The 233081-nt window shown below is 43.5% G+C and overlaps 1 protein-coding gene across 1 annotated transcript; it reads left to right on the top strand.

Annotated features, from left to right (window-relative positions):
* The first annotated feature begins 12083 nt into the window (after window positions 1–12083).
* On the top strand, window positions 12084–146206 carry LOC140203402 (sodium/myo-inositol cotransporter 2-like). Its single transcript, XM_072269460.1, has 14 exons — window positions 12084–12152; window positions 12232–12336; window positions 18054–18113; window positions 30807–30911; window positions 53275–53380; window positions 66330–66410; window positions 74981–75186; window positions 80911–81046; window positions 92648–92755; window positions 99631–99781; window positions 115267–115435; window positions 119679–119894; window positions 120364–120508; window positions 146004–146206. The coding sequence occupies exons 1-14, from the start codon at window positions 12084–12086 to the stop codon at window positions 146204–146206; spliced, it is 1860 nt and encodes a 619-aa protein (XP_072125561.1).
* The last annotated feature ends 86875 nt before the right edge of the window (window positions 146207–233081 follow it).

The raw sequence follows: 233081 nt of genomic DNA, 5'->3' as shown, positions 1-233081 counted from the left end.
ATCAGTTGTGCACACACGAACGCACGCGCACGTGCTCCTACAGCTTTTGTAGCCTTCATTTTTTCAACCTGCTGTCATGTGTCTCAGTCTCTGCTATAACTACAAAGTGTTTCACTTTACGAATTTTGTTTCTTATGAAGAAGATTGCCTAGCAAGCATTATTTTTATGATTGGTATTAACTTACAGTCGTAAGCTTCAAGAAAGTTGTAATGAGAGAGAGAAAAAACGATGCTATTTTTGCTAAGATTGTTTTGGGAGCCACACCCTTTCCATTAATAAACCATTTGAAATAGAACATTAACAGACACGAATGTAGACCTAATGAAACAAATTGTAAATATAGGCTACACAACTGCACCTAATTTTTATTAGCCTGCTTCCAGCAATCAAACTCAGACAATGAACACAGTTAGCCTCTAGCAACACACATCAAAGCTGCTGGTGAACGCAGCAGGCCTGGCAGCATCTCTAGGAAGAGGTACAGTCGACGTTTCAGGCTGAGACCCTTCATCAGGTCTCGGCCTGAAACGTCGACTGTACCTCTTCCTAGAGATGCTGACTGGCCTGCTGCGTTCACCAGCAACCTTGATGTGTGTTGCTTGAATTTCCAGCATCTGCAGAATTCCTGTTGTTTACAGTTAGCCTCTAATTTTTATTAAAGTGATCACATTTACAATAATAGAATAGTCAGAAAATAAATGAATCACAATATTATGTCACTCAATATTTTATAATGCATTTTGCTTACATGTCGCAGTGCATCGAACAGTATCACTCATTTTTCACTTTCTGCTCCCAGACACCTGACATCTCTTGGCTTTAACCAGCCTGTCAACATCAGGGACCAGTTTCAGGGCAGTTGTGATTTTCATAATGTCATTTAAATGTCTGTGTTGTCAGCTGCGAACGCAGCTTGATTTGTTAATGTTCATTATGGAGAACGCCTGCTCATAGAGATAAGTTGTCCCGAACATGCAAAGGATCTTTGAGGCAAAGTCTGTCATCTTGAGGTACATCGGTCCCAGGTATTGATAGAATGAGTCCAGACCACCGTCTCAAATTTATATTTCAAAGCCGAGTTACACTGAATTTCAATTAGTTCCATTTGGAGTTCCTCCAGCACATCTGGTGCTGCGTTGACACCAAACGGCGAGCAAAATAGTGAGAATTCCTTCTCGAGCTGAGTGAAGACTTGGAAACGATTCTGAAACTCACTTTTCAGCTGTGATATTTTGTCCTTGTACATGTCCATGTTGTCATTATTCCCATGAGCGACACACTGACTGCAAAGAGGGGAAATGAGCTGGGTTGCTCCGGGATAGTTGCATCTCCCACAGGCCTAATTTAATTTGAAAGCCACGAATGCTGTCGTAGTATTCCGTAACAAGTTTGTTGCAGCCTTGCATGTTAACATTAGGCACATTAAGTGCTCTGTTATATCCACCAAAAATACAAGATCATGAAGCCAGTCTGGGTCATCCAACTTTGCCACTGGCTTCCCTTTCTCGTTCATGAATAGTCCAATTTTCGCACGTAATTGAAAAAAACATTTGAGCGCAACCCCTCTGCTCAACCAGCAGACTTCAGTGTGGTAGGGCAAGCCATGTCCAATATTACTTCCGGACTAAAGTGTCAAATTGCCAATGGTTGGGTCCCTTGGCTCTAATAAAATTAACCGTTTTGATTACTACATCCATGACATTGTCCATTTTCAGATTCCTGCTACATAATGCCTCTTGGTGTATAATACACTGAAAATTCCAGAATTTCTGCTCCGGATTCTCTGTCTGAACTTTCTCACTGAGTTTCACAACAACACCTGCCTTTTTCCTGACCATGGATCTGTTGCCACGCTGACAGCATGACTCCAATCAACCCCCAGTCTGTCCAAGGCCTCAAAGAGGCTGGAGAAAACATTGTTCGCCGTTGTGGTGTTTGTCATGGGCACCATCTCCACAAACTCCTCGGTGACGGTCAAAGATGCATCAACACCACGAATAAATATTCCCAGTTGAGCTACATCAGTCACATCGGTGCTCTCATCAATTACAATAGGGAAGGCGATAAATGACTTCACTTTGTCTTTTAGTTGACTGTTCAAATCTCCTGCAAGGTCTCCCATTCTCTCTGCCACAAGCTGATATTAACAAAAACCTATCTCTTCTCAGGGCACACTAGCTCAGCCGCCGTCAGCATGCATGCTTTGATGAATTCCCTCTCTGAGTATGGCTTCAACGCAGCAGCTACTTTGTTGGCCTTGACAGCTCCATCATGAGTCTTTCGACTTTTGGTGAACATTAATTGCTGTTTTTTCAGAGCTGCTTCAAGCTCGTTTACCTTTTGCGTTCTGAGTTGTCCTGCATATTTTTCTCCGTGTGACGTCTCACAGTGTCGTTTGGTATTGTACTCTTTTGCCACAGCCACTTGTTGTGAGCATATCAGACACATAGGTATGCCGTTGATCTCACAGAAACGACAACGATCTTTCCAATTATCGTTGAATATCCGACCTTCGATGTCAACTTTTCTTTTCTTGGAAAACATTTTGAACCACAGCAGCAAACGGTCTCGGCCTTGCTACAGGTGTTACTTACCTGAGTACTCTGTGTGTTTATACTGTGTCTGACGATGTAAGTGGGGCCCTAGTGGTCTTCAGTGCAGGGTGGTAGGTCCTTATGCACAGTGGGTGGTTAACTGCTGCCTATTGTTTTCTAAGTACACACAATAAGCTGCCAGCGCAGCAGACGGCACAAACAGCAGTGGGAGAGAGAGCGGCTGCCGTACAAATACATAATAAGTGGTCATGAATATACTTTTTTTTCCCAAATCATCCCGCGGGCCGATAGTTTGATACCCCTGCTCTAAATTGATTAAAAAAAAACCTTAAATAAAATGATCTCCTGTAATCTATTAAAGTGAAAGCCTCAAGAAGCTTGTTGGAGATTAATCCTGCTTTATAAGTTCTGGGTCAAATCATAAATTGCAGACAACTAGAATATAGAGTAGAATCTGTATTCTTATGGACTTCACCTTCAATGCAATGACCAGTGTGTGCAAAAATCTTGTGCTGTGCAATTTTTTGCCCAATGACAACAGCATGTGCGCACTGAATTTTACATATAGAGGTATTCATTTTAACAGCTAGCAAAACACTGTCAGTGAGAACTTTGATCTCCTCTGGGTTTGATCATTTTTACTCTCATTCATTTGCACTCTCTCAAAATATACATAGCAGATCTGTAGCGGGTACTGAAGGATTTTCTCACCAAAATTTTTGCACACCATCCATATGTGATTTGCTTGCTAAATGACACTTTAAAAAGTCAAGTTTCCAAATATCAGTCCACTTCTTCACACTTGTGAATTCTCCAGCAACTTTTAACTGTGGCAATACACACAGGTAACACTAGTTTCTGTATTGTACATAAATATTTCTCGTAGCTGCATGTTTCTGACTTCATGAGTTTTCGGTGCAGTAGTTTCTACAGTTTCATTAAGCCATTCTGCTTTAAGTGAACTAGCAGTTCTTTTGTGCTTCACAAATTCAACATGGTGAATCAATAATTTTTTTCAATAAAAATAGTATATATAAGCCAGTTCTAAAATCTGCAGACAAATCATCGCAAACTCCATTTTGTCAACGCTGTCCGCATCAGAAACTAGAGAAGGAAATGTGTACGATGGTGAAATATACTTAACATGCCAACGAGGTAAAGGGTGATAACCTTTTGTACACAGTTTAAATTCCTTTCTGTGCTAGTAGCAAATGATTTATGTGCACACATACCTTAGAGTGAACATTGCTTCAATGCCAATGTCAAGGTAAGGAACAAGTACTGGCAGGGAGCTGATCACCATAATGCTTAACATCTGGTGCTAGCTGTTGTCACATACTTTATAGGTCTTGGTTGTAATTTTCCCTTGGTTTCCCACCAGTGCATGAAGAAGGTTGAGGACAGAGTAAATGAAAATATCAAGGCAACTCAATTTCTATATACCTCTTTAAAATTCATCTAAAATAGATTAGGCTATTTAAAAGGCTCTTAGACAAAACTTTAATGTCTACATGGTTGTGTCCTAATTGTCTTCAAATTATATCTGTGGACCCTGGATCAGAGGAAGTGGGGCTGGCATCCACAGATACTTGCTGACAAAATGACAGGTTCTTCAGTGAGCAATGTTATCAGACTGTGGGGCTATCTGTGGTCATAGCCCTCCTGCTGGCAGACTTACATTTTTGCCTGGATAACTCAGTTTGAATACTGTCACCCTGAATGGCCCAGTCTTTGGATCATTCTGTGCTGGCTAATTGATGCCAATTACCCCAGTTTACTGCTGCGCGATCAGCCTTCCTTTCAATATCTGGAACTCTTCCTGATTTGTGAGTGCCATCTCTCGCTCAATGACCAACTCATGTGGAACAGCAAAGGAAACTGTTCACAATCAGTGTCCTCGGTTCTTCGGTTGTCAATGTTACCACTGTGCTTCTATCACTATTCTATACAGAGACTGGGTTATCCTTTCGTAGTGGGTGTCAAGTATGCTCATGAATGTGGCTGCTTGGTCAGAATTATTAATTGGATCTAAGCCTGAAATCTCTCTAAGGAGCCACTCACACACAACATGAGCTGCCTGGTGCAGTTTTGTGATGCACTGAGGTGGTTCTTGTATGCGCTTCTCCTGCACACTATCCTTTCTTGCCCTCATCTACTGTTTGAACATTTTGGCAGTCCATTTTGCATCCAGCAGTGAGGGAGGTCCCCAGTGGAGGTCACTTTATGTCAGACTTTTCTGCCTTTACACTGGGGACCTGGGATGAAGGGTGTTGCATGGAGCAGTATGGTATAACAGATTCTGCAGCAACACACACAAAATACTGGAGGAACTCAGCAGGCCAGGCAGCTTCCATGAAAAAGTTCTGATGAAGGGTCTTGCCTGAAATGTCGACTGTACGCTTTTCCATAGATGCTGCCTGGCCCCTTGAAGTACTGTAATATTATATCCTGTGATACTGCAATCACTGAATAAACCACCTTTGGGAAAGTAGGTCATAGAAACACTCCATATGGAAACAGGCTCTTCAATGCATTGTGGCTGTGCAGGCCACCAGCAGCACTATCAAGCATGGAAGAGAGGAAGCAGTGGTTTGGGAAAAAGGACCATCTTTGTGGCATGGGTGTGGACAAGGGCGGTGCTATGGTGGTGTTAGCTGGTGCTATAGCCCCAGCAGAAATTGCAATAGCACCAGCGTAGCACCACCAAGAAATTAACTGAAATTTCACATACAAATTGCAGCTGCTTTGCTTTCTCTGTATAGTTTTGAATACAGCTTATTTCTCCAGTTGATCTAGTGAAACAACGCCCCCAATTACTATAGCACCCATGCAGCAATAAAGTTATAAACACTGTCAGATCCACTCTACACTTCTGCTTATTCGTTCATTGTCAATGTCTTGCCGTTGCTGTTCTCAGATCAGTTAAGCTGATCTAAGATCACGTAAGGTGGTGATGTCACTCACTCTCACTCATGCGAGAGATTGATAGTATACATCCAGGCGCAGATCCATGGTCTAGCGAGACTAACAGATGCCCCACCCACACATCGTGCTTTTACAAGCTAGTGTCGGCCTGGCATGTGCATTATTTTGGCCGGTGTGAAAAATGGATCGATTTTTGGTGAGAAAACAACCTCATCCAGAGGAATCAGTGGTGTCTCAGCCTGAACGTGTCTTAATTGAAAGTGACATGCAGAAAGAAGTAAGTGGGGATGAGAACAACAGCAGTTCATTGAAGGAATGTGTGGGCGAAGTAGAGTAACAAGAAATGGAGCAGGATTTGGAAGAGAACGTGGATGAAGCTACTCTTAGTGCCAGTGGCAATAATGTCAGCGATGACAGCCTGAGGAAGGACCCTGTCAGCCAGCATTGAAAAAAGTACCCTTCGCTGCTCGCAACAGTTTGGCAAACAGCAAAGGAGTTTTATTCGTGGCTGGTTTGATTGACTGGAATATTCGATCATGAAAGATACTACGCTCTGCTTCGCATGCAGGCATTTCCTGTGTAGGGGGCATGGGTTCCATTCTGAGTCTACCTTAACTGTCATCGGTTACCGCAACTGGTGGAAAGCTACAACAGCTTTCAAAACCCGCCACATAAGTGCAGCTCATAAGTTTGCTGTGGAGGCACGGGCTGAATTCAGATTGAGAAAACAAGACGGTTCAAGATTGGGAAATATGCTTGACAAAGGACATGCAAGAAAATCGTGAGTATATGAGAGCTATGGTTGAGTCTCTAGCAAGGACAGACAGTGAATGACAGTGGAATTTCTAGCTCCAATGAGACCCTACCGTGATGCATTTATAGATTTATACAAACTAATCTACATATCATTGACTCTACCTGTGACATCTGCCTCACGCGAACGGAGTTTCTCTTGCCTCAGACGCCTCAAAAACTACCTAAGGAATAGCAGCGGCGATGCTCGGAACAGCAGCTTGGCCCTGTTGGCCATAAACAGCTGAAGGACCAAAGCTCTTGACATCCAGAAAATCACTGATGCTTTCGCCACCAATCACAACAACAGACGGATTGTGCTTCTCTGAAAACATCAATGGTGAGTGCAGTTAATTTTTTTAAATTTGGGCCAAGACTAATGCTGATTATTATTATTATTTTGTGGTGGATACCCCATAGTCCTTATGTTTCCTGCAAATCCTAAACTATTACATTTACTGCTATTAAGCCTACTGGTTTTGCTTAGACTTCCAAGCGGTGATTCTGTTGATTTTTGTTTTAAATTCAGTAGCCGAATTAATTGAGGTATTGCATGGTCAGAGTACGATTTGTCCAACTCCTGGTAAAGCCTTGCATCTGTTGTTTGCCTTATTTGACTTCAATAACGGTGTATCTTTTGGCATTGTCTGTCTATGTAATGCGAATAGCAGTGGACATTGAGGGTTAGTGTTGTGTTTTTCAGTTGAAAAGCACGCATTTGATGCTGATTGCGGGACTGGTGCGTGACTCACGTTGTGTGCTGTGGGTCAGATGCTCTGTTGGTTTGTTTGTTTATGCTCTGTGTAGCCCAGGTTGTCTCCGATGCTGTTGATACTGTCGCAGTTCTCTTCTATATTATATTGATCAATTGCTGTTGCTTGTGAATCAACAGAGGCATTTATAGTAGGCACATAATGCTTGAAACTGACTTTTGAATGCCATGCGTCTGGCCTTGCGAATACATATTATCATAGGGTACATCCCTCAGCACCATCACTGAGTAATTCAGCCCCACTGTAGAACCAGCAAGAAAAAATCTCTGGTGCCGCCACTGGGTGTGGAAAATGAAGCAAGTACTATGGAGGTGGAGCAACCTGGAGAACAGAATGGAGTCCTTACAGGAAGAGGGATGCAGCTGATGTAGCTGGGGCAGTCTATGGGCCTTGGTGCTTTTCTTGAATCAGAGGCCAAGGTACACACGTGCTGATGCATGGTGGTAAGCGTGGATCTCAGACAAGAGTCAGTGAGAGTGGCAACTATCAAGAAGGAGCACTGTGTCCAGAACTGGAGTTGGGACTAATTACATTAGTAAGTGAAGAGTTAAAACCTGTGTTATCTTAGAAAACTACAGCTGCAGCACTGCTTGCTACTTTGAAACCATTTGAGCATTTTCTGATATACAGTGCATTGAAAAAGTATTCACCCCCACAACTATTTTCACATTTTACTGTCTCAGTTTCTAAATTTAAAACATATTGAGATAGGATTTTTGAGGTAACTACAAAACACCCTGCATCATGTCAAATCAAAACAAATATTCCAAAACATGTCAACTATTTACTACAAATTAACAAACAAAGTGTGAGACTGAAAAAGTATTCCTCCTTTTTGTAATTACTACACTAACTTTCCTTAGGTGTAATATACTAATTACCTTACCAACTCATCCAATTTGTTGATGTAAAAAATTGGGGGAATCACCTATTTTCATTGAATTTATAAGAATAAGTAACCCCTCTCTCCATAAGGTCCAATGGTATGTTAGATTTTCAACAGGCCAAACCAAAATGAAGATAAAAGAGCATTCAAAGCAAGTCAGGGAAATAAAGCACAAATCTAGGGAAGAGTACAAGACCATCTTAAAGGAACTGAACATAACTCAAAGCTTAGCACAGTCCATTGTGAAAAGGTGGAAAAAATATGAAACTACAGCCACATTGCCTAGGTCAGGCCACACTCTAAGCTTAGTTGCCAGTGAAGAATGGCACTTGTAAAAGAGGCTACTATGACACTAGCAGTCCTCTGAGTGAGCTGCAGAAGCCACTTGCTGCAACCGGAAATGAAGTTCATGGATCCACAATCTCTAAAGCCTTGCACAAAAAGGGTATTCATGGAAGAAGCCCTGGTTTAAAAAAAAGCATTTAGTTGCCTGTAAAGACTTTGCAAAGTGTGTCACATAGAAGATATTGTAAAGATGTGGAAGACGGTCTTGTGGTCAAATAAAACTAAAGTAGGACTTTCTGCCCTGAACACTAAGATGTACATGTGGTGTAAATCTAATACCGCACATCAACCAGGTAACACCATCCTTAGAGTAAAGTATAGTGGAAGTAGCATCCTGCTGTGGGCTAGCCTGGAGCATTAAGGATTGGAAAACTGGTCAGGATTGATAGGAAGATGAATGCTGCTAAATACAGAGAGATCCTGGGTAAAAACTTGCTAGCCTCTGACAGAAAGCTGAAATTGGGAAGGAATTTTGCCTTTCTTACAACGACCTTATACACATTGCAGAGAAACCATGGGGTGGCTTCAAATGAAGAAAATTGATGTCTTTGAATGGCCCAGTTAGAGTCCTGACCTTAACTTCACTGAAGATCTCTGTCCACCGCTGCTCCCCAACTAACTTGGCAGAGCTTGAGCAATTTTGTAAGGAGGAATGGGGAACTTCAATATGTCAGGGGATTGGGAAAATCAGGTCGGTGTCAGATTTCAAGATAAGGAATTTGTTGAATGCCTGTGAGATGGAGGCCAAGTCTGTGGGTATATTTAAAGTGAAAACTGATAGTTTCCTGATTAGTCAGAGCATCAAAGAATATGGCCAGAAGGCAGGTGTATGGGGTTTAGTAGGATTGGGATCAGCCATAATGGAATGATGGAGTAGACTCGGTGGATTGAATGGCCTAATTCTGCCCCTATGTCTTATGGACTTATAAGTCCAACTCAATTGCTATTGAGCAACTCACGATTATAAAAAAGACGTACTAAATGATCAAATACGCCTTTGATTGGACCTGAATGGCTGCTGTGTCTGAACATGCCGTCACCTTGCCAGACTTGTGGATCTTGTGTCCTGACCAATTTATAGCAATCCGTCTGTGATGAGGTGTCGAAGGGGCCGGTCAAGGCCGTAATTTTGGAGAAGGAGCCGTCGGAGGCTGGGATGGTGGAGAAGGAGCTGTTCGAGGTCGGGGTGGTGTAAAAGGAGCTGTTTGAGATTGGGATGGTGGAGAAGGAGCTGGCTGAGGTCGGGATGGTGGAGAAGGAGCTGTTTGAGGTTGGGATGGTGGAGAAGGAGCCAGCTGAGGTCAGGATGCTGGAGAAGGAACTGTTCGAGGTCGGGATGGTGGAGAAGGAGCCGGCTGAGGTCAGGATGGTGGAGAAGGAGCTGTTCGAGGTCGGGATGGTGGAGAAGGAGCCGGCTGAGGTCAGGATGGTGGAGAAGGAGCTGTTCGAGGTCGGGATGGTGGAGAAGGAGCCGGCTGAGCTCGGGATGGTGGAGAAGGAGCCGGCTGAGGTCGGGCTGGTGGAGAAGGAGCTGTTCGACATTGGGATGGTGGAGAAGGAGCCGGCTGAGGTTGGAATGGTTGGGAAGGAGCTGTTCAACATCGGGATGGTGGAGAAGGAGCTGGCTGAGGTCAGGATGGTGGAGAAGGAGCTGTTTGAGGTTGGGATGGTGGAGAAGGAGCCGGCTGAGGTCGGGATGGTGGAGAAGGAGCCGGCTGAGGTCGGGATGGTGGAGAAGGAGCTGTTCGAGGTTGAGATGGTGGAGAAGGAGCCGGCTGAGGTCGGGATGGTGGAGGAGGAGCCGGCTGAGGTCAGGATGGTGGAGAAGGAGCTGTTTGAGGTCGGGATGGTGGAGAAGGAACCGGCTGAGGTCCGGATGGTGGAGAAGGAGCTGGCTGAAGTTGGGATGGTGGAAAAGGAGGTGTTTGAGATCGGGATGGTGGAGAAGGAGCTGTTTGAGATCGGGATGGTGGAGAAGGAGCTGTTTGAGGTCGGGATTTTGTCTCTTTTTCGCATCCACAGAATTGCCTACCTGTTCCTCTAACCATAAAATCCCCTGTTACTGCTGCCATCCTCTTCAGTTGCCCACCCTTCTGAGCCACAGGGCCAGACTCAGTGCCAGGTAGGTCATTTCTCCCCCACCTCCACCCAACAGTATTCAAAATGGAGTCCTTATTGCTGAGGGGTATGGTAACAGGGGTGCTCTCCACTATCTGATGTTCTCCCTTCCCTCTCCTGACAGTCATCCATTCATCTATGTCCTGTAGCCTTGGGGTGACTACGGCCCTGTAGCTCCTGTCTATCACTGCCTCACTTTCCCAAACACAGTCTCTAAGGAGCTGCAATTCAATACACCTGGTGCAGAAATGGCCTTCGGGGAGACTTGCAGTCTCCTGGAAATCCCACATCTGGCACCCGAAACAGAGCACTAGCCCTGCAGACATCCCCCATTCTATCAAAAGTTAAATAAGAAAAATGTGTAAGAAATAAACCTACTTACCTCGTGTCTGCCTGGCTCACCGAAGCCTGTGGAGCCAAAGCCTTACCACTCTGACGATGACCACTCCACCAGACGGTACCTTTCTTTTATGGAGACTGGATTTATTAAGCTACCCTCTGGACCTGTGCGGGAATGCTTCTACTGCATCTGCATTGCTGTCCAAAGACTATTGTGTGCTATTGTTGTGTTATCACTTGGACTTGTTTAATGTTGGATGGTGCAGAAAAAAAGTGACAGTGATTGTCCTCGGAATTTTTATTGTGATTGCAAGATCCTGTTGGACATTGGTAACACAGAAAACTGCAAGTCCATTTCACTGGTTCATTGACGAGACCAATGGTGTGGGAGCTGCATTGTCTAGGTTATGGTGAGGACTAGGCCATCATTGTGGGGTCACCTGTTGTACATTCCATGGGAAGAAACACCGAGTTGTTATGGGAGATGCCTCTGTGGATGTGCTGGAATCCATTCTGGCTTGGGGGTGGGGGCTGGCCCTTTCCTTCAGTGCTGGCCTCGGTGCTACCCTTTGGTGTTTGCTCAGTGGAAGGACAAGCTGCACCAGGGCAACTTGTCATCAGTCTTCAGTCATTCCACTCAGGAAATTAGGCTATATTATGTTTTTTATCTTTATGACCATATGTTTTTCTGAAATCATATCCAGATGTGCTGTTTGTGCTGTATGCTATGTGTGGTGTGCTGTATGCTGTTTGTAATGTGTTTTGCACCCTGGCCCAGAGGAATGTTGTTTTATTTGGCTATATTCATGTAAGGTTAACTTGAAGCTTGAAACATTGGAGCAGAATTAGGCCATTTTGCTCATTAAGTCTGCTCTTCCAGTTGATCAGGCTGATTTATTACCTCTCTCAACACCATTCCCCTGCTTCCTCTCTATATCCTTTGATGCGGTTGCAACTCAAGAACTTACCAACCTCTGCTTTAAATATATCCAATGGTGGCCTCTACAGCCATCTGTGGCAATAAATTCCACAGATTCACCACCCGCTGGTTAAAGAAATTTCTCCTCGTACATCAAGGGAACTGTCTTATTTTCTTTGAAGAGTTCAATAGTATCTGAATGGTTTAATGTCACAACTCTCTCCATGTTAACTTGTTATTCAAGCTAATAACTTGTTACATAGCTAATCCATGTCAAGTATTCTTTTGGTTTCTACAGCTTGTCCCTTCCTTCATCTTGTTCTCCATGAATGATCAAAGAGGACAAATTTGTAACACATCACTGTCCAGAATAAAATGTATTAGGGCTGAGGTATCCATGATAATTTTTCCCTACTTTCTTTGTTAGGCTATGTACAAAACAAAGAGAAGCACTGTCAAAGGTTACTTTCTGGCTGGCAGGAATATGACTTGGTGCCCAGTGAGTATTTTACTCAATGACTTTTTTAGGTTTCCAGGATTTGACACTTTATGTTCATAGCTTCTCTCTCGTGTTTTAGATTGGAGCATCACTGTTTGCCAGCAATGTTGGGAGTGGTCATTTCATTGGTTTGGCTGGGAGTGGTGCCTCATCTGGAATTGCTGTCAGTGTGTACGAGTGGAGTGTAAGTAATTTATAATAAGAAATCAAGCCATTATGCTCGGCCATTCGAGCAGATGTACAGTCACCAAAATCTGTTCCACTAGTCATTCAAATCGCAGCAGAGCCTTTCTGCTCTCTTTGTCCCAGACAACATAGTTGTGAATCCCTCTGCACCATCTTTTTTGTGTCCTTTCTGGAATATCACATCCAAAACTGCACACAGTTCTTCAGCTGTCTCCGTACAGTTGTACCATTATCTCTCTGCTTTTATATTCTACGCCATGGTGAATGAAAGCAAGTATCCCATATGCAAACAAGAAAAAATCTGCAGATGCTGGAAATCCAAGCAACACAAAGTATCCCATAAGACTCCTTTACCATCTTATGCACCTCTCTAGCCACCTTTTTAGGTCCTCAGGCTGAGTTCTCTTTAGGTCCTCACACTGAGTTCTCTATCATTCATTCTGTGCATTCCCCCAAAGTGCATCATTTCAAAGGGTTAAATTCCAATGACCATTGTTCTGTGATCTTACACACTGATTAATATCATCCTGTAGCTTATCTTCATCCTCTTTACAATCAACAGCATCATTTTCTTGTGTTATCTGCAAGCATATTAAACATAATGCTACTCTCTTATCCAAATCGTTAGTGTATACAACAAACTGTGTTAATCCCTCTGGTACACCAATCCACCATCATCACCTTGTCTCTTGTTGCCAAGATTCCGGATCCAATTTGCTAAATGGCTGTGGATCCCATGGCTTATAACCACTAGGACCACTTTCCTGTTTCATTCCTTGTCATAAGATTTAGTGTAAAATATGTTCTGCAACATTTGCATCAACTGCATTGTCCTTATCAATACTTCTTACTTTTTCCAAAAAAATCAATCAAATTAGTCAAATTGGAGCTCTCCCTGACAATGCCATACTGTTCACCTTAAGTTCATCTCTGATTTTCTAAGTTCAATTAATTATGTCCCTCCGAATTGCTTCTCAATTATTGAAGTTAGACTCATTTGCCTGTTTGAGTGCCAATAATCACCTCCCTTGTCTCCCATTGAAGTGGCAGTACATCTCATCAGGCCCTGAGTAATTAAGCCTACTAATATATAATACCTCATCCTTTTAATGACAGCATGTTTTAGAATTTCAGTGTCTCCCTCAAATTTTTTTTAACTACAATGTTCTTTTCGTTAGTGAATTCAAATAAAAAGCATCCTCAATCTCTACATAAAGATTGTCCCTCAGAGTTAGCATCTTGTCCTCAATATATTGTGATGCTCGGGGTGGTTAGGGGGGGAGAGCGTCATCGACAGCCCGACCCTTGCATTGCTAATCACCAGCACTGTTCACTGTTCTTCTGTTAAAATGCTTTTGTGGGATTATGGTGCGAATTTCTAGTTCGTTTATTGTTACATTTTAGCTCGGGTTATAATTACTTGTGTATTTGTGGGTCACCCTAACTGTATCCGGGGTGTGCGATGGTCGAGGTGACCCCGTCTGTGTGAGACTGGCTGGGTTCACTCTCCGGGTCAGGGTGCCCGGTTTGTTTTGTGTTTATTACAATAAAACGGTTGTTGAGTTAAACAGCTTCCTCATCTGTCATTATGGACCAAATGCTCGCCACATTCGTGTCAGGAGTGGGATGCCAGATTGGAGCTACGACATCGAATAGAGTGCTTTAAGACTTAGGGAATAAGATGAGGAATATGCCTCCCCCGCATCTACTGGCAGGGCCCATGAAGACAAGACCCCGAGGGAGGGCCTGGGAACCGAACATTGCGCCTTACCATGGAGCTCCAACACAGTGAGCGTACTCAGGCTCCCCAACCCGGGGGACAGATCACTTGCCTCTGTCGAGATCCACCCACATGGGAACCAAAGACGCCATCACCATGGGAGGTTGGGCACCACGGTAGATGCCACCGGAGCAAGAGGAAGACCAAAGGGCCTTGATTTGTGCCTCAAGGCCCACCCTGAAGCTCCCCAGATACGACGGTACCAGCCGCCTGGAGCCTTACCTGCGCAAATCAGACTTGCCACATGGCACAACAGATGGGGCCCCACCGAGATGACGGTACCTTGTCTTGGCACTAGAGGGAGATTCCCTGCGGGCTTTCCTCAACCTAACGCTGGCAGAGCAGTGCAACTACAGGCCCTCGTAGTGGTGTTTCGAGCAGAGGCCATTGGTGGAAGCAATGAGGGAAGATGGCGCCGTATGGGGGCATTAGCAGCTGATCTCTGTCACTGTGCTGGGCATGGCTACCCCCAGGTCCCTCCTGCGACCCAGGAAGAGCTTGCCCTCCAAACCTTTGTAAAGGTGCTGATGCCAGAGTGCCTTCGGCAGCATGTTCGCCGGACATCACCATCATCGCTAGATGAGGCAGAGAGGGCAGAAGCAATTTTAGAACCCAAGGTGTCCCAGGTGTCCCTGCACACCACGAGCTGGGGCTTGTGTCACCGAGGCGGAGGAGGAAACTGACGAGGAGAAGCCTGTGAGACAGGGCCGACCAGCGCCATGGCCCATGAAATGATCCCTGCTACCAGTGCGGTGAGACAGGTCATTTGGCCCGGGAATGCGCACCGGCACCACGCCACAGCTCAGAGCAGCCATTGGGAAATGCTGAACGAACAGCGCCGCCCGAGACCTCCAGCAGAATCTCTCCATTGCCGACCCTCCGGGTGGGCCGTTTGGGCGAAGAGCAAGGCTTAAGGCTGATATACATGCGTTTCAGCTGAACATGGACTACGTGGTGGTGGTCAACCAACACTATCATCCGTCCTGGTGTTCTCCCCAACACGGACCAGCCATCCCTGCCTGGGTAGACAACGATGGCGCTCCAGCTGGCAATGGTCACTGGTAACTGTGCGGCAATGTGAGGGAAGAGGAGGCTGCGGGGGAAAACACAGTGGTGCACGAGGTGTGGCTCGCCGACATCCGAGAGTCCTGCATTCTTGGCCTGGACCTGCTGTCCCGCTGGGTGGCCCATGTGGAGTGTTGGGAGCAACACTCTACCTTGGTGCTGAAGCCGTGGCTGTCCGGCAGGGCAGCTGTGGTAAACCATATATATGTGTTGTAACTGGGTTACCTGTCTGGACACACCCCTCTGCTGACTGCCCCTGTGGCTCCTCCCACAGAGTCCTGTATAAAGGTGTTTCGCCTTGCCCCTCCCCCTCAGTCCGGGGGCAGACACTCACCGTGGATGTTGTATTATATAGCGAATAAAAGCCTTCCAGTATTTTACCTAACCTCAGTCTTTTGGAGTTATTGAAGGTGCTTCAACAGCCCCTGGAAGCAGTCCCAGCGGGGGCAGCTGCCACCACCGGTTTCACAGCGGCCCACGGCAGTGCAGCACACCCGGTAGTGGCCCAACGCAACATAGCTGAACCAGAGGCAAGTGACGGTGACAGCGCTTCAGGTGACAAGTCAGTGACTACCTCCCCACTAAGGACCACGAGCAGCGAACAGGTGAGCAACCCCATGTCAGCCGGGGTGAGGGAATGGCTGAGTGTGGGACGATGGCCGAAATGGGCAGAGCTCTCCGCCCTGGACCCAGAGACCAAAGCCTTATACTCGCAGTGGGGAACGCTGGAGGGGCATGACGGGATGCTGTTTCAGCAGTGGCAGTTGTCCAACAGTGACAGACACCTCTTGCAGCTGGTGGTCCCCCGGGGGCTCCACACCACAGCGCTGCAGTCAGTGCACGGGCTGGTGGGAGCCGGCCATCTCGGAGCTGCAAAGACTTTGGGCAGGCTGCGTGAACGCTTCTACTGGTCTGGCTACAGGCAGGACGTGGAGCTGTTCATGTGCTGCTGCAATGTTTGCATGTCCTAAAAGGGACTAGGCTGCCAGTCTAGCGTGCCAATGCAGCAGTACCTGGTGGGGGCCTCAGTAAGTGTCTACTACCCCTCCAGGAAGAAGGGACTATCCCCCAGGCTTGGAAGCACAGGAAGGGACCAGGAGAGGTGGTGGGTGCGGTTGCTAAGGGACGGAAGGCAGTCGTGCTGCACCGGGACCGGCTGGTTCCGTGTCAGCCCTTGGCCACCACTAACCCAGCGAGGCTGAAGGAAGGAGGTGACAGTCCGGGTGCCCTGTCTCTTGCCTCACACAAACAGGTGGCAGTGTCCACGCCCACTGGAATTTTTGAACTTTGTTATAAACTTTGGGGTTGCTAGGGATAGCTGACCCCTCGGGTGGGGGCAGTGTGACGCTCTGGGGGGCGAGGAGTGATCGACAGCCTGCCCCTGCGTTTCTAATAACCAGTACTGTGTATTATTCTTGTGTGTATCTCAATAAAATGATTGTTGAGTTAACAAGTTTCCTCGTCTGTCTGACCAAACGCTCACCACAATACTACATAATGCTGTGGAATTTTCTTTAGCCTTATCTGCCAGTGATATTTCACCATCCCTCTTTGCCCTCCTAGTTGATTTGTTAATTTCTCTTTATCTGTCATTTGCTTCCATTTTATATCCAACACATGTTGACATTCAGGGTTCCTTGGACTTGCCTCCATATCCTTCACCTTTTTGGAGACTGAACTATCAATATTTCTCTTTAGAATGACCGCTACTTTTGTCTCATGATCTGGAAATCAGCCCTCTCCCACTTTGCTTCATAGAATCCTGCTGTGCAAAACTCGGCCGATTTCTCATTGCCCACTGTGATGCTAATCTATGCTAATCCCTTTTTCCTAAATTAGACCTATATCTCTCTACACCTCTACAATCCAAATGCTTTTGAAACTTGTAACTGTATCTACTTCCATCACCTTCAATAGCACCTGGTTCCACATAAAAACACTGTCTGTGTGAAGAACATACTCTCCCAATCTCCTTTGCTTTTTTTCACTCTCTTTAAACCTATGTCCTCTGCTTCTAGACTTCCCTGCCCTGGAGGAAAGAGATTGACTATTTCTTGTGTTTATGGCCCTCGTAATTTTATAGACCCCTGTAAGATTTTCTCACAGTCTCCTACACACCAGTGAGAATAAACCCAGTTTACCCAATCTCTCCTAAAAACTACAGCCCTTCATTCCAAGTCATATTCTGAGAAATCTCTTTCATACTCTTCTCTATTGCAGCCACATTCTTCCTGTGGAATTGCAGCCAGAACTGAACACAAAAATTACTTTTTAATGTATCTTTCACAGTTTCACCTATTCTATTCAGGAATTTTGACTTCATGGTAATCAATATGACTTTGCATCATAACTGTATATTATCCTGCTGCGTAATCAATTCCATCAACTACTCCATGGTCATAACACGGATAATTTACCAATAAATTTAAGGCTTGTTGAAACAAACAGTTGGTGACGTCTCATTAAAATCCTTCATTTCTATGTGCTGTCCTTTTTTGATAGTGCTTTTTGTGTAAAGGAGCCATAATGTATACCTAAATTACATGCTAAAATGTCTCTGAGGTTAACTACTCTATCCACGTGAGAAAACCCTGCATAATGGTTTTTCAAACATGGCATAATTGAGCCTGCAGAACATAGAGTACAACAGGGTGGCAAGAGAAGGAATATAATGGGTGGCATGGGGAACTATGATGGGGATGTCTCAGGAGGATTACAGAGGTGGGATATCTCTGGGAGGTGTCTGTGTGTCTCTGAGCTTTGCAAAAACTTTCTGTCTGGTAAAGGGGCAGCTCTCTTTTCAGCATTTATGACTATGACAAAGCAACAAGTAGACCTCTCTGAACTAACTTTCTATCATTACTCTTCAGGGAATGTATGCCTTAATGATGCTCGCCTGGCTCTTTCTCCCCATTTACATTGCGTCTGGGGTAAGATTTTTTTCCTTGTCACTGTTAACATGATCATTTTCATTTCTATTGTAATTCTGGTTTTATCTCTTAACACGTTTCACACTTTAGACTTAGAAGTTCCTTTAAAAGACTGATTGAGCAACACCCATGCAAAGTTCTAGATAAATCTATTATCAAGAATTTTAATCTTGCCTAAATCCATTTGATCTAGTTGGCTGAATATGATGGGGGTTGAGTAGCAAGGTCTTTGAATAAACTTAAAATTGTACTTGCAAGTCAGAAGCCTTGCTGTTATCAACTGCTTTTTCCTTTGGATCAATTGCCATGAATAATCTTCATTTCTCAACTCCCCCTCAACTCTTTGGATACTGTTGTGTGGGGTGGAGGTGGGGGGGAAATGACCTAACAGAAGAAAGCCACAGTAGTCACTTCTCTGGCATTGAGTCTGGCTCTGTTACTCAAAGGGAAGTTGGGCGGGGGTGGGGAAAAGAGGCGATCCGTAGTGATAGTGGATTCATTGGTTAGAGGAAGTCCTTTGGACAAGATCGAGATTCCTGGATGGTATGTTGCCTCATGGATGCCAGGGACATCTCAGATTGAGTCCTCAGCATTCTTAAGTGAGAGAGTGAACAGCCAGAGGTCATGGTCCATGTAGGGACCAATGACATGGGTAGGAAGTGTGATGAGTTTCAGCAAAGTGAGTTCCAGGAGTTGGGTGCTAAGTTAAAGGGCAGCACCTCCAGGGTTGTGGTCTCAGGATTGCTAATCATGTCGCATGCTAGTGAGGCCAGAACTAGCAAGATTATACAGTTTAACGTGGCTAAAGAGTTGGTGTAGGAGGAAGCGCATCAGTTTTGGATCATTGGGCTCTCTTCCAAGGAAGGTGGCATCTGTACAGAAGAGATGGTTTTCACCTGAACTGGAGGGGAACTAATATCCCAGTGGGAAGGCTAGTGCTGCATGGGGGGGGGGGAGTGCTTTAAAGTTGAGGGGAATGGGAATCAGAGTGCCAGAACAGGTAGAGAAGAGACTGTGGAGACATGTTGTTACGACCTAAGACTAATGTACTGAGCTGCACATGTTTCAATGCAATGAGTATCATAAGAAAAGCAGATGAGCTTAGGATATGATTTAGATCAACACATAGAATTATGATCTTGCAGCCATTGGTGAGACTTGGTTGCAGGAGGTGGAGGACTGGCAGCTCAGTATTCTGGGATTCTGCAACAGAGCGAGAGGGATTAAAGGAGGAGTCATGTTACTAGTCAGGGAAAATGTCACGGCAGTGCTCAGTTAGGGCCGCCTAGTTAGGTGATATTGGTGGAACTGAGGAATAAGAAAGGTATGACCATGTTATTGGAGCTGTATTATAGACCAGCAGTCCCCAACCACCGGGCCGCAAAGCATGTGCTACCAGGCCGCAAGGAAACGATATGAGTCAGCAGCATCTTTCCTCATTCCCTGTCATGCACTGTTGAACTTGAATATATGTCAACTGTCCCGTATTTACCGGGACTTCCCATATATAGGGCTAAATTGGTTTGTCCCATACGGGACCGCCCTTGTCCCGTATTTCCCCCGCTAAGGTAGTGCGTTCCTATGAAACCTTTTGTGCCGAAATGGCGTAAAGTGCAGAAGCAATTACCATTAATTAATATAGGAGAAATATGAAAAATAACCTACCAAATCATACCAAATAACACATAAAACCGAAAATAACACTAACATATAGTAAAAGCAGGAATGATATGATAAATACACAGCCTATATAGGCATCTGTTAGTCTTGTGAGACCATGGATTTGCACCTTGGAAGGTTTCCAGGGCGCAGGCCTGGGCAAGATTGTATGGAAGACCGGCCCATACTGCAAGTCTCCCCTCTCCACGCCGCCGATGTTGTCCAAGGGAAGGGCATTAGGTACAGCTTGGCACCAGTGTCATCACAGAGCAATGTGTGGTTAAGTGCCTTGCTCAAGGATACAACACGCTGCCTCAGCTGAGGCTCGAACTAGCGACCTTCAGATCCCCTGAGCGGATAAAGTCGGTGATGGATCTCCCATCCACTGCTAGCAACCTTATAGTTCCCACACCCCGCACTTCCCGTTTCTACCTCCTACCCAAGATCCACAAACCTGCCTGTCCAGGCCGACCTATTGTCTCAGCTTGCTCCTGCCCCACCGAACTCATTTCTGCATACCTCGACACTGTTTTATCACCCCTTGTTCAATCCCTTCCGACCTATGTTCGTGACACTTCTCACGCTCTTAAACTTTTCAATGATTTTAAGTTCCCTGGCCCCCACTGCTTTATTTTCACCATGGATGTCCAGTCCTTATATACTTCCATCCCCCATCAGGAAGGTCTCAAAGCTCTCCGCTTCTTTTTGGATTCCAGACCTAACCAGTTCCCCTCTACCACCACTCTGCTCCGTCTAGCGGAATTAGTCCTTACTCTTAATAATTTCTCCTTTGGCTCCTCCCACTTCCTGCAAACTAAAGGTGTAGCTATGGGCACCCGTATGGGTCCTAGCTATGCCTGCCTTTTTGTTGGCTTTGTGGAACAATCTATGTTCCGAACCTATTCTGGTACCTGCCCCCCACTTTTCCTTTGCTACATCGACGACTGCATTGGCGCTGCTTCCTGCACGCATGCAGAACTCGTTAACTTTATTAACTTTGCCTCCAACTTTCACCCTGCCCTCAAGTTTACCTGGTCCATTTCTGACACCTCCCTCCCCTTTCTAGATCTTTCTGTCTCTGTCTCTGGAGACAGCTTATCCACTGATGTCTACTATAAGCCTACTGACTCTCACAGCTATCTGGACTATTCCTCTTCTCACCCTGTCTCTTGCAAAAGCGCCATCCCCTTCTCGCAATTCCTCCGTCTCCGCCGCATCTGCTCTCAGGATGAGGCTTTTCATTCTAGGACGAGGGAGATGTCTTCCTTTTTTAAAGAAAGGGACTTCCCTTCCTCCACTATCAACTATGCTCTTAAACGCATCTCCCCCATTTCACGTACATCTGCTCTCACTCCATCCTCCCATCACCCCACTAGGAATAGGGTTCCCCTGGTCCTCACCTACCACCCCACCAGCCTCCGGGTCCAACATATTATTCTCCGTAACTTCCGCCACCTCCAAAGGGATCCCACCACTAAGCACATCTTTCCCTCCCCCCCTCTCTCTGCATTCCACAGGGATCGCTCCCTACACAACTCCCTTGTCCATTCGTCCCCCCCATCCCTCCCCACTGATCTCCCTCCTGGCACTTATCCCTGTAAGCGGAACAAGTGCTACACATGCCCTTACACTTCCTCCCTTACCACCATTCAGGGCCCCAAACAGTCCTTCCAGGTGAGGCAACACTTCACCTGTGAGTCGACTGGGGTGATATACTGCGTCTGGTGCTCCCGATGTGGCCTTTTATATATTGGCGAGACCCGACGCAGACTGGGAGACCACTTTGCTGAACACCTACGCTCTGTCCGCCAGAGAAAGCAGGATCTCCCAGCGGCCACACATTTTAATTCCACATCCCATTCCCATTCTGACATGTCTATCCATGGCCTCCTCTACTGTAAAGATGAAGCCACACTCAGGTTGGAGGAACAACACCTTATATTCCGTCTGGGTAGCCTCCAACCTGATGGCATGGACATCGACTTCTCTAACTTCCGCTAAGGCCCCACCTCCCCCTCGTACCCCATCTGTTACTTATTTTTATGCACACATTCTTTCTCTCACTCTCCTTTTTCTCCCTCTGTCCCTCGGAATATACCTCTTGCCCATCCTCTGGGTCCCCCCCCCTTGTCTTTCTTCCCGGACCTCCTGTCCCATGATCCTCTCATATCCCCTTTTGCCTATCACCTGTCCAGCTCTTGGCTCCATCCCTCCCCCTCCTGTCTTCTCCTATCATTTTGGATCTCCCCCTCCCCCTCCAACTTTCAAATCCCTTACTCACTCTTCCTTCAGTTAGTCCTGACGAAGGATCTCGGCCTGAAACGTCGACTGCACCTCTTCCTACAGATGCTGCTTGGCCTGCTGCGTTCACCAGCAACTTTGATGTGTGTTTTTAATCACTAATTTTTTTTATTGCAGCACCAACAAGTTACATTCAATACAACCAGTTGCCAATTACATTTTGACTTTAACCCAGCCACCCCCAAACTTCATCACCATTCCCTCCTCCCACCCCTCATCCTCATCCTCATCTCCACCCCTCCTCCCTCCACCCCTCTCTCCTCCCCCCATCCTTCACCCCTCTACTAACCAACTGAATAGTAGTGCATACACAGACAGAGCATTCTTATTTTAACAGAAGATCTTTTACATTAGATATCAAATTTGTCCACATTAAGATGGTGTTTGGTCGTGCATTATTTACTCTTGCTGATGAAAGTTCCAGGTAGGAAGCATCAAAAAAGCTCCAAAGCCAATGGGTATTTGAAATATCATGGTGAGGTTTCCAACGCTGGACTACAATCTTCTTAGCTGCAGTCAGGCCTGCCAGCCAGACTTTGCGTGTTTTTTCCGTAAGGGAAAGGTGGGAGTCATCATTTAGAAGATGTACCGCGGGGTCCATTGGTAATTGTACCCCTGTTAGTTCTGTAAGAGTACTGATAACCTTCCCCCACAAACCAAAAACCCCTGGACATTCCCATACAACATGTATAAAAGAGCCAATGGTTTCGTGGGGGTAAAATGAGCAATATGGATCAGGAACCAGCCCCATTTGATGTCTAAATCTCGGTGTTAAATATGCTCTATGACAAAATTTCAAGTGTATATACCGATGATTTGGGTTTTTTGAAACACCGGCAGCATTATCCCAAATCGCATCCCAGTCTAAGTCTTGTCCCAATTCAGATATGTCCCTATCCCAGGCTTTCATTCCTGATGTGGGCATATATTTCTGGGAGTTTAATTTATCATATCACTCTCTGTCATGGAGCACTCTGTATCCAACTTAAAATGGGATGGTCCTTTAAATCTGACCCCCAGGGAACACCATAGGCTTTACAAGCTGATCTTACTCTAAAGTAGAAGAAAAGAGAGTGTTTATCAATATTATATCGAGATACCAGTTCTTGAAAGCTAAGGATAGTCCTTGCCCCATTAATATCTTGAAGAGTAGTGATACCTTTATCCTCCCAAGTTCAGTTAGTGAATGGTTTTCCCCCAGGTAGAAAATGATTATTGTTCCATAATGGAGATGATTTGCACCACACACTTTTAAATTTTAGAAAATTTTCTGCTGCTCTAAACACTTGTAGCATATGGGTTAAAATTGGACCGTAATACAAATCAGATTTTTTGGTAGACACACCTATAAGGAGAAAGTCCTTCAACCTTATTGGTGCTACTAGCTCTTGTTCTATATTTTTCCATGACGAAACTTTATCCTCCTCCATCCAATAGCTAGGACTTTTTAATACAAATGCCCAGTGATACAATTTAAAATTTGGACATGCCAATCCCCCATCTGACTTTTTGAACTGTAGAGCTGACCACTTTACATTGGGTTGTTTACCGTTCCAAACATAGCATTGTAGTAAGAAGTCCAGTTTTTGCCAATATCCTGCTGGAGGCACAAGTGGGATCATTGAGCTGATAAAATTAATGCGGGGTAAGATGTTCATTTTAATGACCGATATATGAGCTGGGACTGATGTTGGCAGGTGTCTCCATCTATTAATATCTTCTATTTTTTTCAAAATTAAAGATTAATTTGTTTTAGCCACAGATGATAGGGAAGTACTAACTTTAATACCCAAGTAGAGGACCTAATTTGTAACCTTAATCTGGGGAGGGAGAGACACCTTACTTTTATCTGTATTAATCAGCATCAGTGATGATTTTGATAAATTAACTTTGTATCCTGAAAGAAATCCAAATTACTCCAGTGTTTTTAAAACATAGAGAGTTTGTTGAACATTTGCCATATAAACTAACGTGTCGTCCGCGTAAAGTGATATCAAATGTGATGTTGTACCTTATTGTAATAGGGGAGATCTGAGAAGAGTTTCTAATTAAATGTGCAAGCGGTTCAATAGATATAGTAAAAATTAAAGGAGACAAAGAGTCCCCTTGTCGTGTGCCCCGTCCTATGTCAAAAAACTCTGAGAAACCTCCTCCCACACATACCCGGGCTGAAGGATTAGCATACAATGTTTGAATCATATCGATAAATTTATCGCCGAACTTAAATTGTTTTGAAACTCTCCAAAAATATGGCCATTCTAGACGATCGAACACTTTTTCAGCATCTAGCAGGCTCCAGGCAGGTGGGATTTTATGTGTTGCACTCAGTATGTGTAAGAGCCGGCGAATGTTATCAGATGTGAGACGTCCCCTGATAAAGCCCATTTGATCTGGGCTAGTTATTTTCCCAACTACTGTCTCAAGTCTACTGGCTAAGACTTTGGAAAATAACTTGAGGTTGACGTTTATCAAGGAGATTGGATGGTAATTGACACACTCCAAGGGGTCCTTACCGGGCTTAGGTATAACTGTGATCAGGGCTGTGTTTAGATCTCTATGGAAAGTGCCATTCCAAAAGCATGATTTAATGTTTCTAACCATACTGGTCCAAGAATATCCCAGAGTGCTAGGTAAAGTTCCACAGGTATGCCATCTATGCCTGGCATACGGCCCTTATTTGTAGCTTGGACTGCTTTGAGTAGCTCATCCAGTGTAATAGGAGAGTCTAGAGTTTTGGTGTCCTCTAATGACAATGTAGGGAGGTCTAATCCACTAAAAAAAACCTGTGAAGTCATTCTCAGAATGAACTGAGCCGCTTGTATACAGTTCTTTAAACTAATTCTTGAATGTCTCTTTTATTTCCTCTGTTGAAGATACTACTCCACGTTTAGAACATCTAATCACTGGTATAGACCTTTTAGTTCCCTGTTGTTTGAGCGTTAGAGCCAAAAGATGGCTCAGCCTGCTGCCTTCTGCGTAATACTTATGTTTGGTTATATGGATCATATATTCTGCCCTGCTTCTTAATAAATCATTTAATTCTGCTTGTTTTGTCTTGAGCTCGTTTTCTTTTGTTATGGTGTATCTCCTTTTGAGATCATCCTCCAAAACCTTACATTGATCTTCTAAGGTGGAAATCTTTTGGAGCCGGGTTTTATGTAGGTGGGAACTGAACCATATGACGTTATTTTGTAAGAAACCCTTGATGGAGGCCCAAATCACTGACACATCTGAGACACTATTTTTATTTACATTTATAAATTCTGCCAGTTTTGTTCTCAGTTGTGATAGAAATTTGTTGTTTTTTAGAAGGGTGGAGTTAAACCCCCAACTAGTAGCCTTATTTTTAATTTTGCCATAATTAAAAGTAGATATGACTGAGTTGTGATCAGATAGATGTCTGGGCAAAAATTCTATTGAGTGTACCAAAGGCAGCAAACCGGAGGATATAAGAATGTAATCTATCCGAGAGAAAGTTTTATTTCTTGTGGAGAAGAAGGTATAGTCTTTAGCAGATGGAATATGCACCCTCCACACAACAGTTAAATTTAAATCCATTAGAAAAAGGTTAAGCGCTTTGAAAGCAGATTCTTGAGAGCTTGATATAGTTGAGGAATATTTATTGAGGTTATTGTTCACCAAAGCATTCATGTCCAAACCAACATATAGTTGGTAGTCACTTAACTTCAGTAATTGTGAGGTAATTGAAGGGAAAAAAATTAACCTCGAACATAGTTGGGGCATATAGGCTAATGAATGCAACTTTTTTACCCTGAATGGATGTGCAGCAAAAAGCTGGACGTCCTTTATTGTCGGCGCCCATCCTTTCAATTGATACATTAATACCACGCTTCATTGTATCATGACTCCTTTCATATGAGTACCATCAGCTGATGCCACAACGGGTTTATAAAAGCGATTTTGAACCCTGGGAATGTCATTAGGTTTAAGATGTGTTTCCTGTAACAGCTCAATATCTATTTTCTTTCTGCATAAGAAATCTAAAACCTTTGAACGCTTGTAGGGAGAGTTTAATCCTCTAACATTAAACGATACAATAGTAAGATTTTCTAATTTATCTGTATTGCTTATCTTCCCCTGGATCTGTTGTTGTAAATTGGTGGTGGAGCCCTGAGTTACCCCCTTCTCACCCCCCCCACCCATCACCCCTCGCATTCAACCCTTTACTTTGTAACATCTGTGAGTGTCACTTAGCAATGTCAGACACTGAACATTAATATTAACCGCCCCCTTCTAGCACCAACAAATTAGAAAAGCAAAGCAGTTCTCATAGACAATCATATCAAAGAGACAAGAAAAATAAACCTGGTCAAACCCTTTAACCTATATAATTAAAACCATTCCCGTCTCAAATATAATATAACACATAATCAAGACCCCAACAGCTTTCTCGCAGGAGACTGTTGCTTTAATAGATCGTTGCTTAGTGATGGTGCCAGTGACATGGAGGGAGTGCTGCATGCAGGATAGACTAGATTCACCAAGTCATTGCTCAACTTCTGAAGAGCCAAGGGACTTGAATGTGTAGTGCTATACAATTTTGCCCAGAGTAGATTTCATTGGTAATCACTTTTGCCTGTAACAACATAAATTGCAGTTAAAAGTTGCACATTAGATTGTCATAGAGTACTCAAACATATTGAACAGCCCAGTGCTTTCTGGTCCCCTTACATATACACTTCCCCAGCTCTCTGCTCTGTTTTTATTGAGATATTATAATCCCATGCTTGTTGGACCAAATGGATCTAATTACAGGGTGTTATCCTTAAAAATACTCACCATGTCATGGTCCCGACTGAACAGCGGGAGGCATTCACATTTCGGTGCACCAACTCGCTAGAGTATGGTTAGCTGTTGCTGTTCCTTTTAAGACTCAGATGGCCAATGATTGCCTGCCACATTCCTGCATGGAAAGTCTGTACTTAAAAGCCTTGTGCTGAGCACTCAGTACTCAATCATAAGAGTTCCATTTCTAGTACTATGCTTTGTGATTGTGCCTTTGGTTTTGTTTGTGTTGTCTGTGTCTGAGTTAATTCTGCACCTGACTCTGTGCTTGGGTTCACCTCCATTCAATAGCTCTCTCATTGAGCTATCGTGAACCAGGCAGAGTAGGGATGTCAGCAATCTGCATTGGCCTACCAGGGAGCAACTACAGGCAGACATGACAACATGCTTCAGGAGATCCTCACCACTTCCCAGAAACACTGTCTCCTGTAGGCAGGTTCCGAATTTGGCCTAAGCAGCTGCCAGTTCAGGTACATTCAAGTTGCAGACTAATCAATACTTGTGAGGGATTGCTGTGCCTACTGGCTCCTGAGTGGTATGATGGTAACCCTGAAGTATGCCGAGGATTTCTGGTACAATGCTCTTTGGCCCTCAAGTTGCAGCCATCCAAGTTCCTGTCGGAACACAGTAGGGTAGCCTGTATCGTCTTGCTCCTTACCAGAAGAGCTCTTGCCTGGGCCACTGAAATCTGGGATAAAGGATTCACCTGTCTGTGCCAGTGCAGTCCTCTTTTCAGAGACTTTGAGGAGCATGTTCTATCATCCGGCTGGAGGATATGGGTCTAGAACATAGATAGAACATAGAATAGTACAGCACAGTACAGGCCCTTCGGCCCACAATGTTGTGCCAGAGGCTCAGCAATCTCTTCTCTCGCCTCGTGGAGCAGCCTGGGGAATATTCCGTCAGGCCCCAGGGATTTATCTGTCCTAATGTATTTTAACAACTCCAACACCTCCTCTCCCTTAATATCAGCATGCTCCAGAACATCAACCTGACTCATATTGTCCTCACCATCATCAAGTTCCCTCTCATTGGTGAATACCGAAGAGAAGTATTCATTGAGGACCTCGCTCACTTCCACAGCCTCCAGGCACATCTTCCCACCTTTATCTCTAATCGGTCCTACCTTCACTCCTGTCATCCTTTTTTTCTTCACATAATTGAAGAATGCCTTGGGGTTTTCCTTTACCCTACTCGCCAAGGCCTTCTCATACCCCCTTCTTGCTCTTCTCAGCCCCTTCTTAAGCTCATTTCTTGCTTCCCTATATTCCTCAATAGAACCATCTGATCCTTGCTTCCTAAACCTCATGTATGCTGCCTTCTTCCTCCTGACTAGATTTTCCACCTCACTTGTCACACATGGTTCCTTCACCCTACCATTCTTTATCTTCCTCACCGGGACAAATTTGTCCCTTACATACCGCAAGAGATCTCTAAACATCGACCACATGTCCATAGTACATTTCCCTGCAAAAACATCATCCCAATTCACACCCGCAAGTTCTGTGGAAAAAGCTCCTCAACTTGTTCCAAGGAACAGTCTATGGCCGTTTATTCCATGGAATTTCGTACCCTGGCCGCAGAGAGGGTTTGGAATTTGGAAGCAACTCAAACTATCCTGCAAATATCTCCTAAACCGAAGTACCCTTTCAAAATTAAACTCGTACTTTATCATTACTCATTCGGTTTCGACTGTTATCCTTTTTTCTTCCAATTGCATCAGCTCGTCATCTGTCAGTTCTTGGTCATGGGATGCCAAAACCTCTTCAACATCACGTTCATCAGCTTCCACAAGCCAGACTCCCGTTGTCCTTACTTTGTTCACTATGATCGAAATGCTTAATTATGTCTAGTTTTACACTAAGTGTAACACCCTTATGAGCTCTTTCAGGCTTTTCCGATACCTTAGAACTTATTTTTCAAACGGCTGCTCACAGGCACGTGCTAAAGCAATGCAGTTCCGAATCCGGGGGAGAGCGACTGCTTGGGGCGCTGCCTTTTATCGCGCGCTGCTTTTTTTTCGTAACAGTGAAAACACCTTCTGAAAGTGAAAACAGGGTACTAACGTAGGTCTTTCATAACAATGAGGTTTCGTAAAGCGAACGTTCGAAAAGCGGGGAACACCTGTATTGTGTAGTGCTTATCCAACTCAATTTTACCCAGAGTAGATCAGATTGCTAATCACTTTTGTCCTTTTCATTGGAACTGAGAAGAGGGAAAATAAGTTGTTTCAAGTGAAGGTGGGGAAAGATGTATAGGACAAAGAGAATCTCTCTGAGACTAGGTGATGACTACAAAATACAGAGCTGTAGAGCATGTCCATTTCTCAGACTATGCAGGTGGATAGGAGACTACAGATTGAATTGAATTGACTTTATTTCTTACATCTTTCACGTACATGAGGAGTAAAAATCTTTACGTTACGTCTCCATCTAAATGTGCAATGTGCAATCATAGTAATTTATAATAAATAGAACAGTCAATGACTTAAGTCAGTGTGAGTTCATCAGTCTGATGGCCTGGTGGGAGAAGCTGTCCCAGAGCCTGTTGGTTCTCCATTTATGTAACAAAATCATTATCTTCAGTCCCCATCATGAAACTTGCATGATTCCATTAGTCAAAGTGTACTGTGTAACTGTTGGTACTGTGTTTTGCACCTTGGTCCCGGAGTAACGCTGTCTTGTTTGGCTGTTTTCATGGATATTCATGTATGGTTGAATGACAATTAAACTTGAATTGAATTGAAAATATGCAGAGCACAGAGGGAACTTCATGCTGTTGTGCATGAATCACAAAAATGTAGCAGACAGCTGCAAAAGTAATTAAGAAGCCAAGTGGCAAATTGGCCTCTACTGTGAGAGGGTTGAAGTTTTGTTACAATTTTACAGGGTGCTGGTAAGGACCTTTAAGACCCTTAACAGTGTGGATGAGCAGAAGGTTTTGGAGTCCATGTTGATAACTCCCTGAAAGTGGAAGTACGGGTTGATATGGAGGTTAAGAAGGTATATGTCATGCTTGCCTTTAGTAGTCAAGAAACTGAGTTCGAGATTCAGGAAATTATGCTGCAGCTTTATACAACTCTAGTTAGGTCACATCTGGAGTATTTTGGTTGCCCCATTATAGGAAGGATGTTGAAGCTTTGGAGATATTGCAGAAGAGGTTTACCAGGTTGTTTCCTGGATTAGAGGGCACATCCTATAACGAGAGGTTGTAAAAAATTGAATATTTTTCTCTGGAGTGGTGGAGGCTGAGGGGAGATATGATGGAAGTTTATAAAATTATGAGAGGCAGAGATAGAGTAGATAGTGTCTTTTCCCAGGGTTGAAATGTCAAACACCAGAGGGCATGCATTTAAGGTGATGGGGGGGGGGTGTAATTTCAAAAGAGATATGGGGGCAATCACAGAAAGTGGTAGATACTTGGAATACACTGCCTGGGGTGGTGGCAGAAACATTTGAGCCTTCTAAGAGACATTTAGATAGGCATATCAGTGGTGGTGGAATCTCAGTGCAGGTGGCAGAAGTTGCAAAGGATAATCTATTAAATGTGGAGGCTGTTGGGTTGGAAAGTGAGGACCAGGGAACTTTTTCCCATTCTTGCCCAGAGGAGAGGGAAGCGTAAGATATAAATGGGTTGTGGTCAGGGCCTTTGTCAACTGAGGTAGAAAGGAAGTTTCAGTTCAAGAAGAAGGAGAATATTTCAGAGGGACCTGTGCGGCAAGTTTTGTCACTGGAGCAGATACAATGGAGATGGATGGACTATGAGAATGTAATGGAGTAATATCAGAGCAGGATATTTCGGTCATTTTCTGCTTTTATTTCTCAGTGATATGATCAAGATTGCTTGCTCTCCTGAATGAAAAGAGATGCAATGTGTTTTTCTTTAAACATCTGACTGATGTCATCCTGTGTTATTCTTTCCTTGCAGGTCACTACCATGCCTGAATATTTACTGAAGCGATTTGGAGGTCAAAGAATTCACTTCTTAATTGCTACCCTTTCTTTATTTGCCTATATATTCACAAAGATCTCGGTAGGTTTCTGTGATTCATTTCATTGAAAAGTTTGCTGACTGTGCTTAAAATAATTTCCACTGAAATATGAATTAAACAACTGGGAAAATGCAGGTGTCCAGTGCACAGCAAAATATAATAACTTGACAAACTGGATGCCTATTGTATTGTTCCAAATCTTAACACTGTGGCTTTCATAATTTCGACATATTTGCTCAGCATCCAATACCAATATACAGCTTCCTCCTTCATAACTGCCCCAGTACACTGATGATAGAACTAGTCAATGTCTAATGCAGGAAGTATGTTGGATAATCAGCAGTCAGTTTTGATGGACTTCATCTTGGGTTTTAAAAAAGTGGTCAGTGAGATAATTGTGTTATTAATTTTCCAAAGGTTTCTACATTCAGAGAAGGTTCCATGAGATTGCAAAACAGCAAGTGTCTCTACTTCTTTTTAAATTTCTTTTCAAAAGTAGTTGTTAATGCATATTATCTGAATGGTCAGATTATCTCAATAGTCAGGGATTGTAAAGCTCTGAGAAACAGAGGGATCTAGGTGTCTGATCTATGATTCACAAAAAGCTGGTATGCAGGTGAGCAGAAGGTCTTTGTTTATCGTTCTTGAAACTGAATACCAAAGTAGGGAGGTTATATTTTAGAACTTTGGTAAGATAATATCTAGAATACTGAGGAGAAAATTCATCATTTAAGGAAGGATGCATTGGAAGAAAACCAAGGTTTATGGCAATGGTCATGTTGTCTTATGGGGAAAGATTTGACAGGCTGGGCTTGTATTATTTGGTGTTGAGAGCCAGGAGGAAGTTAATGAAACATGTAAGATCCTAAGAGGTTCTTGGGATGGAGGAATTTCCTCTTATGGAAGAAGCTAAAACTTTTTAAAAGTGGTTTTGTGCACTTAAGAAAAAAGGGAAGAGTTGACTGCTTCTACTGGGAGGATAATATTTCTTTGAACTCTCTTCCTAAAAGTAAATTGGAAGTCTGATAGGCAAGGTGGATGAGACGTTATCAGGATAGATGAAAAAGCAAAGCTTGTTTGCAGTCATTTGACTAATGACCTTACTGAATGGTGGATTAGGCTTGTGGTGCCAAAGGACTTATTCTTTCTCCCAATTTGTATGTTCTGTATCCTTCTCAATTCCCTATTGCATTGAACTCAATAGATGGAGGCGTAAAGCAGAATTGCAAGTCACCTGCTGTACTGTTCCAACACCTAAAGCAAATAGCTCCACTTTGTTTCCACCCTACATGAGAATGCTAAAGTACCACATTATTCATAACATTGTGCCCCAAAGACACAATGGTCCTTAAAGAATGCCATGGTCATTTTGAGCAAATGGAAGAAACCTCACTTATATCTGAAATGTAGCTAAGATGCCTTGCAATGTTTTAACAGTTGTCTGTCTCAAGTTTCATTTCACTATAGTCCCAGGACTTTGCATTCCTCATTCATATTACATCCTGATACAGTGTGTCTAATAACACCCAAGAACACTTTTTGAAGCGCTGACTCTTGAGGATGTCCTTGACGATGAGGAAGGTTGTGTCCATAATGGAGCTGGCTTAAGACTACAACTCTCTGCAACCTCTTTTATCCTGTGCATTGGAGCTTGTGTACCAGACTGATGCAACCTGTACATCTGTAGAAATTTGGAAGAATCTTTGGTAGCATACCAAAGTAGTGTTACTGACATGCCTTCTTCATGATTACATTAATGTGTTGGGCCAAGGATAGATCCTCTGAATGTCGACAGATGCTCACACATTGTACTGCTGACCCCTCAATAAGGACTGATGCATGTTCTCACAACTTTGCCTTCCTGAATTCTATTATCAATTAGTCTTGCTGATGTTGAGTGCAAGGTTGTTGTTGCAACACCACTCAACCAGCTGATTAATCTCACTCCTGTATGTCTCCTCATAGCCATCTGAGATGGCAGTGGTGTCATTCGTGAATTTATAAATGGTGGTTAATCTGTGCTTAGTTTTGAGTATAGAGAGAGTAGAGCACACATTCTTGATGTGCACCAATGTTGATTGACAGCAAGGAAAGATATTATCACTGATCTGTACTGACTGGTCTCCCAGTGAGGAAGCCAAGGATCCAATTGCACAGTGAGGTGCAGGGGCCCAGGTTTTGAAAACTGATGATTAATACTGAGGGGATTCCTCTGAAACTGTAGCCCTGCTTCGAGTCTTCAATTTTATTTTTGTGAGACTATATTAGATTTAAAGATGTTTGGGTTAGGTGGGTGGCTATTATGGACAGTCCTGCATTTCTGTTTCACCTTGTAGCCTTCCCTGCCAGCTATGCTTCTTGAGACAGCGGAGGCTCCAGCTGCTCCACTCACTCCCCGGGTGGTCTGGAGTTGAGTCTGTCAGTTCTGAAGATAGCTAGTTCTTTGAAATGACTTGAAATATTACTTACTACAATGTTTGTGGCTGCGGTTTCAGCTGTAGAAGCTGTAAACGGGAATATTGGATGATTCCCTTGGGAGATGCATACACAGCCATCAACTTAGTATAATGTCTCAGTTTCACTGAAGCATTAGAGTTTTCTCTGGACTAGGAGAAGACTGAGTCAGACGGCTTACTTTAAAGAATCCCTTCAATCACCCAAAGTAGGAATTCAAGGGACTGAGATCTGAAGAAATAGTTGTAAATCTTTACAACAGAAACCTATGGAAAATGGCATCTCAGCAGATAAAAGGAGAAGTGGCTCCTTTTATCATCAGCTTCTGTTGTTAAACAACTTTTTAATTCAGCGAGATAACCTGTAATCTAGTGTCACGTACCCTGTGACGGGATAAAGAACCAGCAGAAATAGAAAACACTTTGGAGTCCAGTATTGCTATAAACTAATAATATTTATTAGTAACTACGCAATACAGTAATATAAATGTAGATAAATCAAACAGGTTACAATGATTATATATATAAGTAAGTATATTAGTAAGTGTGAAAATATATGTATGAAAAACCAAGCTTCTTTAAGTCTAGGGGTAAAAAGATACAGTCTTACGATGATAGTATAGTTCAGTTCAGTTCATGGTATTGAGTTGAGTAGTGACGGAGAGAGAGAGAGGGAGAGACTTGAGTCTTTAGTTGAGCTGACGCCGTTGATCTTCCCGTTGTCCTCCGAAATCCTTTAAAAGTTATCGATTGTGACCACAACAAAGGGGACCAGTTTTCTGTGGTGGACAACTCCCCACCAGTCACTACCTTTTCTTTTCACCGCAAGAGCCACTGATCGATCTGCCTGATCGATCCTCCAAAACCCCACTTCTTCTGCGGGCACAACAATGCTTATTCAGTGTCCAAAACGTGTCTGAGGTCTATATCATCCGACCTCCTATTTATCTCACCGTACGGGATACCAGCTGTCATTCAAATAACTCCTCCTTCCTCTCTCTGTGTAAGAAATGCAAGCTGGCAAATGTCCTTGGGAAGTATTAACAACCTGTGAGCAGTCTTTGTATCTCTCTCTCTCTTTTCAAAAGCACAGCTCATAGGGGTAATCGAGCACAGTTCATAGGGGTAACTCAGGACCCCGTCACACCCCCTTTCTTCAAAGAAAAAAAATTCAACCAAGGTGAATTTTTTTTGAGTCTAAATGTAAATCACAGATTTTACAACAATACATGTCTAATCATCAGATGATAGAGCAAAACGTATCCAATTTCCAACTTAATATCTGGCTAACCAATCAACTATAATATTGTCAATACCTTTCACATGTTTGATTTTTAAGTCACATTCTTGCAATATCGGACTCCAATTTAACAACCTTCTACTCTTATCCTTCATCTTAGTTAGAAACACCAACAGATTGTAACCCATATAAACCACAAGTGGTCTCTGAGCAACAGAGAAATTTTGAGGTCTCTGAACATAGACATTATAATATTGTAAAGCCAGAATAAGTGCTAGTAATTCCTTTTCAACAATTGAATAATTTTTCTGGTGCACATTAAATTTCTTTGAGAAATAAGCTACTGGGTGTTCAATGTCATCCACACCCTTCTGTAACAGTACTGCCCCAGCAGTTTCATCAGTAGCGTCTGTTGCTATAGAAAATGGCTTTGAAAAAATCAGGTGTTTTGAGCACAGGATGATAACACAGGATGGTTTTCAGACGTTCAAATGCCTCCTGGCAAAGGTCATTCCATACAAATCTTTCACTCTTCCTCAGGAGTTTTGTTAGGGGGGAGAGCGATGTCAGCAAAGTTCTTACAAAACTTACAGTAATACCTAACCATTCCCAAAAACCTTCTTAAAGCTTCCTTGTCAGTCGGAACAGGAACCTCAGCAATAGCTTGAACCTTGACCTGTACAGGAGCCAGTTGGACCTGGCCTACCACATAGCCAAGATAAATAACTGTGGCATGGCCAAACTCACTTTTAGCGAGGTTCACAGTAAGAAAGGCCTTGGAAAGTCTGTCACACGGTTTTTCTACCACAGCAATATGCTCTTCCCACATGTCATTCCAGACCACTAAATCATTGATATAAACCCCTGTGCTTTCTAAACCTCTAATCACAGAATTGATTATTTTTTGAAATGTTTCTGGAGCATTTTTCATCCCAAAGGGTAAAACATTGTACTCATACAGTCCAGATGTTGTCCCAAATGCTGATATCTCTTTAGCCCTCACTATCAAAGGAACACCCCAGCCTCCTTTTAACAAGTCAATCTTTATAAGGTATTTAGCCTTCCCCACTCCATCAATACAGTCATCCATTTCTCTTTCCTTGTTCTTTCTTGTTTCTAATTTCTTCTTCAACCACTTTGTTTTTCTCAAAGTTCATTCTGTGAAGATGCTGTTTCATGGGCTGGGCTGAATTTATAATGACGTGGTGCACTGCACCTGTGCACCATTTCAAAATGTCAGAAAATAAACCTCCGTGCTTGCCAATTAGTTCTTTCATTTGTTTTTGCGGTTTAGGGTCCAACTGATGGACCTTATCAGTAATATTTTTCAAAACAGTGGAATTCTGACATCTTGGTGAGACTAGATTCAGTGGGTGAACATGTTTTTCCACCCCATTATCAAATTCCATGACTCCATTTTGTTCCATAACAATTCTCCCAGCTGCAATTCTAGCAAATAAGTGTTTTAGTTTAATTCGACCATTTCCTAAACTTCCCTTGGCAAGGTCACTAAGCTTATTATGTCCCTTCCAAAGTTCTAAAACATAATTAAGCCCACTGACACATGTTTCCAAATCAGACCATTGTTCTCTGAGTAGGGTCAAAGGTCCTTTTGGCCTGTAATTGAATACAGGTTCTAACAAATTACCCTCCAATGGCTTTTGAATTGAATCTCCAACAATAAATAAGAGGAGGGGAACTCCCTCATCCCATTTTTTCCCCATTTCTCACACAATATGTTTTAATCATGGTTTTTAGAGTTGAGTTGAACCATTCCAAGCCTCCCTTGGACTCTGTGTGATATGCAGATGACACCATGTGTTTAGCTTCTAATTCTCTAACTATCCCCTGGGATGTCCTGGAAGTAAAGTTACTACCCTGGTCAAATTGAATTTCTTTGGGCAGACCTATCAGTGTGAAAAACTTACTGAATGACTTCACCACAGTCTTGGCCTCAGTGTTTTCAAAAGACCCTGTTTCGGGGACCTAGACACAGCACACACAATTGTTAACATATTGATAACCAGCTGCAGTCTTTAGCAATGGGCCTACACAATCCATTATGACCCTAGAAAAAGGTTCACCAAAAGCAGGTATCGGTTTAAGTAGTGTTACCTGAATATCCTGATTAAATTTCCCCTCAACTTGACAGGTATGGTCAGTCCTGTAACAATTCACAACATCCTTCCTTAAACTAGGCCAGTGAAGTTCCTTCATAATCCTATTCACTGTCTTTCTCACTCCATGAGGTCCACCTAAAGGCATATTGTAAGCCATGTTTAAAATTTCAGCCCTGTAACTTTCAAAACCACCACGTGACTTGCAGGCACAGTGGCTGGTCTCCATCTCCTCATCAACACCCCATCTTTAAGGTAATATCCCACTGCCTCTCTCTGAACCTCCTCTCCTGTGAGAGCCATCTCCTTTAAAGCCATCATTCCAGAATCTCGCTTCTGTTCCTCTATAAATTCCTTCCTCAATAAGGACAGACCTTTCTTTTCCTCCTTGCTCTCCTCAGCCTTACTACCCTCTAAGTCCTGCTGAAATCTGGAAGGTAGAAAAGTCTGTGTCACATCATCATAATTTAGACCTCTGGTTTTGCTATCATAGGTCTCAACAGCAGCTTTGCTCATCAGTTGAACAGCTATACCAACCTTATCTTGGAGAGGTGTCAACATTCTTCCATTGTTTACTAAACTTAGCAACATCACTAGGCTTATGAGAACCATGTATACATTATGGAAGAAGCCAAACAATCCCTTTATCAACTTTTTCCGACCTTCTCTTCGACTTATCTCCATAACATCACACTGAATAACATGATGATGACCTTACAGGTGTCCAAATGTCCAAACAAAATTCAACAGACTAACACATCCTTTCTCAGCAGGCCCTTGTCCTGCAAGCAGAGTCAAAGGTCGCACAACCAATCCAACCTTTTCCAGCACTTTATCCAAAAGTCCAGGAACAGCACTTTTCCCATTACTTCCAGTAAAACTTACCTCAGCAATTTCCACCTCATCACTAACTTTTAAAACACTGTCTAATACCAGTGACTGTGAATCCTCACATTCCACTGGTACCAAGGTTAATTCCTTTTTCACTGAACCAAGATCATCTGACACAAAAAAAAACTGTATTCCTTTTCAACCAAGTCAGATACCTCAGACCTTAACTGAGTCTCACCACAAGGTTCAGACCCCTGTGAACTCACAGATACTTCAACAACCTGAACACATTCAATCGGGACAGCTGCCTCTTCTGGGCTGTCATCACTTGTCCCAGTTTCAAATTCAAGGTCACCCCGAACCTCCCAGCTATTCTCTGGCAACCTCTCATCCGGAGTAAACTCAAGCTCGTGAGTTAAAACATCTTTGTTTGCTTTCTTAGCAGACCCCCACAAGATAGCGGCATCCTCTGCATCTGGGTACGCCCTTACGTCATCAGGAACACACCTTTTAAATTCATCACACAAAACAAGCCCTTCCGAGCTGTAAAAATCATCAGGGTTCGACACTAAACCTCTCAGCTGCCACATCTTCCTTTTAAACTGTCTCTGTCTTTCCGCCTCTTCTTTCTGTTTGTCTGCCTCTCTAGCCTCACGGACCCTCCTCTTTTCTGCTTCAACAGCCTCGAGCTGTTTTAATTTCATTTGCAATTTCAACTGAACCTCAGCCTCAGTGGGTTTCCTTCCAACAAACAACTCTAACGCCTCCTCATCAAACGTTCCCTTATCTATATAATGCTGGGCTATTATCGTCTGCATCTGAGCTTTCCTCATTTTAGTGGTCACCTTTAGTCTTAACTTTTGAGCAACTCCCAACAGCACAACCCTCGTGGCATCATCCAACGCTTCCGGGGTTGGTTCCAACATAAACTTCTCAACACTAACATCCATTTTTGCTGTATTTCCACACAACCAAATCAAAAGGGATTTTCCCCAATCAATTCAAACAAGCCTCCCACAATTTGTTCATATCCCGGACACAGGGCTCAATTTTGTCACGTACCCCGTGACGGGAATAAAGAACCAGCAGAAGTAGAAAACACTTTGGAGTCCAGTATTGCTATAAACTAATAATATTTATTAGTATCTACGCAATACAGTAATATAAATGTAGATAAATCAAACAGGTTAGCAATGATTATATATATAAGTAAGTATATCAGTGTGGAAATATATGTATGAAAAACCAAGCTTCTTTAAGTCTAGGGGTAAAAAGATATAGTCTTACGATGATGAGTATAGTTCAGTTCATGGTATTGAGTTGAGTAGTGACGGAGAGAGAGAGAGGGAGAGATTTGAGTCTTTAGTTGAGCTGACACCGTTGATCTTCCCATTGTCCTCCGAAATCCTTTAAAAGTCACCGACTGTGACCACAACAAAGGGGACCAGTTTTCTGTGGTGGAACTATCAACCCAGGCGAGGGTGGACACATGGACAACTCCCCACCAGTCACTGCCTTTTCTTTTCACTGCAAGAGCCACTGATTGATCTGCCTGATCGATCCTCCAAAAACCCACTTTTTCTGCGGGCACAACAAAGCTCATTCAGTGTCCAAAACGTGTCTGAGGTCAGTATCATCCGACCTCCTATTTATCTCACCGTACGGGATACCAGCTGTCATTCAAATAACTCCTCCTTCCTCTCTCTGTGTAAGAAATGCAAGCTGGCAAATGTCCTTGGGAAGTATTAACAACCTGTGAGCAGTCTTCATATCTCTCTCTCTCTCTTTTCAAAAGCACATGGCGGTGTTAAACAACTCTCTCTCTCTCTCTCTCTTTACAAAAGCACAGCTCATAGGGGTAATCGAGCACAGTTCATAGGGGTAATTCAGGACCCTGTCACACTAGTTTCTAACATTAAAACAAGGCCAGCAAACAACTGCTTTGCCGCACATTGCACACTTTCTAACTCTGATGCACTCGACTCCTCACCATATAGAAACTGGACATGCCGAACAGAAGTTTGTCTTCAGCTCCCTGTGTTAACTGTTGAATTATGGGCCTGGATTTTGCTGTGTTATTGATGGAAAATCTACCAGTGTTCGCTTCCACACAATTCAGAATGCTCATGTATGTTTTAATGTGGAAATCCTGAGACCAAATGGACAGAGCTTAAATAGCTTGTAATTTATTTTCAAAAAAGTTATAATATCTTTCCAATAGCATATTACGAGGCCTAAATGTAATTCAGTTTTTCACTTTGCTGCAACTTTTTAAAAAGTTCTAATTATTTTGAAGTTTAAACATTTTTGATAAAGCTTCATTGAGGCCGGCATTTCTAAGTAGTTTGGTTAACCTCAGAGACATAATTTATCCTTCTTTCAATTTTGTCTGTTTTTGTGAAGGGGTTAAGATTTCCCTGCCACATAATACCTCTTTACAATGGTGCAGAATGGGATGTTTAAGAAAATTCTTGTAGCATTTGGCCATGTTCTTGCCAAGGGGATAGTGACTAGTGGGGAATGCCACTGGATCAGTACTTGCACATCAGGAACACAACAGTGATTGCATCTGGTGTTCTGGTTTGGAAACTCAGCTCCGTTGACTGTGACAAAGATAATTTTCAGAAGTGAACATAGAACACAAAATAGTACAGCATAGGAACAGCCCCTTTGGCCCACAGTGTTGTGTGAGCCAGCTAAAAAGTAAAAAAAAGACTCCAAAAAAAACTAATCCCTCCTCCCTCACAATTGCCATATCCCTCCACCTTTCTCCCTTCCATGTGCCTATCTAAACATCTCTTAAAAGCTTCTAATGTATTTGCCTCTAGCACTGTACCAGGCAGCGTATTCCAGGAATTCACCACTCTCTTGAATAAAAAAAACTTACCCCTCTCATCCCCTTTGAACCTACTCCCTCTCACCTTCAATGCATTCCCTCTGATATTAGATATTTCCACCCTGGGAAAAACGATACTCCCTGTCTACTCTATCAATGCCTCTCATAATCTTATAACTCTCTATCAGATCTCCCCTCAGGCTCCGCTGCTCCAGAGATAACAACCCAAGTTTGTCCAGCCTCTCATGGTAACACTTGCCCTCTAAACCAGGCAGCATCCTGGTAAACCTCTTCAGTACCTTCTCCAAAGACTGGACATCCTTCCTACGGTGGGGCGATGAGAATGTATGCAATACTCCAGATGTGGCTGAACCAGAGCTTTTATAAAGTTGCAACACAACCTCTCGACATTTGAACTTAGTGCCTCGATTAATTCCAAAGCATTCTAAAAGCCGTCTTAACAACCCTATCAACCTGTGTAGCCACTTTCAAGGAGCTATGAACTTGGACCCAAGATCCCTCTGCTCAGCAACACTGTTTAGGATCTTGCCCATAACATTGTACTGTCTCCTTGATTTGCCCTACCAGGGTGCAACACCTCACATTTACGTGGGTTAAGCTCCACTTGCCATTTCTCTGCTCATACTATCAACAGATTTATATTGCTGATATTCTTTGCTGGTTTTCTAAACTATCCACAATTGCATTAATCTAGATACCATTCACAAACTTACTAACCCACTCATCTACGAGGGGTGATTGATAAGTTCGTGGCCTAAGGTAGAAGGAGTCAATTTTAGAAAACCTAGCACATTTATTTTTCCTACATTGACACACTTAGTCCAGCAGTCATGGAGCATACGGATCCCTTTGTTGTAGAAGTTGGCATCTTGGACCTCCAGAAGTTGTCCACAGCAGGGATGATTGATAAGTTTGTGGCCTAAGGTAGAAGGAGATGAGTTATTAACTTCAAAATTTCTGCATTTTCGATCAAAGAGTTGAACTGCATGTGCATGTAACAAGAGCTGTATAACTGATCTCTTTCTACCTTAGGCCACGAACTTATCCACTTCTACAAAGAAGGGATCCGTATGCTCCATGACTGCTGGACTTAAGTGTGTACATGTAGGGAAAATAAATGAGCTAGGTTTTCTAAAATTGACTCCTTCTACCTTAGGCCACAAACTTATCAATCACCCCTTGTTCATTTTCTTCCAGGTCATTTATATACATCAGAAACAGCAGAGGTCCCAGCACAGATCCCTGCAGAACACCACTAATTCCTAACCTCCAGCTTAAATAAATCCCTTTGACTATTACCGTCTGAAATCTATGCAAAAGCCAATTCTGAATCGCCGATTTGCCACAGACCTATGCATTCTAATCTTCTGGATTGGCCTCCCATGAGGGACTTTGTCAAATGTTTTATTAAAAATCCATGTAGGCGACATCCACTGCTCTACCTTCATCAATTTCTCTCATTATCTTATCAAAAAACTCAATAAAGTTGGTAACACATGGCTTGTCCCGCACAAAGCTATGCTGCCAATGGGTTTCCAAATGCACATATATACTATCCCTAACAATTTTCTTCTGCAATTTCCCTACAACTGACGTGAGGCTCACTGGTCTATAGTTCCCAGAATATTCCCCTGTTCCCTTCTTAAATAGAGATACAACGTTAGTCCTCCAGGACCTCGTCTGTGGCTAGAGGGGACACGAAGAAACTAGTGAAGGCCTCCCTCAATAACTTGAGTAAATACCATCAGGCCCTATGGACACATCCAACTTAATACTCATTAGGAGACCCAACACTTCCTCCACCTTGACTTCTAAATGCTCTAACATATTTATGCACTCAGCACTGATCTCCTGATCCTCCATCTTCCTTTTCCTTGGTAAATACTGAAGTAAGTACTCATTAAGGATCTCTCCACATCCAAGAAAATGTTCCTCTCTTTATCCCTGAGTGGGCCTACCCTCTCCCTAGTTATCCTCTTGTTTTTGATGTATGTATAGAATGCCTTGGGATTCACCTGAATCCTACTTGCCAAGGACTTTTCATTGTCCCTCCTAGCTTTCCTAATTCACTTCTTTAGTTATTTTCTGGCTTCTTTATAATCCTCATGTGCTCTGTTTGATCCTGACTTCCAAAGCTTTATGTACTTTTCCCTTTTCTTCTTGACTAAATTCATCACTCTCAGGACATCCAAGGTTCTCTTATCTTTCCATCCTTTCTTCAAATAGGAACCTACCTTTCCTGTTATGTACAATTGATCTCTAAGCACTATCCACATGTCTGATGTGGACACTAGAAGAACAGGTGTTCCCAATTAACTCTTCTGAGTTCTTGCCTAAGTGCCCGCATACTTTGTCGTTCTCCAATTTAAAACTCTCCCACAAGGACCATTCCTATCCTTATCTATAGCTATCCTGAAAGTTAAGGAGTTGTGGTCACTGTTCCCTAACTGCTCACACACTGAAAAGTCAGTCACCCGGCCAGGCCCAGTACAGCCTCTTCTCTCATTGGACCATCTACATATTGATCTAAGAAACTTTCCTGGATACACTTCACCAATTCTGTGTCATCTAAACCCCTCACACTAAGAAGGTCCCAATTTATATGAGGGAAGTTGAAATCCCCCATGACAACAATTCTATTAATTTTTACACATTTTCTTAATCTGATTACATATCTGTTCCTCAATGTCCCGGTGGCTAATGGTGGGTCCACAGTACAATCCCATCAGTGTAATTGCACCCTTCCTATTCTTAAATTCTACCCAATTAGACTCGGTGCTTCCATTATGTTTCCTCTGAGTGCAGCGGTGATATTGTCCCTGATTAGTGCAACTCTACAAAAGATCTGAGATGCAAAGGGAGACCTGCAGAACATCCTAAAAGTTGCAGGTAGAATCGGTGGTGAGGAAGGCAAATGCAATGTTCGTATTCATTTCAAGAGGTCTAGAATACAAGAGCAGAGATGTGATGTTGAGGCTTTGTAAGGAACTGGTGAGGCCTCACCTTGAGTATTGTGAACTGGTTTGGGCTCCTCATCGGAGAAAGGATGTGTTGATATTGGAGAAGGTTCAGAGGAGGTACATAAGAACATAAGAAATAGGAGCAGGAGTAGGCCATCCGGCCCATCAAGCCTGCCCTGCCATTCAATAAGATCATGGCTGATCTGTCCGTAATCTCAACTCCATCTAGTTGCCTTTTCCCCATAACCCTTAATTCCCTTACTATATAAAAACCTATCTAACTGTGTCTTAAATATATTTAGTGAGGAAGCCTCAACTGCCTCCCTGGGCAGAGAATTCCACAGATTCACCACTCTCTGGGAAAAACAGTTTCTCCTCATCTCCGTCCTAAATCTTCTCCCCTGAATCTTGAGGCAATATCCCCTAGTTCTAGTCTCACCTACCAATGGAAACAATTTTCCTACTTCTATCTTATCTATCCCTTTCAAAATTTTGTGTGTTTCTATAAGATCCCCTCTCATTCTTCTGAACTCCAGAAAGTATAGTCCCAGGTGACTCAATCTCTCCTCATAAGTTAACCCCTTCATCCCTGGAATCAACCTGGTGAACTTCCTCTGCACTGCCTCCAAAGCCAGTATATCCTTTCTCAAGTATGGAGACCAGAACTGCACACAGTACTCTAGGTGCGGCCTCACCAGTACCCTGTATAGTTGTAGCATGACCTCTCTGCTCTTGAATTCAATCCCTCGAGCAATGAAGGCCAACATTCCATTTGCCTTCTTAATAACCTGTTGTACCTGAAAGCCAACTTTTTGCGATTCATGCACAAGCACTCCCAAGTCCCTCTGCACAACCGCATGCTGCAATCTTCCACAATTTAAATAATAATCTGCTCTTCTATTATTCCTTCCAAAGTGGATGATCTTGCATTTACCAGCATTGTATTCCATCTGCCAGACCTTGGCCCACTCACTTAACCTACCTATATCCCTCTGCAGACTCTCCACATCCTCTGTACAATTTGCTTTTCCACTCAGTTTAGTGTCATCAGCAAATTTTGCTACACTACACTCAGTCCTCTCTTCTAAATCATCAATGTAAATGGTAAACAGCTGCACCGACCCCTGAGGCACCCCATTCACCACTGATTGGAGAACCGGAGAAACACCCATTTACACCAACTCTCTGCCTTCTATTGGTTAACCAATCCACTGTCCATGCCAATACACTTCCTCCGACTCCATGCATCCGTATCTTATTTATAAGTCTCTTGTGTGGCACCTTATCGAACGCCTTCTAGAAATCCAAGTATATGACATCCACCTGTTCCCCTCTATCCACTGCACTCATTATGTCCTCAAAGAACTCCAGTAAGTTTGTCAAACAGGACCTGCCCTTTCTGAATCCATGCTGCATCTGTCTAATGGAACCACTCCTTTCTAAATGTTTCGCTATTTCTTCCTTAATGATAGCTTCAAGCATTTTCCCGACTACAGATGTTAAACTAACTGGCCTATAGTTGCCCGTCTTTTGCCTACTTCCTTTTTTAAAAAGTGGTGTGAAATTTGCTGTCTTCCAATCTGCCGGGACCTGCCCAGAGTCTAGAGAGTTTTGATAAATGATTACCAACGCATCTACTATAACCTCCGCCAATTCCTTCAGCACCCTGGGATGCATCCCACCAGGACCAGGGGACTTATCTACCTTCAGGCCCTCCTGTTTGCTCATCACTATCTCTTCAGTGATAGTGATTTTATCGAGGTCCTCACCTCCCATTTTGTCCATAACGTCCTTCTTTGGCATAAGATCATGACAAGCTTGGTTTTACCATAAAACCACGACGAACCAAAAGGATCAGACCATTTACGCTCACAGATCTTGATTTTGCAGATGACATAGTCTTGCTCTCTGACCAGATGGAGGAAGCACAGCAGCTACTGACATAAGTGGAAATTGAGTGCAATAAAGTTGGACGTCACCTAAATGCTAAAAAGACAGAGTACATGGCGTTTAACTGCGACGAAGGTACTCTCAAGACTGTAAAGAATGATACCATTAAGAAAGTCTTTGACTACAAGTACCTTGGGTCAAGAATGATGAGTTCAGAGAAGCACATAAAGATACGGAAGGTGCTGTCGTGGAGGGCTATGAACGACATGAAGGAAATTTGGAAGTCGAACCTGACCAGAGGGCTTAAAAAGATGATCTTCATAGCAGTCATAGAGTCCATCCTCATGTACGGATGAGAGATGTGGACACTCACCAAGACTATGTGAAAGTCTGTAGATGGTTGCTATACACAAATGCTCCGGATGGCTCTTGACGTGAGTTGGCAACAGCATATGACAAACATCGAGCTCTATGATGACCTACCGATGCTCACCACTAAAATCGAGTCAAGATGACTGCAACTAGCGGAGCACTATCTGCACCACCCCGAGCTACCTGCCAGCCTAGTCATCATATGGGAGCCCAGGCACGGGAGGATGAACCAAGACTATAGTCAACACGCTCCTAGAAGACAGCGGCGCGGCTAATGTAGATGAACTGAGCACACTGATGAGGGAGAGGGAGAAGTGGAGAGTCCGTCATCGTGCCCGACGCCGGCCCCCTAGGCCTGAGTCGACGTAGTAGTAGTAGTTGGCATATTAGACGTGTCCTCCACCATGAAGACCGACACAAAATAGTTTTTCAATGCCTCAGCCATTTCCTTATCACCCAATATCAATTTCCCCTTATTGTCCTCCAAGGGACCTACGTTGATTTTAGCCACCCTTTTCCGCTTAATATATTTATAAAAACTTTTGCTATCTGTTTTTATATTTTGTACTAATTTACTTTCATACTCTTATCTTCCCTTTGCTTATTTCTTGTTTAGTTGTTCTCTGTTGCTTTTTAAAGTTTTCCCAATCCTCCAGTCTCCCACTACTCTTTGCGACTTGTACACATGAGCTTTTAATTTGATACTATCTGTTATTTCCTTAGTTATCCAAGGCTGGCTCTCCCCACACTAATTGTTCTTACTTTTGACTGGAATATACTATTGTTGAGCACTGTGAAAAATCTCTTTGAAAGTATTCCACTGTTCCTCAACTATCCCACCAAATAGCCTGTGCTCCCAATCCACATTAGCCAACTGCTCCCTCATCCCGTTGTAGTCTCCCTTGTTCAAGCATGATACACTAGTTTTAGATCTAACTATTTCACCCTCCATCTGAATGCTACACTAACTATTAGAGTACACCCAAAGACATGGGCTCTCTCTCTCTGCTTGCTCTGAAGAGCTATCATGATGCAGTGTCTCACCCAAAGTCAGTGATGTAGACTGCAGTTGGAATACATAGCATTAAAGCAACATATTTTCCAATTTTTCTGCTCTTCCTGCTGTTCCACCCTCTTTCAACAGCTTGTCCTACCCTTTGTGGCCTCTGCTCTTTCACCTAACCATTGCTCAATGCCAAGGGGGATCCCCTTATTTACATCCTAAATATCTGGGAGTATCACAGATATGCACCAGCATTTATTTTGTCAAAAATCTACTTCAATGCCTGCAGCATCACCCCCTGCAAACTGAAACTAACTCATGGAAGAAAATACTAAAAAATCATTGAACTGAAGCGACAATCAGATCTAGAAAACTAGCAACTAATGAGTTCAAATAGTAGGTGGGTTTTTGAGAGGCTAGGCAAGGGCCTCGGCTGGAATCTGGAGCTTGACATGAAATTGGAGGCACGTGTTAATTTTCGCATGATCTGGTGTCTCTGCTCAGGAAAGCTACCATGAGGCACTGTCACACCCAAAGCAGGGAAGCCAGATTATGGGGCCAAGAAGAGACTGAGGAATAATCCTGGAAACTATAGATCGTGAGTCTTATGTCAGTGGTGTGGAAGTTACAGAAGAGAATTCTTAAGGATAAGATTTATGAGCATTTGGAAAACCAAGACCTAACTAGGGAGCAACACACATAAAAGTTGCTGGTGAACGCAGCAGGCCAGGCAGCATCTCTAGGAAGAAGTACAGTCGACGTTTCGGGCCGAGACCCTTTGTCAGGACTAACTGAAGGAAGAGCTAGTAAGAGATTTGAAAGCCACACTCAGGTTGGAGGAACAACACCTTATATTCTGTCTGGGTAGCCTCCAACCTGATGGCATGAACATTGACTTCTCTAACTTCCGCTAATGCCCCACCTCCCCCTCGTACCCTATCCGTTATTTATTTATTTATATACACACATTCTTTCTCTCTCTTTCTCTCCTTCTTCTCCCTCTGTCCCTCTGACTATACCCCTTGCCAATCCTCTGGGTTCCCCCCCCCCTTTTCCTTCTCCTTGGGCCTCCTGTCCCATGATCCTCTCATATCCCTTTTGCCAATCACCTGTCCAGCTCTTGGCTCCATCCCTCCCCCTCCTGTCTTCTCCTATCATTTTGGATCTCTCCCTCCCCCTCCCACTTTCAAATCTCTTACTAGCTCTTCCTTCAGTTAGTCCTGACGAAGGGTCTCGGCCCGAAACATCGACTGTACCTCTTCCTACAGATGCTGCTTGGCCTGCTGCGTTCACCAGCAACTTTGATGTGTGTTGCTTGAATTTCCAGCATCTGCAGAATTCCTCATGTTTACCTAACTAGGGAGAGCCTAGTGATCATAACATGATTGAGTTCACTGTGAAATTTGAAAAAGAGAAGCCGAAATCTGATGTGTCGGTATTTCAGTGGAGTAAAGGAAATTACAGTGGCATGAGAGGGAAACTGGCCAAAGTTGACTGGAAAGGGACACTGGCGGGAAAGACGGCAGAGCAGCAGTGGCTGGAGTTTATGCGAGAAATGAGGAAGGTGCAAGACAGGTGTATTCCAAAAATGAAGAAATTTTTGAATGGAGAAAGGATGCAACCGTGGTTGACAAGAGAAGTCAAAGCCAAAGTTAAAGCAAAGGAGAGGGCGTACAAAGAAGCAAAAATTAGTGGGAAGACAGAGGATTGGGAAATTTTTAAAACCTTACAAAAGGAAACCAAGAAGGTCATTAAGAGGGAAAAGATTAACTATGAAAGGAAGCTAGCAAATAATATCAAAGAGGATACTAAAAGCTTTTTCAAGTATATAAAGAGTAAAAGACAGTTGAGAGTAGATATAGGACCAATAGACAATGATGCTGGAGAAATTGTAATGGGAGATAAGGAGATGGCAGAGGAACTGAACGAATATTTTGCAGGGAAACTGAACGAATATTTTGCATCAGTCTTCACTGAGGAAGACATCAGCAGTATACCGGACACTCAAGGGTGGCAGGGAAGAGAAGTGTGCGCAGTCACAATTACGACAGAGAAAGTACTTAGGAAGCTGAATAGTCTAAAGGTAGATAAATCTCCTGGACCAGATGGAATGCACCCGTGTGTTCTGAAGGAAGTAGCTGTGGAGATTGCGGAGGCATTAGCGATGATCTTACAAAAGTCGATAGATTCTGGCATGGTTCTGGAGGACTGGAAGATTGCAAATGTCACTCCACTATTTAAGAAGGGGGCAAGGAAGCAAAAAGGAAATTATAGACCTGTTAGCTTGACATCGGTGGTTGGGAAGTTGTTGGAGTCGATTGTCAAGGATGAGGTTACAGAGTACCTGGAGGCATATGACAAGATAGGCAGAACTCAGCATGGATTCCTTAAAGGAAAATCCTGCCTGACAAACCTATTATAATTTTTTGAGGAAATTACCAGTAGGCCAGACAAGGGAGATGCAGTGGATGTTGTATATTTGGATTTTCAGAAGGCCTTTGAGAAGGTGCCACACATGAGGCTACTTAACAAGATAAGAACCCATGGAATTACGGGAAAGTTACATACGTGGATAGAGTGTTGGCTGATTGGCAGGAAACAGAGAGTGGGAATAAAGGGATCCTATTCTGGTTGGCTGTCAGTTACCAGTGGTTTTCCACAGGGGTCCGTGTTGGGGCTGCTTCTTTTTACATTGTACATCAACAATTTGGATTATGGAATAGATGGCTTTGTGGCGAAGTTTGCTGACGATACGAAGATAGGTGGAGCTGAGGAAACGGAGAGTCTGCAGAGAGACTTGGATAGATTGGAAGAATGGGCAGAGAAGTGGCAAATGAAGTACAATGTTGGAAAGTGTATGGTTATGCACTTTGGCAGAAATAATAAACAGGCAGACTATTATTTAAATGGGGAAAGAATTCAAAGTTCTGAGATGCAACGGGACTTGGGAGTCCTCGTACAGGATACCCTTAGGGTTAACCTCCAGGTTGAATCAGTAGCGAAGAAGGCGAATGCAATGTTGGCATTCATTTCTAGAGGAATAGAGTATAGGAGCAGGGATGTGATGTTGAGGCTCTATAAGGCGCTGGTGAGACCTCACTTGGAGTACTGTGGGCAGTTTTGGTCTCCTTATTTAAGAAAGGATGTGCTGATGTTGGAGAGGGTACAGAGAAGATTCACTAGAATGATTCTGGGAATGAGAGGTTTAACATATGAGGAACGTTTGTCCGTTCTTGGACTGTATTCCTTGGAGTTTAGAAGAATGAGGGGAGACCTCATAGAAACATTTTGAATGTTGAAAGGCATGGACTGAGTGGATGCGGCAAAGTTGTTCCCCATGATGGGGGAGTCTAGTACGAGAGGACATGACTTAAGGATTGAAGGGCGCCCATTCAGAACAGAAATGCGAAGAAATTTTTTAGTCAGAGGGTGGTGAATATATGAAATTTGTTGCCACGGGCAGCAGTGGAGGCCAAGTCGTTGGGTGTATTTAAGGCAGAGATTGATAGGTTTGTGAGTCGCCAGGGCATCAAAGGTTATGGTGAGAAGGTGGGGGAGTAGGACTAAATGGGAGAATGGATCAACTCATGATAAAATGGTGGAGCAGACTCGATGGGCCAAATGGCTGATTTCTGCTCCTTTGTCTTATGGTCTTATGGTCTTATGGAGCCAGTATGGCTTTGAACAGGGCAAATAGTGTCTTACTAACTTGACTGAGTTTTTTGACGAGGTGGCATTGGTAATTGATGAAGGTAGAGCTGTGGATGTTTGACAAAGACCCTCATGGGATGCTTATCCAGAATATTAAGGTGCACAAGATTCCATTGTGAATTGGTCATTTGGATTCAGAATTGGCTTGCCCATTATTGGATCTGTTTATATTCTGATCCTTGGGGTTCTTTCAGGAGTCAGGAATGATAAGCGGTCTGAATTTTAAGATTTCAGTTTATTTTAAAGTACAAACAAACATATAAACACTAAGCAAATGAAATGACGAGCTGACAGATGAAGAAGTAGATGCACAGCAAAGACAAAAGCAAAAGATGGCACCCCTGAAAAAACCATCACTTTTATAGATAAGAGATGCCTTAGATAGGGAAAAACCAGTTATTAGGCCACATAATTAAAACAATTACATCAGGTGGGTAATGTGCTAATACTTAGTCAATGAGAAGGGTGATAAACCATTAGTTAAGCTGCTATATCGCTTTCTGCCAGTGAGAGTGAAAAATACATGAGTTTGTTAAAAAGTACAAAGAGACTTAACAGATGAGGAAAGTGATCTTGGGGTGCAAGTTCATAGCTCCCTGAAAGTGGCTGCACAAGGTGATTAGGAAGGTATATGGCATGTTTGCCTATATTAGTCAAGACATTGAGTTCAAATGTCAGGAAGTTATGTTGCAGCTTTATAAAATTCTAGTTAGGATGCATCTGGAGTATTACATACAGTTCTGGTTGCTCTATTATAGGAAGAATGTCAGGGCTTTAGAGAGGGTGCAGAGTGGTTTACCAGGATGCTGTCTGGATTAGAGAGCATGTGTTATCATGAGAGGTTGAACAAACTTGAGCTGTATTCTCTGGAGAGGCAGACGCTAAAGGGAGATCTGATAGAGGTTTATCAGATTGAGAAGCAGAGATAGAGTAGACAACTAACATAGAAACATAGAAACATAGAAAATAGGTGCAGGAGTAGGCCATTCGGCCCTTCGAGCCTGCACCGCCATTTATTATGATCATGGCTGATCATCCAACTCAGAACACCGCCCCAGACTTCCCTCCATACCCCCTGACCCCCGTAGCCACAAGGGCCATATCTAACTCCCTCTTAAATATAGCCAATGAACTGGCCTCAACTGTTTCCTGTGGCAGAGAATTACACAGATTCACCACTCTCTGTGTGAAGAAGTTTTTCCTAATCTCGGTCCTAAAAGGCTTCCCCTCTATCCTCAAACTGTGACCCCTCGTTCTGGACTTCCCCAACATCGGGAACAATCTTCCTGCATCTAGCCTGTCTAATCCCTTTAGGATCTTATACGTTTCAATCAGATCCCCCCTCAATCTTCTAAATTCCAACGAGTACAAGCCCAGTTCATCCATTCTTTCTTCATATGAAAGTCCTGCCATCCCAGGAATCAATCTGATGAACCTTCTCTGTACTCCCTCTATGGCAAGGATGTCTTTCCTCAGATTAGGGGACCAAAACTGCACACAATACTCCAGGTGCGGTCTCACCAAGGCCTTGTACAACTGCAGTAGTACCTCCCTGCTCCTGTACTCAAATCCTCTCGCTATAAGTGCCAGCATACCATTCGCCTTTTTCACCGCCTGCTGTACCTGCATGCCCACTTTCAATGACTGGTGTATAATGACACCCAGGTCACGTTGCACCTCCCCTTTTCCTAATCGGCCACCATTCAGATAATAATCTGTTTTCCTATTTTTGCCACCAAAGTGGATAACTTCACATTTATCCACATTAAATTGCATCTGCCATGAATTTGCCCACTCACCCAACCTATCCAAGTCACCCTGCATCCTCTTAGCATCCTCCTCACAGCTAACACTGCCACCCAGCTTCGTGTCATCCGCAAACTTGGAGATGCTGCATTTAATTCCCTCATCCAAGTCATTAATATATATTGTAAACAACTGGGGTCCCAGCACTGAGCCTTGCGGTACCCCACTAGTCACCGCCTGCCATTCTGAAAAGGTCCCGTTTATTCCCACTCTTTGCTTCCTGTCTGCTAACCAACTCTCCACCCACACCAATACCTTACCCGCAATACCGTGTGCTTTAAGTTTGCACACTAATCTCCTGTGTGGGACCTTGTCAAAAGCCTTCTGAAAATCCAAATATACCACATCCACTGGTTCTCCCCTATCCACTCTACTAGTTACATCCTCAAAAAATTCTATGAGATTCGTCAGACATGATTTTCCTTTCACAAATCCATGCTGACTTTGTCCGATCATTTCACCACTTTCCAAATGTGCTGTTATCACATCCTTGATAACTGACTCCAGCAGTTTCCCCACTAACATCTTTATCTTAGTGTTGAAATGTCTATAATATAGGGTATGAATTTAAGGTGGTGGGGGAGTTCAAAGGAGATGTGAGGAGCAAGTTTTGTACACAGGGGTACTGGATGCCTGGGGTAGCAGTAGAGGCAGATATGTATATTGGGCACTTTTAAGAGATATTTATATTGGTACATGATGTGAGGAAACTGGGAGGATATGGATATTGTTTAGGCAGAAGAGATTAGTTTACTTGGCTATTTGATTTCAACACAACACTGGACAAAGATATTCTATGCTGACCCCTTTGCCAATAGAGTACCTGCAGCAAATGTCTACATTCTGAAACTTTAAGGAGCCTAGAAAATAAGGATTACCTGTACCGTGTTCAGCTGTGATTACGTGCAATGTGCATGCAATATTTCTGCAACACAATAGTCAGTAAATTTTGATGTTTAATAGTTCAAAAATGGGTGTAGCGTGTTTTGTTTTAGTTCCCATTTGTTATTTATATTGATTGAATGTGTTCCTAAGAATATTCATTCTTGCGTTAATTGCATGGTACTCTGTAACAGCTATTGGAATGAGTGAACTATTTTTTGGCCCAGTTGTGGTGATTTATTATTGTTGCCATCCTCCACCTCATGCATGTGTTTTCCCCAGGTTGATATCTATGCCGGAGCTCTCTTTATTCACCTTGCTTTGCATTGGGACTTGTACCTTGCTGTGATTAGTCTACTCATCATAACCGCAGTCTACACTGTTGGAGGTAGGTCTCATCAATTGGACTGGCATCAAATTGGATCCTATGGGTGTATTCAGTCGAAACTGATGGATTCCTGATTGGTCAGGGCATCAAGGGGTATGGTGAGAAGGCTGGTGTATGGGGTTGAATGGAATATGGGATCTGGGATCAGCTATTATGAAATGGCAGAGCAGACTTGATGGGCTGAATGGCTTAAATCTGCTCCTGTGTCGTATGGCCTAATTGACTATTATTAGAAATAGACTCATATTTAAATTAATAATTAGTAGTCTCAAAGTCATACAGCATGGAAGAGAATTCTTTGCTGAGTCCACACTAACCGTCAAGTACACTAATCTGACGTGAACCCATTTTATCTCCCAAAATTCCCATCAATGACCCCCCCGCCGTATGAAAGTTAACCATTTAACCTACAGATCTAAACTTATTTAGAGTGAGGAAGGAAACCAGAGCACCTGGAGGAAACTACACAGGCACAGGGAGAACATGCAAGTGTAACAGGGACAGCATCATGGCTGAACTGAGTTCGCTGGAGCTGTGAGCCAAAAACACTGATGCCATTCTGAAGCTAACATAAGACACAAACAACTAGATGTATGTCTTTCCATATTGCACCAGAATCTCTCACTTATCAAACTCCTGACTCTTGCGTAATCATTATTCTCTGCTTCAACAACACTTATTCAACACTTAAAGGTCAGCCAAGTCATGCAAACAATGACTCAACAAAAAGGTAAAATAGACACAGGAAATCTGAGATGTAGAAGAATAACAGGGTTTGTATTTAAGGCCATCAAACTTTCATCAGAACTGAGTACTTCCATCATTCTGTGTTTCTATTCATAAACTTAACTGACAATAATTAACATCTAATTAGCCGACTATTTAAAGAGAGAGAAGTAAGTGTGAGGAAACACATGCTTCACCTGTATTTTTGAAATTCACTTCTGTTACCAGGGATTTCTTCTGCAAAAGAGGTATATTACTAAAGTGATATTACTAAAGTGAGTTTCAGGAGGTTTTACTGAGACACTGCAGGAAGTGTAATAGCGAACAAAGGAAAGGTGCTTGTTTGCCCCATCCAATCTGCTCTGCCATCTATGATTATGAAGACATGTTGTCCTCTTTTATTGTCATTTACTAATGCATGCATTAAGAAATGATACATTATTTCCTCCAGTGTGATATCACAAAACACAGGACAAACCAAGACTGAAAAAACTGACAAAGCCACATAATTATAGCATATAGTTACAAACAGTGTAACAATACCATAACTTGATGAAGAAGTCCCCGTGAGCACAGTAAAGTTCAAAGTCTCTCAAATGTCCCATATCTCATGCAGACAGGAGAAGGAAGAAAAACTCTCCCTGCCATGCTGACCACAATCCGACTCTGAGTCATCGGAAAACTTCAAGCTCTGATCAGCTCTCCAACACCGAGTACTGAGCGCCATCTCTGTCCGAACGATTTGACCTCCTTCTCGGTCGCCAAAAGCAGGCAAGGCTGGGGATTTTGAGGCCTGCCCTCTGAAAGATTCACGACCACACAGTAACGACAGCAGCGAACGGGCATTTCAGAGATTTCTCCAGATGTTCCTCTGTGCTTTCACGTCCATTCTCCATCAAATCAGAATTGTCCACGGCCCCTATTTAACAGATACGATATCATTTTCACTGGAGAGCTGCGCACGCGTGGCGCGCTGCCGTCTTCTCCATGTTCTCCATCCTTCCAACCCCATTCTCCTGACTCCTCCCTATAATCTTTGATGCCCTTACTAATGGAGAACCTATCAATCTCTTCTTTAAATACACCCTATAACCTGGCCTATACTGTCATCTGGGGCAATGAATTCCACAGCAACACACATAAAATACTAGAGAAATTTTGTAGGCCTGACAGCACCTCGGGAAATGAATAAACAGTCGACGTGTAGAGTAATGTAATTGGGGGAAATGTACATCATTTACAACAAATGACATTAAGCTGGGATTTCGCTTTGAGAGGCTGGTCTGATGTGATGACGTTGTTACCTAAGGATTTTTAGTGTTTAGGTTTCAGAGTTCAAAAAAATGTGTTAAGGGTTTCGTTAAACATAAAATGCCTCACTTCATTTTATTTGGGAAACCCTGCGTCAGTGACCTTGATGCTCTAGGATGATTCCAGAGGTATGGATTATGTTGGCCAATGCAGTCACTTTGAAACTGCCGGAGTTTTGGGAGCAAAATGCCGTCGCTTGGTTTGTACAAGCTGAGGCCCACTTTGCTCTGCAAGAAATCACCACCGGCAACACCAAATTCTTCTATGTGACAGCATCACTCAGTAATTACACGGCTGCGAGAGTGATGAGTCTGCTTGAACACCAGCCTGAACATGATAAATACCGAACACTGAAAACTCACCTTTTACAGACCTTTGGACTATCGGAGTCTGAGCGCCAAGCAGCTGCTCTCGTTACCTGGTCTTGGCAATGCTAAGCCATCGGAGCTAATGGACCACATGCTGTCTCTCCTGGGATATCACCATCCTTGTTTTATTTTTAAAGAACTCTTCATGCAGCAAATTCCTGATCAAGTTTGCATAGCCCTCACTAATGCACAGTGAAGGACAAAAGGAGCATGCGAAAATGGCTGATAGTCTACACTCAGCCAGGCAGCAGTGCATAACTCCTCCTTTTTTCCCTGTCTCAATAAGCCCAGTCAGCAAGGCCTCCAACATAAAGACACCCACGACTGCGAAACAAATGATGCCGGATCTGTGTTTTACCAGGCTCACTTCGGTACGAATTCCCGGAAGTGCCAACCGCCTTGCAGATCGACAGTGCCAGAGCATCGGGACATCAGAGGGATGTGAACACTGTGGGTTCCAGCTACCAGGGTCGTTTACTGTTCATTGTGGACATCCTTTCAGGGTGATATTTCCAGTGTGACACGGGTGCTCAAGTGAGTGTGCTGCCATCATTGCCTATTGATGAGAAAGTGTAGAGTGACGGAACCTTGCTGGAGGCTGCCAATGATACCAGGATTCAGACTCATGGGACATGACGGGTGACGTTGTGTTTCAGTGGACTAAAATCCTGGCTGAAGTGGCTAGACCTCTGCTTGATGCCAATTTGTGTGCCCAAGGACTGATCTTAAGAACTGCTGGCTTGTGGATGTCAAGGACTTTGGTCGTTTCCTGGTCCGCCAGTAAGTTCCCCACAACGACTCTGTCAAGTGCATGCACCACTGCATGTGAATTTACTCGGCGTTTGGGTGAATTCTCAAACCTCACCAAGCCTACTTTCTCCACTACAGTCACAAAACATGGGATTGAGCTCCACATTTCCACAACTGGCCTGGCAGTCCATGCCCATGCGCGTAGACTGGACCCAGAAAAGCTGGTAACTGCAAAGGCTGAGTTTGCCAATGTGGAAAGATTTGTCATTCTAAACTGGTTGAATAGCCCCTCGGCTTCACTCCTCCATGTGCTTTCTAAGTCTGAAGGTGGTTGCTGCCCGTGTGGTGGTTACTGACACCTTAACAAGGCCATTGACCCGATCATTACCTAGTCCCACACATCCAAGGTTTTCTGTCATGCTTAGCCAGAAAGTCAATTTTTTCCAAAGTTGATTTTGTTAGGGGCTACCATTGGATGCCTGTGTACTTGGAGGACATTCCCAAAACAACTGTGATAACACTATTTGGCCTTTTTGAGTTTCTGCGTGTGCCATTTGGGCTCACAAATGCAGCACAGACTTTCTAATGGCTGAGAGACTCCATATTAAAACTCTTCGATTTTCTTTTTGTTACATGGATGACATACTTGTTGCCAGTGCATCTGCATCCAAACCCGTATCTCATCTCTGTACACTTTTCAAACACTTTGCCAATGCTGGTTGATTATTAACCCTGCTAAATGCCAGCTTGGATTGTCAACCATTGACTTTCTTAGCCATTGTATCTCCACAGGAGGTGTGAAACCCCTTCCATCAAAAGTAACTACTATTATGGATCTCCCACCGTTCCACACTGCTTAGAAAAAACTACAGGGGTTTTTAGGTATGGTGAATTTCTATTGCCGCTTCATTCCACGAGCTGCTGAACTTGTGCTCCCCCAGATAGTGAGCTTAAAGGCAATACCCCTCATCACATGGTCGACTGGTCAGTGGACATGACCAGGACATTTGATGATACCAAATGAGCTCTTTCTAACGTGACCCTACTGCCGTAGCCGCTCCCCAACGCATCCATAGCCATTACCACTGACACCTTAGTCTATGCTGTGGGTGCGGTGCATGAACAGTTGGTTGGCGGCATGTGGTAGCCATTCGCTTTCCTCAGTCAGCAATTCTGTCCCCCTGAGAGGAAGTAAGGACAGCACGTTTGACTGTGAGTTTCTTAGTCTCTGTCTGGCCATCTGCTATTTTTGTTTTCTTCCAGAGGGTCACCATTTCACAGCGTTCATTGACCACAAGCCCCTCATGCACACAGTGGCCAAAATATCAGACCCTTGGTCTGCACGGCAGCAATGCCATCTGGCCTACGTATCAGAGTTGACAATGGATATACTGTACAACATATCAAGGGGAAAAATAATACTGTGGCTGATCGTCTCTCACGGCCAGCCGTTGAAGCCGTACACACACATAGGGTTGACTATGCTGGCATGACAGCTGACCAAGGTACTGACACAGAGGTCCAGGCTTACCGAACGGCAGTCACGGGCCTGCGGTTGGCTGACATTAAGTTTGGGGAAGTTGGGCTTTCTCTCCTATGCTATGTCTCAACTGGTTGTCCTCGCTCCATCGTGGTTGCAAACTAGAGATGGGCTGTTTTCAGCTCCATTCATGGTCTCCTGCATCCAGGCCAGAAGGCCTCACAGATACTGATTGCACTAAAGTTTATTTGGCATGGCCTAGAAAGAACATGTGTGATTGGAGTGTAGTCGGCGGGCAAAAATTCACCATCATGTTCAGGCACCATTAGCACCTTCTGAGATTCCTGAGTGACAGTTTGAGCATGTCAGTGTTGACCTTGTTGGACCTCTGCCCCCCTCCTGCGGTTTCACACATCTCTTTACCATAAACGTACCACCAGCTAGCAAAAAGTCATCCCTCTAGCATTGACAACAGATATGACTCGGGTGTTCATCTGTATCTAGGTTACTTGGTTTTGGCACCCCATCTGATACTTGCTCTGACCGTGGTCCCCAATATCAGACCTCTGGGGTGTGATGGCCCAGAACCTCGGTGCTAGGCTACATCGCATCACAGCATATCACCTGCAGTGCAGTGGCCTATGCGAGTGATTTCATTGCTCCAAAGTCTACTCTGAGGGCTTCCCTGACAGTTTAGTGTTGGCATGATTGTCTCCCGTGGGTGCTGCTGGGGCTCAGAACAGCTCCAAAGGAGGACTTGCAGTCGTCTGTTGCCGGGTTGGTATAACAGGTGGTTATGGAGAATAAGAAATGCAAGAAAACACCTAAGAAAGAAATCAGGAAGGCTAAAAGAAAGCGTGAAGTTGCTCTAGCAGCCAAGATGAAGGAGAATCCTAAGGGTGTCTACAGGTATGTTAAGAGCATAAACAATCTGAGAGAGATGTTTGAGGAAGTTACTAGGAAAGTTGATGAAGGCAATGTAATGTCTGTTGTCCACATGGACTTCAGCAAGGCACTTGACAAGGTTCTGCATGGGAGGTTGCTCAAGAAGTTTCAGTCGCCTGGTATTGGTGCCGGGTCCATTGTTGTTTGTCATCTATGTCAGTAACTTGGATGATAATGTGGTTAACTGGATCAGCAAATTTGTGGATGACCCAAAGACTGGGGGTGTAGTAGACAGTAAGGAAGGACATCATGGCTTGCAGTGGGATCTGGACCAGCTGGAAAAATGGGTTGAAAATGGCAGATGGAATTTAATGCAGACGGGTATGAGGTGTTGCACACCAATAAAGAGATCTGGGAATACAGATCCACAATTCATTAAAAGTGTTGCCACAGGTAGATAGGGTCATAAAGAAAACTTTTGGCATATTGGCCTTCATAAATCAAAGTACTGAGTACAGGAGATGGGATGTTATGTTGAAGTTGTATAAGACATTGATAAGGCCTAGTTTGGAGTATCGTGACCAGTTCTGGTCACCTGCCTACAATAAGATTGAAAGAGTACAGAGAAAATTTGCAGGGATGTTGCTAGGACTGGAAGACCTGAGTATCAGGAAAGATTGAACAGATTACGACTTTATTCCTTGGAACATAGAAGATTGAGAGGAGATTTGATAGAAGTATGCAAAGCTATGAGCAGTATAGATCCAGTAATTGCAAGCAGTCTTTTTCCACTGAAGTTTGGTGGGACTACAACCAGAGATCATGGGTTAAGGGTGAAAGGTGATAAGTTTAAAGGGACCACTCAGAGGGTCATGAGAATGTGGAATGAGCCGCCAGCGCAAGTGGTGCCTGTGAACTTGATTTCAACATTTAAGAGAAGATTGGATCAGTACATAGATGGTATGGGTATGGAGGGCTACGGTCCATTGCAGACCAATGAGAGTAGGCAGTTTAAATGGTTTGGTATGGACTAGATGGGCCAAAGGACCTGCTTTTGTGATGTACTTCTCTCTGACTCTGTCACTAGATCTGAAATGTATTAAGAGTGTGGCCAGAGTCTGAGATTCCTTTTAGCCCATTTTACCTTCTTACCGTAAACCTACGCTGTAGAAAATGTTTGCTGTAATCTGCCTTGTCCGTGTCTGAGTCCCCATTATTTTGAACACCACTATCAGCTCCACCTTAATGCCCACTAAGGCAAATAATTCCTGCCAATCTTGTTTCTCCATCTCAGAAGCAGAGTCAGAACTGAATCCAGTTGAATATAGAAACCATAGAAACCATACAAAAACTACAGCACAGAAACAGGCCTTTTGGCCATTCTTGGCTGTGCCGAACCTTTTTCTGCCTAGTCCCACTGACCTGCACATGGACCATATCCCTCCATACACCTCCCATCCATGTATCTGTCCAATTTATTCTTAAATGTTAAAAAATAACCCGCATTTACCACCTCGTCTGGCAGCTCATTCCACACTCCCACCACTCTCTGTGTGAAGAAGCCCCCCCCTAATGCTCCTTTTAAACTTTTCCCCTTTCACCCTTAACCCATGTCCTCTGGTTTTTTTCTCCCCTTGCCTTAGTAGAAAAAGCCTGCTTGCATTCACTGTATCTATACCCATCATAATTTTATATACCTCTATCAAATCTCCCCTCATTCTTCTATGCTCCAGGGAATAAAGTCCTAACCTATTCAACCTTTCTCTGTAACTGAGTTTCTCAAGTCCTGGCAACATCGTTGTAAACCTTCTCTGCACTCTTTCAACCTTATTAATATCCTTCCTGTAATTTGGTGACCAAAACTGAACACAATACTCCAGATTCGGCCTCACCAATGCCTTATACAACCTCATCATAACATTCCAGCTCCTATACTCAATACCTTGATTGATAAAGGCCAATGTACTAAAAGCTGTCTTTATGACCCTATCTACCTGTGGCGCCACATTTAGGGAATTTTGTATCTGTATTTCCAGATCCCTCTGTTCTACTGCACTCCTCAGTGCCTTACCATTTACCCCATATGTTCTACCTTGGTTTGTCCTTCCAACGTGCAATACCTCACACTTGTCTGTATTAAACTCCATCTGCCATTTTTCAGCCCATTTTTCCAGCTGGTCCAAATCCCTCTGCAAGCTTTGAAAACCTTCCTCACTGTCCACTACACCTCCAATCTTTGTATCATCAGCAAATTTGCTGATTCAGGTTACCACATTATCATCCAGATCATTGATATAGATGACAAATAACAATGGACCTAGCACTGATCCCTGTGGCACACCACTAGTCACAGGCCTCCACTCTGAGAAGCAATCCTCTACTACCACTCTTTGGCTTCTTCCATTGAGCCAATGTCTAATCCAATTTATCACCTCTCCATGTATACCTAGTGACTGAATTTTCATAACTAACCTCCCATGCGGGACCTTGTCAAAGGCCTTACTGAAGTCCATGTAGACAAAATCCACTGCCTTCCCTTCATCCACTTTCCTGGTAACCTCCTCGAAAAACTCCAATAGATTGGTCAAACATGACCTACCACGCACAAAGCCATGTTGACTCTCCCTAATAAGTCCCTGTCTATCCAAATGCTTGTAGATTCTGTCTCTTAGTACTCCCTCCAATAACTTACCCACTACCAATGTCAAACTTACCAGCCTATAATTTCCTGGATTACTTTTCAATCCTTTTTTAAATAACGGAACAACATGAGCCATTCTCCAATACTCCAGCACATCACCCGTAGGCACCGACATTTTAAATATATCTGCCAAGGCCCCTGCAATTTCAACACTAGTCTCCTTCAAGGTCCGAGGGAATACCCTGTCAGGTCCTGGGGATTTATCCACTTTAATTTGCCTCAAGATAGCAAGCACCACCTCCTTTTCAATCTGTACAGTTTCCATGATCTCACTACTTGTTTCCCTTAATTCCATAGACTTCATGCCAGTTTCCTTAGTAAATACAGATGCAAAAATCCCATTTAAGATCTCCCCCATTTCTTTTGGTTCTGTACATAGCCGACCACCCTGATCTTCAAGAGGACCAATTTTATCCCTTACAATTCTTTTGCTCTTAATATACCTGTAAAAGCTCTTTGGATTATCCTTCACTTTGTCTGCCAAGGAAACCTCATGTCTTCTTTTAGCCCTCCTGATTTCCTTCTTAAGTATTTTCTTGCACTTTTTATACTCCTCAAGCACCTTATTTACTCCCTATTTCCTATACATGTCATACAACTCTCTCTTCTTCTTTATCAGAGTTGCAATATCCCTTGAGAATCAAGGTTCCTTATTCCTATTCACTTTGCCTTTAATCCTGACAGGAACATACAAGCTCTGCACTCTCAAAATTTCACCTTTGAAGGCTTCCCACTTACCAATCACATCCTTGCCAGAGAACAACCTGTCCCAATCCACGCTTTTTAGATCCTTTCTTATTTCTTCAAATTTGGCCTTCTTCCAGTTTTGAACCTCAACCTTAGGACCAGATCTATCTCTATCCGTGATCAAGTTGAAACTAATGGTGTTATGATCACTGGAACCAAAGTGCTCCCCTACACACACTTCCGTCACTTGTCCTAACTCAAGATCTAATATTGCATCCCCTCTAGTTGGTACCTCTATATATTGATTTAGAAAACTTTCCTGAACACATTTTACAAACTCTAACCCATCTAGACCCCTAACAGTATGGGAGTCCCAATCAATATGTGGAAAATTAAAATCCCCTACCACCACAACTTTATGTTTCCTTCAGTTGCCTGCTATCTCTCTGCAGATTTGCTCCTCCAATTCTCGCTGACTATTGGGTGGTCTATAATACAACCCCACTAATGTGGCCATACCTTTCCTGTTTCTCAGCTCCACCCATAAGGACTCAGTAGACAAGCCCTCTAATCTGTCCTGCCTGAGCACTGCTGTAACATTTTCCCTGACAAGCACTAATTGCTATAACTTCATAATCCCGCGTGTCAATCCTCAACTTGTCTGCCTTCCACACAATACTCCTAGCATTGAAATATATACACCTCAGAAGATTTTTAACCATCATTTACAACCTTTCTATTTGCGGCTTTGCTTGAACTTTTAACATCATTTATTTTCACCCCAGCCCCACTGTCAGCTCTGGTACTCTGGTTCCCATCCCCCTGCAAATCTAGTTTAAAGCCTCCCAATAGCACTAACAAACGTGGTCCCCTTGTAGTTCAAGTATAACCCGTCTCTCTTGTACAGGTCCCACCTGCCCCAGAAGAGGTCCCAACCATCCTGAAATCTGAAACCCTGCCCCCTACGCCAGTTCCTCAGCCACTTGTTCATCCTCCAGAGCATCCTATTCTTACCCTCACTGGCACGTAGCACAGATAGCAATCCTGAGATTACCACCCTCGAGGTCCTGCTTTTCAATTTCCTACCAAGCTCTCTATACTCACTCTCCAGGACCTCTTCACTCTTCCTTGTTATGTCATTTGTACCGATGTGCACCATGACATCTGGCTGATCACCCTCCCACTTCAGAATGTCATGCAAGCAATCAGAGAGATCCTTGACCCTGGCATCCGGGAAGCAACAAACCTTCCTGAATTCTCTGTCACAACCACAGAACCTCCTATCTGTAGGTCTAACTATCGAGTCCCCTATCACTACCGCTCTCCTCTTTTTCCACCCTCCCTTCTGCACTGCAGAACCAGACTCAGTGCCAGAGATCTGGCTGCTGCAGCTTGTCCCAGGTAAGTCATCCCCCACAACAGTATCCAATGTGGTATACTTGTTGAGGGGAATAGCCACAGGGGAACCCTGCTCTGCCTGCCCTTTCCTCTTCCCTCGCCTGACAGTGACCCAATTTCCTGTCCTCTGCTCCTTTGGCGTAACTACCGCCCTGTAGCTACGATCTATAATCTCCTCATTCTCCCGAATGATCCGCAGGTCATCCAGCTCCTGCTCCAGTTCCCTAACGCGGTTTGTTAGGAGCTGCAGCTAGATGCGCTTCTTGCATGCGTCATTGTCAGGGACACTGGAGGGCTCCCTGACTTCCCACATCCTGCAAGAGGAGCATTCCAACATCCTGCCTGGCATTCTCTCTACTCTAAACAATCTGAACAAAAAACTTACTGGAACCTACCCTGGCCTCTGCCTGTTCTCGCCAAAGCCTGTTGAGCCAAAGCCATTCCACTCTGACTCAGTCCACTCCGACAGTGGCCGCTACGACGATGGCCGCTGTATATGGTGGTCTGATTTTAAACCTTGGTGCGCTATGTCACGCGCCTGCGCAGTGCGGACCCTTCTCCCCAAGCTGTGTTTTTAAAAAAAAGACTTTTTACACCTCTGGCTTTTATTGTGAAAGTTGCTGTTTTGTGGCAGCAGAATATTGCAATACATAATAATAAAAATCTACAAATTAAACAAGAAATATCTTTTTTCAAAATCAATTAAGTATTGCAAAAAAAGAGCAAAAAAAAGAAAAAAGAAATTTATGGTTGTGTACCTGGGTTCATTGTCCATTCTGAAATCTCATGGTAGTTGGAGAAGAAGCTGAACCTAAAATGTTAAGTTTGTGTCTTAAGACTTCTGTACCTCATCTTTGAAGAGGGCACTTCTTGTTGAAGATGTCCTTAATGCTGGGGAGGCTACTGCCCATGATGGAGCTGGTTGAGTTCACACCTTTCTGGAGCTTTTTCTGATCTTGTGTAGAGTCCCCTCCATACTAGACAGTAAGCTGTGTCTTAACAACTTTCTGCAGCTTCTTGCAGTCAGGGCCAAAGCGGTTGTTATATCAAGCTAAGATGCATCCAGATATATTGCATTGAGGTAATTGGTAAGGATCGATAGGGCATGCCAAATTTCTTCAGTCTCCTGGGGAAGTAGAAGAGTTGGGGAGTTTTCTTGATGTGGCATCTACATGTCTGTACCAAGACAGGCTATTGGTGATGTTTACTTCTGGGAACTTTAAACTCTCAATGTTCTTGACCTCAGCACCTTGCTGAAGTCAATGAACAGCTCTTTTGTATGTTGACATGACCCCATGTTACTAAGCTCAATAACACACAAGAGCTTAATCTCTTTTCAGGCTTCAAGCTGGGTAAAGGTATCAATTGTATGAAGCCCAAGACAAGTTCATTCATCATGTAAGCCAGGAAAGCACTTGATCCTTTTACACAAGAGCTTGTTCTCCCAACCTGGAACAACTCATGATTAAGTGCCATCCATTCTACTTACTGAGCGAGTTCTTCTCCGTGATTCTGACCACAGTTTGTATACAGCCAAAACCAGGTGTTAAGCAAGCACTCGATGCCATAATTAGCAAGCAAAAAACAACCTACCCTGGCACTTTTCAAATGATTGCCTGGGACCATCGTCAGGCTTGCTTAAGGAAATCTCTGCCCAATTATCATAAACACATCACCCGCAGCACCAGGGTTCCCAACACACTTGACCAGTTACACTATGATCAAGAATGCCTACCCTACCGTTCCATCCGTACAGTGCATTTTGGGACACCTGATCATTTGCAAACAGGCAGAGGCTAAAGAGCAAGGCACTAGAGGTAGTTGCGGGAGGCAGAGAAGTGGCTACACAATGACTTCAAGCTCATGGACTGAGACATGACTCATCAGAGGATCTGAACGAATACACTACAGTTATCATAGAGTTTTATAAAGGGCACCACAGTAGTGTGGAGGTTAGCACAATGCGATGACAGTTGGAATTCGGAGTTCTCTTCTGGCATCCTCTGTATATCCTCCCCGTGGAATGCATGGATTTTCCCCAGGTGTTCTGTTTCCTCCCACTATCCAAAGGTCTACAGGTTTGGTTAATTGGTTATTGGAAATTGTCCCATGATTAGATTAGGGTTAAATTGGAGTAATCAGGAGTTCCTGGGGCAGCGTGGCTTAAGGGGCCAGAAGGACCTGTTCTGCACTGTATCTCAATCAAAAAAACTTCAGAAATTAAAAAACAGTAAAATAGATACTTGTAGACGAGTGTGTTTGCAGAAAGTCATTCAGAGTCTTCCCGAAATAGAAACCCTGGATTAACCAGGAATCAATGATCAGCAATCTGCTGAGGGTTAAATTGGTAGCCTGAGCTACAACCATCTCAGAAGACCATCTGAGAAGAGCCACAGATCCCAGGACAGAAGAGAAGACATTGAGCCCAGAATAACTTGTCTTAAAGTAAATAACTGAGACCTGGTTTAAGGATATTTGATATTTAGCAGAATGTGTTCTGAATCATTAGTGGAGTAGGAGGAGGAAGTAGAGAGAAAATATAAAATGGTATTGTATTGTGTATCACTCAGACTGACATGACGCTTTGTAATGTAGACTTCTTATTTATATTTTGAAGGTTTGTTTGAGCTTCTCCTTTTATAGGTGGGCTGGCTGCAGTAATATATACAGACACACTGCAAACAGTAATCATGCTGTTAGGAGCTATGATTCTTATGGTATTTGGTAAGTGTATCTAAATAATTGATATATTTCCAACATTATAAAATTAGGAGAAAGGTTCCTGAAAAAAGCATTAGCATTCTGTATGAGAACTCCCTTGGTCTATAAGAGCTTTATCAAGGCTTGTGTATGTTCACATGAAAGACAGGCTGGGTTTGGTTTAAAGTCTCACCTGAAGGATTTTACTTAATTTCAGAACCAAGAATAAAAGCTATGGCACCTTAAGGCTTTTGTAAAATATCTCAGAAGATGTCTTAAAAATTGTCTCCAAAGTTTTTCGCAACTTTTTCACATGCACCTGAAGACCTTTAAATTTTGTCTTTGACGGTCACCTCAGAATTTGTACAGCTGTATCTAATAATGGAAGCAGCAAGTGGCATTAGTGTGATCATAGGGTGTTGTGATGATCTCATTCAACTTTGATTTGTGTTTTTCCAGGCAAATGCCATCTGTCTGAAATAAAAGTTCCAGTGGCCATAGTTAATGCACCATCAAAAATCAAATCAGTTCTAAATATTTAGTAAATAGGAAAAGAACAAGGTTTTCCACATTCTGTCCAGTCCTTAAACATAACAGGAGGGTCAGCAGATGAAAATGGGCAATCCCAATGCTCTGTGATTACCTTAGGAACCCTCAGCTTCCTGCCCACTTCAGTGCCCCTTGCTTTACTTTCCTGTTTAATGAACTGCTTCACACAGCTTCCTTGATCAGTGCTTTCTGACAAGTTCAGCGACCTTATTGGAAATAAAAATGGGAGTGATGGAAAGAATTCACTATTTCCCAACTTCAACTAATGTGGAAATTTAAAACTTATTCTATTCAGAGGTGAGGAGAGAGTTTATTTGTATTCTCTTTTAATGTCTGTCCTACTGTCCTGTACTAACATTTTCTTTTTACTTTTACCTTTTAGATTGAATTAATCTCCTACTTCATCCACAACCTTCCAACTCCTACAGTTTTTGCTTGCACCATTTGCTCTTATCTGCATAGGAAATGCGTTTTCTGACTTATTTCTCATTTTTTCTGGCCCTGCTCTAGACTTATTTTGCCTTTATCTCAGACTTGGGAATTGGCACCCTATTTAGAGTTAGGTATGGTATTGCAGACCAAATGTCTATTAATCAAGCTGGCCATCATGATACTTTGCTGTATTTAAGCCTTTGTCCTTTTGTCATATTATCTACACCTTTTCTCCCCCTGAATATTGCCTAAGAGAAAAAAATATTCAGTATTTGCATTTATGTTTTGGGTATTTCCTTTCTAAAAGTGTTCATAGCTCAAGGAATGGCTTTCACTCATCATTCTCAATTGACGCTTAGCTGTGTTACCAAAGTCACTCCAATATCTTTGATGGCAACAAGATCACTCTCCCTTCAACATAACCTCTCGATCCAGCCAATTCACTAATTCAGTGAATACACATGGAGGCAGTTCCTAAATCACTCACAATGATTGATCAAAGTAGGCAGGAGTTCCCTTTTGGATTCAGGAAGTCCAAATTTGGCAGGAATTATATTCATAAAGCTACCTGATCAAGGCTTCCACAACAGGCAAATTGGATGCTCCAAATTCCAACAGCTATTGGAGTTAGTTTTAATAATAAAAATAATACTTTATTGATCCTGAGTGGGGAATTCTTTTGTTACAGCAGCAACATTTAAAAACAAACTTAGCAGTGTACAAACTTGACTAATAATAAATACAGAATAATAATAGTGTGGATATAATACTGTTGTATATGCTTATTGTATTTGGTAGGAAGGATTTTCTGAAACAATCCTTGTGACAGTGGAGCTGAATGAGTCTGTTTATTCAGTTGGTCATGGAGAGGATGTATCAGTTTGTCCATAATGGATAACAGTTTGTTTAGTGACCTCCTCTCCACCACTAACTCAAGAGTCCGGGTTGTAGCGGAATCCAGCCTTTCTGATGTGTTTATTTAGTCCTTTAGCATCACCAGCACCAATGCTGCTCCCCCAGCATAAAACCACAAAGAAGACTGAACTTGCTACAACAGACTGATAAAAGATCTCTAACAGTCTGCTGCACACATTGAAGGATCTCAGTTTCCTTAGAAAGTAGAGTCTGCTCATCCCCTTCTTAAAAACAGCTTTAGTGTTGGTGTTCCAGTCAAGTCTGTTGTCAAAATGAACACCCAAATATTTGTACTCCTCCACCACTGCAACTTCTTTTTCCAGAATGTATACAGGATTCATCACAGTCTTCTTCCTCCTGAAACCAATCACCATCTTCCTGGTTTTAGCAATGTTCAGGAGCAGGTGATTCCTCCCGCACCACTCCCCAAACTTGTCCACCAGTCCCATGTACTCCGACTCCTGTCCATCTCTGATACACCCAATCACCACAGAATCATTAGAGAACTTCTGCAAGTGGCAACACTCAGAGTTGTACTTAAGTACAATTTCTGGCATCTGACAGAATTCAAAGGCTCAAACTTCTGCAGGATTCTGGAGTTCCACTATCTGTTGGCATCCAATGGTTCCTCACTCTGAGAGAATTCAGGAATTCCTGAATTTGCAGGGCATAGGTGGTAGAAAATGTCTGTCTGTACCTGAGATGAGTAAACTGAGAGGGCACAAGTTGAAGATGAGGAGTAAGAAGTTTAGAGGTGACCTTTTGAAGATTTATTTCCACTCAGAGTAGTTGAAATCTAGAATGCAATGTATGAGGAGATGGTGGAGGCAGAGAGACTCACAAAGTTTAATGTGTCTAAATGAGTGCTTCAATTGCCAAAGCAGAGAAGGCTACGGACCAGGTGCTGATAAATGGGATATGGTGTGTCGCAGGGTCATTTTAGACCATAAGACATAAGAGCAGAATTAGGCCATTTGGCCTGTCAAGTCTGCTTTGCCATTCAATCATGGCTGATCCTTTTTTGCCCCCCCCTTCATTCCCACTCCCTGGTCTTCTCCTTTTATGCCACGTCCAATCAAGGACCTATCAACTCTGTCTTAAATACAGCCAACAACCTGGCCTCCACAGCCACCCACGGCAACAAATTACAGAAATTCACCATCCTCTGGCTAAAGAAATATCTCCACATCTCTGTTTTAAATGGACGCCCCTTCTATCCTGAGGCTGTGACTTCTTGTCCTGGACTCTCCCATCATGGGAAACATCCTGTCCACATCTACTCTGTCTCGGCCTTTCAAAATTTGAAAGGTTTCAATGAGATCCCCCCTCATCCTTCTAAATTCCAGTAAGTACAAACCCAGAGCCATCAGAGCCTCGCATGGTAACCCTTTCATTCTTGGAATCATACCAAGGGGCTGGAGACTATCTAGACGGTATATGAGGTGTTGCTCCTCCAACCTGAGCTTAGCCTCATCATGGCGGTAGAGGAGGCCATGTATGGACATATCTGAATGGGAATGGGAAGCAGAGTTGAAGTGGGTGACTACCGGGAGATCTTGTCTGTTGTGGCGGACGGAGTGGAGGTGCTCGACAAAGCGATCCCCCAATCTGCATCGGGTTTCACCGATGTAGAGGAGGCTGCACTGGGAGCACCGGATGCAATAGATGACCCCAACAGATTCACAAGTGAAGTGTTGCCTCACCTAGAAGGACTGTTTGGGGCCCTGAATGGTGGCAAGAGAGGAGGTGTAGGGACAGGTGTAGCACTTACGCTTACAGGGATAAGTGCCGGGTGGGAGATCCGTGGGGATGGATGTGCAGATAAGTGAGTCGCGGAGGGACCGATCCCTGCGGAAAGCAGAGAGGAGTGGAGAGGGAAAGATGTGCTTAGTGGTGGGGTCCTGTTGAAGGTGGCGGAAGTTGCAGAGGATAATGTGCTGGATCTGGAGGTTGGTTGGGTGGTAGCAGAGGACAAGGGGAATTCTGTCCCTGTTGTGGTGGCGGGAAGATGGGGTGAGGGCCAAAGTGCGGGAAATGGAGGAGATGCGGGTGAGGGCGTCATTGATCACCGTAGAAGGGAAACCACGATCCTTAAAGAAAGAGGACATTTGAGATGTCCTGGAACGGAAAGCCTCATCCTGGGAGCAGATGCGGCGGAGCCGGAGGAACTAAGCATGTTAGTAACTTTCCATAATGCCATGGGCTCTTAACTTGATAAGCAGCCACATGTGGCACCTTGTTAAAGGTCTCCTGAGAGTCCAAATATACAACACCCACTGCATCCCCTTTATCTATCCTACTTATAATCTCCTCAAAGAATTCCAACAGGTTTGTCAGGCAAGATTTTCCCTTAAGGGAATCATGCTGAGTTTGTCCTATCTTGTCCTGTGTCACCAAGTACTCCATAACCTCATCCTTAACGACTGACTCCAACATCTTCTCAATCACTGAGGTCAGGCTAACTGGTACATAATTTCCTTTTTGCTGCCTTCCTCCTTTCTTAAAAAGTGGAATGACATTTGCAATTTTCCTTGGTACCTTGCCAGAGTCCAGTGATTTTTGGAAGATCATTCCACAATCTCTAACACTACCTCTTTCAGAACCCTAGGCTGCAGTTCATCTGGTCTGGGTGACTTATGTACCCCTAGGTGTTTAAGCTTTTTGAGCACCTTCTCCCTTGTAATAGTAACTACATTCACTTCTCTTGCTGCACACACTACAACATCTGACACACTGCTAGTGTCTTCCACAGTGAAGAATAATGCAAAATACTCACTTAGTTCATCTGCTATCTCCTTGTTCCCCGTTATTATTTCTCCGGCCTTATTTTCTAGTTGTCCTATATCCACTCTCATCTCTCTTCTATTTTTTTACAAAATTGAAACAGTGTTTACTATCTACTTTGATATTGTTTGCTAGCTTGCTTTCATATTTCATCTTTTCAACCCTAATTATTCTCTTAGTTGGTTTCTGTATGTTTTAAAAGCTTCCCATTCTCTATCTTACCGCTGATTTCTGCTTTGTTGGATGTCGTCTCTTTTGCTTTTACATTGTCTTTGACTTCCCTTGTCAGCCACGATTGTACTATTTTGCCATTTGTGTATTTCTTTGTTTTTGGAATACATCTATCCTGCCCCTTCCTAATTTTTCCCAGAAACTCATGCCATTATTGCTCTGCTGTCACCCCTGCCAGCATCTCCTTCCAATTTACTTTGGTCAACTCCTCTCTCATACCACTGTAATTTCCTTTACTCAACTGAAATATTGCTACATCAGACTTTACTTTCCCCCCATGGAGGAATTTAAGGTGGGGGCTTATATGGGAGGCAGGGTTTGAGGGTCGGCACAACATTGTGGGCCGAAGGGCCTGTACTGTGCTGTACTATTCTATGTCTATGTCTATGTCTATCAAATTTCAAGTTGAACGCAATCATATTGTGATCACTGCTTCATAGGTACAGCCATGAGATCTTACAGAATCCCCAATTATCTCATCCCTTTTATTGGCTATGTGGAGAAATTCTTGTTTCAAACCTACCACCCAGCAACTCTTTCTTCACTCTGCAAGATATGAGGATTTCCTGTGCTATGACTCCAAATTTCCTAAATGACCTTTCATCCAAATTTAGAAATGTATTGCCATTCCCTCATTTCACTGGAAGGAAGTCCTGAAACTTAATGAGAGTATTTATGATTCTCTTAACCTTTAAAATTGGGAATTAAGTCCTGCCAGGATAGAGAGATACAAAATAGGATGCTCCAACTTCATGTCAAATTCGGAAAATGATGGATCCACAATATGGCATTCTCAAAAACTGGCAGAATTGGTAACTCAGATTTCTGTCCAAAGTGAGAGTGCCTGGAGCTTGCCAAAACTGGGATACCCTCAATCATATTAGAATAGGGAATACCATAATTCAATCAGAAGGTGTAAGCCCTAAAACATAATACCAGCTATACAGAGAAATCCTGAATGATTTTTAAGAGAATTCCTGAATCAAATCAGAAGTGAAATATTGAAATACTGACAGTGCTCCTGAATGCAAAACCACAGGAGGAACTTGGCAGACCAGTCAGCATCTATGAAGGGAAATGAGCAATCGATGTTTTGAATCAAGACCCTTTATCTGGACTGGAAAGAAAGAGGTGGCAGGTGGTTCCAGGTGAGTGGGGGTGTTAGGCCGCTGTAGAGGAGAAAGAGTTGGTGGGCGGTAGGTTTGGAACATGAATTTCTCCACATAGCCAATGAAAAGGTTGGCATAACTGGAGAACCTGTGCATGCCCATGGCCACACTTTTGGTATAGAGAAAGTTGGAGGAATCTAAAGAGAAATTGTTGAGGACAGACACAAGTTCTGGAGGAGGGTGCTGGTGGAGGAGAATGATTGAGTCTGTGTTCCAGAAAGAAGCATAGGGCCCTGAGGCCTACCTATTGGGAGATGAAACGTACAGGGACTCGATATCCTTGGTAAAAATGAGGGGTTGGGGCCAGGAAACAAAAAGTTATTGATGTGTGGATGTTGGTGAGAAGGGACATGAGACATGACTGGGGGTGACAAGATGGAGTCAAGATATGAGGAGATAAGCTTGGTAATACAGGAACAGGCAGAAATCATGGGCCTACTGGAACAGCTTGGTTTGTGAATCCTGTGTAGGATATTGAAATGGACAGTGCAGAGTTTGGGAACTGGTAGGTTGAAGGCTATCGAGGGGAGATTTCTGGAGGTGACGTTAGAGATGGTGTAGGAGATAATGGCTGATGATCCTTACTGTGGTCCTGATTCAGGTGTAGGTAGGTAGAAGGTGTCTGAGAGTTATCATCTGGCCTCCACAAAATGGTGATCAGTCCATCAGAGTAGAATGCACTACCCTTGTCTGCAGATTTAATGGTGAGGTTGGGGGTTGGTGTGAAGGAAGTGCAAAGCATTTAAGAACTCTATAAGACGGCATATTAGAAAACAAGGGAATACGAGGTATATTCAAATAGAATCCTGAAGTTCCAATTCTGACTGGATTCAGGAATTCCTTATTGTATATGAATTTGGAATAATCCTGTTCTGGCAATAGTCAGGAGTTCCCTAGACTGTTCAGATTTATGATTTCTCTACTCTTGAAGGAGGAAGGGGTTTCTTATTCCGCTTGTTTCAGGGATTTTCTGCATTGACATATTTTAGTTATGCCTTTATTCTGACAAGATTCTGGAATTCCCTGTTCTAAATGGATTCAGGAATTTTTGTTTGTAAAGGAGTCCAGAATGCCTCTGTTCAAGCAGAATTTAGGAGCTGTCCACATTGGCAAAGATTCAGGACCTTCCTGGTGTGACAAAATTTAGGCTTTCTTTAATCTTACAGGATTCAGAACATACCTGTTTTGTGTCAGTTCAAGAGTTCTCTGTTCTGGTTGGATCCAGGAGTTTCTTATTTTGGCAAGATCTAGGAACATCCTATTCTGATGGTGTTCAGGACATATCTATACTAATAAGCTTTGGGCATTCGATCGTCTGACAGTTTCTGCGGAGTTCTGTATCCTGACAGGAATCAGGAGCTCCCTATTCTATTGAGATTCTGCAGCTTCTTTATCTGAATGCATTCAGAATTTCCCTGTTTATCTAGGGGTTCCTACTATCACAGGATTCAAAGGTTCCTTATTCTAAAATAATTCAGGGTATACATATTTGGCATCATTTGGGAATTCCCTATTCTGATAAATTACTGGAGAGTCTCATTCTTAATAAATAAGAAATAGGAGCAGAAGCATCACGCTCCTGGTGAATTTTCTAACAATGCAATTTTCCAGCCCAATCACTTTACCCCTCAACAACTAAGCCTCCATGTCCTCCTGGGGTAAAAATTCTTATGATGCACATCATCTAATTAAAGGCATTTCTCCTCGCAGACCTAAGTAGCTTATTCCATATCCTCAAAATATGTTTCCTGATCTTGGACCACCCAACCAGGTGCAACATCTACTTGTAAATCCTTTTTGTGAAGCCTTTTGTAAGCATCAGTGAAATCTCTCATTCTTCTAAACCCTGTGAATACAGTGCCAGTCTACTCAATCTCTTCTTATACAGCAAACCCACCATCCCTTAAGCCAGCCTAGGTAATCTTCAAACACTCCCTCTGTAGTAATAACATCTTTCATTGGATTAAAACATTGCATTTGTGCACTGGGAGGAATAAAATGCTGGAGATACTCATTAGGTCAGGCAGCATTTGTGGAGAAAGAGAAAGAGAACCAATATTTCAGATCAACAACCTTTTGTCAGAACCAACACACTTTTCATCTGTTCTGATGAAAGGTTAACAACCAGAAATGGTTGTTTCTCTTCACCGATGCTGCCATTCCTGCTGAGCCCTTTGATTTGCCACTTTCCCCTTTTTTTTTAAGAGTTCCAGCATGTGCCTTTTTATTTGTCCACTTTTCTGTTAAAGTTAGGAAATATGATCTGTGCTGGTGTTCAATTTGACATTCCCCAGTACCAACAACAAACTTGTCATGATTTCCAAAATTGTGCAGGTTGTTACCTATTAGTATTGTACCAGCTAACTTTACCATTTTGTTTGGTAAACACTTTACAGGTATGCAAAAAGGATAGTTTAGACAGGTATTTAATTACTGGTTTATTTAGATAACACAACATCATGGTGTGTAGGGCATGTCCCTGTGCTGTACTGTTCTATATTCTTCATTTGATAGCTTTTGTCGAAGTTGATGGTTATTCAGGCCTCAAGAAGAAATACTTCACTGCCATTCCTAAAAATCAAGACCCTAACTCAACATGTGGCCTGCCAAGGAATGATGCCTTTCACATCTTCCAAGATCCTGTTACCTCCGATTATCCATGGACAGGTGTAATATTTGGAGTAACTGTACTTTCATCGTGGTATTGGTGTACAGATCAGGTAACGCTACATATAGACTAGCAACTATAAAGATCAATTACTGACATTTTTTTCTGATTAAATTTTATTGAGGTTTATAACTGCATGATCAATCAAAAGCATATTTTCTTCTACTACTGATATCCCTTACTTATATAAATTCTGATAACTTGTGTGTAGAGGGACAACAATAAACCCATACAGCATAATATTTGGAAGTTTATCAGAACTTATATAGTCAGGTCAACCCTATCCATTAGTTTAAATTACAACATTTGTAGATTTAAATGGAAAAGGACCAGTTACATCATAAGGGATCCCACACACCCTGCTCATCTCATACCCTCCCACTCCCTTCAGGGAGCAGGCTACGTAGTACCCATGCCAGGACCACCAGATTCAAAAACATTTACTTTCCCCAAGCAGTAAGTCTGATCAACACCTCCACCCACTAACTATGTCCACTTTATGGACATAGAATCAATCTGTACATCTCATGTATTTATATTTATTATATATTATATTAATATTGTTGTTGTGTTCTTTATGCTTTTGTGTTTTTTTGCGCTGCATTGGATCCGAAGTAACAATTATTTTGTTCTCCTTCCTCTTGAGTACAGGAGATGGCATTAAACAGTCTTGAATCTTGAATTTTGACCTGTTAGAATGTCACTTCATAATAAAATACAAACACCAGAAATTGGATCTATTAGCGCTCGTCTTTCGTGCACAAATGAACACAAAATTGATTTGATGTAGGGTAGGTCAGCAACAAAAACTGAAGCTTTCAAGTGTAAGACATGGTATTGTTCAGGAGTTGCAATGCAGCTAAGACTGTATCATGCTACTCAGATGTTATGTGGTCATTTACAAGAACACTGCTGGGCAACTTCAGGACTCACTGCTGACTTCCAAAGCTCAGAGTGCTTTGGAGCAAACAAGGAGTGTTTCGTTTAGTGCTTACCAGCTGATAGGCATGCTTGAGAGGTGACACAAGTGGCAGGGCTTTACCAAAAACCTTCCCAACTAAGGCATGGAAGAACCCACAGCCCACTGACACAGTCAAACTGTACAACAGGTAGTGCTGCTGCCTTACAGCTCCAGCGGCCTAGGCTCAATCCTGTGTGCTGTGTGTGTACCCACTTTCACTGTGCCTGCATGGGCTTCCCCAGTCACTCCAAAGATGTGCTGGGAAGTTTATTTACTCCTTGTGCATGGCCTCCTCTACTGTCTTGATGAGGCCACACTCGGGTTGGAGGAGTAAAACGTCATATTCCATCTGGGTAGTCTCCAACCTGAAGGCATGAACGTTGTTTTCTCTAACTCCTGCTAATTTCTCCCTCCTCCCTCCTTCTCTGTTCTTCTGTTCTCATCTCTTTTCTCCTCACCTGCCTATTACCACCCTCTGGTGCCCCTCCTCATTCCCTTTCTCCCATAGTCTACTCTCCTCTATTATCAAATTGCTTCTTCTTCATCCACCTATTCCCTTCCAGCTTCTCACTTCATCCTCCCTCCCGCCACCGACCTACTGTCCCCTCACCTATCACTTGCCAGCAAATATATTGGAGGCTTTTAAGAGACGTTTCAATAGACACATGGATGTAAGGAAGTTTGAGGGATATAGGCATGGTGTAGGTAGGAGGGATTAGTGTTTGGTTTTCTTTTTAGTTGGTTTGGCACAATACTGTGGGCTGAATGGCATGTTCCTGTGCTGTACTTTTCAATGTTCTATCCTACACCTACTTTCCTGTAACTCATCTCCCTCACATGTTCACCAACTCTTCTGTAATTTTCTGCCTATTTATCTGCACTAGGAGTAAATAAACTTCCCAGCACACCTTTGGAGTGACTGGGGAAACCCATACAGGCACAGTGAAAGTGGGTATTCTCCACACACGGCACACAGGATTGAGCCTAGGCCGCTGGAGCTGTAAGGCTCTGGGATCTTTCATGCCTTAGTTGGGAAGGTTTTTGGTAAAGCCCTGCCACTTGTGTCACCTCTCAAGCATGCCTATCAGCTGGTAAACACTAACTGAAACACTCCCTGTTTGCTCCAAAGCACTCTGAGCTTTGGAAGTCAGCAGTGAGTCCTGAAGTTGCCCAGCAGTGTTCTTGTAAATGACCACATAACATCTGAGTAGCATGATACAGTCTTAGCTGCATTGCAACTCCTGAACAATACCATGTCTTACACTTGAAAAGGTTTACTCCTTTTTCTCCACCCACTTTCTTATTCTGGCTTTTCCCCCACTTCCTTTCTGGCCCTGATAAAGGGTCTCAGCCCAAAATGTTGATCCTTTATTCCTTTCCACAGGTGCTGCCTGGCCTGTTGACTTCCTCCGGCATTTTGTGTGTGTAGCTCTGGATTTCCAGCATCTGTAGAATTTCTCCCATTTAATCTATTTAGGCTGCTTTTGGATCATTTAGACCAGGTTGTTTCTGGAGCCAACATCACAAGGCACTTTGGGACAACCTGGACTTGCCAGTGTAGCATCAGGTAGTGATGCAGTTTTCCTTGATTTCCAATAACTTACACTCTTCCTTGAGCAACGGTAGAGGTCACCAGCACACCTTGATGCCAGTGAACACCGTTCTCCTGACCTGGATTCTAAGCCCTGAGCATCTCCCTTTTCCCACCATCCCACCCAGGTGGCCAGTAGGAAAATCTGCAGGGTAGGTATTTATGGCATGCAGGATTATGAGTTATTGGGGAATAAAAAAGGGAATGGAAATGATGGGACTTCTTTGAGAACTGGCAAAGACTGGATGGATCCAGTAGCCTCCTGGATCTTAAGAGAAAGTGGTAAAATCATTTATGTTTATACCCACCATCATTCAAATGTCACTTATCTCCCAACACCCTGCCAGCCCTTGCCATTGTCACTCAATCTAAACTTTTAGATTACACCATCTAAACTTTGTCCCTTCCCCACTCCCACCAAACTATCCAAACAGTTTATCCAACTCACTTGTTTCACTATCAAGCATCACCACTCATTCTTCATCTCCCTATCGCTGGCTCTTAGTAAACTGCTATTCACCCATTCAGAGCACTGCCCTATCTTGACATGACCAGATTTACAGGCCAAGGCAGTGGAAGAATTATGTACTGGAGATAAATCCAAAACGTACAGTTTTTATCCCATACAGCACACACAAAATGTTGGATTCCAGCATTTTATGTGTGTTGCTCTGTCTGTAGATTTTCTTGTGTTTAGGTTTCCATCCCATACCTGGGCATGGAGTTTCAATAGCGGTTAAAGACAGTAAAAGCACCTTTAAAGTCCTAGCAGACTCCCTCAATGCACCCCTCGAGCTCTCCAAAAAATACTGGAGTATCCTTGCCCAGCAGACCAATGGTCTTCTTATCAGATTCGGTGGGTGTTTGTTTCGTCCATGTTGAACCCTTATCGTGATTACTGGAGCCTTGCAAAAAGCTAATGGCACCATTGATTTCTGAGGCATCTCACATGCAAACGTGAGGAGGTGAAGGCATTGCCACTGCTGCCAGGGAAATGGGCAATAAGCTGTGTGATGTACTGCAGACCTTTGTGCTATTCAGCACTCACCAAGCCAAGACCACTCTGTACACATAGGGAATGTTTCCTTTGCTGCTTTGCTGGGGCTAGCAGTTGTTGGAGAGAAAGCCCATGTCCTTCCTTTTACAACAAAACAATGTAAACAGTGGGATGCTGAAAATATTCCCAGCTCCGTGAAGCTGTTGTAACTGTTGAATTGTGACAAGTGTGACCTTCCTATCCTTTGTCTTCTTCTCTCCCTCCACCTGCTTTCCCTGTTCTGTGTGCCCTCAGCTCATCCCACCAGGGACAATTTTATTCATGGCTAGGATCAACCAGTAAACAAAAGCCGATATTCACCTGCCATGTGTGAACATACAGGTCTCCGGAATTCTAAAGAACAAATGTTAAGTAAAGATTAAGCTTAGAGTAGGATAAAAGGTCGGCACAGCATTGTGGGCTGAAGGGCCTGCACTGAAGTGTACTGTTCTATGTTCTACATTCTGACCATTTATAGAATTGTAACCAGGAAAGGAATCAGCAGACCTGTATTCAGTAAATGATCCCTTTAAACATTAAAAGACATTTGGACAGATATATTGAAGATGAGGTTTGCAGCCACGAGGGCCAAACATATGCAAATAGACTTAGCATTGTTGAGCCCAATGTCCTGTTTCTCCATGTAATGTCTATGTTCTAAACCTACACCAGTGTCTCTCCCCAACTTTTCCTATGCTACATCAATGACTGCACTGCACCCAAGCTGAGCTCGTTGACTTCATCACCTTTGCCTCCAACTTACACCCTGCCCTCAAGTTTACCTGGTCCATTTCCAGACACCTCACTTCCCTCTCTTGATCTCTCTGTCTCTATCTCTGGAGACAGTTTATCTACTGATATCTTTTACAAACCCACTGATACTCACAGCTGCTTGGACTATACCTCTTCCCAGCTTGTCACTTGTAAAAATGATGTCTCCATCTCTCAGTTCCTCCATCTTTGCCGCATCTGCTCTCAGGATGAGACATTTCATTCCAGAACTAATGAGATGTCCTCCTCCCTTCAAAGAAAGGGGCTTTCCTTCCTGCACCATCAACATTGTCCTCACCTGCATCTCTGCCATTTCTGCCCTCACCCCATCCTCCCACCACCCCATCAGAGATAGGGTTCCTCTTGTCTTCACCTACTGCCCCAGTAGCCTCCATGCCTCCATGTCCAATGGGATCAAACCACCAAGTGTGTGTGTGGTGTGTGTGTGTGGGGGGGGGGGGGATTCCAACTTTCCGCTTTCCACAGGGATTGCTCCCTATGTGACTCCCTTGACCATTCATCCCTCCCCAGTGATCTCCCTATCTCCCTCCTGGCACTTGTCCTTGTAAGTGGAACAAGTGCTACACCTGTCCCTGCACCTCCTCCCTCACTACCATTCAGGATCCTAAACAGTCCTTCCTGGTGAGATGACACTTCACCCGTGAGTCTGTTGGGGTCATCTACTGTATCCAGTGCTCCTGGTGTGGTCTGCTGTACATTGGTGAGACCCGGCATAGATTGGGAGACCACTTTGCCGAGCACCTATGCTCTGTACACCAGAAAAAGCAGGAACTCTTGGTGGCTACCCACTTCAGTTGTACTTCCCATTCCCATTCTGACATGACAGTCCGTGGCCTCCTCTACTCCTGCAATGAGGCCACACTCAGGTTGAAGGAGCAACACCTTATATTCTATCTGTGTAGCCTCCAACATGATGGCATGAACATTGATTTCTTGAACTTCTGATTGCCTCCCCCTTCACCATTCCTGTTTCCCCTCTCTCACCTCATCTCCTTACCTGCCCATCACCTCACTCTGATGCTCCTCCCCTTCCCTTTCTTCCATAGTCTTCTGCCCTCTCCTATCAAGTTCCCCTTCTCTAGCCCTGTATCTCTTTCACCAATCAACTTCCCAGGTCTTTATATCACCCCTTCCCCTCCCAGTTTCACCTGTCACCTTGTGTTTCACCCTCCCCTCCACCCCCCCACCTTTTAAATCTACTCATCTTTTTTTCTCCAGTCCTGCTGAAGGGTCTCAGCCTGAAACGTTGACTATACTCTTTTTCATAGATGCTGCCTGTCCTGCTGAGTTCCTCCATTATTTTGTGTATGTTGCTTGGATTTCCAGTATCTGCAGGTTTTCTCTTGTTTGTTCATTGAATCTAACATAAGTGTCTTCTGCCTAATATTGATTTCAGGTCATCGTGCAGAGAACACTTTCTTCTAAATCCATTCTCCATGCCAAAGGTGGCAGCTTGTTTGCAGCCTACTTGAAAATCTTGCCGATTTTCATAATGGTGTTTCCAGGCATGATCAGTCGAGTGCTTTATCCCAGTAAGCTTCTTTTACATGACAATTAACTTGTGAATTATTTACCTATTATAAATATGATCTAGAAAATGTTTCATAACCTTTTACATAACAACTGAATTGTGAATTGCTTACCTTTTATAAATATGATCCAGAAAATCTGTTTTATTATTTTGTAACAGAATATGATTTTATCATTTGCTTTTATTAATCCTGAATTTTGTACAAAGACTAAATAGGCTGGCAGTCACTGTGGGCAGCCCACCAGCCACACTCACCACTTGTTGCTACATCTGTATGCAGAAGGATGAATCTGCTGGCTATCTGGGCCTTGGACTCATTTGACTCCATCAATGAGAAGACCCAATCACAAGAGAAGACCTGTGACACCATCTGTCAAAGATCCCCAGTTCAGCAGTCCTTTCAAACATACCCCATATTCAGAAAGATCCAAAAGCTATTAGGCAATCAAATGAACAATGCCAACATTATAAGTACTTTTCTATAAATGACTTGGATGTTGAAGTGGAAGAGTATGTTTACAGATGGCACGAAGGTAGGTGGAATTGTGGATAGTAGGGAGGATTGTCATAGGCTGCAGTAGAACATTGACAGAGTGCTTACGGGGCTGAGAAGTAGCAGGTAGAATTCAAACTGGAAAAGTGTGGCATGATTCACTTTGGAAGGTCAAATTTGAAGACAGGATACAGAGTTAATGGCAGGATTCTTTGCAGTGTGGAAGAACAGAGAGATCTTGGGGTCCATGTTCATAGATCTCCCTAAGTTGCTGCACAAGTTAATAGGGTTGTTAAGAAGTCATATGGTGTGTTGGCCTTCATAGTCGGGAGATTGAGTTCAAGTGCCGTGATTAATTTTTTTAACCCTATAAAACCCTGGTTGGACCACACCTGTAATATTTTGTTCAGTTCTGTCGCCTCATTTTAGGACAGATGTGGTAGCTTAGGAAAGGCTACAGAGGAGATTTACCAGGATGTTACTTGAATTAGAGAGCATGTCTTATGAGGACAGGATTCACTCACACCACCAGGTTCATCAACAGTTATTACCGTTCAACCATCAGACTCTTGAACCAAAGGGGAGAACTTCACTTGTCCCATCGTTGAAATGTTCCCACAACCTAAGGACTCACTTTCAGGGACTCTTCACCTCATGTTCTAGATATTTATTGCTAATTTGTATATTATTATTATTTCTTCATGCAGTCTGTCATTGATCCTATTATGGTTATTATCCTATTATGGATTTATTAAGTTTGTCCACAATAAAATGAACCTCAGGGTTGTATATGGTGACATATATGGACTTTGATAATAAATTTACTTTGAATTTTGAGCGAGCTGGGGCTTTTGTCTTTGAGCGAAGGCGGATAAGAGGTGACTTCATAGAGGTGTACAAGATGATAAGAGGTATAGATCATGTGAATAGCCGGATGCTTTTTCTCAAGGCAAAAATGGCTAATACGAGGAGGCGTAATTTTAAGATGACTGGAGGGAAGTGTGGGAGGGATGTCAAAGGAAGGAGTGGTGAGTGTTTAGAATACCCTGCCATGGGTGGCCATAGAGGCAGCTACATTTGGAGCTTTTAAGAAACTCTCAGACATGCACATGGATGACAGAAAAATTATAGGAGGGAGGGTTAAATTTATCTTAGAATATGTTAAAAGGTTGGCACAATGTCATGGGCTAAAGGGCCTGTACTGTGCTGAAATATCCTGTTTTCTGTAAAACATTTTCAAAGAATTAAACATTAAATTAAAATCATAATGCTGAAATTGTATCTTATCTTAAACTTACCTTTCTTACTCACAACCATAAGATCTCCATTCAAATAACAATTCACTGGCAGACAAAAATAAAGAAAATCTCAAAGCATTTTACAAACATATTATGTACAAGAGTAAACAGATAAAGTGGATGGCTTATCAGAGACCAAAGGGATAATCAGTTTGTAGAGGACAGAGGTGAAGTACAAAATGAATACTTTTCATCTGTATTCAACAAAGTCATCTGAATCCACCAATAGTCAGAGGGAATTGGAGGAGTGAATGTGTCAGGGAATCACAGATAGGTGTAAGATTAATAAGGCTATAATAGTTGATGATTTTAATTTCTCTAATGTTGACAAGGACTTTCCTGGTGCTAATGAATTAGATGGGGTAGAATTTATTGTAAGACCATAAGATATAAGAGCAGAATTAGGCCATTTGGCCTGTCATGTCTGCTCCACCATTTCATCATGGCTGATCCATTTTTTCTCTCAGCCCAATCTCCTGCCTTCTCCCCATATCCCTTCATCCCTTGACCAGTCAAGAATCCATCAACCTCTGCCTTAAATATACATAAAGACTTGGCCTCCATAGCTGCCTGTAATAATGAGTTCCACAGATTCACCACCCTCTGGCTAAAGAAATTCCTCCTCATCTCCATTATATGTGTCCTGGAAAGTTTTCCCTGTGGAAATATGTGGAAGGCCCTATTAGAGAGGAGGCAACACTGGACCTCTTCTTGGGAAATAAGACAGGATAACTGGTTGAAGTGTCAGTGGGAGCACTTTGGAATCAGTGACCATAAGTCATTTTTTTAAATTATGGGAAGAGGTAGGACTGATTCACAAATTAAAGTCCTAAATTTGGGGCAAAGCGAATTTTGATGGCATTAGACAGGAACTTGCAAAAGTTGATTGGGAGAGGATGGTTGCGGGTAAAGTGATGCTTTGGTAGTTCAGAAGCTTTTAAAAGTGACTTGGGGAGAGTTCAGTTCAACATGTTAAAGTGAAGGGCAAAGCTGGCAGGGTTAGGGGACCCTGGATGACAAAGAATTCTGAGGCTCTGGGTAAGAAAAAAAGGAGGCATATGTCAGATACAGGCAGCTGGGACTGAGCGAAGCACTTGAGGAGAAGACCATAAGACGTGGAGGAGAATTAGGCCATTTGACCCATTGAGTCTGCTTTGCCATTCCATCATAGCGGATTTACTATCCCTCGTAATCCCAATCTCCTGCCTTCTCCCTGTAACCTTTGACACCCTGACTAATTAAGCATCTATCACAACCTCCGCTTTAAATATACTCAATGACCTGGCCTCCACAGCTATGGCAATTAATTCCACAGATTCACTACCATCTGGCGAAATAAATTCCTTCTCCTCGTCCTTCTAAATGGACATCCCTCAATTGTGAGGTCTTCCCCTATGGTCCTCGACTCACCCACGATAGGAAAGATCCTGTCCACATCCACTATATCTAGGCCTTTGAATACTCGATAGGTTTTAATAAAACTTCTCATTCTACTAAACTCGTGCCAGTACCTTATATGTTAACTCTTTCATTCCTAAAATCATTCTCATGATCTCCTCTGAACCCTTTCCAATCCAGCACAATTTTTTTCTTAAATAAGGAGCCCAAAACTGCTTACAATACTCCAAATGTGGTCTGATTGGTGCCTTATAAAGCCTTAGCATGACATCCTTGCTCTTGTATTCTAGTCCCCTTGGAACGAATGCTAACATTGTATTTACCTTTCTTAGCACTGATTCAACCTGCAAATTAACCTTTCGGTAATCCTCCATGAGGACTCCCAAGTCTCCTTACACCTCTGAATTTTGAATGTTCTCCCTGATTAGAAGCTAGTCCATGCCTTTATATCTTCTACCAAAGTGCATGAGCATACACTTTCTCACACTATATTTCATCTGCCACTTCTTTGCCCATTCTCCCAATCTGCCTAAGTCCTTCTACAAACTCTTGGCTTCCTCTACACTATATATCCCTCCACCTATCTTCATATCATTCGCAAACATGGCCACAAAGCTATCAATTCCATCATCTGACATATAATGGGAAAAGAAGCAGTCCCTACACTGACCCCCGCAGAACATCATTAGTCACGGGCAGCCAACCAGAAAGGGCCCCCTTTATTCCCACTCTCAGTCTGCTGTCAGTCAACCAATCATCTATCCTTGCAAGTATCTTTCCTGTAATATCATGGACTCTTACCTTGTTTAGCAGCTTCATGTTTATAATTTAATTTCCTCTGCCTCCCTCTTCTTTGAGTGGTTTGATATTTACTATTTTCCAGTCTTCCAAAACCACTCCAGTATCTAATGATTCTTGAAAGATCATCGCTAGTGCATCCACAATTTCTTCAGCTGTTTCTTTCAGGACTCTTGGGTGCAGTCCATCTGGTCAGTGACATATCTACCTTCAGACCTTTCAGGTTGCCAAGTAAATTCTCTTTAGTAATGACAACTACACTAACTTCTGCCCATGACACTTGTATTTCTGGCATACTGCTCACATCTTCCACAGAATACTAAACGACGCCATAGCTATTTTAAGAGTAGAAGAGTAACTATGGAGATGCTTAGGTGTCAGTTTTGTCATCTACATGTGGAGCTTTGGGAAATGGATGAGGTCTTAAATAAATAATTCCCACCTATATTTACTCAGGAGAAGGACATGAAAGCTGTTGAGTTCAGGAAAGGGAATAGTGATATCCTGGAACATATCAACATTATGAATGAGGAGGTGTCGGTTGTCTTGAAACCTTCAGTTCCTATAAAAACTATTCAACCCTCCCTTGGAAGTTTTCATGTGAAACCCCTTTCTTCTCGGGCGTCTCTGGAAATGGCTTGTTAGTCCTAGCTGGTAGTCTCCCAAGGCTGTGTTAAAAGACCCACTGATCTCAGGCTGTGTATACCTAGGGAATACGCACTCCAGTCCCACCAAATCAATCAAATTGGGATATCTCTCCCACTCAAGCCCTGGTCTGTGTGAATGCTATGTGATTTGCTGCCCTGTTACCACTCATTGCTAGGAAATTACAAACCGCACACTGCATATAATTATAAGAAGTATATTTATGAATATTAACTTGAGGGTTAGTAAAGAAAAGAAAGGGAAAAAAGGGCCCATTATAATTAAACAGTCAAGTGTGCACAGGCTGGAGTTCAACTCTTCCAAAAGTCACATTTACCAATCTTCAGTAGACTCCCACACCGTGCTCCATTGAATCATGGTCCCCACCGGATTGAATCCAATGACCGGTTCTCTCCAGTGTCTTTTCTCTTCCCCTCCTGCCGAACAAAGACAAAGCTCGCACTGGTGTCAGGCACACAAAAAAAAACTGCTCCCCTGCTTGGATGGCTCACATTCCGAAACACCTGTTATCTTGAACCATAACACAAACACTGATTCTACATGAGATGCCCTACAATATTAACAGTAAAACCATCACCAGGGCATTACGCATGTTTTGTTTTATAGCATTGAATCACAGTAGATTTAATTTGGCTTTTTAGGCACTGATCAACAGAAAAGATGCTTTTGTGTTAATATGAAAACAGATTTCTACAAAGTGTTCTAAATTAATTACAAATATAAAACACAAAATAATGGATTGCATAAGTATTCACTCCCTTTTAATATGACACACCAAATCATCACTGATGCAGCCAATTGGTTTTAGAGGTCACATAATTAGTTAAATGGAGATCGCCTGTGTGCAGTCCAGGTGTACCAATTGACTGTAGTAAAAATACATCTGTATCTGGAAGGTCCAACTGCTGGTGAGTCAGTATCCTGGCAAAAACTACACAATAAAGACAAAAGAACGCTTCAAGCAACTCCATGGAAAGGTTATTGAAAAGCACAAGTCAGGAGATGGATACAAGAAAATTTCCAATTCACTGTGTATCGCTTGGAGTACAGTTAAGTCAATCATCAAGAAATGGAAAGAATCTGGCACAGCTGTAAATCTGCCTAGAGCAGGCTGTCCTCAAAAACTGAGTGACTGTGCAAGGGGACTAGTGAGGGAGGCCACCAGGAGACCTGTGACAACTCTGGAAGTTACAAGCTTCAGTGGTTGAGATGGAAGAGACTGTGCATATAGCAACTGTTGCCTGGGTGCTTCACCAGTCACAGCTTTATGAGAGAATGGCAAAGAGAAAGCCACTGTTGAAAAAAAAACTTACTTGAAATTTTGGCTAGTGTTTGCCAGAAGGCACGTGGGAGACACTGAATTCAGCTGGAAGAAGGTTCTATGGTCTGATGGAGCCAAAATCAAGCTCTTTGGCCATCAGACTAAGTGTGATGTTTGGGGTAATCCAAACATCGTACATAATCAAAACACACACCATCCCTAGTGTGAAGCATGGTGGTGGCTGCATCATGCTGTGGGAATGCTTCACTACAGCAGGCCCTGGAAGGCTTGTGAAGTTAGAAGGTAAAATGAATGCACCAAAATACAGGGAAATCCTGAAGGAAAACCTGTCGCAGTCTGCAAGAGAACTGCGACTTGGGAGAAGATTTGTTTTCCAGCAAGACAATGACCCCAAGCATAAAGCCAAAGCTACACAGGAAGCATTTAATGACAACAAAGTTAATGTCCTGGAATGGACAAGTCAGAGACGAAACCGCAATCCAATTGAGAATTTGTGGTTAGACTTGAAAAGGTCTGTTCTCTCACAATCCTCATGCAATCTGACAGAGCTTGAGCAGTTTTGTCAAGAAGAATGGGGAAAAATTACAGTGTCCAGATGTGCAAAGCTGATAGAGACCTATCCACACAGGCTCAAGGCTGTAATTGCTGCCAAAGGTGCATCTACTAAATACTAACTTGAAGGGGTTGAATACTTATGCTATCAATTATTTTGTGTTTTATATTTATAATTAATTTAGATCACTTTGGAGAAATCTGTTTTCACTTTGATACAAGAGAGTCTTTTTCTGTTGATCAGTATCAAAAAAAGCCAAATTAAATCCACTGTGATTCAATGTTGTAAAACAATAAAACATGAAAACTTCCGGGGGGGTGAATACTTTTTATAGGCACTGTATAAAGGTAGATAAATCCTTAGTGCCTAACCAGATATATTCTAGGATATTGTGGGAAGCAAAGGGGGAAAAAAAATACTAGTAGAATCACAGATACTAGAAGACAGGGAATCACTAATAGGATCATAGAACACTACAGGGCAGAAACAGGCTCTTCAGCCCATCTACTCTGTGCTGACCTATTTATCTGCCTAGTCCTATCAACCTGCAACTGGACCATAACCTTCCTTACCCTTTCCAGTCATGTACCTATCCAAATTTCTCCTAAATTTTACTTGCCCTGGCAGTTCATTCCACACTCTCACCACCCTCTGAGTGAAAGTTCCCCTTGTGTTCCCCTTCATATTATGCCTTTATTTAAGAAAGACTGCGAGGGCAAATCAAGGCATTCAGGCCAGTCAGTTGTGGGAATTTTTTGGGGCACTCCTCTGTTTTCGTGGATGGTTGCAAAGAAAAAGAATTTCAGGATGTATATTGTATACATTTCTCTGACATTAAATGTACCTTTGAAAGTTACTGGAAGGGATTCTGAAATGTGGGATTTTAAAGTATTTGAAAAGACAAGGACCGATTGAGGATAGGTAGTATGACTTTATGCATAGGAAATCATGTCTCACAGATTCGACTGAATTTTTGAAGAAGTGACCAAGGAGACTGATGAGAACAGGTCCTGCAACTTAAGCTGATCTGGGATCCAGAGTAAGATGGGCTTGGAGATAGGAAACAGAGAGAGGTCGTGGATAGTTGGTTATCAGACTGCAGGCCTGTGGCATAGGAATCAGTGCTGGCTCCTTTGTTGTTTGTCATATGGCATTGATTTAGATGAGAATGTACGTGGCATGAGAGTACATTTGCAGAATTGTTGGACAGTGAATAAGTCTATTGATGGCATTTAACGCAAACAAATTAAGTGATTTTGGTAAGTTAAACCATATGCGGACATGTATAGTGGCAGGGTACTGAAGAATGTTGTAGAGAGGGGTATAATTGCATGGTTCCCTGAAAGTGGCAGCACAAGTTGATGTAAAAATGGTGTAAAAAGCTTCTCGCATTATTTTACTTATTTATTTATTTACTGACTTATTTAGAGATACAGTATGAATTGGGCCTTTCCAGCCCTTCGAGCCACACTGCACAGCAACCACCAACAACCCCAATTTAACCCTAACCAATTTACAATGATCAGTTAAGCTACCCAGTATGTCTTTAGAGTGTGGGAGGAAACTGGAGGACCCAGAGGAAGCCCAGGACATACAGTGTCTCCTCGCCGAGGACACTGGTATTGAACTCTGAACTCCACTGCCCTGAGTTAAAATAGCATCATGTTAACTGCTATGCTTCCATGATGCCCTAGATGATTGCCTTCATCTGCCAGGGCATTGAGTCTATGAGATGGACATCGTCTTATAGTTGTACAAGATGCACTGGAGTATTTTGTGTGGCCATACAGAGGGAGGATGTAATTATACAAAAGGGTGCAGAAAAGGTTCACAAAGATGTTGTCAGCATTGTAGGGCCTGAGTTATAATGTGAGATTGCATAGGCTGGGAGGTGACCTTATAGAGCTTTATAAAATTATGAATGGCATGAATAGGAAAGATAGTAACAATCTTTTTCCAAGAGTAGGTGTCTTAAAACCTGTGGCCACGGGTTTAAGGAGAGAGGAGAAAAGTTCTGAGTGGTAGGTTTTTCACACAGAGGGTGGTGTGTATATGGCATGAACTGCCAGAGGAAATAGTAGACATAGATAGAACTACAATTGGAAAGGTTTAGGGACCAAAGACAAGCAAATGATACATATTCAGATAGGTTTCATGGCTGGCATGGAAGAGTTAGGCCCAAGAGCCTGTTTCTGTGTTGTATAAATCTGTCTCTGAATTGAAAAGGAATGGCACTTGTCCATTTCATGGGGAGGGAGAGGGAAGTTGTTGTTATCATTAAACAATAGATGTCTTGGTGAGCTTAAATATGGATAAAATGCATACTGGGGGACCGGCTGGTGGCGCAATGACATCGTCGCCGGACCTGGGAGCGAAGGTTCCCGGGTTCGAAACTAGCCAGGTCTGCTCCCGAGTACGCTTTCCATCCGTGCCGTGTTGAGTGTCGAGACCGCAACTTGACCACGTAAAATAAGGGGAAAATACTGCGAAAATGTCTGTGTGAGGAGTGGCGCGCCACACAGTCTCTCTCTCTCTCTCTCGCTCCGTGCCTTATAAAAGCCACGAAAAAGACATCATCATGGACGCACGCACAGACACGTAGATGCACATGCACAGATGCGCACGCAGACGCATACGCATAGACTTGCACGCACGCAGGCACATGCCAAAAAAAATGCATATTGGGATGCACTAACAGAACTGCGACTATAATGCAAGTTCATGGAAGTTCCATTTGCTATTGGAAATGAAGAGGTAGAATGTGCATTTCATGTAGTCTACTATATGGACTTCAGTCAGACTTTTAGCAGGATGTCAATGGGAGACTGGTACAAAAGATTAGACCCCAAAGGAAATTGGCTTGGTGATTGTATAAAGAGTTGTTTTTGTGATGGGAAGCCTGTGACCAATGGTGTAGCGCTGGTGTTGGGACTGTTACACACAGTAACAATTTGATCATGAATGTAGAATGTATCATTAGTAAGTTTGTGGGTGACATGAATATTAGAGTTATTATTAATTGTGATGAGGATAATATTGGACTACAGCGTGATAGTGATCAGTTGGTAAGTAAGGCGGGGCAATTTAATCCTGATAACTGTGTGGCAATGCACTTTCCAATGGCAAATAAGGTTACGAGTTTCACAATGAATGATGGGGCCCTAGGAACAGAAGGAGTCTCTCCTCAAAGCTGAAAAGCCGATCCCAAGCTACATCATGGTAAATCTTTGCTGTACCCTTTCTGCAATCACATTCTCCCCATAGAGGGGAGATTAGAACTTCACACGATATTCTAGCTATGATATAATCAACATTTAATAAAGCTGTATCAGAACCTTTCTGCTCTTAGAATAAATGTCCCAGACAATGAAAACAAGTTTCCCATATATATTTGTCAACACCTCATCTATCTGTTATGCTAACTTTTGAGATCTATCGATCTGTACCCCAAAGTCTCCAAATGGGATTAGTGTAGGGATACTTGATTGCTGGCATGGACATAGAGGGCCAAAAAAAAAATCTTGTGTCTGTGCTATAGGATTCCATGATTCTAAATTAGTTCAGGGCTGACAGCATCTTCAAAACTTTGGTATTCCAGAGTTAGCTCCATCCCTAACTCCTGCAGATTCCAGGAAATTCTACGTACAGCCCACCTACTGATGATGGTCTTTGACCTGAAACATTATCTCTGCTCCTCTCTCCACAGATGTTGCTAAACCTGCTGAGGGCTTCCAGCACACTGGGAATTTGAAATAAAAACAATAATCGCTGGGATACTCAACTAGTTGGGAAAATCTGTGAACCTGTTGCCTACCCAGAGTATCTTCTGTTTGTATTAAAGATTGGAAATAAATAGGTTTTAAGTTGCAGATAGTATAGGGAATGGGGAGAACATAAAGGGGATAACCCGGGATGGGTGGGGGGATCAGTGAGGTTAAATGACAAAAAGCTGAAGACTGCTGTCTGGCTGGTGCAGAATGTTCCAGTGGAGATGCAGACTAATGTTACAAAAGATATCTTTGGTTTTGGAAATCTGAAATGAAAACAGAAAATGCTCATTATCTGTAATGGCAAAGTGTGAATGGAAAAGAGAATTAAAGAGACGTGACTGGAAGCCTGCAGCCACATTGCAAACTGAATAGAGGTACCCCAGAAAGAGGTCACGTAATCCTGTTTGGTCTCTGTAATGCATATGTGACCACAACATAAGCAGCAAATGCCATACACTAGATTGAAAGGAGTGTAACACTTCTTGTGGACAGAGTGCTGTGATTCTGAATGGTGGGCAGCACTGAGGTAACAGGCAATGTTCTGCACCTTTTGCAGTTACAGAGGAAGGGAAGTGGAAATAGAATAGAGAGTAGGAGCTTCCAGGAAGGAATGAGCCTAATGAAATACTGTAAGAGGAGGAGCAGGGATGTTTCAAAGTGCTCACTGACGCACAAAGGCACAAGAAAACAAGAGCAGCAGTAGGCCACTGAGCTCCCGAAATGTCCCCACTATTTAATATGATCTGCCCAGACTTCAACAACTCTTCTGTGCTATTTCCCCACAGCCCTCAATTCCCTGATCTTTCAAAACTTATGCTCTCTAAATAACTTCAATGACTCAGCCTCCAAACACTCTGGGGCAGAGAATTCCAGGTACCCCAACCAGGAGTTGTTCCTACGTATCTGATTTTTAAAATACTGGACCCGAGTATTGTATCTAGAGGCTTTCCCACTCATGACAGCAACTCAACATCTATCCTTCAATCTCCCTAAGATCTTACATGCTTCAATAAAATCAATGCACAGTCTTCTAAACTCTAAAGAGCAAACTAACTTCTATAGGACAGCCCTTGTCCCAGGAGTCATCCTGTATGTGCATCCCGTTCATTCAGAGTGCAGCTTCGATGCTCCATTACCTGCAAATCTGGAGAGGGAGAAAGTGAAGAAGAGGGGAATGGAGAGGGAAGGAGAGGGAGTTCCTTCTGTACTTATCAATAAATGGCAGCTGATGTGTCTCCATAATATTTTAAATAGAAGTGTAGAAATCAGACAATCTGTGAAAGGGATATGGGTCATTCAAGAAGTTCAATTTCTGATGCTCACAAAACATTCTTCTTATTTTAGATCTCGTGGCTTGTATAGATGCAGATACCTGTCGCAGAGTTTGTGGCAATCCAGCTGGATGCACAGATATCGCATATCCATTGCTTGTAATGGAACTGCTCCCTGGAGGTAAATTGTCAAATTCTAAATTGGCGCTGGAACTGCATTGGGGTGAGACTGCCACTCATTGTTTGTAATCTTCTGACTGAATTAAGTGGATTATTGAAGGGCCTATGTTTTGCTGTATTCATCAGAGCTTAGCAGGAGGAAGTTGATGCAGCAGCTTAAATGGCCTGGGCAAATGTAACTTGCAGCCGATTCTATATTTTATTTTACGAAAGAATATGGTAAACAGGATCAATAAATATGTGGATGACACCAAGATTGATGGTGCAGTAGAAGGCTATCAAAGCTTGCAAAGTAACCTGGAGCAGCTTAGCAGATGCAATTCAATGCAGACATATGGGAGAACAGACTAGGGTAAGACTTAGACAGTAAATAGTAGAGCACTGAGATGTGCAGTACAATAAAGGGTTTGGTAAACAGATCCAAGATTCCTTGAGAGTTGTAAAGAGATCTTTTGGAAAACTGATCTTCATAAATCAGCTCAGGAGTTGGGATGTTATGTTATGGTGAAGTTGTACAAGACCACATTTGGAGTATTGTGTGCAGTTCTGGTCACCTACTGACAGAAAAGATATCAATGCGTCTGAAATAATGTAGAGAAAACTTACACCGATGTTGCCATGACTTGACCAGAATTACGGAGGTAGGTTGAACAGGTTATGATTTTATCCCCTGGAGAGCAGGAGAACATGTACACAATTCTGAGGAATAGAGCTACAGTAGGTTAGATCATCTGGGTGAAGGCAGATGGGATTAGGCAGAAAACTATGACAGCATGATCAAGAACTTGTTTATCTGCTGTAGGACTCACAGATCTCTTTGCAGCTCTGATTTCTGAATTTTTTCCTTGTTTAGAAAATAGTCTGAACTTTTATTCCTTCTAGCAAAGTGCATGATCCAGACTCTTCCCTAAACTCTACTGCATCTGCACTACTTTGCCTATTCTCCTAATCTGTCCAAGACCTTTTGCAAACTTCCTGCATTCTCAACATGACCACCTGCCCCCTCCAACTAGTATATTTGTATCATCTGCAAACTTGTCTACAAAGCCATTAATTCCATCATCCAGATATGAACATGTTATATGAAAAGTAGCGGACCCAACACCGTCCATAAGATTATAAGTCATAGGAGAAGAATTAGGCCATTCGGCCCATCAAATCATCTTCGCCATTCTATCATAGCTGATTTATCTTCTCTTTCAACCGCATTCTCCTGCCTTCTCCCTGTAACCTTTGACGCCCCTTACTAATCAAAAATCTATCAACCTCCGCTTTAAATATACTCAATGACTTTACAGCAGTCTGTGGCAACAAATTCCACAGATTCACTACTGTCTAGTTAAAGAAATTCCTCCTCATCGCTGTCTAAATGGATGTCCCTCTATTCTGAGTCTATGCCTTATGGTCCTAGACTCACCCACTAAAGTAAACATCCTCCCTAGCTAGGCTTTTCAATACTTGATAGGTTTCAGTGGTTTCCAACATAGAGGCCCGCAGCCATCAAACGCTTTTCATCTGTTAACCTTTCATTCCCAAAATCATTCTCATGAGCCTCCTCTGGTCCCTCTCCAATGCCAGCATATCCTAGAAAACATAGAAAACCTACAGCACAATGGAGGCCCTTCAGCCCACAAAGCTGTGCTGAACAGCTCGGTGCTCGGTGTCAGAGGCTCGAAGTTTTCAGATGGACTCAGAGTCCGCTGCGGTTGGATGCTTCCAATGGTGCGGCATTGGCAAGTTTGCGGCACTTGGAGGTTCATGGCAGGGAGAGTTCCTCCCTTCTACCGTCTGCGTGAGATGATGAGGCTATCGGAACTTTGAGACTCTTTTTTACCATGCCCATGGTCTGCTCTTTATCAAATTACGGTATTGCTTTGCACTGTTGTTATAATTATGTGGTTTTGTCAGTTTTAGTCTTGGTTTGTGTTGTGTTTCTGTGATATCACTCTGGAGGAACATTGTATCATTTTTAATGCATACATTTCTAAATGACAATAAACGAGGACTGAGTGTCCTCATAATCTAATCTAACCTAATCTAATCTAATCCTTACCTGAGAAATTACCTAGGATTACCCATAGCCCTCTATTTTTCTGAGCTCCATACACCTGTCCAGGAGTCTCTTAAAAGACCCTATTGTAGTCTATATCGTTTCTTAAATATGCAGCCTAAAACTGCCCACAAGACTCCAAGTGCAGTCTGACTGATGGCTAATAAAGCCACAGCATTACATCCTTGTTTTTATATTCTAGTCCTCTATGAATGCTAACATTACTTTTGTCTTCCTTACCATTGACTCAACCTGCATGTTAACCTTTAGAAACTTGCACAAGCACTCTCAGTCCCTTTGCAGCCGTTTTTTGATTTTTTTCCAACTAAAAAATAGTTTATGACTTTGTTCCTTCCACCAAAGTGCATGACCATGCACTTCCCTATACTATATTCCATCTGCCACTTCTTTACCCACTGTCCCAAAAATCTGCCTCTCTACCAGAGGACTTTAGCTTCAGACCCAGGGAATAATTGTCAAACACAGTTTACCTAAAATTACATACTGTTTATTAGCAAGCTTGTGTCACTCAGTTTAGCTACAGAGCCCCACTCACAGAACTTCGGAAAATCTACGAATCAAGTGAGCACCCGAGTACTGTCTGGGGCTGCTGTTATAAATCCGTTATCACTTACATACTTTGATAAGGGTACACACAGCAGCTTTCTCATGCAACAAACACTTCTTTTTTCATACATTATTCTCACAGCACGACTTGTCAAGCTGCCAATAAGTCAGTGAGGTTCTTACCCTTCTAATCCTGCATATAATTCCTCATAAAAGAAAATGAAGCGATCTCAACACAGACCCCTGTGGGACACCACTAGTCACCAGCAGCCAACCAAAAAAGGCCCCCTTTATTCCCATACTATGCCTCTTGCCAGTCAGACAATCTTCTGACCATGGTAGTATCTTCAAAGGTTCAAAGGTCTAATTTCATGTCAGAGAAATGTATTCAATATCCATCCTGAAACGCTTTTTCTTCACAAACATCCATGAAAACAGAGAAGTGCCCCAAAGAAATGAACAACATTTAAACATGGGAACCCCAAAGAACCCCCCAGTTCCACCCTCCTGCATGTAAGCGGTGGCAAGCAACAATCCCCCTCCTCCCACCGGCAGAATAAAGTGCATCGAGCCTTCACCGGGCCCAAGTGTGAGCTAAGCGATAGCAAAGACACAGACCAAAGTTACCCCAAAGGCTTCGCATTTCATCTGACATTCAACAAACCATAGGTTCTCTCTCTTCCTGGCAAGGGAGAGGGAGGTGTCCCCCGTTTTCACAGCGAGCGGGAGACATAACAACAACCCACTGGTTTACGATGTTAAAAGTCTGTTTCGTCGCTTTTTTCGAACTCTGTGTCTGAAGATCGCAAAGGCCTTGAGCCTTTGGGCCCACAGCGAAAGATTTTCCAGCCTCCCCGATGACACACGAGTCTCCTGCCATGACACCAACCCTCGATCTGCCTGTCTCCAGAGCCCCGAGATCTTAGGCTTCTAAACTCGAGCGAGACTCTCAGGCCAAACCCTTGGCATGTCATATAACAGCCAGTCGTGGAACCCCAAGAACGGGTCCCATTCCTGCAAAGAACCGAAGCCTGTGTGTAACTCCAGGTCAGGGTCTTCAAAAGAGCCCTGAAAGGGAAAAATAAAGATATTAAAGGTAGAAATAGAGCTGTTTTCGAAGATGCAAGCAAAAGAGTCACCGCTAGGTGTCGTTATCCCTCCTAAACTCTGCCTTCTTTCCTGTAATACCATGGCCTTTTATCTTGATAAGCAGCTTCACGTGTGGCACCTTGTCAAAAGCCTCATGAAAATCCAAGTACACAACATCCACCAATTCTCCTCTCTCTATCCTGCTTGTTATTTCCTCAAACAATTCCAACAGATTTGTCAGGCAAGATTTCCTTTAAAGAAACCTTGCTGACTTTGACCTGTTTTACTATGTGCCTCCAAATACCCCAAAACCTCATCCTTAATAATGGGATCTAACATCTTGCCAATTACTGAAGTCAAGCTAACCAGCCTATACTTTCCCATCTTTTGCCTCCCTCCCATACAGAGTAGAGTGACAGATGCGATTTTCCATTCCCCTGGAATTATTCCAAAATGTAATGATTCTTGAAAGATCATTACAAAGCCTCCAGTATACTACATCTTTCAGAACCCTGGCGTGTAGTCTATCAGGTCCAGGTGATTTAGTAGACAGCTTCTCAAGCACCTTTTCCTTAGTAATAACAACTGCACTCACTTCGGTCCCCTGACACTCTTGAGTCACTGGTGTCTTCCATAGTGAAGACTGACACAAAATAAAATGAAGTTGTTCCAACACAGACCCCTGTGGAACTGCCACTTCATCTACCATTTCTTTGTCCTCCATTACTTACCTCTCCAGCATCATTTTCCAGCAGTACTCTCATGAGTAAACAAGAATAAGATGATTTCATTAACACATACACATTTACCATGGAGGAGAATAGGGTAGGTGTGTGGTTATATATGGGCATACTGTCTCAGGGGGGTAGACCTTTTGGTCTCTTAATCATAGCTATCCTTATTACAACCTACAGTAACCGTTCATTCACTTATTTATCTACTTTTTCTGTAAAACTATTTACATTTTTTGCCTTTTGAGGAAAAGATTTCATGTCTCAAAATAAATAGAAAGCCAGTTAAGAAATATTCCCTCAATCACAAGGGGCTGATCTTTAGAAATTTCTGAGTGCTGTGGGGCCCCGGTAAATGAGATTACTGAAGACAATTGTAACCCAGGTTAATTAAACCCAAAGATGTTTCGTTAGAAAGCTCCAACCATGGAGGGATGAAAATGAGATTTACCAAATTTTAAAATAAAAAGAAAGCTTGGGGTAAAAAAAACTATGTGCAGCTGTTGCAGGCGCGGGAAAGCAAGAGAAAAGCAGCACACTATTAGAAACTAAAGATATAAACTGTTAAAAGTAGAATTAGTAGTGAGTATCTCTACCCTACTTGAAAACCTCAGGGTGAAACCCCTGGAGGAGAGACGATAGTGATAAAAGATCTATTGAAGCTATGGCTATAACTCGCAGCAGCTATAACAAGACAATATCGGCAGAGATGAGTGCCCAAGATCTCTACCGTGTAACTGGGAATTAGTTCTGTAAAATCACACCAAGGGATTTGGTCAGGTTTGTTTTTGTGTGAATTGACTTTCCATGGATGACCCACTATTTCATTCAACAAACCATGAAACAAGATGGCAAACCACCCAAGATGAAGAACCAGCACAAGAACGAAATGTTTAATGACGTAGAGGATTTAATACGGTTGGATTTATACGTTTATTTTCATTCGAAGGATCTGAATTTGATTTTCTGCCTGAACTGATTATTTTTGCAAAGACGTTGATAAGTTACTGAATAGAATTTACCTTGTTTAAAAGTTGTGATGTTGGAGAATTGTCGTGAAAGGAGTTAAGCTATATATATAATTTTTGAATTTGTAGATATACTGACTTGAACTGAAACTGAAGTTAATTATAATACTTCAGGATAGGAACTCGGTTAGTTTTCTAACTAACTAGGGATGATAAAAAGGAAAGATTAGTCTGTAAACCTTTAAATAGGGAATAACACTAAATCCATTTAATTTGGGAAATTGGAATAATAAACTTTATTCTAATGAATTAGATTAGATTAGATTAGATTATGAGGACACACAGTCCTCTTTTATTGTCATGTAGTAATGCATGCATTAAGAAATGATATAATATTCCTCCAGTGTGATATCACAGAAACACAGGACAGACCAAGACTGAAAAACTGACAAAAACCACATAATTATGACATATAGTTACAGCAGTGCAAGCAATACCATAACTTGATGAAGAACAGGCCGTGGGCACGGTAAAAAAAGTTCAAAGTCTCTCGAAAGTCCCACATCTCCCGCAGACGGGAGAAGGAAGAAAACTCTCCCTGCTATGCCTGACCACAGACCAACTCTGAGTTGTCCGAAAACTTCGAGCCTCTGACACCGAGCACCATCTCTGCCGAGCGCTTCAACCTCAGCCCTGGCCGCCAGCAGCAGGCAAAGCCGAGGATTTTTGGGGCCTTCCCTCCGGAGATTTTCGATCGTACAGTAGCAGCAGCAGCGAACCGGGCATTTCAGAAGTTTCTCCTGATGTTCCTCCGTGTTTCTCACGGCTGTCTCCATCAAATCAGGATTGTGCACGGTACCCTATTTAACAAGTATGATATCATATGTAACTCATTCTAACAAAACAGGAACTTGGTTTTTGTTGATATCTGGGATTTGAAACCTAACAGAATGTTGGCATTTTGATTTGTTCTTACTAATGTAAATATTTTGTATATATTGTTTTTTTATAAACAAAACTTGCATCCAGAAGTGTGTGTTTTCTATTCACTGCCTCCTTCCGACATCTGGAGCTTCAGATGACCTGCTAGCTCCTAGTGTAGTACTACGTAATTTGATTTTTCTTCTAAAGACTGTAGCAACCAGTAACACAAGATTAGACCAGTGCTACACAGGTGTTACACAATCGTAGATTTTTAGCTGTTAACAGAGATTAGGGTTACGGGGTTTGTTCAGTACAGCAGTGGTGAGGTAAATGATCAGCAACAATCATGTTGAATCATTGATCTGCCTCTGCTTCTATTTCTTTTGTTTTTAGGTTATGAGGTGTGTGTCAATATTGGGAAAATAATATTCCTGATTTATTTAGTTTAGAGGGGTTTAAATCAAATAAATCGCCTCTCAGGGCAATGTATGACACTGCCTTTAGTTCAAAGCTTGACTCCATTTTTGCTCTCATTCTCCAACTGCAGGACTACGGGGCTTGATGGTTGCAGTCATGGTCGCTGCTCTCATGTCCTCCCTCACTTCAATCTTCAACAGTGCAAGCACATTATTTACAATGGACATCTGGCACCACCTCCGGCCCCACTGCAGTGAATGGGAGCTCATGGTTGTTGGCAGGTAGGGAAATACAGAGTTGGCTATTCTTGGCTATGTTAAAGTAAATGTAAGCACAATGGTGCCCTTCTGTCAAAAAGTGTTAGTATGTTTAACACTTAGTATTGGTGGTTCTGTTGTTTTAGTCGTGATAGAGCAGGAGGGATTATAGGGGGAGGAATGGCATTACTAGTCAGGGAAAATGTCTCACAGTGCTCATCTAGTGATGCTATATGGGTAGAACTGAGGAACAAGAAAAGCATGACCACATTGAAATGTAAGCAATGTCGATCCCAGTGGATCATGGGTGTGCGCCTCTGGTGGTCTGGGTTAAGCTGTAATATTGATGTGACTCGGACGCTGCTGTAGATTGAACAACCACGTTTATTCACCAGACTTCCATTTTTACTTCTGTACGTCTTGACGTCATACGCACTCTGAGGCTACGAATACTTACACAATACATTACACCTCCCTTCTCAAGATTTTTTTTTTCTTTTTACAGCACTGTGAATTACCAAAACAATGCCTCTAGGTATGCCCTTCTTACAGTGCAACATAAACTAAAAAAAATCTTACCTTCTTGTACTGTATTCTGCATTGTATCTTACAATACTAACATCAGTGTATTTTCTTTTACTAACGTAGACTAATAAACCTTTTATTTCACACCTTGAAACTTATATATGAGTGACTTTGCCTCAAACTGTGTGAGACTGTATGTATGTCTAATCTCTGTATCTAGCTGGAAGTTTGACCTGTCTCCCAGACCGTGTGCGATACAACTGTGACTGTGCTTGTCCTTCATCCGTGTCAGTCTCTCGAGTGACTACTGTGTCTTTGTGGTCTGCATCACTCTTGGTGTCGTTTGTTTCCATGTCTGTATATGTGGAAATGTCCTGTGCATCTGTACGTGGAAACTCCCTCTCGCCTGTCTTCAGCAGATGTTTCCTGTTCCTCCTGTAGACTCCTCCATCCGGCATGTGAACTATGAAGGATCTTGGTTGCTGATGTCTGTTCACAACCACAGCTGACATTTCCATCTGTATGCAGATCTGGCAACTGTCTTGTATGTCTGTCATAGTAGATCTTCTGCTTTATTTGCTTGTACTTTTGCTTGTCATGTACTTGTGCATTACCTTCAGGAGTCAGTAGAGTTGTGGATGTTGGCAGTTTGGACTTCAGACAATGTCCCATCAACAGCTGCGCAGGAGAGAACCCCACACCCTCAATCGGTGCGTTGCGGTATTCAAGCAGAGCAATGTAAAAGTCACCGTTGCTGCTATGTGCCTTCTTGAGCATGTTCTTGACAGTTTGTACAGTTCTCTGCTTGTCCATTAGACGGAACGTGCCCTGGACTGGAAGTAACATGTTGAAATTCCCAGCTTTCTGAGAACCCTCTGAACTCACCACTGGCATATTGTGGACCATTGTCACTAACGACAATATCTGGAATACCATGTTTTGTGAATGTTTACTTCATTGCGGTAATGACACCTTGACTGGACGTGTCACTTAACTTGTTGATCTCCAGATATTTTGAATAGTAGTCCACACAAAGCAGATATTCTGCACCATTGTAGTGAAAGAGATCTGTGCCAATCTTCTCCCATGGTCTTCCTGGTAGTGGGTTGGGAAGCAAAGGCTCTCTTGGATTGCTGATTTTGTTTTCATTACAGACAGCACACTGAGACACAATGTCCTCCATCTGAGTTGACATGCCTGGCCAATAGAGAATGTCCCTTGCTCTTTCTTTACATTTCACTATCACCAGGTGCGACTCATGAATTCTGTTGAGCATTTCCTGTCTCATTTGGTTTGGTACGATGGGTTTTGCCATTTTGAACGTTAGTCCTGATGCATAGCTGATTTCATAGAAACATAGAAACATAGAAAATAGGTGCAGGAGTAGGCCATTCGGCCCTTCGAGCCTGCACCGCCATTTATTATGATCATGGCTGATCATCCAACTCAGAACCCCGCCCCAGCCTTCCCTCCATACCCCCTAACCCCCGTAGCCACAAGGGCCATATCGAACTCCCTCTTAAATATAGCCAATGAACTGGCCTCAACTGTTTCCTGTGGCAGAGAATTCCACAGATTCACCACTCTCTGTGTGAAGAAGTTTTTCCTAATCTCGGTCCTAAAAGGCTTCCCCTCTATCCTCAAACTGTGACCCCTCGTTCTGGACTTCCCCAACATCGGGAACAATCTTCCTGCATCTAGCCTGTCCAATCCCTTTAGGATCTTATACATTTCAATCAGATCCCCCCTCAATCTTCTAAATTCCAACAAGTACAAGCCCAGTTCATCCAGTCTTTCTTCATATGAAAGTCCTGCCATCCCAGGAATCAATCTGGTGAACCTTCTTTGTACTACCTCTATGGCAAGGATGTCTTTCCTCAGATTAGGGGACCAAAACTGCACACAATACTCCAGGTGTAGTCTCACCAAGGCCTTGTACAACTGCAGTAGTACCTCCCTGCTCCTGTACTCGAATCCTCTCGCTATAAATGCCAGCATACCATTCGCCTTTTTCACCGCCTGCTGTACCTGCATGCCCACTTTCAATGACTGGTGTATAATGACACCCAGGTCTCGTTGCACCTCCCCTTTTCCTAATCGGCCACCATTCAGATAATAATCTGTTTTCCTATTTTTGCCACCAAAGTGGATAACTTCACATTTGTCCACATTAAATTGCATCTGCCATGAATTTGCCCACTCACCCAACCTATCCAAGTCACCCTGCATCCTCTTAGCATCCTCCTCACAGCTAACACTGCCACCCAGCTTCGTGTCATCCGCAAACTTGGAGATGCTGCATTTAATTCCCTCATCCAAGTCATTAATATATATTGTAAACAACTGGGGTCCCAGCACTGAGCCTTGTGGTACCCCACTAGTCACCGCCTGCCATTCTGAAAAGGTCCCGTTTATTCCCACTCTTTGCTTCCTGTCTGCTAACCAACTCTCCACCCACACCAATACCTTACCCCCAATACCGTGTGCTTTAAGTTTGCACACTAATCTCCTGTGTGGGACCTTGTCAAAAGCCTTCTGAAAATCCAAATATACCACATCCACTGGTTCTCCCCTATCCACTCTACTAGTTACCTCCTCAAAAAATTCTATGAGATTCGTCAGACATGATTTTCCTTTCACAAATCCATGCTGACTTTGTCCGATCATTTCACCGCTTTCCAAATGTGCTGTTATCACATCCTTGATAACTGACTCCAGCAGTTTCCCCACCACCGACGTTAGGCTAACCGGTCTATAATTCCCCGGTTTCTCTCTCCCTCCTTTTTTAAAAAGTGAAGTTATATTAGCCACCCTCCAATCCTCAGGAACTAGTCCAGAATCTAAAGAGTTTTGAAAAATTATCACTAATGCATCCACTATTTCTTGGGCTACTTCCTTAAGCACCCTGGGATGCAGACCATCTGGCCCTGGGGATTTATCTGCCTTCAATCCCTTCAATTTACCTAACACCACTTCCCTACTAACATGTATTTCGCTCAGTTCCTCCATCTCACTGGACCCTCTGTCCCTTACTATTTCTGGAAGATTATTTATGTCCTCCCTAGTGAAGACAGAACCAAAGTAATTATTCAATTGGTCTGCCATGTCCTTGCTCCCCATAATCAATTCACCTGTTTCTGTCTGCAGGGGACCTACATTTGTCTTTACTAGTCTTTTCCTTTTTACATATCTATAAAAGCTTTTACAGTCCGTTTTTATGTTTCCTGCCAGTTTTCTCTCATAATCTTTTTTCCCCTTCCTAATTAAGCCCTTTGTCCTCCTCTGCTGAACTCTGAATTTCTCCCAGTCCTCAGGTGAGCCACTTTCTCTGGCTAATTTGTATGCTTCTTCTTTGGAATTGATACTATCCCTAATTTCTCTTGTCAGCCACGGGTGCACTACCTTCCTTGATTTCCTCTTTAAATGTCCAGTATTTCTGCATTTCCTTTGAAACATCTTTTCTTTCTGTTGGCCATACATTCATTGTTAGGTCTCTTAGCATTTGCATTTCAGGATCATCTGCAGTCGCTTTCCTGAACATGTTCAACTTCTCCTTAGAGATGGGTAGCTGAGGTGTAACCCAGTTGACCTCCAGCTCTCTTCCTAGCAACTCTTCCTTTTGCTCTTTGAGGTAAGCACTGCTCAAAGCATCAGCGATGTACAGTTCTTTTCCTGGCTTATAGGTGATTGTCAGAATGTAACTCTGTAGCCTGAGAAGCATCCTTTGCAGCCTCATAGGAGCTTGGTGGAGTGGCTTTTTGAAGATGCTCTCAAGTGGTTTGTGATCACTCTCAACCTGGATTTCTTTGCCATATACATATTGGTGGAACTTCTCACACCCATAAACTATGGCGAGTAATTCCCTCTCAATTTGAGCATATCGGTGTTGACAGTCTGTAAGTGCTCGTGATCCATACACCACAGGCCTCCCATCCTGCAGTATAACAGCTCCTATTCCCCCCGAACTGGCATCCACAGACATCGTCACTGGTTTATTGACATCATAGAACTTGAGTGCTGGTGCATTGGTAACCAACTGCTTCAATGTGTCAAAACTTTTCTTTTGTTCGTCTTCCCAACGTCATTCAATGTTGCTCTCTAGCAGCTTTCAGAGTGGAGTGCTGACCTCTGATAAGTTGGGAATGAATTTGGCAAGATACTGTATCATGCCCATGAACCTCCATAGTTCTTGCTTGTCTTTGGGTGGTGGTAGCTGTACCACAGCTCTGACCTTTTCATCATCTGGTTTTAGCCCATCAGCACTGAGTACATGACCTATGTATTTGATCTCTGTAGTTCTGATCTTACATTTACTTTTGTTCAGTTTTAGGTTGTGCTCTCTCTTGGAGCTTCCTCAGTCTCTGATCATGTTCCTCAATTGTGTCACCCCAGTATCAGCAAATCAACAATGATGTTGACCACCCCGTCCAGGCCTTCAATCATTTGTGCCACGGATCTCTGGAATACCTCTGATGCCAAAGAAATCCCAAAGGGTAGACGCAGGAAACGATATCTCCCTATGGGCCTGTTGAAAGTGCATAATTTGGAACTTTCTTCATCCACAAACCTTGATTTGCATCTAATACCGAAAAGTATTTTGCATCAGGCATGCGGGAGACAACCTCTTCAACTGTGAGCAGCAGGTAATGCTCTCTTTTGGTGGTTTGGTTGAGATCTTGTGGATCCATGCAAATCCTCGTCTTTTTTTCTGTGACCACTGTCACCATACTATTCACCCAGTCGGTCGGTTCTATTTGTCTTGTTATGACTCCCATCTGTTCTATTCTGTGTAGCTCCTCCACTACTTGATCCCTGAGAGCTACTGGAGTATTCCTTGGGGCATGCACGACTGGTGCAATAGTTGGATCAATCTGGATATGGTGTTTCCCTGGTAAACATCCTAATCCAGAAAACAAGTCATCAAAGTCTTTGAGAATGTCATTTTCTTTTTCAACACCATAGATTTGCTTCACCAGGCCTAGCTTTGTGCATGTTGCTTTGCCCAGTATTCCTGGAACATGTTGCTGTACTATTTCAAACTCGATCTGGTATTGTTGACCTTTGTACACACAGGTGAGTGCTTTTATGCCCAGTGGCGCCGTCTTGTGGCTGAAATATGCAACAAGCTTGCAGGTGGATTTTCTCAGTCTTCCTCTGATGTCCAGTGAGTTGAATGTTTCTGCTGACATTACATTGCACTTTGCCCCAGTGTCAAGCTTAAATATCACATTACTTCTGTTTATTATCAGATCTTGAGTCCAATCATCTTCATCCGCCATCTCTGCATTGTCAATATTCTTGATGCATACCTCCTGTTCCACTTCAGCTGTGCCAATGAACACGTCACTGTTGCCCTCACTCTGTTCCACAGCACGCATTTACCTTGCGTGCTCCTTCGATTTGCACATCTTTGCAAAGTGATTTCTTTTCTGGCATAACTTGCATGTCTGACCAAAGGCTGGACATTTTCTGTATCCATGTTTATAACCACATCTGTTGCAGTTAAATTCCTTTTGATCATCCTGTGGAGCTGGCTTTGTCCTACTCTTGTCAGTTTTCACAGTTTTTATTTTGCGCACATCAATCTCTTCATTGAGCACTTTAACCTGACTTGACGTGATCTCGCTGGCACGGCAAACATCAATCGCCTTTTCTAATGTAAGAGCTGCCTCTCTCAATAGCCTGCCTCTCACTTGATCATCTCGTATGCCACATACAATCCTGTCACGTATTAAAGAATCATGCAGTTGTCCGAACCCACAGTCTTTTGCCTTGCTCTTCAAATCTGTTACATAGGCCTCTATGGTCTCTATTGGTCCTTGAGCCCTCCTGAAAAATCAGTGTCAGATGTACGGTGGGTTTTTTTCTCGGTTTGCAGTAATCTTGAAACTTTTTCTTCCACACTTCAATTTTATCTTGCTCATCATCTTGGAAGACAAATGTGTTGCAAACCTTTAATTCCTCTTCCACATGCAGAAACGTAGCACATTGCGCTTTCTCCATCTTTTCAGCTACGCTGGTAGCGGTGCAAAACAGCTCAAACTTCTGGATCGATATTTTCCAGTTTTCAGCAAGATTACCTTGTAGGCTGAAACTTGACGGTGGCTGTAACTGTGACATCTTTTACGTGTCTTCTCTTCCTTTTTTTTCGTGATTTCTTCTGACACCATGTAATATTGATGTGACTCGGACACCGCTGTAGATTGAACAACCATGTTTATTCAACAGACTTCCATTTTTACTTCTCTACGTCCTGACGTCATATGCACTCTGACGCTATGAATACTCACACAATACATTACAAAGCAGTGTCCGCTGTGACTGTGGAGTTCAATGCAGGAGTGACAGTCCTTGCCACACCATACGGCAGAACACTGAGGCAGCTCTGACACCTTGGGCAACTTTGGCACAGAGCTTTAGGCGGGCTCTCTTTTCCTCTGCTTGTTGCATCAAAGTGGTCATGTATCTCAAGAGACCCTTCTTCACCACCAGGCAAGTAACTGCCACGTGTTGGTGCTGATACCAAGGGCCTTGAGGTCGCGCTTGCAGGTGTCCTTGTAACTCAGCTGGGGTCTCCCTGTGGCCTCTTTCCAGACTCCAGCTCCCCAAAAAGAAGATCCTTCAGTATACGCCCATCTGCCGTGTGCAAGACGTGGCCAAGCCAGCGCATACACCTCTGTTTGAGGAAGGTGAACATGGAGGTGGTGCCAGATTATGAAGATATTATAGACCACCCAGCAGTCTGCAGGATTTAGAGAAGCAAATTGGTAGAGAGATCACAGACTGTTGCAAGAAACATAAGGTTGTGATTTTAACTTCCACATGTTGACTGGGACTCCAGACTGTAAGAGGGCTGTATGAGAAAGAGTTCATCAAATGTGTTCAGGGAACATTTCTTAATTAGTACATAGAAGTCCCAAATCTTGAGAATACAATATTATTAGATCTTCTGTGACAGGGCTAGTGACAGAAGTTTGTGTAGTGGAACACTTTGTCGTCAGTGATCACAATGACATTAGTTTCAAGGTAATTAAGGAAAAGGATAGGTCTGGTCCCTAGGTTTAAATTCTAAATTGGAGAAAGGTCAATTTTGATGATATCAGAAATGATCTGGCAAGTGTGGATTGGGACAGGCTGTTTTCTGGCAAAGGTGTACTTGGTAGGTGGGAGGATTTCAGAAATGAAATTTTGAGAGTACAGGGTTTGTGCGTTCCTGTTAGAATAAAAGACAAAAATAACTGATTTAGGGAACCTTGGTTTTGAGAGATATTGAGGCCTTGCTTAGGAAAAAGACAGAGGTGCATAGCAGGTATAGGCAGGTAGAAACAAATGAAGTTCTTGAGGACTATAATACATGCGGGAGAACAGTTAAGAAAGAATTCTGGAGCTTGCTCTAGCAGAGAAGGTGAAGGAGAATCCTAAGGTCTTCTACAAAAATATTAAGAGTAAATAGATAGCAAAGGGACAAAATTGTTCCTGTGGAAGATCAGAATGTTAATCTTTGTATGGAGCCAAAAGAGATGGGGGACATCTCAAATGGACTTTCTGCATCTGTATTTTACTCAGGAGATAGATACAGAGTCTATAGGAATGAGGCAAAGCCACGCAAGTTTATGGATTCTATAGAAATTACAGGGAGAAGGTGTTTGCTCTCTTGAGGCAAATTGAAGTCGATAAAACCCGAGGGCCTGACACAATGGGTTATCTCAGACTCTGGGGTAGGCAAGTGCAGAAATTGCAGGGGCCCTAGCAGAGACATTTAAAACATCCTTGCGACAGGTGAGGTGACGAAGGATGATTGGAGGATAGCCAATGTTGCTCCATTGCTTAAGAAAGGCTCTATGAATAAGAGATATATAGGGATAAATTTGTCCCGGTGAGGAAGATAAAGAATGGTAGGGTGAAGGAACCATGGGTGACAAGTGAGGTGGAAGATCTAGTCAGGTGGAAGAAGGCAGCATACATGAGGTTTAGAAAGCAAGGATCAGATGGGTCTATTGAGGAATAGAGGGAAGCAAGAAAGGAGCTTAAGAAGGGGCTGAGAAGAGCAAGAAGAGGGCATGAGAAGGCCTTGGCGAGTAGGGTAAAGGAAAACCCCAAGGCATTTTTCAATTATGTGAAGAAAAAAAAAGATGACAGGAGTGAAGGTAGGACCGATTAGAGATAAAGCTGGAAAGATAGGCCTGGAGGCTGTGGAAGTGAGCGAGGTCCTCAATGAATACTTCTCTTCGGTATTCACCAATGAGAGGGAACTTGATGATGGTGAGGACAATATGAGTGAGGTTGATGTTCTGGAGCATGCTGATATTAAGGAAGAGGAGGTGTTGGAGTTGTTAAGATACATTAGGACGGATAAGTCCCCGGGGCCTGATGGAATATTCCCCAGGCAGCTCCACAAGGCGAGGGAAGAGATTGCTGAGCCTCTGGCTAGGATCTTTATGTCCTCGTTGTCCACGGCCATGGTACCGGAAGATTGGAGGGAGGCGAATGTTGTCCCCTTGTTCAAAAAGGGTAGTAGGGATAGTCCGGGTAATTATAGACAAGTGACCCTTACATCTGTGGTGGGAAAGCTGTTGGAAAAGATTCTTAGAGATACGATCTATGGGCATTTAGAGAATCGTGGTCTGATCAGAGACAGTCAGCATGGCTTTGTGAAGGGCAGATCGTATCTAACAAGTCTGATAGAGTTCTTTGAGGAGGTGACCAGGCATATAGATGAGGGTAGGGCAGTGGATGTGATCTATATGGATTTTAGTAAGGCATTTGACAAGGTTCCACACGGTAGGCTTATTCAGAAAGTCAGAAGGCATGGGATCCAGGGAAGTTTGGCCAGGCGGATTCAGAATTGGCTTGCCTGCAGAAGGCAGAGGGTGGTGGTGGAGGGAGTACATTCCGATTGGAGGATTGTGACTAGTGGTGTCCCACAAGGATCTGTTCTGGGACCTCTACTTTTCGTGATTTTTATTAACGACCTGGATGTGGGGGTAGAAGGGTGGGTTGGCAAGTTTGCAGACGACACAAAGGTTGGTGGTGTTGTAGATAGTGTAGAGAATTGTCAAAGATTGCAGAGAGACATTGATAGGATACAGAAGTGGGCTGAGAAGTAGCAGATGGAGTTCAACCCAGAGAAGTGTGAGGTGGTACACTTTGGAAGGACAAACTCCAGGGCAGAGTACAAAGTAAATGGCAAGGTACTTGGTAGTGTGGAGGAGCAAAGGGATCTGGGGGTACATGTCTCTTTGCTTCCTGTCTGCCAACCAATTCTCTATCCACATCAATACCATACCCCCAATACCGTGTGCTTTAAGTTTGCACGCTAATCTCCTGTGTGGGACCTTGTCAAACGCCTTTTGAAAATCCAAATATACCACATCCACTGGTTCTCCCCTATCCACTCTACTAGTTACATCCTCAAAAAGTTCTATGAGATTCGTCAGACATGATTTTCCTTTCACAAATCCATGCTGACTTCGTCTGATGATTTCACCGCTTTCCAAATGTGCTGTTATCATATCCTTGATAACTGACTCTAGCATTTTCCCCACCACCAATGTCACACGGTATTGGGGATATGGTATTCATGTGGATAGAGAATTGGTTAGCAGACAGGAAGCAAAGAGTGGGAATAAACGGGACCTTTTCAGAATGGCAGGCGGTGACTAGTGGGGTACCACAAGGCTCAGTGCTGGGACCCCAGTTGTTTACAATATATATTAATGACTTGGATGAGGGAATTAAATGCAGCATCTCCAAGTTTGCGGAAGACACGAAGCTGGGCGGCAGTGTTAGCTGTGAGGAGGATGCTAAGAAGATGCAGGGTGACTTGGATAAGTTAGGTGAGTGGGAAAATTCATGGCAGATGCAATTTAATGTGGATAAATGTGAGGTTATCCACTTTGGTGGCAAGAACAGGAAAACAGATTATTATCTGAATGGTGGCCAATTAGGAAAAGGGGAGGTGCAACGAGACCTGGGTGTCATTGTACACCAGTCATTGAAAGTGGGCATGCAGGTACAGCAGGCGGTGAAAAAGGCGAATGGTATGCTGGCATTCATAGCAAAAGGATTCGAGTACAGGAGCAGGGAGGTACTACTGCAGTTGTGCAAGGCCTTGGTGAGACCACACCTGGAGTATTGTGGGCAGTTTTGGTCCTCTAATCTGAGGAAAGACATTCTTGCCATAGAGGGAGTACAAAGAAGGTTCACCAGATTGATTCCTGGGATGGCAGGACTTTCATATGATGAAAGACTGGATCGGCTAGGCTTATACTCTCTGGAATTTAGGAGATTGAGGGGGATGTTAATGAAACATATAAAATTCTAAAGGGATTGGACAGGCTAGATGTAAGAAGATTGTTCCCGATGTTGGGGAAGTCCAGAACGAGGGGTCACAGTTTGAGGATAAAGGGGAAGCCTTTTAGGACCGAGATGAGGAAAAACTTCTTCACACAGAGAATGGTGAATCTGTGGAATTCTCTGCCACAGGAAACAGTTGAGGCCAGTTCATTGGCTATATTTAAGAGGGAGTTAGATAAGGCCCTTGTGGTTAAAGGGATCAAGGGGTATGGAGAGAAGGCAGGTACAGGGTTCTGAGTTGGATGATCAGCCATGATCGTACTGAATGGTGGTGCAGGCTCAAAGGGCCGAATGGCCTACTCCTGCACATATTTTCTATGTTTCTATGTCCACAGATCCCTGAAAGTTGCCTCATAGGTAGATAGGGTAGTTAAGAAAGCTTATGGGGTGGCCTGAGTCAGTGGTGGAGGCAGATAGACTAGTGAAGTTTAAGAGACTACTGGACAGGTACTACTAGTGCAGGAATTTAAAGGGAGGGCTTATATAGGAGGCAGGGTTTGAGGGTCGGCACAACATTGTGGGCCGAAGGGCCTGTACTGCGCTGTACTATTCTATGTTCTATGTTCTATGTTAATAAACCAGGAAATTATAGGCTAGTGAGCCTGACATCAGTAGTGGGGAAGTTATTGGAAGGTATTCCAAGGGGCCAGATATATGAGTATTTGGAGAGACAGGGACTGACTGGGGATAGACAACATGGCTTTGTGCACAGTAAGTCATATCTAACCAATCTTCTAGAGTTTTTTGAGGAAGTTACCAGGAAAGTTGATGAAAGAAAGGCGGTGGTTGTTGTCTGCATGGACTTTAGCAAGACATTTGACAAGGTCCCACATGGGAGGTTGGTCAAGAAGGTTCAGGTATTTGGCATTCAAGATGGGGTACTAAATTGTATTAGACTTTGTGGGAGAGGCTAGAGAGTGATAGTAGATGGTTACCTCTCTGAGTTGAGACGTGTGTCTAGTGGAGTGCCGCAGGGTTCGGTGCCGGGTCTGTTGTTGTTTGTCATCTATAACAGTGATCTGGATGATAATGTGATAAATTGGATCAGCAAATTTGCAGATGACACCATAATTGGATGTGTAGTGGGTAGCGAGGAAGGTTCTCAGAGCTTACAGCTGGATCTGAACCAGCTGGAAAAATGGGCTGAAAATTGGAAGATGGAATTTAATGCCAACAAGTGCGAGGTTGTGCACTTTGGTAGGTCCAACCGGGATAGGACTTGCATGATGGGGCACTAAGGAGTGCAGTAAAACAGAGGAATCTGGGAATACAGATCCATAATTCCAGCTACACAGAATCCAGGCGTGAACTCCAGAAAGCCATTAAGGGTGCCAAGAGGCAATATCGAGCCAAGTTAAAGGCCCAGGCTAACCAAAAGGATGCCAGTAGACTATGGCAGGGTCTAAATGAGATCACTGGGCGCATAGAAAAGGCTGGGAATATCAATAACTGTGGCGCTTCTCTTCCTGACGAACTTAACGTATTCTACGCAAGATTCGAACAGGAGAGGAGCGTCCCGCTCCCTCTGGATGAACCGGACCTGGTGGCATCGAGATTCATCGTCACCAGGGAGGACATTAGAAGGGACTTCCTGGAGATAAATCCAAGGAAGACGACGGGCCTAGATGGCGTCCCAGGACGGGTTCTCCAGGCCTGTGCGAGCTAGCTGGAGTGTTTGCTGACATCTTCAACTGCTTCTTGCTTCAGTCTAAGATCCCCTTGTGTTTTAAGAAGGCAACGATAATCCCAGTGCCGAAGAAGAGCAAGGTGGCATGCCTGAATGACTATCGACCTGTGGCTCTGACGTCAATTGCTATGAAGTGCTTCGAGAGATTGGTTTTGGCACACATCAACCACAGCCTACCGGTCAACCTCAACGCTTTGCAATTCGCCTACCGGAGCAATAGGTCAATGGCAGATGCCATCTCTCTGGCTCTACATTCCTCCTTAGAACACCTGGAGAATAAAGACACATACATAAGGCTCCTTTTCATTAACTACAGCTCTGCCTTTAATACCATCGTTCCAAATAAACTGATTTCTAAGCTCTGGAACCTGGGCCTTAATACTCAGATCTGCAGCTGGATCTTCAACTTCCTCACAGACAGGACCAAGGCTGTAAAAATAGGGGACAAGCTCTCCTCTACGATCACTCTGAGCACCGGTGCCCCACAAGGCTGTGTACTCAGCCCCCTGCTGTACTCACTGTACACCCATGATTGTGTAGCCAAGTTTCCACCAAACTGAATATATAAGTTTGCTGATGACACAACAATTGTAGGCCATATCTCAGGTAATGATGAGTTTGAGTACAGAGAGGAAATTAAGAAGCTGGTGGCATGGTGCGAAGACAATAACCTATCCCTCAACGTCAGCAAGACGAAGGAATTGGTTGTTGACTTCAAAAGGAGTAGCGGACTGCACGACCCAATTTACATCGGTGGTGCGGAAGTGGAACAGGTCAAAAGCTTTAAGTTCCTCAGGGTCAATATCACAAATGACCTGACTTGGTCCAACCAAGCAGAGTTCAATGCCAAGAAGGCCCACCAGCTCCTTTACTTCCTGAGAAAACTAAAGAAATTTGGCCTGTCCCCTAAAACCCTCACTAATTTTTATAGATGCACCGTAGAAAGCATTCTTCTAGGGAGCATCACGACCTGGTATGGAAGTTGTCCTGTGCAAGACCGAAAGAAGCTGCAGAAGATCGTGAACACGGCGCAGCACATCACACAAACCAATCTTCCGTCCTTGGACTCACTTTACACCGCACGCTGTCGTAGCAGTGCTGCCAGGGTAATCAGGGACACGACCCACCCAGCCAACAGACTTTTCGTCCCTCTTCTCTCTGGGAGAAGGTTCAGGAGCTTGAAGACTCATACGGCCAGATTTGGGAACAGCTTCTTTCCAACTATGATAAGACTGCAGAATGGATCCTGACCCGGATCTGGGCCGTACCCTCCAAATATCCGGACCTGCCTCTCGTTTTTTTTTTGCACTACCTTACTTCCCATTTTTCTATTTTCTATTTATGATTTATAATTTAAATTTTTAATATTTACTAATTTTAACTATTTTTAATATCTTTAATATTTATAATCCAGGGAGTGTGAAGTGCAGAATCAAATATCGCTGTGATGATTGTACGTTCCAGTACTAATTGTTTGGCGACAATAAAGTATAAAGTAATTCATTGAAGGTGGTGTCAAAGGTAGATAGGGTCATAAAGAAAGCTTTTGGCACACTGCTTTTCATAAGTCAATGTATTGGGTACAGGAGTTGAGATGTTATGTAAAAGACGTTGGTGTGGCCTAATTTGGAGTATTGTGTGCAGTTTTAGTCAACTACCTACAGGAAAGATGTAAATACGATTGAAAGAGTGTAGAGAAAATTTACAAGGATGTTGCTGGGCCTGGAGTACCTGAGTTATAGGGAAAGGTTGAGTAAGTAACAAATTTATTCCTTAGAATATAGAAAATTGAGGGGAGATTTGATAGAACTATACAAAATTATGAGGGGTATAGACAGGGTAAATGCAAACAGTGTTTTTCTACTAAAGTTTGGTGAGACTACAACTAGCGATCATGGGTTAAAGGTGAAAGATGAAATGTTTAAGGGGAACATGAGGGCAAACCTCTTCACTCAAAAGGTGGTGAGATTGTGGAATGAGCTGCCAGCACAAGTATGGATGCAGGGTCAATTTCAAGATTTAAGAGAAATTTGGATAGGTATGTGGACCATGGTCTGGGTGCAGGTTGATGGAACTAGGCAAATTAATAGTTTTGTGCAGACTAGATGGGTTGAAGGGCCTTTTTCTGTGTTGTAGTGTTCTATAGCTCTATAGAAGACATAGAAAACCTACAGCATAATACAGGCCCTTCGGCCCACAATGCTGTGCCAAACATGTACTTACTTTAGAAATTACCTAGAGTTACCCATAGCCCTCTATTTTTCGAAGCTCCATGTACCTATCCAGGAGTCTCTTAAAAGACCCTATCGTATCCACCTCCACCACCAACGCCGGCAGCCCATTCCATGCACTCACCACACTCTGTGTAAAAAACTTACCCCTGACATCTCCTCTGTACCTAACTCTATGTGAAAGGTCCATTTGTTCTGACCTCTGACCTGAAGTTTAAGTTCAAATGCATTGTGATATCAGTGTATGCAAGTAAATAGAGACTTGTCTACATTTTAAATTTTTGGTCAATACAAGAGAATCTTGTACATCATATGCTGAGGTAGATTCTAGAAATATCTGAACTTTAAGAAACTTGAACTAACAGCACTACACTTTGAGTTCTCAGTTTCAGTGTCATTCGTCACCAATCTGTAGTCTTGTAAAAGTGTAAAACATTTACATAATTTTCATAACTTGAAAATCATACTACCCTGGAAGGGATGGCTACTTTGGATTATGGTGTAAGGATAAATAAATTTTTCTGAAAAAAATCAAAAACAGACATTTCTTCTTTAAGTATCTTCTGAAACTGATCATGTATGACGGGGCTGTAGAGAAAACTCATGGATATACTACTTGACTCCCACATAATGCAGCGTCACCTGGGTTGTCAGAGTGAGCCAGCCAATTTCACAACAATGCTTTGAAATCCAATCTCTTTGCATTTCAGGATATTTGCGCTGATTCTAGTGGTGGTGTCGGTTTTGTGGATTCCTCTGGTGCAATCAAGTCAAAGTGGCAAGCTCTTCATATATATCCAGTCCATCACCTCCTACCTGACACCACCAATCGTAGTGGTCTTTATGGCTGGTTGCTTTTGGAAACGAGCTAATGAGAAAGTGAGTCATTTTCTAAGACTTAACACAGAGATCAATCAGACAGACTAGTATGTTGCCTTGCTAAGTACTGGTGGCTTATTAGTTGAGCCCAACAAAAGTATGTCAGTGGAGCAGCTAATTCCATGATCTGTGGCTCTGCTAACTTTTCATTGTAAATCATTGAGAGGGCTGATAAATTACCTGCTACTTCAATACACTAATAGTTCTTTGGATTAAGATCCCATGGTTTTGTTCTTCACTTTGAGATGCATGGAGAGAGTTCCAGTCACTCCCGCAAGGGCCAACTCTATGACATAGAACAGTTTCAGTCGGTTGGAAGAAGTAACCTTTGTAAACACAAAATGGGGAGCTGTATTTTATTTCTAAATACTTTTTGGCATGGAAATACACATCAACTGCATGGAGGCACTGAAGACCATAAGACCATAAGACAAAGGAGCAGAAGTCGGCCATTTGGCCCATTGAGTCTGCTCCACCATTTTATCATGAGCTGATCCATTCTCCCATTCAGTCCCACACCCCCACCTTCTCACCATAACCTTTGATGCCCTGGCTACTCAGATACCTATCAATCTCTGCCTTAAATACACCCAATGACTTGGCCTCCACTGCCGCTGGTGGCAACAAATTCCATAGATTCACCACCCTCTGGCTAAAAAAAATTCTTTGCATCTCTGTTCTGAATGGGCGCCCTTCAATCCTTAAGTCATGCTCTCTCGTACTAGACTCCCCCACCATGGGAAGCAATTTTGCCACATCCACTCTGTCCATGCCTTTCAACATTTGAAATGTTTCTATGAGGTCCCCCATCATTCTTCTAAACTCCAAGGAATACAGTCCAAGAGCAGACAAATGTTCCTCATATGTTAACCCTCTCATTCCTGGAATCATTCTAGAGAATCTTCTCTGAACCCTCTCCAACGTCAGCACATCCTTTCTTAAATAAGGAGCCCAAAACAGTCCACAGTACTCCAAGTGAGGTCTCACCAGTGCTTTATAGAGCCTCAACATTACATCCCTGCTCCTATACTCTATTCCTCTCGAAATGAATGCCAACATTGCATTTGCCTTCTTCACCACCGACTCAACCTGGAGGTTAACCTTAAGGGTATCCTGCACGAGGACTCCCAAGTCCAGTTGCATCTCAGAACTTTGAATTCTCTCCCCATTTAAATAATAGTCTTCCCATTTATTTCTTCTGCCAAAGTGCATAACCATACACTTTCCAACAGTGTATTTCATTTGCCACTTCTTTGCCCATTCTCCCAATCTATCCAAGTCTCTTTTCAGACTCTCTGTTTCCTCAGCACTACCAGCCCCTCCACCTATCTTTGTATCATCAGCAAACTTAGCCACAAAACCATCTATTCCATAATCCAAATCGTTGATGTACAATGTAAAAAGAAGCGTCCCCAACACGGACCCCTGTGGAACACCACTGGTAACCGGCAGCCAACCAGAATAGGATCCCTTTATTCCCACTCTTTGTTTCCTGCCAATCAGCCAACGCTCTATCCACGTATGTAACTTTCCCGTAATTCCATCAGGTCTTATTTTGTTAAGCAGCCTCATGTGTGGCACCTTGTCAAAGGCCTTCTGAGAATCCAAATGTACAACATCCACTACATCTCCCTTGTCTAGCCTACTGATAATTTCATCAAAAAATTGCAATAGGTTTGTCAGGCAGAATTTTCCTTTAAGGAAACCATGCTGAGTTCTGCCTATCTTGTCATATGCCTCCAGGTACTCTGTAACCTCATCCTTGACAATCGACTCCAACAACTTCCCAACCACCGATGTCAAGCTAACAGGTCTATAATTTCCTTTTTGCTTCCTGGCCCCCTTCTTAAATAGCGGAGTGACATTTGCAATATTCCAGTCCTCTGGAACCATGCCAGAATCTAGAAGATACTAGATTATTTTCCTTGCACCACAATGGTTTAATAAGATAGTTCATAGTGTTTGTCAAAATGATGAAGTATCTCAATAGAGTAAAAAAGGATAAGGTATTTCCTCTAGCAAGAAAATCAGAAACCAGTGGGTGTTGACTTAAAATAAATTGGCTAAGGAATCTGAGGGGGAAAACATGGTCTGTTTCATAGCATGAACTATTATGACCTGGAGCACACATTCTCTAGAATTAGCTTCATTGATAACTTTTAAAATGGTGCTGGAAAAGTGAATAATTGACATTCTGGTATGGTAGTTACTGCTGCTGTCCCACAAGTTTGGGCATCTGGGATCAATCCTGACCTCGGTTGTTATCTACATGGAGTTCGAGCACGTGGATTTTCTCCAGTACTCTGGGTTTTCTTCTCACATCCCAACTGCTGTACATCCTGATAGGTTACGTAAAATGCCCTGGTATGAATGTCAGGCAGAAGAATTAAGGCTAGTTCATGGACGTGTGAGAGAGAGTAGGTTATATAATTACAGAGAAAGGTGGAGATTATGAATGGGACTAGTAGAATTTCTCTGGGATGCTGGGATCTGATGGATTGAGGGGGTAGGGCTATTGGTGTGTTAAGGATCAGGCTGATTATTGGATCACTTGGTTAGAACTAACTGGTGATCGAAGGGATTCAGCAAATCATTGAATAGATGGCCAACCAGTAGATTGAGAGTGATGGCAAGACTGGATGTGGTAGAGGTGTCCAGGACCAAGGGGTGTTGGTTTAATGTGAAAATTAATAAGTTTAGAGGGGAAATGAGGAAGAACCTTTTCACCCTGAGGGTGATCGCAATCTGGAACACATTGTCAGAGAAGGTGGTGGAGGCAGTGACTCCCACAATATTTGAGAATTATCCAGATAAGCTCTTTAATTTCCAAAGCACAGTAGGCTGTAGAGCAAGTGCTGGTAAATGTAATCAGCATAGATAGGACTTGGTAGTTGACATAGATGTGCGAGCCAAATACCATAATGCTCTATGAATCTATGATAGTGTTAAAATTCACTGTGCTCAGTTGTATGAAATTTCAGTTCATCTAATACTGCTCATTGTCAAGTTGATCGATAATCAGCACTGTCAGGGGGAGATCTGACGGGAAACTCTCCTGGAAGAATCCTCCTGATCTCAAAACACATTGAGATTTTATGCTCGTAAGAACAAAAATAAAAGCAAGTGATTAAATACAACCACACTCTACAAAGGATGTCATTAACAGGAAAGGGTGCAGAGGAGATTCACCAGGATTTTGGCAGGAATAGGAGGAGCAACTGAAGAGGCTGGGTTTGTTTTCTTTGGAGCTGAGGAGGTTAAGAGGAGACTTGATTAAGAAATGTAAATTTATGAGGGTTATAGTTAGGATATTCTGCAGGCAACTTTTCCTACAGGTAATTCAGTAGATAAAACTAGAGGATATAAGTTTAGTGGAAGTGGGGGGAGATTTAAAATGGGTCTGAGAAGGACTTTCTTTCACCCAGAGACTGATGAGTTCATGGAATGCACTGCTGGAGCGAGTGGAGAAAGCAGTGTCACCAACAGCTTTTAAGAAGTATCTAGGCAAACACTTGAATTGCCTAGCCATTAGTGGCAATAGGCCAAGTACTGAAAGCAGGATTAATGGAGATGAGTGCCCACTGGTTATTGTGAATGAGGTGAGCCCTATAGCTTGTTTCTATGCTGTATGATTCCGGGTCTTTCAGTAGTTACGATTGTATAGTTAACTTCGATGTTTGATTGCAAACAAATGGTTTCATGGAATCACATATTTGTAATTGTAAATGACAAGACCATCAAACACTTAATCGGCTCATTGCTGGAGAGCGTTATTGCCTGATCAAGTTTTGCCTGAATCAAATGCTTCAGGGTGATGTTCAAAATATTCCAGATGCTGGAATTCTGAAATAGAAACAGAAAATATTGGAGCCACTCAGAAGGTCAAGAGGCACCAATGGAAAGAGAAACGGCATCTGTTTCTCTCTCTTTCTAGATGCTGGCTGACATGCTAAATTTAATATTTTTCATTTTCATAGTGGTGTTGTTGTGTTGTGACAAGACTTAGCATAATACAACCATTAGCAAACATCCCTCATCACCCTGTCTTTGAAATACAATGCTTTGGTCCCTGCTTTGACCAAGGCTGTGAGATTAGAAGCCAACTGAGTAGGCCTGGTGAAATCAAAACTGAGTGCCAAAGAGTATGTATTGTTGATAACATCTTCCATCACATTTAAACTAACTGAAGTAGTTTAACTGCGAATATCAATTCAATATAACGTATGGTTGTTTGTGTGCACAGGGTGCATTTTGGAGCCTCGCTGCTGGGTTTCTTGTGGGCGTTATTCGAATGGTTTTGGATTTTGTCTTCATTGCACCAGCATGTGGGGAAGAAGACAAACGACCGTCAATTGTTGGCAAAGTCCATTTCTTGCACTTTGCTCTCATACTTGCTCTCCTCACTATGCTTGTACTAGTGGTCCTCAGTCTCCTTAATCCGCCTCCACAACCAGAACAGGTGAGTGAACAATACAGTCTGCTGAGTCTCCCAGTAGTTTCAACTATTATGTTCAACGATTGTACCTGAAGGAAGGAGTAGTAGGGCCATCTCCTTTGCCAGGTTTATAACCTAGCAGGTTGGGAGGAGAATAACTTTTCATAGCTTTTCATTCAGTTGAAAACTTTTATAAGAAAATTTGAAAGATTAATAGCAATCAAAATTCCAGAATAAACAAGATCATGAGAGCAGGATTTCTTGAGGTATGGGAGTGCAGGTGAAAAGTTTCAATTGTGGGCTGCAGGATGTCTGCCATGGTTGTGTGAATGGGCAGCCTGCTGAGGACGTTTTGACCTATTCACTGTAGCCCAGTGATGGATGAGCCCTTCCATTACTGAACTCTGGCCATTATTATCCAATTCAAATACTGGCCCCCTCAACCAACTCTATTTTCCACTGGTGTATGACATAGTTCTTTCTTCTTTCCCAGATCAGTCGGTTGACTTGGTACACACGATTTGATAAACTGCCAGAGAAGCCACCAGAAGAAACTGTTGTTGTAGGTGATACAGCTCCATCAGCAGAAGCCACATCAGATAAAATGGACACGACTGAAGAACTCAGCCCAAGGGCAGGTAAACCTCTTACACTGAAATCATCTCATTGCCTACGTAATGCACCACTACAACAACCTCATTGACTCCTTCCCCATAGATTATATATCTGATGAACCCTACATCACTATTTACTCAAAAATTAAACTTCAAAAGAATCAAAGAATGGTATGGTATGGTATTGATAAAGCGAGATACGTAGAGGGATAAGGTTTCCTCTCCCCAGCATCTTGTTAGCAAATGTGCAGTCACTGAAGAACAAAATTGAGGACCTGAGGGCAAAATTGCTGTATCAGAGGGAAATGAGAAATTGTTGTTGTTCTGTGTTTTACCGAGACATGGCTTACTCAGAATATGCCAGATATGGTGATCAGGCCTGAAGGCTTCTCATTACACAGTATAGCCCAAATTGCTGATTCAAAGAAGGCAAAAGATGGAGGTGTGTGTTTCATGAACTCTCAATGCTGCTCCAATGTGGCAGTTTTCTTGTATTCCTGTTCCCCTGACCTTGAACACCTAACAATCAAATGCTGACAATTCTATTCACCAAGAATTCCTCTCAATGATCCTGACCACAATTTACATACCATCATCTGTAATCAGGCACTTGAGATACTGCATGATGTCATCACCAAACAAGAAACAGTCTACCCAGATGCATTTCAAATTTTAGTCAGGGATTTCAATTAGGCTTGTTTGAAGAAATCCCTGCCCAATTACCATCAGCGTATAACCTGTAGTACGAGAGGTCCCAACACACTAGACCACTGTTTACTAAGATAAGGAATGCCTACCGTTCCATGTCCAGACGCATTTCAGCAAGTCTGATCTCTTGGCTGTCCTTCTCCAACCTGCATACAGCCAGAGCCTAAAGAGCAAGCCTCCAGAGATAAGGGCAGTGAAAGGTGGTTGTGGGAGGCCGAGGAGCAGATTTGGATTGCTTCGAGTCACTGGACTGGGTCATGTTCAAGAACTCATCTATGGATCTAAATGAATACACCATGGTTATCACAGACTTTATAAAAACAGTTGTAGATGAGTGTGTCCCCACAAAATTATTCAGAATCTTCCTCAACCAGAAGCTCTGGATGAACCATGAGATTAACAATCTGCCGAGGGCCAGATCAAAGGCATTCAAGTCTGGCGACCAAGAAGGTATGATCTCCGGAAAGCCATCTCATGGGCGAAGTGGCAATTCCTGACGAAACTTGAATCAATGAAGGATGTTCGACAGCTGTGGGGCAGGGCTTGAATACTGTCACCTCTTACAAAGTGAAATCAAGCGACGTAGGTGACAAAGGGGCTTCACTTCCAAATGAGCTCAATGTCTTCTATGCTTGCTTTGACTGTCAAAGCATGGAAGAACAGTCACAAACTCCCTCAGCCCCATTGATGTTATGTTTCAGTCTCTGAGGCTGATGTGAGAGGTGAAGGAGGGTGAAGCCAATATCGCTAACCTCTTGCTTTGGCAGTCTGAGGTACCCACCTACTTTAAGCAGGCTTCAATTATGGCGGTGCCTAAGAAGAACACGGTAACCTGCCTCAATGACTATCATCCAGTAACACTTACATGCTCAGTGATGAAATGTTTTAAGAGGGGGTGATGAATCATTTCAACTTCTGCCTGAGAAGTGACTTGGACCTCCACCAATTTGCCTACCAGTACAACAGGCCCACAACAAATACCAGTTCGTTGGCTCTTCACTCAACCTTGGAATGTTTGGACAGCAAAGATGCATACATCAGGGTGCTCTTTATCAGCTACAGCTCGGCATTTAAAACTATCATCCTTTCAGAACTAATCAATAAGCTCCAAGACCTTGGGTCAATGCCTCCTTATGCAATTGGATCCTCAATTTCTTCCCTTGCAGACCCCAGTCAGTTTGGATTGGCAACAGCATCTCCTCCACAATCTCCATCAGCACAAGTACACCACAAGGCTCTGTGCTTGGCTCCCTGTTTTACTCTCGCTTTCCACTTATGGCTGTATGGCAAAGCTCAGCTCCAATGCCATATGTAAGTTTGCTGATGACACCATTGTCATAGCCTGAATCAAAGATGGTGATGAATCAGCATGCAGGAGGGAGACTAAAAATTTGGCTGAGTGGTGTCAAAACAATAATCTCTTACTCAATGTCAGGAAGACCAAGGAGATGCTTATTGACTTCAGGAGGAGGAAACCAAAGGTCCATGAGCCAGTCCTTATCAGGGTCTCAGAGGTGGAGAGGGACAGCAACTTTAAATTCCTCGGTGTTATCATTTCAGAGGATGTGTCACGGGCCCAGCACATAAGTATTATTACAAAGAAAACACAGCAGCACCTCTACTTCCTTGAGAGTTTGTAAAGATTCGGTATGACATCTATAACTTTGACTAACTTCTATAGATGTGTGGTAGAGAATATATTGACTGGCTGCATCACAGCCTGGTATGAAAACGCTGATGTCCTTGAATGGAAAATCCTACAAAAGGTAATGGATACAGCTGACCATCACAGGTATAACCCTCCCCATAATTGAACACATCTCCATGGCACGTCGTAGTAGGAAAACAGCATCCATCATCAGGGATCCCCACAACCTTGGTCATGCTCTCTTCTCGCTGCTACCATCAGGAAGAAGGTACAGGAACCTCAGGATTCATACCAGCAGGTTCAGGAACAGTTATTACCCCTCCACCATCAGGATGTTGAACTTTTCTCAACTTCGCTTGCCCGACATCTGTTCTGACAACCTATGGACTCACTTTCACTTCATCTCATATTTATTGCTTATTTCTTTAGCAGTATTTTTTTTTCTTTTGTATTTGCACAGTTAGTTGTCTTTTGCACATAGGTTGTCTGTCTTCCTGGCGCTATTATGGTTATCAGATTTATTGAGTATGCCCACAAGAAAATGGATCTCAGAGTTGTATGCAGTGACATATACAGTATGTACTTGGTTAATACATGTCCTCTGAACATTGAACCACAACAAACTTAGCAAGATTTTCTGAGAGTAAATAGGACAAGAATATTTCATCTATTATAAGAAGAGGCAAGACTTCAGGATTACAAATGAAAGAATGAATAAGAAACTTGCAGAAATAGTTTCACACAAACAGTAGTAAGAATATCTACCGCTTCCTTGCATGTGGTAACTCAGAAAAAACTATTAAATTATCCTTTATCTAACCTGCCAAAAGTAAAAGAGAACATAAGACGAATATGGTTGTTGTAGGTGATTTTAACTTTCCACATATTGACTGGGATGTCCATACTGTAAAAGGACGAAGTGGGATAGAGCTTGTCAAATGTGTTCAGAAAGTTCCCTTCATCAGCACGTAGAAGTCCCAATGACAGAACTAACGATACTAGATCTGCTACTAGGGACTGAGACAGGGCAGGTGACAGAAATTTGTGTAGGGGACTCTTTGCATCCAGTGGCTACTTAGTTTCAAAGTGAATATGCAAAGAGATAGATCTGGTCTGCGGGTTGAGGTTCTAAATTGGAGAAAGGTCAATTTTGGTGATATCAAAAATGATCTAGTAAGTGTGGATTGTGTGACGAGAATACACATAAAATTAAGATGTTTGCTGGCCTGGGTTAGCATCAGTGGCATCAGCAGTTGGTCTGCCACCTGTCCTCAGGGGGAAGGAGAGATAAGGAACATGAAGCAGCATGTGGAGGTGTTAATGAAGGAGCCATCAGTCTGGGTATTGCCAAGATCGGCGCTCCCTTTGAACCCTGAACTGTTTGAAGTGATGGACAGGTGATCTGGAGATGTGTAATGAAGGGACGGTAGAGAGTGCTGTCTGGAGCGGCTCCCCCTTTGAACCCTGAACTGTTTGAAGTGATGGACAGGCGATACCCCAGCAGGGGGATAAAAAGGGACAGATTCGCTAAGGCAGGAGACACACGACACCCGAGGTAACGAGACCCTGGAAGCGGTGCGCCTCTCACGAGTCGATGGGAAGTACCGGACAACGCACAGGGTGGAAAGGTACGATCAGCAGGAACCCAGTGTGTGTCCGCCCTTGCTTGGGTGCCGGGTTCACTGCAGAGGATCGACCGCATCTGGAGGAGGGGTCACAGTCGGTGACCTCAGGTGACATCACCAAGGACCTGCCCGAGAGCTGCTTGTGAGCCATACCGCCTGTCTGTGAGTGGAAGCCGTGTCAGAATGATCAGTCGTTCCCGTTCTCTCTCTCCCTCCCCCCACGTTGTCCATCGCCATGGCAACGATTACTGAGAACTGAACTAAATTGGACTGAACTTTTGTGTCACTTTGAAATTTGGTCATTTACCCCTAGACAACGATAGAGCTTGATTGATGCTGTTATCTTAATTCTGTGCACATGTGTGGTTATCATTGCTGAACTGTTGCATTTATTATCCTTTCGATTACCGTGTTGCTTGTTTCTTTAATAAAACTTTCTTAGTTCTAGTAATCCAGACTCCAACTGAGTGATCCATTTCTGCTGGTTTGGTAACCCAGTTACGGGGTACGTAACAATTGGTACAGGCTGTTTTCTGGCAAAGGTGTACTTGGAAAGTGGGAGGTCTTCAAAAAAATGAAATTTTAAGAGTACAGAGCTTGTATGTGCCTGTCAGAATGAAAGATGTAGGGAACCTTGGTTTTCAAGAGATATTTAGGCCCTAGTTAAGAGAAAAAAGGGGGTGCATAGCATGTATAGGCAAGTAGGAACAAATGAGGTGCTTATAAATACAAGAAATGCAAGAGAACACTTAAAGAAGTCAGGAAGAGTGAAAGAAGGCATGAAGTTCCTCTAGCAGACGAGGTGAAGGAAAATCCTAAGGCATCCTACAATATGTTAAGAGTGTTACGTAACTGGCAACAATGAATATTAATGGAGACAGGTTTTATAAAAACAACCAAACATTTATTAAACACGTATAAACGATAAGGAGAAAAAACAAAGGAAAACTTTGACCGGAGGTTAAACAGGTACGCAGCCGTTCATTAACTCCACTCGGCTCTGGTTCTTAAAGTGTTAAATGCAAAAACAGTTCTTAAAGCGATACAGTCAGATACAGTTCTTAAAGCGATAACTTCAAAAGTCCAACAGTTTCACACATTCAATTGGGAGAGACTTCTCTGGAGAACGATTTCTTCACCGACGCGCCTTTACAGCCGGTTCTGTCCACAGGATTCCCGATGCCGAAAATAAACAGTTTAAATCGACTGACCTTAAATTCCTTTTAGAGAGAGAGAGCCTTTGCATGAACTCATTGCGCTTTTACAAGAGTTATCTCAATGCAGCTTCTCTTCAACGAAGACTCAATAAGGTCGATCCTTTATTAAACTGCCAAACCGATGCTAACTTCTCTCGATCCTTCACTTCGACGAGTTCTTCACTCTCCCTTCAAAACTGTCAGAATTGAGTAAATTGGCACTTCCAGCCACAAATTTCCAGCTCAAATACAGTATCTTGTAAGAGAACACACCTTCCATTTTAAAAATGAAACTGCGTCACAAAAACAAACACGCAACAGAAACGGAGGCACAACACGTTCTACCCGGAAATCTACAAACTTAAAAACCCTACTGCCTCATCTGAGTCGACCCTTATATAGTCACGGGGGCACATGTCATCACATGACCTCACAACGGGGGGGGGGGAAATCACATCAGGTGACCTCCAAAAGACCATTACAGCTTTCTCAAAAAAAACAGATCTCCTTCAGCATGTAACACCTCCCTCCAAAAAAAAAATTTGGTCTCTTGAAGAACAAAAATTTAACAATTTATACAAAAAAAATACAAAGATATAAAATTTACAAAATACATAATATATACAATCTGATCTTTCAGCCCTTTACAAACTAATGTACAGTAGGAATGTTACAAATGATAAAATATCACTCCAAAAAAAACATTTCCATTGTACATTTAACATCTAGACAAACAGTCAGCAATCACATTGTCTTTACCCTTGACATGAGTGATCAAAATACTGTACTCCTGTAACATTAAACTGGATTATTAAATTGGAGTTTAATTTCCTTAACCCTTCTCCTTAACACACAGTAGCAACCTCTCTCATATAATACGGTTTTATCATATTTATATGACACAACTGTGTTGTCTTTCTCCTATCTGGGGTTTTTACCACATAATCCACCTCATTTACTTTAGATTTAATCTCATAAGGACCATGGAATTTGGCTTGTAATGGGTTTGTTTGCACTGGGAAAAGAACCAACACCTTATCTCCAGGCTTAAATGGTCTCACCCTAGCTTCCTTATCATACCAAGTCTTCATCTTCTCTTGAGCTAACTTTAAATTTTCCTTGGCCATACTACAAGCTTTGTACGATCTGTCTTTAAATTTCAAAACATAATCTAACAAACTAGTGTGTACGTCTTTATTAATCCACTGTTCCTTCAACAAAGCCAAAGGTCCTCGAACTCTATGTCCAAACACAAGTTCAAAAGGACTAAAACCTAATGATTCCTGTACTGCCTCCCTGACTGCAAAAAGTAGTAAATGTATACCTTCATCCCAATCCTTTTCATTTTCTACACAATATGTCTTAATCATAGTTTTTAGTGTAGAATGAAATCTCTCCAAGGCTCCTTGTGATTCTGGATGATAGGCTGAGGAAATAATCTGCTTTGCTCCCAGTTTATAAACTATCTGCTGAAACAACCCAGACATAAAATTACTTCCTTGATCTGATTGTATTTCCTTAGGCAACCCAAAATAAGTGAAGAATTTTATAAGAGCTTTTGTCACAGTTTTGGCTGTTATATTCCTAAGAGGTACTGCCTCTGGAAACCTAGATGCTGTGCACATAATAGTTAATAAATATTGATGTCCAGTTTTAGTTTTTGGCAAGGGACCTACACAGTCTACAATGGTTTTTGAAAACGGCTCACCAAATACAGGAATTGGTTGCAGTGGGGCCACTGGAGTAACCTGATTAGGATTACCAACAATTTGACATGTATGACACGTTCTACAAAATGTTGCCACATCTTGTCTTAAGCTAGGCCAATAAAAATGTTTAGAAACTTTGTTCATAGTTTTCTTTACCCCTAAATGACCACCCAAAGGAATACTATGAGCCATAGTCAAAATCTCATTTCGGTAAGTTTTAGGAACAACAACATGATGATTAACTTCCCATTCCTCACTAGCGGGAATTGTAGGCGATCTCCACTTTCTCATTAATACCCCCTTTTCAAAATAATATCCAGCTGGTACTTTTTCAATCTCACTATCTGGAAGAGCTTGTTCTTTTAATTTAACTATCGCAGGATCCCTGCCCTGCTCTGCTATCATTTCCTTCCAAGATAAAGACAAATCTTCCTGATCAGACTTACCATCAAAACCCTGATCAAATAAGGTAGGTAAGAAAGTTTCTGATACATCCTCAAAATTCGAATCTTGATTTGAACTGTCATGGGTAACAACCACATCCTTCACATCAGTCTTTTTAGCCATAGCTCTTGTTACAACACAGGAAGAATCTGTGTTAGAATCCATCTGTGGTTCCTCAGAATTTGAAGTTATTGTCAAATGCACTTCAGAAAAAACTTGTCCACCTGCTAAATCATTCCCTAACGAAAAAGAAACATCATTCACAGGTAAACTGGATTGTAGTCTTACTTTAACAACCCCTGTAACTAATCCTGACCTTAAATTTACTCTATGTAAATGTACTGGCCTAAGGGCACTCCCTACTCCTCTTATATAATTTACTTCACCAGTGTCAGACTCATCATTAAACCTTAGCACACTGTCTAATATTAGTGATTGTGAAGCTCCAGTATCTCTAAGTATCCTTATCGGTACTACATTGGATCCTTCTTTCAAGGATACAAATCCTTCTGTTATAAAAGCCTCATATCCCTTCTTAATTTGGTCAGACTCTGATACATCTTCAGTAATATTTTCTAAACCCTGTGGTTTTACAGGTTTTCCAATATGCTGCACACAAGCATCTGGGGCCACTTCTTTCTCTTTCCGTTTCAATCAGAAGCAATTAGCCACTACGTGTCCAGGTTTCTTACAATAATTACAAATACTACCAAAATGTCTTTCCTTCACATGTCTCCCTTCATCCTTACTTTTCTCATCAACTTCAAATTTAATGTCTGATTTACCTTGACTCTCTGTGTTAGTTTTCCTTTTAAAAATTTTACCTGGAGAAAATTTATTCTTGTGAATTAAAACATACTCATCAGCCAACTTAGCACTCTCCTGCAATGTAGCAGTGTCCCGTTCATTTAAGTATGTTCTCACTTCAACAGGAACGGTTCTTTTAAATTCCTCCTGCAAAATCAGCTCTTTCAATTTATTATACTCCCCATTCACATTTTTAGAGAAAACCCATCTCTCAAAACACACAGATTTCTCATAGGCAAATTCCACATAAGTTTTTCCACCGATTCCTTTAAACTTCTAAATCTTTCTCTATACGCTTCTGGAACCATCTCGTATGCTTTTAATATATTTTCTTTAACAATATCATAATTCAGTGCTTGCTCAGCATTTAAAGCTGTATAAACTTGTTGTGCCTTGCCTTTAATTACACTTTGTAACATCACTGGCCATTGGTCCTTCGGCCACTTTAAACTCAGAGCAACTATTTCGAAAAGCTGATAATATGCATCCACATCAGCTTCATTAAATGGAGGAGCCAAAACAACCTCACGATTAGCAATAAATTCTTTTGTAGAACCAGCAGACTGATTCCCAGACCTTATTCTCTCCATCTCTAGCTCAAATTTCCTCTGGTTTTCAGCTTCTCTTTCTCTCATTTCCACTTTAAATCTTTCAAACTTTAACTGTTCAAGATGCAACTGCATTTCCAGATTACTCATTGGAAACTTATCTAACACCTCCTCCTCAAAACATTTCAAATTAATATAATGTTCAGCAATTTTTCTTTGTATGAAAGCCTTGGTATAATTTCTCATAATTCCTTTAATATCCAACTTCTTAGCAATCTCCAATACCACAGGTTTTCTCGCATTCTCTAAAAATCCCGAGTCAGGCATCTTCAAAAACTCGTCAATATCCATTGTTGCCGAATACAACACACACGCACCAATCAAACCAAAAAAAAAACGGGTATTCCCTTTTACCAAATGAAAATGGCAATTACCAGCACTTAAACTCAAAATTGGAACATATCCCGAATGAGCCCCCACAAAATTATGTTACGTAACATGCAACAATGAATATTAATCGAGACAGGTTTATAAAAATAACCAAACATTTATTAAGCACGTATAAACGATAAGGAGAAAAAACAAAGGAAAACTTTGACCGGAGGTTAAACAGGTACGCAGCCATTCATCAACTCCACTCGGCTCTGGTTCTTAAAGCATTAAATGCGAAAACAGTTCTTAAAGCGATACAGTCAGATACAGTTATTAAAGCGATAACTTCAAAAGTCTAACAGTTTCACACATTCAATTGGGAGAGACTTCTCTGGAGAACGATTTCTTCACCGACGCGCCTTTACAGCCGGTTCTGTCCACAGGATTCCCGATGCCGAAAATAAACAGTTTAAATCAACTGACCTTAAATTCCTTTTAGAGAGAGAGAGCCTTTGCATGAACTCATTGCGCTTTTACAAGAGTTATCGCAATGCAGCTTCTCTTCAACGAAGACTCAATAAAGTCGATCCTTTATTAAACTGCCAAACTGATGCCGACTTCTCTCAATCCTTCACTTCGACGAATTCTTCACTCTCCCTTCAAAACTGTCAGAATTGAGTAAATTGGCACTTCCAGCCACAAATTTCCAGCTCAAATACAATATCTTGTAAGAGAACGCACCTTCCATTTTAATAATGAAACTGCGTCACAAAAACAAACACGCAACAGAAATGGAGGCACAACACGTTCTACCCGGAAATCTACAAACTTAAAAACCCTACTGCCTCACCTGAGTCGACCCTTATATAGTCACAGGGCACATGTCATCACGTGACCTCAACGGCGGGAAAATCACATCAGGTGACCTCCAAAAGATCATTACAGCATTCTCAAAAAAGAAACAGATCTCCTTGAGCATGTAACAAGAGCAAAAGGATTGCGAGCGACAAAATTGGTTGCTCTGGAAGATCAGAATGGTAATCCATGGGTAGAGCCAAAACAGATGGGAGAGACCTTAAATGTTTTCTTTGCATCTGTATTTACTCAGGAGATGGACACAGAGTCTATAGAAGTGATGCAAAGCAGCATCAACTTCATGGGCCTTGTAAAGATTACAGAGCAGGAGATGTTTGTTACCCTGTGGCAAATCAGGGTGGATAAATCCCCAGGGGCTGACAAGGTATTCCCTCAGACCTTACGGAAGGCAAGTGCAGAAATTGATGGGGCCTTAGTAGAAATACTTAAAACATCTTTAGCAACAGGAGAGGTACCAGAGTATTGGAGGATAGCCAATGTTGTTCCACTGCTTAAGAAAGGCTCTAAAGAGAAACCAGGAGATTGTAGGGCTTAATGACTCAAGTTGACAAGACAAGACAAAGGAGCAGAAGTCGGCCATTCGGCTCATCGAGTCTGCACCGCCATTTTACCATGAGCTGATCCATTCTCCCATTTAGTCCCACTCCCCCGCCTTCTCACCACAACCTTTGATGCCCTGGCTGTTCAGATGCCTATCAATCTCTGCCTTAATTACACCCAATGACTTGGCTTCCACTGCCACCGGTGGCAACAAATTCCACAGATTCACTACCCTCTGGCTAAAAAAATTTCTTCACATCTCTGTTCTGAATGGGCGCCCTTCAATCCTTAAGTCATGCCCTTTCGTACTAGACTCCCCCACCATGGGAAACAATTTTGCCACATCCACTCTGTCCATGCCTTTCAACATTCAAAATGTTTCTTCTAAACTCCAAGGAATACAGTCCAAGAGCAGACAAACGTTCCTCATATGTTAACTCTCTCATTCCCAGAATCATTCCAGTGAATCGTCTCTGAACCCTCTCCATCGTCAACACATCCTTTCTTAAATAAGGAGCCCAAAACTGCCCACAGTACTCCAAGTGAGGTCTTGCCAGTGCTTTATAGAGCGTCAACATCATATCCCTGCTCCTATACTCTATTCCTCTAGAAATGAATGCCAACATTTCATTTGCCTTCTTCACCACCGACTCAACCTGGAGGTTAACCTTAAGGGTATCCTGTACGAGGACTCCCAAGTCCCATTGCATCTTAGAACTTTGAATTCCCTCCCCATTTAAATAATAGTCTGCCCATTTATTTCTTCTGCCAAAGCGCATAACCATACACTTTCCAACATTGTATTTCATTTGCCACTTCTTTGCCCATTCTCCCAATCTATCCAAGTCTCTCTGCAGACTCTCTGTTTCCTCAGCACTACTGGCCCCTCCACTTATCTTTGTATCATCAGCAAACTTAACCACAAAGCTATCTATTCCATAATCCAAATCGTTGATGTACAACGTAAAAAGAAGCGGCCCCAACATGAACCCCTGTGGAACACCACTGGTAACCGGCAGCCAACCAGAATAGGATCCCTTTATTCCCACTCTCTGTTTCCTGCCAATCAGCCAATGCTCTATCCACGTATGTAACCTTCCGGTAATTCCATCAGGTCTTATCTTGTTAAGCAGCCTCATGTGTGGCACCTTGTCAAAGGCCTCTGAAAATCCAAATATACAACATTCACTACATCTCCCTTGTCTGGCCTACTTGTAATTTCCTCAAAAAATTGCAATAGGTTTGTCAGGCAGGATTTTCCTTTAAGGAAACCATGCTGAGTTCTGCCTATCTTGTCATATGCCTCCAGGTACTCCGTAACCTCATCCTTGACAATCGACTCCAACAACTTCCAAACCACCAATGTCAAGCTAACAGGTCTATAATTTCCTTTTTGCTTCCTGGCCCCCATCTTAAATAGCGGAGTGACATTTGCAATCTTCCAGTCCTCCGGAACCATGCCAGAATCTATTGACTTTTGAAAGATCACTGCTAATGCCCCCGTAACCTCCACAGCTACTTCCTTCAGAACACACGGGTGCATTCCATCTAGTCCAGGAGATTTATCTACCTTTAGACTACTCAGCTTCCTGAGTACTTCCTCTGTCATAACTATGACTGCGCACACTTCTCTTCCCTGACACCCTTGAGTGTCCAGTGTACTGCTGACGTCTTCCTCAGTGAAGACTGATGCAAAATATTCGTTCAGTTCCTCCACCATCTCCTTATCTCCCACTACAATTTCTCCAGCATCATTTTCTATTCCTCCTATATCTACTCTCACCTGTCTTTTACTCTTTATATACTTGAAAAAGCTTTTAGTATCCTCTTTGATATTATTTGCTAGCTTCTTTTCATAGTTTGTCTTTTCTCTCTTAATGATCTTTTTAGTTTCCTTTTGTAAGCTTTTAAAAACATCCCAATCCTCTGACTTTCCACTAATTTTTGCTTCCTTGTATGCCCTCTCCTTTGCTTTAACCTTGGCTTTGACTTCTCTTGTCAACCATGGTTGCATCTTTTTTCCATTTGGAAATTTCTTCTTTTTTGGAATATACCTGTCTTGCACCTTCCTCACTTCTCACATAAGCTCCAGCCACTGCTGCTCTGCCATCCTTCCCGCTAGTGTCCCTTTCCAGTCAACTTTGGCCAGTTCCTCTCTCATGCCACTGTAATTTCCCTTACTCCACTGAAAAACCGACACATCGGATTTTGGCTTCTCTTTCTCAAATTTCACAGTGAACTCAATCATGTTATGATCACTGTCTCCTAAGGGTTCCTTCACCTCAATCTCTCTAATCACCTCCGGTTCATTACACAATACCCAATCTAGTACAGCCGATCCCCTAGTGGGCTCAACAACAAGCTATTCTAAAAAGCCATCTCGCAGACATTCTACAAATTCTCTCTCTTGAGATCCAGTGCCGACCTGATTTTCCCAATCCACTTGCATGTTAAAATCCCCCACTATTATCATAACACTGCCCTTCTGACAAGTCTTTTCTATTTCCTGTTGTAATTTGTAGTCCATATCACTGCAGCTGTTAGGGAGGCCTGTATATAACTGCCATCAGGGTCCTTTTACTCCTGCGATTTCTGAGCTCAACCCATAAAAATTCTACACCTTCCAATCCTATGTCACCTCTTTCTAATGATTCAATATCATTTCTTACCAATAAAGCCACACCGTCCCCTCTGCCTACCTGTCTATCCTTCCGATACACCATGTATCTTTGGACGTTAAGCTCCCATAGACATGCATCCTTTAGTCACATCTCAGTGATGGCCACAATATCATACCTACCAATCTGTAGCTGTACGACAAAACCATCCACCTTATTCCTTATGCTGCGTGTATTTAAGTATAAAACCATAAGAGCAGTGTTTGGTATTTTTTGCTTTGATTGCACTGCAACTCATCCCAATGGCTGCAAATTTGCCCCATCACTTGCCTTGCCTTCCTGACATCTTTACTACTCACTATCTCAGATTTATTTCCGTTTTCCCCTTCCTCCGCTCTATCATTCCGGTTCCCATCCCCCTGCCAAATTAGTTTAAACCCTCCCTAACACCTCAATTAAACCTTCCCGCCAGGATATTGGTCCCCTTCAGGTTCAGGTGCAACCCATCCTTTTTGAACTTCCCCCAGAAGAGATCCCAATGATCCAAGAATCTGAAGCCCTGCCCCCTGCACCAGTCTCTCAGCCACGCATTCATCTGCCTGATCCTACTATTCTTGCCCTCGCTAGCACGTGGCACAGGTAGCAATCCTGAGATTACTACCCTGGAGGTCCTGCTTCTCAGCTTCCTTCCTAACTCCTGGAAGTCTCTCTTCAGGACCTCCTCCCTTTTCCTATCTATGTCAGTGGTACCAACATGTTAAGACGACAGTTAGTAAATACAGGTACTCGAGAAACCAAGAAGCCCAACACTCTACGGCATGCTGCAGAGGCCTGCAGGGCTCATGAGAGTCCCTCTCTCACTAAGGCCAGCACCTCAGGCCCTAGGGGACTCTGGGAAATTCAGGACAGGGCTGGTAAACCCAAGACACCTGATGCTCTCGTGACAGGACTGGAAAATTCAAAGCAGAACATATAACTTGGGAACATTGCACATATAACTTGAAAGTATCACATGTACAGGTGTCCCCCGCTTTTCAAACGTTCGCTTTACGAAATCTCGCTGTTACAAAAGACCTGCATTAGTTACCTGTTTTCGCTAACAGAAGGTGTTTTCACTGTAACGATAAAAGGCAGTGTGCGAAAAAAGCAGCTCGCGATAAAAGGCAGCGCGCACCACGAGCAGCCAAGCTCCTCCCCTGGAACTGCATTCTAGCTGGCATTGCTTAAGCACATGCCTGTGAGCAGCCATTAGCAAGATGAGTTCTAAGGTATCGGAAACGCCTAAAAGGGCTCATAAGGGTGTTACACTTAGCGTAAAACTAGACATAATTAAGCATTTCAATCATGGTGAACGAAATAAGGACAAATTGAGTTTGGCTTGTGGAAGTTGACGAAGATGATGTTGAAGAGGTTTTGGCATCCCATGACCAAGAACTGATAGATGAAGAGCTGATGCAATTGGAAGAGGAAAGGATAACAATTGAAACCAAATGCAGTAGTGAACAGACTGAAAGTGAAGTCGTCCAGGAACTGAACATGAAGCAACTGCATGAGATTTTCGCTGCAATGATTGCAGAATAGTACGACTTTAATTTTGAAAGGGTACGTTGGTTTAGGGCATATTTGCAAGATGGTTTGAGTGCTTACAAAGAACTGTATGATAGAAAAATGCGCGAGGCTAAGCACTCAAGCAAGCCTTCCACATCAGCCACAGCAGACGACGAACCTCGACCTTCGACATCGAGGCAGGCAGACATAGAAGAAGATGACCTGCCTGCCCTGATGGAAACAGACGACGATGAGATGGCACCCCAGCGTCCCACCGCCCCAACCTCCAGGCCACGGACCGATACATTGCCGCGGAGAACGCAGCGGTAGCCGGGATGCACCCAGCACATCTTTAAGAATAAAGCTGAAATAAATAAGCTAATTAATTAGGTGCCGCCCAGCACGTAAATGCCAGCCCAGATCAGAGGCAACGCAATTGGCATTGCCTCTGATCTGGGCTGACATTTACGTGCCGGGCGGCACCTAATTAATTAGCTTATTTATTTCAGCTTTATTCTTAAAGATGTGCTGGGTGTGTCCCGGCTACCGCTGTACCGCTGCATGCTTCGTGGATCAGTATCGGTTCGCTGCCTGGATGTTGGGGACCACTACACCACCCCAACCTCTGACGATTCAGCCTAACACAACATCATCAGTGTGCTTGGCGCTGTCGTCCCGATTCCGGTAAGTGATACTACACCGTACATACATTATTTCTACTTTATATAGGCTGTGTATTTTTATGTGTTATTTGGTATGATTTGGCAGCTTCATAGCTTAAAGGTTACTGGAGAGAATGTTTCTGCCGAGAGCACTTGCGTGAGATTTTCGCTTGGAGAACAGTGTGGCAATGATTATAGAGAAGTATTTCTACTTTATATAGGCTGTGTATTTATCATATCATTCCTGCTTTTACTATATGTTACTGGTATTTTAGGTTTTATGTGTTATTTGGCATGATTTGGTAGATTATTTTTTGGGTCTGTGAATGCTCACAGATTTTTCCCATATAAATGAATGGTAATTGCTTCTTCACTTTACGACATTCCGGCTTACAAACCGTTTCATAGGAACGCTCTACCTTCGGATGGCGGGCAAAACCTGTATAACTCTGGAGCATTGAATGTATAACTCAGGAGCATTGTGCATATAGCTCAGGAACAATGCATAAAGCTCAAAAAGAATGCATATAGCTCAGAAACATTGAATGCCATAGGAGACCGAACAAATCTTGTCAACTCAGAGAACCTGGGAAAAATCTTTGATGTAGACTGGAGAAGCTTGGAATGTAAATGGGGAAAACCCGGAATGTAGACTCAGGACACTTGGAACGTAGAGTCGGGACATGAACTGAGTAAAGGAAGCTTCCTCACCTCCAGCCAACCGATGCCCAAGCTGCTGTTCTACCTGCGCTGGATCCATTGATGGTGGGGTCCTTCTGTCACAGTGAGCTTTGCAACGATTGAACCCAGGTGCAGAAGAATGGCAGACTCCCATATAGAGATGGAAATGAGATTACACATTGAAATACCAGGTGGCGTGACCGAGTGAAACCATGAGACAAGTCATTCTAAATACTAGAACCTCGCAATCAGTACTAAAATGGGGTCTGCATTAAATAATCATAGAATGTGGAGTTCCTGTGCTAGTCACAATTAACTTGACAATATTAAACAGGAAGCACAACTCTCATTAAGACAATTAGTAACTACAGGTACTGGAGAAATCTAGATGCCTAACACTCTACAGCTTGTCGCAGTGGCTCTGCAGGGCTTATGAATTAGGTCTCACACCACAGGTCCAGGAAAAGTTATTTACCCCTCAAACATCAGGCTCCTGAACCAAACTGATTGCACAACCTGTGGACCCAACTTCAAGGATTCTACAACTCATGTTCTCAATATTTATTTATTTACATTCCTGTTTATTTATTATTTGTTTCTGTTTTTGTATTTGCAGTTTGTCTTCTTTTGCACATTAGTAATTTGTCAATCTTTGAGTGTAGCTTTTAATTAACTCTATTGTATTTCTTTGCTCTGTGAATGTCCGCAAGAAAATGAATCTCAGGGTAGTATATGGTGACATATATATACTTCGATAATAAATTTACTTTGAACATTAATCTTTTGAATGAAACATCAGCTTTCAGGCATCCCTTATCGCTTCCTCTGGACCATGCTCCCCACTATCAAATACCAGGCCATTGTCTCCCACACAGTCTTAGCCCTCATTTTGTCAAAGATCTTCCCTTCTCAGCTACCAGCTTTGTAGTTCCACTTCTACACCCTGCCCAAGATCTACAAGCAGGAGTGCCCCGTCTGATCTGTTGTTTCATACTGTTCACTCCTCACCAAACCTATTTCCTGCTACCTTGACTTCTTCTTTCTTCCCTAGTCCAGTCCTTTCCTACTTAGATCAGGTACCTTCCACTACTTTGACAGATTCTATTTCTCTTGTCCCAACCAGTTCTTCTTCCCTATGGATGTACAATCTCTACACCTCTTCCTACATGAGTGTCTGAGAGTTCACACTCAGAGTGTAGCCAGCTCCTCTCCACCAATGCACCTATTCACCTGGCTGATCTCTTTCTCACATGAACAGACTCCATTCACTTCCTCCAGATTAAAGGTTTATAATGAATATTCACATGAGCCCAAGCTACAAGGGTCTTTATGGAAATCAGAACACAGAAAAAGAAGCCCTACGTTCTTGTAACTGTTCACATTAAGTCACTTGGTCTCAACATATCAGAGATTTTAATTTTGTTATACCCACTCCTCCCCCTTCTTCTCTCTTTTCTAGTTCTGATGAAGGGTTCCAGACCTGAAACGTTAACTGATTCTCTCTCAATATATGCTGCCTGACCTGCTGAGAGCTAATAACATTTTTTATTTAATATTTTATCCAAATTTAAATTTTTCCTTTACTTTAGCCTTTCAAGGGCACCTTGGCAAACAAAGACTTTTGAAAATCTAAGTATCCTGTTTCAACTTGGCCAATAAAATGCCAATAAACAACTCGAACAATAAAATGCCACTTGCATAATAGGGAAGAGGAATAGATTAATTAGTTAAAGTGTTTCCAGAAAGAATGACAGTAACTTGTTTAAAAGGACACAAATTTATTTAAAATGATTTAAAAGGACACAAATCCTGATTCGGGTTTAATTCGGAGAAGGAAGTCTGAGAATCAGAGCGGGAGTGCGGAGGGAACCTTTTTTGAATTTTTCGGTTTTAATTCATCGGCGTTCAGAGAGGCGGGACTGCGCAGGAATGTGACGTCAGGGAGTGAAGCGCGGAAGATTTAAAAGGAACACAGCCTTATACAGCGGGCAGTGTAGTTTGCAGGCTGTAGAGTGAGCTGGGAGCAGAGTGAAGGCTTAAGGGCTTTGGCTCAACGGGCTTAGGCGGAAACGGGCGAGGCGAAGAAGGTTTGGTATTCATTTTTTGTTGTTATTTGAGGAGGGGGAAGTAGGAGTGTGAGGGCAGCTTGTTGTTCTCGGTGCCGGATGTGGGAGGTCGTGGAGTCTCCCAGCCTCCCAGACGTCCACATCTGCACCAGGTGGGTAAAGATGCAGCTCCTAAGAGACCGCGTTAGGGAACTGGAGCCACAGCTCGATGACCTTCGTATGGTCAGGGAGAGTGAGGAGTTGATAGAGAGGAGTTACAGGCAGGTGGTCACACCAGGGCCACGGGAGGCAGACAAGTGGGTCACGGTTAGGAGGGGGAATAGGAAGAATCAGGTAATAGAGAATACCCCTATGGCTGTGCCCCTTGACAATAAGTACTCTTGTTTGAGTACTGTTGCAGGGGACAGCTTACCTGGGGGAAGAAACAGTGGCCATGCCTTCGGCACAGAGTCCGGCCCTGTAACTCAGAAGGGTAGGGAAAGGAAGAGGAGGGCAGTAGTAATAGGGGACTCGATAGTAAGGGGGTCTTTTAGGTGATTCTGTGGACGCAGTCCGGAGACCCGGATGGTAGTTTGCCTCCCTGGTGCCAGGGTCTGGGATGTTTCTGATCGCGTCCAAGATATCCTGAAGTGGGAGGGAGAGGAACCAGAGGTCGTGGTACATATAGGTACCAATGACATAGGTAGGAAAAGGGGAGAGGTCCTGAAAGAGGAATATAGGGAGTCAGGAAAGGAGTTGAGAAAAAGGACTGGAAAGGTAGTAATCTTGGGATTACTGCCTGTGCCACACGACAGTGAGAGTAGGAATGCAATGAGGTGGAGGATAAATGCGTGGCTGAGGGATTGGAGCAGGGGGCAGGGATTCAAGTTTTTGGGTCATTGGAACCTCTATTGGCGAAGGCGTGACCTATACAAAAAGGACGGGTTACACTTGAATCCTAGGGGGACCAATATCCTGGCGGGGAGATTTGCGAGGGCTACTGAGGTGACTTTAAACTAGAATGGTTGAGGGGAGGGAATCAAATTAAGGAGACTAGGAGAGGGGAGGTTGGTTCACAAATGGAGAAGGCAGGTAGGCGGTGTGTGAGGGAGGATAGGCAGGGGACAGAGATCAGGAGCACTCAGACCAAAGATGTAGGGGACAAGGAAGAAAAAGATAACAAAGTTGTTTGCTCCATTAAGGATAAACAGAGAGTAGGAGGTGGGGAGTTTCTTAAATGCATCTATTTTAATGCTAGGAGCATTGTAAGAAAGGTGGATGAGTTTAGAGCATAGATTGATACCTGGAAATATGATGTTGTAGCTATTAATGAAACGTGGTTGCAGGAGGGGTGTGATTGGCAACTAAATATTCCAGGATTTCATTGCTTCAGGTGTGATAGAATAGGAGGGGTAAGAGGGGGAGGTGTTGCATTGCTTGTCAGAGAAAATATAACAGCGGTGCTCTGTCAGGATAGATTAGTGGACTCATATAGGGAGGCTATTTGGGTGGAACTGAGGAATAGGAAAGGTGTAGTGACACTTATAGGGGTGTATTATAGACCACTTAATGGGGACCGAGAACTGGAGGAGCAAATTTGTAAGGAGATAGCAGATATTTGTAGTAAGCACAAGGTTGTGATTATGGGAGATTTTAATTTTCCACACATAGACTGGGAAGCCCATTCTGTAAAAGGGCTGGATGGTTTGGAGTTTGTCAAATGTGTGCAAGATAGTTTTTTGCAGCAATACATAGAGGTACAAACTAGAGAAGGGGCAGTGTTGGATCTCCTGTTAGATAATGAGATAGAGCAGGTGACAGAGGTATGTGTTGGGGAGCACTTTGGGTCCAGTGATCACAATACCATTAGTTTCAATATAATTATGGAGAAGGATAGGACTGGACCTAGGGTTGAGATTTTTGATTGGAGAAAGGCTAACTTTGAGGAGATGCGAAAGGATTTAGAAGGAGTGGATTGGGACAATTTGTTTTATGGGAAGGATGTAATAGAGAAATGGAGGTCATTTAAAGGTGAAATTTTAAGGGTACAGGACCCTTATGTTCCTGTTAGGTTGAAAGGAAAGGTTAAAAGTTTGAGGGAGCCATGGTTTTCAAGGGATATTGGAAACCTGGTTCGGAAAAACAGAGGGATCTTCAATAAATATAGGCAGCCTGGAGTTAATGAGGTGCTCAAGGAATATAAAGAATGTAGAAAGAATCTTAAGAAAGAAATTAGAAAAGCTAAAAGAAGATACGAGGCTGCTTTGGCAAGTAAGGTGAAAATAAATCCAAAGGGTTTCTATAGTTATGGTAATATCAAAAGCATAGTGAGGAATAAAACTAGTCCCTTAGAGAATCAGAGTGGACGACTACGTGCAGAGCCAAAAGAGATGGGGGAGATTTTGAACAATTTCTTTTCTTCGGTATTCACTAAGGAGAAGGATATTGAATTGTGTAAGGTAAAGGAAACAAGAAGGGTGGTTATGGAAAGTATGACAATTCAAGAAGAGGAAGTACTGGTGCTTTTAAGGAATATAAAAGTGAATAAGTCTCTGGGTCCAGACAAGATATTCCCTAGGACCTTGAGGAAAGTTAGTGTGGAAATAGCAGGGGCTCTGACAGAAATATTTCAAATGTCATCAGAAACGGGGATGGTGCCAGAGGATTGGTGTATTGCTCATGTGGTTCCATTGTTTAAAAAGGGTTCTAAGAGTAAACCTGGCAATTACTGGCCTGTGAGTTTGACGCCACTGGTGGGTAAATTGATGGAAAGTATTCTTAGAGATGGTATATATAATTATATGGATAGGCAGGGTCTGATTAGGAACAGTCAACATGGATTTGTGCGTGGAAGGTCATGTTTGACAAATATTGAATTTTTTGATGAGGTTACTAAAAAAGTTGACGAGGGTAAAGCGGTGGATGTTGTCTATGTGGATTTCAGTAAGGCCTTTGACAAGGTTCCACACAGAAGGTTAGTTAGGAAGGTTCAATCGATAGGCATTAATATCGAAGTAGTAAAATGGATTCAGCAGTGGCTAGATGGGAGACGCCAGAGAGTAGTGGTGGATAACTGTTTGTCAGATTGGAGGACGGTGTGTAGCGGTGTGCCTCAGGGATCTCTACTGGGTCCAATGTTGTTTGTCATATATATTAATGATCTGGATGATGGGGTGGTAAATTGGATTAGTAAGTATGCAGTAAGATAGGTGGAGTTGTGGATAATGAGGTAGGTTTTCAAAGCTTGCAGAGAGATTTAGGCCAGTTAGAAGAGTGGGCTGAAAGAAGGCAGATGGAGTTTAATGCTGAAAAATGTGAGGTGCTACATTTTGGTAGGACTAATCAAAATAAAACATACTTGGTAAATGGTAGGGCATTGAAGAATGCAGTAGAACAGAGGGATCTAGGAATAATGGTGCATAGTTCCCTGAAGGTAGAATCTCTTGTGGATAGGGTGGTGAAGAAAGCTTTTGGTATGCTGACCTTTATTAATCAGAGCATTGAGTATAGGAGTTGGAATATAATGTTGAAATTGTATAAGGCATTGGTAAGGCCAAATTTGGAGTATTGTGTACAGTTCTGGTCACCGAATTATAGGAAAGATATCAATAAAATTGAGAGAGTACAGAGGAGGTTTACTAAAATGTTGCCTGGGTTTCATCTCCTAAGTTACAGAGAAAGGTTGAACAAGTTAGGTCTTTATTCTTTGGAGTGTAGAAGGTTGAGGAGGGACTTGATAGAGGTGTTTAAAATTATGAGGGGGGTTGATAGAGTTGACGTGGATAGGCATTTTCCATTGAGAATGGGGGAGATTCAAACAAGAGGACATGAGTTGAGAGTTAAATGGCAAAAGTTTAGGGGTAACATGAGAGGGAACTTCTTTACTCAGAGAGTGGTAGCTGTGTGGAACGAGCTTCCAGCAGAAGTGGTTGAGGCGGGTTCGATGTTGTCGTTTAAAGTTAAGTTGGATGGATATATGGACAGGAAAGGAGTGGAGGGTTATGGGCTGAGTGCAGGTCGGTGGGACTAGGTGAGAGTAAGAGTTCAGCACAGACTAGAAGGGCCGAGATGGCCTGTTTCCATGCTGTAATTGTTATATGGTTATCTGGTTATATGGTTAACTGATGTTTGGTTGGGGAATGATGGAAAAGCTTTGAATAGTGCATTACAATACTCACAGAGGCACCTATGGAAAGGATTCCTAACCTGGTGATTTATGATGGAAATTTGACATGAAGTTGAAACTAGAGGGAATGAGAATTTCAGATGTTAGTCTGTCCTCTGAGATGATAGTGATAGTTGGTCACAATAAGGAAAGGTGAATGTGTACAGAGGTCAGAAAACTAAAGGGTTGGGTTAGGCCAGAACAAGAAACTCTGGTATATCATCCTGTCAATCAAATAGATTGCTCTCTCAACAAGAGAAAATCTGCAGATGCTGGAAATCCAAGCAGCACATACAAAATGCTGGAGCAACTCAGCAGGCCAGGAAGCACCTATGGAAAAGAGCACAGTTGATGCTTGGGGTTGAGATCCTTCGTCAGGACTGCTCTGTCTCTTATAGATTGTTCTGACTCCTTAAACATAAAGGGAGGTTATAACTCAGTGAGGCATGGTAAATTTTAATTCAAATCTACATTCTAAATTTACCTTGATTAAAGTTTTAATTAAAATTTTAAGAGCCATCTGATAATTTTCAAACTCTGTATTGGGGAAATGTGTTAGCATGAAGTGAAGGTTTATTATCACAAGGATGGAGGTGTCTGAACAAATTGCTATTTTTCAGGCTGAAAGGAGATTGTGCTCCAGGAATCTGTTCTTGGCCTTCCACTGATTCTCCTCTGTCATGTTATTTCCCCAAACAATTCCAACAGAGTTGTCAGGCAAGATACCCTCTTAAGGAAACCATGCTGACTTTGGCCATTTTATCATGTGCTTCAAACTACACTGAAACCTCACCCTTAATAATGGACTTTGAAATCTTATCAATCTCTGATGTCAGGCTAACAAGCCTATAACTTCCTGCCTTTTGCCTCCCTACCTTCATAAAGCGTGGAATAACATTAATGATTTTCCAGTCCTCTGGAACCATTCCTGACTTTAGTGATCTTCAAAGATCACTACTAATTCCTCCATTATCTCTTCAGCTGTCTTTTTCAGAATCCTGTAGTGCAGTATATCTGGTCCAGATGGTTTATCCATCTTCAGAGCTTTCAGCTTCCAAAGAACCTTCTCCTTAGTAACAATAACTACTCTCAATTCTACGCCCCTCCCCCGCCAACTCTCTCAAATTTTTAGTATGTTCCTGGCATCTTCCTCAGTGAAGACTATCATAAAATACTTACTTCATCTGCTATTTCTTTGTTCACCATTACTATTTCTTCAGCACCATTTCCTATGGCGTCTGATGTCTATTCTTCATATATCTGAAAAAAAAACTTTTGATATCATCATCTAGCTTACCTTCATATTTCATATTTCTCTCCTTATTGCTTTTTAGATGCTGTCTGTTGATTTTAAAAGCTTCTCAATCCTCTAGCTTCCTGTAAGTTTTTGTAGTGTTGTTTGCCCTCTCTTTTGCTTTTATGCTGTCTTTGACTTCTCTTGTTAGCCATGGTTGTCTCATTATCCATTTAGAATGCTTCTTCTTCTTTAGGATGAAATGATCCTGCATCTTCTGAATTATTCCCATTACTCCCATTGGATTCCCTTCCTATGAACTTTGGCCAGTTCCTCCCTCACGACTCTGTAGTTAGCTTTATTCAACTTTAATACCAATAGATCTGATTTTAGCATCTCCCTCTTAAACTGAAGAGTGAATTCTGTTATATTAAGATTACTGCCTTCCAAGTTGTCTTTTATCTTAAGATCCCTAATCTAATCTGGTTATTGGATAACATCAAATCCTGAATTGCCTTTCCCGTATTGGGCTTGACCATAAGCTACTCTAAAAGCCACCTCTTGTCCAGATTTTTAGATGATACAAAAATAGGTAGGGGGCAGCTAGTGTTGAGGAAGCAGGGAGTCTGCAGAAGGACTTAGATTGGGAGAATGGGCAAAGAAGTAGCAGATGGACTATAGAGATGATGCCTATCATCATGCAATTGTTTTAGAAGGAATACAGGTGTACACTATTTTCTAATTAGGGAGACAATTTAGAAGTTCGAATTGCAAAGGGATTTGGAAGACCTAGAGCAGGATTTCCTGAAGGTTAACTTGCAGGTTCAGTTGATAATACGAGAGGCACATGCAATGTTTGATATTCATACAAGGGGACAAAATACACAGTGAAAGCAAGGATGTAATGCTGAGGCTTGATAAGACTATATTTGATGTACATATTGTGAGTGTTTTGGGATGTGTGCCCTTGAAGGGGGTCTAGAAGATATATACGAGAATGATCCTAGAAATGAAGAGGAGCATTTTGATGACTCTGGTCTTTAGAGGGATGAAGAGGAATCTCATTGAAACTTTGTGAATATGGATAAAGTGGATGCGGAGAAGGATGTTTCCTATGGTGGGAGAGTCTAGGACCAGAGAGCATAGCCTCAGAATAAAAGGACATTCTTTTAGAACAGAGATGAGATGGAAGTTCCTTAGCCAAAGGGTGTTGAATCTGTGGAATTCATTGTCATAGATGGTTGTAGAGGTCAAGTCATCGGGTATATTTGAAGCAGAATTTGATAGGTTCTTGATTAGTAAGGGTGTCAAAGGTTATGAGAATAAAGCAGGGCAATTGAGCTGACAGAGTTAATAAATCAAACCTGAGCAGACGATGGGCCAAATGGCCTAATTCTGCTTCTGCACCTTATGGTCTTATGGTTGAATTGTACGGGACTTTCTTTGTCAGGAAGAATCTCTGGGATCCTCTCCCCCGTGGTTTGGAGTGATGAGCATTGGAAGATCAGAAGAAAATTTTAAGGATGAAGTAGAAAAATTATTGAAAGATCAAGGAATTGAGGATTATGGGGAACTGATGCAGAAGACCTGGGGTAGATCAGCCATGGTGATATTGAATGTTTTGCAGGGTTGAAGGACTGAGTGGACATATATGTGAAGTTTCCTGCGGGTAAGTTACTTGGCCACTGTAAGCTGCCTCTAAATAGTTAGCTCTGAGATAAGTTTCAGAAAGAACCAAAGGGGAGTGAATGGGTGTGTGTGTGTGTGTGTGTGTGTGAGGGAAACAAGACCCAGGCAAGTAGAGACTGATGAGATTATTCTCCGAAGAGTTGACATGGGCACAGTGGGCCTCCTTCTGTGTTGTCATAAGTTAATGTCTAATGCACAGTGAGGAGAAGGTGGTGGTGGCTCACCTTGTTCCATCCAAGGGCTGTGGTGCGGAAGGTGGTACTAAAGGTACAAGCAGCTTCTGTCAGTGTGTCTGGGCTGGGCTTTCTTTCTGTACCTCACTGAGGGATGTGGAGAAGGCCTGAAGTGAGGGGAATCACAATAGTAATTTACAAGTGATGAATTAATGATTTTCTTTCTACTAGATGAGAAAACTGAATCAAGGGCAATGCACCTTTTGAAATGGTTCTGTGGGATGAGCACGAAGCGTGTGGATACTGCCTTTACTGATGTTGAAGAAAATTATATTGCCTCACTAGAAGAGAATCAGCGAATGAGCTACTTAGTCAATGTTAATTTAGTCATTTGTCTGGCAGCTACCATCTTCCTTTATGCTTATTTTGCTTGAGACAATTAAACAAACTTATGTTTAAAAAGTAACACTTCCTTGAACTCTCAACACATCTGATCCCATGCTGAGTTTAATACTGTTTCTTCCAGAAGTTGTGTGCATATCTTGCTTTTTATTAGCTACAGAATAAAGATTTAACTAACAGCTTGCGTGAAAATTGTTCTTCTTTTAATCGACATGAATCTTCTTCCCAGCTAAGCTAGGCTGTATTGTACATCTACCACAAACAAATCTACCCAGTCACAGCTAGTGCAAGTAAATCTTCCACTGAATTTGTCAGACTGTAGAGACAAATGCCTTGAAGCATCTCTTTTGTAAGTATTCCAGATCTCAGAAGTATGTCTGAAGGCAAAGATAACCCTTGACAGTTTCCTTTCCCAAAGCAAAATCTGAGGGCCCAGTTACAGATAACCAGCTCTGTGGCACAGGGCATGGCATTCACATTCCTGATACCAGACTCCCAAAGTAGACAGTATATTCCAGTCTCCATCAGGTAAGTGATTACCAGCTGGACAAAGAAAAGGTCTGAAGTATGCGCTCAAAGCTTTCTTGAAGAGTTACAACATCCCCCCTGACTAGCCCATAACCATTCAAAATGAAAAAGTATTGAGGATAGTCCTGAGAATCCCAGCTCTGTGCATAAAGTTTGCACATTGTCAAATGGAATTGGAATTCAGCATGAATATTCACCATGAAAATGAGCCCTTCATGTCAATCGAGATTCCCATCTAAGCTAGTCCTGTATATCCAAATCTTTCCGGTCCATATACTAATCAGTGTCTTTTAAATGTTGCTAATGAATCTGCCTCAGTTACTTCCTCTGGCAGCTCATTCCATACACTTACAGGGATTCAGGTTCTTGCACCATTGAGATCTCTTCAGAGGTAGAGGCAATCTGTACAAGAGGGACAAATTGCACTTGAATCAAAGAGGGAGCAATATCCCTGCAGAGAAATTTTCAGTGACCCGTTGACTCTTACCAATTTGTATGAATGTACCACTGAGAGGAGACATGATAGAGGTATACAAGATATTAAGAGGAATAGATAGAGTGGATAGCCAGCGCCTCTTCCCCAGGACACCACTGCTCAGTACAAGGGGACATGGCTTTAAGGCAAGGGGTGGGAAGTTCAAGGGAGATATTAGAGGTAGGCTTTTTACTCAGAGAGTGATTGGTGCGTGGAATGCACTGCCTGAGTCAGTGGTGGAGGCAGATACAATAGTGAAGTTTAAGAGACTACTAGACAGGTATATGGAGGAATTTAAGGTGGGGGGTTATATGGGAGGCAGGATTTGAGGGTCGGCACAACAATGTGGGCCTAAGGGCCTGTACTGTACTGTACTACCCTATGTTCTATGTGACACAAGAAACTGCAAAAAGTTGTAGACAAAGCTCAGTACATGTACATCATGGAAACCAGCATCCGCTCTATGCACACAATACTGACAACATGCTGGAGGGACTCAGCAGGTCAGGCAGCATCCGTGGAAAAGATCAGTCGATGTTTCAGGCCGGAACCCTTCGTCAGGACTGTAGACTGCTCTGCCCCTTCCCTCTACAGTCCTGACGAAGGGTTCCAGCCCGAAACATCGACTGATCTTTTCCAAGGATGCTGCTCGACCTGCTGAGTTCCTCCTGCGTGGTGTGAGTGTTGCTTTGACCCCAGCATCTGCAGAGTATTTTGTGTTTATGCACACAATACTTATTGCTGTCTCAGACTTTTTCCAGCAAGTGGATGTGCTGGAACTTTTGAAAAACATTAGGACAGATAAGTCCCCCAGGGTGGAAGGGGCGTACCCCAGGTTCCTATAGGAAGTGAGAGAAGAGATTGTTGCACCTTTGGCCATCATCTGTGTCCTCACTGTATCCAAGGAGTAGTATCAGAAGTTTAGAGGATGGCAAATATTATTCCTTTGTTCAAGAAAGGTAAAAGATAATCCTGGGAATTATGCATCAGTGAATCTTAAGTGGAGAAGATTCTTCGAGATAGGATTTATGAGTATTTGGAGAAGCATAGTCTGATTACAGACAGTCAGCAAGGATAGACATACACCTGCCCTCTCAGTATATCCTTTGATGCCCCAACCGATGAAGAAACAATCAACTTCCACTTTAAATATACCCACGGACCTGGCCTCCATTGCAGTCTGTGGCACTTGCCATTCTCTGGCTAAAAGAATTCCTCCTTCCCTCTGTTCTAAAAGGTCGCCCCTCAATTTTGAGGCTGTGTCCTCCAATTCTGGATACCCCCACCAGAGGTAACATCCTCTGCACATCCACCCTGTCTATCTAGACCTTTCAACATTCAGAAGGTTCCATTGCAATCCCCATGTGTTCTTCTAAATTCCAGTGAGTACAGGCCCGAAGCTGTCAAACATTACTCATATCTTAACCCCTTAATTCCCAGAATCATCCTCATGAACTTTCTCTGGATTCTCTCCAAGGACAACACATCCTTTCTGAGATAAGGAGTTCAAAACTGTTGGCAATACTTCAAGTGCAACCTGACTAGTGTCTTATAAAGCCTCAGTGTTATCTCCTTGCTTTTATATTCTAATCCACTTGAAATAAATTGCATTTGCCTTCTTTACCACAGACTCAACCTGTAAGTTAACCTTCTGGAAGTCTTGCACGAGGACTCCTGAATACCTTTGCACCTTTGATGTTTGAAATTTCTCCACCTTTAGATAATTGTCTGCACTATTGTCCCTTTTACCAAAATGCATTATCATACATTTCCCAACACTGTATTCCATCTGCCACTTTTTTTGCCTGTTCTTCCAATTTGTCTAAGTCGTGCTGTAATCGCATTGCTTCCTCAGCACTATCTACCCCTCCACCTATCAGTTCCACTATCTAAATTATTGACAAACAATGTGAAAAGTAGTAGTCCCAATACTGACCCCTGAGAAAACCACTAGTCACTGGCAGCTAACCAGAAAAGTCCCCCTTTATTCTCACTTGCTACCTCCTGTCTGTCAGCCATTCCTCTATCCATGCCAGTATCTTTCCTGTAACACCATAGGATTTTATCTTGTTAAGCAGCCTCATGTGAGGCACCTTATCAAATGCCTTCTGAAAATCTAAATAACATCCACTGTCTCTCCCTTGTCCACCCTGCTTGTTATTGCCTCGAAGAATTCCAATAGATTTGTCAGGCAAGATTTCCCTTGACAGAAACCATGCTGACTTTGACTTAATAATAGATTCCAACACTTTCCCAACCACTAAGGTTAGGCTAACTGGCCTATAATTTCCTTTCTTTTGTCTTCCTCCCTTCTTAAAGAATGGAGTGACATTTGTAATCATTCAGTCCTCTGGGACCATGCCAGAATCAAGTGATTCTTGAAAGATCATGACCAATGCATCCATTATCTCTTCAGCAACCTCTCTCAGGACTCTAGGATGTAGTCCATCTGGTCCAGGTGACTTACCCACCTTAAGACCTTTCAGTTTGCCTGGCACTTTTTCCTTTGTAATAGCAATGGCACTCACTCCTGCTCCCTGACACTCACGGACCTCTGGCATATGGCTAGTATCTTCCACAGTAAAGACTGAAGCAAAGTACTCATTAAGTTCATTGCCATTTCTCTGTCCCCCATTTCTACCTCATTTTCCAATGGTCCAATATCAACTCTCACCTCCCTTTTACTCTTTATATAACTGAATAAACTTTTGGTATCTTGCTCTGTATTATTGGGTAGTTTGCCATCATATTTCATCTTTTCCCTTCTTATAGCTTTTTAGTTGTCCTTTGTTGGATTTTAAAACATCCAACTTCCCATTCAGTTTTGCTACCTTAAATGTCCTTTCCTTGGCTTTTATGCAGTCCTTAACTTCCCTTGTCAGCCATGGTTGCCTAGCACTGCCATTTGAGAACTTCTTCCTCTGTGGGAGATATCTATTCTGCACCTTGTGAACTATTCCTAGAAACTTCTCTGTCCTGCCATCATTGCTGCCAGTATCTTCCTCCAATCCACCTGGGCAAGCTCCTCTCTCATGCCTCTGTAATTCCCTTTATTCTATTGCGATACTGATACATGTGAGTTATGCTTCTTAGTCATAGTCATACTTTATTGATCCCGGGGGAAATTGGTTTTCATTACAGTTGCACCATAAATAATAAATAGTAATAGAACCATAAATAGTTAAATAGTAATATGTAAATTATGCCAGTAAATTATGAAATAAATCCAGGACCAGTCAGGGTGTCTGACCCTCCAAGGGAGGAGTTGTAAAGTTTGATGGCCACAGGCAGGAATGACTTCCTATGACACTCAGTGCTGCATCTCGGAGGAATGAGTCTCTGGCTGAATGTACTCCTGTGACCAACTAGTACATTATGTAGTGGATGGGAGACATTGACCAAGATGGCATGCAACTTAGACAGCATCCTCTTTTCACACACCACCGTGAGAGAGTCCAGTTCCATCCCCACAACATCACTGGCCTTACAAATGATTTTGTTGATTCTGTTGGTGTCTGCTACCCTCAGCCTGCTGCCCCAGCACACAACAGCAAACATGATAGCACTGGCCACCACAGACTCGTAGAACATCCTCAGCATCGTCTGGCAGATGTTAAAGGACCTCAGTCTCCTCAGGAAATAGAGACAGCTCTGACCCTTCTTGCAGACAGCCTCAGTGTTCTTTGACCAGTCCAGTTTATTGTCAATTCATATCCCCAGGTATTTGTAATCCTCCACCATGTCCACACTGACCTCCTGGATGGAAACAGGGGTCACCGGTACCTTAGCTCTCCTCAGGTCTATCACCAGCTCCTTAGTCTTTTTCACATTAAGCTGCAGATAATTCTGCTCACACCATGTGACAAAGATTCCTACCGTAGCCCTGTACTCAACCTCATCTCCCTTGCTGATGCATCCAACTATGGCAGAGTCATCAGAAAACTTCTGAAGATGACAAGACTCTGTGCAGTAGTTGAAGTCCGAGGTGTAAATGGTGAAGAGAAAGAGAGACAAGACAGTCCCCTGTGGAGCCCCAGTGCTGCTGATCACTCTGTCAGACACACAGTGTTGCAAGCACGCGTACTGTGGTCTGCCAGTCAGGTAATCAAGAATCCATGATACCAGGGAAGCATCCACCTGCATCGCTGTCAGCTTCTCCCCCAGCGGAGCAGGGCGGATGGTGTTGAACTCACTGGAGAAGTCAAAAAACATGACCCTCACAGTGCTCGCTGGCTTGTCCAGGTGGGCGTAGACACGGTTCAGCAGGGAGACGATGGCATCCTCAACTCCTAGTCGGGGCTGGTAGGCGACTGCAGTTCTTCCTCTCAAACTGCAATATGAATTCAATCATATTATGATCACTGACTCCTAAAGGGTTCCTTTACTTTAAGCCGACATATAAGATCTGGGTTATTACACAACACCCAATCTAAGATAGACTTTTCCATGGAGACTCGAGCACAAGCTGCTCTAAAAAGCTATCTCGTAGGCATTCAACAAATTCCCTCTCTTGTGATCTGACACCAAACTGATTTTCCCATTTCCTTGCATATTGAAGTCCCCCATTACAATTATGATATTACCCTTATTACATGGCCTTTTCAATTCCCTTCACAATCCCATCCCCACACCTTGCCTGCTATCTCAAGGCCTATATATGATTCCCATAATGTTTTTGTTTACCCTTGCAGTTTCTTAACTCCACCCACAAAGATGCAACATTCTTTGATACTGTGTCACGTTTTTCTAAAGACATGATTCCAGCTCTTACCAACAGAGCCACACCGCCACCCATGCCTTCCTGCCTATCCTTTCAATACAAAGCCTATCCTTTGATGTTAATCTCCCAATTATGACCTTCTTTCAGCCATCAGTCAGGGATTGAGTTCAAGAGCCACGAGTTAATGTTGGAGCTCTATAAAACCCTGGTTTGACCACACTTGGATATTGTGTTCAGTGCTGGTTGCCTCATTTTTGGAAAGATATGGAAACTTTAGAGAGGATACAGAGGAGATTTAGCAAGATTATAGGGCTTGTTTTATGAGGATAGGTTGAGCAAGGTGGAGATTCTGTCTCTGGAGTGAAGCAGAATGATAGGAGGTCTATAAGATGATAGTAAGAATAGACAGATTGGACAGTCAGAGATATTTTCTCAGATAGAAATGGCTAATACAAGGGGGTGTAATTTTAAACTAATTGGAGGAATGCATAGGGGGATGTCAGAGATAGGTTTTTAAACAGAGAGGGGTGGATGCACAGAATACACTGCTGGGATGGTGACAGAGACAGATACACAGAATACACAGAACACACTGCTGGGATGTGGCAGAGGCAGATAAATTAGGGACATTTCAGAGACTGGTATAGATAGATATATCATGAAAGGAAAATGGAGGGGTATGTGGGAAGGCAGGATTAGATTTATTTTAGAGTAGGTTAAAAGGTTAGCATATCATTGTGGCCCAAAAAACCTGTATTCTGCTGTACATTCTTTGTTAAAGCAGTCTGTATAACCAAAGCCCCCACTCACCCAAGACATTCTGTCTTCTCTCCTCTCCCATCAGACTGAAGATACAAAAGACTGTACCATCAGATTCAAGGGAGCCTCTACCCCGTTGCAAAAAGACTATTAAATGATTCCCTCACATGATAAAATAGATTCTTGACCTCGTTATGATTTTGCACCTTAATGTTTACCTGCTCTGCATTTTCTTTGTAGCTGTTACACTTTATTCTGCATTGTTATTGTTTGATCTTGTGCAACAGTCTAATGCAGTGTGTAATAATCTGACCTGTATGAACAGAACAAGACAAGCTTCTCACTCTATCTCAGTACAGTGCACGTGACAATACTAACACCAATACCAATACTAACACTACGCAGAGGGATGAACTTAGATTGCGGTTTGGGGAGGGGGAGCTCTGAGCAGGAGCAAATCATTGGATAAAATATATAGCTAGTGAGAGCAAGTTTAGAACCAGGGTAGCCAGGGCTACACTAAAGGAATGGAATGGGAAGCAATAGCCTGTTAAACAGCATTTATTTCAAAGCACAAGGTTTACCAGGTAAGCTGAACAAACTCAGAGTGAGAATTGGCTCTGAGGACAGGGATGTTATAGCCATAACAGAAACAAGGCTGAGAGAAGGGCAGGACTGCAGGACTTCCAGGTACAGATGGTTACAGATGTGTCAGATGTACAGGTAAGCCAGGAGGGGTTGTTGATTTTTGATAAGGGAGGGCGGAACAGCAGTACTTAGAGATGACATCTTTGGTGGATCATCCAGTGAGATCATATGGGCAGAACTTAGAAACAATAAGAGGGAACCATCACTCTGGACCTACCAATAATCAGAGGGAACGTGAGGAGCAGATATTTACAGAAGTTGCTTATAGTTGTCAGAATAATAGAGTTGTATTAATGGGAAATGTTAAAGTCCTGTATTGACCAGGCTACCCTGAGGATAAAGGACATAGACAAGGTGGAATTTGTAAAATACGTCCAGGACAGTTTCCTGAGTCAATATATGGAGGGCTGTACATGGGAGGGTGTAATATCTGATCTCTTTGCAAGGAACTAGGTAGAGTAAGTAACTGAGGGAGTAATCAGGACTGCTTCGGCTCCAATGACCTGATCTTCCAGTTTTAAGACTATAAAAGAAAAGGATAGGACAGGCTCACAGGTTAGAGTCCTAAACCAGAGCAGGGCTATTTGGTGGAATCAGACAGGACTTTGCAGAAGTCAATTGTGTGAGTTTTAAGAATATGATATCAAGAGTCCATATTCCTGTTAGGTTGGAAGGTGCACTTGGCAAGTTCGGGCATCCTTGATTGATGAAGAACATGATCAAGAAAGAAAATGAAACATATATTAAGTTTAGAGGGTTAATGATGAGTGAATCTCTTGATGACTATAATAAGATTAATCACAGGGTCAAAGAAAGAGTATGAGATGGAGCTGGTAGGAAAACTTATGGAAAAGCCCAAGTTTGCTCACCTTACCTTCCCGACAATATTAGAAAGAGGAAAAGTGTGGCTAGGGACAGCATAGGTCCCCTTCAGGATCAGCAGGGCTGCTATTTCTTGAGCCACAGGAGATGGGTAGGAGCTTTAATATATATCTCTCCTTGTGTTTGCTGAAGAGAAAGTCATGGGTGCCCAAGAGATAAAGGAAACAGTGGAAATATTTTAAAGGACGTTCATATTACCAGAGAGGAAACATTTGCAGCCTTACAGTCATTAAATTGGATTAATCCCCTGAGTGCATTCTTGGACCTTGTGGGAGGCTAGAGAAGAAATTGTTGAATTTCCCAAAGACTGGAAGGTGGCGAATATTCTTCTGTTGTTTAAGGAGGGTAGCAAAGACAAGTCAGGGAACTACAAGTTGGACAGCCTGACATCAGTAGTGGTGAATTCTGAGGAACAGGATCTGCTAGCATTTGGAAGGTCTCAGTGGTCAGGTCTCTGGCACTAAGTCTGACTCCGTGACTCAGAAGGAAAGGAGGCAGAAGAGGCAAGTTGTGATGACAAGGGGTCCTGTATAAGACATTGGCAAGGCCTAATTTGGAGCTGCCAGCACAAGTGGTGAATGCAAGCTCCATTTCAATGTTTAAGCGAAGTTTGGACAGGGTACATGATAAAGGTATGGAGGGCCATGGTCCCAGTGCAGGTCAATGAGAGTAGGGAGTTTAAATGGTTTTGGCATGGACTAAAGGGGCCAAAGGGCCTGTTTCTGTGTTATACTTGTATATGACTATATTCATCAATTTGGGGGACAGAAGGGAGTTTCTAATGACGAGATCAGTTTTCCCAGATGGGAAGTTGCCTCCTTGGTGAAAGGTTCCAGCACATCTCGGATCGAGTCCTCAGTTTTCTTAAATTGGAGGGTGAACAGCTGGAGGTCTTGGTCCATGTAGGTACCAATGATATAGGTAGGAAGAATGAAGAGGTTCTGCAAAGTGAGTTCAGGGAATTTAATGCTAAGTTAAAGGGCAGGACATCCAGAGTTGTGATCTCAGGATTGTTTTCCGCATCACATGCTGGTGAGGCCAGAACTAGAAAGATTATACAGTTTAATATTAGATTAGATTATGAGGACACGCAGTCCTCTTTTATTGTCATTTAGTAATGCATGCATTAAGAAATGATACAATATTCCTCCGGTGTGATATCACAAAAACAGGATAGACCAAGACTGAAAAAACTAACAAAACCACATAATTATAACATATAGTTACAACAGTGCAACAATACCATAACCTGATGGAGAACAGTCCATGACACAGTAAAAAAGTTCGAAGTTTCACGGAAGTCCCACATCTCACGCAGACGGGAGAAGGAAGAACACTCTCCCTGCCATGCCCGACCACAGTCCAACTCTGTCATCCGAAAACTTCAAGCTCCAATCAGCCCTCTGACACCGAGTACCGAGCACCATCTCTATCCGAACGTTTCGACCTCAGCCTCGGTCGCCAGCAGCAGGGAAAGCCGGGGATTTTGGGGCCTACCCTCTGAAGATTCTGGATCGCACAATAACAACAGCAGCGAAACAGGTATTTCAGAAATTTCTCCAGATGTTCCTCTGCTTCTCACATCTGTCTTCATCAAATCAGAATTGTCCACGGCCCCTATTTAACAGATACGATATCATTTCACCGGAGAGCTGCGTGTTAATATGGGCTAAGAAGTTGGTATAGGAGGGAGGGTGTCAGAGTTTTGGATCATTGGGATCTCTTCCAAGGAAGGTGGGACCTGTACAGAGGAGAAAGTTTGCACCTGAATTAGAGAGGTCTAGCGGGAAGATTCGGCATGACATCTGAAACTTTGACAAACCTGCGAAGTGGGCAGTATATTATAAAGTAATCAGGAGAGCTAAAAGAATACATGAAGTTGCCCTAGCAGACAAGGTGAAGGAGAATCCTAAGAGCTTCTACAGAGCAAAAGGATTGCAAGGAACAAAATTGGTTCTCCGGAAGATCAGAGTGATAATCCATGTGTGGAGCCAAAAGAGATGGGGGAGATTTTAAATGGATGTTTTGCATCTGTATTTACTCGGGAGACAGACAAAGCCTATAGAAGTGAGGCAAAGCAGCATTGACTTCATGGACCCTGTAAGATTACAGAGGAGGAGGTGTTTGTTGTCTTGAGGCAAGTAGAGTGGATAAATCCCCAGGCTTAACAAGGTGTTTTTTGCACCCGGGGGCGGGGGGGGGGGGTGGGCGTGCATAAGGTGCAGGGGTCCTAGCAGAGATACTGTAATTAAATTATCCTTAGTGACAGGTGAGGTACCGGAGGATTGGAGGAGGAATGGAGGATAGCTAATGTTGTTCTGCTGTTTCAGAAAGGCTCTAAACAAGCCAGGAAATTATCGGCAGGTAAGCCTGACATCAGTAGTGGGAAAGATTTTTTGCTAGACATGGACTGATTAGGGATAGTCTGCATGGTAGGACTGTCTAACCAATCATATAGAGTTTTTCAAGGAAGTTACCAGAGAAGTGGATTAGGGCAAGGCTATGGATTTTGTCTACATGGACTTCAGCAAGGCATTTGAAAATGTTCTGCATGGGAGGTTGGTCAAGAAGGTTCAGTTGCTTGGCATTCAAGATGAGGTTGTAAATTGGATTAGACTTTGGCTTTGTGGGAGAAGCCAGAGAGTGGAGGTCTGTGACTAGTGATGTGATGCAGGGATCGATGCTGGGTCTGTTGTTCTTTGTCATCCATAGTAATGATCATGATGATAATGTGGTTAACCGGATCAGCAAAATTGTGAATGATACCAGGATTGAGGTTGTAGTTGACATCAACGAACCCTATCAGAGTTTGCAGTGGGATCTGAACCATATGGAAAAATGGGCTGAAAAATTGCTGATGAAGTTTAATGCAAATAAATGTGAGGTGTTGGACTTCCATAGGACCAGCCAGGGTCGATGTTACACAGTGAATGGTCGTAACTGAGGAGTGAGGTAGGATCAGTCAGGGTCCATTTTACACAGAGAATGGTCGACACTGAGGAGTGAGGTAGGATCAATCAGGGTCCATTTTACACAGTGAATGGTCATCACTGAGGAGTGAGATAGGATCAGTCAGGGTCCATTTTACACAGTAAATGGTCATCACTGAGGAGTGAAGTAAGACCAGTCAGGGTCAGTTTTGCACAGTGAATGGTCAGCACTGAGCGAGGTAGAACCAGTCAGGTCCATTTTACACAGTGAATGGTCGGCACTGAGGAACAAAGGGATCTGGAATTACAGGCCCATAATTCACTAAAAGCAGTGTCACAGTCAGATAAAGTTGAAAAGAAAACTTTTGGCACATTGACCTCCATAAATAAAATTTTGAGTACAGTAGATGGGATGCTATGTTGAACTTACATAAGGCGTTGTTGAGGTCTAATTTGGCATATTGTGTGTAGTTTTGGTCACCTAGCTACAGGAAAGACATTACATCTCAAAGAAGAAATATTCTAAAGGTAAATGATGCAACCATGGTTAACAAAGGAAGTCAAAGCCAACATTAAATCAAAAGTCAGGGTATTTAATAGAGCAAAAATTAGTGGGTAGTTAAAGGCTTGGAAGCATTTATAAACCAACAGAAGGCAACAAAGAAAAGGCATATGAAGGGGAAAGATTAAATATGTAGGTATGCTAACAAATAATATTAAAGAGGATATGAAAAGATTTTTCAGATATATAAAGAGTTAAGCAGAAGTGAGAGTGAATATCAGACTGCTGGAAAATGATGCTGGAGAGGTAGAAATGAGGGTCAGAAAAGGCAGATGGAGTAAATAAGTATTTTGTGTCAGTCTTCACTACGGAAGACACTAGCAGCATGCTGAATGTTTGAGAGTGAATGTCATGGGTCAGAAGAGAGTGCAGTTCCTATTACTAGGGAGAAGGTGCTTAGAAAGTTGAAAGGTCTGAAGGTAGATAAGTCAAATGGACCAGATGGTGTACACCTCAAGATTTAAAAAGAGGTAGCTGATGAGTTTGTGGAGGCACTAGTAATGATTATTCAAGAATCACTAGATTCTGGAATGGGTCCGGAAAAATGGGAAATTGCAAATGTCACTCCACTCTTCAAGAAGGAAGAGAGGCAGAAGAAAGGAAATGATAGGCCAGTTAGCCTGACCACAGTGGTTGGGAAGATGTTAGATTCAATTGTTAAGGATGTGGTTTCAAGGTACTTGACAATAAAGACCAAAGTCAGCGTGTCTTCCTTAAGAGAAAATCTTACCTGACAAGTCTGTTGGAATTCTTAAAGCAAATAACAAGCAGCATAGACAAAGGATAATTGGTGGAAGTTGGGTACTTAGATTTTCAGAAGGACTTTGACAAGGTGCCATATATGAGGCACAGGAAAGATACTAGCATGGATAATAGATTGCTGATTGGTAGGATGCAATGAGTAGGAATAAAGGGATCCTTTTCTGATTGGCTGCCAGTGACTGGTAGTTTTTCACAGAGGCCGGTGTTGGGACCAATTTCCATTTATGGTGTTTGTCAATGATTTGATGACAGAATTGATGGTTTTGTGGCCAAGTTTGTGAATGATATGAAGACAGGTGGAGAGGCAGGTATTGTTGAGAAGCAGAAATGCTGCAGAAGGATTTAGACAGATTAGGAGAATGGGCAAAGAAGTGGCAAATGAAATACAGTGTTGGGACATGTATGGTCATACACTTTGACAGAAGGAACAAAAGCATGGGCTATTTTATAAACAGAAAAAAATTAAAAATCTAAGGTGCAAATGTACTTGGAGTCCTCATGCAGGACTAAAGGTTAATTTGCATGTTGGGTTAGTTTTGAGGAAGGCAAATGTGATTTTAGCATTCATCTCAAGAAGACTAGAATATAAGAGCAGGAATGTAATGCTGTACCTTTATAAGGCACTTGTGAGGCCTCACTTGAAATACTGTGAGCAGTTTTGGGCCCCTTATCTAAAAGGATGTACTGACATTGGAAAGAGTTTAGAGGAGGTTCACGAAAATAATTCCAGGATGAAAGGCTTATCATGTGAGCGGCCTTTGACAGCTATGGTCCTGCACTCAGGTGGATTTGGAAGAACATGGAGGGGGTGGGTTGGATCTCTGAAATCTATTGAAAGTTGAAAGGCCTATAGAGTGGATGTGTAGAGGATGCTTCCTATACAGTGGACGTGTAGAGGATGTTTCCTATAGAGTGGATGTATAGAGGATGTTTCCTATAGTGGAGGAGTCTAGGACTAGAGGGCAGAGCTTCAGAATAGAGGGATGTCCATTTAGAATGGAGATGAGGAGGAATTTCTTTAGCTAGAAGCTGTGAATCTGTGACATTTGTTGCCATAGGCAGCTGTGGAGGCTGTCTTTGGGTGTATTTAAGGCAGAGGTGATAGGTTCTTGCTGAGTCAGGGCATTAAAGTTTACAAGGGGAAGGCAGGAGAATTGGATTGAGAGGAAATGGATTGGCAGTAACGAAATTGTGGAGGAGATATTGTGGTATAATTCTACTCCTACATCTTATGGTCCTTTAGTCTAATATCTCAATATCTGTCATGAACTAGGTTCCCAAAACTAGACAGCCTTGTCCTTAACTCTAACAGGTATATGGAGGCCCTAATCTCCTTCAATCACACTTTTAATAGTCTCCTTCTTGGTAGATCTTCCTTTTCCTGCAAGTGATCCCATAAATCAATCTCTACAATATCCCAATTAATAATTCGAAAGTTTGCCCTGTTCTGGTTCAGGACTAAATGTTGAACTAGTTGTACCCTTCTCTGTAACTATTTTAAAACTGGTAGAATTACGGCCATGGATTTAAGCCACCTCCAACGAGATCCCACCACTAAGCACATCTTTCCCTCCCCCCCGCCCCGCTTTCCACAGGGATCACTCCCTACGCGACTCCCTTGTCCATTCGTCCCCTCCATCCCTCCCCACTGATCTCCCTCCTGGCACTTATCCGTGTAAGCGGAACAAGTGCTACACATGCCCCTATACTTCCTCCCTTACCACCATTCAGGGCCCCAAACAGTCCTTCCAGGTGAGGCAACACTTCACCTGTGAGTCAACTGGGGTGATATACTGCGTCCGGTGCTCCCGATGTGGCCTTCTATATATTGGCGAGACCCGACACAGTCTGGGACATCTTTTCACTGAACACCTACACTCCTTCCGCCAGAGAAAGCAGGATCTCCGAGTGGCCACACATTTTAATTCCACGTCCCATTCCCATTCTGATATGTCCATCCACAGCCTCCTCTACCGTAAATATGAAGTCACACTCAGGTTGGAGGAACAACACCTTATATTCCGTCTGGGTAGCCTCCAACCCGATGGCATGAACATTGACTTCTCAAACTTCCGCTAATGCCCCACCACCCCCCCCGTACCCCATCCGTTATTTATTTATATACACACATTCTTTTTCTCCCTCTGTCCCTCTCACTATACCCCTTGCCCATCCTCTGGGTTTCCCCCCCCCTTTTCTTTCTCCCTGGGCCTCCTGTCCCATGATCCTCTCATATCCCTTTTGCCAATCAACTGTCCAGCTCTTGGCTCCATCCCTCCCCCTCCTGTCTTCTCCTATCATTTTGGATCTCCCCTCCCCCTTCCACTTTCAAATCTCTTACTAGCTCTTCTTTCAGTTAATCCTGACGAAGGGTCTCGGACTGAAACGTCGACTGTATCTCTTCCTATAGATGCTGCCTGGCCTGCTGCATCCACCAGCAATTTTTATGTGTGTTGCTTGAAATTCCAGCATCTGCAGAATTCCTCGTGTTTGCATGGATTTAAAGTGTTTGCCATTGTCCCACCTCATTTCTCTGGATGGGGTCCAGTGTTGGATCAATCTCTAATTGATCCATCATATATATATTGATAATGGAAGATTTCTTGGACACATTTCACAAGTTCCACTCTACCCAACTCTTCACAGGTTGGTTGGCCCAGTCTATATTAGGGAAGTTAAAATATTCTTCCATTACTAGTGTATTATGTATACAGCTAACTGCAGTCATTCTTCATATCTGATCCTTCAGTTTCCACAGACTCTTGTTGGGGAATGATGCCCCAGGAATACTCTTTACAACCTCTGTTGTTATATCCTCTTTTACCAAGAAATCAACTCCTCCTCCTCATTCCCTGCAGCTGTCAGATACGTAGTATTTGAAATGAGATGCTAACTCTGCCCTTACTCCAGCCGTGTTTCTGTTAAGGCTACGATACCCTTGTCCTGAGCCCATCTTATTGCACAGAAATAAATGCAGTTTAAACCAATGGCCTTTTCTCACTTCTACTGTGCTCCTATCTCTCCTGGTGAACAAACTTGCTCTCACTGGTGTGACGGGGTCCTGAATTACCACTATGAACTGTGCTTTTGAAAAGAGAGAGAGAGAGTGGTGCCCAACATAAACACCTTGTTAAAAAGAGGGAGTTATTTAACACCAACATATTGTTTTTAAGAGAGAGAGAGAGAGAGAGGAAGATAGCTTTGGATGATGTTATGGGTTTTCTGCAGCGTGTTTACATTTTTACAAGGACACTGGTTTCAGCTTCTGTATTCTTACAGACAGAGAAGGGAGGAGCTGTTTGAGTGACAGCTGGTATTCAGCAGGGTGAGATAAATAGAAGGTCAGATGATAAACGGACAGACACATGGTTTTGGACACTGGATGAGCTTTGTTGTGCCCACAGAAAAAGTGAGTTTTGGAGGATCGATCAGGCGGATCGATCAGTAGCTCTTGCAGTGTGAAACAGGCGTGACCGGTGTGGAGTTATTTGTGTCCAACCCTCACCTGGGTTGATAGTTCCACCACAGAAGAACGGTCCCCTTTGTTGTGGTCACAGTCAGTGACTTCTAAACAATTTCAGAGGACAACGGGAAGATCGATGGCGTCAGCTCACCTGAAGACTCAAATCTCTCCCTCCCTCTCTCTCTACATCACTACTCAACTCAATACCACGAACTGAACTGAACTTTACTCATCATCGCAAGACTGTATCTATTTACCCCCTAGACTTGAAGAAGCTTGGTTTTCATATATTTCCACACACACACACACACACACACACATATATATATACACATAAATTGCTAACCTGTTTTATATATCTGATTTTATATTACTGTATTGCATAGTTACTAATAAATAATATTAGTTCATAGCAATACTGGACTCCAAGGTGTTTTCCAACTCTGCTAGTTCTTTAACCCGTCCCAGGTCTCTATCAAACTTGGGGCCTGATCCGTGATATGAACAAATTGGTTGGGGGGCTTGTTTGAATTGATCGGGGAAATCCCTTTTGATTTCCTTGTGTGGAATGTCAGCAGAAATGGAGTTTGAGGTTAGTAAGTTTGTAGCAGAACCAACCCCTGAGGTGTTGGATGATGCTAAAAGGGATGTGCTGTTGGCAATTGCACAGAAGTTAAGACTAAAGGTGACCACTAAAATGAGGAAAGCTCAGATGCAGATGGTAATAACACAGCATTAAATAGCTAAGGGAAAGCTTGATGAGGAGGTGTTAGAGTTATTCGTTGAAGGTAAGGTACTTACTGAGGCTGAGGTTCAGTTGCAATTGAAATTGAAATTAAAACAGCTCGGGGCTGAAGAAGCAGAAAAGCAGAGGGTTCATGAGGCTAGAGAGGGAGACAAACAGAGAGAAGAGGCAGAAAGACAGAGACAGTTCGAGAGGGAGATGTGGCAGCTGAGAGGTTTAGTGTTAGACCCTGCTGATTTTTACAGCTCGGAAGAGCTTGTTTTGTTTGATGAATTTAAAAGTTGTGTCCCCTATGATGTAAGGGCACACCTAGATGAAGAGGATGCCGCCACCCTGCGGGGGTCTGCTAAGAAAGCAGACAAAGTTGTTTTGACCCACGAGGTTGAGTTTACTCCAGATGAGAGTTACCCAGAGAGTAGCTAGGAGGTTCGGGGTGACCTTGAATTTGAAACTGGGACAGGTGATGACAGTGCAGAAGAGGCAGCTGTCTCGATTGCCTGTGTTCAGGTTGTTGAAGTACCTGTGGATTCACAGAGAGAGAAGGGAGGAGCTGTTTGAATGACAGTTGGTATTCAGCAGGGTGAGATAAATAGAAGATTAGATGATAAACGGACAGACACATGGTTTTGGACACTGAATGAGCTTTGTTGTGCCCACAGAAAAAGTGGGTTTTGGAGGATCAATCAGGCGGATCGATCAGTGGCTCTCGCAGTGTGAAAAGGGTGTGACCGGTGGGGAGTTATTTGTGTCCAACCCTCGCCTGGGTTGATAGTTCCACCACAGAAGAATGGTCCCCTTTGTTGTGGTCACAGTCAGTGACTTCTAAAGGATTTCGGAGGACAATGGGAAGATCGATGGCATCAGCTCACCTGAAGACTCAAATCTCTCCCTTTCTCTCTCTCTCCATCACTACTCAACTCAATACCAAGAACTGAATTGAACTTTACGCATCATCGTAAGACCGTATCTATTTACCCCTAGACTTGAAGAAGCTTGGTTTTCATATATTTCCACATATATATTAATTGCTAACCTGTTTTATGTATCTGATTTTATAATACTGTATTGCTTAGTTACAAATAAATAATATTAATTAATAGCAATACTGGACTCCAAGGTGTTTTCCATTTCTGCTGGTTCTTTAACCCGTCCCAGGGTACGTGACACTGTCTACAGTGTTTTCCCTGATTTCCCAATAGGCACTCTGCTGTCAGGGCTGCATCCCTGCCTGATTGGTTTAAATGCTCCTGAGTAGCACTGGAAAATCTCCCAGGCAGGATATTGGTCCCCCTCCAGTTCAGGTGCAAAGTATCTATCCTGTGCAAGTCACTCCTACTCCAGGAAGCTGAAAGTGGAGGGATTGAGGGGTGTTGGAGAAGGGTGAGATGTGAACAATTTACTTGGTATTGACATTTTTCAGCAAGGGATTTCAAGTGTTCCTTATTGGCAAGTTTTCTGCCCAAGCATTGTATGAGTTAGTTTTGAGAAAAGAAAGGCATTTCTGTTAATATAATGAATATATTGACATGGAGAATGGTGGAATCCGAGCAAACTATGTGATCAATCAGTAGCAGGAACCTCCAAATTGAACTGAGTGCAAAGAAAAATTACTTCAAGAGGACTGAAAAGAATTACAGAGGTGACTTCTGTGGTTAAACTGAACAAGAACTGAAAGCTGTCAGCTGAATACGTATTAGAACCTTTTATTATGATGAGCTGCTGCAGTTCAGTTTTGAATGTGACAGTTCTAGAACTCTGAAGGTCAGCTCAGTGCCCCCTTACACACCCTCACTGTTCACCACCATTACACAGGGGAGCATTTCATGGTGACTGATGCACTTCTCCAGATTGACAGCTGAAATCCATTTGACAATGGCTTCAGCAGTCATCACTACCAGCCAGATATCCATCATCTTCGAGCAGACCGATAAGGTAGCATCTGCAGAGAGGAACTCCCTCTACCATACTCTGCATGATATGCAGTGCTTCCTCAACAAGGTAAACATGCCTAGCAATATGTCTGCTGCCTCTGTCGGGTTCTATCAATCAGAGAAAGTTGCTGCCTGGAACAAGGCAACTGTTCCTGGGCAACTCTAGTGGAAAAGATCTGCCCAGTCCATCACACATTCCTCCTTGTTCAGTCAACATGATCAAGAAATGTAGAAGTTGCCATGGTAACCAGAACAGCGCTTCCATCTTTCGGGACATAAATTTCTTTTCATTTTGATTTTTCCAAAGCAGAGAAAAAATACAGAACAATAGCTTGGAACATTGGTACAACACAGCCAAATTCTGTCTTAAGGTGTTGTGTGACACCTTGACATCTCTGGCCTATTTAACACTCAGGTCAGAAATAGCCAGCACCTCAAAATCCTGCATCACCATGGGTAAGATGGCTTTTGATGAAGGCCATGGGTACAAGGACACGGCTGACCCTGTCTGGAGCTGCTTCTGGGAATTTATTTAGACAATCTGGGGGAATTGTTGTGAACGTAGGGAGAATAAAGTGAGTTTGGATAGAATCTGTTGGAAAGTGGAAAGTTGATCAACAGCGTGGACGATGGGCCATGTCTCTATAACAAAAGTACATACATTTACTTGGGAGATTGAAATGTGCACAGATCACCAGCTACCCAATGCAGGGTTCCACACCTGAACCATTAATACCTCCTCTCTCTGCAGATGCCAGACTTACCGAGTGTTTCCAGCATTTTCTGCTTTTATTTCAGATTTCCATCATCTGCAATTTTTATTTTGACTTTCAGAGGGAAATAATAGCTCTGGAATAGTAAGATACCTGATTGCTGGAGATCTGAATTAACCTGGAATGCTGGAAATTCTCATCAGGTCAGGTAGCATCTGCAGAGAGAGAACATCTGACTGAATATACGTGTACTTGTCCTCACATCAAAACTGGCCAGACTGATTGGAACAGGGAATGACTGAATACCTGAAGCTGCTGAAGTAAGTGTGGAGTTCAATGTACAGAGGGTGATCCCCAAATATATGTAGGAGATTTAAGGAAGCCAAGCTCAGAACTGAGAATGGGAATAGAATGGAGATTTAAAGTGAGAAGTAGTTGGAAGTAGAGGATCGCTCTAAGTGATTGAACAATCACCATTCTGTATTTTGTGCCTGCAGTGATAAGGAATCTACAGAGGTGCTTCATCTAGAAAGAGTGCTAGGACTCTTAGATGCAGGAAAGTGCCATGAGAAGGGCTGGCTGGTATATTTGTGACTGTGTTATCTGGACCCCCTGCCTCAGCCCTTCCCACCCACGCCCCTGACTGCTGTCACAGGCATCCCCTGGACTCTCCTCCCCTCACCCTCTCTGCAACTTCAAACTCATGAGGGTCAGGATGCGAAGTCCCTGCTAGTTTTCCTAGCTTCTTGGATTTGTTGTTTGTGGACCAGGATGATGAGAGACATGTCACTCCTGGTTAGGATGCAATTGTCACGCCTGGTTAGGGTGTGATTGTCACTCCTGGTTAGGATGCGATTGTCACTCCTGGTTAAGGTGTGATTGTCACTCTGGGTTAGGGTGCGATTGCCACTCCTAGTTAGATTGTCACTTCTGGTTAGGGTTGGGTTAGCACTTTTTATTACCTCAGTCCGTTGGCATGAAACTTGTGTGTGCATAGTTTCAGAGGACCACTAAAATTGGCTTAAAGACCGGGCTAAAATGTTGGGCAGAGAGGCACTTGAGATAATCCTTTCATGATAATCAGTGGGCTTCACTCATTGCAAGCAGTGTCTTGCAGGACTTTTCAATCAAAATGACCCATTAGGCACTTGGCAAAGGCCAACAAAAGGAAGTTACATCTTAACAAAACACCTATGGTGGGAGCGGACATTGTTGGTTAGGCATTGGCTCAACGGGCGAAGGCTCTGGTAAGTTTCTATCTTTCTTTGTATATTAGCAAATATAGCAAATTAGCAAATTGCATAGTGCAAATGGATCCAGGATGAGTGCTGTGTTCTTCATGTGAGATGTGGAAATTCTGTGAGACATCCAGTCTCTGCATGAGGTGCATCCAGCTACAGCTCCTTACAAACCATGTTAGGAAGGTGAGTGACCTTCAGCTCATATGTTCAAGTTGGAGTTTAATTGTGATTCAACCACATATGGATACCCATGAATACAGCTAAACAAAACAGGGCTACTCGGAGAATGAGGAGGTGATAGATAGGAGTTATGGGGAGAAAGTCACTCCAAGACCTGGGCCTCAATACCCCCTTATGCAATTGGATCTTGGATTTCCTCACTTGTAGATCCCAGTCAGTCTGGATTGGCAAAAACATCTCCACAATCTCCATCAGCACAGGAGCATTGCAGGGAAGAGTACTTAGCCCCCTGCTCTACTCACTTTACACCCATGACTGTGGCTAAGTACAGCTCCAACACCATATACAAGTTTGCTGATGGCACCACTGGTGTGGGCTGTATCAAAGTTGGTGATGAATCAGCATACAGGAGGGAGATTGAAAATTTAGCTGTTTGGTGTAATAATAACAATCTCCCACTCAATGTCAATAAGACCAAGGAATTGATTGTCAACCAGGAGAGGGAAACCAGAGGTCCATGAGCCAATAATCATCAGAGGATCAGAGGTGGAGAGGGTCAGTAAATTTAAATTCCTGGGTGTCACCATCTCAGAGGATCCATCCTGGACACATCATATAAATGTAATTGCAAAGAAAGCACGACAGCACCTTTACTTCCTCAGGAGTCTGTGGAGATTCAGTGTGTCATTAAAACCTTGACAAACTTCTATAGATGTGTGGTGGAAAGTGTGCTGATGGGCAGCATTACAGCTTGATATAGGAACACCAATGTCTTTGATTGGATAATCCTACAAATGGTAGTGGATTCAGCCCAGTACACCATGGGTAAAACCCTCCCGACCATTGAGCACACCTGCATGAAATGTTGCCATAGAAAAGCAACATCCATCATCCAAGGTCCTCACTATCCAGGCCATGCTCTTTTCTCGCTGCTGCCATCAGGTAGAAGGTACAGGTGCCTCAGGACTCACACCACCAGGTTCAAGAACAGTTACTACCCATAAGACCATAAGAGCCCCTCAACCATCAGGCTCTTGAACAAAAGGAAATAGCTACACTCATTTAAGGACTCTGTTTTATTGTTATTTCATGCTCATTATTATTACTATTTATTTATCATCTGCATTTGCAGTTGTCATTTGATCCTGTTTACAGTTACTGTTCTATAGATTTGCTAAGTATGCCACAGAAAAAGAACTTTGGGGTTGTATGTGGTGATATCGATATGCTCTGATAATAAATTTTACTTTGAACTTCAAACTTCGAATGATTTGCAGCTGGGTGACTGTCAGGAGAGGGAAAGGGAACAAGCCAACAGTGCAGGGTACTCCTGTAGCTGTTCCCCTCAATAACAAGTCTATTGCTTTGGATACTGTTGGGAGTATGACCTCCTTGGGAAAGGTTCAGTGACCTGGGTTCTGGCACTAAGTTTGTCGAAGTAGCTCAGAAGGGAAGGTGGGGGGTGCGGGGGAGAGGGGAGTGCAGTAGTGAATGGAGGTTCCATTGGGATCTCTTCTGGGGATGTTATGATGTTTTAAAAAAGGATGGGTTACACTTGAACCCGAGAGAGACCAACATCCTTGTGGGAAAGTTTGGTAGAACTTCTGGGGAGAGTTTAAACTAGTTTGACAAGGGGATAGGAACCGAAGTGATAGGGCAGAGGATGGAGCAGTTGGTAGACAAGTAGATTCAGTGTGTAGAGGGGCTATGAAGAAGGATCAGCTGATGAAAGTACAAAATTACAGTCAGTAGGATGGGTAGAAGGGAGGAGAGAAAGCAGCGCGCCGCGCGTGTGCAGCCCTCCGATGAAAAATGATATCGTATCTGTTAAGTAGGGGCCGTGGACAATTCTGGTTTGATGGAGACGGACATGAAAGCACAGAGGAACATCTGGAAAAATTTCTGAAACGCTCATTCGTTGCTGTCATTACTGCGCGGTCGGGAATCTTTCGGAGGGAAGGCCTCAAAATCCCTGGCCTTGCCTGCTTTTGGCAACCAAGAAGGAGGTCGAATCGTTCAGATAGAGATGGCGCTCAGTACTTGGTGTCGGAGAGCTGATCAGAGCTCAGTTTTCAGATGACTCTGAGTCGGATCGCGGTCGGGTATGGCAGGGAGAGTTTTTCTTCCTTCTCTCCGTCTGCGTGAGATGTGGGACATTTGAGAGACTTTGAACTTTGAACTGTGCTCATGGACTTCTTCAGCAAGTTATGGTATTGTTGCACTGTTGTAACTATATGTTATAATTATGTGGTTTTGTTAGTTTTTTTCAGTCTTGGTCTGTCCTGTGTTTTGTGATATCACATTGGAGGAAATATTGTATCATTTCTTAATGCATGTATCACTAAATGACAATAAAAGAGGACTGCGTGTCTTCATAATCTAAAGTGTGTCTTTAAACTGAATAGTAAGTTCAACAAGCTGGAAAGTGAGGATAAAGTAAAAGAGGTAGAGAGTGCAGGAGAGATCAGAGTCATGGAACACTACAGCGCAGAAACAGGCCGTTCAGCCCATCTAGTCCCGGCTGAACTATTAATCTGCCTGGTCCCATCAACCTGCACCCGGACCATAGCCCTCCATACCCCTCTCATACATGTAACCATCCAAATTTCATTTACATTGGTAAATGATAAGGCATTGAAGAATGCAGTAGAACAGAGTGATCTAGGAATAATGGTGCATAGTTCCCTGAAGGTGGAATCTCATGTGGATAGGGTGACGAAGAAAGCTTTTGGTATGCTGGCCTTTATAAATCAGATCATTGAGTATAGGAGTTGGGATGTAATGTTAAAATTGTACAAGGCATTGGTAAGGCCAAATTTGGAGTATTGTGTACAGTTCTGGTCACCAAATTATAGGTGTGGTAAACCATATATATATGTTGTAACTAAGTTACCTGTCTGGACACACCCCTCTGCTGACTGCTCCTGTGGCTCCTCCCACAGACCCCTGAATAAAGGTGATTGTGCCACTGCTCCTCCTCTCAGTCCAGGGGCAGATACTCAGCGTGGTGGATGTCACATTGTACTGCTAATAAAAGCCTTTCAGTATTTACTCTACTTCCAGTCTTTTGGAGTTTTTGATAGTGCATCAATAGGAAAGATGTCAACAAAATAGAGAGAGTACAGAGAAGGTTTACTAGAATGTTACCTGGGTTTCAGCACCTAAGTTACAGAGAAAGGTTGAACAAGTTGGGTCTTTATTCTTTGGAGTGTAGAAGGTTGAGGGGGGACTTGATAGAGGTGTTTAAAATTATGAGGGGAATAGATAGAGTTGACGTGGATAGGCTTTTTCCATTGAGAGTGGGGGAGATTCAAACAAGAGGACGAGTTGAGAGTTAGGGGGCAAAATTTTAGGGGTAACACGAGGGGAACTCAGAGAGTGGTGGCTGTGTGGAACGAGCTTCCAGCAGAAGTGGTTGAGGCAGGTTCGATGTTGTCATTTAAAGTTAAATTGGACAGCTATATGGACAGGAAAGGAATGGAGGGTTATGGGCTGAGTGCAGGTCGGTGGAACTAGGTGAGAGTAAGCGTTCGGCATGGACTAGAAGGGCCGAGATGGCCTGCTTCCATGCTGTAATTGTTATATGGTTATACGGTAGAGGGAAGAATGAATTCAATTAAATACCAGCAAATTCTGGAAGCAAACATCACACCGTCTGTAAAAAAGCTGAAAGTAAAAAGAGGATGGCTTCTACAACAGGATAATGATCCTAAACACACCTCAAAATCCACAATAGACTACCTCAAGAGGCGCAAGCTGAAGGTTTTGCCATGGCCCTCACAGTCCCCCAACCTAAACATCATCAAGAATCTGTGGATAGACCTCAAAAGAGCAGTGCATGCAAGACGGCCCAAGAATCTCACAGAACTAGAAGCCTTTAGCAAAGAATGGGCGAAAATTCCCCAAACGAGAATAGAAAGACTCTTAGCTGGCTACAGAAAGCATTTACAAGCTGTGATACTTGCCAAAGGAGGTGTTACTAAGTACTGACCATGCAGGGTGCCCAAACTTTTGCTTCGGGCCCTTTTCCTTTTTTGTTATTTTGAAACTGCAAAAGATGGAAATAAAAAAGTACTCTTGCTTAAAATATTAAAGAAATGTGTCATCTTTAACTTTATGCCTTTTGGAAATCAGGTCATCTTTTACTCGCTTAGCTATTCACAGTAACAGAAATTTTGACCAGGAGTGCCCAAACTTTTGCGTGCCACTGTATATAGGACCCTGAACAACAGCCAATATGTGGGGTGCAAATTACAACAGGAGATAGAAAACATGTAAAAAGGACAATGATACAATAGACATAGGGGACTTCAATTGCAGTTAGATTCGAAGTATCAGGTTTGTGCTGTATCCCAAAGAAGGAATTGTAGAATGCCTATGCAATGGCTTTTTAGAGCATCTTGCAATTGAGCCTACGAGGGAAAGGGCAATTCTGGATTGGAGGCTGTTTAACGAAAGAGATTTGATTACAGCGCTTAAGGAAAAGGAACCTTTAAAGAGACAGTGATCATGATATGACAGAATTTACCCTGCAGTTTGAAAGGGAGGAGCTAAAATCAGATGTATCATAAGACCATAAGGCATAGGAGCAAAATTAGGTCATTCTGCCTATCAAGTCTGCTCTGCCATTCTATCATGGCTGATCCCGGGTCCCACTCAAACCCATCACCTGCCTTCTCGCAATATCCTTTGATGCCCTAACCAGTCAGGAAACTATAAATTTTCACTTTAAGTACACCCACAGTCTTGGCCTCTACAACTGTCTGTGGCAAAGCATTCCACAGATTAATTACTTTCTGGCTAAAAAAAATTCCTCCTTACCTCTGTTCTAAAGAGTCACCCCTCAATTTTGAGGCTTTGCCCTCTAGTTCTGGAGACCCCCGCCATAGAAAACATCCTTTCCACATCCACCCTATCTAGTCCTTTCAATATTCGGTAGGTTTCAAAGAGATCTCTCTGTATTCTTCTAAATTCCAGTGAGTACAGGCCCAAAGCTGCCAAACATTGCTCATATGTTAACCGTTTCATCCCCGGAATCATCCCCGTGAACCTTCTCTGGACTCTGTCCAATGACATCACATCCTTTCTGAGATTTGAGGCCCAGAACTGTTGACAATACTCCAAGTGTGGCCTGACTAGTGACTTATAAACTCTCAGCAATATCTCCTTGTTTTTATATTCTATTCCCCTTGAAATAAATGCCAACATTGCATTTGCCTTCTTTACCACAGACTCAACCTGTAAATTAACCTTCTAGGAGTCTTGCACAGCACTCCTAAGTCCCATTGCTCCTCTGATGTTTGAACCTTCTCCCCTTTTGGATAATAGTCTACATTATTGTTCCTTTTACCAAAATGCATGATCATACATTTCCCAAAATTGTATTCCATCTGCCACTTTTGTTCATTCTTCCAATTTGTCTAGGTCCTTCTGCAATCACATTGCTTCTTCAGTACTACCTACCACTCCACCTATCTTTGTATCATCTGCAAACTTTGCCACAAAGCCATCAATTCCATTATTCAAATCACCAAATCATTGACAAACAATGTGAAAAGTAGCAGGTTCCTATACTGATCCCTGAGGAACACCACTAGTCACTGGCAGCCAACCAGAAAAGGCCCCTTTTTTTCCCACTGGCTGCCTCCTGCCTGTCAGCCATTCATCTATCCAAGCCAGTATCTTTCCTGTAATGCCATGGGATTTTATCTTGTTAATCAGCCTCATATGGCACCTTATCAAATGGATTCTGAAAATCCAAGTGAATGACATCCAATACCTCTCCTTTGTCCACCTTGCTTGTTACTTCCTCAAAGAACTCAAACAGATTTGTCAGGCAAGATTTCTTTTAATAGAGATCATGCTGATTTTGACTTATTTTATCAGTAATCTTCCCTCTTTCATAAAGAGTGGAGTGACATTTGCAATTTTCCAGTCCTCTGGGACCATGCCAGAATCAAGTGATTCTTGAAAGATCATGACCAATGCATCTATTAGCTCTTCAGCAATCTCTCTCAGAACCCTGCTCCAGATGACTTATCCACCTTCAGACCTTTTAATTTGCCGAGCACTTTTTCCTTTGTACTAACAATGGCATTCACTCCTGTTCCCTGACACATATGGACCCCTGGCACACTGTTAGTGTCTTCCACAGTGAAGACTGATGCAAAGTAACCATTAAGTTCATCTGCCATTTCTTTGTCCCCCATTACTACCTCACCGGCATCATTTTTAAGTAGTCCAATGTCAACTCTCACCTCTTTTTTACTCTTTATATAATTAAAAAAACTTTTAGTATCCTGTTTTATTGGCTAGTTTGCCCTCATATTTCATCCCTTACCTTCTGATAGCTTTTTTAGTTGCTTTTTGGTGGATCTTAAAAAATTCCCAATCATTTACTTCCCACTCACTTTTGCTACATCATATGCCTTTTCCTTGGCTTTTATGCAGTCTTTAACTTCCCTTGTCAGCCACATTTGTCTACCCCTGCCATTTGAGAACTTCCTCTTCTGTGGGACATATCTATCCTGTGCTTTGTGAACTATTCCCAGAAACTTCAGCCACCTCTTCTCTGCATCATCCTCGTCAATATCCTCCTCCAATCCACCGGGGCAAGCTACTCTCTCATGCCTCTGTAATTCCCTTTATTCCATTGCAATACTGATACATCTGACTTATACTTCTCCCTCTCAAATTGCAGTATGAATTTAATCATATTGTGATCACTGTCTCCTAAGGGTTCCTTTGCCTTAAGCTCCCTAATAAAATCTGGATTACTACACAAAACCTAATCTAAAATAACCTTTCCCCAAGTATCAGTGTTACAGCAGAATAAACAGAACTGTAGATGCATGAGAGACGAGCTGGCCAAAGGTGATTGGAAGGGATGATGACAGAATAGCAATGGCTAGAGTTTCTAAAAGTAATTTGGAAGATGCAGGATAAATACATCACAAAGAAGGAATATTCTAAAGGGAGGATAAGGCAACTGTGACTTACGAGGGAAGTCAAAGACAACATAAATGTAAAGGGAGGACATAGAACATAGCAAAACTTAGTGGGAGGATAGAGAATTGGGAACCAACAGAAAGCAGCTAAAAAGTCAATAGGGAGATAAAAGATGAATCGATAAGGAGAAAAGATGAAGGTAATCTAGCAAATAATATAAAAGGGGATGTCAAGAGATTTTTCAGATATGCAGTACAAAGAGTACGAGTGAGAGTGGATATTGGAACACTGGAAAATAATGCTGGAGAAGCAACAATAAAGAAATAGCAGTTGAACTCAATAAGTGGTAAACACCAGTCTTCACTATGGAGGACACCGGCAGTATGCCAGAAATTGAAGAGTGTCAGGGGACAGAAATGATTGTAGGTGCTATTACTAAAGGGAAGGTGCTTGGGAAAGGTCTGAAGTATTCCAAGAGGAGGATGAGGCAACGTGGACCAGATGGACTACACAGAGTTCTGTAAGAAGTGGCTGAAGAGATTATGGAGGCATTAGTAGTGATCTTTCAAAAATCACTTCATTCTGGAATGGTTCCAAAGGACTGGAAAACTGCAAATGTCACTCTACTCTTTAAGAAAAAAGGGAAGTCAAAGACGGGAAATTATAAACAACAGGAATTCTGCAGATGCTGGAAGTTCAAGCAACACACATCAAAGTTGCTGGTGAACACAGCAGGCCAGGCAACATCTCTAGGAAGAGGTACAGTCGACGTTTCAGGCCGAGACCCTTCGTCAGGACTAACTGAAGGAAGAGTTAGTAAGAGATTTGAAAGTGGGAGGGGGCGGGGGAAATCCAAAATGATAGGAGAAGACAGGAGGGGGAGGGGTGGAGCCAAGAGCTGGACAAGTGATTGGCAAAAGGGATATGAGAGGATCATGGGACAGGAGGCCCGGGGAGAAAGACAAGGTGGGGGGGGGGAACCTAGAGGATGGGCAAGGGGTATAGTCAGAGGGACAGAGAGAGAAAAAGGAGAGTGAGAGAAAGAATGTGTGTGTAAAAATAAATAATGGATGGAGTACAAGGGAGAGGTGGGGCATTAGCGGAAGTTAGAAAAGTCAATGTTCATGCCATCAGGTTGGAGGCTACCCAGACGGAATATAAGGTGTTGTTCATCCAACTTGAGTGTGGTTTCATCTTTACAGTAGAGGAGGCCGTGGATAGACATGTCAGAATGGGAATGGGATGTGGAATTAAAATGTGTGGCCACTGGGAGATCCTGGTTTCTCTGGCGGACAGAGCGTAGGTGTTCAGCAAAATGATCTCCCAGTCTGCGTCGGGTCTCGCCAATGTATAGAAGGCCACATCGGGAGCACCAGACGCAGTATATCACCCCAGCCGACTCACAGGTGAAGTGTCGCCTCACCTGGAAGGACTGTCTGGGGCCCTGAATGGTGGTAAGGGAGGAAGTGTAAGGGCATGTATAGCATTTGTTCCGCTTACAGGGATAAGTGCCAGGGGGGAGATCAGTGGGGAGGGATGGGGGGGACGAATAGACAAGGGAGTCGCGTAGGGAGCGATCCCTGTGGAAAGCGGGGGAGGGGGGAGAGAAAGATGTGCTTAGTGGTGGGATCCCGTTGGAGGTGGCAGAAGTTACGGAGAATAATATGTTGGACCCAGAGGCTGGTGGGGTGGTAGGTGAGGACCAGGGGAACCCTATTCCTAGTGAGGTGGCGGGAGGATGGATTGAGAGCTTTGTGGCCAAGTCTGCAGATGATACAAAGATAGGTGGAAGGCAGGTAATGTAGATGCAGCAGGGAGTCTACAGAAGGACTTAGACAGATTAGGAGAATGGGCAGATGGAATACAGTGCTGCAAATTGTATGGACATATACTTTGGTAGAAGACTATTTTCTAAAGGGGGAGCAAATTCAGAAATTGGTTGTGCAAGGGGACTTGGGAGTCCTAGTGCAGGATTCCCTATAGATTAACTTGCAAGTTGAGTCTGTGGTGAGGAAGGCAAATGCAACATTAGCATTCACTTTGAGAGGACTAGAGTACAAAGGCAAGGATGCAATGGTGAGGCTTTATAAGGCACTGGTCAGATCGCACCTGGAGTATTATGAAATTATCAAAAAAGAGATGTGCTGGCATTGGAGAAGGTCCAGAGGATGCTCACAAGAATGATCTCAGGAATGAAAAGGTCAATGTATGAGATGGCTCTGGGCCTATACACACTGAGTTTTGAAGAATGAGAGAGAATCTCATTAAAACCTATTGAATATTGAATAGAGTGGACATGGAGAGAATGTTTCGAATGGTACAGAAGTCTAGGTTTAGTGGGCACAGTCTCAGAATACAATGGCGTCCCTTTAGAAGGGAGATAAGAAAATATTTCTTTAGCCACTGGGTAATAAATCTGTGGAATTCTTTACCTCAGATGGTTTTGTATTTAAAGTGGAGATTAATATGTTTTTGGGCATCAAAGGCTTGGGAAAAGCAGGAGAAGGAATTTAAGAGGGATAATAAATCAGCTGTGATTAGTAGACTCGATGGGCTGAATGGCCTAATTCTGCTCTATTGTCTTATGGTCTTTCGGTTTTGTGGTCTTAAAAATGTACAGTTTAAGTTTTCAGCTGAATATTCTGGTCAAATATCTGACAGTGAATTCATGGGTTTCTTTGCGTGTGAAACATCTGCTTTTCCCTCTTGTGCTGCTGTACATTGATGTGATTTTAATTTGCAGTTTTCTATTTAAACAGAAATTTATTCTACACAGATTAGTCTACATCAGTTCTTTTGACGCAGAGAGGACAACCCGGAAACAAATTGCAGGTTTGGCAAGTTATTGTACATTTTGTTCCATAGCTGGTTGGAAACCATTACTGACATGGGATGGGAAAATTCTTGGGGATAGGGTATCAGTGAATGCGAATGTGAAAATTCTTAGGGATAGGATATCTGTGAATGGGAATGGGAAAATTCTTAGGGACAGGATATCTTGAATGGAAATGGGAAAATTCTTAGGGATAGGATATCTGTGCATTTGGAAACCAATGGTCTGATTAGGGAGAGACGGCATGGCTTTCTGCGTGGCAGTTTGTGCCTTACCAATTTGATTGAGTTTTTTGACAAGGCAGTGAGAGAGATTGATGAAGGTAGAGCAGTGGATGTTGTCTACGTGTATTTTAGTAAGGCATTTGACAAAGTCTCCCATGGGAAGTTAATCTAAATTAAGATGCATGGGGTTTGCAGCAAATTGCCTATTGGGATTCAAAACTGGCTTGCACATAGGAGACAGAGGGTAGTGGTTGAAGGGACTTATTTGAGCTGGAGCTCAGTAATTAGCAGTGTTCCACAGGGATCTGTGCTGGGACCTCTGCTGTTTGTGATGTATAAAAGTAACCTGGATGAAAATGTAGACAGGTAGGTTAGAAAGTTTGCAGATGATACCAAGATTGATGGAGTTGTGGACGGTGTAGAAGACTGGCAAAAAAAACAGTGCAGTATAGATCAGTTGCAGAAATGGCAGATGGAGTTTAACCCAGATAAATGTGAGGTGTTGCACCTTGGTAGGGCAAATGCAAGGAGACAGTACAATGTTAAGGGAAAAACCTTTAACAGTATTGCTGAGTAGAGGGATCTTGGGGTCCAAGTTCATAGCTCCATGAAAGTAGCTACACAGGTTGATAGGTGGTTAAGAAGGCTTATGGGATGCTTGCTTTTATTTGTCAAGGCATTGAGTTCAAAAGTCAGAAAGTTACATTGCAACTTTATAAAACTCTGGTTAGGGCACACCTGGAGTATTGCGTACAGTTCTATAGAAAGGATGTTGAGGAGGTTTACCAGGATGCTGCCTGCTTTCGAGGGCATTTGCCATCATGAGAGGTTGGACAAATTTTGGTTGTTTTCTTTGGAGCAATGGAGGAGATAGGATAGAGGTTTATAAGAATATGAGAGGCATAAATAGAGTCGACAGGGAGTATACTTTCCCTAGGGTAGAAATATCTAATACCAGAGGGCATGCATTGAAGGTGAGAGAGGGTAGGTTTAAGGGGGACTTAGAAACATAGAAAACCTACAGCACAATACAGGCCCTTTGGCCCACAACACTGTGCCAAACATGTCCTTACCTTAGAAATTACCTAGTGTTATCCATAGCCCTCTATTTTTCTGAGCTCCATGTACTTGTCCAGGAGTCTCTTAAAAGACCCTATTGTATCCACCTCCACCATAACCACCAGCAGCCCATTCCACGCATTCACCACTCTCTGCATAAAAAACTTACCCCTGACACCTCCTCTGTACTTACTTCCAAAAAACTGTGCCCTCTCGTGCTAGCCATTTCAGCCCTGGGAAAAAGCCTCTAACTATCCACACTATCAATGCCTCTCATCATCTTGTACACCTCTATCAGGTCACCTCTCATTCTCCATCGCTCCAAGGAAAAAAGGCCAAGTTCACTCAACCTATTCTCATAAGGCATGCTCCCCAATCCAGGCAACATCCTTTTAAATCTCCTCTGCAGCCTTTCTATGGTTTCTACATCCTTCCTGTAGTGAGGTGACCAGAACTGAGCACAGTACGTCAAGTGGGATCTGACCAGGGTCCTATATAGCTCCAACATTACCTCTCAATTGATGAAGGCCAATGCACTTAAACACAGAGTCAACCTGTGTAGCAGCTTTGAGTGTCCTATGGAGTCGGGACCACACCCCCGCAAGACCCCTCTGATCCTCCAAACTGCCAAGAATCTTACCATTAATACTATATTCTGCAATCATTTTTGACCTACCAAAATGAATCACCTCACACTTATCTGGGTTGAACTCCATCTGCCACTTCTCAGCCCAGTTTTGCATCCTATCAATGTCCCATTGTAACCTCTGACAGCCCTCCACACTATCCATAACACCCCCAACCTTTGTGTCATCAGCAAATTTACTAACTCATCCCTCCACTTCCTCATCCAGATCATTTATAAAAATCACAAAGAGTTCCAGAACAGATCCCTGAGGCACACTATTAGTCACAAACCTCCATGCAGAATATGACCCGTCTACAACCACTCTTTGCCTTCTGTGGGCAAGCCAGTTCTGGATCTACAGAACTATGTTCCTTGGATCCCATGCCTCCTTACTTTCTCAATAAGCCTTGCATGGGGTACCTTCTCAAATGCCTTGTTAATATCCATATACTCTACATCTACTGCTCTACCTTCATCAATGTGTTTAGTCACATCCTCAAAAAATTCAATCAGGCTCATAAGGCACAACCTGCCTTTCACAAAGCCATGCTGACTATTCCTAATCATATTATGCTTCTCCAAATATTCTTAAGTCCTGCCTCTCTGGATCTTTTCCATCAACTTACCAACCACTGAAGTAAGACTCACTGGTCTATAATTTCCTGGGCTATCTCTACTCCCTTTCTTGAATAATGGAACAACATCCGCAACCCTCCAATCCTCCGGAACCTGTCCTGTCCCCACTGATGATGCAAAGATCATCGCCAGAGGCTCAGAAATCTCCTCTCTCGCCTCTTACAGTAGTCTGGACTACATTTCGTTTGGTCCCAGTGACTTATCCAACTTGATGCTCCAGCACATCCTCTTTCTTAGTATCTACATGCTCAAGCTTTTCAGTCCGCTGTAATTTATCCCCACAATTGCCAAGATCCTTTTCCGTAGTGAATACTGAAGCAAAGTACTCATTAAGTACCTCTGCTATCTCCTCTGGTTCCATACATACTTTTCCACTGTGACACTTGATTGGTCCTATTCTCTCATGTCTTATCCTCTTGCTCTTCACATATTTGTAGAATGCCTTGGAGTTTTCCTTAATCCTGTTTTCCTTCTCATGGCCCCTTCTCGCTCTCCTAATTTCTTTCTTAAGTTCCTTCCTGTTTGCCTTATAATCTTCTAGATCTCTATCATTACCTAGTTTTTTGAACCTTTCATAAGCTCTTCTTTTCTTCTTGTCTAGATTTTCAACAGCCTTTGTACACCACGGTTCCTGTACCCTGCCATCCTTTCCCTGTCTCACTGGAACGTACCTATGCAGAACTCCACGCAAATATCCCCTGAACATTTGCCACATTTCCCCTGAGAACATCTGTTCCCAATTTATGCTTCCAAGTTCCTGCCTTATAGCCTAATATTTCCCCTTACTCCAATAAAATGCTTTCCTAACTTGTCTGTTCCTATCCCTCTCCAATGCTATGGTAAAGGAGATAGAATTGTGATCACTATCTCCAAAATGCTCTCCCATTGAGAGATTTGACACCTGACCAGGTTCATTTCCCAATACCAGATCAAGTACAGCCTCTCCTCTTGTAGGCTTATCAACATAACACAGCTAACAAACTCCAGCCCATCTAAACCCCTCACTCTGGGGACATGCCAATCGATATTTGGGAAATTAAAATCTCCCACCACGACAACCCTGTTATTATTACACCTTTGCAGAATCTGTCTCCCTATCTGCTCCTCGATGTCCCTGTTACTATTGGGTGGTCTATAAAAAACACCCAGTAGAGTTATTGACCCCTTCCTGTTCCTAACTTCTGCCCACAGAGACTCAGTAGACAATCCCTCCATGTCTTCCTCCTTTTCTGCAGGCGTGACACTATCTCTGATCAACAGTGCCATGCCCCCATCTCTTTTGCCTCCCTCCCTGTCCTTTCTGAAACATCTAAGGCCTGGCATTCGAAGTAACCATTCCTGCCCTTCAGCCATCCAAGTCTCTGTAATGGCCACAACAACATAGCTCCAAGTACTGATCCATGCTCTAAGTTCATCTACTTTGTTCATGATACTCATTGCATTAAAATAGACCCATCTCAAACCATCAGTCTGAGCGCGTCCCTTCTCTATCACCTGCCTATCCTCCCTCTCACACTGTCTCCAAGCTTTCTCAATTTGTGAGCCAACTGTCTTACAAATTTGAGAGGTAAGTTTTTTACTCAGAGTTGTGGATGCCTGGAATACATTGCCTGGTACGGTGCTAGAGGCAAATACATTCGAAGCTTTTGAGAGATGTTTAGATAGGCACATGGATGGGAGAAAGGTGGAGGGATATGGCTATTGTTGGCTGGTTTGGTACAACATTGAGGGCCAAAGGGCCTGCTGTTCTGCTGTACTGTTCTATGTTCTATATTTCTGGATTGATTAGTGGATAAAGATCATAGGTTCTGTCTGTATTCTTCTGTGGGTTGTGTCCAGTTAATGGTTCTGGGATTTAGGTACCTAAAGAGATTAAATGTAGGAAGTAAAATAAAGAAGTTACCTGATGGCACACAAAAATGACAATCTGGCTGAGAGTGAGGAACGTTTTGGATTGGAGGAGAATATTTATGGTCTGGTTACCTAGGCAGAAATGTGGCAACTCTAAGTTAATTTAGAGAAGTATGAAGTGATGATTTTGGGGAAGTATAATGAAAAAAGACAATTGATACGGAATAGGAGGATGTTGGTGGTGTAAAGGAAAAGAAGAACTCAGGGGATGTAGATACACAGATATCCAGACAGCTGTACAGAGTAATAAACAAAATATCAACAAATTAGTTGTAGGTTAGGCCACTCACCCCCGCAGCCTGCTCTACCAGTTGCTTAGAACAGGGCTGATCTATCTGTAACCACAAATCTGCATTCCCCTGCTCTGGTAAACTTTCCCGCCCTTGCTTTCTCTGCCACAGGTGACCAGCCTGGGCAGAATGTTCGCCTCCAATCCAAAGATTTCCTCATTCTCAGCCAGATTGCTTATCAAGTACGTATCTCTGCCTGAGACATATAGAGTGTAAAGACACTGTTTCTGCTGTCACTTAAAGAGACTCACAAGCACACATGATCCTGAAGGGGAAGGAAATGAGCAACCTCTCTTATTTCTGTCACAAATGAGCAAACTCTTATTTTAAGTAGTGACCCTAGTTCTAGATTTGCCCAAAAAACGACATTTAACATCCAAGTCTGTCCTTCGAAGCACAAGGTTTTATAAATCTTGTAGAGAGCATTTCGAAGGCTTTCATTTGCTAGCTGAAGCATAGAGTAGTTGCTTGCAAGGACAGAGCCAGAGTTCATGTGCGGTCTGGTCATCAGGCATGGAGATGGTGCAGGGGAGTCGATAAGGATCTCACCAGAAATGTGATACTTTAATTATAAGGAACATAGAACATTGTAACACACATAAAAGTTGCTGGTGAACACAGCAGGCCAGGCAGCATCTCTAGGAATAGGTACAGTCGACGTTTCAGGCCGAGACCCTTCGTCAGGACTAACTAAAGGAAGGGATAGTAAGAGATTTGAAAGTGTTTTGGGGAGGGGGAGATCCAAAATGATAGGAGAAGACAGGAGGGGGAGGGATGGAGCCAAGAGCTGGGCAGGTGACTGGCAAACGGGATATGAGAGGATCATGGGACAGGAGGTCAGGGAAGAAAGACAAGGTCGGGGGGGGAACCCAGAGGATGGGCAAGGGGTATAGTCAGAGGGACAGAGGGAGAAAAAAGAGAGTGAGAGAAAGAATGTGTGTATAAATATAAATAACGGATGGGGTACGATGGGGAGGTGGGGCATTAGCGGAAGTTAGAGAAGTCGATGTCATGCCATCAGGTTGGAGGCTGTCCAGACGGAATATAAGGTGTTGTTCCTCCAACCTGAGTGTGGCTTCATCTTTACAGTAGAGGAGGCCATGGATAGACATGTCAGAATAGGAATTAAAATGTGTGGCCACTGGGAGATCCTGCTTTCTCTGGCGGACAGAGTGTAGGCGTTCAGCAAAGCGGTCTCCCAGTCTGCGTCGGGTCTCGCCAATGTATAGAAGGCCACATCAGGAGCACCGGACACAGTATATCACCCCAGCCGACTCACAGGTGAAGTGTCGCCTCACCTGGAAGGACTGTCTGGGGCCCTGAATGGTGGTAAGAGAGGAAGTGTAAGGGCATGTGTAGCACTTGTTCCGCTTACAGGGATAAGTGCCAGAAGGGAGATCAGTGGGGAGGGATGGGGGGGATGAATGGACAAGGGAGTCGCGTAGGGAGCGATCCCTGTGGAAAGCAGAGGGGGTGGGAGAGGGAAAGATGTGCTTAGTGGTGGGATCCCGTTGGAGGTGGCAGAAGTTACGGAGAATAATATGTTGGACCCGAAGGCTGGTGGGGTGGTAGGTGAGGACCAGGGGAACCCTATTCCTAGTGGGGTGGCGGGAGGATGGATTGAGAGCAGATGTGCATGCAATGGGGGAGATGCGTTTGAGAGCAGAGTTGATGGTGGAGGAAGGTAAGCCCCTTTCCTTAAAAAAGGAGGACATCTGCCTCATCCTGGAATGAAAAGCCTCATCCTGAGAGCAGATGCGGCGGAGACGGAGGAATTGTGAGAAGGGGATGGCATTTTTGCAAGAGACAGGGTGAGAAGAGGAATTGTCCAGATAGCTGTGAGAGTCAGTAGGCTTATACTAGACATCAGTGGATAAGCTGTCTCCAGAGACAGAGACAGAAAGATCGAGAAAGGGGAGGGAGGTTCCCATTCTGACGTGTCTATCCACGGCCTCCTCTACTGCACATTCCCATTCTGACATGTCTATCCACGGCCTCCTCTACTGTAAAGATGAAGCCACACTCAGGTTGGAGGAACAACACCTTATATTCCGTCTGGGTAGTCTCCAACCTGATGGCATGAACATCAATTTCACTAACTTCCACTAATGCTCCACCTCCCCCTCGTACCCCATCCATTATTTATTTTTATACACACATTCTTTTTCTCACTCTCCTTTTTCTCCCTCTGTCCCTCTGACTATACCCCTTGCCCATCCTCTGGGTTCCCCCCCCACCTTGTCTTTCTCCCCGGACCTCCTGTCCCATGATCCTCTCATATCCTCTTTGCCAATCACCTGCCCAGCTCTTGGCTCCATCCCTCCCCCTCCTGTCTTCTCCTATCATTTTGGATCTCCCCCTCCCCCTCACACTTTCAAATCTCTTACTAACTCTTCCTTCAGTTAGTCCTGACGAAGGGTCTAGGCCTGAAACGTCGACTGTACCTCTTCCTAGAGATGCTGCCTGGCCTGCTGCGTTCACCAGCAACTTTGATGTGTGTTGCTTGAATTTCCAGCATCTGTAGAATTGCATAGAACATTGTAATTGTCATAAGGAGGTGCCTGGGAACGGACCCAAGTGCAAGACACAGACACTGAAGTACTAGGGACAGGACGAAGATACAGGGTGAGGGCAAGGACATGGACATGAAAACTGGGAACCCGGAACAGGACTGGACAAGAGAGCTAGGAGCCCGGGCTTGGACTCTGAGCCAGAGACTGGACAAGGATCCAGAACCTGGGTCTTGCCTCTGGCTCGGACCCCAGAACTAGGCAAGGACGAGGCTTGGCTGGCAGGCAGGACGAGGCTGGAGTCTTAATGTTTGAGGCTAGAGGCTAGAGACTTGAGGTGAGGCTTGGCAAGAGGCAGAAGGCTGGAGTCTTCAGGCTTGGGGCTTGAGGCTAGAGGCGAGGCTTGGCAGAAGGCAGGAGGCTGGAGACCAGAGACTTGAGGCGAGGCCTGGCAGGAGGCAGGAGACTGGAGTCATCAGGCTTGAGTCTAGAGGCCAGAGACTTGAGGTGAGGCTTTGCAGGCAGGAGGCTGGAGACTTGAGGCATGAGGCTAGAGGCCAGAGACTTGAGATGAGGCTTGGCAGAAAGCAGGAGGCTGGAGTCTTCAGGCTTGAAGCTAGAGGCTAGAGACCTGAGGTGAGTTGGCAGGAGGCAGGAGGCTGGAGTCTTCAGGCTTGAGGCCAGAGACTTGAGGCGAGGCTTGGCAGGAGGCAGGAGGCTGGAGTCTTCAGGCTTGAGGCTAGAGACTTGAGCCAAGGCTTGGCAGGAGGCAGGAGGCTGGAGTCTTCAGGCTTGAGGCTAGGCAGGAGGTAGGCGTTTTCAGGCTTGAGGCTAGGCAGGAGGCTGGAGTCCTCAGGCTTGAGAATAGGCAGGAGGCTGGAGACTGGAGGTGATGCTAGGCAGGAGGCTGGAGACTTGAGGTGAGGCTTGGGGCTGGAGCCTGGAGGCTTCTCCTGGGCAGGGCGCGGTTCTCCACCCGACGGAGGCAAGGTACAGGAAAGGACAGAACAATCCATAGGTAACGGCAAGACAGCCTGGCTTACCCGACGGAGGCTAGGGACAGGAAGGGACAGAACCAACCGTAGGTAACGGCAATACGGCCTGGCTACCTGACGGAGGCAAGGAACAGGAAGTGACAGAACCAACGCAGGGTAATGGCAAGACGGCCTGACTTACCCGGTGGAGGCAAGGGACAGGAACGGAGCTAGGTACAGGGTGGCTCCAGGACAAGACAGCAAGACAAGGCAAGGCTTCAGGCAATGCAAGGCAAGACAGAACTTCAGGAGAGGCGAGAGTTACCAGCAAGACAAGGCAGGGCTTCAGGCCAGGAAACAGAAGGCAGGGGAAGGGATACAAGGAGTAAGGATAAGAACAATCCAGCAGCCACGCCCCGGTCTCTGAAGGTGTTTATGCAGCCAGCCCCAACGAGCATCAGCTGTCTCAATTAGAGCTCAAGAAGAACAGAAACAGGGTAGACAGGAAAATCAGGAGCAAGGGTCAATGGACCAGACCGTGAACCGGAATACGGACTTCACAGACGGGACGAGGACAGTACCACCCCCCCCCCCCCACGGGAGCCTCCTGGCGACCAAACAGGGTATCCAGACAATGGACGACCCGGGCGGGTGGGAGTGTATTTAGCAGAAAGGAACCCTGGGTGGCAAGAGGAAAACAGCAGTGTCTGTGTCGCTGGGTCCATGGTTGGCTGGATCGTTCTGTCACACAGAGGTGGTTGGGAACGGACCCAAGTGCAAGACACAGACACTGAATAACTAGGGACAGGACTAGGATACAGGGTGAGGGCAAGGACATGGACATGAAAACCGGGAACCCGGAACAGGACTAGGCAAGAGAGCTAGGAGCCCGGGCTTGGACTCTGAGCCAGAGACTGGACAAGGACCCAGAACCTGGGTCTTGCCTCTGGCTCGGACCCCAGAAATAGGCAAGGACGAGGCTTGTCTGGCAGACAGGATGAGGCTGGAGTCTTAAGGCTTGAGTCTAGAGGCTGGAGACTCGAGGCGAGTCTTGGCAGGAGGCAGGAGGCTGGAGTCTTCAGGCTTGAGGCTAGAGGCTAGAGACCTGAGGTGAGGTTTGGCAGGAGGCAGGAGGCTGAAGTCTTCAGGCTTGAGGCTTGAGGCGAGGCTTGGCAGGAGACAGGAGGCTGGAGACTTGAGGCTTGAGGCTTGAGGCTAGAGGCTTGAGGCGAGGCTTGGCAGGAGACAGGAGGCTGGAGACTTGAGGCTTGAGGCTTGAGGCTAGAGACTTGAGGCGAGGCTTGGCAGGAGACAGGAGGCTGGAGACTTGAGGCTTGAGGCTTGAGGCTAGAGACTTGAGGCGAGGCTTGGCAGGAGACAGGAGGCTGAAGACTTGAGGCTTGAGGCTAGAGGCCAGAGACCTGAGGTGAGACTTGGCAGGAGGCAGGAGGCTGGAGGCTGGAGTCTTCAGGCTTGAGGCTAGAGACCTGAGGCAAGGCTTGGCAGGAGGCAGGAGGCTGAAGTCTTCAGGCTTGAGGCTAGAGGCTAGAGACCTGAGGCAAGGCTTGGCAGGAGGCTGGAGTCTTCAGGCTTGATGCTAGAGACTTGAGGCGAGGCTTGGCAGGAGGCAGGAGGCTGGAGACTTGAGGCTTGAGGCTTGAAGCCAGAGACCTGAGGTGAGGCTTGGCAGGAGGCAGGAGGCTGGAGTCTTCAGGCTTGATGCTAGAGGCTAGAGACCTGAGGTGAGGCTTGGCAGGAGGCTGGAGTCTTCAGGCTTGAGGCTAGAGACTTGAGGCGAGGCTTGGCAGGAGGCAGGAGGCTGGAGACTTGAGGTTTGAGGCTTGAAGCCAGAGACTTGAGGCAAGGCTTGACAGGAGGCTGGAGACTTAAGGCTTGAGGCTAGAGGCCAGAGACTTGAGGTGAGGCTTGGCAGGAGGGAGGCTGGAGTCTTCAGGCTTGAGGCTAGAGACTCAAGGTGACACTTGGCAGGAGGCAGGAGGCTGGAGTCTTCAAGCTTGAGGGTAGAGACTTGAGGTGAGGCTTGGCAGGAGGCAGGAGGCTGGAGTTTTCAGGCTTGAGGCTAGGCAGGAGGCTGGAGACTGGAGGTGAGTCTAGGCAGGAGGCTGGAGACTTGAGGCGAGGCTTGGGGCTGGGGGCTGGAGGCTCCTCCTGGGCAGGGCGCAGTTCCCCTGGGCGGGGCGCGATTCTCCTGGGCAGGGCGCGGTTCTCCACCCGACAGAGACAAGGGACAGGAAGGGTCAGAACCAACTGCAGGTAACTGCAAGACAGCCTGGCTTACCCAACAGAGGTAAGGGTTAGGAAAGGACAGAACCAACCGTCGGTAATGGCAATACAGCCTGGCTTACTCGACGGAGGCAAGGGTTAGGAAGGGACAGAATCAACCGTAGGTAACGGCAATACGGCCTGGCTTACCGGACAGAGGCTAGTGACAGGAAGGGACAGAACCAACCATAGGTAACGGCAAGACGGTCTGGCTTACCCGACGAAGGCAAGGGTTAGGAAGTGACAGAACCAACCGTAGGTAACAGCAATAGGGCCTGACTTACCCGACAGAGGCTAGGGACAGGAGAGGACAGAACCAACCGCAGGGTAATGGCAAGACGGCCTGACTTACTTGGCGGAGGCAAGGGACAGGAAGGGAGCTAGGTACGGGTTGACTCCAGGACAAGACAGCAAGACAAGGCAAGGCTTCAGGCAATGCAAGGCAAGACAGAACTTCAGGCAAGGTGAGAGTTACCGGCAAGACAAGGCAGGGCTTCAGGCCAGGAAACAGAAGGCAGGGGAAGGGAGACAAGGAGGAAGGACGAGAACAATCCAGCAGCCACATCCTGGTCTCTGAAGGTATTTATGCAGCCAGCCCCAATGAGCATCAGTTGCCTCAATTAGAGCTCAACAAGAACAGAAACAGTGTAGACAGGAAAACCTGGAGCAAGGGTCAATGGACCAGACCGTGAACCGGAATACAGACTTCATGGATCGGACCATGGCGGTAATGTGATACTGGTCCTATGGCCCATGATATTAATCTGCTTGGCTCCATCGACCTGATCTCCTCTCATCCAAATGTACCCGTCCAAATTTCTCTTAATTGTCGAAGTTGATCCTGCTGGAAGTTCATTCCACACTCTCATCACCCTCTGAGTTTCTCCCTCATGTTCCTCTTAAATGTTGTACCTTTCACCCTTAACCCATGACCTCTAGTTCTAGACCCACCCAACCTCAGTGGAAAAAGTTTGCTTGCATTTATCCTATCCCCACCCCTCATAATTTTGTATCCCTCTATCAAATCTCCCCTCATTCTCCTACACTCCAGAGAATAAAGTCCTAATCTATTCAATCTTTCCTTATAATTCAGGTCCTCAAGTCCTGGTAGTATCCCTGCACATTTTCTCTGCACTCTTTCAATCTTATTGAGATCTTTCCTGTAGGCAGGTGACCAAAACTGCACATAACGTCCAAAAGTAGGTCTCACCAATGTCCTATACAATTTCAACATAACATCCCAACTCCTGTACTCATTATTTTGATTTATGAAGGTCAACATGCCAAAAGCATTCTTTATGACCCTATCTGCCTGTGATGCCACGTTCAAGAAATTATGGACCTGTATTCCCAAATCCCTCTGTTCTATCACACTCCTCAGTGACCTACTGCTCACCATGTAAGACCTGGTCTGTCCTCCTAAAGTGTAACACCTCATAGTTGTCTGCATTAGATTCCATCAGCTATTTTTCTGTCCATTTGTCCTGCTGGTCCAGATACCACTGCAAGCTTCAATAGCCTCCTCCACTGTCCACTACACCCCGATCATAGTGTCATCTGCAAATTTACTGATCCAGTTTACTACATTATCATCCAGGTCATTGATACAGATGACAAACAACAACAAACCCAGAAACAATCCCAGAGACACACCACTAGTCACAGGCCCCCATTGAAAGAGGCAACCATGTACTACTACTCTGGTTTCTCCTGCAAAGCCAATGTCTAATCCATTTTACTACCTCACTTTGAATGCTAAGTGACTGAACCTTCTTGACCAACTTCCCATGTGGGGCCATGTCAAATACCTTGCAGAAGTCCATGTAAACAACATCCACTATCTTGCCTTCATAAACTTTCTTGGTAACTTCTTCAAAAATCCCTATAAGATTGTTTAGACATGACCTACCATGCAGAAAGCCACTTTGACTATCCCTAATATATCCGATCCCTTAAAATACCTGCCGCTAACTTACCCATTACAAGTGCCAGGGTCAACAGCCTATAATTTCTTGACTTATGCTTAAAGCCTTCTTAAACAACAGAACAACATTAGCTATCCTCCAAATCTCATCTTCTCTCTTACACAGCTCTCCATTTTTCTGTCATCCATGTGGTTATCCAAAAGTTTCTTAAATGCCCTGAATGTCTCTGCCCCTTTCACTACCCCTGGCAGGAGTTCACATGCATCCACTCTACTCTGTGTAAAAAAACTTACCTCTGACATTTCCCCTACACTTTTCTCCAACACCTTAAAATTATGCCCCCCGCGCCTATACTTGCCAATTTTGTAGTGGGAAAAAGTGTCTCTAACTAACCACTCAATCTAAGTATGTCTCTTATTATCTTGTACATCTCTATTGTCAACTCTCATCCTCCTTCGCCCCTGAGAGGAAAGTGCTAGCTCACTCAGCCTCTCCTCAAAAGACATGCTCTCTAATCCAAGCAGCATTTTGGTAAAACTCCTCTGCACCCGCTCGAAAACTTCCACACCCTTCCTATAATGGGGCTCCAAAAATGAATCTGGCTGCATGGTGCCACAACAACACCTTCTCACTCAATGTCAGTAAGACCAAAGAGCTGATTATTGACCCCAGGAGGGGAAAGCTGGAGGTCCATGAACCAGTGCTTATTAGCGGATCAGAGGTGGAGAGGATTGGTACTTCAAATTCCTTGGTGTTACTATATCAGAGGTCTTGTGCTGGAACCAGCACGTAAGTGGTACCACAAAGAAGGCACAATGGCACCTCCGCTTAGAAGTTTGCGTAGATTTGGCATCTCATTTAAAACTTTGACAAACCTCCATAGATAGTACAATGGAAGGTACCCTGGTAGTTTATGTCACGGCCTGATATGGAAACCCAGGAATAGAAACGTTCACAATAAGTGGTGGATACAGCCCAATCCATTCTAGTCAAAGCCCTCCCCACCATTGAACACATCTACAAAGAGTACGACATTAAAAAAAAACAGCATCCAACATCAGGATTCTCATCATCCAGGCTATGCTCTTGAAACACTCTGGTTCCATTGACAACGTAAGTCTGGGGAAGACAATCTCCAGCCCAGACGTGGGAGATTGAAGTGCAAGCCCCCCAAATCTCCCTGTTTGTGTGGATGCTGCATGATTTGTTACAAATAAGTACCACGAAATAACAGACAGTACACCACATACAATTAAACGATTTAGTTTTATAATTTGACTAAAGGGTTAATAACGGAAAAACAGATGTAAAAATAAAAGAAAAGGGCCCAGTTTAATGAAACAGTCTAATTGTCTAACAGTCTAACAAGTTGGAGCTCACGATTTCCCCTTTGTCGATCCTCCTTCAAACTCCCCAGGCTCCATCGAATCACGGCCCCACTCTGGGTCGACTCCAACGACCTCTTCTCTCTGGGATCTCTTCTCCCCCAACAAAGCCCAAGCTTAACCTTAGTGTCCCTCACCAGGGAAACCTACCCTAAATCTAGCCATCCTAATTGGGTGGGATACAACTCTCCTATCTCTTATCTTCAACAGTAACCCAAACAAGCAGCATACACAGAACAGAACAGCATACCACAGAAAAAAATATGAACCATCTGAACCAGACCAGGGCATTACACTCTCTTCTCACTACTACCATCAGTCTTGAGGTACAGGAGACTCAGGTCCCATGTCACCAGATTCAAGAACAGCAATTATCCCTCAACCATCCCCTGAACCAGTATGGATAACTTCATTCACCAGGACTCTGAACTGAGTCTGTAACTAACAGACTCATATTTCAATTACTCTGCAACGCAGGTTCTTAGTATTATTTATTTACTTCATTATTTGCCTGGTTTGTCTTCTTTTGCACACTGGTTGTTTGTCAGTCCTGTTTTCATAAATTCTATGGTATTTCTTTATTTTCCTGTAAATGTTTGAAAGAAAACGAATGTCAAGGTAGTATATGGTGACATATACGTATTTTGCACTTTCAATTTTGTACACAATATTCCAAGTGTGGTCTATCTAGAGTTCTATAGAGCTGCAACATTACCACACAGCTCCTGAACTCAATCCCCTGACTAATGAAGGAACCTTACGCCTTCTTAACAAAGTTGCGAGGCAATTTTGAAGGATCTATAGATGTGGACACTGAGATCCTTCTGTTCCCCACACGGCTAAGAATATTGCCAGTTACCCTGTATTCTGCCTTCAAATTTGATCTTCCATAGTGAATCACTTCTTGAGTGTCTGGGTTGAACACCACGTCATAGCCCAGCTCTGCATTTTGTTAAAGTCACTTTGTATCCTAACATAAATAACATTCCACATTCATGTTATTTGTAAACTTACTAACCCACGTTTCCACTTTCTCATCCAAGTCATTTATAAAAATTGCAAAGAGCGTTGGTCTCAGAATAGTTTCCTGTGGAACATTACTGGTCATTGACCTCCATCCAGAAAATGTTCCATCTACAACTACCTTCTGCCTTCTACAGAATCTAAACAGCTAATTTTCACTGGATTCCACACCTTCTGACTTTCTGAATGGGGACCTTACTAAAATCTGGAAAAACCACATCTACTGCTCTACCTTCATCAATGACTTTGTCACATTCTCAAAGAACAAAATTTGTCTCCCTCCCATCATCTGGTACTACTCTTGTAGCCAGTGAAGATGAAAATATCTTCAGTAAAGGTGTAGAAATCTCTTCCTTTGCTTCCTGTAATAACCTGGCGGATATCCCATCTGGCACTGGAGTCTTACCTATCCTCATTTTATTAAAAAATCCAGCACATCCACTTCCTTAACATCACCATGTCCTTGTAGATCAACCTGCTTTAGTCATAATCATAGTCATAGCCATAGTCATACTTTATTGATCCCAGGGGAAATTGGTTTTCATTACAGTTGCACCATAAATAATAAATAGTAATAGAACCATAAATAGTTAAATAGTAATATGTAAATTATGCCAGTAAATTATCAAATAAGTCCAGGACCAATCTATTGGCTCAGGGTGTCTGACCCTCCAAGGGAGGAGTTGTAAAGTTTGATGGCCACAGGCAGGAATGACTTCCTATGACGCTCTGTGCTGTATCTCGGAGGAATGAGTCTCTGGCTGAATGTGCTCCTGTGTCCAACCAGTACATTTTGTAGTGGATGAGAGACATTGACCAAGATGGCATGCAACTTAGACAGCATCCTCTTTTCAGACACCACCGTCAGAGAGTCCAGTTCCATCCCCACAACATCACTGGCCTTACGAATGAGTTTGTTGATTCTGTTGGTGTCTGCTACCCTCTGCCTGCTGCTCCAGCACACAACAGCAAACATGATAGTACTGGCCACCAAAGACTCATAGAACATCCTCAGCATCGTCCGGCAGATGTTAAAGGACCTCAGTCTCCTCAGGAAATAGAGACGGCTCTGACCCTTCTTGTAGACAGCCTCAGTGTTCTTAGACCAGTCCAGTTTATTGTCAATTCGTATCCCCTTAGCTCTCCTCAGGTCTATCACCAGCTCCTTAGTCTTTTTCACATTAAGCTGCAGATAATTCTGCTCACACCATGTGACAAAGTTTCCTACGTGGACCTGCACTCAGCCTCATCTCCTTTGCTGATGCATCCAACTATGGCAGAGTCATCCGAAAACTTCTGAAGATGACAAGACTCTGTGCAGTAGTTGAAGTCCGAGGTGTAAATGGTGAAGAGAAAGGGAGACAAGGCAGTCCCCTGTGGAGCCCCAGTGCTGCTGATCACTCTGTTGGACACACAGTGTTGCAGGCACACATACTGTGGTCTGCCAGTCAGGTAATCAAGAATCCATGACACCAGGGAAGCATCCACCTGCATCGTTGTCAGCTTCTCCCCCAGCAGAGCAGGGCGAATGGTGTTGAACGCACTGGAGAAGTCAAAAAAGGTGTCCTCACAAATGTTAAGGTCCCTCCCACTAGTGAATACTGAAGCAAAGTATTTACTAAGGACCTCTCCTCCCTCCTCTTACTACAGGTAAGGATGGATAGAATGAAATTCTTTTCTTTGGAACTCATGAAAACTGGAGAGCTTTATTTATAATTTACAGGGGAACATTAATTATCCCACTGTAAACTGAGATGGTTATTAGAAATATAGAAACATAGAAAATAGGTGCAGGAGTAGGCTATTCGGCCCTTCGAGCTTGCACCGCCTTTCAGTATGATCATGGCTGATCATCCAACTCAGAACCCTGTACCTGCCTTCTCTGCATACCCCCCGATCCCTTTAGCCACAACGGCCATATCTAACTCCCTCTTAAGTATAGCCAATGAACTGGCCTCAACTGTTTCCTGTGGCAGAGAATTCCACAGATTCACCACTCTCTGTGTGAAGAAGTTTTTCCTAATCTCGGTCCTAAAAGGCTTCCCTTTTATCCTCAAACTGTGACCCCTCGTTCTCGACTTCCCCAACATCGGGAACAATCTTCCTGCATCTAGCCTGTCCAATCTCTTTAGGATTTTATATGTTTCAATAAGATCCCCCCTCAATCTTCTAAATTCCAACGAGTTTAAACCTAGCGAATCCAGTCTTTCATCATATGAAAGTCCTGCCATCCCAGGAATCAATCTGGTGAACCTTCTATGGCAAGAATGTCTTTCCTCAGATTAGGGGACCAAAACTGCACACAATACTCCAGGTGTGGTCTCACCAAGGCCTTGTACAACTGCAGTAGTACCTTCCTGCTCCCGTACTCAAATCCTCTTGCTATGAATGCCAGCATACCATTCGCCTTTTTCACAGCCTGCTGTACCTGCAAGCCCACTTTCAATGACTGGTGTACAATGACACCCAGGTCTCGTTGCACCTCCCCTTTTCCTAATCGGCCACCATTCAGATAATAATCTGTTTTCTTGTTTTTGCCACCAAAGTGGATAACCTCACATTTATCCACATTAAATTGCATCTGCCATGAATTTGCCCACTCACCTAACCTATCCAAGTCACCCTGCATCCTCTTAGCATCCTCCTCACAGCTAACACTGCCTTATTGTGTTAAGGATTCATGCTTGGTAGGGTAACATTCAGGAAATAGTAATCATAACATTAGAATGTGTAGGTTAACTATTGAAAGGAAGGTGGAACAATCCAAAGTAAAAGTATTTAAGTGGAGGAAGGATGATCTCAGTGGACAAAAGTAGATCTAGCCTGGGGCAACCAAAGCAAACTTTTGACAGGACAAAATTTAATCAAGTGATCAAGGTTTGAGGGCAGCTTGGGCACATGACATGAGGGGCAAATAAAAGACAAACAAAGACAAAACTCCCTGAAGAATGAGATACAGAGAAGATAAAGCAAGAGGAGTCTTCTTATGATAAAGCCAGGTTGTAAACAAAAGTGTTTGAGAGAGGATTTACTGCCAAAATAAATGGGAATCCCTAAGCATTCTATAGGCATATAAACACTAAAAGGCGAATGCATGACAGAGGAGTAGGGATGATTAAGGACAAGTAATGATTAAGGAAGGGCGTAAGAAATAAAGTCAATTCATTCATATGGCTCACAGGTATATTTAACATACTTTCACAACTATATTGAAAGTAGTGTTCAGGTACTAAATGTGAAGTTTGGAACTGTCCTCCCCAAAAAGGAGGGGGTTTCCAAAGTAACTGAGAGAGTTAAGGAACTTGATAAATTAAGTACTGATGCATGGAGGATATGAGAAAAGTAAGTAAGTTACCTGGATCTGGTAGAATCATCCTAGGGTTTGAGAGAAGGTGTGAAGGAAATTGTGGGAGAATGGGCCATAACCTTTCGATTCTGCTCTTTGAATATAAGGGGTGGTGACAGATGGCTGGAGAGCAGTGAGTGTTGCTCCCTTTTTCAAAAGGATAAGTTCGACTACAGTCAGTTTAACCTCAACAGTGGGAAATTCAGGACAGGATTAATCACCACCTATGGAAAATGAATTAATTAAAGCAAGGACAGCATAGATTTGTTAAGTGCAAATTGTTTCAACCAATGTGATTGAATAATTTGATGAGGCAATAGTTGATGAGGGCAATCCAATTGACATGGTGTACACGGACACACAGAAAGTTTGGATAAAATTTCAAGTAGCATATATAAGAGGTTTGGTAGCAGAAGACCCTCTATCTACAACAATGTTCTCCCTTCTATAGGTAAGCCAATTACGAATCAACACAGACAAGATCCCATGCCTCCAGACTTTCAAAATGAGTTTACCATGGGGAACCTTATCAAACACCTTACTAAAATCCATATACATCCATATACATCACATCCACTGCTCTGCCTTCATCAATGTGCTTTGGTACATCCCCAAAGGATTATAACAGTGGTCCTCTGGCAGGATAGGTTAGAGGACTCATCCAGGGAGGCTATTTGGGTGGAACAGAGGAATAGGAAAGGTGTAGCAACGGTTATGGGAGTGTATTATCGACTACCTAATGGGGACCGAGAACTAGAGGAGCAAATTTGTAAGCACAAGGTTGTGATTGTGGGAGATTTTAATTTTCCACACAAAGACTGGGAAGCCCATTCTGTAAAAGTGCTGGATGGTTTGGAGTTTGTAAAATGTGTACAAGATAGTTTTTTGCAGTAATACATAGAGGTACCAACTAGAGAAGGGGCAGTGTTGGATCTCCTGTTAGGGAATGAGATAGGGCAGGCGACGGAGGTATGTGTTGGGAAGCACTTCGGGTCCAGTGATCACCATACCATTAGTTTCAATTTAATTATGGAGAAGGATAGGACTGGACCCAGGGTTGAGGTTTTTGATTGGAGAAAGGCTAACTTTGAGGAGATGTGAAAGGACTTAGAAGGAGTGGATTGGGACAATTTGTTTTATGGGAAGGATGTAATAGAGAAATGGAGGTCATTTAAAGGTGAAATTTTGAGGATATAGGATCTTTATTTTCCTGTTAGGTTGAAAGGAAAGGTTGAAAGTTTGAGAGAGCCATGGTTTTCAAGGGATACAGGAAACTTGGTTTGGAAAAAGAGAGGGATTTACAATAAATATAGGCAGCTTGGAGTTAATGAGGTGCTCGAGGAATATAAAGAATGTAAAAAGAATCTTAAGAAAGAAGTTAGAAAAGCTAAAAGAAGATATGAGGGAGCTTTAGCAAGTAAGGTGAAAATAAATCCAAAGGGTTTCTACAGTTATATAAATGGCAAAAGGATAGTGAGGGATAAAACTGGTCCCTTAGAGAATCAGAGTGGACGGCTATGTGCGGAGCCAAAAGAGATGGGGGAGATTTTGAACAATTTCTTTTCTTCAGTATTCACTAAGGAGAAGGATATTGAATTGTATAAGGTAAAGGAAACAAGAAGGTTAGTTATGGAAAGTATGACAATTAAAGAAGAGGAAGTACTGGCACTTTTAAGGAATATAAAAGTCGATAAGTCTCCGGGTCCAGACAAAATATTCCCTAAGACCTTGAGGGAAGTTAGTGTGGAAATAGCAGGGGCTCTGACAGAAATATTTCAAATGTCATTATAAACGGGGTTGGTGCCGGAGGATTGGCTCATGTGGTTCCATTGTTTAAAAAGGGTTCGAAGCGTAAACCTAGCAATTATCGGCCTGTGAGTTTGACGTCAGTGGTGGGTAAATTCATGAAAAGTATTCTTAGAGATGGTATATATAATATCTGGAAAGACAGGGTCTGATTAGGAACAGTCAACATGGATTTGTGCGTGGAAGGTCATGTTTGACAAATCTTATTGAATTTTTTCATGAGGTTACTAGGAAGGTTGACGAGGGTAAAGCGGTGGATGTTGTCTATATGGACTTCAGTAAGGCTTTTGACGAGGTTCCACACAGAAGGTTAGTTAGGAAGGTTCAATCATTAGGCATTAATATCGAAGTAGTAAAATGGATTCAGCAGCGGCTGGATGGGAGACACCAGAGAGTAGTGGTGGATAACTGTTTGTCAGATTGGAGGATGGTGTGTAGCGGTGTGCCTCAGGGATCTCTACTGGGTCCAATGTTGTTTGTCATATATATTAATGATCTGGATGATGGAGTGATAAATTGGATTAGTAAGTATGCAGTAAGATAGGTGGCGTTGTGGATAATGAAGTAGGTTTTCAAAGCTTGCAGAGAGATTTAGGTCAGTTAGAAGAGTGGGCTGAAAGATGGCAGATGGAGTTTAATGTTGAAAAATGTGAGATGCTACATTTTGGTGGGACTAATCAAAATAGGACATACATGGTAAATGGTAGGGTATTGAAGAATGCTGTAGAACAGAGGGATCTAGGAATAATGGTGCATAGGTCCCTGAAGGTGGAATCTCATGTGGATGGGGTGGTGAAGAAAGCTTTTGGTATGCTGGCCTTTATTAATCAGAGCATTGAGTATAGGAGTTGGGATATAATGTTGAAATTGTATAAGGCATTGGTAAGCCCAAATTTGGAGTATTGTGTACAGTTCTGGCCACCGAATTATAGGAAAGATGTCAATAAAATTGAAAGAGTACAGAGGAGGTTTACTAAAATGTTGCCTGGGATTCATCTCCTAAGTTACTGAGAAAGGTTGAACAAGTTAAGTCTTCATTCTTTGGAGCGTAGAAGGTTGAGAGGGGATTTGATAGAGGTGTTTAAAATTATGAGGGGGATTGATAGAGTTGACGTGGATAGGCTTTTTCCATTGAGAATGGGGGAGGTTCAAACAAGAGGACATGAGTTGAGAGATAAATGGAAAAAGTTTAGGGGGTAACATGAGGGGGAACTTCTTTATTCAGAGAGTGGTGGCTGTGTGGAAAGAGCTTCCAGCAGAAGTGGTTGAGGCAGGTTCGATGTTGTCATTTAAAGTTAATTTGGATGGATATATGGACAGGAAGGGAATGGAGGGTTATGGACCGAATGCAGGTCGGTGGGACTAGGTGATAGTAGGAGTTCGGCACGGACTAGAAGGGCCAAGATGGCCTGTTTCCATGCTGAAGTTGTTATATGGTTATATGGTTATATGATTCAATCATTCTTGTTAGGCGTGATCTACCCCTCACTAAGCCATGCTGAGCCATGCCCTAATCAGATAATGCTTCTCCAAATAAACTGGTTTCCAGTTCATTGGACCATCAGTTAATCGAGGCAACACACATCAAAGTTGCTGGTGAACGCAGCAGGCTAAGCAGCATCTGTAGGAAGAGGTGCAGTCAAATTTCCAGCATCTGCAGAATTCCTGTTGTTTGAGTTAATCGAGGCAGCCACTTGTTTGGAACAACTCCTAAAGAACAAAAACTAATTGAGAAAATAGCCGGATTTCTTTCCTTCATTTGGGACACTATGCCACTTAATTGTGATGGGAGACTGTTGCTGAACAGTTTCTAACTACCTTCAGTCATCTGCACTTGCATGGCCGTTAGACTCAACACCTTGCTTAGAGTGAACAGTTTTTAAATAGCATCAGGTTGTGTTTGCAGTGATTTTTGTCACTGATAGTTGCAGGAAATAATCAGTAAGACAATTCAGAACTGTTTCGCTCACTGCAATTTCAAGCATTCATGCTTGGAGATGTCAGAAATGGCTGGGGCTGCAAATGAAGCAATTTTACAACTTCAACAAATCAGGCACTATAAAGAATTTGAAGGTATCGACAATCATCTTGAATGTTACAATGAAAACGAAGATTTGGAAATGCAATCACTGAAAGCATTGAATGAAAGCAGTCCATTATCTGCACTAGGTGTCTACACTGATTTGTTCATCTACAGTCAATCAAAAGAACATGGCAGGTATACACTGTATGAATCCTTTTGTCAATATCAGGAACTATTAACAGTTTTAGATTACTGTAGTAGAACTTGTTCCATGTTTCATTTACTGTAAATACATAATTTGTTACTCAGTTAAACATTAGTTTGTCCTTCTGTACCTTTTTCACTATTTCCATGAAACTAGGGCTAATTACAGCAGCTGCTTAACTGGGCCAAAGTATACTGGTCCCAATGTGTCTCAGTTAACAGGAGTCCACTGTACTCATAAAACCAGTCTGAGGATCCTCTCCAATAATTTGCCCACCTCTGAAATAATACACTGGTCTATAATTCCCAAGGATATCCGTACTCCCCTTCTTAAACAAAGGAATAACATTTGACACCCTCCAATCATCTGATGATTACTCCTGTAACTAGTGAGGGGGCAAAGGTCATTGCCAAAGATGCAGCAATCTTTTCCCTCACTTCCCTTTGTAATCTGTGTAATGCCAATCAATATTAGGGAAGTTGAAGTCACAAATGGCACAAATGCCAGCAGTATCATAAAGGATCCCATCCACCCTGCCCATCACAGAGGAGACCACACAGCAGTCATGCCAGGACCACTAGGCTCAAAAACAATTACTTTCCCCAAGCAGTAAAGCTGATCAATGTCTCCACCACACACCCCTAACAGCACTACTTTATCATTTCCTGTCAGTCATCTTATGAACAGACAATCCCATACCTAACATCACTTTATGTACACACCATCAATGTTTCAATAGTTTCATTTAATATCAGAGAAATGCGTGCAATATGCATCCTGAAATTCTTGTTCTTCACAGACATCCACAAAAGCAGAAGAAAGAATGAGTGACAGTAAAAATGTTAGAATTCCAAATCCTCCCCTCCCCCCTCCCAAGCACAAGCAGCAGCAAAGCATCAACCCTCTCCCACCCCCACCCATTCCACAAAAAAAGCATCAGCACCCTCCACCACCAAGCAAGCAATAGCAAAGCCCCCTATAAAGACCATGATCAGCAGTACAACAAAAACTAATCGTTCACCTAACAATTTGACATACCACAGGCTCACTCTCTCCCTAATAAAGGGAAAAAGAGGCATCCTCTTTCACAGCCAGAGGGGAGACATAACACAACAATTCATGATGATTATGTCTATTGCTTCACTTTTTTGCCTGAGTTCCTCAACCCAAGAATCAGCTACGAACTCTTCCCCGCCAATGAGAGAGAGAGTTAGAGACCACAATTCACCGAGTACAGAGCCTCCAACAGCTGAATTTTTTAAAAATATCTACTCCTCAGCTTTTTTCTCCAGTCCTGCCAAAGGGTCTCAGCCCGAAATGTCGAATGTACTCTTTTCCATAGATGCTGCCTGGCCTGCTGAGTTCCTCCAGCATTTTGTGCGTGTTATATTTTTGTGCTGCATTGGATCTGGAGTAACATTACTTCATTTTCTTTTACACTTAAATACCGGAAATTATGTTAAACAATCTTGAATCTTGAAAAGCGTGGAGTCCTCAAACTTTGGATTTAAGGCAACTGGTAAATTGGATTCAAAATTGACTTGGTGATAGGAGTTGGAGAGCGATGGTGGGAAGTTGTTTTTATGATTAGAAGGTGAATCTCAATGGAAGAGTCGTCCATAATAACAACATAGAGAATCTCTGACTGATGGGCCACCTGTAAGGAATATTTAGTTTCTTCATAAATGAGCTGCACATTCACTGTGTTTAACAGGTTGTTGTCTGGGAGAACCTGACCTCTTTCCAGAGAGTGTATGAAACTGGTCATGCTTGTCTGAAAGGCTGAATCTGTGTTAGAACAAATGATGTTTATTGCATGCATGACGAGTTGTAAATGAATGTAAAATACAGGATCTTTGTAGGTGACAGGAAGATAGTCAGACTACAGAATAAAATTGATGAGCTGGTGAACTGGGCAGATGGAATTTAATTCTATTAAGCACGGGGTGATGCACTTTGATTGGACTAATAAGTGTAGCAGATTATTGGGATGTGGGATGTAGACGTCCATGGATGGTAGACAAAATAAACATTCAGCAATATTTGCTTTCCTTGTCCAGGGTGCAGAATACTAAAACTGGGCTGTGGTGGAGGTATAATGACACACCATACAAAATACCTGTTACGTCATATGTAACACCTGTGTAGGACCAGTCTTATCGTGTGTAACTAGTCGTCGTGCTCTTTTGAGAAAATCAGATTACAGTAGGTGCTAATAGGCCATCAGAAGATTCTTCGAATGAAAATAAACTTATACATTCCATTGCTGCGCTGGTTCTTCATCTTGGGTGGCTCGCCATCTTGTTTGTTGGTTCATTGGAATGAAATAGTTTATCATCCATGGCAAGTCCATAACACCAAGGAGCAGAAGTAGGCCATTCGGCCCATCGAGTCTGCTCCGCCATTTTATCATGAGCTGATCCATTCTCCCATTCAGTCCCACTCCCCCACCTTCTCACCATAACCTTTGATGCCCTGGCTACTCAGATACCTATCAATCTCTGCCTTAAATACACCCAATGACTTGGCCTCCACTACCGCCCGTAGCAACAAATTCCACAGATTCACCACCCTCTGGCTAAAAAAATTTCTTCGCATTTCTGTTCTGAATGGGCGCTCTTCAATCCTTAAGTCATGCCCTCTCATACTAGACTCCCCCACCATGGGAAACGACTTTGCCACATCCACTCTGTCCATGCCTTTCAACATTCGAAATGTTTCTATGAGGTCTCCCCTCATTCTTCTAAACTCCAAGGAATACAGTCCAAGATCGGACAAACGTTCCTCATATGTTAACCCTCTCATTCCCGGAATCATTCTAGTATCCTCTCCAATGTCAGCACATCCATTCTTAAATAAGGAGACCAAAACTGCCCACAGTACTCCAAGTGATGTCTCACCAGCGCCCTATAGAGCCTCAACATCACATCCCTGCTCCTATACTCTATTCCTCTAGAAATGAATGCCAACATTGCATTCGCCTTCTTCACCACGGACTCAACCTGGAGGTTAACCTTAAGGGTATCCTGTACGAGGACTCCCAAGTCCCGTTGCATCTCAGAACTTTGAATTCTTTCCCCATTTAAATAATAGTCTGATTCAGTCAATTCACAACCGCACAAAAACTTGACCAGATGCCTTGGTGTGATTTTACAGAAGTAATTCCCGACAACACTGTAGGGATCTTGGACACTGGTCTCTGCCAATATTGTCTCGTTGTAGCTGTCACTTCAAACAATCTTTTATCGCTATTGACCCTCCTCCAGGGGTTTCACCCTGAGGGTTTCAGGTTAGTAGGGTAAAGATACTCACTACTAATTCCACTCTTCACAGTTCATGTCTTCAGCTTCTAATCGATGCTGCGTTTCTCTCCTGGTCCATCCTGTGTCCAGCCCTCGCATAACGCTTTTTTTTCAAATTCTTTTTTTTTAATTGGTAAATCTTGTTTTCATCCCTCCGCAGGTAGCATTTCCTAACATTACAACTTTGGGTTAATCAACCTGGGTTACACATGCATTCCTACAATATCTACACACTATAGGGAGGATGTGTTTGTATTGAAGAAGTACAGGGTATCGCTTGTCATTTGTGAGGATAGATTAGATAGACTAGGTTTGGCTTCTTTTGAATGGAGGAGGCTGAGTGAGGAACTGGTAGAGATTATGTGAAACATAGATTAATAGTTGAAGAGAAAAGGTTCCCCATGAGCAAGGTGCCTAAGGCCAGCATACATAATATTAACATATTGGGAAAGAGATCTAGAGGGAATCTGAGAGAGAATTTTTCCCCAGAGGGTTGTTGATATTCAGAACATGGTGGCAGGGGGTGGGATTGGTGTTTGGTGGTGGAGACAGCGATTCTCAGTTTTAAAAGAACACTTTAAAATGCTAGCAGACAGAGTTATGGCTGAGTGGTACAAAATGGGATTAGTATAGACAGGTACCTGCTGGGCAGCACAAACACAATGATTGAAAGACCTGTTTCTGTGCTCTGCGTGGACTCAGTAAGTGTTGGCCCTATCAACGTCAGTTATTAGGAAAGGCAGGGAACGTCATAAAGCATTTTGAGTATCAGTGGAGAGCGGGGAGATCAAGTGAATAGGAGCTTTTCAACCTTTAGACAATGGAGTATGTTTGATGTCTAACCTGTATACTGATTGTTCTGCTCTGCAGATTACTATGAGGCGTTATTTCAAAGATTACACACACAGTACCAGGAGATGCCTGTAATGGGACTGTTGCTGATGTATTCAAACCAATATATCCATCTACTTGAGGTGAGTAGACCACAGTGATACAGGGCACGGTCAGTACTAGCCCAATGCACTCGGAAAAATACTCCTGAAAAACACCTGGCAACTGATATCCAACTCGGAGAACAGGTCAGACAAGTTGAAACACTGTCGCCTCTGGTGTACAGGTGGGAGGGATTGCCTCTGGTGTACATGAGGGAGTGATTACCTCTGGTGTACACATGGGAGGGATTACTTCTGGTGTACAGGTGGGAGGAATTGCCTCTGGTGTACACATGGGTGAGTTGCCTCTGGTGTACGTGAGGGAGGGATTACGTCTGGTGTACACGTGGGTGAGTTGCCTCTGGTGTACATGAGGGAGGAATTACTTCTGGTGTACATGAGGGAGGGATTGCCTCTGGTGTACAGGTGGGAGGGATTACCTCTGGTGTACAGGAGGGAGGGATTGCCTCTGGTGTACAGGTGGGAGGGATTACCTCTGGTGTACATGAGGGAGGGATTGCCTCTGGTGTACAGGTGGGAGGGATTACCTCCGGTGTACAGGTGGGAGGGATTACCTCTGGTGTACACATGGGTGAGTTGCCTCTGGTGTACACATGGGAGGGATTGCCTCTGGTGTACAGGTGGGAGAGATTACCTATGGTGTACCATTGGGAGGGATTACCTCTGGTGTACAGGTGGCAGGGATTGCCTCTGGTGTACACGTGGGAAGGATTGCCTCTGGTGTACACGTGGGTGGTTGCCTCTGGTGTACCATTGGGAGGGATTACCTCAGGTGTACAGATGGATGAGTTGCCTCTGGTGTACAGGTGGGAGGGATTGCCTCTGGTATACAGGTGGGAGGGATTGCCTCTGGTGTACACATGGGTGAGTTGCCTCTGGTGTACACATGGGAGGGATTGCCTCTGGTGTACAGGTGGGAGGGATTACCTCTGGTGTACACGTGGGAGGGATTGCCTCTGGTGTACAGGTGGGAAGGATTACCTCTGGTGTACATGAGGGAGGGATTACCTCTGGTGTACAGGTGGGAGGGATTGCCTCTGGTGTACATGAGGGAGGGATTACCTCTGGTGTACCATTGGGAGGGATTACCTCTGGTGTACATGAAGGAGGGATCACTGAGTCTTCCACCATCAACATCCTGAGCTGACCATTTACAAGAAAGTCCACTAGACCACAGTAGGTCGGAGCTTGGATAGCCAGCAGATAACCAGCACCTCCTGACTGCCCAAAGTTGTCCCACAAACATCTGTTAGGGTGAGTTGGATTACTTTCCACTTGCCTTGGTATGCCGCGCCAAGAACCTCAAGAAGAACGAGATGATGTGGTTGATGCTCTAAATAATGGGATTTGTGTTGGGCAGCCCACCCACTTCTTTCTCCATGTGTTAACTACTTGCTCTGCTTGCTTCTAGTCTTCCATTGATATGCTTTATTCTGTTATCCATGATCTTGCCAACCCGGCGATGAAAGAAGGGTGAGTGTTCCTTTTCCCTATCTCTTTCTTCAGTTGATTGAATGGCTGATAAATATTCATCTTCTGGTACTGGGAGCAATGTCTCATTGTTTCAAATGCATTGTCCTAAGCTGCTACATAAGTTTCCCAACAATCCACTGTGCTGTCAGGACCCATGCCACCAACACTAAATGGGGTGTCTGCTTTCACTCACCATCTTCCTGTCCTCCCCCTTTCTGTTCTCAGCAGAGCTCTCCCCTTCATGTCCCTGTGCCCACACCTCAGAGAGTTCTGGCCCTGGCTCCATCTCCTCTGACTCTGTGCTTTTTCTTCAGCAAGCATTCCTCAGTGATGACCCTTCTGTCTGCAACACTTCATTGCCACTGACGTCACCTTCCCTTCCGGCATCCTACCTTCCCTCAAACTCTTCATTTCCCTCAACTGCCTCGACCTTTCCTCTCACCTCCCCACTTCAACCTCTCTGTGAACACACAGCTTTCAATTCACTTTGTACAGATCTCTGCCTTTTCATCAACCCCACAGGCAAGAGGACTGCTATTGTGTTCAGTAGAAATGTACGTTTTCACAAATAAAATTACACGAGGCCTTTAATGTTTAGGAAAAGCCGTAATGATTTAATTATCATACTCTAAACACTGAACACAAAACACAGTAAAGTACTTCATGTAATTACGTCATCACATCCGACTGAACTCCAACTCAACTTTAGTGGTTGTGAATTATATGCATTTCTCCCAATTACGATACCCTACACAGGCCCCCCAGAACTCACTAAAACTGGCACTGTGAGCCTGTCTGGAGCTCAGACAGGCTGCCCGCCTCTGGTCCCATGTTCCACGGGCGGAGGACCAGCAGGTGTGTTGACAGGCTCGTGGTCATGCCGTAACAGCAGGGCATGGTAGATGAACCCTCCAAATCCTGGAGGGCCAGTTTAAGGCGATCTACCAAAATACATTCAGGTTTACCCCCCTTATCAATGATAAAAGTCTATTTTCTCCCTTCCAAGACGCAGAACGGGCCATCGTAAGGGGGTCTAAGGGGATGTTGGTGTGCATCATTACGGACAAAAACAAACATAGGTCAACTGGAACCCAAGCGTGCTGAACTCCATGATGGGAGGAGGAATAGGAATAGGTGAAAAGGAGTTGAATTTACTGAGGAGGGGGGAACGCTGTTGAGATACTGGCCAGGCAGTCGTGGCATCAGGAAATCATCTGGCACTCATAATGACTGCCCATAAGCCACTGCAGGTCCTCTTTTGGAGCTGTTCTGCGCCCCAGCAGGACTGATGGGATCATGCCAATGCTCATCTGTTGGGGAAGCGCTCAGAGTGTCCTACGTTGAAACTGCTTGCATAGGTCATTGGACTGCGGGTGATATGCCATGGAGTGATGTAGCCTAACATTGATCATCATGTTACCCTACATACAGTTCTGGGCCATTGCAGTGCAGAGGTCTGATATGAGTTGAGGACCACAGTCAGAGGAAATATCAGATCGGGTGCCAAACTGAGCAACCCAGGTGCTGAGTGAACCCCTGAGCCAGGTCTGCAGCCATCATTGATGCCAGAGGGAGGACCTCTGACCACCTGGTGGTACGGTCCACCATGGTAAGGAGATGTGTGAAACCACAGGAGGTGGGGAAGAGGACCAACAAGGTCAACATTGACATGGTCAAATCATCGCTCAGGGACCTCAAAATATACCAATGACACCCAAACATGACAGTTAATTTTTGCCACTGGCTATCTACACAGGCTGCACTCCAATCACGCATGTCCTTTCTAAGGTTGTGCCACACAAACTTTAGTGCAACCAGGTTCTGTGAGGCCTTCCCACCCAGACGCATGAGGCCTCCAGTTCACGGGCATTATGGGGCAAGGGTGACCAGTTGAGGCATCGCACAGGAGAGAAAACCCAGCTTCCCTAAACTTAATGTCAGCCAACCACAGGCCCATGACTGCTGTTCGGTAAGCCTGGACCTCTGGGTCAGTACCTTGTTCAGCTGCCATGCGGCATAGTCAACCCCAGTGTGTGTATGGCTTCAACAGCTGGCTATAAGAGGCAATCAGCCATGGCATTATTTTCCACTTGATATATTGTGTATCATTTGTGAACCCTGATACGTAGGCCAGGGGGCGTTGCTGCTGTACAGACCAAGGGTCTGATATTTTGGCCATCACGTGCACAAGGGGTTGTGGTCAAGAGGGCAAGTGGCTGCCACACGTCTCCAACCAGCTGTTCATGCACCCACAGCATAGTCTGAAGTGTCAGTAGTAATGGCTATGGGTGCATTGGGAGTACGTGCCCCAGGAGGGTCACATTAGAAAGAGCTTGTTTGGTATCATCAAATGCCCCGGTCATGTCCGCTGACAGGGATCAACTGGGGTATTGCCTTAAAACCCACTTACAGGGGATGCATAAGTTCAGAGGAATGAAGCGGTGATAGAAATTCCTGTAGTTTTTTAGTAAAGCAGAGCAGTGGAAAATCCATATTAGCAGCTACTTTTGATGGGAAGGCTTTCACACCTTCTGTGGAAATACAATGGCTGGGAAAGTCAGTGGTGGACAGCACAAACTGGTACTTAGCAGGGTTAATAATCAGCTCATGTTAGCTGAAATGCTCAAAAAGTGTGCAAAAACTAGATGTATGGTTGGATTTGGATGCACTGGCAACAAGGGAAACAAAAAGAAAATTTAAGTCTTTTATTACAGAGTCCATCAAACATTGGAAAGTTTGTGCTGAATTTTTCAGTCTAAATGGCATGTGCAGAAACTCAAGGGGGCCAAATGGGGTTATCACAGTCATTTTGGGAATGTCCTCCAAGTACACAAGCACTAAATTGACTTTAGAAAAAATTAACTTTCCGGCTAAAAGTGCAGGGGAAATGCACAGCCAGTGCCGAGTACACTTGTGGCCACTCCCCTCAATGAAAAGTATGTATATAGGCATCCGTTAGTCTCATGAGACTGGGCACAGGCCTGGGCAAGGTTGTATGGAAGACCAGCAGTTGCCCATGCTGCAAGTCTCCCCTCTCCATGCCACTGGTGTTGTCCAAGGGAAGAGCATTAGGACCCAAGCTGTATGGCACTGGTGTCATCGCAGAGCAATATATGGTTAAGTGCCTTGCTCAAGGACACAACACGCTGCCTCAGCCAAGGCTCGAACTAGCAACCTTCAAATCACTAGACGAATGCCTTAACCACTTGGCCACGCGCCAACATACAATAAAAAATGTACAACTTTAGATACTATTGAGGGGATGACCTACCAGGGGGGAGCCACAGTGACTGGGTCTCTGGCACTGACCTGGTGCTATGGCTCAGAGAGCAGAGAGGTGGAGAGGACTGCAGTGTTGATAGGAGATTCTTTAGTCAGAGGAACAGAGACTAGGTTCTGTGGGCATGATAGAGACACAGGGATAGTATGTTGCTTCCCTGGTGCCAGGATCGGGGACATCTCAGATTGGGTCCATGCCATTCTCAAGGATGAGGGTGAGTAGCCAGAAGTCTTGGCACATATTGGCACCAACGACATAGGTAGACAAGGTGAGGAGGTCCTGAAGCGAGATTTTAGGGAGCTAGGTAGAAAACTAAAAAAAAAAATGACCTACAGGGTAGTAATCTCTGGATTGCTGCCTATGCCATGTGCCAGTGAGGGAAAGAATAGGATGATTTGGCAGGTGAATACATGGCTAAGGAACTGGTGAAGTGGACAAGGATTCAGATTTATGGACTACCGGGATCTCTTCAGGGAAGGGTATGGCCTATGCAAATGGGACGGGTTACTCCTGAACCCGAGGGGTCCAATATCTTTGCAGGCAGGTTAGCTAGAGTTGTTCGGGTGGGTTTAAACTAATATGACGGGGGATGGGAACCAGAGTGTTAGCACTAGAGATGCGATAGTTGGTTTACAAACAGAGGCAATGTGTAGTGAGACTCCTAGCAAGGAAAGGCTGATGATAGGGCAAACTTGCTGTCAACAGGATAAGTTGCAATGTAAAAGTCAGACAAAATTGCAAAGGGTGAATACAGGACTGAAGGTGTTATATTTGAAAGCGCGCAGTATACAGAATAAGGTAGATGAACTTGTAGCACAGTTACAGATTGGCATCTATGATGTTGTAGCATCACTGAATCATGGCTGAAAGATGAATATAGCTGGGAACTTAATATCCAATGATACAAATTGTATCAAAAGAACTGGCAGGTAGGCAGGGGGGGGTGGTGTTGCTCGTTTAGTAAAAAATGAAATTAAACTATTAGAAAGAGATGATAGAGGGTCAGAAGGCATTGAGTCATTCCGGATAGAGCTTAGGAAATGAGAGCGCACAAAGACCCTGAAAGGAATTATGTACAGATCCACATATAGTAGTAAGGATGTAGTCCAAATTACAATGGGAGATAGAAAATGGATGCCAAAAGGGCAATGTTACAATAGTCATGGGGGACTTCAATATGCAGGTAGATTGGGAAAATCAGGTTGGTGCTGGATTCCAGGAGGGGAAATTTTTAGAGTGCCTATGAAATGGAATACAAAAATAAGTTAGCCAATAATATTAAAGAGGATACTAAAAGTTTCTTCAGATATATAAAGTGCAAAAGAGAGGTGAGAGTGGATATCAGACTGCTGGATAACAATGCAGGAGAGGTAGTAACGGGGGACAAGGAAATGGCGGACGAACTGAATAAGTATTTTGCATCAGTCTTTATGGTGGGAGACACTAGCATTATGGTAGATGTTCCTGGTGTCAGGGGGCATGAAGTGTCTGAAGTTACCATTATGAGGGATTAGGATCTTTGGAAAATTAAAGATCTGAAGGTAGATAAGTCACCTGGAACAGATGGTCTACACCCCAGGGTTCTGAAAGAGGTAACTGAAGAGATTGTGGAGGCATTAGTAATGATCTTTCAAGAATCACTGGATTCTGGAATGGTTCCAGAAGACTGGAAAATTGCAAATGTCACTCCACTCTTCAAGAAGGGGGAGAGGCAGAGCAAAGGAAATTACAGGCAAGTTAGTCTGATCTCAGTCATTGGGAAAATGTTGGAGTCAATTGTTAAGGATGTGTTTTCAGGGTACTTGGAGGCACATTATAAAATAGGCTGTAGTCCACATGGTTTCCTCAAGGGAAAATCTTGCCTGACAAATCTGTTGAAATTCTTTGAAAAAATAACAAACAGGATAGACAAAGGGGAATTGGTTGATGTGCACTTGGATTTTCAGAAGGCCTTTGACAAGGTGCTACACATGTGGCTGCTTAACAAGCTACAAGCCCATGGTATTACAGGAAAGATTCTAGCATAGATAAAGCAGTGGTTGATTGGCAGGAGGCAGAGTGGGAATAAAGGGAGCCTTTTCTGACTGGCTGCTTTTGACTAGTGGTGTTCCACAGGGATCGCTTCTTTTATGTTATATGTCAGTGATTTGGATGATGTAAAGTTTGCAAACGATATGAAGACAGGTGGAGAGGCAAGTACTTTTGAGAAAGTAGAGAGGCTGCAGAAGGATTTATGTTAAAAGAATGGGCAAAGAAGTGGCAGATGGAATGCAGAGTTGGAAGTGTATGGTCATGCACTTTGGTAGAAGAAATGAAAGAGTTGACTATTTTCTAAATGGAGAAAAAATACAAAAATCTGAGGTGCAAGTGGACTTTGGAGTCTTTATGCAGGATTCCCTAAAGGTTAATTTGCAGGTAGAGTCTGTGGTGAGGAAGGCAAATACAATGTTAGCATTCGTTTCAAGAGGACTAGAGTATAAGAGTATATAAAACATTGAAATTTTATAAAGCACTTGGAGTATTGTGAGCAGTTTTAGAACATAGAACATAGAAAACCTACAGCACAATACAGACCCTTCGGCTCACAAAGCTGTTCTGAACATGTCCTTACCTTAGAAATTACCTAGGGTTACCCGTAGACCTCTATTTTTCTAAGCTCCATGTACCTATCCAGGAGTCTCTTAAAAGATCCTATCGTTTCTGTCTCCACCACCATCGCCGGCAGCCCATTACACGCACTCACCACTCTCTGCAAAAAGAACTTACCTCTGACATCTCCTCTGTGCCTACTTCCAAGCACCTTAAAACTGTGCCTACCCGTGCTAGCCATTTCAGCCCTGAGAAAAAGCCTCTGACTATCCACACGATCAATGCTTCTCATTATCTTACGAGCGGTGATTGATAAGTTCATGGCCTAAGGTAGAAGGAGTCAATTTTAGAAAACCTAGCACACTTATTTTTCCTACATTGACACACTTAGTCCAGCAGTCATGGAGCATACAGATCCCTTTGTTGCAGAAATCGACGTCTTGGACCTCCAGAAGTTGTCCACAGCAGGGGTGATTGATAAGATTGTGGCCTAAGGTAGAAGGAGATGAGTTATTAACTTCAAACTTTCTGAATTTTCACTCAAAGAGTTGAACTGCACATGCATGTAATGAGATCTGCATAACTCATCTCCTTCTACCTTAGGCAACAAACTTATCAATCACCCCTGCTGTGGACCACTTCTACAAAGAAGGGATCTGTATGTCCACGACCACTGGACTAAGTGTGTACATGTAGGAGGGGACTATGTTGAAAATATATGTGCTAGGTTTTCTAAAATTGACTCATTCTACCTTAGGCCATGAACTTATCAATCACACCTCTTATACATCTCTATCAGGTTACCTCTCTTCCTCTTCCACTCCATGGAGAAAAGGCCAAGTTCACTCAACTTATTCTCATAAGGCATGCTCCCCGATCCAGGCAACATCCTTGTAAATCTCCTCTGCACCCTTTCTATGGTTTCCACACCCTTCCTGTAGTGAAGTGACAGAACTGAGCACAGTACTCCAAGTGGGGTCTGACCAGGATCCTACATAGCTGCAACATTACCTCTTAACTTATGCCTTAACCATAGAGTCAACCTGCGCAGCAACTTTGAGTGTCCTATGGACTCGGACCCCAAGATCCCTCTGATCCTCCACACTGCCAAGAGTCTTACCATTAATACTATATTCTGTCATCATATTTGACTTACCAAAATGAACCACTTCACACTTATCTGGGTTGAACTCCATCTGCCACTTCTCAGCTGAGTTTTGCATCTTATGAATGTCCCACTGTAACCTCTGACAGATCCTCCACACTATCCACAACACCCTAAACCTTTGTGTCATCAGCAAATTTACTAACCCATCCCTCCACTTTCTCATCCAGGTCATTTATAAATATCACGAAGAGTAGGGGTCTCAGAACAGATCCCTGAGGCACACCACTGGTCACTGGCCTCCATGCAGAATATGACCCGTCTACAACTACTCTTTGCCTTCTGTGGGCAAGCCAGTTCTGGATCCACAAAGCAAGGTCCTCTTGGATCCCATGCCTCCTTACTTTCTCAATAAGCCTTGCATGGGGTACCTCATCAAATGCCATGCTGAAATCTATATACACTACATCTACAGCTCTGTGTTTAGTCATATCCTCAAAAAAATTCAATCAGGCTCATAAGGCATGACCTGCCTTTCACAAAGCCATGTTGACTATTCCTACTCATATTATGCCTCTCCAAATGTTCATAAATTCTGCCTCTCAGGATCTTTTCCATCAACTTACCAACCACTCTGTCATAAGGCAGTGGCTGGGAATGGACCCAATTGCAAGACACAGACACTGAAGTACTAGGGACAGAACTAGGATACAGGGTGAGGGCAATGACATGGACACGAAAACCGGGAACCTGGAACAGGACTGGACAAGAGAGCTAGGAGCCCAGGCTTGGACTCCGAGCCAGAGACTGGACAAGGACCGAGTACCTGGGTCTTGCCTCTGGTTCGGACCCCAGAACTAGGCAAGGACGAGGCTTAGCTGGCAGGCAGGATGAGGCTGGAGTCTTTAGGCTTGAGGCTAGAGAGTAGAGGCGAGGCTTGACAGGAGGCAGGAGGCTGGAGTCTTCAGGCTAGAGGCTAGAGACTTGAGGCGAGGCTTGGCAGGAGGCAGGAGGCTGGAGTCTTCAGGCTTGAGGCTAGAGACTTGAGGCGAGGCTTGGCAGGAGGCAGGAGGCTGGAGTCTTCTCCTGGGCAGGGCGCGGTACTCCTGGGCAGGGCACGGATCACCACCCGACAGAGGCAAGGGACAGGAAAGGATAGAACCAACCGTAGGTAATGGCAAGATGGTCTGGCTTACCTGACGGAGGCAAGGGTTAGGAAGGAACAGAACCAACCGGAGGTAACGGCAATACGGCCTGGCTTACCCGACGGAGGCAAGGGTTAGGAAGGGACAGAACCAACCTTAGATAATGGCAATACGGCCTGGCTTACCCGACAGAGGCAAGGGACAGGAAGGGACAAACCCAACCGTAGGTAACGGCAATACGGCCTGACTTACCCAACGAAGGCTAGGGACAAGAAGGGGCAGAACCAGCCGCAGGGTAATGGCAAGACAGCCTGACTTACCCGGCGGAGGCAAGGGACAGGAATGGAGCTAGGTACAGGGTGGCTCCAGGACAAGACTGATGGCAAGATGAGGCGAGAGTTACCAACAAGACCAGGCAAGGCTTCAGGCAATGCAAGGTGAAACGAGAACTTCAGGCGAGGCGAGAGTTACCAGCAAGACAAGGCAAGGCTTCAAGCGAGGAAACAGAAGGCAGAGGAAGGGATACAAGGAGTAAGGACAAGTACAATCCAGCAGCCACGCCCTGTTCTCTGAAGGTATTTATGCAGCCAGCCCCAACGAGCATCAGCTACCTCAGTTAGAGCTCAACAAGAACAGAAACAGGGTAGACAGGAAAACCTGGAGCAAGGGTTGATGGACCAGACTGTGAACTGGAATACGGACTTCACGGACCGGACCATGACACACTGAAGTAAGACTCACTGGACTATAATTTCCTGGGCTATCTCTACTCCCTGTCTTGAATAAGGGAACAACATCCACAAACCTCCAATCCTCTGGAACCTCACCTGCGCCCATTGTGATGCAAAAATCATTGCCAGAGGCTCAGCAATCTCCTCCCTCACCTCCCACAGTAGCCTGGGGTGCATTTCATCCAGTCCCAGTGACTTATCCAACTTGATGCTTTCCAAAAGTCCAGCACATCCTCTTCCTTAATATCTACATGCTCAAGCTTTTCAGTCCACTGTGAGTCATCCCTACAATTGTCAAGGTCCTTTTCTGTAGTGAATACTGAAGCAAAGTATTCATTAAGTACCTTTGCTATCTCCTCCGTTTCCATATACACTTTTCCACTGTCACACTTGATTGGTCCTATTCTCTCACGTCTTATCCTCTTGCTCTTCACTACTTTTGGGCCCCTTATCTTAGAAAGAACGTTCTGAAACTGGAGAAGGATTAAAGCAGGCTCACGGAAATGATAACAACACACATCAAAGTTGCTGGTGAACGCAGCAGGCCAGGCAGCATCTCTAGGAAGAGGTACAGTCGACATTTCAGGCTGAGACCCTTCGTCAGGACTAAGGAAATAATTCCAAGATTGAATCGATTGTTATACAAGGAGCATTTGATAGCTCTGAACCTGTATTCACTAGAATTCAGAAAAATGAGGGGGTGACCTCATTGAAACCTATCAAATGGAGAAAGACTTTGATAGAGTGGATGTGGAGAGAATGTTCCCTGTGGTAGGAGAGCCCAAGGCCAGAGGACACAATCTCAGAATAGAGGGGTGTCCTTTTAGAATGGAGATGAGAAAGAATTTCTTCAGCCAGAGAGTGGTAAAACTGTAGAATTCTTCGACACAGGCAACTGTGGAAGCCAAGTCTTTATGTATATTTAAGCCAGAGGTTAATAGATTCTTGATTGATTAGGGCATGAAGGGTTACGAGGAGAAAACAGGAGACTGGCGCTGAGAGAAATATTCGATCAGTCATGATGAAATGGCAGATTAGACTCGATGGGCTAAATGGCCAAAATCTGCTCCTATATCTTATGGTCTCATAGTCTTAAAAATGGTGCAGAAGGAGATAGTCATAGTCATAGTCATAGTCATACTTTATTGATCCCGAGGGAAATTGGGTTTCATTACAGTTGCACCAACCAAGAATAGAGTATAGATATAGCAATATGAAACTATAAATAATTAAATAATAATATGTAAATTATGCCAGGAAATAAGTCCAGGACCAGCCTATTGGCTCAGGGTGTCTGACCCTCCAAGGGAGGAGTTGTAAAGTTTGATGGCCACAGGCAGGAATGACTTCCTATGATGCTCTGTGCTGCATCTCGGTGGAATGAGTCTCTGGCTGAATGTACTCCTGTGCCCACCCACTACATTATGTAGTGGATGGGAGACATTGACCAAGATGGAATGCAACTTAGACAGCATCCTCTTTTCAGACACCAACGTGAAAGAGTCCAGTTCCATCCCCACAACATCACTGGCCTTACAAATGAGTTTGTTGATTCTGTTGGTGTCTGCTACCCTCAGCATGCTACCCCAGCACACAACAGCAAACATGATAGCACTGGCTACCACAGACTCATAGAACATCCTCAGCATCGTCGGACAGATGTTAAAGGACCTCAGTCTCCTCAGGAAATAGAGACGGCTCTGACCCTTCTTGTAGATAGCCTCGGTGTTCTTTGACCAGTCCAGTTTATCATCAATTCATATCCCCAGGTACTTGTAATCCTCCACCATGTCCACACTGACCCCTTGGATGGAAACAGGGGTCACTGGTGCCTTAGCCCTCCTCAGGTCCTCCACCAGCTCGTTAGACTTTTTCACATTCTCTCATCAATTCTCATCAAATTCTCTCATCGATCAAATTTGGATGGGACTACAACCGTGCACATGCAGCCTTCTATCACAAACAAACCCTGTCAAACACATGCACCCCACTCTCTCTCACACATAGGTACAAGGATTTAGCCCTGTCCCTGCCCTGAGCTCCATCATAGCAGCTGAGAATGTGGATGCATGACCTGATCTGTGGGCTAAATTTGGGCATTGTTGACTTTGGCCCTCAAGCATAAAATAGATATCAATCATTGTTGATCATCTGAGTTGCCTTCCTACTCTTCCACCTGCAGGCTGGCTCAATCAGACATCAAGATCCTTGTAGTCTCCCACAACATCCCTGACCGCTTGTATCGCCAGTGGCTGCAAAGACCAATAAACATGCCTGTCACACTCATTATGGACACTTCAGAGCAGGAACCCGTGGAGAAACTGGTCCCTGAGTGCCTAGCACTTCTGCTAAAGCTTGGAAACTTCATCCTGCAAAATCCAAAGGTCAGTTTCCTCACAAAACATGAGATTCAATATCCAAACGATGGGCCAATTCATGTAAAACGACAGGGAGGACTACTGTAAGAACACAATAAAACCTTCACTACACAAGAAGGAAGGATTATATTCATAGCTCACTGAGAGCTGACACAGCTATTATCAATTCCCTGACAGCACACATAGTCATTCACCATTCACTGACAAAGGACACAGTCATTCCCCATTCACTGACAATGGACACTGTCATTCCCCATTCAGTGACAATAGACACCTTCATTCCCCATTCACTGACAAAAGACACTGTCATTCCCCATTCACTGACAGCAGACGCTGTCATTCCCAATTCACTGAAAGCAGACACCATCATTCCCCATTCACTGACAGCAGACATTGTCATTCCCCATTCAATGACAATGGACACAGTCATTCCCCATTCACTGACAAAGGACACTATCATTCCCTATTCACTGAGAGTAGACACTGTCATTCCGCATTCACTGACAAGAGACACAGTCATTCTCCATTTGCGGACAATCGATACTATCATTTCCCATTCACTAACAGAAGACACCGTCAATCCCCATTCACTGACACCAGACACTGCCATTCCCCACTTACAGAACATGGACATTGTCATTCCCCATTCACTGACATTAGGCACTTTCATTGACTATTCACTGACGACAGACACTATCATTCCCCAATCACTGACGACGGGCACTGTAATTCCCCATTCACTGACATCAGACACTGTCATTCCCCAATCACTGACAATGGACACCTTCATTCCCCATTCACTGACAGCAGACACTATCAACCCCATTCACTGACAGCTGACCCTGTCATTCCCAATTCACTGACAGCAGACACTGTAATTCCCCATTCAATGACAATGGGCACTGTCATTCCCCATTCACTGACAATTAATCATTCACCATTCACTGACAACAGACACTATCATTCCTCATTCACTGACAACAGACAGTGTCATTCCCCATTCACTGACAACGGACACTGTCATTCCCCATTCACAAACAATGAATGATTTACCATTCACTGACAACAGACATTATCATTCCTCGTTCACTGACAGAAGACATTGTCATTCCCCATTCACTGACAGCAGACACTGTCATTCCCCACTTACAGAATATGGACACTTTAATTCCCGATTCATTGACAGCAGAGACAGTTATTCCCCATTTACAGAAATTGACCCTGTCTTTACCCATTCACTGACAATGGACAATGTCATTCCCCATTGACTGACAGCAGACATTCTCATTCCCCATTCACTGACAGCAGACACTGTCATTCCCCATTCACTGACAATGGACACTGTCATTCCGCATTCACTAACAATAGGCACTTTCATTGACCATTCACTGACGACGGACACCATCATTACCCAATCACTGACGACGGGCACTGTCATTCCCCATTCACTGATACCGGACACTGTTATTCCCCATTCACTGACAATAGGCACTTTCATTGACCATTCACTGACGACGGACACTAAAATTCCCCAATCACTGACGACGGGCACTGTCGTTCCGCATTCACTGACAATGGACACTGTCATTCCCCATTCACTGAGAGTAGACGTTGTTATTCCCCATTCACTGACAGCAGACACTGTCATTCCCCATTCACTGTCAGCAGACACTGTCATTCCTTATTCACTGACAATGGACAATGTAATTTCCCATTCACTGACAATAATCATTCACAATTCACTGACAACAGACACTATCATTCCTCAATCACTGACAGCAGACAATGTCATTCCCTAGTCAGTGAGAATGGACACTATCTTTCCCATTCAAAGACAATGGACACTGTCATTCCTATTAACTAAGAGCAGATACAGTCATTCCCCACTTACAGAATATGGACACTGTCATCCCTGATTCACTAACAGCAGAGACAGTCATTCTCCATTTAAAGAAATTGACCCTATCTTTACCCAATCACTGACAATGGACAATGTCATTCCCCATTTACTGACAATAGACACTATCATTCCCCATTCACTGACAACGGACACTGTTATTCCCCATTCACTGACAATGGATACTGTCATTCCCCATTCAGTGACAATAGACACCTTCATTCCCCATTCACTGAGAAAAGACACTGTCATTCCCCATTCACTGACAGCAGACGCTGTCATTCCCAATTCACTGAAAGCAGACGCTATCATTTCCCATTCACTGACAGCAGACATTGTCATTCCCCATTCAATGACAATGGACACTATCATTCCCTATTCACTGAGAGTAGACACTGTCATTCCGCATTCACTGACAATAGACACAGTCATTCTCCATTCGCGGACAATCCATACTATCATTTCCCATTCATAACAGAAGACACCATCAATCCCCATTCACTGACAGCAGACACTGCCATTCCCCACTTACAGAATACGGATATTGTCATTCCCCATTCACTGACAATAGGCAATGTCATTCCCCAATCACTGACGACGGGCACTGTAATTCCCCATTAACTGACATCAGACACTGTCATTCCCCAATCACTGACAATGGACACTATCATTCCCCATTCACTGACAGCAGACCCTGTCATTCCCCATTCAGTGACAGCAGAAACTGTAATTCCCCATTCAATGACAATGGGCACTTTCAGTCCCCAATCACTGACAACGGACATTGTCATTCCCCATTCACTAACAATGGACACTATCATTCCCCATTCACTGACAGCAGACACTGTCATTCCCCACTTACGGAATATGGACACTGTAATTCCCGATTCAGTGTCAGCAGAGACAGTTATTCCCCATTTACAGAAATTGACCCTGTCTTTACCCATTCACTGACAATGGACAATATCATTCCCCATTGACTGACAGCAGACATTCTCATTCCCCATTCACTGACAGCAGACACTGTCATTCTCCACTCACTCACAGTGGACACCGTTATTCCCCATTCACTGACAGCAGACCCTGTCATTCCCCATTCACTGACAGCAGATACTGTAATTCCCCATTCACTGACAATGGACACCGTCATTCCGCATTCAATGACAATGGACACTGTCATTCTCCATTCACTGACAGCAGACACTATCAACCCCATTCACTGACAGCAGAACCTGTCATTCCCCATTCACTGACAGCAGACACTGTCATTCCCCAATCACTGACAATGGACACTATCATTCCCCATTCACTGACAGCAGACACTATCAACCTCATTCACTGACAGAAGACATTGTCATTCCCCATTCACTGACAATGGACACTATCATTCCCTATTCACTGACAGCAGACACTGTCAGTCCCCACTTACAGAATATGGACACTGTAATTCCGATTTACTGACAGCAGAGACAGTTATTCCCCATTTACAGAAATTGACCCTGTCTTTACCCATTCACTGACAATGGACAATGTCATTCATCATTCACTGACAACAGACACTATCATTCCCCTTTCACTGACAGCAGACACTGTCATTCCTCATTCACTGACAATGGACACTGTCATTCCGCATCAATGACAATGGACACTGTCATTCCCCATTCACTGACAATGAACACTGTCATTCCCCATTCACTAACAATGGGCACTTTCATTGACCATTCACTGACGACGGACACCATCATTCCCCAATCACTGACGACGAGCACTGTCATTCCCCATTCACTGATAACAGACACTGTTATTTCCCATTCACTGACAATAGGCACTGTCATTGAGCATTCACTGACGACGGACACTAAAGTTCCCCAATCACTAACGACGGGCACTGTCATTCCGCATTCACTGACAATGGACACTGTCATTCCCCATTCACTGAGAGTAGACGCTGTTATCCCCCATTCACTGACAATAGATACTGTCATTCCCCATTCATTGACAATAGACACTGTCATTCCCCATTCACTGACAGCAGACACTGTCATTCCCCATTCACTGTCAGCAGACACAGTCATTCCTTATTCACTGACAATGGACACTGTAATTCCTCATTCACTGACAATGGACACTGTCATTCCCCATCCACTGACAATAATCATTCACCATTCACTGACAACAGACACTATCATTCCTCTTTCACTGACAGCAGACAATGTCATTCCCTAGTCAGTGAGAATGGGCACTATCTTTCCCCATTCAAAGACAATGAACACTGTCATTCCCATTCACTAAGAGCAGATACTGTCATTCCCCACTTATAGAATATGGACACTGTCATTCCTGATTCACTAACAGCAGAGACAGTCATTCCTCATTTAAAGTAATTGATCCTGTCTTTACCCATTCACTGACAATGGACAATGTCATTCCCCATTCACTGACAACGGACAGTGTTATTCTCCATTCACTGACAGCAGACACTGTCATTCCCCATTCACTGACAATGCACACTGTCATTCCTCATTCACTGACAATGGACACTGTCATTTCGCATTCACTGACAACGAACACTGTCATTCCCCATTCACTGACAATAGGCACTTTCATTGACCTTTCACTGATTTCGGACACTATCATTCCCCAATCACTGACGACGCGAACTGTCATTCTGCATTCACTGACAATGGACACTGTTAGTCCTCATTCAGTGACAATAGACACCCTCATTCCCCATTCACTGACAAAAGACAATGTCATTCCCCATTCACTGACAGCAGACGCTGCTATTCCCAATTCACTGAAAGCAGACACTATCATTCCCCATTCACTGACAGCAGACATTGTCATTCCCCATTCAATGACAATGGACACAGTCACTCCCCATTCACTGACAAAGGACACTATCATTCCCTATTCACTGAGAGTAGACACTGTCATTCCGCATTCACTGACAATAGACACAGTCATTCTCCATTCGCGGAAAATCGATACTATCATTTCCCATTCACTAACAGAAAACACTGTCAATCCCCATTCACTGACACCAGACACTGCCATTCCCCACTTACAGAATATGGACATTGTCATTCCCCATTCACTGACAATAGGCACTTTCATTGACTATTCACTGACGACAGACACTATCATTCCCCAATCACTGATGGCGGGCACTATAATTCCCCTTTTACTGACATCAGACACTATCATTCCCCAATCACTGACAATGGACACTGTCATTCCCCATTCACTGACAATGGACACTGTCATTCCCCATTCACTGACAATAATCATTCACCATTCACTGACAACAGACACTATCATTCCTCATTCACTGACAGCAGACAATGTCATTCTCCGGTCAGAGAGAATGGACACTATTTTTCCCCATTCAAAGACAATGGACACTGTCATTCCCATTCACTAAGAGCAGATACTGTCATTCCCCACTTACAGAATACGGACACTGTCATTCCTGATTCACTAACAGCAGAGACAGTCATTCCCCACTTAAAGAAATTGACCCTGTCTTTACCCATTCACTGACAATGGACAATGTCATTCCCCATTCACTGACAACAGACACTATCATTCCTCATTCACTGACAACGGACACTGTTATTCCCCATTCACTGACAGCAGACACGGTCATTCCCCATTCACTGACAATGGACACTGTCATTCCTCATTCACTGACAATGGACACTGCATTCCGCATTCAATGATAATGGACACTGTCATTCTCCATTCAATGACAATGGACACTGTCATTACCCAGTCACTGACAATGGACACTGTCATTACCCATTCAATGACAATGGACACTGTCATTCACCATTCACTGACAATGAACACTGTCATTCCCCATTCACTAACAATAGGCACTTTCATTGACCATTCACTGACGACGGACATCATCATTCCCCAATCACTGACGACGGGCACTGTCATTCCCCATTCACTGACTATAGGCACTTTCATTGACCATTCACTGACGACGGACACTATCATTCCCCAATCACTGACGACGGGCACTGTCGTTCCACATTCACTGACAATGCACACTGTCATTCCCCATTCACTGAGAGTAGACGCTGTTATTCCCGATTCACTGACAATAGATACTGTCATTCCCCATCACTGACAATAGACACTGTCATTCCCCATTCAATGACAGCAGACACTGTCATTCCCCATTCACTGTCAGCAGACACTGTCATTCCTTATTCACTGAAAATGGACACTGTAATTCCTCATTCACTGACAATGGACACTGTCATTCCCCATTCACTGACAATGGACACTGTCATTCCCCATTCACTGACAATAGTCATTCACCATTCACTGACAACAGACACTATCATTCCTCATTCACTGACAGCAGACAATGTCATTCCCCGGTCAGAGAGAATGGACACTATCTTTCCCCATTCAAAGACAATGGACACTGTCATTTCCATTCACTAAGAGCAGACACTGTCATTCCCCACTTACAGAATATGGACACTGTCATTCCTGATTCACTAACAGCAGAGGCAGTCATTCCCCATTTAAAGAAATTGACCTTGTCTTTATCCATTCACTGACAATGGACAATGTCATTCCCCATTCACTGACAACGGACAGTGTTATTCCCCATTCACTGACAGCAGATACTGTCATTCCCCATTCACTGACAATGGACACTGTCATTCCCCATTCACTGGCAATGAACACTGTCATTCCCCATTCACTAACAATAGGCACTTTCATTGACCATTCACTAATGACGGACAACATCATTCCCCAATCACTGACGACGGGCACTGTCATTCCCCATTCACTGACTATAGGCACTTTCATTGACCATTCACTGACGACGGACACTATCATTCCCCAATCACTGACGACGGGCACTGTCGTTCCACATTCACTGACAATGCACACTGTCATTCCCCATTCACTGAGAGTAGACGCTGTTATTCCCGATTCACTGACAATAGATACTGTCATTCCCCATCACTGACAATAGACACTGTCATTCCCCATTCAATGACAGCAGACACTGTCATTCCCCATTCACTGTCAGCAGACACTGTCATTCCTTATTCACTGAAAATGGACACTGTAATTCCTCATTCACTGACAATGGACACTGTCATTCCCCATTCACTGACAATGGACACTGTCATTCCCCATTCACTGACAATAGTCATTCACCATTCACTGACAACAGACACTATCATTCCTCATTCACTGACAGCAGACAATGTCATTCCCCGGTCAGAGAGAATGGACACTATCTTTCCCCATTCAAAGACAATGGACACTGTCATTTCCATTCACTAAGAGCAGACACTGTCATTCCCCACTTACAGAATATGGACACTGTCATTCCTGATTCACTAACAGCAGAGGCAGTCATTCCCCATTTAAAGAAATTGACCTTGTCTTTATCCATTCACTGACAATGGACAATGTCATTCCCCATTCACTGACAACGGACAGTGTTATTCCCCATTCACTGACAGCAGATACTGTCATTCCCCATTCACTGACAATGGACACTGTCATTCCCCATTCACTGGCAATGAACACTGTCATTCCCCATTCACTAACAATAGGCACTTTCATTGACCATTCACTGACGACGGACAACATCATTCCCCAATCACTGACGACGGGCACTGTCATTCCCCATTCACTGACTATAGGCACTTTCATTGACCATTCACTAATGACGGACAACATCATTCCCCAATCACTGACGACGGGCACTGTCATTCCCCATTCACTGACTATAGGCACTTTCATTGACCATTCACTGACGACGGACACTATCATTCCCCAATCACTGACGACGGGCACTGTCGTTCCACATTCACTGACAATGCACACTGTCATTCCCCATTCACTGAGAGTAGACGCTGTTATTCCCGATTCACTGACAATAGATACTGTCATTCCCCATCACTGACAATAGACACTGTCATTCCCCATTCAATGACAACAGACACTGTCATTCCCCATTCACTGTCAGCAGACACTGTCATTCCTTATTCACTGAAAATGGACACTGTAATTCCTCATTCACTGACAATGGACACTGTCATTCCCCATTCACTGACAATGGACACTGTCATTCCCCATTCACTGACAATAGTCATTCACCATTCACTGACAACAGACACTATCATTCCTCATTCACTGACAGCAGACAATGTCATTCCCCGGTCAGAGAGAATGGACACTATCTTTCCCCATTCAAAGACAATGGACACTGTCATTTCCATTCACTAAGAGCAGACACTGTCATTCCCCACTTACAGAATATGGACACTGTCATTCCTGATTCACTAACAGCAGAGGCAGTCATTCCCCATTTAAAGAAATTGACCTTGTCTTTATCCATTCACTGACAATGGACAATGTCATTCCCCATTCACTGACAACGGACAGTGTTATTCCCCATTCACTGACAGCAGATACTGTCATTCCCCATTCACTGACAATGGACACTGTCATTCCCCATTCACTGGCAATGAACACTGTCATTCCCCATTCACTAACAATAGGCACTTTCATTGACCATTCACTGACGACGGACAACATCATTCCCCAATCACTGACGACGGGCACTGTCATTCCCCATTCACTGACTATAGGCACTTTCATTGACCATTCACTAATGACGGACAACATCATTCCCCAATCACTGACGACGGGCACTGTCATTCCCCATTCACTGACTATAGGCACTTTCATTGACCATTCACTGACGACGGACACTATCATTCCCCAATCACTGACGACGGGCACTGTCGTTCCACATTCACTGACAATGCACACTGTCATTCCCCATTCACTGAGAGTAGACGCTGTTATTCCCGATTCACTGACAATAGATACTGTCATTCCCCATCACTGACAATAGACACTGTCATTCCCCATTCAATGACAGCAGACACTGTCATTCCCCATTCACTGTCAGCAGACACTGTCATTCCTTATTCACTGAAAATGGACACTGTAATTCCTCATTCACTGACAATGGACACTGTCATTCCCCATTCACTGACAATGGACACTGTCATTCCCCATTCACTGACAGCATACACTGTCATTCCCCAATCACTGGCAGCAGACACTATCATTACTCATTCACTGACAGCAGACAATGTCATTCCCTAGTCAGTGAGAATGGACACTATCTTTCCCCATTCAAAGACAATGGACACTGTCATTCCCGATTCACAAAGAGCAGATACTGTCATTCCCCACTTACAGAATATGGACACTGCCATTCCTGATTCACTAACAGCAGAGACAGTCATTCCCCATTTGAAGAAATTGACCCTGTTTTTACCCATTCACTGACAATGGACAATGTCATTCCCCATTCACTGAAAACAGACACTATCATTCCCCATTCACTGACAACGGACACTGTTATTCCCCATTCACTGACAGCAGACACTGTCATTCCCCATTCACTGACAGTGGACACTGTCATTCCTCGTTCACTAACAATGGACACTGTCATTCCGCATTCAATGACAATGGACACTGTCATTCTCCATTCAATGACAATGGACACTGTCATTGCCCATTCACTGACAACAGACACTGTCATTCCCCATTCACTGAGAGTAGACGCTGTTATTCCCCATTCACTGACAATAGATACTGTCATTCCCCATTCACTGACAATAGACACTGTCATTCCCCATTCACTGACAATAGACACTGTCATTCCCCATTCACTGACAGCATACACTGTCATTCCCCAATCACTGGCAGCAGACACTATCATTACTCATTCACTGACAGCAGACAATGTCATTCCCTAGTCAGTGAGAATGGACACTATCTTTCCCCATTCAAAGACAATGGACACTGTCATTCCCGATTCACAAAGAGCAGATACTGTCATTCCCCACTTACAGAATATGGACACTGCCATTCCTGATTCACTAACAGCAGAGACAGTCATTCCCCATTTGAAGAAATTGACCCTGTTTTTACCCATTCACTGACAATGGACAATGTCATTCCCCATTCACTGAAAACAGACACTATCATTCCCCATTCACTGACAACGGACACTGTTATTCCCCATTCACTGACAGCAGACACTGTCATTCCCCATTCACTGACAGTGGACACTGTCATTCCTCGTTCACTAACAATGGACACTGTCATTCCGCATTCAATGACAATGGACACTGTCATTCTCCATTCAATGACAATGGACACTGTCATTACCCATTCACTGACAATAGGCACTTTCATTGACCTTTCACTGACGACGGACACTATCATTCCCCAATCACTGATGACATGCACTGTCATTCCGCATTCACTGACAATGGACACTGTCATTCCCCATTCACTGAGAGAAGACACTGTCATTCGCCATTCACTGACAATGGACACTGTCATTCCCTATTCACTGACAATAGACACTGTCATTGCCATTCACTGACAGCAGAGACTGTCATTCCCTATTCACTGTGAGCAGACATTGTCAATCTCTATTCACTGACAATGGACATTGTCATTCCCCATTCACTGACAATGAACACTGTCATTCCCCATTCACTGACAATAGGCACTTTCATTGACCATTCACTGACGACGGACACTATCATTCCCCAATCGCAGACGATGGGCATTCACTGACAATGGACACTGTCATTCCCCATTCACTGAGAGTAGACACTGTTATTCCCCATTCACTGACAATAGACACTGTCATTCCCCATTAACTGAAAGCAGACACTAACATTCCCCATTCACTGATAATGGACATAGTCATTCCCCATTCACTGACAACGGACACTGTCATTCCTCATTCACTGACAATGGACACTGTCATTCCACATTCAATGACAATGGACAATGTCATTCCCCATTCAAGGACAATAGACACTGTTGTTCCCCATTCACTGACAATGAACCATTCACCATTCACTACAACAGACACTATCATTCCCCATTCACTGACAATGGACACTATCATCCTCCATTCACTGAGAGCAGACACTGTCATTCCCCACTTACAGAATATTGACACTGTCATTCCGGATACACTGACAACAGAGACAGTCATTCCTCATTTACTGACAATGGACACTGTCATTCGGCATTCACAGACAATAGACACTGTCATTCCCCATTCACTGTTAGCAGACACTGTCATTCCCTATTCACTGACAATGGATACTGTAATTCCTCATCACTGACAATGGACACTGTTATTCCTCATTCACTAACAATGGACACTGTCATTCCCCATTCACCGACAATGAACACTGTCATTCCCCATTCACTGACAATAGGCACTTTCATTGACCATTCCCTGACAATGGACACTATCATTCTCCAATCACTGACGACGGCCACTGTCATTCCGCATTCACTGACAATGGACACTGTCATTCCCCATTCACTGAGAGTAGACACTGTCATTCCCCATTCACTGTCAGCAGACACTGTCAATCCCTATTCACTGACAACGGACACTGTCATTCCCCATTCACTGACACTGAATCATTCTCCATTCAATCACAATGGACACTGTCATTCCGCATTCACTGACAATGGACACTGTTATTCCCCATTCACAGACAGCAGACATTGTCATTCCCCAAACTCTGACAATGGACATTGTCATTCCCCATTCAATAATATTGGACACTGCCATTCCACATTCACTGACAGCAGGCATTGTCATTCCCCATTCACAGACAATGGACACTATCATTCCACATTAACTGAAAGCAGACACTTTCATTCCCCATTCACTGACAACAGACACTGTCATTCCCCATTCACCGTCAGCAGACACTGTCATTCCCTATTCACTGACAATGGACACTGTAATTCCCCATTCACTGACAATGGACAGTATCATTTACCATTCACTGACAGCAGACACTGTTATTCCCCACTTACAGAATACGGACACTGTCATTCCCGATTCACTGACAGCAGAGACAGTTATTCCCCATTTACAGAAATTGAACCTGTCTTTACCCATTCACTGAGAGTAGACACTGTTATTCCCTATTCACTGACAATAGACACTGTCGTTCCCCATTAACTGAAAGCAGACACTGACATTCCCCTTTCACTGATAATGGAGATAGTCATTCCCCATTCACTGACAACGGACACTGTCATTCCTCATTCACTGATAATGGACACTGTCATTCCACATTCAATGACAATGGACAATGTCATTCCCCATTCAAGGACAATAGACACTGTTGTTCCCCATTCACTGACAATGAACCATTCACCACTCACTACAACAGACACTATCATTCCCCATTCACTGACAATGGACACTATCATCCTCCATTCACTGACAATGGGCACTGTCATTCCGCATTGACTGACAATGGACACTGTCATTCCGCATTCACAGACAATGGACACTGTCATTCCCCATTTACTGTTAGCAGACACTGTCATTCCCTATTCACTGACAATGGATACTGTAATTCCGCATCACTGACAATGGACACTGTCATTCCCCATTCACTGACAATGGACACTGTCATTCCCCATTCACTGAGCATAAACACTGTCATTCCCCATTCACTGTCAGCAGACACTGTCAATCCCTATTCACTGACAATGGACACTGTCATTCCCCATTCACTGACACTGAATCATTCTCCATTCAATCACAATGGACACTGTCATTCCGCATCCACTGACAATGGACACTGTTATTCCACATTCACTGACAATGGACACTGTTATTCCCCATACACAGACAGCAGACATTTTCATTCCCCAAACTCTGACAATGGACATTGTCATTCCCCATTCAATAATATTGGACACTGCCATTCCACATTCACTGACAGCAGGCATTGTCATTCCCCATTCACAGACAATGGACACTATCATTCCACATTAACTGAAAGCAGACACTGTCATTCCCCATTCACTGACAACAGACACTGTCATTCCCCATTCACTGAGAGTAGACGCTGTTATTCCCCATTCACTGACAATAGATACTGTCATTCCCCATTCACTGACAATAGACACTGTCATTCCCCATTCACTGACAGCATACACTGTCATTCCCCAATCACTGGCAGCAGACACTATCATTACCCATTCACTGACAGCAGACAATGTCATTCCCTAGTCAGTGAGAATGGACACTATCTTTCCCCATTCAAAGACAATGGACACTGTCATTCCCGATTCACAAAGAGCAGATACTGTCATTCCCCACTTACAGAATATGGACACTGCCATTCCTGATTCACTAACAGCAGAGACAGTCATTCCCCATTTGAAGAAATTGACCCTGTTTTTACCCATTCACTGACAATGGACAATGTCATTCCCCATTCACTGAAAACAGACACTATCATTCCCCCTTCACTGACAACGGACACTGTTATTCCCCATTCACTGACAGCAGACACTGTCATTCCCCATTCACTGACAGTGGACACTGTCATTCCTCGTTCACTAACAATGGACACTGTCATTCCGCATTCAATGACAATGGACACTGTCATTCTCCATTCAATGACAATGGACACTGTCATTACCCATTCACTGACAATAGGCACTTTCATTGACCTTTCACTGACGACGGACACTATCATTCCCCAATCACTGATGACATGCACTGTCATTCCGCATTCACTGACAATGGACACTGTCATTCCCCATTCACTGAGAGAAGACACTGTCATTCGCCATTCACTGACAATGGACACTGTCATTCCCTATTCACTGACAATAGACACTGTCATTGCCATTCACTGACAGCAGAGACTGTCATTCCCTATTCACTTTGAGCAGACATTGTCAATCTCTATTCACTGACAATGGACATTGTCATTCCCCATTCACTGACAATGAACACTGTCATTCCCCATTCACTGACAATAGGCACTTTCATTGACCATTCACTGACGACGGACACTATCATTCCCCAATCGCAGACGATGGGCATTCACTGACAATGGACACTGTCATTCCCCATTCACTGAGAGTAGACACTGTTATTCCCCATTCACTGACAATAGACACTGTCATTCCCCATTAACTGAAAGCAGACACTAACATTCCCCATTCACTGATAATGGACATAGTCATTCCCCATTCACTGACAACGGACACTGTCATTCCTCATTCACTGACAATGGACACTGTCATTCCACATTCAATGACAATGGACAATGTCATTCCCCATTCAAGGACAATAGACACTGTTGTTCCCCATTCACTGACAATGAACCATTCACCATTCACTACAACAGACACTATCATTCCCCATTCACTGACAATGGACACTATCATCCTCCATTCACTGAGAGCAGACACTGTCATTCCCCACTTACAGAATATTGACACTGTCATTCCGGATACACTGACAACAGAGACAGTCATTCCTCATTTACTGACAATGGACACTGTCATTCGGCATTCACAGACAATAGACACTGTCATTCCCCATTCACTGTTAGCAGACACTGTCATTCCCTATTCACTGACAATGGATACTGTAATTCCTCATCACTGACAATGGACACTGTTATTCCTCATTCACTAACAATGGACACTGTCATTCCCCATTCACCGACAATGAACACTGTCATTCCCCATTCACTGACAATAGGCACTTTCATTGACCATTCCCTGACAATGGACACTATCATTCTCCAATCACTGACGACGGCCACTGTCATTCCGCATTCACTGACAATGGACACTGTCATTCCCCATTCACTGAGAGTAGACACTGTCATTCCCCATTCACTGTCAGCAGACACTGTCAATCCCTATTCACTGACAACGGACACTGTCATTCCCCATTCACTGACACTGAATCATTCTCCATTCAATCACAATGGACACTGTCATTCCGCATTCACTGACAATGGACACTGTTATTCTCCATTCAATGACAATGGACACTGTCATTACCCATTCACTGACAATAGGCACTTTCATTGACCTTTCACTGACGACGGACACTATCATTCCCCAATCACTGATGACATGCACTGTCATTCCGCATTCACTGACAATGGACACTGTCATTCCCCATTCACTGAGAGTAGACACTGTTATTCCCCATTCACTGACAATAGACACTGTCATTCCCCATTAACTGAAAGCAGACACTAACATTCCCCATTCACTGATAATGGACATAGTCATTCCCCATTCACTGACAACGGACACTGTCATTCCTCATTCACTGACAATGGACACTGTCATTCCACATTCAATGACAATGGACAATGTCATTCCCCATTCAAGGACAATAGACACTGTTGTTCCCCATTCACTGACAATGAACCATTCACCATTCACTACAACAGACACTATCATTCCCCATTCACTGACAATGGACACTATCATCCTCCATTCACTGAGAGCAGACACTGTCATTCCCCACTTACAGAATATTGACACTGTCATTCCGGATACACTGACAACAGAGACAGTCATTCCTCATTTACTGACAATGGACACTGTCATTCGGCATTCACAGACAATAGACACTGTCATTCCCCATTCACTGTTAGCAGACACTGTCATTCCCTATTCACTGACAATGGATACTGTAATTCCTCATCACTGACAATGGACACTGTTATTCCTCATTCACTAACAATGGACACTGTCATTCCCCATTCACCGACAATGAACACTGTCATTCCCCATTCACTGACAATAGGCACTTTCATTGACCATTCCCTGACAATGGACACTATCATTCTCCAATCACTGACGACGGCCCCTGTCATTCCGCATTCACTGACAATGGACACTGTCATTCCCCATTCACTGAGAGAAGACACTGTCATTCGCCATTCACTGACAATGGACACTGTCATTCCCTATTCACTGACAATAGTCACTGTCATTGCCATTCACTGACAGCAGAGACTGTCATTCCCTATTCACTGTGAGCAGACATTGTCAATCTCTATTCACTGACAATGGACATTGTCATTCCCCATTCACTGACAATGAACACTGTCATTCCCCATTCACTGACAATAGGCACTTTCATTGACCATTCACTGACGACGGACACTATCATTCCCCAATCGCAGACGATGGGCATTCACTGACAATGGACACTGTCATTCCCCATTCACTGAGAGTAGACACTGTTATTCCCCATTCACTGACAATAGACACTGTCATTCCCCATTAACTGAAAGCAGACACTAACATTCCCCATTCACTGATAATGGACATAGTCATTCCCCATTCACTGACAACGGACACTGTCATTCCTCATTCACTGACAATGGACACTGTCATTCCACATTCAATGACAATGGACAATGTCATTCCCCATTCAAGGACAATAGACACTGTTGTTCCCCATTCACTGACAATGAACCATTCACCATTCACTACAACAGACACTATCATTCCCCATTCACTGACAATGGACACTATCATCCTCCATTCACTGAGAGCAGACACTGTCATTCCCCACTTACAGAATATTGACACTGTCATTCCGGATACACTGACAACAGAGACAGTCATTCCTCATTTACTGACAATGGACACTGTCATTCGGCATTCACAGACAATAGACACTGTCATTCCCCATTCACTGTTAGCAGACACTGTCATTCCCTATTCACTGACAATGGATACTGTAATTCCTCATCACTGACAATGGACACTGTTATTCCTCATTCACTAACAATGGACACTGTCATTCCCCATTCACCGACAATGAACACTGTCATTCCCCATTCACTGACAATAGGCACTTTCATTGACCATTCCCTGACAATGGACACTATCATTCTCCAATCACTGACGACGGCCACTGTCATTCCGCATTCACTGACAATGGACACTGTCATTCCCCATTCACTGAGAGTAGACACTGTCATTCCCCATTCACTGTCAGCAGACACTGTCAATCCCTATTCACTGACAACGGACACTGTCATTCCCCATTCACTGACACTGAATCATTCTCCATTCAATCACAATGGACACTGTCATTCCGCATTCACTGACAATGGACACTGTTATTCCCCATTCACAGACAGCAGACATTGTCATTCCCCAAACTCTGACAATGGACATTGTCATTCCCCATTCAATAATATTGGACACTGCCATTCCACATTCACTGACAGCAGGCATTGTCATTCCCCATTCACAGACAATGGACACTATCATTCCACATTAACTGAAAGCAGACACTTTCATTCCCCATTCACTGACAACAGACACTGTCATTCCCCATTCACTGACAACAGACACTGTCATTCCCCATTCACCGTCAGCAGACACTGTCAATCCCTATTCACTGACAACGGACACTGTCATTCCCCATTCACTGACACTGAATCATTCTCCATTCAATCACAATGGACACTGTCATTCCGCATTCACTGACAATGGACACTGTTATTCCCCATTCACAGACAGCAGACATTGTCATTCCCCAAACTCTGACAATGGACATTGTCATTCCCCATTCAATAATATTGGAC

This window comes from Mobula birostris, chromosome 9, assembly GCF_030028105.1.
Source record: "Mobula birostris isolate sMobBir1 chromosome 9, sMobBir1.hap1, whole genome shotgun sequence".
Lineage (NCBI taxonomy): Eukaryota > Metazoa > Chordata > Chondrichthyes > Myliobatiformes > Myliobatidae > Mobula > Mobula birostris.
The sequence above is the reverse complement of the archived record's forward strand: the minus strand, read 5'-3'. Positions and strand labels throughout refer to the sequence as shown.

Excerpts from the sequence above, each read along its gene's own strand:
- LOC140203402 (XM_072269460.1), top strand. The coding sequence starts at position 12,084 with ATGTACAAAACAAAGAGAAGCACTGTCAAAGGTTACTTTCTGGCTGGC. Across the intron at positions 92,756-99,630 it reads AATGGAACTGCTCCCTGGAG|GACTACGGGGCTTGATGGTT; the intron begins GTAAATTGTCAA and ends CTCCAACTGCAG. Across the intron at positions 115,436-119,678 it reads GGAAACGAGCTAATGAGAAA|GGTGCATTTTGGAGCCTCGC; the intron begins GTGAGTCATTTT and ends TTGTGTGCACAG.